The 288,358-nt window shown below is 41.8% G+C and overlaps 1 protein-coding gene across 6 annotated transcripts; it reads left to right on the top strand.

The window, feature by feature from the left end:
• The first annotated feature begins 66,854 nt into the window (after positions 1-66,854).
• Positions 66,855-277,279, top strand: DMXL2 (Dmx like 2). 6 transcript variants are annotated; one of them, XM_089690563.1, is made up of 45 exons: positions 66,855-67,194; positions 104,301-104,426; positions 115,289-115,363; positions 119,974-120,052; positions 120,569-120,722; positions 126,452-126,518; positions 144,901-145,070; positions 150,868-151,045; positions 154,383-154,557; positions 158,529-158,735; positions 160,111-160,373; positions 174,510-175,194; positions 177,740-177,861; positions 179,569-179,658; positions 186,370-186,487; positions 189,410-189,529; positions 194,092-194,319; positions 196,678-198,351; positions 200,376-200,486; positions 201,327-201,496; positions 206,170-206,267; positions 206,717-206,882; positions 206,967-207,231; positions 208,744-209,801; positions 219,083-219,274; positions 222,081-222,157; positions 224,191-224,321; positions 227,311-227,559; positions 227,742-227,873; positions 228,148-228,329; positions 238,543-238,676; positions 246,338-246,423; positions 250,232-250,433; positions 255,535-255,652; positions 257,390-257,452; positions 258,249-258,335; positions 259,686-259,807; positions 259,885-260,023; positions 263,257-263,317; positions 263,406-263,533; positions 266,058-266,135; positions 270,795-270,886; positions 273,971-274,023; positions 275,185-275,402; positions 275,514-277,279. In XM_089690563.1, the coding sequence occupies exons 1-45, from the start codon at positions 67,108-67,110 to the stop codon at positions 275,721-275,723; spliced, it is 9,240 nt and encodes a 3,079-aa protein (XP_089546689.1). In that variant the 5' UTR covers positions 66,855-67,107; the 3' UTR covers positions 275,724-277,279. The 6 variants fall into 6 exon arrangements, with proteins under 6 accessions (XP_089546689.1, XP_089546686.1, XP_089546685.1 ...); XM_089690560.1 differs by lacking the exon at positions 227,742-227,873 and having other exon boundaries at positions 66,856-67,194; positions 119,977-120,052; XM_089690559.1 differs by lacking the exon at positions 227,742-227,873 and having other exon boundaries at positions 66,856-67,194; positions 224,194-224,321.
• The last annotated feature ends 11,079 nt before the right edge of the window (positions 277,280-288,358 follow it).

Below are 288,358 nucleotides of genomic sequence, written 5' to 3'. Positions count from 1 at the left end.
GTCTTTACTCACAATGTCCTTGGATCTGTCTGCTACCTAGCATCCACAGGTAGATCCTCAGTGAGGGAGATAGAAAGATCCCTCTCCAAACCAGGACTTCAGAACAGTGCCCTCCAGCAAATACTTCTTTAGCAGTCTACAGCAGCTCCTGCTAAGACTGAGACTGCAATCTCCTGTTTCAGAAACTCTCTTCTAGGGGCAATAGCCCTCCAGGAGACTGGAGCTCTCCCTGAAGAGGAAAGACACTCGCTCAGAGATTCATAAACATTTATCACCATCCCAGCCACCTCCTGGATGCCTCATTCCAGGGATTGGCTGGGGAATGATAAATATTTATACTAGTCATCTGCACCTCCCTGTCCTATATTCTGGAAGCTTCTTCCAAGGTCAGGTGGCAGAAACCGAAGACCCAGCTTAGGAAAGCCTGAACACAGAAACAATCAATCACTGCCCCACTCACTACAATAAGGCCAAAAAGTAATTTTCCTAGAAGCCTAACTAGAAGGGTTGTACATAGTGAATTATCTAGGTTTTTTCTGACATGTGGACAGTTTTCAACTGGATTATGTTGACATCAAAATATGGACACAAGCAAAAATGACATGTGTTATAGTCTGTAATAGTCTCTAATAGTAATAACACAGATATTATGTTCTTCTGAGTCCTCCTGTAACATGCCTTTTTTTTTAACCAATTGATCATGACTAGAGATGAGCGAATCGAAGTAGGCGAAGTGGAATTCGTTTCGAATATTAGGAAAATTTCGATTCGCATCGAATCCGAAAATAAGCAGACTTAAGATGCGCGAATCGAAATTTTTCCTAAAATGGCGGCGACATGTGCGGCGACGGAGCGGGGATGTCTGGGAAGGCGCGCAGACAAGGCGCGCTGACCCATAATGCATTCATTCATGACATGTGATCGCATTAGCCAATCAGCAGCCAGCCAGCACAGTGTAATGGTCGAGCTATAAATGGAGGCCATTTTAGAATTCTCCATTTGCCTCCAGTCATTCAACAGAGGCAGACCTGGCTGAATGCAGGGAGAGAGTTAGGGACAGAGAAACGTTACTTAGGGACACAGAAACGTTAGTTAGGGCCACAGAATCGTTACTTAGGGCCACAGAAACGTTACTTAGGGCCACAGAATCATTAGTTAGGGCCACAGAAACGTTACTTAGGGACACAGAATTGTTACTCAGGGACAGACAGAATTGTTACTGAGGGATACAGAATTGTTACTGAGGGCCACAGAATCGTTACTTAGGGTCACAGAAACGTTACTTAGGGCCACAGAATTGTTACTTAGGGACAGACACAGAATTGTTACTGAGGGACACAGATTTGTTACTGAGGGCCACAGAATCGTTACTTAGGGCCACAGAAACGTTACTTAGGGCCACAGAATTGTTACTTAGGGACAGACACAGAATTGTTATTGAGGGCCACAGAATTGTTACTGAGGGCCACAGAACCGTTACTTAGGGCCACAGAAACGTTACTTAGGGCCACAGAAACGTTACTTAGGGCTACAGAAACGTTACTTAGGGCCACAGAATCATTACTTAGGGCCACAGAATCGTTACTTAGGGACACAGAAACGTTACTTAGGGCCACAGAAACTTTACTTAGGGCCACAGAATTGTTACTTAGGGACAGACACAGAATTGTTACTGAGGGATACAGAATTGTTACTGAGGGACACAGAACCGTTACTTAGGGCCACAGAAACGTTACTTAGGGCAACAGAAACGTTACTTAGGGCCACAGAATCGTTACTTAGGGCCACAGAAACGTTACTTAGGGCCACAGAAACGTTACTTAGGGACACAGAAACGTTACTTAGGGACACAGAATTGTTACTCAGGGACAGACACAGAATACTTACTCAGGGACAGACACAGAATTGTTACTTAGGGACACAGAATTGTTACTGAGGGACACAGAATTGTTACTGAGGGACACAGAATTGTTACTGAGGGACACAGAACTGTTACTTAGGGCCACAGAAACGTTACTCAGGGACACAGAATTGTTACTCAGGGACAGACACAGAATTGTTACTCAGGGACAGACACAGAATTGTTACTCAGGGAAAGACACAGAATTGTTACTGAGGGACACAGAATTGTTACTGAGGGCCACAGAACTGTTACTTAGGGCCACAGAAACGTTACTCAGGGACACAGAATTGTTACTCAGGGACAGACACAGAATTGTTACTCAGGGACAGACACAGAATTGTTACTGAGGGACACAGAATTGTCACTGAGGGACACAGAATTGTTACTGAGGGCCACAGAACTGTTACTTAGGGCCACAGAAACGTTACTCAGGGACACAGAATTGTTAATCAGAGACAGACACAGAATTCTTACTCAGGGACAGACACAGAATTCTTACTCAGGGACACAGAATTGTTACTGAGGCACACAGAATTGTTACTGAGGGCCACAGAATCGTTACTTAGGGCCACAGAAACGTTACTTAGGGCCACAGAAACGTTACTTAGGGCCACAGAATTGTTACTTAGGGACAGACACAGAATTGTTACTGAGGGCCACAGAATTGTTACTGAGGGCCACAGAACCGTTACTTAGGGCCACAGAAACGTTACTTAGGGCTACAGAAACGTTACTTAGGGCCACAGAATCATTACTTAGGGCCACAGAATCGTTACTTAGGGACACAGAAACATTACTTAGGGCCACAGAAACTTTACTTAGGGCCACAGAATTGTTACTTAGGGACAGACACAGAATTGTTACTGAGGGACACAGAACCGTTACTTAGGGCCACAGAAACGTTACTTAGGGCAACAGAAACGTTACTTAGGGCCACAGAATCGTTACTTAGGGCCACAGAAACGTTACTTAGGGCCACAGAAACGTTACTTAGGGACACAGAATTGTTACTCAGGGACAGACACAGAATACTTACTCAGGGACAGACACAGAATTGTTACTTAGGGACACAGAATTGTTACTGAGGGACACAGAATTGTTACTGAGGGACACAGAATTGTTACTGAGGGACACAGAACTGTTACTTAGGGCCACAGAAACGTTACTCAGGGACACAGAATTGTTACTCAGGGACAGACACAGAATTGTTACTCAGGGACAGACACAGAATTGTTACTCAGGGAAAGACACAGAATTGTTACTGAGGGACACAGAATTGTTACTGAGGGCCACAGAACTGTTACTTAGGGCCACAGAAACGTTACTCAGGGACACAGAATTGTTACTCAGGGACAGACACAGAATTGTTACTCAGGGACAGACACAGAATTGTTACTGAGGGACACAGAATTGTCACTGAGGGACACAGAATTGTTACTGAGGGCCACAGAACTGTTACTTAGGGCCACAGAAACGTTACTCAGGGACACAGAATTGTTAATCAGAGACAGACACAGAATTCTTACTCAGGGACAGACACAGAATTCTTACTCAGGGACACAGAATTGTTACTGAGGCACACAGAATTGTTACTGAGGGCCACAGAATCGTTACTTAGGGCCACAGAAACGTTACTTAGGGCCACAGAAACGTTACTTAGGGCCACAGAATTGTTACTTAGGGACAGACACAGAATTGTTACTGAGGGCCACAGAATTGTTACTGAGGGCCACAGAACCGTTACTTAGGGCCACAGAAACGTTACTTAGGGCTACAGAAACGTTACTTAGGGCCACAGAATCATTACTTAGGGCCACAGAATCGTTACTTAGGGACACAGAAACATTACTTAGGGCCACAGAAACTTTACTTAGGGCCACAGAATTGTTACTTAGGGACAGACACAGAATTGTTACTGAGGGACACAGAACCGTTACTTAGGGCCACAGAAACGTTACTTAGGGCAACAGAAACGTTACTTAGGGCCACAGAATCGTTACTTAGGGCCACAGAAACGTTACTTAGGGCCACAGAAACGTTACTTAGGGACACAGAATTGTTACTCAGGGACAGACACAGAATACTTACTCAGGGACAGACACAGAATTGTTACTTAGGGACACAGAATTGTTACTGAGGGACACAGAATTGTTACTGAGGGACACAGAATTGTTACTGAGGGACACAGAACTGTTACTTAGGGCCACAGAAACGTTACTCAGGGACACAGAATTGTTACTCAGGGACAGACACAGAATTGTTACTCAGGGACAGACACAGAATTGTTACTCAGGGAAAGACACAGAATTGTTACTGAGGGACACAGAATTGTTACTGAGGGCCACAGAACTGTTACTTAGGGCCACAGAAACGTTACTCAGGGACACAGAATTGTTACTCAGGGACAGACACAGAATTGTTACTCAGGGACAGACACAGAATTGTTACTGAGGGACACAGAATTGTCACTGAGGGACACAGAATTGTTACTGAGGGCCACAGAACTGTTACTTAGGGCCACAGAAACGTTACTCAGGGACACAGAATTGTTAATCAGAGACAGACACAGAATTCTTACTCAGGGACAGACACAGAATTGTTACTCAGGGACACAGAATTGTTACTGAGGGACACAGAATTGTTACTGAGGGCCACAGAATCGTTACTTAGGGCCACAGAAACATTACTTAGGGACACAGAATTGTTACTCAGGGACAGACACAGAATTCTTACTCAGGGACAGACACAAAATTGTTACTCAGGGACACAGAATTGTTACTGAGGGACACAGAATTGTTACTGAGGGACACAGAATTGTTACTGAGGGACACAGAATTGTTACTCAGGGACAGACACAGAATTGTTACTGAGGGACACAGAATTGTTACTGAGGGACACAGAACTGTTACTTAGGGCCACAGAAACGTTACTCAGGGACACAGAATTGTTACTCAGGGACAGACACAGAATTGTTACTCAGGGACACAGAATCGTTGAATTAAAGAGTATGTCAGACAACATGTAGAGGAGTGGCAGAGGAGGCAATGTTTTAGGAGCGAGCAGACGTGGCAGCAGAGGAAGGGGTCGAGGCAGCACTATTCGCAGCCAGAGGCCAGTGCTCCCGGTGTCATCCAGTACAGTGAGGAAGAGCTAACAGAGGGCGGTCAGGAACGGGGGGAGACATCCGCCTCTTCAGCAGCCAGGCGAAGAAGTAGTGGCGAGGAGAGTGGCTCGGTAGCCGGTCTAGAGACAGGTCTGTCTCCTGACCCACACGCAGCCGAGGGGGCAAGTAGTGAAGCGGAAACCCTAATTGATGATGATGAGGCTGATTGCACTTGGCAGCCTCGTCGTCATCAGGCTATTGCTTCCGCATCATCAGGAGAAGAGGGTGGCAGCTTGGCAGCGAGCAAAACAGTCGGTGGGTTGTCTCCATCGCCACACTCTGCCATGTGCCACTTTCAGGTCTCCTCACACACTGCTGGTGTGTTCCATTTTTTGTCATAGGGTGCTGGCAGATTACGGGCCTCCCATAGCTGCTGCCAGGCCCCTAATCTGCCATGGGCCCCTGTACCGCCTCCTCATGCTGCTGCCAGGTCCACAGTGTCTCATGCCGTGTGCCACTTTCAGGTCTCCTCACACTGCTGGTGTGTTCCATTTTTTGTCATTGGGTGCTGGCAGATTACGGGCCTCCCATAGCTGCTGCCAGGCCCCTAATCTGCCATGGGCCCCTATACCGCCTCCTCATGCTGCTGCGAAGTCCAGAGTCTCTCATGGGTCCCTGTACGGCCTCCCATTGCTGCTGTCTCCATCGCCACACTCTGCCATGTGCCACTTTCAGGTCTCCTCACACACTGCTGGTGTGTTCAATTTTTTGACATAGGGTGCTGGCAGATTACGGGCCTCCCATAGCTGCTGCCAGGCCCCTAATCTGCCATGGGCCCCTATACCACCTCCTCATGCTGCTGCCAGGTCCAGAGTCTCTCATGGGTCCCTGTACAGCCTCCCATTGCTGCTGTCTTCATCGCCACACTCTGCCATGTGCCACTTTCAGGTCTCCTCACACACTGCTGGTGTGTTCCATTTTTTGTCATAGGGTGCTGGCAGATTACGGGCCTCCCATTGCTGCTGCCAGGCCCCTAATCTGCCATGGGCCCCTGTACCGCCTCCTCATGCTGCTGCCAGGTCCACAGTGTCTCATGGGTCCCTGTACGGCCTCCCATTGCTGCTGTCTCCATCGCCACACTCTGCCATGTGCCACTTTCAGGTCTCCTCACACTGCTGGTGTGTTCCATTTTTTGTCATAGGGTGCTGGCAGATTACGGGCCTCCCATAGCTGCTGCCAGGCCCCTAATCTGCCATGGGCCCCTGTACCGCCTCCTCATGCTGCTGCCAGGTCCACAGTGTCTCATGCCATGTGCCACTTTCAGGTCTCCTCACACTGCTGGTGTGTTCCATTTTTTGTCATAGGGTGCTGGCAGATTACGGGCCTCTCATAGCTGCTGCCAGGCCCCTTATCTGCCATGGCCCCTATACCGCCTCCTCATGCTGCTGCCAGGTCCAGAGTCTCTCATGGGTCCCTGTACGGCCTCCCATTGCTGCTGTCTCCATCGCCACACTCTGCCATGTGCCACTTTCAGGTCTCCTCACACACTGCTGGTGTGTTCCATTTTTTGTCATAGGGTGCTGGCAGATTACGGGCCTCCCATTGCTGCTGCCAGGCCCGTAATCTGCCATGGGCCACTGTACCGCCTCCTCATGCTGCTGCCAGGTCCACAGTGTCTCATGGGTCCCTGTACGGCCTCCCATTGCTGCTGTCTCCATCGCCACACTCTGCCATGTGCCACTTTCAGGTCTCCTCACACTGCTGGTGTGTTCCATTTTTTGTCATAGGGTGCTGGCAGATTACGGGCCTCCCATAGCTGCTGCCAGGCCCCTAATCTGCCATGGGCCCCTATACCGCCTCCTCATGCTGCTGCCAGGTCCAGAGTCTCTCATGGGTCCCTGTACGGCCTCCCATTGCTGCTGTCTCCATCGCCACACTCTGCCATGTGCCACTTTCAGGTCTCCTCACACTGCTGGTGTGTTCCATTTTTTGTCATAGGGTGCTGGCAGATTACGGGCCTCCCATAGCTGCTGCTAGGCCCCTAATCTGCCATGGGCCCCTGTACCGCCTCCTCATGCTGCTGCCAGGTCCACAGTGTCTCATGCCATGTGCCACTTTCAGGTCTCCTCACACTGCTGGTGTGTTCCATTTTTTGTCATAGGGTGCTGGCAGATTACGGGCCTCCCATTGCTGCTGCCAGGCCCCTAATCTGCCATGGGCCCCTGTACCGCCTCCTCATGCTGCTGCCAGGTCCAGAGTCTCTCATGGGTCCCTGTACGGCCTCCCATTGCTGCTGTCTCCATCGCCACACTCTGCCATGTGCCACTTTCAGGTCTCCTCACACACTGCTGGTGTGTTCCATTTTTTGTCATAGGGTGCTGGCAGATTACGGGCCTCCCATTGCTGCTGCCAGGCCCCTAATCTGCCATGGGCCCCTGTACCGTCTCCTCATGCTGCTGCCAGGTCCACAGTGTCTCATGGGTCCCTGAACGGCCTCCCATTGCTGCTGTCTCCATCGCCACACTCTGCCATGTGCCACTTTCAGGTCTCCTCACACTGCTGGTGTGTTCCATTTTTTGTCATAGGGTGCTGGCAGATTACGGGCCTCCCATAGCTGCCGCCAGGCCCCTAATCTGCCATGGGCCCCTGTACCGCCTCCTCATGCTGCTGCCAGGTCCAGAGTCTCTCATGGGTCCCTGTACGGCCTCCCATTGCTGCTGTCTCCATCGCCACACTCTGCCATGTGCCACTTTCAGGTCTCCTCACACACTGCTGGTGTGTTCCATTTTTTGTCATAGGGTGCTGGCAGATTACGGGCCTCCAATAGCTGCTGCCAGGCCCCTAATCTGCCATGGGCCCCTGTACCACCTCCTCATGCTGCTGCCAGGTCCAGAGTCTCTCATGGGTCCCTGTACGGCCTCCCATTGCTGCTGTCTCCATCGCCACACTGTGCCATGTGCCACTTTCAGGTCTCCTCACACACTGCTGGTGTGTTCCATTTTTTGTCATAGGGTGCTGGCAGATTACGGGCCTCCCATAGCTGCTGCCAGGCCCCTAATCTGCCATGGGCCCCTGTACCGCCTCCTCATGCTGCTGCCAGGTCCACAGTGTCTCATGGGTCCCTGTACGGCCTCCCATTGCTGCTGTCTCCATCGCGACACTCTGCCATGTGCCACTTTCAGGTCTCCTCACACACTGCTGGTGTGTTCTATTTTTTGTCATAGGGTGCTGGCAGATTACGGGCCTCCCATAGCTGCTGCCAGGCCCCTAATCTGCCATGGGCCCCTGTACCGCCTCCTCATGCTGCTGCCAGGTCCACAGTGTCTCATGGGTCCCTGTACGGCCTCCCATTGCTGCTGTCTCCATCGCGACACTCTGCCATGTGCCACTTTCAGGTCTCCTCACACACTGCTGGTGTGTTCCATTTTTTGTCATAGGGTGCTGGCAGATTACGGGCCTCCCATAGCTGCTGCCAGGCCCCTAATCTGCCATGGGCCCCTGTACCGCCTCCTCATGCTGCTGCCAGGTCCACAGTGTCTCATGCCATGTGCCACTTTCAGGTCTCCTCACACTGCTGGTGTGTTCCATTTTTTGTCATAGGGTGCTGGCAGATTACGGGCCTCCCATTGCTGCTGCCAGGCCCCTAATCTGCCATGGGCCCCTGTACCGCCTCCTCATGCTGCTGCCAGGTCCACAGTGTCTCATGGGTCCCTGTACGGCCTCCCATTGCTGCTGTCTCCATCGCGACACTCTGCCATGTGCCACTTTCAGGTCTCCTCACACACTGCTGGTGTGTTCCATTTTTTGTCATAGGTTGCTGGCAGATTACGGGCCTCCCATAGCTGCTGCCAGGCCCCTAATCTGCCATGGGCCCCTGTACCGCCTCCTCATGCTGCTGCCAGGTCCAGAGTCTCTCATGGGTCCCTGTACGGCCTCCCATTGCTGCTGTCTCCATCGCCACACTCTGCCATGTGCCACTTTCATGTCTCCTCACACTGCTGGTGTGTTCCATTTTTTGTCATAGGGTGCTGGCAGATTACGGGCCTCCCATTGCTGCTTCCAGGCCCGTAATCTGCCATGGGCCTCTGTACCGCCTCTTCATGCTGCTGCCAGGTCCAGAGTGTGTCATGGGTCCCTGTACGGCCTCCCATTGCTGCTGCCAGGAGGCAGCAGGGTCGCAGCAGTGTCAGTGGAGGCAAACGGCCACGGAGTAGAGCACCAGCTCCACTGCAGCCTACCACCACGGCCAGTAGTGGTGCCGGTGTGCACGGAGGAAGTAGCAGTCAGCCAGTGAGGAGTAGCGGGGGCAAAGTTTCCTACTCGGCGGTGTGGCAATTTTTCGTCAAGCCGCCCGAGGAAGTAAACGTAGCCGTATGTCGACTATGTGGCCAGAAAGTCAAGCGTGGCCAGGGGGCCCATGTTGGGACTACAGCGTTGCGTCAGCATATGCAGCGTCGCCATTCGGTGGCCTGGGAAAACCGTGATAAAGATACGGCGGTTCTGCCTGCCCCAGCCCAGGGTTCCATTTTGTCATAGGGTGCTGGCAGATTACGGGCCTCCCATTGCTGCTGCCAGGCCTTAATCTGCCATGGGTCCCTGTACCGCCTCCTCATGCTGCTGCCAGGTCCACAGTGTCTCATGGGTCCCTGAACCGCCTCCCATTGCTGCTGTCTCCATCGCCACACTCTGCCATGTGCCACTTTCAGGTCTCCTCACACACTGCTGGTGTGTTCCATTTTTTGTCATAGGGTGCTGGCAGATTACGGGCCTCCCATTGCTGCTGCCAGGCCCGTAATCTGCCATGGGCCCCAGTACCGCCTCCTCATGCTGCTGCCAGGTCCACAGTGTCTCATGGGTCCCTGTACGGCCTCCCATTGCTGCTGTCTCCATCGCCACACTCTGCCATGTGCCACTTTCAGGTCTCCTCACACTGCTGGTGTGTTCCATTTTTTGTCATAGGGTGCTGGCAGATTACGGGCCTCCCATTGCTGCTGCCAGGCCCGTAATCTGCCATGGGCCCCAGTACCGCCTCCTCATGCTGCTGCCAGGTCCACAGTCTCTCATGGGTCCCTGTACGGCCTCCCATTGCTGCTGTCTCCATCGCCACACTCTGCCATGTGCCACTTTCAGGTCTCCTCACACTGCTGGTGTGTTCCATTTTTTGTCATAGGGTGCTGGCAGATTACGGGCCTCCCATAGCTGCTGCCAGGCCCCTTATCTGCCATGGGCCCCTGTACCGCCTCCTCATGCTGCTGCCAGGTCCAGAGTCTCTCATGGGTCCCTGTACAGCCTCCCATTGCTGCTGTCTCCATCGCCACACTCTGCCATTTGCCACTTTCAGGTCTCCTCACACACTGCTGGTGTGTTCCATTTTTTGTCATAGGGTGCTGGCAGATTACGGGCCTCCCATTGCTGCTGCCAGGCCCGTAATCTGCCATGGGCCCCCGTACCGACTCCTCATGCTGCTGCCAGGCCCGTAATCTGTCATGGGCCCCTGTTGTCGCTTGTTGGCATATTCCACTCGTTCAGATTCTCCTTCTCCTGCTACTCCTCTTCACGGATTCCGTCAGCAGTCTTTCTTGGAATCCGTTTCCAAGAGACAACAGTTTGCGAGCACGCACCCGACGGTGCAGAAGCTGAACGTCCTCCTGTCCAAGTTGCTGCTGCCAGGCTCGTAATCTGTCATGCGCCCCTGTACCGCCTCCTCATGCTGCTGCCAGGTCCAGAGTGTGTCATGGGTCCCTGTACGGCCTCCCATTGCTGCTGCCAGGCCCGTAATCTGCCATGGGCCCCCGTACCGACTCCTCATGCTGCTGCCAGGCCCGTAATCTGTCATGGGCCCCTGTACCGCCTCCTCATGCTGCTGCCAGGTCCAGAGTGTGTCATGGGTCCCTGTACGGCCTCCCATTGCTGCTGTCTCCATCGCCACACTCTGCCATGTGCCACTTTCAGGTCTCCTCACACTGCTGGTGGTTTCCATTTTTGTCATAGGGTGCTGTATGGCCTCCCATTGCTGCTGCCTCCACCGCCACACTATGGCTCCACACTCTGGTTTTGGCCCCGTGACTGCCCAAATGAGTGAAGTGTGCGGTGATTCTAAGATCGACGGCACTCATCTGCATGTCATACTGACTGTCAGTATTATTTCTCTTCCCCAGCAGACTCCAAGGGCATTTAAATTAAAGGTACAGTGTTCTGCACTAATATAAAGGCTTTCTGAAGCCTAGAAACACCCTTTTATAAGTTAAATTCGCAGCGAATATATTCGACTCGAATCGAAATTTTTCCACGAATTCGCCGAATCAGTCAAATCGAATTTTTGAATACTTCGCTCATCTCTAATCAAGACAGTTGGTTTTCTAATCCCTGTGACAAGGCTGTGCATACTGCCAAGAAAACGCTGCAGTGTTGTCACCTTGTGAAATAGGTAATTTTAAATGAAAACATAGTTTCTGTTTGGGAAAAATGGTTTAACCATAAAAGAAAGTTGACCATTTAAAGCACCCCTGTCAAAATAATAGTTTGTCCCAACCCCAGTAGCTGTCCATTTAACTGGAAAGCTTGACCTGCATGAAAGGGTGAGTAAAAAACAAATAAATCCATGTGGAATTTCCTTAGATTGTAAACTGCGTGAGGGCAGGGACTGATGTGAATGTACAATACATATATGTAAAGTGCTCCATAAAATTAATGGTGCTATATAAGTACCTGAAATAAATTACAAGGAAATCCAATACTGAATCCTATCATTACAGGTAATAATGCCATACAGACACTTGAAATATATTTTTTTACTATACTGGTGTTCATTTTTTTTTTTACCTGATATGTTGACCCTGGAACAGGTAAGAAGCTACAGTGATCTTAACTAGTGCTGATCAAATCAGAAGAATCATCTGTTTGTAAATTATTCATGCATTTATTCAAGATCAGGAAAATGAAAATGTCACAATTTATAGATTTTCATGATTTGTAAATTAATTTGTCATTACTAATTTTAACACCCACATTTCTTTCTTGTCCAGTAAAAAAGCTATTTGCATAATTTGTTAAAATTACATGGCAAAGAGTGTTAATTCAAACTCAAACCTTTCTAGAGTAACATCTTGCGGATCCATCAATACTAGCAGCAGAAGTGTTAAAATATGTATTTTCAAAACTTACCCAGGGCATCAGTCTTCCTCCCTTTTTACATTCTTTCCTTAGTATAAAAAAGTCAATGGGTCAATAAATACTGACAGAGAAAATGACAGCTCAGGAAGATGGCATATAGCAAATATATTACTCAAGGAAAAGATAACTGTCATTGTACTTAACAGCCTCTGCACAACAGTTTCAGCTGAACAGATTTATTTGTATTTTTACTTGTGGTTTTTACATAACACTTAATTAATGGAACAAAACATTGGCACAATAGTTTAACATTAGGAATATGATCACAGATAAGTTGGTATTGGGAAGAGAATCTAATTTATCTTGTTTTTTTATGTGTTTGCTTTACTACACAACTGCTATTTCCAATACAAATGTTTTAGTATGCATTATCTGTGTAGTGCTACCCCAGAGGATCCCCCGAATGTTTTGGGTCCTCCTACCTTTCCCAGAGATGACCATCCTGTAACATGACTTAAATAACACCAACACTCATGGAAGTGTGAAAAGGACCTGAGCATAATAAAGAATACCATTATAGAAAATTACAGACATGAGCAGACTAGAATTAAGACTTTGCAGCAATACCATGTCCTACCTAGACCACTGGCCAGGGGAGAAAAAGTTACAGACCTGGACACCTTTGTTCATTTGCAGGGGAGCACTTTTTTTCACACAGGAGAATTGTGATCCACTGAGTAACAGTTCCTTCTTGGCAAAATTCCTTGGCAGCAATAGCAAGTATAACACTTCAAGGTAACCAGCAGGTCTCTCACCACTTGTAAAGATTGTGTAGTGTCCTTTGGAAAAGTACCAACTTTGGAACAGCATGTATTTCCCTGTATAGCAACATTCAAACAGCGAAAGGAAGGTTTTGTACTCTGTAGCAATAAGGCTCAATTGTAGAACATATGTGCTGACAGGGACCAAACAATTTAATGTGGGAAGTGTAGTACCCGCCAGCAGCCCCTTTAAGCCACTTGGCATGATGTTAGAACCCCACTGCAGACTTTTCATCCCTCCATGGTGATGGAAAGCACAGGCAGAGGGATGGTGAATTATTCAAATATTATTCAAAGGGACCCCAAGCAGACTTGCTGTGAGCCTGCTAGTGTGATTTGCAGTGGGCATTGTTGTATAGGCTGCTGCCAGAGACTGTTTGCAGCAGCTGGGAAAACAATGGGCCATTTAAAAGTTCAAATCTTGTTGTTGTTACTTGGGTCCAAATATAGCATGTGTCTTCTTTGGAAAGCAAACAGCAGGACCTAAATAATCCAGTAGCTTCAGTTGTGTGTTCTTCAGGGATCCTTCTGGAGCTGAATGCAGCTAGGACTGCATCTGGAAATGTCAGCCAGGTTAAAATGGACCCAGTCATACATGCCAGATGGTGTGAAGAATAGAAAGGTGAATCAGAATTAGGTAGACATCCCTGGAGACAGATGAGCCAAGAATCATATTCGCCAACCAGTGACAGCATTAGATCCACAGATCACTGCATGGTTAGAGCAACAGCTCACTGGATGGTTATTATAGATATGTGAATAGTTCCTGCACATCTCACACCTACAATTGAGCTCAAAAGTTTGCATACTATGGCAGAAATCGAGAAATGTTGGCATTTATATTAAAAATATAACTGATCATGCGAAATAAGGATAGTGATCATATGAAGCCATTTATTATCACATAGTTGTTTGACTCCTTTATAAATCATGATGATAACAGGAATCACCCCAAATGGCCCTGATCAAAAGTTTTAACACCTTGGAATGTCTGGCCTTGGTACAGACACACAAGGTGACACACACAGGTTAAAATGGCAATTAAAGGTTAATTTCCCACACCTGTGGCTTGTTAAATTACAATTACTGTCTGTGTATAGTCAATGAGTTTGTTAGCTGTTCCGAGCAGGCTAGATACTGAGCCATGGGGAGCAGGAAGAACTGTCAAAAGACCTTTGTAACAAGGTAGTAGAACTTTATAAAGATGGAAAAGGATGGAAAAAGATATCCAAAGCCTTGAATATGCCAGTCAGTACTGTTCAATCACTTTTTAAGAAGTGGAAACTTTGGGGATACCTACTTGATACCTACATGAGGAGAGAGTGAATCTGGAAGAGCAATCCCATTATGATCAAACAAGATGCAAAATGAATAAAGGCCTGCCAAGAGTTTGCCAGGGCCCATGCTGAAAAAGAAGAAGACTAATGGGACTCTGTGCTCTGGAGTGATGAGACCAAGATAAATGTTTTTGGAACTGATGACTTCAAAATTGTATGGCATTGCAGAGGTGAGGCGTACAAAGAAAAATGCATGGTGCCTACAGTGAAATATGGTGGTGGCAGTGTCTTTCTGTGGGGCTGCATGAGTGCTGCTGGTGTCGGGGAGCTGAATTTCATTGATGGTATCATGAATTCACAGATGTACTGCTCTATATTGAAAAAGAGGATGCTACCATCACTCCAAGCCCTTGGCCATCGTACTCTTTTCCCAACATGACAATGATCCAAAACACACATCTAAGGCCACTGTTGTATTTCTGAAGAACAACAGGGTGAAAGTGATTCAGTGGCCAAGCATGTCTTCTGATCTGAACCCAATCGAACACCTATGGGGAATTCTAAAGAGACAAGCTGAGCATCACTCTCCATCCAGAATCAGGCTCTAAAAGAGGTCGTTCTTGAAGAATGGAAACAGATAGATGTTGCAATATGTCTTCATTCCATGCATAGAAGACTTGGTGCTGTCCTTACAAATTATGGAGGTCATACAAAATACTAGATGTAGTAGTTTATGTTGTGGGGTGTATTCATTTTTGCATCAACTAATTTGAGTAAAACTGAGGATTTTGTAATCTAAGTTATATGATTAACCTTACTTTCATGTAATGAGCTAAACAAATGTTCTATAAAACTCAATTTTGTCATATTTGGAAATTATTCTTGTGTTCATTGCGATATTGATTAAAATCTTACTTTTCAAAAGGGGTGTACTCATTTATGCTGAGCACTGTATGTAACTATACACTTGTACTTTTATTTTACTATACGCTTGTAACATATTCACTTTAAGGCTAATGTACACTATACAAACATTTAGATATTTATTAATTAGGATAAGGTTCAGGCTCATGGCTACCATTGGTTGTAGGCAAATTCTGCAAATCTGAGATTGCCCGAGAGATTTTTTAAAACCATAATTCACCAAATGGCCTTTGAAATATGGCCAGCAGGCTTATAAAGGGTTTTTGGTTAAGCCAGCATCTTCTCTTTAAAAAGGTGGGGGGCACAAAGCACATACGTACAGGGGTACATTTACTATAACTGGTTCACGTGTTTTGGATTCCATGCTGTTGTGTTGCCTATATATCACATGTATATGGTGATGCCATGTAATACAGTGTACCTTTACTTAATACTGTTTTCTAGCAGTCCTGGATGCTGCCTTCTTGATAAGTAAAGAAGAAAACTGATGCACAGTGAATCTGGTGCATCATTACCTGGTAACCAATCAGCTTCTAGGTTTTATTGTCAAAGCTTAACGGAACAAGTAGGAGTTAGAAGCTGATTGGTTACCATGCACAGCTGCACCTGGTTCTGTGCATACCAGTTTTAGTAAACCTCCCCCATAGTGTCAGTCAGTTGGACGCTGTAATGAAGAAAGCATAGGGAAAGCTGCAAAACTGCACATGGAGAGACTAGGGACAGTTAGGAAATTGTACTTTAAATCTGATGGTTAGCTCTTTGGGCAATCAAACCCTGAAGATCTAATGAGAGCTCAGAACAGTTGCTGCCATTCAAAGACACAGCCTTTATGTAGAGATAGTGGTGAGCTGCAGCCAGGAGGGGTGACCTTTTTCAAGAGAAAATACCCTATGTTGGGGGGACTTCTTGCCCACAGGACTGTGAGAGTCAGGACAGCTACATAGGGAAGAGACTGAGAAAACTGAGGTAACTAGCGAGTCCACAACGGGGGGCTGAAGGAATTCCTGTGCTCCTGAGAAGTGTGTGAGAACATGGAGTGCTGAAAGAAACCTATCTCTAGGCCAGGAGTAGCCCTGTAAAGCAAGGTGCTGTGACAAAAAACTGAGCCTGAAGAACTCATGGTCTGGTGGACCTGTACTAAGGGCTAACATTCTCTTTTACTTGTTGTTGCTTTGTGAAGCTGAAACTCCTATGTAGGTAACCTTATAAAGACTTTGCTTTTGTCAATTAAACTGGGCTACCATGTCCTTAAACTGAAGTTCAGACTAAAGTGGACTCACTTAAAAACACTCACCACCACTGAGCTATCCGACCCCCATATCACAGTACCTAAACCAGCTCACAAACCAGCTCACATTATATTATTGACATTCTTCACACCCCGCATCTATATTGATAAAATAAAACTTGACATACAGCAACTAGGCTTACCGAGGGCCTGGGGTCAGTAGGGGCCCCCATGAGATGCCCCTGGTACCTTTTTCATAGGCTTTTTTAAGTTTGGGCAAGGACACAGGGGCCCCATGATCCCCTATTGCCTGGGGGCCCCATGAGTTGTCAGTCCGCCCCTGCTCCTAATTCCATGTTTTCCTACTTGGTGCCCCCCCAGACACTTTTTAGAATATGACAACAAATCTTTCTCAGGACTTCGTGATTGGGTTATAGAAGCTATACCCAGAGCCTTCCCCCTGGCACAGCGTTTCAAGAGACTCTGTCAACAGGAGACTTTCCAGATATATTCCATAGACACACTAACCCCTGGAGGCCTTAGCAAAGTTCAGCACCATACTTTCATCTTTTGTCAGAATGTTCCCTTGCGTTAGCATTATTTTATGTACAATGGCAGATCTGGGAACTGGGATATACATTACTGTATACATGTCATTTCACTATAATTGAGTACAGGGGAGCTGGGATATACATTACTATGATTACTGTATACAAGTCATATCACTATAATGGAGTACAGGGGAGCTGGGATATACATTACTATGATTACTGTATACATGTCATATCACTATAATGGAGTACAGGGGAGCTGGGATATACATTACTGTATACATGTCATATCACTATAATGGAGTACAGGGGAGCTGGGCTATACATTACTGTATACATGTCATATCACTATAATGGAGTACAGGGGAGCTGGGATATACATTACTGTATACATGTCATATCACTATAATGGAGTACAGGGGAGCTGGGATATACATTACTATGATTACTGTATACAAGTCATATCACTATAATGGAGTACAGGGGAGCTGGGATATACATTACTGTATACATGTCATATCACTATAATGGAGTACAGGGGAGCTGGGATATACATTACTGTATACATGTCATATCACTATAATGGAGTACAGGGGAGCTGGGATATACATTACTGTATACATGTCATATCACTATAATGGAGTACAGGGGAGCTGGGATATACATTACTGTATACATGTCATATCACTATAATGGAGTACATGGGGAGCTGGGATATACATTACTATGATTACTGTATACATGTCATATCACTATAATGGAGTACAGGGGAGCTGGGATATACATTACTGTATACATGTCATATCACTATAATGGAGTACAGGGGAGCTGGGATATACATTACTATGATTACTGTATACAAGTCATATCACTATAATGGAGTACAGGGGAGGGGGGATATACATTACTGTATACATGTCATATCACTATAATGGAGTACAGGGGAGCTGGGATATACATTACTATGATTACTGTATACATGTCATATCACTATAATGGAGTACAGGGGAGCTGGGATATACATTACTGTATACATGTCATATCACTATAATGGAGTACAGGGGAGCTGGGATATACATTACTGTGTACATGTCATATCACTATAATGGAGTACAGGGGAGGGGGGATATACATTACTGTATACATGTCATATCACTATAATGGAGTACAGGGGAGCTGGGATATACAGTACTATGATTACTGTATACACGTCATATCACTATAATGGAGTACAGGGGAGCTGGGATATACATTACTATGATTACTGTATACATGTCATATCACTATAATGGAGTACAGGGGAGCTGGGATATACATTACTGTATACATGTCATATCACTATAATGGAGTACAGGGGAGCTGGGATATACATTACTGTGTACATGTCATATCACTATAATGGAGTACAGGGGAGGGGGGATATACATTACTGTATACATGTCATATCACTATAATGGAGTACAGGGGAGCTGGGATATACATTACTATGATTACTGTATACACGTCATATCACTATAATGGAGTACAGGGGAGCTGGGATATACATTACTATGATTACTGTATACAAGTCATATCACTATAATGGAGTACAGGGGAGCTGGGATATACATTACTATGATTACTGTATACATGTCATATCACTATAATGGAGTACAGGGGAGCTGGGATATACATTACTGTATACATGTCATATCACTATAATGGAGTACAGGGGAGCTGGGATATACATTACTGTATACATGTCATATCACTATAATGGAGTACAGGGGAGCTGGGATATACATTACTATGATTACTGTATACAAGTCATATCACTATAATGGAGTACAGGGGAGCTGGGATATACATTACTGTATACATGTCATATCACTATAATGGAGTACAGGGGAGCTGGGATATACATTACTGTATACATGTCATATCACTATAATGGAGTACAGGGGAGGGGGGATATACATTACTGTATACATGTCATATCACTATAATGGAGTACAGGGGAGGGGGGATATACATTACTGTATACATGTCATATCACTATAATGGAGTACAGGGGAGCTGGGATATACATTACTGTGTACATGTCATATCACTATAATGGAGTACAGGGGAGCTGGGATATACATTACTATGATTACTGTATACATGTCGTATCACTATAATGGAGTACAGGGGAGCTGGGATATACATTACTGTATACATTTTTATATATTGGACTATTTATTCTAAAGAAAAATGTAATTTCATAAGCTTTAAGGGGGCGTGGTTGGGGGCAGGCTGGGGGTGGGGTTGGGGGCGGACCTGGGCAAGGTTGGGTTGGGCAACTGGTGGAGAGTAAGTTTTGTGACTGGCTAGTAGATCTGGACTCAAAATTTTAACCCCTGATCTAGGTCATAACACATGTAACTTGTAGAATGGAGAATACTAAGCTGAGAAAAGAGTAACTGTCTGCTTGCTCCCTTTGGTGTGTCATAGACATAAAAATGGAAATGCAAGTGCAACATGCAATTTTGAGTATTTTGCAAACCTAGCAAAGTGAGCATTTTTGCGTGCGTTCATGAAATGCTATAGCATGCAGCTTGAAAGCCTCATTAACTTAGGGCTGTAGTCTGTACTATTAAACTGTTGAAAACAATGTAGTATATTTGCGTGAGATTTAAATATTTATAAGTAAGCTTTTATAAAACTGAGAGCAAATGATTTTGGCAGGAATATATTTTTTTAAATTTAAATTCAAACTTTCATATAAGGTGAAGAAAAATGTAGCAATTAGAATCAAGGACCTAGAGGCATTAAGCAACAGAATATTTTACTTGTGATGGGTTTGAGAATGTAAACAAACTGTCAGCAAACTGATTAAGATAGGAAATGCTACAGCAACCATATGCAAGGTGATAAGATAGCGACAATGAATACAGATTTGCCTCTGTATTGAAATGAATGTTTCTCTGCAATCGTGATCTTTCCTCAACATTTTGATTTTTCCTGAAAATCAGTTCAATATTGCCATCAAGTGCCACATAATACAAATATACCAAAATTTTATAAGTGGATTATATCATGGTGTGTTAAATCCACCATGTCTGGTTAGAAATGTATTTATTTATTTCAAGTACTTGTATAGCGCCATCAATTTACGCAGCGCTTTACATATATATTGTGCATTCACATCAGTCCCTAACCCTCAAGGGGTGTACAATCTAATGTCCCTAACTCACATTCATACACATACTAGGGCCAATTTAGACAGGAGCCAATTAACCTACCAGCATGTCTTTGGAGTGTGGGAGGAAACCGGAGTACCTGGAGGAAACCCACACCACACAGGCACAGGGAGAACATGCAAACTCCAGGCAGGTGGTGCCGTGGTTGGGATTCGAACCAACGATCTTAGTACTGCCAGGCAGAAGTGCTAATCACTTAGCCAATGTACTGAATCTAGATGAATAGTCCCTGCCCCTCTCTAGCTGCCCATGTCTCCATATCCTACCTCCATTTCAGAGCTGCAGCCTCCATAAGACTACCCAGCATTAAACACTTCCAGGAGTGGTTCCAACCTCAAAACCCCTTTTTGACTACAAGCCATAGTGATCTGGGGTTGGTGGATGGAACCCCAAGTGGTGACCAAGATATCTGTCACTTCTGGAAGGGTGAAAAAACCGAAAAGACTGCTGTTATTATAGTATGGAAGATACCAGGGGCTGCAGTGCTAGAACAAAGGGGAGGAAGGAGATACTGGTTTCCAGAAAGATGTTCAGTGCTCACCCCTGGAGGGGCCACTAAAAGATAGACAGGTTCTCCGGAATAATACAGAGGCTGCTGATCACCCAAGCACAATCCCACACACCAACAACTAAGGCTCAGTCTAGAGCAGGGGTAATGAAATAAAATTCATGGAGGTCTGAACAGTAAAACTTTATTTTAGCAGAGGTCCAAAACGCATGTTTGTTCAATGACTCAGGTCCTTCACATCGCAGCCCCTCTCCATTTATATTACAATCCCGTTCTCACATCAGTGTCCTCTGCCCCTTCACAATAGTGTTCTGAACCCTCGTTCACATCACCACCCCCACAGTAGTGTCCTCCTCCACAGACCCCCACACACAGTAGTGTCTTCTGCCCCCTTCGCAACACCCCCCCAGTAGTTCTTTCTGCCCCTTTCACATCACCCCCCATTCCCCCCACACACATACACCACTGTGCTATGCTCCTTTACACCACCCTGCAGTAGTCCTTTCTGCTACCTTTACATCACCTCCACCCCCCCCTACATACAGTAGCATGCTGTGGCCCTTTAAATCACCCCCACCTAGTCCTTTCAGCTCCCCTCCCACCTCTTCACCCCCCCCCCACATACAGTAGTGTGCTCTGCCCCTTTACATCACCCCTCCACTAGTCTTTTCTGCCCCCTTCATATCATTCCCCCCCCCCCCCCGCCACAGTAGTGTGCTCTGCCTCTTCACATCACCCCCCATCCCCCCCAACATACAGTAGTGTGCTCTGCCCCTACATCACCACCCAGTAGTCCTTTCTGCCCCCTTCACCTCCCATCCCTCCCCCCAAACACTGCCCCCCACAAGCATCCCCGCTCCCCCATACTTCAGAGCCAGGCCCTCTTCTCCCCTCACTCCGCTACCTGACAGGTACACACAGCGGAGATCGGGAGGCAGGACAGATCGAGAGCTAGAGGCATAATAGCACTGCATGGAGGGCGGGAGTTAACTTTGTACCTTACTAAGCTGGTGATTGGTTGCTAGGACTGCTCTGTGTCCTAGCAACCAATCAGCTGCTAGTTAATCTGCAAAGTAATCTCAGGCAGCTCCTGCTCCTGGGCTCCATGCAGTGCTACTGTGTCTCTCACTCTTGATCTGTTCTGCCTCCCTATCTCCGCTCAGGTGGTATAATGACAGCAGCAGAAGCTGGGGAACAGAACTAGCTCCTAAACGGGCCTGGATGGGACATTGACTCGGACCGCATCGTCCACCATTTAGTGATGCCTGGTCTAGGGAATATCTTTTTAGGGCTTATTGCTGATGTACTTTAACAGGAGATGGAACTAGGGTCACAGGATACTCCAAAATGATCAGTATTCACAGATGCAAACACTGTTTATGTAATGTTAAGAGTAACTCCACTTTTATTTAGTAAAAACATTCCCCTCTGGGTGATCATTGTACATTGTAGGGATGTTAACAAACTTTGTTGCAGAGTCCTACCTGTTTCTGCTCTGAAAAAAAAGTTGTTTGTTGTGTGCAGAGTGAATTAGGGCAGCACAGTGGCTAAATGGTTAGCACTTCCGCCTGGCAGTACTAGGGTCGTTGGTTTGAATCCCAACCACGGAACCTCCTGCCTGGAGTTTGCATGTTCTCCTTGTGCCTGCGTGGGTTTCCTCCAGGTACTCCGGTTTCCTCCCACACTCCAAAGACATTCTGGTAGGTGAATTGGATCCTGTCTAAATTGTTCCTAGTATGTAAGTTGTGGACCTTATATTGTACGCCCCTTGAGGGTTAGGGATTGATGTGAATGTACAATATATATGTAAAGCGCTGCGTAAATTGACGGCGCTATATAAGTACCTGAAATAAATAAAAAATATGAATGGAAGTGGCTTTCTCATTGTTAATCAGCTGATGAAATTGCAGTGTTCTAATTAGGAAAGCTGCAGGGTCTGCATTCCTTTAGAGGTGACTAACCCTTTGGGAGTAGATCACCAAAAATTATTTTTCATTGCAGAGGATGCCTAAAATCTGACTTAGCACAGACGTCTGGGAAAATCAGTGAGCTAATCACACAAGCAGGAAATGGCATTTCTAGGGGAGGGGTTTTGTACACCAGCAGTGCACAGAACGTCTCCAGGTTGCGATATTACTTTGAATTTTATAGAAAATTACAACGCTGCAGATTAAAAGGAAAGGTAACGTTTAATAATATTAAATTAAGGTATGGCTTGTGTTGCAGTTGTTTATGCTATTTTCTTTTTTCTTAATTTTCTATATTTTTTCTCATGAAATTGGAGTAAGCCTTTTACATATTAATGCTCATTTTGAAACTTCAAAACCATTCTAAGGTCAGATGACCATGTACACTCCAGCTGCCATTTCCTCCCACACAAGTCTGTGTGATATACGAAACCACACACCTCTATTTCAAAGTTTCTGAAAACAACTTTTGAGCTCCAGTACTACAGAGATCACTGCGCCCAGCTCGTCTATCTGAGGAGTTTCGCCTCTTAGTTGGACTTAATTGTTTATAGTGCTGGAAGTTGTTTTTAGCTCCCTGAAAACAGAGCTTTGTGGCTTTAAGATATCACAATGTCAATATAGACTTCTTGCATTCACACAATTAGGTGCACCGTCCAGTCCTATCCATCTGCAGCAGGTGATAGCTTTTCATTTTACAGGCTGCCTGCAACAAGGCTGGACAGCATACCTGTGCCCTCCATTCACAGCTAAAGGCCAGAGCCCTGTGCACCGGATTAAACACCCAGTGTGCATGAAGCCTGAACCATTGGCCATTCAGTCTCAGTAAAATTTCATTGATGAACCAACAAGCAGTTTTTGAACATAAAGTCAAATTCAGAGGCGAATCAGAACCATGTAAGACATCAAATTAGCCACTAGATGGTGCTCTAGTACTTTAAAAGAGAACTATAAGCAAGCTGTACTAGAAGAAATGCATTGGCATTGATTTATTTATTACAGGTACTTATATAGTGCTGTCAATTTACACAGCGCTTTACATATATACAGGGGTGTCCCTAGGCAGGTGCAGGGGGTACGCGCCGTACCGGGTGACACTTACCGCACGGGGTGACACCAGACCCGCTCCACGAAAAGGTAAGTTGTAAAGCAAGCCGACGATCCCTGCAGGATGGATCGGATCTGCGGATTAAGCATAATGGATCAGAGTCCGATCCATTATGTTCCCCAATCCGCAGATCCGATCCATCCTGCAGGGATTGTCGGCTTGCTTTACAACTTACCTTTTTGTGGAGCAGGTCTGGTGTCACCCCGTATAGGTTGCATGCCGACGATCCCCGCAGGATGGATCAGATCTGCAGATTGAGCATAATGGATTGGAGTCCGATACATTATCCTCAATCCACAGATCTGATCCATTCTGTGGGTGACACCAACCCTATGGACGCCCCTGCATATATATGGTGCATTCCAGGGGCGGACTGACAACTCATGGGGCCCCCGGGCAATAGGGGATCATGGGGCCCCTGTGTCCTTGCCCACACTCAAAAAAGCCTATAGAAAAGGTACCAGGGGCATCTCATGGGGCCCCCTACTTACCCCAGACCCTCAGGCAGTGCCCAAGTGCTCAAATGGTCAGTCCACCCCTGGTGCATTCACATCAGTCTTAAACACTCAGGGAGCTTACAATCTAAGGTCCCTAACCCATTCATACATACACATACTAGGGCCAATTTAGACAAAGTCAATTAACCTACCAGCATGTCTTTGGAGTGTGGGAGGAAACCAGAGTACCCAAAGTTCACAGGGAGAACATGCAAACTCCAGCCAGGTGGTGCCATAGTTGGGGTTCAAACCTACAACCCTAGTACTGCCAGGCGGAAGAGTTAACCATTCAGACACTGTGCTGCCCTGTAAGTAGACTGCAAAATCTGGAACAGCTATGCATGGGAGTCAATCAACGTCTAACTTGTTCAATTAAGCTTTGACAAAAAAACTGTTGTATATGCTATATTATTTTTTTTTTTATTTGGTATATTTTTTTCTCATGAAAGTGGAGTTAGCCTTTAACATATTAGTACTCATGTTGAAGCTTCAAAATTATTCTAAGGTCATGTCACCATGTACACTTTAACCTTCGGGATTCATTTCCTTCCACACAAGTCAGTGTGATATATTGAAGCCGCACACCGATGTGTCCAAGAAGCTAAAAGCAACATTATTGTTCCAGTAATACAGAGAACACTGTGCCCAGCTCCTCTTTCTGACCAGTTTCGCCTCTTACTTGGACATAAATGTCTGTAGTGCTGGGAGCTGTTTTTAGCTTCCTGAAAACAGAGGTTTGTGACTTTAATTTATCACAATGTCAACATATTGTGCAAACCACATGCAAACAAAAGGAGCATGGTTGGGCACAGTGTTTTTTCAACTGGATAATGTGGTGCAGTTTCTCATACTGAATAAGAGTTTAACCACTTGCCCTCTGGAAGATTTTTTGCAATGCGGCACTGACAAGTGCGCGGTCATGCAACACTGTACATAAATTAAATTGATGTAATTTATTCCCCAAAAATAAAGCTTTCTTTTGGTGGTATTTTGGCTGTGCTATAAACGAAAAAAGACCAACAATTTTGAAAGAAAAACAATATTTTTGACTATCATATCCAATAAAAAAATGTAAAAAATAAAATGTATTCATAAATTTAAGCCAAAATGTATTCTGCTGCATGTATTTGGTAAAAAAAAAAAAAAACCAATAAGTGTATATTAATTGTTTTACATAAACATTATATCGTTTGCAAATGGCGGTATATGTATTGGAATTTTTGTTTATTTTTTTATACTAGTAATGGCGGCAATCAGCAACTTATAGCGGGGCTGTGACGGGTATTCTGACACTAACTGGCACTGGGTGGGAATCGACTGTCACTGACATCTCCAGTGACACTAATACAGTGATCAGTGGTAATAAAACTGGGCAGGAAGAGGTTAACATCTGGGGCAATCAAGGGGTTCAAGTGACAATCAAGGGGTTAATATGTCTCTAACTATGGTGTGGATGCAAATATACTGCTTTTACTCACGTGTGGTATGTCTTTTGAACATAAAGTTTCCAGGGAGTGAAAACCCAGCTAGATCCTGTGTCTGTATTTACAAATACAGGCACAGTTCTGTTTCTTCATTCATTGCAAGAAATCAGCAGAGTTCCAGCCAAAAATCATTGACTGGGACCTGCTGACAAACATGTCCTGCAGCGAATGACAGCAGGGGTCAGTGGGAGGGGGGGGGGGGGGGGGGGCATGCGCATGCATTCTCCAAACCCATAAAAACACAGTGATGTACAGGTACGTCGCTGGTCCTGTAGCTGCTGCCCGTCCAGAGTACATAGCAAGCAGGCAGTCTTTAAGTGGTTAAAGTGGAACTGCACTGCATCTGAGCACCAATAACCAAACATGCTTTTTAATTCCTTGTTAATATTCAAAGCAAACTCACCAAGGTTGAGGCCTCACTGAGGCTAATTTAATGCAGATAAGGCACTAAGTGGGTTTAATTACCACCTTAATCAGCCACAGACCCTGTGTAAATATTATGTGTTCAGTTTTAAAGGGATGAAGTGGCAACCCTACCCTTCCATCTATGTCTCCATGCTTTATTTTGCTGAGAATTCATTTTGAAAATCACCCCCGATATTTCTGGCAGTGGCCATCTTGAGTAAGGGCAGATGGCTCATTTAGCATTTACTTCCTGGAATCCATCTTCCCTTAGCTCATGCATTGGCTACGCTGAGAACCCTCCATCCCCTCCAGAAGACTCCTGGGATGTATGACATAATTTGCCTAGGTATGGAAACCAGGAAGTAACTGAAGAAAGGTAATAGAAAAAAGTTCAAAGCAAGTAAATATGGTGTACTTTCCTATGTATTTACTAACGCTAGCTGCATAAGGATTAACAATAGTCAATGTTGATTGAGAGAGTAAAGTTCCATTTTAAGTTCTCAAATGTAAACCCATTCGAATTCAGATTTGGCTTTGTCTGCATATACATAGAAATTCAGTGGCTTTCCAGCTTCACACAAAGCAGCTCAGTCTGGAGATCTCCATGTAGTTTCAATACACTAAGTAACACTGTACGTCTAACAGATAAACAGTGAGGGGCAGCAGTTGCATAGCTTATGTTTGAGCAGTGGTAGGCAACCTTTCAGAGAATGAGATCTATCTGGACAATATGGCGGAAATCAAAGATCCCCAGGGGCTGGGCAACACCTATTTTAAAAAGTAAACAAATGATTAAGCTCACCATAAAAAGACGGCATTATGTCCTCTCAGGGGCAGACTGGGCCAGGGGGCAAGGAGGCCACTCTGATGCCCCATAAAAAGGTCGCACCACCATACCTCCCAACCATCCCTTGGCACCAGTAAACTGCATGCAGCTTGTGTGGTGTGTCTGCACACATCTCTGTAGGGCAGCCGGCATCTCTCCCCGCCGGCTGCCTCTGATACATACACAGTGCAAAGCGGAGCACACTGAACTGACCCCACCGCCTCCTCTCCAGCTGTGATGTTTTCCTGTACACATACTGTACAGAAAGAGGAGGCACACCACTCCACCTGAGCCATGCTGATCTGAGGTCTGTAGTAAATACACTATACATGAGATTTGCAGCGCAGAGGGACATGGGGATGGGGAAGGGGGTGAGGGGGACAAGTTTACAAAGATCACTTGGAGTGATTTGGGAGGGGAGGGAGGATATGTGCTAGGGGGCACATTGGGAGGGGAGAGAACTTGTCTTAGAAGGGGGGTTGGTTATGAAATCCACCCACACCCAGCACAAGTCCTCTCCTCTCCCAAAAAGCCCCCTAGCACATATCCTCTTCCCCACCCAAATCAAAGAGATGCTGGCTGCCACAGAGGAGATGATCCCAAGCACCCTACAAGAGATGCAGGGCAATCCCCCCAGGTGCCCCAGCTAGTGCCCCCCTGGTAGGCAATTTAGTGGAGCCAAGTGCCAGAACCTATTCCAGCACTGGGCTCCAGGACATAGGGCTGGTTCACACCATGAACCACAGAAGAACGCGCTGTGCATTCCTGTGCCATTCACATGTGACTCAGGCACAGTGCAATTTCAGCCTATTTGTTTATTCAGCAATGTGCTGAAATGACGCTACACCTCACCAGAAGTAGTGCATGCACAGCAACTGGATCACATGGTATTACTGTACCATGCAATCTGGTTCAGGCAAGTGCACTGCATTTGCGAATAGGCGTTTGGGGTGACATTAAGTTAAAATTGATACCCGCTGCAGATCACAGCTGCAGTGCATTTTGAACGTAGTTCAGGAAACAAGCATGCAATGCAGGTTTCCCTCACCCCGTTCTGGCAAGAACTGTCCCTTAGTCTAGATTTGCCAGATTTTGTTCATATCTCAGGAATGTCCCACCAAAACTGGGACATATTGGTAGGGATTTGGGTGGGGGGATTTGTGATAGAACTGGAGAGAGGACTTGACCCAGGATGGCGGGGGAGGATTAGTACCATCTTCGGTCCCTCCTTCACATCACCCCAAACCCCCCCCCCCACAGTAGTGTCTTGTGCCCCCTCACCCCCATAGTAGTGTCCTCTGTCCCCCTTTACATCCTTCCCCACAGTAGTATCCTCTGCCACCCGCACAGTAGTGTCCTCTGCCCCCTCCCTATACAGTAGTGCCCTCTGTCCCCCCATAGTAGTCTCCTCTGCCCCACATAGCAGTTTCCTCTGAGCCCACAGTAGTGTCCTCTACCCCCCCTCATAGCACTGTCCTCTGTCCTCCACCCCCTTCACATCCCCCCCCCCACTGGAGTGTCCTCTGCCCCCCCATAGTAGTGTCCTCTGCCCCTTCACATCACCCCACCCTCCACTGTAGTGTCCTCTGCCTCTCATAGCAGTGCCTTGTGTCCCTCAAAGCAGTGCCCTCTGCCCCCTCACTGTAGTGTGCTAAGATATGTCCTCAGATATATAACACAAAAATAAAATAAATCATATAGACAAAAACAAACAGGTTCCAGCTGGTCACCATCCGAGGGTTAAGCTTTACAAGTAAAATTGGACATGAATTTGTCAATACAGCAAAAGTATGATATACAGGCTACTAATGAGAACAGATAAATTGTTCATACAAACATGAAGCTCAATGCAGAGATAGGGAGAAGACTCAGCTTATATACTTTTCATACCAGTTTGTCCAAGGAGACAGAGCTTTACTCTCACATGGGTAAGCATCTCTGTCTGTTATTATTACGAGTTTGTGGGTGTGATGTGATTGAGTCATCCTAACAACATCCATCACAGTTGGAGGTAAGGGTGCTTTCCATTATTTAGTTAAGGAAAGCCTAGCTGCCTAAAGCACATGAGTCACCACTTTGTTTATCACCAGGGGTATTTGCTCATTAGTCAGATTAAGTATGGCTAGGTCTGGAGAGGATGAAATAGAGTACCCCACAATATCACTTAATAAGTAGAAACCATCTGTCCATAATCACGCAATATGTGGACATATTGTATGTAGAACTGTTTTCTTTACTGCCAGCTCTCCAACAATTTTGAGATGTTTGTCCCTTAAATTTGGCTATAGATGAGAGAGTCAGGTACCATCGCTAGACTAACTTTTGGGTTAATTCCCAAAGAGCAGTACAGGAGGTGGCTCTGTACATGGAATTAAATGCCAACTTCCATTGGCGCGGAATGTACTGATAGTGTAAATCCCTTTCCCATTTGATGAAAGGAGGAAGATTAATAAAAACATATTACTGTATGTCCTTAAGGATGGAGTAGAATAAAGAAATGTCTTTCCTCCCGCTTGAGCTCGATATCAAATAAGCCCATGCCTGTAGGGGAATAGAAGCATTTAGATGGGGGTTTTGTTTAAGGCAGTGGGTTATTTGAAGGTATTGGTAATAATATGTTGAGGAGAGGTTCAGTTCTGGAATAAGTTGATCAAAGGGCTTTAAAGTTCCACTATCATAAAGTACATCAGGCTCCATAGAACCATCTCTGGACCATTTAGGCAGACAGAGGTCTGGGATGAGAAATTTCAAAATAGCATCTCTCCAAATGGAGGATGTAAGCCTCCACCAAGCTAAGGCAGAAGCTTTGATAGTGGGAGGGTAGTGTGTAGGAATAATGGAATCAGGACGCAGACTGCACAGCCATATCTGCAGGTAAGTTGTTGTATGGTATTACATGTCGTGGTTGCTTCCCTTGCCATACATATCTGGTTAAAATAAGTTGTAGAGATTTGAGGTAGGATTTGGGGATAGTGATTGGTAGAGTTTCAAAGACATACAGGAGTTTTGGAAAAAGTATTTTTAAATGCTGCAAAATGACCTGCCCATGAAAATTCAAACTTGGTTAGGGAGTCAAGATCCTGGGAGAATTTCTGCATAAAGGGGAGGAAGTTGCTACTATACAATTGTTTTGTAGATTTGGTTAGCATTGTTCCTAAATAAGTTATCCCACTGATAAGGATATAAATGTTCCAGGAGGTTCCGCAATGTCCCATCTACTCCTAGATCAAGGATATGACATTTGTTTTATGAGACCTCACCAAATTATGTGAGAACTGACTGTATTTCCACTAATAAGCTTATCTAATGTTGTTGCTCCTACATTGATTCCGGATATGGATGGGTTGGATCGAATGAGCTCAGCCAATGGTTTCATAATAAAATTAAAAATTTGGGGGGATAAAGAGCACCCCTGCCTGGAGAAGGGTCGTGAGAGCATTTTGTCAACATAAACCTATGCAAAGCGGACTAGGTATAGAGTTGTGGTAGTTAATAGGATTCTGTCTTTGAATCCAAATTTGTTTAGGACTGCCCTAAGGTAACCCCAGTTAGCTCTGTCGAAAGCCTTCTCAGCATCCAAAGAGAGGAGCAGAGGAGGTGTTCGAGTTCGCTCCGCAAAATGGATGATGTTTATTAGGCGTCTGGTAGCGTCAGATAACTGCCTTCCCTTTGTAAATCCTACTTGATCTTTATGTACAAGAGAGGGTAAGGTGTCCATTAGTTGGGTTGATATTTTGGAATATAGCTTAATGTCACTCTTAAGAAGGGATATTGGTCTGCATCAGCGTCATTGGACAGTTGACAAAGATGAGGGCTAGAATGTCCTTAAATTGTTTATAACATTCTCCTGTTAGACCATCAGGGCATTTATCACTTCTGTGACAGTAAACAGGGCATTTAACGTAAGCATTTGGGCAGGGGAGAGGGAAGAAAGCTGAATTTGACATAGAAATGTATCAATAGCAGCAGAGGTAAGCGAGGGTAATAGTTTCTGAATGCATCTGCTGTAGCAGGTTAGTTAACTTACTCCTGGTGAAAGGGTATAGAATATAAGGTATTTCGGATTTAATATAATGGCCTTGAATACGGAGCGCCATCGCTTTCTCAGCCTTGTTATTAGTAGCATAGTATTTAGCTTTGAGTCTGTGCTGGTTTTATCATAGGAATCTAATCACAAGGCTCTAAGTTCTTGACATAAGGCCACGAGTTTACACAGGAAAGTTTGGCTGGGGTTGGCTTGGTTTTGATATTCTGCAAGTGTGATCAACTTTATGAACTGATCTATACACTGCGTCTTCCTCTTCTTGGCTTTAGACCCCAATTGTTTAAGTGCCCCCCCTTATGAATGCCTTATTGGCATTCCATAGTGTAGCTGAGTTTGTCGTTGAACCCACATTATATTACTACATCTGTATACAGGGAGGTCCTCCATACTTTGTAGGTATCCACTAAGGGATCAGGTATCACACTGAAGTCTCCGCAAAGAACTAGGTATCCTTTTTGCATGCATCTTTTTCAGCACTTTATTAAGAAAGTGCACTGGACATCTATGGTAGAGATTAATATGAGGTATCTCCAAAGCGAATCAGGAATACTTTCGTAACGTTGCAAAGACCCAGACCTGTGAATTTCAGTCAGAACTCCACTTGTTTTCTTTGGTCCTAAGGTTTTTGTAAATGTGGGGATAGTCTTTGTAAGTACAGCTCGGGGCTCCAGTGTTTTTGACGTGTGTTTCCTGTACACAAAGGATGGAACAGGAGTGTGCCTTAGCTGTCTGCCACAGAGAAGCACTTTTGGCTGAGAGATTTAAGCCGTTAGCATTTAAAATTAAGATTTTGAGTTATATGGGAATTTGTGTGCATGGAGGCTGGTGGAGTACTTATAGGCCTGTAGGCAGTTCTCGAGCAGGTGGGGTAGCTGTATACTTCACAGGCTGAATGGTGTGGATCGTATGGGGCTACTTGATAAAGGAGAACAGTCTAAGAAAAAAAAAAAAGCATAAATAATGAAACAAACAGGCGTAAACATAAGGAAGCAGCTGCAAGGTGCATATTTAAGGTTGGGGTGCAAGTTCCGAGGGCCAATTCAGAGCAGCTATTGACCTGTACCAGGAGTATGTCTCAATTAAGACGGCATATCAATGTGTGCCAGATAAGGTTACCATGCGCAGTGGCATACTAGTTCACTTGTTGTGTGTCAGGCAGGAGTAATTTTCACTGGTTGCTTAAGAGCTCCCTCAGGTGGAGATAGTTCTGGGATTGTACCCAAAGAGCTGAGTAGAGCAATGCCTGCTTCCACTGAGGTGATGGTATGAGAGACTGTTTCTTTTGAGCATGAGTTTGGAAGGTTGTTTCCATTTATACTCTACCTTGTTATTGCGAAGCACATTCGTGATGGTGGTGAGCTGTCTCCTAAGATCCAGAGTGTGCTTGGATAGGTCAGTGTATATTTGAATATTGCCATGGGGTTTGGCAAACTTCCCAAGGGATGGGATTTAGCCAAAATTTGTTCCTTCATGTGATAAAAGTGAATTCTCATGATTAAAACTTGGGGAACAGTGTTTGGGAGGTATGAGGGTTTTGGAACTTGGTGGATTGATCGATCAATTCCAAGGGTGATGTATCTGGCAGTAAGATCAGTGGCAAATTTTTTGAGATCCATTGTTTGCAACTCCTCTAAGTTTGATATCCATTGTTTGCAGCTCAGGCACTCCTCTAAGTTTGATATTTTTATGCCTTGAGCAGTCTTCCAAATGGACACGTTTGGCTTTGAGCTGCTTGGGTTCCTCCATGCCCTCATCTTGTGCCTCGACCAAATCATTAATATTGGTAGTTATGACTCCCAGAGAGCTCTCAATGTGGTGTATCCTGTTGCCAAGGGAGTGCACCTCAGTAGCAAACTGATATATTCAAAAATTCAACGTGAAGGGAATTGTGAAGGAACAATAGCATTTCCTTGAGGAGCTTATTCTTGACAGGCTGATTAGAAGTGAGGAATAAAGCACTAGGGGACAGTATGGGAGCATTGTGTAGTGAGGGTTGGCCTCTCTGGCTTACCTCGGGCTCTGACAGGCTATGATCCAGTTACATGCAAGCTGGACTGCTAAATGTAGGGCTCAGTGGAAGAGTAGTGAAAGGAGATGGAGGATGTTTTGTGTTCCTTGCAGCATGACAGGATCATCAGGTAGATATGTATAGTGGCCGTTGGTATGCTGTGAGGGAGCAGGGGCCGGAGCACTGGTGACATCTCGGCTGCTTAAAAAAAATTTAAAAGAATGACATGGAATAAGCAGTCCGCATAGTCTCTAGGCTGAATGTGGGATCAGGAGCTGGCAGAGGAACAAACGGTCTGTAGACACCCGGCGAGCTGTGGTAGAGTGAAGCAATGACTCTGGAGTGGGTAAGAAGAGAAACACAGCACCTCTGAGTGTAGACTGTAAGATGTATTTAATGGTGAACATAAAAAAACACTCACATGTAGAAGATAATACGTAGGCTCATAAGGGGTTAAACAAGGCACAACGCCAAGGAGTTGTTATCTGGAGCAAAGAACAGGATGGCCGGCTAGACAGCAAGGAGTGCTGGAGAGGTGTCAGGATGGAGCCTGTAGTGCAAGCCTGGCAAGTCTGTGTGAACTCTGGCTGGACAACAGGGTGCGCAAGAGCGATGCAAGCTAAAGCCTGGAGATGAAAGCCTGGCAAGTCCCTGTATACTTCGGAGCAGCAGCAATGGTGTGTGACATCATAGACATGCTACGCGTTTCTGAGCATGTGCGAGATCCGAGGACCGACACGCACCTTTCTCAAGTATATTCCTATGCAATTCTGGCCATGGGTTACATAGTTAGTCTGGCTGAAAAAAGACAAAAGTCTATCCAGTTCAATCATAAAAAATGTTTTAAAAAATTCTAATCCTATACCCACAGTTGATCCAGAGGAAGGCAAAAAAACCCAGCAAAGCATGATCCAATTTGATCCTGCTGGGAAAAAAATTCCTTCCTGATCCCCCTGGATCAACTTTACCTATAAATATTAGTATCCAGTTATATTCTGTGTATCTAAGAAAGAATCCAGGCCCTTTTTGAAGCAATCCACTGAGCTGGCCAGAATCAACTGTTTAGGGAGTCTATTCCACATTTTCACAGCTCTTACTGTGGGAGTTACTGGGAGGACTTCTACATTTGGTGTAATAATCCCTTTTGCTGCACATCTCATATTCTTTGGCCGCTACATTGATGACATCATTGTCATTTGAGATGGACCCACATCCCTTATTGACAACTTTGTAGCCTATTGCAATAATAACCCTTTTGGCCTCTCCTTTACATCAGAGAAACATCCCGATTGTCTTGCCTTCCTGGATCTAGAAATGAGTCATGAAAATGGGAAAATTATAGCCAAAAACTATACAAAACTTACAGCAGGAAACTGTTTTTTACATTTCCATGCCATTGTCCCACATGGATTACCAACATACCCAAGAGTCAATTTTGCCACCTCCGACAGAAATGCACAAAACAATCTGACTATATTGATTTCAGTATCACACGCAAAAACAAATTTAGAGAGAAAAGCTACCCAAAGCCACTAATAGAAGATGCCTACACTGTGTACCTACCTAGCAAAACCCAAACCATTAGACCTAACACTGAGCCAGATCATGCAGTGAGATTCACCACTAGGTACCACAGCAAACATCGCAAGATGAAAAATGTCCTACAGAAACACTGGAAAATCCTATTGGAGGATCCCCATTTGAAAGACATCATTCCTAGCAAATCCACCATCACGTACAGAATAGCCCCCAACTTAAAAAACAAAATAACTCCCAGTAAGTTAAAACCCATTTGACCTGCTCCAGCACAGTCGTTGTTTTCCACACCTATCATCGGCATGTATCAATGCCGTAAATCTCTATGTAAAACCATGTCCATTTATACCCACCACTCCATAGAGAGCAATGGAGTGTCCGATCGGGACCGCTTGAAAAAAGGACAGGAGGACCCGATTGGCCCACTGTGTGAAAGCGGCCTTAGGGTCTGGGGTGGATTTTGGGTGGGACCCCCACACTTTTTTTTACTTTTTTTTTTTTTGTTTTGCACGAGGTTTCTTCATAGAATACATAGCAGACCCTTATCACAGTTTATTTGTTTACAAAAAGAACAAAGTGGACAGGAAATGTACTTTAGTGGCCAGCAATTTAAATGTTATGTTTTTCTTTGTAAATGTCAGTTTTGCTAGATGCACCAGTCCAAAGACAGGTTTAAGGCATCCCCCCAGATATACTATTTAAAGAAATTGTGTATTTTTAACATTGCCCTTTGTGCCTTAAAAGAGATGCTCCCTTCTAAATGGTATTTCTTTAATTTTTGTTTGCATTGGAACATGTCCCCCCAGGGCAGTGCCCAGCTACTCATGCCCTTCAAAGAAGACTCACCCAAGGTCTACTGCTGCGTGAAAAGATAGGAATGGGAAGCCAGTGCCCAGGCTGAAGCGTTCGCTGAAGGATATGCAGTTGCCGGCTACTTTACTACATATCCTAGTTATGCCCTTAGTTTGATTTGGAAAGTGACTGGCCGGAAGACAACAGAAAATATAAGCATAAAAAATTGTATTTATTTATGGTACTTTTATAGCACCGTCAATTTATGCAGCGCTTTACATATATATTGTACATTCACATCAGTCCCTAACCCTCAAGGAGCGTACAATCTAAGGTCCCTAACTCACATTAATATACAAGGGCCAATTTATACAGGATCCAATTAACCTACCAGCATGTCTTTGGAGTGTGGGAGGAAACCGGAGTACCTGGAGGAAACCCATGCAGGCACAGGGAGAACATGCAAACTGGAGGCAGGAGGTGCCATGAGTGGGATTTGAACCAATGACCCTAGTACTGCCAGGCGGAAGTGCTAACCATTTAGCCACTGAGCTGCCCACAAAAATAAAGTGAAATATGCAGCATGGGAGGCCTCTGAAGGGAAAAGTCCAGGAGCCATTATGAGAACTAGAATACACAGGTAGGACCACACACCAATGTTAAATACAATAGCCCATTTTATTTTTACATTTCATTTGGTTGAAAACTACTTTTTGATATATACCGTTAAACTTACTGATTAGTAGCTTAATACTGGGGGAGACACTTTAATGGGTGCATTTATCAAGGATAGAGGATAACCTGCTACATGGTATCCAAACATTCCAAACAAATCAGAGTTCTTGATAAGACTTCTTGTATTCATACCTATAGATGTACCATCCAGTCCTGTCCAACTGCAGCAGCTATCATCCTCTCATAGAGTTTGACAGGCTGTCAGCAGTGAGGCTGGAAGGCGTACCTGTGCCTGCCATTCACAGCTAAAGACCAGAGCCCTATGCCCCGGGGCTAAACACAAAGAGTTGTGTGCATGAAGCCTAAATCAATGCCCATTTGGTCATAATAAAATTTCATTGATGAACCAACAAGCAGTTTTTAAACATAAAGTCAAATTTAGAGACAAATCAGAACCATGTAAGACATCACATTAGCCACTAGATGATGCTCTAGTACTAAAAGAGAACTAAAGGCAAGTTGTACTGGGAGGAATTCATTGTATTCACCTCCATCAAAAAATACTAGATACATGGCTGTCTCTGGCTTCATTGATGCCTATGATCCAGGACAAGTATGTAATGTAGAAAGCCAAAGCAATATTCTCTAAAATCCTGATCTACATGGTTATCCAAGGTCTGTGTCTCAGAAATTCTTAATAGTTAAATAAAACCTCTCAATCAAAGAGAAAAAAATCTGAACAGTCAGTATCAGGAGTCTCAAATGTCCTAAAGTTGATTGATACACTTGGAAAAGTCTCTATCCTTATTTTTGAACATCTGGATATTATATTTTTTCAAAAGACTAAGCGCTAACGTCATGGCGCACTGTCATGTGTGGTTCGGCCAGTTGGCCAGTTGAACATGTGATTTATCTATACATATTATTGTACATTGATACTACTGATACTCTTGGAAGCACCCCCCTCCGTTTTGTTTGTTTTCTTTCAGACACTGTTAAAGCCATTGGACCTCAATGACTTGAAGTGATTGTAAAGTATTTTTTTTATATATAACAAACAGGTCTTATTTATCTAAAACAAAATGAAGGTGTAGCGCTACACCTTCATTTTGTTTTATATGTTGAGAGGTTTTTATTGGTACTTTTGGTGTTTTAGCAGCTGTTTTTAGGAGCGCTCACTGTCCTTTTATTATATAAGGTCTTATTTATCTGCTCTGTGCAATAGTTTTGCACAGAGTGGTCACAAACCTCTTCTCGGGCCCCCCACTGTTTCTGTGCACTGTTCCTCTTCTGTCTCTGCCCCCCTAGCAAGAAGCATGTTGGGGGGACAGACATGCAGGTTTGATCCCGAGCTGGATTGTGTGCATCTATTGACACACAGCGTGGCTCCCATCCCTTTCCCACCAATTGATCCCACTGCTGCCTCCATATCCAGTAAGGAGAGAGAGAGCAATGCCACTGTTCTTGTACACAGCTCTGGATCAAGATCAGGCTCAGGTAAGTATTTAGGAGGGACTGGGGAAGCTGACCATGGGAGGTTTTTTATCCCAATGTACAGAATACATTAAGTATAAAAATGTTACGTTTTTACAGCCACTTTAATTTCAGAAGGGGATGTTGGCAATGCCACTCTCCATACTCTCTCTGTATAGATGTAATTTAATACATTAACAAGTAGATTATTGAGTTTCATGTCAGCTAACTTCTGTTGTTAGAACAAAACATTTTTCTGCATTTTAGCCACAATGCAATCAAATATATCTCTGTAAATTGTTTTCAAACATATGGGGGGATATTCATAAAACACTTGGAAGAAAAAAAGTGTTCCTTTACTCCATTTTTAAATGAGAGATTCTTATTGGTTGCCCTTTGATGGAATGCAGGTAAAACACTTTTGAAAGCTTGGTACCCTCCACAAAAAGTTTAGTGAGTCTGACAAACAGCAAGTGATCCAGCAATGTGACATGAGCGAATAATTAAATACCTGTGTAGCACCCTCCTAAAGTAGAGTAGGCTGCTAGGTAACTTTAGTTGGTTCCACTGTAATCAAAAGAGCAGGGGTTGATTAATTGGGGCTGCATGTCTGGATAAAGGTTTGATATGAATTTTTTGGAAAAGCCCATTCTACTTTTCTTTTTTTGGGATTCCCCTTAAAAATCCATGCCAGACCCTTTTCTCAAATATGGGTCAGATAAGGATTTTTGGGTGACCCCACACAATTGAATCTGACTTATTCAAATTTGTGAGTAAATCTGAGGTTGAAATCCCTCCACCATTTGCTCAGCATTCATGGTGACTAGGTTATCTAATCAGACTGTGGCTGCTTTCTAAAGAAAACAAACCGTTAGACTTCGTACACCTTTTATTTTGAATCTAGAATGTATTTAGCTGATTTAAACTGAAAATTCAGTAAAGAACATTGTACATTCCCTTTAAATGCTATGCATGTGTTTGCGGAGTCTGAAATTCTTTAGACAAGTGTTTACAACAGTGATTTCCAAGCAGTCTGTGTCATGCCATGTGTCCCAACAGCACAGGTATTTTTTGACCTCCTTACCTACACCCACCTGCCTACAGTGTCCCAATAAAATTTACTAAACCCTATTAGGGTGAATACTGATATAAAACTGACAAAATAGTTCACAGTTAAGACATTACAACTCAGCCAGCCCTGCAACTAAAAGAGGGAGAAAGGATATACCAAAGCACTCTACCACTACTGCAGAGGGGCAAGAATGTTTAAATAACATCAGTGCCAGCAACAGGGGCAGACTGACCATTTGGAAACTCGGACACTGCCCGAGGGCCCGGGGTCAGTAGAGGGCCCCATGAGATGCCCCTGGTACCTTTTTCATAGGCTTTTTTGAGTTTGGGCAAGGACACAGGGGCCCCATGATCCCCTATTGCCCAGGGGCCCCATGAGTTGTCAGTCCGCCCCTGGCCAGCAATGATCATCAACTCTTTGCTGATTATCAAGGGCTTGCTGGAGCACTCATCATAGTTTCCTTCGTCCCCATAATAAATTAAAATCAGCACATGGGTCAGCCTAGTAAGGTTTCCGTAAGCTTCTTAAAACTGAACTCCAAAAACACAATTGAAAGCATCTTTTAATTTAATTAATTTTTATTACATACAACTTGTCAGGAATGGACTCGCCAATGGTGGTTGGACTCACCTGCCTTGAGGGCTGCAGTACCAGGGCTGGGCAGCGGGTGCTCTCAGCAGCCAGAAGATCACTCCTGCAATCAAGCCATCACCTGAGGCTGATTGCAGGAGGTGTATTTAAGGAATGGCCAGGCCGGCAGTCAGGGCCTTGGTGTATTGTTCCCATGAGCCCCTGTACCTGCATCCTGTCTGCTTCCTGCCTGATCCTAACTCTGCTTGATCCTGACTCTGCTTGAACTCTGCCTGCACCGACCTCTGCTACTCCTGACCAATCTTCTGCCTACTCCTTGTACCTTGTCTGCCCGTTAGCTACCGACCCGGCCCGCCTGTCTACGTTGTGCTCCATATTTATATATATATATATATATATCAGTTAAGGTTTGGGTTTGTTGCACCTTGTTGTACGTATTTGTGTTAGTTTTGGGTTTGGTTTGTTGCACTGCGTTTAAGTTTTGCCCTTAATAAATTATATTGTTTTACACACTATACCTGAAGTCTGTGTTTCCCTGTGTCGGTCCACACACCTCTGGTCATACCCGAAGCCCTGACACAACTAGAACAAGTGTCTGAATCTGACTTTATCTCAGTTGCCTTGTTTACCTGTACTCAGATTGAAGCTGGCCATGCACTTGGCTGGTGCTTTCCCCCTCTTAACTGAACTCGGTTATTCAAATGGCCAATCAGCTGCAGCCAATGATCAGTGTATTCTGAAAGCAGCAGGTGCCACTGTCAAAATACAATGTCCCCGCAGGGAGGATTCCTCCATTCATCTCGCTTGTCAACCACTGGTTGCGTGACAAAAATATTCATGTATGGCCAGCCTAAAGCAGGGTATACAATGTGAGGTTTTCTTTTTGTTCAACCAGTGGGTTGAACAAAAACAACTCACTGATGCCTGCATCCACAACTCCCTTGCTGCCCTGTTGTATTCTGACACCTCCCCCTGTCAAAATATACTGATCAGTGCTGCAGCCATTGGCTGCAAGCACTGATCGAAAGCTGGTTTTCCAGCAGGGCTGTTCGATAGAAGCCAATGTAACAGCCAGCTTCTGTTGAATAGACAGATGTACACACGTACCAAAATTTAGCTGGTTCCTGTTGAAGTGAAAGCAAAGTAAGTAGAGTTGATGACTTTCTTGTCCAATCAATAGGCTGAGGGTAGCAAATTGACACCACCGTATTCTTAAGTCTTGCCATGAAAGTGGTGCTAACCTTTCTGGCTGTGCTGTCTTGCAGAACTGTATGAATCTCAAAGGTGGCTAATAGGGCTGGAGTTTCCACCTTATAAGTGGCATCTGACATTTCTGGCCTGCTGAAGAAGTGCCAGCAGCCCTCCTGTATAAACAAGCCTACTACATTTTTTATACATAGGATATATAGGAAAGCTGACAGCAGCCCCTTGGGTAATCATAGTCTGCATTGTAAGTTTAGTTTATACAGAAGCTGCTGTCAGTGCTACTGTATAAATACTGTATAAATAATGTTGCAGGCTTGTTTATGCAGGGGCACTGTCAGCACTTCTGAAGGAGTCCAGCTTCTGTTTGAACAATGCCAAAAAGAAACAGTTTGCAGGGTCTTCTTACTCCCTACCTACACCGCATCGCCGTCATTTTCTCTCAATCTCTCCAAGAAACCTCAATTATACGGGAGTACTCCTGTCCTGGCCACCTCCACCAGTACTACACATCACCACATACACTGTGCAAAAAGTATCTGTACCAGTCAGTTCACCCCGCAGCAGGCAGACTTGTCCTAGCCACCACTAAGCTAAACAGGTATCTCCTCTCCCCCCCCCCAGCTCTCTCCTCCCCACCCTGATACATACTGAGGGTCCTAATACACACAGCTAAGGAGCACTAGGATGAATGATGTTCTATACAAACCCAACATAATATGTGAATGGGTTTGAAGGTGACCAAAGCAATTCATATGTATGTGAGCAGGTCAACTATGAAAAATAATGATGTTTTACCAGTGTATTGACTTTAGAGCTCTGTACTATGAATGGAATTGTTTACACTGGACTCTGGCCTAGCTCATATGGGGGAAGATGCAGTGGATAGAAGGTCCCTGGGTACTCATCTGCTTGCAGAGTTTTAATAATCAAAATCTTGCATCTGTGGTCATTCATATTGTCTGGTTTAGGTAAATTAGATTATGACAACCAGATAGAAACATATATTATTTGATGCCAAGGAACAATGCCAGTAAATTGGGTGGTCCAGAATTCTTCCAGCAAGGGGAGGGGATTGCAATAACCCTCCTGTTGGGGAAATTCCAGAGCACCTGGCGTCTAAGTCTCTCTCTCGCTCTCTCTCTCTCTCTGTGTGTATATATATATATATATATATATATATATATATATACACATACACACACAAAATAATACAATATATATTGCTTGTGCCAAGTCGAAACAATGAAATAAAATCTTGTATTCACCTCTCAAGACCAGTGCCGCTCTCTCCTTTTGACTATATGTACTACAGGGTTTGATGCACACCTGAGCCCATTTTCTCACTGATATGTGTGCAGTGGCAACCCCTGGACTAAATAAATACAGTTGTGCTCAACAGTTTGCATACCCTGGCAGAATATGTGAATTTTGGCATTGATATTAACAACATGACTGATCATGCCAAAAAAACTGTCTTTTTTTAGGGATAGTGATCATATGAAACCATTTATTATATTATTTATTACCTTTTTAAATCATAATGATAACAGGAATCGCCCAACTAGCCCTGAACAAATGTTTACATGTTTGGCTTGATACAGACACACATAGGTTAAAATGACAATTAAAGCTTAATTTCCCAAATCTATGGATTGTTAACCACTTCCAGAACAGTGACATACCCATAAGCCACTGGAATTTTGGTTGGTTGTACCACAGTGATGCCTGATGCTGCAGGCATCATCCCAGTACCATTTTTTAGAGTTAGTGGTCAGCTCTGTTGTACAAGAAATCGGAGAGGCTACTAGCCACTAGATTGCTCGTACAAGCAGCATAATTGAGTTGCCAGGAAAAACCTTTACTGTACCAATGCCACAAAAACGGTATGGAGTGTCAAGGTGTTGTCAGGCATATTGTAACTGGGCTTTTTTGTGGCATAGGTGCAGTTCTGGTAACTTGACCATGCAGCTCATTTTCAGGGTCACTCTGGTCCGGTTAAAGCTTTCACTGCCCTGTGTCAGATAGCAGCAGTCTCAGAGGAGAGGAGGGAGAGATGACAACAAATGGCCCATAGTAATCCTATGGGTGACAGCACTGCTCTCAGGCATTACCAGCCATTGCCAAGCACTCTCTCCTTTCCCCTGTAGCCGGCACTGGTGGACACAGGAGAGAGGCTTGAGAATAGGTAAGTATATGCATCTTTCTTCCACAGGGTAGTTAGTATGGGTGTTAAAAGGGGATTCGTTTTATGATTGGTTAGACTGATCCCAGGATTCTAAGAGAAATTTTGGGGTTGATTTAGTTAAGGGAAACAGACTGTTAACTTTGCAAGGGAATATTTCCCAGAGCTTAGTGAATAGGGTAAAGTTCTGCTGACTTCCATCATCCAATCATGTGCAAGCAAAAATGCTGTTTCTTTGCATGTGATTGGGTATTTTTGCAAAGTGAAATGTCACCAAATTCACTAAGCTATGGGAATATTCCCACAGAATGTTCAAATTCTTTTGCAAAGTAAACAGTGTATATGCTTTTAGTAAATCAACCCCTTTGAGGCCATCATTGTTGTCTTTGGGTTCTGCAAAGTCTTTAAAAAAAGCATGTGATTTGCATGATTATACCACAACTTGTCAAGAATAAAATACTCCCATTGAACTCAATCATTTCAAATAAGTATGGTTATTGCTACTGATTCAACTGATTTTGAGCATGTACTGCTGTCCTGATTGATAACTTGATAAAATGTACATGCTGAAAAAAATACCCTTTCCCCATGTGTTCACAGGCACAAAAACTGTTTTGAGTAGTAATAAACAAGGGACCTGCTCCACCTTCTCTCACCTGCCAATGCTGGATGCAGCAGGATATCTTTGGACATCAATGGTATCTGGAAAGTTAAAAATAAGGACCAGTAAAACCAGTTTACCAGGGAATAGAAAACAAAGCTCAACCAGGAAATTTTAGAACAAATACATTGAGAGAATGTGGGGCAAGTTTGTAGAAAAGGTAACATTCACCCTTTTCAAAATTGTGGCCTTACACATAGGGTTCAACATCAAATTCTGGGTAAAATGTGGAAAAAATAATTTGATAAATATACCCCAGTGTGTTTATGGTATACTGTGCACCTTACTGAGACTCCTTTTTAATGGAATCTGATTATAATTTAAAATGGAGCATACACATGGGCAGAATATTGGTTAGTATTGGCGGGTTCAATAGAAAACGGCTGACTTTAGGCTTGCGTATACACCTGCCTGGCCGACAGAAGCCAGCCGAATGGGCATGCGGGAAACCAGCATCCGATCAGCATCCGATCAATGCTTTCAGCCAATGACCAGTGTGTTCTGGTGGGGGGGCGCAGTCCCCTTGTTAGTACACAATAGCTCAGCGGAGAGATCGCTGTATTAACATTGCATAGTTAGTACAGCAAGCTTCTCCTGTAAGGGAAAATGGAACAGCCATTCTATATATTAAACATTTTAGTTTTGATTAAGTGGTTATATATTGAATATATAGTAGAAGTCTTATTGTGTAACAGCTTATTTCTTGTGTTAGAAATTTAGAATGCTATTCACACCTCCAGGTGGGAAGATTGCTATCTAAAGGAACTAGTGGATGTAACATGCTTGTGTTAATGACCATTTACATTTCAAAGAACTCCACCAGAGACCAGAATGTAACTTCAAAGTCAGATAGCTAGATTCCCACCCATTTTAGGACATATACATTGTATTAGCTTTCCAAGGCAGTTTAGAGCATTACTTTGAATCCAACACCATGTTACTGAAACCCATGCCCCCCCTGCCCCTCCCGCCCCTGCCCCTCCCGCCCCTGTCCCCCCCCCGCCCCACCCCTCCCGGGCCCGGTTCCACCCCCCCCCTGACCTGTCCTCACAGGAGGATTTCCCGCCCCTTCCCCCTGCCACCCCCGTCAGCAGCTCTGCGGCGGGGATCAGGAAGCGGAAGAAGGAGCAGGCTAGCCCGGCGGCGGAGGAACCCTCCTCCGCCACCAAGCGACCTGCTGTCCTCCAGAATGCCGCAGGTCCCGACCCCGTGGGGGAGGACCTCGACACACTGGAGGAAGAGGTGGAAGAAGAGATGGCTCTGACCCGGTCGGGGCCAGATCTCTCCACCGACTTCGATGAGGTCCTCAACGAGGTCCTCAACCAGATCGGACTGAGCCAGGACCCTGGCCAGGCCGCAGAGGTCGCCCCCCCTCCCCAGGGGAGGTAGGCACAGCCCCTGCCGACTAACCCCTTCATCTCTTTCCCATGATGGCTGAGATCTCTATCTTTTCCATTAATGTGAGGAGCATCAAGGATGTGTCTAGGAGGCAGACTGTGCTGACCTTTCTTTCCACACAGCAGAGTGATGTGTACATGCTTCAGGAGTGCGCACTTCCCCCTCTGAGGAGGTACACTCATTTGTCCTCCCAGTGGACCCATGGTCCCTCCTACTGGTCTGGGGGTGGCGATTGCAAGTCCGCAGGGGTTGCGGTTCTTATCAGGGGAGGACGTTTCACTGTTGACTCCGTCCATGAGCTCGTCTGTGGCCGCCTTCTGGTCATAGACGGTTCGTGGGCGGGGGAGCCCGTTAGGCTCATCAACGTGTACGCCTCCCCGGAGAAGAACGCACGGCTGGAACTTTTCCAAACCCTGCGGACGCAACTCGCCACAACGAGAACAGTAGTAATCGGCGGTGATTTTAACTGTCCGATAGAGGAGGATGGGCGCAGCTCCAGCATGTACGCAAAACTCGACGCCACCTCGAAGCTGCTCCGGGAGATGATTGCGGAGGCTTCCCTGCGAGACGCAGTGGGATCCGTGGGGCGCGGTTCCGTGAACTACTCATGGAGCCGCCCCGATGGATATGTGCGCTCCAGGATTGACTTTGTGCTCACCTCCAGGGCAGTCAGGCACCGCGGGTTCTCCATGGTTCCCTGCTTTTTCTCTGACCACAGGGCCATTCACTTTCAAGGCGATCTGGGAGAGGGCTTTGCCCCGGGCCCAGGCTCCTGGAAGCTGAATTGCACCCTGCTGGACGATGAGGAACTGCTAGAGGAGCTCAGGGAAACCTACGGTGCCTGGCGAGGGGAGAAGTCTTTCTTTCCCAAGGTAAGCGACTGGTGGGAGTTCGTGAAAGTCAAGCTGCGCAGCTTCTTTCAGGCCAGGGGACGCCAGCAAGTGTGCGCCAGGAGGAGGGAACTCAGGAGGCTGCAGCGCCAGCTGCAGTCCCTGCAGGACCTTCATCTCTGTGGCTGGGACGTGAGGCAAGACCTGGAGGACACCAAGAAGAGCTTGAAAAAGCACTTTGAGGAAGAATCCAGGCACATTGTCTTCCGTGCCAAGGGGGAGCATCTCGAGAAAGGTGAGAAGTGTAACTCTTTCTTTTTCAGGAAACTCCACTCAGGACACACTCCCCTGTCTGAGCTGCGCGACAAGACTGGAACACTCCAGAAGGGGAAGGAGGCCGTGATGGAAGTGGTCAGCGACTACTACTCCGACCTCTACTCCCCCAAAGCAACAGACACGGCAGCGGCCGACAGGTTCTTGTCAGGTATCTCTAATGCTATTGATCCTGCAGGTTTGTCGGCCACCAACGCCCCCTTGACGTTGGAGGAACTGCACTCTGCCGCTAAATCCTTTAGGCGAGGCAGGACCCCGGGCTGCGACGGTCTCCCAGCGGAGCTCTATGTAGCGCTGTGGGATCTCGTGGGCCCGGACCTGCTCGAGCTGTACAAGGAGATGGTGGTGGAGGGCAAGATGCCTCCTTCGTTGAGGGAGGGGATGATCACGATCCTGTACAAGCGTAAGGGGGAGAGATGTGACTTGAAAAATTGGCATCCCATCTCTCTCTTGAACGTGGACTACAAGATCCTCGCCAAAGTTATGGCGAACAGGTTGAAGGCTGTCATCGGACAGATAATCCACCCGGATCAGACTTGTGGCATTCCTGGCCGCAGGATTGCGGACAGCCTAGCGCTTGTCCGGGACACGGTCCAGTACATCAAAGACCACCGTGTGCACGCGGCCCTGGTCAGTCTTGACCAGGAAAAGGCCTTTGACCGTGTCTCCCATGGGTTTATGTGCAGAGCCCTGCGCAGGTTTGGTCTTGGGGAAATGTTCTGTTCGGTTGTGGATATGATGTATAACGGCATTTGTAGTTCCGTGCAGGTGAACGGCTGGAAGACTGACCCCTTCCCGGTCCTCTCCGGGGTCAGACAAGGCTGTCCTCTCTCACCTCTGCTTTTTGTTTGCTGTATAGAGCTCTTCGCCGAATGCATCAGACGGAATCCAGAGATCGGGGGAATCACCGCACCGGGACCAGACAGACGGGAAGTGAAGTGCTCGCTCTACATGGACGACGTGACGGTGTTCTGTGCCAACCAGCGCTCCATCGACCTGCTCGTCCAGACCTGCGAGGACTTCGGCCAAGCTTCGGGGGCAAAGGTCAACTGCAGGAAGTCGGAAGTCATGCTCTTCGGAAAGTGGTTCCTGCCTTCTTCTGCATCCATGCCCTTTGGCATCAAGACAGACTTCATGAAGATTTTGGGGGTTTAGTTTGGTGCCGAGGGCGCAGCCCTGAAGTCTTGGGAGGAGAGACTGGCCAAGATGCGTCAAAAGTTTGGACTCTGGAGCCTCAGAGACCTCTCCATCGAAGGGAAGACACTGGTACTCCGCAGCGAGATTGTCCCTGTGTTGCAGTACCTCGCCCAGGCCTGGCCCCCTCGGGTCAACACCTGTAAGGCCATCACCAGGGCGGTGTTTCACTTCATCTGGGGCTCCAAGATGGACAGAGTGAAGCGGGCAGTCATGTTCAAGGAACCCCTCAAGGGCGGTAAGGGCGTGCCCGACATCGCCACCCAGCTGAGGGTGTTCTTTGCTTGCAACTGCATCCGCAGAACTTTGCCCAGACGGATTATGGACTCTGGCGGGAACGCAATGTCTCGCTTCTTCCTGTTGCCTCTCTGGAGGTCCCTGGGGTGGGACACTTGGGATAGTTCCATCCCCTACAACTGGGACACTCCTTGGTACTACTTGGATACCTTCAAGTTCATCAGGGAGCAAGGGCTGCAGGGAGTCAAGCCGGACTTGTGGAAGCCAAAGACTATCTACAAGCTCATCCGAGCCAGCGACATTTTGGAGTCGGTTCCAGGCCTGCCTTCAGACACCTGCAAGGTGGTCTGGAGGAATGTTTCTTCCAACATTCTTACCAACAGGCACAAAGACCTGGCATGGATGGCAATCCAAGGGGGGTTGCCTCTCAGGACATTTATGCATGCCAGGAACCTGAGCAGATACAGACACTGCCCCTTCTGCATCATCCACGAGGAAACGTCTTACCACGTTTTCTGGGAGTGCTCATTTGCTCAGGCCCTGTTGGGGGCCCTGGAACCTGAACTCAAGGACTTTGTACCACAGACAGCCATCACTCACTTTGGGGTGTTGAATGGACTGTTCTGTGGAACCTTTTCTCTGGAGGACATTGACAGCGCCTGGCGGGTGCTGTGTTGCTTTAAGGACGCTTTATGGTGCGCCAGAAAGCGCCTCATCCACCAGCGGGAGAGGATGTCCATTGAGGACTGCCGCAGACTGATCCTCAGTCTGCTCAGAGACTATTCCTTGATGGACTTTAAGGAGGAAGAGGACGTCTGAAGATTTCCCCCTTCCCCCTACTCCCCCTTGCGTGTCTTTGTCTTTTCAATAAAGCTTCGGGCCTGTGTTTCCCCCTTTCCTCCCCCCCTCCCCCCCCACACACCCGATGCCTATTGTAAATTGTGATTTTCGGTTTTTCGCTTTTTCGCTTTCGTTTATTGCATGACTTAGTACTGTGTATCAGGATGCTATGGTTTTTGGGGTAAGCGGCGTCATGCATGACGTGGCGGTCTGGGGATTCATCCTCGGCACATCACGTCAGGCATCATACCGCTGAGCGAATGTATTTATTTCTGAATGTATTTATTGTATGCTTGGAACTGTATTGCTATGTGGTGCGCTGCGTCGCAGTACAGGGTAAGATGTACCCCGATTACACGAATCATGTTGTTTTTGATGCTTCTGTAATAAAAGTATCTTTTCAATCAAAAAATGAGTTTTGGGTTTCCCCATCACTCCTGAGTTCTTCAGTTTTTTTTTGTTCAGCCCGCTGGGTTGAACGAAAAAAAAAAACTGATGTGTACCCAGGATTACTAATAAAGCTGAGTACATTTATATTAGTGTGGTCAATGCATCTGATTGTTCTTCAGGATAATTTTGCTGAGGCATGAGTCTCATATGATGATGAAGTTTTATATTAACTTTAAAGCAGTATTACACCCAAAAGCAAACATGTATTATATAATAGCTTATCAATTCTTAGATGTGGTGGCTGCACTGTTTTTTTTTTTTGTTTTGTTTTTTTTTAGGTTTTCTTTTGTTTGTTTTTTCCTTGTGTCTGGTCAGTAAGCCTGTTTTTTAAAAGAACAAGCTGCTTTGCAGATGTGGCAGTTAGAGGGTTGAGACAAACTATTTACCACTGACAGTGGTGCTCAAAATGATCAGCTTTTATTTATTTATGTAAAAACTTTGTCCCACAAGGAAAGAAAACTGTTTCTGTAACTGCTTTATTTATTTATCGAGTTTATATAGCGCCAAAGGGTTTGCTCAGCGCTGTACAACTGCTTAAAAAATATTAGCTGGAGTTTGGCCTCAATGTGTTAGTGTATCTAAATCTGCTAGTCCATCTAACATGCCCTTCCCCAGACTGACATTGCTGCTGTCCAAAGGTGCCTCCTGTGCTCCTTCTTCCAGAGTTTAGGCACTCTAACACAGGATGTGTGTTACTGGCCAGATCACCAGGGAAAACAGAGGGAAAACAGAAAACAAAACTGATGCAGCCACCACATCTAATGATTGGTAAACTGCTATGTATTACATTCTATTTTTGGAGTTAAAGAATATGTAAATCCAACATTTCCTATTTCTGATATGTGCCTGCTGTACCATGTATTTTGTATGAAAAAGTATCCTATTCTCTTAGTATGGCTTCCTTTGGTTGAAATATCTGGTGTTCCTGACAGTCCCTCTGCTTTTCTATTAAAAACTACCACACAAGGCATGAGAAAATAATGTGGTCACTTTTCTAGCTGTACTGAGAACTCAGCCTGCTCTAATCCAAAGATCAGACTTGTCCTGACATGCCCCCATGCACAGCCATTTACTGGGTAGACCAGTGTGCTGCTATTTCTCCTCCCCCATCTCTCTTAAGATCCTTATGCAGCTAAGAACAGAGAGTATGTGATCACTTATACAAAAGAGGAAAAAGGTATTTATAATCTTTTTATATCTATACACACGCTTTGCCTTTCATTTCTATTTTAAACTGAATGGGTTGTTTTACAAGGCGAGGGTTAACATATACTTTCAGAATGCTTTAAAGAACTTTTTAAATTCCTAAACTCTACTTCTCAGTGAAAGCACCAGGAGCTTCAATGGAGAGGTTATATTAGAGAAGTTTGTAAGAGAAGACAAAGCGAAGCCAGATGGTTTGAAATCTGAGGACAGCTAACACAATACTGATGTGTGAAAAATTTCTAAATGTGTCCTAGATATAAAATTATATATTTCATTTTTCTTTAGGTTTTCTTATCCTTAGACACTGAAAAAAATCATGTCAAACATTATTAATATTGTATAGGAGTAAAGGAAATCTGCCAAGAACTTTAGTTGCCTTTAAGCTCTTCTTTAGCTGCCATTATTATCTTTCATCTGAAACTGCTAATTGCCTGGCTGTATCCTTACTTGCTGAGATCTCAGAATATGTAAACAATCTGTGAAATGAGAGTTTATTTGCTCCAGGTAAGTGAGGCAAAAAGGTTCTAAATAAAAAGTTGACTACAAAGTGTTAGGACAAAAGTAGGACAGTCTATTTGTTACATAGTTACATAGTTAGTCTGGTTGAAAAAAGACAAAAGTCCATCCAGTTCAACCAAAAAAAAAAGTTATAATCCTATACCCACAGTTGATCCAGAGGAAGGCAAAAAAACCCCCAGCAAAGCATGATCCAATTTGCACCTGCTGGGAAAACAATTCCTTCCTGATCCCCCGAGAGGCAATCGGATATTCCCTGGATCAACTTTACCTATAAATGTTAGTGTCCAGTTATATTCTGTGAATCCAAGAAAGAATCCAGGACTTTTTTGAAGCAATCCACTGATCTGGCCAGAACCAACTCTTGAGGGAGTCTATTCCACATTTTCACAGCTCTCACTGTGAAGAAACCTTTCCGTGTTTGGAGATTACATTTCTTTCCCTCCATATGTAAAGAGTGCCTCCTTGTCCTCTGTGATGACCTCAGGGTGAATAGCTCTACACCGAGTTCACTATATGAACCACTGATGTATTTATACATGTTGATCATATCCCCCCTTAATCTCTTCTTCTCTAGAGAGAATAAATTCAGTTCCTCTAATCTTTCCTCATAGCTGAGCTCCTCCATGCCTCGTATCAGTTTGGTTGCCCTTCTCTGTACTTTCTCCAGTTCCCCAATGTTCTTTTTGTGAATTGGTGCCCAAAACTGAACTGCATATTCCAGATGAGATCTTACTAATGATTTGTACTGGGGTAAAATTATATTTCTCTCTCTGGAGTCTATATCTCTTTTAATACAAGAGAGGATTTTGCTCGCTTTAGAAGCTGCAGCTTGGCATTGCATGCCATTATTAAGCTTGTGATCTACCAGAACCCCCCTATCCTTCTCCACCATTGATTTCCCCAGTTGTACCCCCCCAGTATGTATGATGCATGCATATTCTTAGCCCCCAAGTGCATAACCTTACATTTATCAACATTGAACCTCATTTGCCACATAGTTGCCCAATTAAACAGTGCATTGAGGTCAGCTTGTAAGTTTGTATACAGCCAGCTTTGAGGCATACCAGCAAATAGATATGGGAATGTGAATGGTATAGATTGGATGCATGTATAAATCATGAAAGAATATCCTGGGTAGAAATAAAGTTGAAGTCAGAGTTGCTGTTGGTGTGGTGGTCCAATAATTTCTGCAAATGTTTATGACCTCCCACAAAGCTGGAAATAGGCTGAAGGATGTATCGGTAAGGGCTGATACACACCAAAACATGGCAGTGAACTGAAAAAAAAAGCCCAATGCCTGGCAGACCATCCGCACCCGCTGGGCACTCGCTGCTATTTGACATTTGCTGATCAAATGTAAACAATTTGGCAGAGCTAGCGGTGACATCACTGCTAGCTCTGCCCAATTGTGCTGTGATTGGCCAAAGCAGCTGTGGTCAGGTGCATTCCTTTGGCCAATCATAATGTACTGTCAGAGTGCAGTGCATTGTGGAGCACGGCTGAATGCACCAACGGCCAATGTTCGAGTCGAACTTATGCTCAACTCGAACATCAAGTCCATCACTAGCTGCAATACTAGAGGGGGGGCTCAATAAGAGGTAAGTGTGCCTCAAATAATAGCATATTATGGCAAGAGCCCTGTGGAACCAGGCAGTGCCCTAAAGCAGAACTGAACTCTCTCCACCAAAATTAACAATTTTTAAACCTTATGCTGCTAGCATTAGTAAATAAATAGGAAGGTATAACATATTTACTAGTTTTAAAGTGATTTTTTTTTAACATTTCTTCAGTCTCTTCCTGGTTTCTTGCCTAGGCCAAAATGTCATACATTCCAAGAGTGCTCAAGGGAAAATTTTGTCTTTTGTCTGGAGGAGAAGAGGAGGGGCTTTCTCAGCTAAGCACACCCTCCTGCCTGCACGCATGAGCTAAGGGCAGATGGATTCCAGTTAGTACATGCTACATGAATCATCTGCCCTTACTCAAGATGGCCATGGCTGGAAATGCTAGGGAGGTGTTTTTTAAATTAATCATGGAGTCACGGAAGGGTGAGTTTGTTATGAATATTACAAATAGATTAAATAGTGTATTCATTTTGTGGTGCTCAGATACAGTGTAGATCCGCTTTAAAGGAAAAGTTCACCTTACGTGACATGTTACATGTTACAACCATATTCTTAACATGTTGCTGTAACACCGGCCCCCGCACCCCCCCCCCCCCCCAGATCTCCCGTTGTGACAGCTAGTGGGGGATCTTCTCCCCCTGCTAGCTGTCACAAGTTTAAAAGAAACGCAGCCTATCCAAACGCCTCTTTCATTCTGTGAATGAGAAACTACAAGTCTTGACAATCTTTTCGGCTGTCAGCTTGTAGTTCTCAATGAACTACCATGGCACTGTTGAGCACGTGGTAGTTCATGGATTCTTCCTGTCAGAGTGAAACTGTCTGCCCATATGATGTATGGGCTGACAGATAACACTGACAGTCTACAGCAGTCCTGCATTGCTTTCCAAGCTCCTAAAAAAATAGTAAATGCACATTTATTTACCTGCAAAAAAAGTGCATTAATTCTTTTTTTTTTAAAAGTGAACGTATCCTTTAAGTGCAGTAACCCATACCAACCATTCAGAATGAGCATGGAAGAATTGAGAACTCTTTACTGGCTGAATTGCATATTCTAATATTGACTGATAAAATCTGGAGCAAAGACCAGCAGAGATCTCATCTGCAGCAAAAATCAGATTCTTCAGTTTATTTACTGAATGCAGGCTGGAAAGTAAGCGGTGAAGCAAATATTTGTCAGACTGGGGTTCTGTCATTAGCAAGACTTCACTAGAGGTTTGATAACTGAAATTTTACTTATCTATCACTCCTCTAGATAGCCAGCGGGAGATAATTATTTTTTTAGAGAGAAAGGCAGGTCAGCCAGTCAATTTAGGTCAGGGTTGAGGCCTCTGCAGATCATTTCCCTGAGACCTCCCCCTGCTCTAGAGACTTGAGGATATTCTAGAAGGCAGTGGGTGGAGGTGAGGAAGGGCTGATCTGCATACTTAAGGGATCCCGACCAATCCCCAAGCAAGACCCTTGGCATGGGTTTAGGACAGCTCTTAAGTATTACTTAGTTTACTCAGCAACAGGAGAGTTCAGGTGGAAGATGAAGTGATAGGCTGAGGTGCAGGAGCCTGGGAAGGGGCCTACCTACAGGCTGAAGCTGAAAGGAGGATCTCTCAACCTCAGCAGTCCCCTGAGAGAGGAAGGAGCCAGCCCAGCAGTAGGCCTGAAGGCAGCCACCAACCCAACAAGCTCAGGGGAGCTGAGGAGTGAGTACTCTTAGACGACCTGGACACCAACCCCCCCCACACACACACACACACACACACACACACACACACACACACCTCCCCCAGGCCTTTGGATGAAAAACCTGACTAGCCCCATCTGGGACTGTTTGATCTAAAGAGACAGATTCTGGGTCCCCTTGCCCAAGGATTCACCCAATACAGCTGGATGAGGAGAGCATTCATCTGGGCTCTAGGGGTGTACATCAAGAGGCTGGAGAACTCTCCAGGAGGAAACCCTTTTGCTGTATAGAGACTTGTACATAGTTGCTAAGGGTTTAAATTTATAACCCCTAATAAAACTAAAAAAAAAAAAAAAAAAAGCTCAAGGACTGTTTACTGCCTTCAGAGTGCAAGTCTGTGAAAAATGTGTGTTGCCTGGCTGTGCAGGACTGTAGGGGGACCCAAATATTCAGCAGCTCCTAAGGGGGTAGTGCTACACTTATCACTATCATTTTATTAGACCTTTTTCACACAGGTGTTTGTTCTGCTGCTAATAAATGCATACTTTTTTATTTTGAAATTCCAACACTCTGGGCACAGAGATCACTTGCGTTCAGGGGTGGACTGACCATTGGGAATTCAGGCACTGCCCGAGGGCCCGAGGTCAGTAGGGGGCCCCATGAGATGTCTCTGGTACCTTTCATAGTCTTTTTTGCATGTGGTTTGAGTGTGGGCGAGGACACAGGGGCCCCATGATCCCCTATTGCCCGAGGGCCCCATGAGTTGTCAGTCCGCCCCTGCTTATGTTTGTACATGGTGTTTATCTGCGATTATGTGCATTTAGATGAAGGTTACATGCGGCTGCATTTAGCTGCGGTAGTAAATTCTTGCCTTTTTCTATAGCAACCGTTCACTTATTTTTTTCTTTGTACTGCAATTAACTGCATTTATATACAGATAGCTGCGGTACATCGCTCCTGGATGCTGTCAACTTTATTTTTCCTAAACGCATAAAACCGTATGTTATGTAAATGTTGCTAAACGCAGTGTGTGAATGGAGCCATAGAGATGCATTGTCTGCATTAGGCTGTGGTAAATAAGTTCCTCTAACCCAGTGTTTCTCAACTCCAGTCCTCATGGACCCCCAACAGGTCATGTTTTCAGGATTTCCATTATTTTGCACAGGTGATTTGATCAGTTTCACTGCCTTAGTAATTACCACAGCTGTTTCATCTGAGGGAAATCCCGAAAACATGACCTGTTGGGGGTCCATGAGGACTGGAGTTGAGAAACACTGCTCTAACCGCAGCTAACAGCTGAAATCTAACCGCTCGTGTGAAAGGGGCCTTACTAGAGGAAGTTTCTCCATTGCTATTTGACACATTTCTGAAACTAAACTGCTAGGGAAGAAGCAGTGACAGAGCAACATGTCTCTATATCTGTCTAGATGTTTGAACTGAAATACAAGGGTCAAGGCATAATATGACGGCGATGAATCAGCGGGCATTCTCATAATTGCCAACTGTCACTGATTTCATAGGAAGGTGACAGGTTTAGAAAATTCATCCGAGGATTTCAAACTGACAAACTGTACATAACACTCCATTTTGATTTCCTGTGATTTTTATCTCAACAGACTCAGCTAAAAATATGTTTTGTGAGAATAAGTATCCTTATTCCGGTGTAGTAGCTTTACGATTGTAACCTATAACACCATAAATCCATAAATCCAACAGCGTCCTAACAACCAGTGACTTGTCCCCAAACCCTCTCAGCTGTCAGCTGGGGAATCACCATTACCATAATTGGTTAATGATGTCAGTCACCATCCCCGCCCCTTTGTTTACCTTCACCTGTCAGCCCCAGAATCTCCTGAGAATGAGTCATCAGTTGCTATGGTGTCGGTAAATCCTTTGCAACCATAGCGACAGATGCTTAAAGTAGCAGAAATAAGGATGACCTGAATTTGGCACACCTGTCAGATCTCCTAACAAAATGTTCACAAAGGTTTTCTGAATTATATGCAGGCTTTTAGGCTTCATTCACACATATACAAGTGTTAGTTTACATTTTGGATCTGAATGCAGTTGTATTTTTTTCAGTTGAGCCATCCACACAGGTGCGGAAACATGAGTTGCTTTCAGGTCTGTAACACAGAACCCAAAAATCTGCATCTAAGGTGCTTTACACACCTATGCATACAATCACATGTATACATGTATGTAAGCGTGTAAATGAGGTCTAAACAAAGAGGAAAAATACATTATTATCAAAACAAATTATGTATGCATACGCATCTCTACACCTTACAACGCAGCTATACACAAGCATGTTACTGATCATTAGGCAGAAACTCTTCTCCTAGAAAACACGTGTATAACATCAGTAAAATGTTCACGGTCATGTGAATGAAGCCTTAAAGGAGAACAACCCCCAGTAAAATATTCATAACTGCTGTATTGAATTCTATGCAAATGGAGAAACAGAAAAAGGGCGCACCAAACTGAGCCAGTTGGTCATCCAGGGTTCCTTCTTATTATTTATTATTATTATTATACAGTATTTATAAAGCGCCAATAGTTCGCTCAGCGCTGTACATTACAAAGGGGGACAGAACATGTGACAGAACAATAACAATACAATGCAAAACATGAGGGGATCGAGGGCCCTGCTCTTTCGAGCTTACAATCTAGGAGGGAGGGGATGGTGGTACAGGAGGAGATAGCTGTGGGGGATGGGGTGGTAGGAAGAGTGGAGGAGGTTGGCAAGTTAGCAGGGGGTGGGGTAGGCTTCCCTGAAGAGATGGGTTTTCAGGGTGCGCCTAAAGGAGAGGAGAGTAGGTGATAATCTGATGGGTTGGGGCAGGGAGTTCCAGAGGATGGGTGACACCCTGGAGAAGTCCTGGAGGCGGGCATGAGAGGAGGAGACCAGGGAACTAGAGAGAAGGAGGTCTTGTGAGGAGCGGAGAGTGCGTGCTGGGTGGTACTTGGGTATTAGGTCAGTGATGTAATACGGGGCAGTATGGTGGACAGCTTTGTACGTCAGTATTAGGATTTTAAATTTGATCCGTTGCGCAATCGGAAGCCAGTGGAGGGATTGGCAGAGGGGGGTGGCGGAGACAGAGCGGTTGGAAAGGTGAATGAGTCTGGCAGCCGTATTCAGGATCGACTGAAGCGGAGATAGCCAGCGGCGAGGCAGGCCAGTAAGGAGGGAGTTGCAGTAGTCGAGTCGCGATACGATGAGGGAGTGGATGAGCTGTTTAGTGGTTTCTGGAGTTAGGAACGTGCGGATTTTGGCGATGTTGCGGACTCAGATGTTGTTTGGATCATACACCTTGTTCAGTTTGACATGCCTGTGTTTTTATGTCTATTGTAAGTATGATACTTACTTTGCTTCTTCAATAAATATTTGAAACGATAATGCACTAGGTCGGTGCGCCCTTTTTCTGTTTCTCCATTAGTATCCAGTGTATTTGGACCACCCCGGTCTGTTGAGGGCAGCAAGCAGTGCATATTCCAGAAAATTCCAGAACATTCCTATTGGGTCTACTGAGTCTTTTCCCAGTGCAGGAGAAAAGTGTTTGTTGTGTTGTATTGAATTCTATCTAATGTGTTGTTCTCTTCAATTATGAAAGCATCTGTAATGCAAAACATTTGAATTCTGATGATTATGTATAGGTGTATAGGTTTTTTTTTTTTTTTTTTTATTGCCATAAAAAAAAGACAAAAATCCAACAAGTACAGTACATATACACAGATCATTGTATACCAAAGTACACCAATGTTAATGCATGGTGCAACATGTGGCAAAGGTGCAAGATTGACATCAATGTACAGAATGTGGAGGCAGTATTGCTGTCATTATACAGGCAATCTTAGGCTATGTTCACACTAGCTTTGTCAGCAGGCGTCAGACAGGCGTTTGGGAAGAGTTTTTAATGCTTCTCAAATGCCCATGAAAATTCTGCATATGGCAGCACTCAGTGCTGTTCACACTGAAGCGTTAACATCGAATCAGGAGGAGTTGAAGCCTCCCATTCAAGCCTATGGTGCCGCTCCTCAAACGTCTGGCAGGCATTTGCAGGGCATTTGCGAGGCGGTAGCGAGGTGTTTGCGGGGCATTAATACCATTTAACCTTATTATAGGCATTTGTTGTGCGGTTTAACGCTTGGCAAACGCCTATCAAACACCTTAAAACCGCGCATAGGGCATTTGGGGAGCATTTGAGGAGCGTTAAAAACGATTCCCAAATGCCTACCGCCTGTCAAACGCTATAGTGTGAACCAGCCCTTAAAGTTTAAAGAGGAGTTCCACCCAAAAGTGGAAGCTATGCTCATCTGCCTTTCCCCCCTTCTGCTGCCACATTTGACACCTTTTGGGGGGAAGGGGGGAACGGGTACCTGATTTTGACAGGTGCCCGATACCACTTCCAGCTCAGTTCGCCCACACCAACCCCCCCCCCCCCCCCCACACACACACACACACACACACACACACAGCCCTCTGGGACACTTAATAGGTCCTAGAGGACTGCAGCCCATTCACAAAGCGTAGCGCTCTTTGCGCATGCACAGTAGGAAACTAAATTTGAAACCGCAAGGCTTCACTGCCTGTTTCCCTTAGTCAAGATTTAGATTGAAGAATCGGCTTGGTGTGAGGATATACACTGGATTCCTGGAAAGGTAAGTGCCCTAATATTAAAAGTCAGCAACTACAGTATTTGTAGCTGCTGACTTTTAATTGTTTTTGGTGGGGGGGTCAGAACTCTACTTTATACGTGTAACCCAACTAACCTAAAGTAATAAAGGAAAATAAGTAAAGGAAACCTTTGGAGCATTGTGTTGTGAGTGACTCACAATTTATTAGGCCCTGTTTACACCTGAGCATAGCAGAAATGCGTGAAAATGAGCAAAATTGCTCAACATGTTTGCAGTGCCATTATTTCTTAATGACATCCCAAACAAAGGTAGCAGTTGTGCACTTTTCCATCTGTTTTCTGCACAAAAAAAATGCCCAAAAAACATGCAAAAATGCATAACATGGGCAGCACAGTGGCTAAATGGTTAGCACTTCCACCTGGCAGTACTAGGATTAGAATCACAGCCATGGCACCTCCTGCCTGGAGTTTGCATGTTCTCCCTGTGCCTGCATGGGTTTCCTCCGGGTACTCCGGTTTCCTCCCACACTCCAAAGACATGCTGGTAGGTTAATTGGATCCTGTCTAAATTGTCCCTAGTATGTGTATGTATGAATGTAGTTAGGGACCTTAGCTGTACGCCCTTTGAGGGTTAGGGACTGATGTGAATGTACAATATATATGTAAAGCGCTGTGTAAATTGACGGTGCTATATAAGTATCTGTAATAAATAAATAAATGACGTAAAACACACTTGGCTTATGTCCAGATTTAGGTACATGAGCTTCTTTGGTGCATTTTTGGAGCAGCGTATTTTTGCTGCTCCAAAAATACGCTATAAGGCCTCTTGCATACTGCAGCTAGAAAAAGCTCAGTACAGCATTTTTTTTAACTGTTCTAAAATGCAGCCCATTTCTTACAAAGTACCTGTACACACAGGCACATAAACAAGCAATGTGTTTTCTTGAGTAAAAAATAAATCGGAAAATCTGTGTTCCCGGTCAGTATTTTGCGCCAGTATGTGCATATGGATATTGCATAGGAATGTATTGTGCGTACGAATGCGCATACAAGCAAATACCCACATTAATACGCACAAAACAAACGTCCACAAATGCCGATGCTCAAACATCAGTACCGTGTGCAAGAGGTATTAAAAAATAGAATAAAAATGTTACCCAGTAGCGCCACTTAAGTGTGAATGGGGCCATAAGATCTGTTTCCCATAGTATCAAGATGTCTTCTATACAAGCATACATGTAGCAACCAACCCGGGGGGGGGGGGGGGGGGGGAGGTAGGGGAGGACAGTTTTTAGTTTAGTTACATTTTGGCTGAAACTCTGTTGTAAATAAAACAACTAAAACAAATTTTTTTTGTAGCAAAGGGATGTAGCAGAATACATTTTGGCCTAAATTGATGATGAAATTAGATTTTTTTACTGGATAAGTTTAATAGCAAAAAGTCAAAAATATTGTTTTTTTTCTCAAAATTGTTGGTCTTTTTTTATAGCAGAAAAAATTAAAAACGCGCAGGCGATCAAATATCACTGAAAGAATGCTCAATTCGTGGGGAAAAAAGGACGTAAATTTCATTTTGGTGCAGTGATGAATGATGAGTTGTCAGTTAATTGTCAGTCAAATGCAGCGCTGTAATGCAAAAAATGTCCTGGTCAGGAAGGGTGGGGATCCTCAAAAGGGCAAGTGGTTAATACCACAAATTCAGTAAATATGTGAGGTAAATAGTGCAAATTCAGTAACTCTGTGAGGTAAATACCATGAATTCAGTAAATTTGTGAAGTACTAAAAATGTAGTAAACACAGTCAATTACGTAAATACAGCAAATTCAATAAATATGTGTGGTAAATATCACAAACTCAGTCAATATTTGAGGTAAATGCCACATAAAATTGAGAAAATCATTAAAGTGGATTTACTAAAGAAAACAAGCACAATTGTTACTTGTCTGGTGGTGCGGGCAGTCAATACTTTAGGAAGGTACAAAGTAACAATGAGGTGAACTCTGGACTGGCCAGTAAGTTAAAAGAAAACAATGTATCAGTGTGGGGATGTTGTGCCCTGAGCTCAGGAAAACAAATCATTTGTAACATTTCACCAGAGGGAGATTGTTCTAGGAATGAAGGCGTACTAAGGCACTGGAAGCAGTCGTGTGTTGCGGGTACAGCACCTCCTTCATTTCAATGAGTTTGGTTAGTAGTATAGTAGGGTGAGGGGACACATTGGTGACACTGGTAGGATTGTAGGGTGGGTGGACACATTGGTGACACTAGTAGGATTGTAGGGTGAGGGGACACGTTGGTGACACTGGTAGGATTGTAGGGTGAGGGGACTTGTTGGTGACACTGGTAGGATTGTATGGTGAGGGGACACGTTGGGGACACTGGTAGGATTGTAGGGTGAGGGGACACGATGGTGAAACTGGTAGGAATATAGGGTGTAGGGACACATTGGTGACACCATGGTCAGGTAGTAGAAGAATTGAGTGTGATTAGTAGTATAGTAGGGTGAGGGGACACATTGGTGACACTGGTAGCATTGTAGGGTGAGGGGACACATTGGTGACACCATGGTCAGGTAGTAGAAGAATTGAGTGTGTTTAGTAGTATAGTAGAGTGAGGGAACATGTTGGTGACACTGGTAGGATTATAGCGTGAGGGGACACATTGGTGACATCAGTAGGAGTGTACAAAAAAAGAAGAAAGAAGTTTCCTGATCAATAGCCAACATCCCCAAAATTGCAACATAAATGAAGTAAGAGAGACCCCCTATAAAACTTGGGACTTTAAGGGCATAAATATATTACACAAAAAAATTGAAAAAAGTTCAAACTCTTTATTAGGTCAAATTTTCACATGTAGACATACCATATAACAGATCATCCAAAATCATAGTACAACATCATCAGAGTATCGATTTCATGATAAAGATATCTAGTATGATTATGCTTGATTAGCCATTTAAAAATATTGTGACATCACCATCAACACATATTATTATAGAGATAGTTTCTATATGATCCAACGTGTTTTGGAGTGACTTCACTCCTTCTTCGGTGAAAAAGAAAAGCTCTGCATATGGATGACTTCATCTACAAGATTGAACATATATTTGTTTGGAACATTACTTGTATCCATTAACAATATTTTTACAATTTACAATCTGCAGATATACTCACAATACATGAAAATGAAAAAAGATAGTTGAATTTACAACCCAAGTTAAAAGATATAACGCTTCAAAATGTTGCCGCTTCATATGGCTGGGGGACCAGTTGGACCCGGACGCACCAAAAGCCCCCCCAGAAATGGATCACAAGGGCACACCCAGATCACTGCACTAGAGAGCTTTAAAAATGAGTCAAAAGCAGAAGCACATTTGTATAATACACTGAGCACCATTGTGGTATCATAGGATAGAAACCCACCATTACGTCTGTAAATATCGAGGTCTTTCCACACCTCATCCTCATTACATCCAATAGACTGGGGAATATAATACGGGTCTTCACAAGCTGGTATTTCCAATTAGACCATCTATCTCTTTTAGCAGTTCTAGCACTAAGAGAATCAATGAACATATATATCAGTATATGTGTACGTTTGACAACATATAAGAAAAGACCCTTAATTCCCAAGAAAAAACAACTAACTGGGAGAGAGGAAAGAAAGCTTACCAAAAAATGGATGTAGTGCTCCCCAACGTACACGAGGCAACCCTCCAATGTTTGAGAACCGTCTGCACCAGCTCATAGAGGTGGGGATTATCAAAAAAGTAAGGAATACATCCCAATTATATAGGGACCTTAATTGAGGTCCAAACAATCTTTGAGCAGTGATTGGAAACATCCACAGGGACAAACCAGGGATCCAAAATGGTGCCCAAGCACCGAACCCATGCTGTCCCAGCGTGGACGTCACTGGGAACCACCCCCTGGAATGCTGGTGCATGGCGTTGCCCCGCCTGGAATGCAGAATGACTTCACACATTGACGGACTGCTGACACGCCGAGAACCACACCATGGCCGCCGGGCACAGGAGGCGAGGCAAGGCCAAACCGCTGCGTTCCAAATGGTCGTGCAAAGCTGCAACCACCAGGCCAAAGGGCCAGTGGTGCAGCCCCAGCATGCCGGGGACCAAAACAGAGAGGCCATCTGCCCAGGTTCAAAACCGCCCAGCCCCCCAAGCCAGGAGGCAGCAACAATGAAGCCATCCACATCAATTACACATATATATTGAGACCATACACAATTTACAAAAGAAATCACAACAGAACAAAAATTTATATTATTATTAATAATAATAATAATAATAATAAAAAAAAAGGCGAGAAAATCTTAAACATGGGTACTGAATGAAGGAAATATACAACGCATATGCTGAATATCAATATAGCATCGCACCAAACATAAATTTAAAGAAAAAAAGAGAGAATATTTAATGCAACATCATAGATGGGCAACACCAATAAGCAGGCAGGAGACACATGGTGGAACTTACTTGTCCATGCCACCAGAGGAAACCCTTGTAAAAAGGGCCTAACATTGACTGATTCATTTAAGCCAGAGGAGGAAGTAGCTTGTAGGTGGAAAATCCATCTGAGCTCCAACTGCAATAGCAGTTTGTTCCAATCACCCCCTCCTCGACCTGAATGTACCCGGTCAAGAATGAGGAATTTGACTTTAGGAAATTGTCCATTGTGTACAATAAGAACATGGCGTCCCAATGGTAACTCAGGATCACCTTTCGCATACTTTTAATGTGTCTATATAATCGTCTCCAAAATTCCAGCTTTGTCTTGCCCACATAAAAGCAACCACAGTAGTAGTAAATATATATAAAAAAAGGTAATCGAGCGCTGGGAACATGAATGCAAAGCAGCTAGCATAAGAGGTAACCTTTGGAAGCCAGTGAAAACATGTAAACAAGAGAATGCAGCGCTAATAATAAAGCTAATAAAATCAAGTGGAAAATCAGATACATAAGTTGCACAATAGTATATGCGAGAAAAACTCAGTCCATATTAAATGGTGAGATAAAGTGATAAGGTGCAATTGTCCAAACAATCCATGGTCAGAAATAATCGTGACTCTTGTGTTCTTGTAAACGTACAAATAATGCACCAACCAGATAGCGCATGAAGTGCGCATGGAGCAATTAAGACCCGCTCCTGGTGCTCTGGACTTGTGATATCAGGAGGATGTCATCTACAGGTTTAGCCACAAGATGTCATCAATCCAGGTATATTCGTAAGTCATCCACCAGGACAATCATCAGCGGGGGAGGGGGGAATCACACATCACTCCAAACCAGCAGGAACCTTCAAAAGCGGGCTCCCATGCAATAGATGAGACCCAAAGAAGCTTCTAATAGTGTAGTATTTCTTTAATTGGTAAAAATTCAGCATGTACAGATAACGGATAAAACTTACATCCAGGATAAGATCTGGCCACCAGGGTGTCAGTCAGGATAGCCTTGTAGCATAAGTACACAGGTCAGGGGCACCTCCCTAACGCGTTTCGTGTGAATAACACTTCTGTTATTCACACGAAACGCGTTAGGGAGGTGCCCCTGACCTGTGTACTTATGCTACAAGGCTATCCTGACTGACACCCTGGTGGCCAGATCTTATCCTGGATGTAAGTTTTATCCGTTATCTGTACATGCTGAATTTTTACCAATTAAAGAAATACTACACTATTAGAAGCTTCTTTGGGTCTCATCTATTGCATGGGAGCCCGCTTTTGAAGGTTCCTGCTGGTTTGGAGTGATGTGTGATTCCCCCCTCCCCCGCTGATGATTGTCCTGGTGGATGACTTAGGAATATACCTGGATTGATGACATCTTGTGGCTAAACCTGTAGATGACATCCTCCTGATATCACAAGTCCAGAGCACCAGGAGCGGGTCTTAATTGCTCCATGCGCACTTCATGCGCTATCTGGTTGGTGCATTATTTGTACGTTTACAAGAACACAAGAGTCACGATTATTTCTGACCATGGATTGTTTGGACAATTGCACCTTATCACTTTATCTCACCATTTAATATGGACTGAGTTTTTCTCGCATATACTATTGTGCAACTTATGTATCTGATTTTCCACTTGATTTTATTAGCTTTATTATTAGCGCTGCATACTCTTGTTTACAGTAGTAAATATATCTCTCCCGTAGTTCGACAATTAGCAAAATGTTAGGATTTAAAAAGGACCCCACTTGGTAATCTAGGCTGTACTTCCGTATACATATATTTGCAATAATTACAAGCTCCACAGCAAAAAGTGCCTTTTAATGTACAAGGATCTCTAGAAGAGTCACCATTGTATTCACTTCGTGTAATATAAGATGTGGCCCTCCTGAAGGTAATTTGGGGGATGGGGGATACAAATTTTCCTATTGAAGGATCTATAATTAATAGATGCCAGTACTTTTTAATGGCACCTCTGATTTGGTTGTGCTGGTTAGAGAATTTCATAATGATTCCAGTCTGATCATCTGATAGGATAAGTGACACGTTGGTGACACTGGTAGGATTGTAGGGTCAGGTGACACGTTGGTGTCACTGGTAGGATTGTAGGGTCAGGTGACACGTTGGTGTCACTGGTAGGATTGTAGGGTCAGGTGACACGTTGGTGACACTGGTAGGATTGTAGGGTCAGGTGACACGTTGGTGACACTGGTAGGATTGAAGGGTCAGGTGACACGTTGGTGACACTGGTAGGATTGTAGGGTCAGGTGACACGTTGGTGACACTGGTAGGATTGTAGGGTCAGGTGACACGTTGGTGTCACTGGTAGGATTGTAGGGTCAGGTGACACGTTGGTGACACTGGTAGGATTGTAGGGTCAGGTGACACGTTGGTGACACTGGTAGGATTGAAGGGTCAGGTGACACGTTGGTGACAATGGTAGGACTGTAGGGTGAGGTGACACGTTGGTGACACTGGTAGGATTGTAGGGTGAGGGGACACGTTGGTGACACTGGTAGGATTGTAGGGTCAGGTGACACGTTGGTGACACTGGTAGGATTGTAGGGTGAGGGGACACATTGGTGACACCATGGTCAAGTAGTAAAAGAATTGAGTATGATTAGTAGTATAGCAGGGTGAGGGGATACGTTGGTGACACTGGTAGGATTATAGGGTGTACCAGGGGCGGACTGACCATTTGGAAACTCGGGCACTGCCCGAGGGCCCGGGGTCAGTGAGGGGCCCCATGAGATGCCCCTGGTACCTTTTTCATAGGCTTTTTTGAGCTTGGGCAAGGACACAGGGGCCCCATGATCCCCTATTGCCCGGGGGCCCCATGAGTTGTCAGTCCACCCCTGGGTGAGGGGACATGTTGGTGACACTGCTAGGATTGTAGGGTGAGGGGACACGTTGGGGACATTGGTAGGATTGTAGAGTGAGGGGACACGTTGGGGACAGTGCTAGGATTGTAGGGTGAGGGGACACTGGTAGGATTGTAGGGTGAGGGGACACGTTGGTGACACTGGTAGGATTGTAGGGTGAGGGGACACGTTGGTGACACTGGTAGGATTGTAGGGTGAGGGGACACATTGGGGACACTGGTAGGATTGTAGGGTGAGGGGACACGTTGGGGACACTGGTAGGATTGTAGGGTGAGGGGACACGTTGGTGACACTGGTAGGATTGTAGGGTGAGGGGACACATTGGGGACACTGGTAGGATTGTAGGGTGAGGGGACACGTTGGGGACACTGGTAGGATTGTAGGGTGAGGAGACACGTTGGTGACACTGGTAGGATTGTAGGGTGAGGGGACACGTTGGGGACACTGGTAGGATTGTAAGGTGAGGGGACACGTTGGTGACACTGGTAGGATTGTAGGGTGAGGGGACACGTTGGTGACACTGGTAGGATTGTAGGGTGAGGGGACACGTTGGGGACACTGGTAGGATTGTAGGGTGAGGGGACACCTTGGTGACACTGGTAGGATTGTAGGGTGAGGGGACACGTTCGTGACACTGGTGGGATTGTAAGGTGAGGGGACATGTTGGGGACACTGGTAGGATTGTAGGGTGAGGGGACACGTTGGGGACATTGATAGGATTGTAGGGTGAGGGGACACGTTGGGGACATTGGTAGGATTGTAGGGTGAGGGGACACGTTGGGGACACTGGTAGGATTGTAGGGCGAGGAGACACGTTGGGGACATTCGTAGGATTGTAGGGTGAGGGGACACGTTGGGGACATTAGTAGGATTGTAGGGTGAGGGGACACGTTGGGGACACTGGTAGGATTGTAGGGCGAGGAGACACGTTGGGGACATTCGTAGGATTGTAGGGTGAGGGGACACGTTGGGGACATTAGTAGGATTGTAGGGTGAGGGGACACGGTGACATTGGCAGGACTGTAGGGTGAAGGGACACGTTGGGGACACTGGTAGGATTGTAGGGTGAGGGGACAGGTCAGTCTCAGGCAGCAGGGGATGGAGTGTGGGATGAGGGGGACACTCGGTGACACCACGTCTCAGGCAGCAGGGAATGGAGCGTGGGATGAGGGGGATACTCGGTGACACCACGTCTCAGGCAGCAGAGGGATGGAGTGCGGGATGAGGGGGATACTGGGGGACACTCGGTGACACCACGTCTCAGGTAGTAGAAGGCTGTGTTGTGATGATGATGACGTAGCCGAGTGGGAGGTCTGTGTGTGTGGGGAGCCCTCGGAGGGGGGAGGGGAGGAGAAGAGACAGAAGGTGACAGAGCTGTGGGGGCGGGCTCTCCTCTAAGCACCGTCGCGCGTTCCCGTGACACCCCAGCTGTGAACGCGCACCGCCGCCCGCGCGCCCCCGCTGCCCATCCTCCGGAATCCCCGGGTGTCACCTCTCCCGCACAGCTGCGGGAACACAATACACTGAGCAGCACCCGGGACATGGAGAAGGCCGGCCGCTGGCCGAACACCTGAGAGGAGGCGGTGGTGGGAGGAGGAGAGGCCGTCCCCGGTGAGCTGAGCTCTCCCCGTCCAGCGCTGACCATGAATCTCCACCAGGTCCTCACCGGAGCCGTCAATCCCGGAGATAACTGCTACTCGGTGGGCAGCGTCCAGGACATCCCCTTCACGGTAAGAGACCCGGGGACCCCCCCTTCCATCCATTGACCTCCATAGGGGGGGGTCAGGCCCGGTGGGGGGTTGGGAGGAAGGGGTCTGTGTGAAGTGCTCAGTCATGGGAGGGGGATGATGGTATCTGCAGAGCCCAGGGATGGGGGATGGGCTCAGGTAGAGACAGTCCCAGTACAGGACTGGTGCTGGTCCATGGTGGGTCCCAGTCATTGGAGGAATGGTAGCAGGATGGAGGATTTTCCCATTCTGGATCACTGACTATATTAGCAGACCCTCCGCCATCGTCTGCAGATCCCAGGAATATATGGGGTCACAGCCAGGCACACAGGATCCCAGGAGAATGGAGATCACCCCCCAATGACATTTGTTTTCCCATATTCTGGCCATGACCTCACTTCCTGTCTCGGGGTGACAACCGCAGATGACATCCCCCCCCAATGTATACCTAATTATTGTACCCCGTGTCTACAGGTGATCCATGCCTCCCTGTATATTCAGACCCATCCATGTCTATTGGGATGCAGCAGCCACAGCTCCCGGCGTGACACCCATGCAGAGTTCGGGGACACACAGGAACCCACACGGATGTCACATTGAGAGCAACAGCTGTGTCTGTGCAGCCGCTGCATCCCAATAGACATGAATGGGACTGAGTGTATGGGGAGGCATGGATCGCATGTATGTCCTGTGCAGGAAAACATGGAGTACACACTGATACAAGCCATGTGAACGAGGGTGCGGGGAGGCATGGATCGCATGTATGTCCTGTGTGGGAAAACATGGAGTACACACTGATACAAGCCATGTGAACGAGGGTGCGGGGAGGCATGGATCGCATGTATGTCCTGTGCAGGAAAACATGGAGTACACACTGATACAAGCCATGTGAACGAGGGTGCGGGGAGGCATGGATCGCATGTATGTCCTGTGTGGGAAAACATGGAGTACACACTGATACAAGCCATGTGAACGAGGGTACGGGGAGGCATGGATCGCATGTATGTCCTGTGCGGGAAAACATGGAGTACACACTGATACAAGCCATGTGAATGAGGCCCTGAGCTGTCCTTACATTGATGGGAACTGAATTTACAACTGTACAGCCCCCTGTCAGATTTCCCCCTCAATCAGCAGTGCAGGCTATAGCCAGCAGCACTGATCAGTATATTCTGATTGCAGGGAAGTCTCATCGCCATCAATATATCATAGCTCTGTGGGGAGGATTCCCCCATCTATGTCAAGTCAGTTTTTTTTTTTTTTTCATTCAACCTGCTGGGAGATTCCCCAGCGGAATGCTAGATGTGAGGACTCTTTCAGATGAACGTACCAATCGGGTCCACCTGCCCAATTTGCAGGTGGACCCGATCGGAACCTCCATTCTCTTCTATGGAGCAGCGGGTGTAAACGGCATCAGATCTGCAGAAAAGGGACGGATGGGGAACCAATTCCTCTTCCGTCTGTCGGATCGGGTCGGATGGAAACGAACAGGCAGTCCAACTTCATCCGACCGCCCATTGAGGAGAGCAAGCAGCTCTGTGTCTGCTCTGCAGCAGCGGAGGGGACACAGACTTGTCATCTGCTTGGTCAGCGGAGAGATTCCCCACTTAGCAAGTGGATCCGTCCCGTCTGAAAGGACCCCAAAGAGGGATACAATGTCATGACCCAGAGATGTGAGTTACAAATAGAGGTATTAGTTGCATGACATTTGCAAATGTAAGTAGAAGCCACACTGGCAGGTCCAGGCCCCTGTGTATAGTGCCCTTCTGTCTCTAGTCTGAGAGTCTTTGTTGGAGTGTATATAGCAATGGATAAGGCCCGGTCACATATAGGCAATTTGGAATCACCAAACAATGCCCATTTGGGTGCCGTTCATCCTGAATGGTGCCCGAACACAGCCTGAAATTGCTGCTGATGTCACATGACAAAACAAACACGGGAACTTGCTCCTGGCTTGGGGACAAAATTTGGTCCCTGTGCTTCTTTGGCATGACAGTTTTGCATAGGGCAGCCCATTCAAGTGAACAGGCTGCCCTATGTATGACACATTTCCGTGTGAGAATCCTGCTTTTAAAATCGCTAGCAAGAACCTGTGTTCCCGCTAAGCGATGTGTGAAAGGCGTCGAAATTGAGTTTATCTAATCCCAAGTCCAAAAATGTCATATGTTGCACTATGTTTAGTCCTTTTGTGTTCTTGTTTGTTTGTTTTGTTTTGTTTTCCAAGCTTCTTTTGCTTTTCACCTTCTGTAATCCTGCAAATAAACACTTCCTTTCCCTGGGTGGCTGAATCATTCCTCTGCTGTATCTGTGGAGGGATCCACCACAATCCCCCCTATATTATTATAATACAGGATTTATATAGTGCCAACAGTTTGCTCAGCACTTTACAATATAATGGGAGACAATACAGCAACAATACAGTTCAATACAAGAGGGTTAGGAGGGATCTGCTCCCTAGAGCTTACAATCTAAGAGGGAGGGGCTAGTGGTACAAAAGGTAACAACTGTGGGGGATGGACTGGTAGGAGGAGTAGAAGATTCCATTATTAGCTGAGGGCAGGATAGGCTTCCCTGATATCTCTTCATCTGCTTTACATGGGGGAGGGCAGGGCAGAGCAGTTGGATCTCAATTACACGGGGGGCAGGGCAGTTGGATCTCCATTCATTACATGGGGGGCCTGGGCAGAAGATAGCTAGGAAGGGAGATATTCTTCTGTGCAGCTTACAGCAAGTGGCCATGACACTGCATTCCTGGCAAGATCAACAGGATTTTCTGTATTTGCTGAAAATGTTATTAGCATAAAAAAACTATAGCAGCCACCACATCTAAAGAGTGTTATCTGCAATATATAATAATGTTTAATTGTTCTTTAGGGGCAAGTATGCCTGGAGACAGGTAGGCAACCATACTGAGCAGGGTTGTCACACTAGGATAGAGAAAGCTGGCCACACACTGCTGGGCCAGCCACATGTTACTCAGTGTGGGGGCTCCCCCATTTGTATCTGTGCACCCTCTCCTGCCCGCATGTCAGACTTTGACTTGTGATTGTGTCCATGCAGCTGCTGCGTGTGCATCCACTTCTGGGCTATCCCCTTCCAAGGTGGCTGCACACGTAACTGCCAGCAACTCTGCATGGTGGACGGGAGTAATTGCTTGTCTGAATGAGCCCTACAGTTAAAGTTTAGTCGTCTTTTTTTTTTTGTTTTTTTTTAAGCAGCACCCCACACATTAGTTACCTGTATTATTGTGTGTTCCATCCTGCAGGCTGCTGTTTCATGTAAAGATCTTACCTTCATACTGCCCAGTGTCAATCTTCCAGTGCTGCAGGGGTGTACAGTGTGAAGGCACCGCTCGCCCACAGCATTCTGCCCCTATACTATTAACAGAACTTATACTACTATTGTACCACAATGCAACACAATCTGTGAATGGGCTGGGGAGATTCTGTCATTCATCCACTTCTTTTCCATTCACAGATAACATTATTTATTTCAGGTACCGTCAGTTTACACATCGCTTTACATATATATTGTGCATTCACATCAGTCCCTAACCCTCAAGGGGCGTACAATCTAAGGTCCCTAACCTACATTCATACATACACATACTAGGGCAGGGGTGGGCAAACTTTTTGACTTGAGGGCCGCAATGGGTTCATATATTGGACCCGGGGGCCAGACCAAGAGTAAGATGAATGATGTGTATGTGTCATCCATAGTAAGTATAGTAATATTCCCCCATAGTAAGCATAGTAATTCATCCCCCATATAGTAATTCATCCCCCATATAGTAATTCATCCCCCATATAGTAATTCATCCCCCATATAGTAATTCATCCCCCATAGTAATTCATCCCCCCTATAGTAATTCATCCCCCCTATAGTAATTCATCCCCCCTATAGTAATTCATCCCCCATATAGTAATTCATCCCCCATATAGTAATTCATCCCCCCTATAGTAATTCATCCCCCCTATAGTAATTCATCCCTCCTATTAATTCATCCCCCATATTAAGTCCCCCCTGTGTCAATTCACTTACCTTTGCTCCGCACGTTCCTCTCGCCGTTCCGGTGTAGCATGAAAATCTGTCTCCTATGAGGATGTCCCCCTCGACGTATCTGCGCATGTGCCAGTTTCAGGCATTAGCCGATCGGCGATCTCCGGCACATGCGCAGATACGTCGAGGGGGACAGATCCTCATAGGAGACAGATTTTCATGCTACACCGGTCTTCAGGGCGGACTGTGAGAGGAGCCTAGCTCCCCTAACGTTCTCCGCGGGCCGGATTAAAAGGTCCGCCGGGCCGTATGCGGCCTGCGGGCCGTAGTTTGCCCATTGCTGTACTAGGGCCAATTTAGACAGGATCCAATTAACCTACCAGCATGTCTTTGGAGTGTGGGAGGAAACCAGAGTACCCGGAGGAACCCCACATAGGCACAGGGAGAACATGAAAACTTCAGGCAGGTGGTGCCGTGGTTGGGATTCAAACCAAGGACCCTAGCACTGCCAGGCGGAAGTGCTAACCATTGCATTGAGGGACAGTAATAGTTGGAGTTCTGTCAATGGCAAAAGGGGCAGTCGAGTGGCACAAATCCTTCACACTCGCAGCTGCTGCTAACTCCTGCAGCACTGGTAGATCACCGTTCCTGACAATATCCGGCCATGTGAAGGGAGGATTTTTACATGAAGCAGCAGCTTGCAGGACATGGGATACACATCATTACAGATAATTAATGTTTTTGGGTAGTATACTAAACAAAAAAAAAACTAAAAATAAACTTCAGCCTCAGGGTAAGTTGCACCAAGAGCTGCACAATAACTGTAGGCAATGGTTTTATGGAAAGCATTAGGTACACACATAGCAGATTACGTAGGCAGCCCCTTCAATAGGTATAAACAGCAGTAGAACATTTTCGGTGGTGGGTGGGCTCCCACCAAGGACACTTATTGCTATGGAAATTTGTTGTTCCCATATTTGCCCGGGTATTCCCAGATTTAAGTCCTCAATTCAAACGCAAACTATCTTGCATCACTGGCTTCCATGTAATATAGCTTTACTGTGTGTGCTAGTGGTAAGGAATGTGAATGATTAGATCTTCCTTCGGGGGCAGGGACTAATGTGAATGGTTTGTAGAAAGCAGCAGGAAAATAGTCAATGCTATACAAATTAGTAAGAGACGCACCCTTCTGATGATGCTTGTTCTTTGGTAATTACATTCACCTGCTGGGTTCAGTAATGTCTTGAGTCACTGACCTCCCACATGGAAGAAAAATATGTTTGAAATATATTTAAAAAATATTCTTCCCAAATATATTGACATATATTTGAAATAGTACAATTTTGGCCATATTCAATATATATATATATATATATATATATATATATATATATATATATATATATATATATATATTGCATGTTGAAATGCATTTTTATTACAAAGTATATGAGAACATTTTTTAAAAATGCATTTAAAATATACTGTATGTCTTTAAAAATACAAATCTACATTTTTGGAATGCATTTACAAATCTATGTAAAAATGTATGTTAAATTACTTATTTATGTTAAAAAAACTCTGAAAAATATTTTTGAAAAATATATTCTTACATATATTTATAAATGCGTACCAAAAATGTAGATATGTAGATCTGTATTTTTAAAGATATACAGTATATTTGAAATGTATTTTTAAAAATATTTTTGATATATTTTGTAATAAATTGCATTTCAACATGAGATATATATATATATATATATATATATATATATTATTTATTTTGAAATATATTGAATATGGCCAAAATTGTAGTTTTTCAAATATATGTCAATATATTTGGGGAGAATATTTTTAAAATATACTTCAAATATATTTTCTTCCATATGGGCTAGTGCAAGTCCAAACCCTTATATGCATTGGTACCAGGCCATTGACACAAAGTATTGAAGCAAGAGGGTAAACTTGACAGTCAAGCAACTAGCATCCACAGAATGAAACGTAGTAATGGCAACCCCCATGTTTCTCCCAGGAAAGGTTTCTTTTAGATGTTTCTCTTTGTGTTTTTTTTCAAGTAGAACTCCAGGTAAAGAGTTGAAAATCCTTATGGAATCCCTCTAGTGCAGCCTTTCTTAACCTTCTCAGTACTGAGGAACCCTTGAAATAACTTTCCGGTCTCAGGAAACCCCCTGCTAAAAATGATTATATCTACAACTCATACATTAGTGTGATGGTCAGTGGGAAGAATGTTCCTTACACTTGTGGTCACTGGGAAGAATTACCCCCTTATAGATAGCTACAAAAGATTGGTGGTGTCAGTGGGAACTTGTCTCCTAAGCAGAAATTGCTCAAGGACACCCTAGCAACCTCCTGGAGGAACCCTGATTGAGAGCACGGAGCACCATGTCTGATTCTTGTCATTGCTATGGGTACTGAGCAGAGCAACCCCCTCCTACTCTGGCTGTAAAAGACCAATCACTGCCCCTCTGGCACTGAGCAGACCATCAGGACATGGATGTGGCCACTATGTTGGGAGGCTTTGCACTGAGTCCTATAAAGTGTGCCTGCACTACCTGCATGGTGTCTGGACTCTTCAGGACAGACAGCAAAGTTCAGCATGAATAAGAGCAGATTTGAGTAAAAGAGTATCGCTCTACAGAGATGGTGGCAGTGGCTAAAGTGCTGTGCTGTAGCTACCATATAAGAGGAATGCCCATAAATTGGGCTTCATCCTGGGGTGGAGCTGGAGCTAGCAGAAAATATGTCTTCTTAGTACACAGTGCTCCCATTGATCAGAATGGGTCCAAATGCATCATGCACTGGAATTCCTTAAGGATTCAGAAATTGCAATGATACTTCCCTATTCCATTACATATACTGTACATGAACTAGTTTACCTTCTGAAGGATTTTTAATTTTTTTTGATACACACCCTGCCTCATTGCCCCCGTCAAGTGAAGCCAATAAATCCTGATTCAGTTTCCTGCACAAGCTGTCCACCTCCTTCTTGCTCATTGGAAGATGAATCTGCGTCATTATCTCTGTTCAAGGAGTATGTTGTATGGCAGAAAAAATAGTTCAGTATTTTTCTTTCAGTTACGTATTTTGCACTTTACCTGTAGTTCTACTGTAACATGAGGACCATCTTGATGAAAGTGTTATGTGCCCTAAGGGTACAGTTGGTGTTTTGTCAAATCTCCAGCCTGTAAAATTCTGACAGGCTTGAAATACACTGCGTCTGGAACCCTTGTACTGAATGGTACTTGTGTCAAGGATGTATGCCTGAGACACTGGTCATCTGTACATTGGGCATATGTCCCTGAGTGCATAGGGCTCTAAACACGAGTACCACTCAGTACAGCATCTGGCTGCGGTGGATTTCAGCCTGTCATATATTTTGTCAGGCTGCACACAGCAAGGCTGGAAACAGACCTGTGCCTCTTGGGTGCAGGAATATGCCTGGCTAAAAGCCCAGAATGCATGTAAACAAAAGGGGCAATGGAAGAGGACAGAGCATCAACCGTAGTGTGCATGGAGTCTGGTATTTAAAATGTATTTACAGCAGCTGACCTTAGTGCTTTTCTTGTGTTCTTCATTTGTAAAATCTTGACTTTCTTTTTGGTTGAGCCGGTGTAAAGTTTTCTGCTCCTTGGTTTTCAAGTGGCTTTGTTGCCTTCCAGGGTTCTGTGGAGCCAGCCTTATGTGAGTGCCCCCAAGTGAGAGACCCCATGCTGTGACACTACCTGCGCAGACATGCACAGGCAGCTGGGGTGTAATATACAGGGCACACATGCGCAATGGCCATGGTCACAGCATTATGGGATATATATTCCATAGGAGAGGAAACAGGAGAACTCTTAATGAAGTGATGAAGGCATGCTTCCCGACTGGACGTTCAGGGGAGCCGTGTACAACAGGTTAATGGAAATGTACTGAAGAGAACAATTCTGAGGCTTTTAAGCTGGCCAAAGACTGTGGTGCATTTTCAGCGTGTGGTTTCTTTTTAGCGCGTGTTGCATTTTCATCGCGTGGTGCATTTTCATCGCGTGGTGTATTTTCATCGCGTGGTGCATTTTCATCGCGTGGTGCATTTTCATCGCGTGGTGCATTTTCATCGCGTGGTGCATTTTCATCGCGTGGTGCATTTTCATCTCGTGGTGTATTTTCATCTCGTGGTGTATTTTCATCTCGTGGTGCATTTTCATCTCGTGGTGTATTTTCATCTCGTGGTGTATTTTCATCTCGTGGTGCATTTTCAGCGCGTGGTGCATTTTCAGCACGTGGTTTCTTTTTAGCGCGTGGTGCATTTTCATCGCGTGGTGTATTTTCATCTTGTGGTGTATTTTCATTGCGTGGTGTAAAGTTGTCATACATTTTGGAACGTTATAAGTAAACCTATGATAAAAACCTAGTTAAAGGTTACATTCAGTGAAAACAATCGGTAGACCCAGAGATATACTGCATGGTAGCTGAAGCTGCTTTTCCTGTAAAGCTGATTATTGCCCCTCCCAGTTTGATTTGGGGCAGTTTCATGAAGTAGAGTGTGGCCCATTCATACCTTTTGTGTTTTTGGTGTGTTTTTTTTTTTTCCCCCCTTTTTTTCCTGCACATTACCCATTCCACTCAACACAATAGAAATGCAACAAAGCAAAAAAAACAAAAAACAAAACACACGCCTTGTATGGATTATGTGTGTCAAGGTAAGTTTTAATGCATTAATTAGAATAGAAAATAGACCAGCCGGCAATGCAGGAGTGTGTATCTAGACTAATGGCAAAAGTTTGAATTTTTACTGACCATGCACTTTCCTTATGGATTCTTTTCTTCATATACTCTCCTATACTTTACATTTTTAGTGTTGGTACCTTTACTAATTGATGAACTATGGTAGACATGGTCAATTACAAAGGAACAGATCAGTTAGTTGCTTCCTTAAATAAAGTGTTACTAAACCCACAACAGTAAAATCAGACTGTATACGCAGTAAAGCATGCTTGTTACAATCACTGTGCAACCTAAGGGGTTAATCCTCTGCATTATGTTAAAATGCTGTTTTATCTTGACTTCTGTGATCCTCCCCTTCCAGCAGTGTCCCCCTCTTATCTCCTGATAAGACAAATCTTGTGGAGTCACTCTGCACATGCTCAGTTTAGTGTGTATTGCTAGAGAGGTTTTTTTTTTTTTTCTTGGGAGAGTGCATGTGATCAGCACAGGGCCAATCAGCACTGTCCAGAAAGAGGTCAGGGGTTCTGCATCTTCCTAGAGCAAAATGAAAACTCCTCCTACAAGCTTTAACATGTGCTGTACGGGACACTGATAGAAGTCACAAGACTGCTCTAACTGCTGATGAAAGGTATTTAGCAGGGTGGATAAAAATCGATCATTTATAAAATTATTTAAATCGTATTTTCTTTATTTTTAGCAAATTTATTTTAATGAAATTCTTTTGGAGAAAAAATCTATTTAAGATACATTAATAATTTAGTTTATTCAGCATGAAATGTATGTAGCATGAGGCTGTATATTCTGCAATATTTACATTTTTGGTCATTCAATGAATCTACGCTGAGATAACATGCACTGCATTGATGCATTCACACAATTTCACAGTAACCATGAGAAAAAACATGAAATAAAAGCATTTTAGTCGTTCTCCAGCTATGTGTGATTAGCCTATTAACCTAAAATCGGTTCTGATATCGCTGTTTTACTAACCTGACAGCTTATTATTCTAAAAAGGAGGCCTTCATTTTATTTGCAAATATTAAAGATTCTAACTACCAGCAAGAATGAGTCGGATTCCTTACATTTAAAGAGCACCTGTCATTTTAGATCCATCATGGCAGCGCCTGTTAGTGGGCATCCACTCACCTGCTGCCGCCACGTCCCTCACTGCCGCATCATCAGCCATCCCATTAACGTGAATAGGACTGTAGGTGAGTCAACAGTGGGTCAGAAGAGGAGCCGCTGCAGGACAGAGATGAGAGTTGCTCTTTAAAAATCATGATTTAAATCGAGCCTTTTCACTAGTGATTTAAATTGTGATTTAACCACTTGCCATCCGCTCTATAGCCGAAGGACGGCTACAGCGCAGTTGTCCAGCCCTGGGAGGGCGTCATATGATGGACACAGCTGATTGTGTGATGTGGTAACAGGCCAATCAAAGTGGCCTTTTACCATATGATCAGCTGTGTCCAATGACACAGCAGATCACCGGTAAATGCAGTTGCCGGATATCAGCTGCACTTTGACAGCGTGAGGAAAGTACTGCAGATAACTGGCAAATGTCAGGGCGGATTGGCACCGATCATCAGTGCATTGGTTATCAGTGCCCTGATGACCAGTGCCCATTTGTGCTGCCCACCTGTGCCCATCAGTGCCATCCGAATGAGGAAAGAAAAAATAGAGGGTGCACAGGCCTAGTGCATTACCATAAAAAATGTTTAATAAAAAACAAAGTAGGTGTTGTACTACTACTACAGTGCCATCCACCTGTGCCGATATGTGCCTCCAGTCAGAGCCGCCTATCAGTGCTCATCATTGTTGCATATCAGTGCCGCCTCAACAGTGTCAGCTCATCATTGCTGCCTAACCATGCCCATCAGTGCAGCCTCATCAATGCACATCAGTGCAGCCTCATCAATGCACATCAGTGCAGCCTCATCAATGCACATCAGTGCAGCCTCATCAATGCACATCAGTGAAGGAAAAAAATTACCTGTTTGCAAAGTTTTATAATAGAAACAAAGAAAATGTTTTGCTCTTTTTTTGTTTATAGCGCAAAAAATAAACGCCCAGCGGCGAGTACATACCACCAAAAGGAAGCTCTATTTGTGTGAAAAACATTATAACATTTCATATGGGTACAGTGTTGCATGACAACGCAATTATCATTCAAAGTGCGACAGCGCTGAAAGCTGAAAATTGGCCTGGGCAGGAAGGGGGTATAAGTGCTCGGTAGGCAAGGGGTTAAATCAACTTGATTTAAATCAAATCCACCGTGGTTTTTTAGCAGTTTATATTTACTAATATAAGTGTATTTCCATGTTGTGTGTACTGTGAGAGACCGGATATAGTGAATGCAGGGTCCTGGGAGACCGGATATAGTGAATGCAGGGTCCTGGGAGACCGGATATAGTGAATGCAGGGTCCTGGGAGACCGGATATAGTGAATGCAGGGTCCTGGGAGACCGGATATAGTGAATGCAGGGTCCTGGGAGACCGGATATAGTGAATGCAGGGTCCTGGGAGACCGGATATAGTGAATGCAGGGTCCTGGGAGACCGGATATAGTGAATGCAGGGTCCTGGGAGACCGGATATAGTGAATGCAGGGTCCTGGGAGACCGGATATAGTGAATGCAGGGTCCTGGGAGACCGGATATAGTGAATGCCGGGTCCGGGGAGACCGGATATAGTGAATGCAGGGTCCTGGGAGACCAGATATAGTGAATGCCGGGTCCGGGGTTTAGGAACACTTTAAATGCAGACCCATGTCTAGAAAGTTCACTCATGCTGGGTGCTGCTTTGAGTGGATTGCTCATGTTTGGGAGTTTTATACAGATTACGTACCAGGAAGATTACAGCATTTTCCTGCATTCCAATGTACCTGAAAGGTGTTGAAGGTAGTTGCCACTTGAATAAATATATTCAATTGTTTGCACAGCAATTCATGCTTTACCATGTGAGTGATATTGCTTTTATGTCAGTTCATAGGTTAAGTAAGCGATACTTTTCAGACAGTACCAGATCTTACAAGACTTTTGTAAAGCTCTGCAATGTGTTTTAGAAGTATAATCTGTGCTTTGCTTGCAATCTAAGGTGCCTAATAAGGGTTTGTTCATGGTAAGTTTCTAACTTTTACCAAACGCTCCTATAGCTTTAGTATGTGCATTACACAGATGTTAATGAGCTTTAGTATGTGCATTACACAGATGTTAATGAGCTTTAGTATGTGCATTACACAGATGTTAATGAGCTTTAGTATGGGCATTACACAGATGTTAATGAGCTTTAGTATGGGCATTACACAGATGTTAATGAGCTTTAGTATGTGCATTACACAGATGTTAATGAGCTTTAGTATGTGCATTACACAGATGTTAATGAGCTTTAGTATGGGCATTACACAGATGTTAATGAGCTTTAGTATGGGCATTACACAGATGTTAATGAGCTTTAGTATGGGCGTTAGACTGGCTTTTTACTGGAATTAAAAACGCTCCCCAAGCGCCCTCTGTGCAGTTTTGAAGCGTTTGACAAGCGTTAAAACCACACCACAAACTAAATAAACAGTAATGCTATTAATGTGCCGCAATCGCATGACAAATGCCCTGCAAACGCCTATCCAATGTCCTTGAGGAGCATCACCATAACTTAAATTGGAGGCATTGAAAGGCTTCAAACTCCTCCTAACTCGGCATGAGGCTTCAATTTTGAAGTGACGCGACGCTAACACTTCATGTTTTGATAATGTGAACAGCACTGTGTGCTGCCCATCGTATCATTTGCATAGGCGTTTGAGGAACGTTAAAAATGCCCCTCAAATGCCTGCTTTCAATGCCAATGCGAACTAGGCTTAACTCACATTCATATATACTAGGGCAGATTTAGACAAGATCCAGTCAACCTACCAGCATGCCATTGGAGTTTGGAAGGAAACCGGAGTACCCGGAGAAAACCCATACAGGCACAGGGAGAACATGCAATATCTGCGCAGGTAGCACCATGGTTGGGATTCGAACCAACGACCCTAGTGCTGACAGGCAGAAGTGCTAACCTCTTAGCCTCTGTGCTGCCCAAATGAAGGCCCTTTCATAAATCGTAAAAATAATAAAAAAGCCTGCAAGTGTTCTGTGCAGCACAAAGCAGGGAACCCATAGCGGGGCTTTGAAAACTCCATTCTGTTTAACATAAAATAAATAATATAAAATAAAATCTTGAACTGTCAACACAGTGTCGGGTTTTTCAGGTGATATCCTGAGGTTTTCAGAGAGTACTACACATATAGGCATTTTTACATTTTCTTCCAAACCCCAATCACAGTCCCAAGTGCCAGATCTTAGACTTTTCTTGTCTTTAAAATCTGTCCCAAAGGCCCCATGGACACATGGAGAGCACAGTGGGGATAAAGCAGCTTTTTCTTTACTGTGGATCTAAATTCAAGAAGTGAAAATTTGCTAGGCTTTAGGGAATTTTCTAGAAACGTTATTTGTGCCTGTACCATACCCTATAAAATAACGTTTGTCTGTAATATCTCCTGGAAAATAGTAGTGCACTTCAGAGGCAGCTTTATATGTGTTGTATGTGAGATTCCAAGGCCTTGTGTGCCTCTGACTTCTAGTCTCATGAGATTTGGAAGTGAACTAAGCCGGCCGCCTTCAGGAGACACTAGTTGTTATCAAGTTTTAATACAGGTCCCGTAGTGCATTTTGTTGCAATTATATTAGTATTACATAGTTAGTCTGGTTGGAAAGTCAAAAATCCATCCAGTTCAACCATTAAAAAAAAAAAAAATTAATCCTACACTCACAGTTGATCCAGAGGAAGGCAAAAAAACCAGCAACGCATGATCCAATTTGCTCCTGCAGGGGAAACAATTCCTTCCTGCATTTGGATATTCCCTGGATCAACTTTACCTATAAATGTTAGTGTCCAGTTATATTCTGTGTATCTAAGAAAGAATCCAGGCCTTTTGTAAAGCAATCCACTGAGCTGGCCAGAACCAACCCTTGAGGGAGACTATTCCACATTTTCACAGCTCTATGTAACTATGTAATTTACAGGCAGGTTAATAAGTCAGTCAGTCTAGGGGAATAGATCAGCTGCAGGGAAACCACAGGCAATACAGTCTACTAGTCCTTTGCCCTCTGCCTGAATGCCTCCCCTCCCACCGAGCACCTTATCTGTTTTTTTTTCCATAAGGTTCTAGGTTCAATTTAAAGCAGTATTAAACTCTCAACAAAAAAAAACCTTTTCCCCTGCAAGGCCATGTCATAATGTAATGCATCGCATACTAGCACATTATTATTATTATTATACAGTATTTATATAGCGCCAAAGGGTTTGCTCAGCACTGTACAGTAGCAAGGGGGACAGAACATGAGACAAGACAGTAACAAAACAATACACGAGGGGTTCGAGGGCCCTGCTCTTTCCAGCTTACAATCTAGGAGGGATGTGAAACTTGCCTTAAAACGAAGCCCTCCAGAGGCATGCTGACAGGGCTTCCATCTTCACTTGGTCCTTCTTCCATGTTTGTGGGCTCCGGCGGCTTGAATGGCCGAGCCGCGATGACGTCACTCCTGTGCATGCACTCGGGAGTCACTTTTTACAGCACAGGAATGTCATTCCTTCAGATTGCATGCACCGCTCTACACAGATAAATATCTCCTAAGCTGTACATTGAGGCGTTATTTACAGTACCTACAGGTTTATTATAGGCTTACCTGTAGATACAAAAACAGACTTTACTACTACTTTAAAGAGGAACTCAGGAACTCTATGTGACTAAAATAAATTTCTAGCCAGATAACGGTTGTCTCTGAGACTAAACATGTATAACCACTTGTCCATGGAGTCCGGCATTGTCTTGCTTGCTGCTGAAGATCTCCATGCACCCTTTTAGTGTGCCACCATCTTGAAATTCTTGTTCATGCATGTGCACAAGTATGGCAGTTTTCTGCTGATAATTGGGACCTGACAGACTTCCCACGTGTCTGTGCATGTGTAGGTTCTCAGATACTTCATCCCCAAGTGACACCTGCCTCCTGAGATGTGACACGAAGCATGGAGGTTGTGTCCCACAGCAAATGGTAAAGGTGTTCACACTTCCTAAGTTAATACAAGTATCTCCTATTGTGTAAAAGGGAGGAGGGGGAGCAGAAGTCCATTTTGTGACTGAAGGTCCTATTGAAACAAAGGATAAGGAGCAAACTATTGAAAAAGCTGAATTGGCCCCCCTGTGTTCCAGCCCTTTGTCATAAGGCCAGGACATAAAGGGGGCTTATACAAAGCTCCATAGTGGTACGATCACAGTTTTCTGAACTTCCATATTTACAGTCATATGCAATTCCACTGGTATATGGCCAGATTTATTTTTAGTTAGGTCATCATCCTAAATGTAATGCTACTCTACAGCGTGTGAAGAGCCTTGTCCTCCTTCATATGTATAATGTGTGTTGTGCTTTCTGGAAAAGTTAGAGATAATTTCAGATTTTCAAAAAAAAAAAATAGAATTTATGTTGATAATAACTGAAAACCTGTGGAGCTATTACGTCTTGTATACCTGGCTTAAGTCTTCATTCACAGGCGGTGGTAAAAACAGGCATTTTGGCCACTGTTTTACTGCCCCTGACTGTCCACAAAAGAGAGCATGCAGCTGCTCAGAGTTGAACACATGCAGCCACTGCAATGCTTTGTTTTGAGGCTGTGACAAAAATCATACCCTCTGTTGTGTTTGGTGGACCGTGCCCCATCTGCAAGCCAAATGTTTTACTCATGGTTGTGATATTTACTTGTAGGATCTGAATTTGGCTGTTTAAAAAAATATTAGAAAAAGGCATTCAGAAGGCCACAGTATCACCTCCTGAATGCCAGGCAGCTGTTGCTCTACCACTTTATGAAAAGTGATTTATCACAGATAGCTTTTCAGAGGAGTGGCATGGGCTGTCATCTATGTGAATGATTTCTAAAAGTGTATTAAGCTGTACAGAGGAGTGATTGATTTATTGATTTGTGCAGCCATTGCTTTGCTTTGAAATTAATGCAGAGTGCAGCTTCTGTGGGCACTTCATTCCCAATTCATTTAGTTTTTCTTCTGAACATCAGAATGCCTGCTGAACACATGCCTATATTGTAGCAAGAGTAGTAAGAACTTCTTTTTTTTTTTTTTTTTAACTGCTTTATGTTTAAAGTGTAAGTTTAAGCAAAACCTAAACTAAGGCTTAACCTAGTCCCACCCCCATTCTATCCTATTGTATACCCTGTAAAGAAAAGATCTGTATACTTGCTAGATTGTAAGCTCCAAGGATCAGGGTCCTCCTATCCCTCTTGTATTGAACTGTATTGTTGCTGTATTGTCTCCTGTTATATTGTAAAGGGCTGAGCAAACTGTTGGCGCCATAAATCCTGTATAATAATAATAACTTCCCTATTCAGAAGCCGTTCTGGTCCGGTCACATGATCTCTCCAGCTGCTTCTGCATAGAGGAGAGATCGCTAACAATGGCTGGAAATGCCGGGGAGATGATGTCACCCATAGACTTCCATTGGCGACTGCCCCTCCTGCACACAGAAACCGCCAATGGCAGCTGATGCTGGGACCGGACCGGAGTGACTTCACAATAGGCAAATATAGCAATCTTTTCATAACCGGGTTGGATAGAATGGCCTTAGAATGGGGGAGGCAGTAGGTGTAGCCTTAGAGTTGGTTTAACTTTCACTTTGAATGGTTTATGGATACTTAAAAATCTCATTTTATGAATACTTGTTTATCATTGTTAATTTTGACGTCAAATTTTGATCTAGTTTTAGTCATAGTCTTGACTGAAGTGCCATTTTAGTTTTAGTCGTATTTTATTCACCTTAATTGTTTTAGTTTTAGTCGGGTAAAATCTCCAGTACATTTTGGTGAACTAAAAACTAATGGGTTTAGTTAATTTGTAATGCATTATTTAAACATTTCTCTAGAATTGCCAAACTCCTCATATACTCCTGGATTAATAATCTAATAACATGTTATTAATTGTATTAAGGTTTGAACATGCACAACAGACACAGATTTAGACATTTTGATATATAAAATCTTTGTAAATAGTTCACCTGGGATACACTTGATGCACGCTTGGATGGGCTTTGGCTCTGCATCGTGGCATGCCTTCCTGGGTTTTTAGCCCACGTGTTGCCCCAATAACTGATCTTGCATGTACTGCATCTTAAGCTATATGACTATCTTTCTGGCTCGGCTCGTACAAAATGATGAGATCTAATTTATCCACAATTACTCATTCTACATCCCCTCAACCCCTTACCCATCCCCCCCTTTTTTTTTATTTTGTCCATATCCCCCCCCCCCCCACACTATATCACCCTACATATCTTTCTCTAACTATTCTTCTTTCTGACTTCTCTTTATCTCACACCTTTTATACGCCCTTATTTATTTATCACCAGAAAAATAGAGCATTTACCTTCATACAGGTGTGACCAACTTCACTTAACTCTCACACTCCGGATATGGACACACAAACCATAACATACACCTCATCCTGTGCTATCCCTACCCAACACTCCACACTCCCTTAACATAAGAGCTTGCTAATATATAGGTCAGTATACAATATATATCGACTTATCTCTTATACTCTTTGTATCTGCTGGTTTGTAATATACAATATAATATATAATGTTATATCCCATCTTGATCTGTATTGCAGTTTAAATCCATGGCCCGTCTGCGAAAAGGGAGGCAACATGCTATGTCTATGTTCAGACTGTGATCCATAGTTGTCTATGCTTTGATATGCCTTTTTTCTTCTAATAAAAGTATTTTTGGAAAAAAAAAAAAATCTTTGGGCTATAAAAAAAATAGACTGCCAATTTTGAGAAAAAAATATATTTTTGACTTTTTGCTATTAAACATGTACAGTAAAATTTTAAAAATCAAATTTCGTCAAAAAATTAGGCCAAAATGTATTCTGCTACGTCTTTGCTAAAAAAAAAAATCTCAATATGTGTAAATTAATTGGTTTACATGAAAGTTATAGCGTTTACAAATGGCGGTATATATACTGGGATTTTTTTTTAATTTTTACTAGTAATGACGGCAATCAGCGACATATAGCAGGACTGTGGTGAGTATTGTGACACTGGGGGGAACTGACTTGGTGTCATTGACATCCCCAGTGACACCAATACAGTGATCAGTGCTAATCAAAAGCACTGACACTGTACTAATTGCACTGGGCAGGAAGGGGTTAACATGAGGGGTGATCAAAGGGTTAACTATGTGCTGTTTCACAGTAAGCTCTGTGTGTGCACTTCAATGTAATCACACTGCTTTGGATGGCTGTGCACAGCCATCCAAAGCAGTGTGCATGAGCTAACAGGGAGGAGAACTGTATTGTTTACATACAGTTCTCCCCATCGGAGGTGCTTTGCGCTGGCGAGTAATCACTGGCCAGGACCCGGTGATTGACAGCCATGAATGGCGACGCAGGTAGGGTGTGCGCACCCCACCCCCTACCCATAACTGCAAAATCACGGATATATATGTGATTTTGTGCACCCGTGCCACCCTGTAGCAGTATATCTGCTATAGGGCGGTCGAGAAGTGGTTAAAATATAAAAAATTGTAAACTCTATTAGCTGTAATGCCATTACACATATTTCCTGAATAGATTACTGACAATAATTATTAAAGTGTTACTGAACCCACAACAGTAAAAATCAGACTGTATATGGAGTAAAGCATGCTTGTTATACTCACTGTGGGGTTAATCCTCCCCTTTGTGTAAAAAGGATGTTTGATCCTGTCTTCTCTGATCCTCCCCTTCTTCTACTGTCCCCTACCCAACTGTTGATAGAAAAGAGCCTTGGGGGCAAGCTGCACATGCTCAGTTTAGTGTGTATTGCTAGAGAGTTTTTCTTTTTCTTGGGAGAGTTTGCGATCAGCACTCTCCAGACAGAGGGTCAAGTGTACTGCAGTCTCATAGGACAGTGAGACGAGAATTAAAACTCGTCCTACAAGCTTTAACCAGTGCTCTGCTGGACACTGATAGAAGTCACAAGACTGCTTTAACTGCTGAGAAAAGGTATTTAGCAGTTTATATTTACTAAAATAATTGCATTTCGTGTTGTGTGAGACCAGATATAGTGAATGCAGGGTCCTGGGTTTAGTAACACTTTAGTAAATACAAGAAAAGCCTTTTTCTTTTTTTTCTTTTTTGTTCTTTCAGAAGCTTAGTAGATGTCAATTGTAGTCACCATGTTTAGTGCCTGACTTTTGGCTGTAACTTTATGCAATTGAGAAAGATACAATCCAGTAAAAAAAAACTTGTTACAAAGTGTTTCACGTGCATGAGAAATGTGAATTAACATAGCAGAACCTTGGTGAAAGAACGTTGGCCTCAGATTAGTATTGACACCATAATGCATTTGGACCTGTTGCCTTTACAGAGGTAAATGCTCTGCATCAGTGATTAGTAAGCATCCCCATGCCTTTAAAATAAATGTAGGTTACATTTGTTGACATATGAAAGAATGGTTTTTAAAAAAGAAAAATGAGGCTCCTTTTTGATGTAAAGATTAACCATATTTTAGCCACGGCTGTCATTTTCTAGTCTTGTTTTGCGTCATGTTACACTGCATTGCTTCTGCTATCAGCTGAGACGTTCGTGCAAAGCGTTCTCTGCAGCACAGACCACTGTTTGATGCACTGCAGTACTGCAGATACCAAGCACATATGGTATATAGGTGAATGCAGCACTGCAGATCTTCTCCGGTTTAAAAAGCATGTCAAGATCATCTGAACCTTAATGGGTAAAAGCAATGTATGTTCAGTGAAAATACATGGATATACGTGTAGTCTTGGGTAGAAGTATGTACATTATAGAAGGGCAGATAACAGATTAATCGGCTGAAAGCTGCTCTGTCTTTTCTTGTGCAATTGAAGGTATTTGGCACAAACACGCAGTCTGAAGAGATTTTACTGATTGAAGCTTTATACCTGTTGGATACATTGGATACATACGTTTTAGGAATACACTGTTGTGAAAAGAAGAATTGTAAATGATGAGAACAGTAATTGTGTTCTACATTATTCATAATTATCTCTCACTTTTGTAGCCCTTTATTTTTTATTTTTGAATGTAAGTGTTGGCTGACATCCTCACTCTTACCATTTCCTAACTTTTTAAAGCGGAACTATACTGCATCTGAGCACCACGAACCGCAAACGCTATTTAATTCATTTTTAATATTCAAAGCAAACTCACCCATCCTTCTATGTCTCCCTGCTTTATTTTGAAAACCACCCACTAGCATTTCTGACTGTAGCCATCTTAATTAACAGATCTAGCATTTACTTCCTGGAATCCATCTGCCTTTAGCTCAGTCATGCACAGGGGCGGACTGACAACTCATGGGGCCCCCGGGCAATAGGGGATCATGGGGCCCCTGTGTTCTTGCCCAAACTCAAAAAAGCCTATGAAAAAGGTACCAGGGGCATCTCATGGGGCCCCCTACTGACCCCAGGCCCTCAGGCAGTGCCCGAGTTTCCAAATGGTCAGTCCGCCCCTATTGCTGGCACTGATGTTATTTAAACATTCTTGCCCCTCTGCAGTAGTAGTAGAGTGCTTTGGTATATCCTTTCTCCCTCTTTTAGTTGCAGGGCTGGCTGAGTTGTAATGTTTTAACTGTGAACTATTTTGTCAGTTTTATATCAGTATCCACCCTAATAGGGTTTAGTAAATTTATTGGGACACTGTAGGCAGGTGGGTGTAGGTAAGGAGGTCATAAAATACCTGTGCTGTTGCGACACATGGCATGACACAGCCTGCTTGGAAATCACTGTTGTAAGCACTTGTCTAAAGAATTTCAAACTCCGCAAACACATGCATAAAAAGGTACCAGGGGCAGCTCATGGGGCCCCCTACTGACCCCGGGCCCTCAGGCAGTGCCCGAGTTTCCAAATGGTCAGTCCGCCCCTGGTCATGCAGGAAGGAGAGTGTGCTTTGCTGAGAAAACCCCTCTTCTTCTCCTGATCACTCCTGGGATGTGTGACATCATTTACATAGGCATGGAAACATTTATTTATTTATTTCAGGTACTTATATAGCGCCATCAATTTACGCAGCGCTTTACATATATATTGTTCATTCACATCAGTCCCTAACCCTCAAGGGGTGTACAATCTAAGGTCTCTAACTCACATACACATACTAGGGCCAATTTAGACAGGAGCCAATTAACCTACCAACATGTCTTTGAAGTGTGGGAGGAAACCGGAGGACTCGGAGGAAACCCACGCGAGTACAGGGAGACCATGCAAACTCCATGCAGGAGGCGCCATGGTTGGGAATCGAACCCATGACTCAATTACTGCTAGGCAGAAGTGCTAACCACTAAGCCACTGTGAAACATGGAAATAAATGAAAAAATGTAACAACAAAAGTTTAAAACAGTTAGGCTTGGTTCACCCTATTGCGGTGCATCGCATGTGATTCGCACAGGAACTACACCGCTTTCCTGTGCAAAAAAATGAATGGCTCCAATTGCACTGCACCCGCACCAAAAAGGTGCAGGACCCTTGCTTGGGTCCGCACTAGAATCTGAACGCATGGGTATTCACACAAATGCGATCCAATTCTGTACATCGCACAGCGGACCGATTTCAGGGTGTTAACTTAACATACACACTGGCATTGGTTTGCATGAACGGGGTGCTATTCTGATGTGGCGCGGAATTCGCACAGAAAACGCTGCAAATTCCGCACTGCATCAGTGTGTTAAAGGTAATATGCCTTCCTATCTATTTACTAATGCTAGCAGCATAAGGATTAAAACAGTCAATGTTGGCTGAGAGAGTGAAGTTTCACTTTAATTTGAAGCAAAACTATTTTTTTCCCTTTCATTTCACAAACTGTAAAGGTGTACATACTAGCTAACCTCAGGCATGGGCAAATTTACACAAATCTAGAAATGTTGCCTCAGATTGTAGGGGTGTCATTACAAGTGGCATTTCCATCTGACCTATTTGATACCTAAAACAGCAGTTGTTTATTTGCCAAATAGGATTTGAAATGATTTTATCTAGCAGAGTGCAGGACAAATCCCAATGAGAAGAGCTACCTGTATGCAGGATAGGAATGTCATTCCATCAGCTCACAGCTGCATTTTCTGGATCTTGGCAGGAATTGCACATCTGCAGTTGCATTCTGTGCATGGTTAAATATTTAAGTGTTCTTGCATGGCAGACCACTTACTGTCATCTCACATATATATTCGTATTATTATAGCCAAATTTACCACCCTAACTCCTCCCACAGGTTTTACACTACATAGACAGTAATATACCGAAACGTGCAGATTGTTCCTGATTGGTGTGCTATTACTTTGTGGAACGTTTGGCCGAATGGTTCACGAAATATCGGTGTTTTTGTGGTGAAATTGGTCCCATAGGAATGAATGGTGGAATGTTCAAAACTAGAGTGTGAGCTGAAAAATCAGGACATGATTTCTAAACTGCCATCACTCCCTCATTTTCAAGCCCACCTACACAAATCTTATATCAAAACGTTCAGCTAACCCTGTTGCCACTACAAATGTCCACGGCTAAGCCATAGTCCTGATAGTTTTCACAATATGACCATTTGTTTGCAACTCACGCCGCCCATTGACATTCATTTAAACTCCACTCTAGCCACCTCAAATTTGAAGGGCAATATCTAAACTGTTATAAAAAAAACTGCGACTGTGCCTTCATTTTTAATATTTCTGAGACATACTATGCATCAAAATGTAGGTCTGGGTCTTGTGATTTTCACAATATAAAGCTCTTTGGTGTAGGATTTATAATTTTTAAACTACAACCGTTTGAAGATGGCAACCACCAGTGAAGTGAGCAAGTTGGAGCAATTTGTTTTTAACCGCTCTTCTCTGCTCTTGCTGTAGAGTGAGTTGCCATAGGAACCCAGGTGTGTGAGCAGGCAGCAGAGTGACAAAAGCTAGAGTTCGGGCTGAAAAATCAGGACATGATTTCTAAACTGCCACCACTCCCTCATTTTCAAGCCCTAGACTACTGGTGGAGGCAATAACACTTCACGCAATTTCCCCAGAAATTGTAGCTTTTCTAGTTATTATTATTATTATTCTACAGTATTTATATAGCGCCAATAGTTTGCTCAGCGCTGTACATTATAATGGGAGACAATATATGAGACAGTACAGTAACAATACGATTCAATACACGAGGGGTTCGAGGGCCCTGCTCCTTGGAGCTTACAATCTAGGAGGGAGGGGATAGTGGTACAGGAGGAAACAGCTGTGGGGGATGAAGTGGTAGGAGGAGTAGAGGAGTTCAGTAATTAGCTGAGGGCAGGGTAGTCTTCCCTGAAGAGATAGGCTTTCAGGGTGCGCCTAAAGGTGAGGAGCGTAGGTGATGGATTGGGGTAGGGAGTTCCAGAGGATGGGTGACACCCTGGAGAAGTCCTGGAGGCGGGCATGGGAGGAGGAGACCAGGAGGAGAAATAAGTGAAACTTAATTAGGGGTGGCTGGGAAATGAGCAATGTATATTGGTGGCATGACTCCTTTAACAGATTGTAATTATGTTGGGACTAGAATCACATGGCATTTAACCATATAAAAATATTAGAGCTCTTCTGACACTTGCTGTGGGTTCTTTTACCTATCGTAGCCAAGGTGGTCATTTAGTAGTGGAAGCTTCCATTGCTGGCTCCCAGAAGCAGTGTTCATCCCAGAGCAGATTTAATTTTAAGTATGTTAGCTTGATTTTCTAATCCAGTGGTCTCCAAACTGTGGCCCGAGGGCCAGATGCGACCCTTTGTTTGATTTTATCTGGCCCTTGGAGCACTTTTTCATCCACTGATACCAACAGTGGGGCATAATTCCCCCCCAGTGACACTGATGATCGGGCACAACTCCTCTTAATGACACCAATGATTGGACACAATTTCTCCCAAAGACACCAACAATGGGGCCCACTGACACCAATGATGGGGCATAATTTCCCCCTACTAACACAAATGATGGGACAATATTCCTCCATATGACACCAATTATGGGGCACAATTCCTCCCAATGATGCCAACGATGAGTCACAGTTTCTCCCAGTGACACCAACAATGGGTCCCAATGACAACGCTAATGTGGCACAATTCCTCCCACTGACACCAAAGATGGGGTGTTGTTTTTGCTTCTCGGATATTGAGATCTTTTCTACTCTCAAAGGTCACAGTCTGGACCCCTAAAGTCTGAAGGACAGTAAACTGACCCTTTGTCTAGCAAGTCTGGAGACCCCTGTTCTGATCCTTACTGAGAATGGAATCGATAATAGTTTTCAACCGCAGTGATAAGAACATTCATAGGAACAAGATGGAAGTTTTTCTTAAGCAAATTTCTAAAAGTGGATGTGGTTTTCGTTCAGGAAACTCCATTCATTCCAAAAGTGAATGTTAAAGTGTTACTAAAGGCTTGATTTGTATAAAAGTAAAATAAGCATGTTCTACTTACCTGCTCTGTACAGTGGTACTGCACAAAGCTGCCCCGATCCTCCTTTTCTTGGGTCCCCTGGTGGCGATCTTGGCTCCTCCTCTTCTTAGTGTGTCCCCATAGCAAGCCATTTGCTTTGGAGGCACATGGTGTCTTCTCATTCCTGAGCTGTGTTCTATGGAGCCACATTCCATAAACATACACAGAGCGGGGATCATGCTGCTGCTCGAGTCCTTTGTGAAATGGAAGAGAGGGGAGAAGAGACGCAGCCGTGCACAGTGCTGCAGCTCTTCTCCCCTCTCTTCCCCTTCACATAGGTAATGGGGAGAACAGAGAAATATAAAACGTTTTTTACCTTAATACAAGCAATGCGTTACGTGAAAAAAGGTATTTCGCTTTACTATTACTTTAAAAGAAAATACATTTTTTAAGTGCTTTCGAACGACATTCATCTAGTCATCAGCCTGTATATAAAACCTCACCCTTCCCCAACAGCAGCCATGTATACAAACAGCATTTTAACCTTGAAATGTTACTGAACCCACAACAGTAAAATGAATCTGTTTACACAGTAAAGCATGCTAGTTATACTCACTGTGGAACCTAAGGGGTTAATCCTCCACATTGTGTAAAAAGGTGGTTTGATCCTGTCTTCTCTGATTCCCCCCCCCCTTTTCTTCTGATGTCCCCAATCCATCTGCTGATAGTACAGAGCTCTGGGAGTCACTCTGCACATGCTCAGTTTAGTGTGTATTGCCAGAGTTTTTTTTTTTCTTTTCCTGGTGCATGTGATCGGCAAATAGCCAATCGGCGCTGTCCAGAAGGTCAAGGGTTATGCAGCCTCATAGAACAATCAACGGAGAATGAAAACTCTACCTACAAGCTTTAACCAGTGCTCTGCTGAACACTGATAGAAGTCACAAGACTGCTAAATACCTTTTCTTATCAGCAGTTATAGCAGTTTATATTTACTAAAATAATTGAATCTCCATGTTCTGTGTACTGTAGGAGACCAGATATAAGGCATGCAGGGTCCTGGGTTTATTAACACTTTAACTCAAGGCAGTTGCAGAATGGTTAAAACTGTACCCCTTCCAGCCGATAAAGGATTTAATGCTTTTTTTCTGGGGTATAATCTAATGCAGTGTAACATGCTTACTATAAAGTGACCCTGTGTCAAGATCATGCATACTAAAATATTTACGTATCTTTGTGTCTAAAAGCATTTTGAAAAAATTAATTTTCAAAGTTCACAACACTAGTCTTGTGTTTTTAGCATATTATACTTACCTGCTGTGTGCAGTGGTTTTGCACAGAGCATCCCCGTTTCTGCTCTTCTGGGGTCCCCTGCCGGTTTTCTTTGCCCCTCCCTTCTGTCAAAATGCCTCCACAGCAAGCAGCTTGTTATGGGGGCACCCGAGCAGGCACACTCCCGAGCTGCAGCTCTGCATGTCCATTTACTCACAAAGCAAGGTCCCGGACCCACCCCCCCTTCTGTTTGGCCAGAGCGAATCGCCTCAGCCAATCAGGAGTGAGAGTCCCCAGAGAACCAAGACTCTCGTGGACATCGCTGGATCGAGATGAAGCTCAGCTAAGTGTTCAGGGGGCTGCTGCACACAGAAGGTTTTTTACCTTCATACATAGAATGCATGAAGGTAAAAAGCCTCAAGTTTTTACTACCACTTTAACTGTTTTTCTATGAGCCCAGAATCTTGGCAGGCTGTCAGCCCTTTAATGTGAACACACAGCAAATGTTTCTAAGCTGTTAGTTCTCATTCACACCTTCAGCAGCCCTTGCCACCTCATTGAAAAGTGGTGATCAGTGGCTCGCTTTTCAGAGAATGGTACAGGAACTGCTGCCGGGCATTCAGGGGGGTGATACTCACTGCTTTTCTGTTTTTTCCCCGAATGGGGATTTTGAATGGGAATATCACACTGTAACTGGTAAATCTAGCATTCGGCAGTTGTGACACAACTCTATTCAGTTGAATGGGTTCCATTTGGTATTGCTACTGCCCACCGACTGCAACATGGAGTATACATCTTTGTCTTGGTTGTGCCATGTGTACAACCCCATCTGGCCACCATTGCGCTTTAGGGGGGTCAGTTGAGGGACAGTAAAACCACATCTCTCTCTCTACCCTGGATGCAGACAGATGTGTCCAGGGCGGGACATCCATCTCTAACTGCAGTGATGGCTCCTTGCAGCATGTTTTTTTCTTTGTACTGTCTTGGCTGCAGGTTTTAGCATACACCACCCATCAGCGTGCACTTAAAACTGCAGACCTGTGACAGCTGGCATTATTGTCTCTCCAGTGCTGGAACATTAACCAGTGCTTCTACCAGCAGCCATGTTCCATCCTTCTGATGTAGCCTTTAGTCCTGTACTGTGCACAATGACAGATAAGTAGTGACAAGACTGTTGTCACATCCAGAATTGGCAGGGAAGAAGACTGTGGGCCTGTGGATTAAAGGGGTGTCCAACCTGCGGCCCAACTATCAGTTGATCTTGTAACCCATAGTGATCCACGGGATCAGCTTCAGCAGTTTGCAGCCTGTAAGGGGTTAACTGTGGCAGCTCTGTGCTAAAGTTGGCGATCGGCTTCTTTGGCCTGAAACCGGCACATGCACACTTGCTTCAGGGGATACATATCTTTACATGATACTCATTTTACCGCTACACCGGGGGCAGGTGTCACTGTGCCGGGAATCCGGGATCACTCCATTAACTGGCCAGGACCTTCACAGAGTCCAGAAGCTCTGCTGGCATCCTGCTCCTTCGCCCCCTGTGATGGTGTCACCCGGTGCGGCCCGCACCCCCCTAGGAACGCCACTGGGGTAGAAGAGAAAGGGGGGAGGGTTCCGAGGGAGGCCATCACATAGCCACGAAGAGAGTTTTATCAGTGTCCTCGGGTTAAAAGCAAAGAGTGGTCCAGGTGTAAATTGGCGTTCTGTACAAACCACGGTTCCCACACTTCCAGAGATTGAGCATGCGTGTCATTCAGAATGGAGGTGAGCTTCTCGTGCGCCATAGTCCCCATAAGTTGATGCCTAACCTCTCAGATGGAGGAACGGTTGATGCCAGGTCTTAGCCAGTGTTTGCTGGGACTCCAGGAAAACCAGTGCACCCATCTCTGCTGGTGTTTGGACAAAGCTGCTCTAGGTTTATATAATAAAGCTTCCCACAGGTTACGCGCCAGGGACACATCCAAGACAGTTCTGATCATGGCATACACCTGAGTGCAGAAATGGATTGCTTTAGGGCAACTCCACCAAATGTGGAGTAAGGTACCCCATTCCATGCAACCCAGAAAGCACACTGAGAATCCATTACGGACAAACCAGGAAACACAATCGGGGGTCATATACTAACGGGAGAGCAATTTGAATGCATTCAAGATATTTATGAGCAACTATTTTTTAGGATGAAACACACGAAAGGCCAAAATTAGAACCAAAATATCCGTTGAGCTACTTAAGAATTCATTGAGAATTGCCACTCCATCCATTGGACCAGATATTGATGTGTTGGTTTTTCAAAAACCGTTTTAAATATCACACTAGTTTTATGTTGCCCTCTTATAATAAAAAATGTTAATAGAAAATTTGGTTTTATTACTCAGGTACATTATCTATGTCGGCGATCATTCACTTGTGATCTGCCCTACTTTTTCTGCTCAACAGTTATCCTTATTGTTAGTGTATTTTATTTGTGGCCTGAGACCATTCCTCTTCTTCCAATGTGGCCCAGGAGAGTTAAAAGGTTGGACACCCCTGCCCTAAAACAAAATTTCGGTGTACAGAAATGAAAATTCTGAACTGAAACCGAAAATGCAGGATGCACTTGGACGAAAACCGAAAAGGTTTTTTTTGTATATATTTTTTGTATATATCCAGTAATGTAAAATAACTTTTATTGAAAGTATGTATGTGTACCGTGATAGATTGCCACCTGTGCAATTCCAAAGTCCATTCATGAAATTTTCTTGCTACTAAATATTTCATGGTCACCTGTTAGTGGTATTATAACAAAGTGGAAGCAACTGGGAGCAACAGCAACTCAGCCATGAAGTGGTAGGCCACTTAAAATGACAGAGCGGGGTCAGCACATGCTGAAGAGCACAGTGCGCAGAAGTCACCAACTGTCTGCAGAGGCAATAGCCAAAGACCTCCAAACTTCGTGTGGTCTTAAGATTAGCACAACAACAGTGCGTAGAGAGCTTCATGGAATGGGTTTCCATGTCCGAACAGCTGCATCCAAACTTAACATCACCAAGTGCAATGCAAAGCGGTGGATGCAGTGGTGTAAAGCACGCCACCACTGGACCCTAGAGCAGTGGAGACGTGTTCTCTGGAGTGCTTTTCTGGTTGGCAATCCAATGGACATGTCTAGGTTTCGTGGTAGCCAGGAGAACAGTACTTATATGACTGCATTGTGCCAAGTGTAAAGTTTAGTGGAGGGGGGATTATGGTGTGGGGTTGTTTTTCAGGGGTTGGGCTTGGCCCCTTAGTTCCAGTGAAGGGAACTCTTAAGGTGTCAGCATACCAAGACATTTTGGACAATTTCATGCTCCCAACTTTGTGGGAACAGTTTAGGAATGGCCCCTTCCTTTTCCTGCATGACTGAGCACCAGTGCACAAAGCAAGGTCCATAAAGACATAGATGAGTGAGTTTCGGGTGGAGGAACTTGCCTGACCTGCACAGAGTCCTGACCTCAACCCAATAGAACACCTTTGAGATGAATTAGAGCGGAGAATGCGAGCCAGGCCTTCTCGTCGGACATCAGTGCCTGACCTCACAAATGTGCTTCTGGAAGAATGGTCAAACATTCCCATAGACACCCTCCTAAACCTTGTGGGCAGCCTTCCCAGAAGTGTTGAAGCTGTTATAGCTGCAAAGGGCGGGCCAACTCCATATTGAACCCTACAGACTAAGACTGGGATGCCATTAAAGTTCAGTAAAGGCAGGCATTAAAATACTTTTGGCAATATGGTGTGTATGTGTGTGTGTATATATATATATATATATATATATATATATATATATATATATATATATATATATATATATAAAATTATTATTATTATACAGGATTTATATAGCGCCAACAGTTTGCTCAGCGCTTTACAATATAACGGGGGACAATACAGCAACAATACAGTTCAATACAAGAGGAATAGGAGGGCCCTGCTCCTCGGAGCTTACAATATACTTATACAGTATACGCACACACACAGTGGATAAACTGTACAACTCAACTGAAAAACAAACTGAAATCTTTAGGGAGGGAAATAAACATAAAAAACTAAAATAATGCGGTTGTGCACACCCTCTTATAACTGGGGATGTAACTGTGTTCAGAATTAAGAAATCACATTCAAACTCATGTTAAATAGAAGTCAGTACACACCTGCCATCATTTAAAGTGCCTCTGATTAACCCCAAATAAAGATCAGCTGTTCTACTAGATCTTTCCTGACATTCTCCTAGTTGCATCCTACAGCAAAAGCCATGGTCCACAGAGAGCTTCCAAAGCATCAGAGGGACCTCATTGTTAAAAGGTATTAGTCAGGAGAAGGGTACAAAAGAATTTCCAAGGCATTAGATATACCATGGAACACAGTGAAGACAGTCATCATCAAGTGGAGATAATATGGCACAACAGTGACATTACCAAGAACTGGACGTCCCTCCAAAATTGATGACAAAAATGAAACTGGTCTGGGAGGCTGCCAAAAGGCCTACAGCAACATTAAAGGAGCTGCAGGAATATCTGGCAAGTACTGGCTGTGTGGTACATGTGACAACAATCTCCCGTATTCTTTACATGTCTGGGCTATGGGGTAGAGTGGCAAGACGGAAGCCCGGCTAAAGTTTGCAAAAACACATCTGAAGTCTCCCAAAAGCATGTGGGAAAATGTGACCAAAAGAACACCAGACCCACAGTGAAGCATGGTGGTGGCAGCATCATGCTTTGGGGCTGTTTTTCTTCAGCTGCAACTGGGGCCTTAGTCAAGGTAGAGGGAATTATGAACAGTTCCAAATACCAGTCAATATTGGCACAAAACCTTCAGGCTTCTGCTAGAAAGCTGAACATGAAGAGGAACTTCATCTTTCAACATGACAACTACCCAAAGCATACATCCAAATCAACATAGGAATGGCTTCACCAGAAGAAGATGAAAGTTTTGGATTGGCCCAGCCAGAGCCCAGACCTGAATCCGTTTGCAAATCTGTGGGGTGATCTGAAGAGGACTGTGTACAGGAGATGCCTTTGCAATCATACAGATTTGGAGTGTTTTTGCAAGTAACAGTGGGCAAATATTGCCAAGTCAAGATGTACCATGCTGATAGACATATCCAAAAAGACTGAGTGCTGGAATAAAATCAAAAGGTGCTTCAGCAAAGTATTAGTTTACTTCCCTCCACCTAAAAATGTGTTTGTTCAACTGAGTTGTACCGTTTATAGGTTACATTAAAGGTGGAAAAAGTCCTGAAATGATTTATCTTTGTCTCATTTTTTTACATTACAGAAACCTGACATTTTAACAGGGGTGTGTAGACTTTTTATATCCAGTGTGTGTGTATGTGTATATCTATCTATATAATTATGTTGCCAAAAGTATTCACTTCATGGCTGAGTTGCTGTTGTTCCCAGTTGCTTCCACTTTGTTATAATACCACTAACAGTTGACTGTGGAATATTTAGTAGCAAGGAAATTTCATGGATGGACTTATTGTACAGGTGGCAACCTATCACGGGACCACGCTTGAATTCACTGAGCTCCTGAGAGTGACCCATTCTTTCACAAATGTTTGTAGAAGCAGTCTGCATGCCTAGGTGCTTGATTTTATACAGCGGTGGCCATGAAACACCTGAATCCAATGATTTGGAGGAGTGTCCCAATACTTTTGGCAATGTAGTGTGTGTGTGTGTACATCGGCATTATCGGCACTTTTTTTTTTTCTGGCGGTAAGACGCAGATCATCCTATTTTCAGGCGAAAAAGAAGTGCAAAAAGTTTTAAGTCTGTGTTTAAAAGGTATTTTTGCAAAAAAGTGTGCTCTTTACAAAAAAGTGTGCAATTTACAAGAAGGGTAAGTGGAAGTGAAAAAGCATGTTGAAAGAAGTAACAGGAAAGATTTTTTGCATCGTTTTAAATTTTAACATGGATTAATTATACTTTGTGTTTACACATGTTTACATAGTTTGCTTCGGCTTCACATCAGTCATCATTTTTACAAAGCAACCTGCAAAAATTGCATGTATTTGCTTCCATGTCAGTGTCTGTAAATGCGTTGCACATGAAAGCATAAAGTTGATAAAGAAATGGTGGGAATATGGTGCTGCACAGGTTTACAGTAATGCCGCTGCTTTGTGCCATAATCCTTTCGACAACTGTTCTGTTAGTTACCCTGAATATATGTTTTGGGGCTGACCATAAACAAGGAATACATGGACATTAGAGAGACTCTGCTCTGAATTTTCTATTCTTTATGATGCGCACAATATTTTTCATTTATCACCAATAAAGATCAGACACTATAAATTATTTTAAGACATTTGCTATAAAAGATAAGTGGTTCTGAGAGGATTATGGTGTTATCATGGCTCCCACTATAATATATCACCAGCTGTCGCTGAAGTTTAAGCATTGCTATTCTTTTCTCCATAATTATTAAAATAGATTTTTTTTTAGACAACAAGTTTTATCTGCTGATCATAAGAGATCGGTATAGCATCTGAAGTAGAACAGCTTTTACACCTTTTAATAATTTAACATGTTTTAATGAGTTTTTAGTTGACCTTGAGTAGTTATATTATTTCTTTATTTCAGTACACCTTGTTCACGTTTGTAAATTTTGATTTCAAAATATGTTTGAGAATGTGATCAGATTATTATAAATAGTCTTGCCCACTCTCTCAATCATCATTACCTATTTTAAATCCTTATGCTGCTACCCTTAAAGTAACACTAAGGCTTGTTTTTTTTTCTTGTCTTTTTTTTTTAAATAACAAGTATGTCATACTTACCTGTTCTGTGCAATGATATTGCACCAAGCAGCTCCGATCCTTCTCTTCTCGGGTCCCCTGCTGACATTCCTGGATCTTCCCTCCAGGTAAGTGCCCCCAGAGCAGGCCGCTGGTTCTGGGGCACTCGTGCGTGTATGCTCCCAAGTCGGCCCTGACACACACAGAGCGTAGCTCAGCCACGCCCCTTCTCCCTCCTCACTGGCTGTGATTGAGAGCAACTGGAACCAATAGCTCCCACTGCTGTGTCTCAGCCAATGAAGAGAGAGAGAGATGCAAGAGAGCCAAGGCGCTGTGCACAGCGCTGGATCACGATTGGGCTCAGGTAAGTATTAGGGGTACTGTGGGAGGAGCTGCATACTGAAGGGTTTTTTTTACCTCCATGCATAGAATGTGTGAAGGTAAAAAGCCTTCAGCCTATCCAACCACTTTAATATAATATACCCTCCTATCTATTTACTGTTTTTAAACTTTTTTTTTCATATCTTCAGTTGCTGCCTGGTTTCTAGTCTAGGTCAAAATGATGCCATAGAACCCAGGAGTCTTCATGGGTATTTTTTTTTTTTTTGCCTTTAATCTAGAGGAAGGGGTTTTCTCAGCTAAGCACACTCCTCTGGCTACATGCATAAGGGCAGATGGATTCCAGGATGTAAGTGCTAGAAGAATCCTATACCCTTACTCAAGATGGTTGTAGTTAGAAAAGCTAGGGGGTGTTTTCCAAAGTGACTTGGATAAACAAAGCATGGAGACATGGACATATGGGTGAGTTTGCGTTGAATATCAAAAATAAATTAAATATTGTCTTCAGTTGGTGGTGCTCAGATACAATTTAGTTCCACTTTAAGGCCTCTTGCCCAAAGGGCGTTTTTGCAGTCACTTTTAGGGACGTCAGGTTTTTTTTTTCTTTTCTACAGTGTCCAAATGCCCTTCCATGTTATCCTACATTGCCTTGAAAAACTATTCATACCCCTTGAAATTTTCCACATTTTGTCATGTTACAAGCAAAAGCGTAAATGTATTTTATTGGGATTGTATGTGATAGACCAACACAAAGTGGCACAGAATTGTGAAGTGGAAGGAAAATGATAAATGGTTTTCAAAATTTTTTACAAATATCTAAAAAGTGTGGCGTGCATTTGTATTCAGCCCCCTGGAGTCAATAATTTATAGAACCACCTTTCACTGCAATCACAACTGCAAGTCTTTTTGGGGATGTCTCTCCCAGCTTTGCACATCTAGAAAGTGACATAACTGCCCATTCTTCTTTGCAAAATAGCTCAAGCTCTGTCAGATTTGATGGAGAGCGTCTGTGAACAGCAATTTTCAAATCTTGCCACAAATTCTCAATTGGATTTAGGTGTGGACTTTGACTGGGCCATTCCAACACATGAATATGTTTTGATCTAAACCATTCCATTGTAGCTCTGGCTGTATGTTTAGGGTCATTGTCCTGCTGGAAGGTGAACCTCCTCCAAGCCTTTTGCAGACTCTAACAGGTTTTCTTCTAAGATTGCCCTGTATTTGGCTCCATCCATTGTCCCATCAACTCTGACCAGCTTCTATGTCCCTGTTGAAAAAAAGCATCCCCACAAATGACGCTGCCGCCACCATGTTTCACGGTGGGGATGATGTGTTCAGGGTGATGTGCAGTGTTAGTTTTCCACCACACAGCGTTTTTCTTTTAGGCCGAAAAGTTCAATTTTGGTCTCATCTGACCAGAGCACCGTCTTCCACATGTTTGCTGTGTCCTCCACATGGCTTCTCGCAAACTGCAACGGGACTTCTTATGGCTTTCTTTCAACAATGGCTTTCTTCTTGCCACTCTTCCATAAAAGCCAGATTTGTGGAGTGCACGACTAATAGTTGTCCTGTGGACATTTTCTCCCACCTGAGCTGAGGATCTATGCAGCTACTCCAGAGTTACCATGGACTTCTTGGCTGCTTCTCTGATTAATGCTCTCCTTGCCCGGCCTGTCAGTTTAGGTGGACAGCCATGTCTTGGTAGGTTTGCAGTTGTGCCATACTCTTTCCATTTTCGGATGATGGATTGAACAGTGCTCCGTGAGATGTTCAAAGCTTGGGATAATTTTTTTATAACCTAACTCTGCTCCAGACATCTCCACAACTTTATCCCTGACCTGTCTGGTGTGTTCTTGGCATTCCTGACGCTGTTTGTTCACTAATGTTCTCTAACAAACCTCGGACGGCTTCTCAGAACAGCTGTATTTATACTGAGATTAAATTACACACAGGTGGACTCTATTTAAAATTAGGTGACTTCTGAAGGCAATTCCACTAGATTTTAGTTAGGGGTATCAGAGCAAAGGGGGCTGAATACAAATGCACGCCACACTTTTCAGATATTTATTCATAAAAAATTTTGAAAACCATTTATCATTTTGCTTGCACTTCACAATTATGTGCCACTTTGTGTTGGTCTATCACATAAAATCCCAATAAAGTACATTTACGTTTTTGGTTGTAACATGACAAAATGTGGAAAATTTCAAGGGGTATGAATATGTTTTCAAGGCACTGTATGTGTCCATGCACACATAGACTTTTAGAAGCTTTCAGTGGCAGGGGCTTTTAGAAACTGTAAAAAAAAAAAAACCCCTGCCAGTGCGTCGAGGAGCCGCAGCGTTTTGTCAAGAAAAATGCATGACGCGTGTAAACATGTTTAGCACTTGATATTTAATTTATTTCAATGACCAAAATAAATAATTGTTCTGGATATTTAAATGAATTGATGCCTGTAAAGTGCCTAAGCACTTGTAAAAGCATTAGACACTTTTGCAAGCGTCAGACATATTTTCTGGCACAACACTGCTGCCAAGAAGAAGAGTGTTTTTAAAACATCCTCTGTGCATGAGGCCTAATGCTGGTTTGTTACCATCAATAGAGAGTGGTTGGAAGGTCTGTGGAATGATTATTAAATAAACCCAGGTACCCAATGCTCCTTTAACCACCTCCCGTCCGGCCGTTATATATAAACGGTCGGACGGTGGCAGTGCATGGTTGGGTGGCCGTTTATAAACGCCCTCCCCGCCCCCTGCTTGTGCGCGCTCCCTGGGAGCGCTCAACACCACAATCCGGTGCCCGCTGTGACCTCCGGACACAGTACAACACCGATCGTTGTACAGGACCTCTGTGTGAGGTCCCGATCATGTGATCACTGATTGGCCAATCAGTGATCACATACAGAGTAGTAAGCAAGATGTCACTTCTGACATCATTGCTTACTACGTGTGAAATCTGTGAATGATCACAGAGGTCACATGGTACAAGGCTATACACAACAGCCTTGTACCATGTGACAAGCTGTGACCAATCACAGCTCACACAGTAGTTCTCAATGGCTGCAAGAGTGCAGCCAGAGACAAGGAGAAATGATTGCTTTTGCAGCCTTTATGGGTGTAAAAGCAATCAGTGTAAAAAAAAAAAAAATCTTCATCACCCCCCACAAAGTAGTACAGTGTCACCATGGTAACACTATACTGCTAGGGTGACAGTATGTTAAAAAAAAAACAAAAAAAACCCAAACATAAATAATATAAAAAAAAAATTAATAAAAATGTTTAAAAATTATAATTTTTGGTTATAAGCTAATTTGGGTTTTTTTTTTACTAAAAAGAAAACGAATAAATTTTGGCCAAGATTTGATGAAATATTATTTATTTGCAAAATTTTATAAGAAAAGCAAAAAAATTTTTTCAACATTTTTGGACTTTTTCATTTACATAGCAAAAAAAAATAAAAATCCCAGTGGTGAATAAATACCATCAAAATAAAGCTTTTTCTGTCTCAAAAAAAAATGCTAAAAATTTCATATGGGTACAGTGTTGCATGACCGCGCAATTGTCATTCAAAGTGTGATAGCACTGAAAGGTGAAAATTGGCCTGGACAGGAAAGAGAGTAGTTCCTTTTTAATTGATGTTTCCAGTAATCTTAGATTGTTAGCTCAAAGGAACAGGCCCTCCTAACCCTTTTGTATTGAACTGTATTGTTGCTGTATTGTCTCCCGTTATATTGTAAAGTGTTGGCGCTATATAAATCCTGTATAATAATATAATAATAATCAGGCTGAAGTGCAAGCATTCTGACACCTTAAGCTGGCCATAGATGGGTAGAAAATCGAACGAAAATCCTAGAGAACCGAACTATCATTTGATTTTCCTAATAGACAGTGTGCTCAAATCGACTATCGATATCCAGTTCTTTATGGGGGAAAAAATGGCCACGTTTGAAAATTTTGTTTGAATGAATGATTTTCTAGAAGTGAAATCAGTCGGAAAAAGTTAAAGGCATTTTCAAACCATTTTTCATTATATTTTCTAACCAAGTATGACCAGTGTATTAGAGCCCCCACTTCGGCTGTATGGTTGTACCATGTTGGCAGATTTCTTTTTTCAGATGGTATTGCAGATAAAATCTGTGATTGCAGCTTCTGGTTCCAGTAAAATTTAAGGGTTCTTTCACACCATGGTGCAGAGACATCAGTTTTTCTGCACGTGTTCTGCAAGGGCACAACAAAATCAATTGTTCTCTATGTGCCCTGTTCACACCACAACACTGGTATCGTGCAGATTTTTTCCTGTGCAGGAATCTGCAACGTCTATAAAACCTATTGAAGTGTGCATGAAAACTGATGTAAACTGATGTCTCTGCAAGTGCAATCTGTGTGGCAGTTTTTCTACACACATGGTGTGAATGAGGCCTTAATGTATTGGGAGCAGAAGATAACAATGTCCCATTTCATAACAAAGTGTTTTGCTCTAGTAGTCTGTAATTAGTATGTGTCAGTCTAATGGCTTACGTGTCTTATCTAACCTATCTTATTTATTTTCAGGCGTATGGATCAGGCTGTGATATTGTCATACTAGCAAGTGATTTTGAGTGTGTGCAAATTATTCCTGGTGCTAAACATGGAAATATCCAGGTTAGCTGTGTGGAATGTTCCCAGCAACAAGGCCGGGTAAGACCTTTTGTTATCTCTAGTCTAATTTTGTTTTTGTATGACTTAGGGCTCGTTCACACTTGGCTGTTTTGCCAACGCTTGCCAAACGCCCCTATAGCGTTTGGCAAGCGTTGGTCCGGCGTTTGCGGAGCGGTTTTTAACGCTCGGCAAACGCCGCATGCGCGGTTTAGCGGCGGTTGCTAGGCGTTTGCCGAGCGTTAATAACGCCCCACAAATGCCTATAATGCAGTTTGAGTGGTGTTACCGCTCCGCAAACGCCCCGCAACCGCGTCACAACCGCACTGCAAACGCCGGCCGGGCATTTGCAGAGCGGCACCATAGACGAGAATAGGAGGCTTCAACGCCTCCTGACTTGTCCAGAGGCATCCGTTTTGCCGCGACGCAACGCAAACGCTCCCGTTAGAACAGCACCATGTGCTGTAATGTGCAGAATTGGCAGAGGCGTTTGGGAAGCGGTAAAAACGCTTCCCAAACGCCTCTCTGCCGCCTGCACACAGCGCTAGTGTGAACATAGCCTTACAGTAGGGTATTGAATTAAAATTCAGAGGTGCGACCAGTGAAATTTTCTTCAAGCAAAGATTTGAACCTCATGGTTTTTCAGCTCTCTCCTATATCACAATCCCTTTCATCAGTGTCCTCTTTTGACACACACACTCACTCTTACACACGCTTACACTTCACAGTAATGTTTGCAGGCCCCCTGCACACCACCCCCTTTACAATAGGGTACTGAACTCCCTTCACATTACACACCCTCTTTATTCACAGCAGTCCTCAGACCCCCTTAAAATAATCACACCCCACAGTACTGTCCTCTGATCCTTCACATCACCCCACAGCACTGCCTCCCCTTTACATCATACACACAGAGTTGCTGTGTCCTCTTTAAAACCACACACACACTAGTGTCCTCTGCCCTCCTTCACTCTCCTACCTTAGAGAGATTGGGAGGCAGAACATTTCTGGGCTGAACGTGGGAGGCACAGCATGGAACGGAGTGCGAGAGGTGCTGGGGTTAGCATTCTGTGTTATCCAGCAGGTGATTGGCTGCTAGGACCTCCTTGCATCCAATCACCTGCTGTTCAGTACATTAGGTTGTTTGTTTTGGGGGGTTTTTTTGGCCATGTTGTTACTTCATGAATTGACCTCCTTAAAAAAAAAAAAAAGTTGGCTGCAATCTTGAAGCCCTCTGTAACAATAAGGGGGCACCCAGATACTGCCCCCACTATGTGAATGAGTAAGGGGTACATACACTTACAAAATAAAATTATTGACAAGTCCTTTATTAACCACTTGCCGACCAGCCACTGTATTAAAACGGTGGCAGGGCGGCACGGCTTCCCAAAACGTGCGCCGTGCACATTTTTAAACGTGCTCCGCGCTCCCGAGGTTTTCGCGGGTGCCCCCGCTGACCTGCGGGTGTCACCATTTGATCCCCGAGGGATCAATCATTTGGTTTCAGCCAGTGATGTCCGGCTGAAATTGGATGATCGGTCCCTGTCCTAGCCTGTTTTGTGCTGACAGTTACACAGGACAGGATATGATGTCATTCTTCTCTGCCTGGGTACATTCCGTCTCAGAGAGAGAAGACATGCAAATCGTGAGTAAAACAGCACATACCTACAGTTAGAACACACCTAGGTCACATTTAACCCCCTGATCGCCCCCCCCCCCCCAGTTAACCCCTTCACGGCCCTGTCACCAGTGTCATTGATCACAGTGAACAGATTTTTACTGATCACTGTATTAGTGTCGCTGGCGACTTCCAATAGTGTTAGCGCCCCTCCCAGATAGCGCCAGTTTACCCGCTAGTAAACCAGTAATCTCATTTAACCCCTTGATCCCCCCCCCAGTTAACCCCTTCACTACACTGTCACCAGTGTCATTGATTACAGTGAACAGATTTTTACTGATCACTGTATTAGTGTCACTGGTGACTTCTGATAGTGTTAGCGCCCCTCCCAGATAGCTTCAGAATGCAGCTAGTACACAAGTAATCACATTTGACCCCTTGATTGCCAGGGACACGCTCACTTGCACGCTAAACCTCCATTGCTAGTATAGTGTCTGCTTGGATCAGTATCATTTGATCAGATCAGCGTTCACATTACTATAGTATCCCCAAAAACACAGCGTTAGCGGGATCAGCCCCGACACCTGCCAGCACCTGCATTTTAGCCCCTACTCCCCTCCCCCCCTCTCCCCCAGCAAGTGCAGTGTCAGTAGATAACTGTCACTTGATACATTACACACAAAACCGCAGTGTTCACAGAATCAGGCCTGATCTCTGTTAGCACTTGTCGGTAAATTTTTTGTAGCGGTTCAAGCAGTCCCTGACAGCCAGGCACTCTTTTTTCCGTGAGTCGCACTAGGTACCTATAAATTTAGTGGCGAAAATGTCCAAGCAAAGGTACACTAGTGAAGAGGCCTACAGGATTCTGAGCATGTCATGTGAGAGCGAAGGGGAAGACTCCCTGACAGAATCGGGCTCAGAATACGAACCCGTAGACAGCCGTGGCACCCTGACAGATAGCTCAGACAACGCAGAAGAGGTCCCTGCTAAGATCAGGTGTACCCAACCCCATTCCCAGGTTGCTGAGGTGGTACAAATGCATGATGACTCTCATATGCAGGAGAGTGCCAGTACTAGTGCCGCACTACCTTTTGGTGAACTGGCGAGCACCAGCGGCCTAGTCCATCCTGGTCTTATACATACCAGCACTGCAGTATCACTTGGTGACGTGGCGAGTCCCATAAGTGCAGTACAAGCTGGTGCGGTGGCGAGCACAAGTACTGTCCCGCGGCCACCAAGAATTCACAGACAGGCCTGTAGAGCCCCTAGTAGCCTTCCGGATATGCTTGCAAATCCCAATTGGCAGCCCACAAATTCTGAAGCACACTTACTTCCCCCATTCACTGCCCAACCCGGAATTCAGGTGAAAACAGCAAATTTAAATACTCCCCTTGATTTTTTTAGCTGTTTTTCACAGATGATCTTTATGCATTGATTGTGGATCAAAGCAATTTATATGCACGACAATTTATCGCCGCCAACCCAGATTCAAACCTTGCCAGACCATTCGCATGGAAACCCATTACGGTTTCCAAATTTAAAGTTTTTTTGGGCCTAACCCTCAACATGGACATTAATAAAAAAAATCGGTTGTATTGGTCCACAGACCCGCTTGTTCACATGTCCGTGTTCTCTGCTGCCATGGCCAGGCATAGATTAGAGACGATAATGCGTTTTATGCACTTCAACGACAACACACTCAGTCGTCCTCGGGGTGACCCTGAATTTGACCGGCTGCATTGTCACTTTAACTAAACATTTGCAGATGTGTATACTCCCCATCAAAAAATCTGCATCAATGAGTCCCTCATTCAATTTTCTGGCCGCCTTGTAATCAAACAGTATATCCCCAGCAAGCGTGCCAGATATGGGGTCAAGTGTATAAGACCTGTGAGAGGGCAACAGGCTATACATGTAAGTTTCGGATTTATGAAGAAAAAGATAGTCACGTGGAGCCCCCCCAGATGCCCAGACTACATGGGGAGCAGTGGCAAGATAGTTCTGGACTTGGTGTCATCCTTTTTCCATATGGGGTACCACTTATACGTGGACAATTTTTATTCAAGCGTGCCACTATTTAGACATTTGTTCAATCTGGGAATTTGCGCATGTGGCACTGTGCGACCTAATCGCCAAGGCTTCCCCCAACGGCTTGTAAATACCCGTCTTAGAAAGGGGGAAAAAGCCTGCTTGAGAAACAAAGAATTGCTCGCAGTGAAGTGGAAGGACAAACAAGATGTTTACCTCCTGTCTTCCATTCACGCAGATACGACCATCAAAATTGCCACGGCAGCTGGTGTTGTTGAGAAGCCCCTCTGTGTCCACGATTATAACCTTAACATGGGAGGGGTGGACTTCAACGACCAGATGATGAAGCTGTTCTTAGTTTCCCGAAAAGCCAGACGCTGGTACAAAAAAAGTGTCTGTTTATTTCAGTTTGCTTTATATAACACTTTTGTTCTCTACAAAGCAACTGGACAAAGTGAATCCTACCTAAAATTCCACTTAGAGATCATCAGGTCCCTTTTGTATCCAGAAGGTGCTATGCCCCAAACCCCCATCCCAGATGGAGTTAGCCAGCTGCATAAGAGGCATTTTCCCAATGCCATTCCTGGTACCCCAACCCAAAGAAGACCCCAAAAAAGATGTTGTGTCTGTAGCAGACATGGAATTAGGCGAGACAGCCGCTTTTGTTGTCCCTCCTGTCCTGACCAACCTGGCCTCTGCGTCAAGACCTGCTTCCGCCTCTACCATACACTAGTAGAGTATTAGTATAGGGTACAGCACGGCACAGTTCAGGGCACATTTACACAGGGTCTCGAAAGATGTTAGGTAGTCAGGATACTGCATTTGGAGAGACCCTGCCATCTGTTTTAAAAATGTTTAAAGTTTGAAAAAAAAAAGTTAAAAGAAAAAAAAAAAGAATTAAAAGTACAAATCCCCCACAAAAAATAAAAAAATGTAAAAACCAAAAATAGTTATAGTTTTTTTGTTGTCATTTTTGTGATTGTTCTACTTTTACTGTTTTATTGTTTGTTTTATTGTTAACCATTTCTGTTTGCAGGAATGCTTTCAGCTGCAGCACTGACCTGTTTATTCTGACAGCAACAGGAACTTGCTCTCAGAATATACATAAATCAGTGTGGGCAGCGCTGTTGGATGAGATTTTTCATCAGCAGTTAATAAAAAGAGCATATATGCCAAAGCATGGGGGCCTGGCGTGGCCAGTGGGTGGATGGCCCGTATGCTTCGGCATATATATTTTATATTTGTTGGCACATTTTATGTGTGCCCACCATTAGAAGTGGGTGGATGAAGGGAGGTTTTCTAATGGTGGGCATACCACCACACACTTTTCCTTGCAGAGATATTTCAATTATAAAGTTGTTTTATTGAGTTAATGTTTTATTGTTAATTTAACCATTGTTGATTTCTTTGCAGGAATGTCAAACTGCAGCACTGACTTGTTTATTCTGACAGCAACAGGGTCTTGCTTTCAGAATAGACATAAGTAGGTGTGTGCAGTGCTGTCGGATGAGATTTTTCATCCGCAGTTAAAAAAAAAAAAAAAAAAAAAAAAGCATATATGCCGAAGCATGGGGGCCTGGGGTGGCCAGTGGGTGGATGGCCCCTATGCTTCGGTATATATATTCTATATTTGTTGGCACATTTCATGTCTGCCCACCATTAGAAGTGGGTGGATGCAGAGAGGTATTCTAATGGTGGGTTTAACACACACTTTTTCTGGCAGAGATTTCTTCTCTTTTTTTTCATTCAGCCCACAGGCTGCATAAAGAAAAAAAGAACATAGCATATATACCCAAGGACCAGTGACGTACTGGTACACCACTGGACTTTGAATGGTTATACCAGGGTGATGCCTGCAACTGCAGGCATCATCCTCGTATCGTTTTTTCCAGCCGGCGATGGGCTTTCATGTAAAAGCATTCCTAGTGGCTAATTAGCTGCAGGATTGCTTTTACAAGCAGCGGGAGAAAATGCCCCCCTCCCCCTCCCTGAGATGGCATTAACAGTGATAAAAAAACAAAAAATTAAAGGGACAGTGTAAAAATAATTAACTAAATCAGAAAAATAAAAGTACCCTTGCCCACCCTCGCTCGCGCGCACCTGCGGTCGTGAGCGTTGACCCTGTGCCAGTATGGAAACAGCGATTTCACCATGCATGTGAGGTATTGCCACGAACTACAGATCAAGGGCAGTAATTATAGCTCTAGGCCTCCTCTGTAAAAGCCTTTACAAGCTACCATTTTAGATTTAAAGCGTTGCCTATAGATATTACAAATGTATGCAGTTTGTCGCATGCGCAATTTTAAAGCATGTCATGTTTGGTATCTACTCATATCATACCAAATAATTGGCCAATGTATTGTGTTTTTGTGCATTAAAATAAAAAAAAGTGTATATTTTTCAAAAAAATTGCATTTGAAAAATCGCTGTGTAAGTACTATGTAAGATAAAAAATTGCAGCACCCACCATTTTAATTACTAGGGTGTCTGCTCTAAAAAAAATATATAATGTTTGGGGGTTCACTTTAATTTTCTAGCAAAAATACTGATTTTTTAAATGTGCACAAAAAGTGTCAGAAAAGGCTTGGTCTTCAGGTGGTTAGAAGAGTGAGTGATGTGTGGCATAAACTTCTAATGCTGGGCATAAAATGCCCCCACCCCCCAAAATGACCCCTTTTTGGAAAGTAGACACCCCAAACTATTTGCTGAGAGGCATGTTGAATCAATAGAAGAATTTATTCTTTTACCACAAGTTTTTGGAAAATTTAAAAAAAAAACAAATTACACAAAATTGTCATTTAAATCGTTTCTTGCTCACACATGCCATATGTATATGTGGAATTACTCCCCAAAATACATTCTGCTACTTCTCCGGAGTATGGGGGTACCACATGTGAGAGACATTTTGGCAGTCTAGCCAAGTACAGGACCCAAAAATCCAATAAGCACCTTCAGGCTTTTAAAGGGCTTTATTTCCTCATTACACTTCCTCACTACATATCACAGTTTCGGAGGCCCTGGAATGCCAGAATAGCACTAAACCCCCCCAAATGACCAATTTTTGGAAAGTAGACACCCCAAGGAATTTGATAAGAAGCATGATGCGTATTTTTCAGATCTCGTTTGTTGCCACAAGTTTTTGGAAAATGAAGAAAGAAAACAAAAACATATTTTTTCTTTTTTTATATTTTAAAACCTTGTGAGAAAAAATGAGATCTGCAAAATACTTACCATGCCTCTTTTTAAATTCCTTGGAGTGTCTACTTTCCACAAAGGGGTCATTTGAGGGGGTTTGGTGCTATCCTGGCATGTCAGGGCCTTCAAAACTGTGATAGGTAGTGAGGAAGTGAAATGAAGTTACGCACCTTCAGGCTTTCAAAGTGGTCATTGGATTTCAGGCTCCTGTATGTGGCTAGGCTCCCAAAAAGTCTCACACGTGTGGTAACCTCATACTCGGTAGAAGTAGCAGAATGTATTTTGGGGTGTAATTCCACATATACCCATGGCTTGTGCGAGAAATAAATAATTTAAATGATATTTTGTGTACAAAAAAAAAAAGTTTTTGTCATTTTCCAGAAACTTGTGGAAAAAAAAAAAAATCTTCCATGGACACAATATGCCTCTCAGCAGATAGCTTAGGGTGTCTACTTTCTGAAAAGGGGTCATTTGGGAGTGTTTGTGCTATCCTGGTATTTTAGCACCTCAAAAAATGTGATGGGCAGTCAGAAAGTAAAAGCTGTGCAAATTTCAAATTATCTATACCCTAGTTTGTAGATGCTATAATTTTCACACAAAGCAATCAATATACACTTATTGGGATTTTTTTTTACCAAAAACATGTAGCAGAATACATTTTGGCCTAAATTTATGACGAAATTTGAGATTTTTGGATATTTTTTATGACGGAAGTGAAAAAATATTTTTTTGTTTATAGCGCAAAAAATAAAAAGCGCACAGGTGCTCAAATACCACCGAAAGAAAGCTCTATTTGTGTGAAAGAAAGGACATAAATTTTGTTTGGGTGCAGCTTTGCATGACCGCGCAATTGTCAGTTAAACTGTATCTGTATAGCAAAAAATGGGATAAATTGCAGTATCTATACCGTAGTTTGTAGACACTATAACTTTCGCACAAAGCAATCAATATACACTTATTGGGATTTTTTTTACCAAAAACATGTAGCAGAATACATTTTGGCTTAAATTTATGACTAACTTTGAGTTTACTATATATTTTTTATAGCTGAAAGTAGAAAATATCGTGTTTTTTTCCAAAATTTTCATGTTTTTTTTGTTTATAGCGCAAAAAATAAAAAGCGCACAGGTGATAAAATACCACCAAAAGAAAGCTCTATTTGTGTGAAAAAAAAGGACGTAAATTTCGTTTGGGTATAGCATTGCATGACCGCGCAATTATCAGTTGAATTAGTGCAGCGCCAAACAGCAAAAAAAGGCCTGGTCATTAAGGAGGGTAAATCCTCAGGAATGCAAGTGATTAAACGAGGAAAAAAGTCTCACAATGTGTATCCATCTTCAGTCACATTGTATAGAGAAGTGTAGAAGAGGATGAAAAAGAGAGCGCACAAACCTTGCGCATTACCTCAATAAATAGTGACTAATTTTATTTAATTTAAGAAATATACTCACAAAGGTGACGGTAAAACAGGTATAAGTAAACCATATCCACACAGGGTTACAGGTAAATCCAAAGGGGGGGATAAAAACGAACGCGTTTCAAAGGGTGCTCCCTTCTTCCTCAGAGCTAGGTTGGACAGATAGAAACTTCAGTATGGCAGAGTTCCCATAGCAAGGAGACATTCAGCCACTGAGTGTCAGTATTACAGCAGTTCAGCCTGGATCTTTGGTGACATTGTATAGAGATGCAGATCTATGCCAGTCATGATGTACTGTGGCCCACCGGAAAATAAATCTTCTATCTACCAATAAGATCTGATCCTGACAACTGGTCGTCCGTGAATGATGGCGTGGGGGGGTGACTGCTAAATAAAAACAAAGAGGAAGGGTCTCCCGGGTGACATCATTGACCAGATAGAAACATTACCATATTTGCTCAATGACATCACAGGGATTCCCTGCCAGCAAATAGTGCTGGATGACGTCACTGGTTGCTAAGGATGTGGCAGGTGCAAGCACATTCTGCTTCCTTGAAGCAAGTTGTGATATACAGGTGAAACTCAAAAAATTTGAATATCGTGCAAAAGTTCATTTATTTCAGTAATGCAACTTAAAAGGTGAAACTAATATATGAGATAGACTCATTACATGCAAAGCAAGATAGTTCAAGCCGTGATTTGTCATAATTGTGATGATTATGGCTTACAGCTCATGAAAACTCCAAATCCACAATCTCAGAAAATTAGAATAATACATGCAATCAATAAAACAAGGATTGTACATAGAACAATATCGGACCTCTGAAAAGTATAAGCATGCATATGTACTCAGTACTTGGTTTGGGCCCCTCTTGCAGCAATTACTGCCTCAATGCGGCATGGCATGGAAGCTATCAGCCTGTGGCACTGCTGAGGTGTTATGGAAGACCAGGATGCTTCAATAGCGGCCTTCAGCCTTCAGCTCTTCTGCATTGTTCGGTCTCATGTCTCTCATCTTTCTCTTGGCAATGCCCCGTAGATTCTCTATGGGGTTCAGGTCAGGCGAGTTTGCTGGCCAATCAAGCACAGTAATCCCACGGTCATTGAACCAGGTGTTGGTGCTTTTGGCAGTGTGGGCAGGTGTCAAGTCCTGCTGGAAAATGAAGTCAGCATCCCCATAAAGCTCGTCTGCAGAAGGAAGCATGAAGTGCTCTATAATCTCCTGGTAAACTGCTGCGTTGACCCTGGACTTAATGAAGCACAGTGGACCAACACCAGCAGATGACATGGCTCCCCAAATCAACACAGACTCTGGAAACTTCACACTGGACTTCAAGCATCTTGCAGTGTGTGCCTCTCCATTCTTCCTCCATACTCTGGGTCCTTGGTTTCCATATGAGATGCAAAAGTTGCTCTCATCAGAAAAGAGGACTTTGGACCACTGAGAAAGAGACCAGGTCTGTTTTTCTTTAGCCCAGGTAAGACGCTTCTGACGTTGTTTGTTGTTCATGAGCGGCTTGACAAGAGGAATACAACATTTGAAGCCCATGCCCAGGATCCGTCTGTGTGTGGTGGCTCTTGATGCACTGACTCCAGCCTCAGTCCACTCCTTGTGAAAGTCCCCAACACTTTTGAATGGTCTTTTCCTGACAATCCTCTCCAGGCTGCGGTCATCCCTGCTGCTTGTGCACCTTTTTCTTCCACACTTTTCCCGTCCACATAACTTTCTATTAATGTGCTTTGATACAGCACTTTGGGAACATCCAACTTCTTTTGCAATTACCTTTTGAGGCTTTCCCTCCTTATGGAGGGTGTCAATGATGGTTTTCTGCACAACTGTCAGGTCAGCAGTCTTTCCCATGATTGTGATTCCTACTGAACCAGACTGAGAGACCATTTAAAGGCTCAGGAACCCTTTGCAGGTATTATGGCCTATATAGCTGATTAGAGTGGGACACTTTGAGCCTAGAATATTGCACCTTTTCACAATATTCTAATTTTCTGAGATTGTGGATTTGGGGTTTTCATGAGCTGTAAGCCATAATCATCACAATTATGACAAATCACAGCTTGAACTATCTTGCTTTGCATGTAATGAGTCTATCTCATATATTAGTTTCACCTTTTAAGTTGCATTACTGAAATAAACTTTTGCACGATATTCTAATTTTTCGAGTTTCACCTGTATAGAGCAAGAAAAAAAAACTACTATGTTTGATGTTTGGCTTCTGGCATTTGGATGAACATCCAAAGTTTGGTCCAAACCAGTGTTCAGATCAAATCGGGAGCTCATCCTTTTTAGGCAGTTATCCAAAATACCTACAAGAAGTCATTGTTGCTACAAGAGGCAATCCAGCTTTTGATGCCAAGGGTGTACCTTTCCGCAGTACACAGTTATATCTATTGATATTTTTGTTAAATGGCTGAAAAGCACATTTTTCTTTTGTTCTTATTCAAGAATATCTCCTTTGTCCATAAGCACTGTTTGAATAAAGATCTAATGTTTGTCCTTTTCAAATATATTTAAATAGTCAACAAATTCCATGGTTTGTACTTCATTTTTCATGCAGTGACTATTGCAAGAGAATAGAACATAACTTGTATATTACTAGTGATTGTAAATAATTGTTTTTGCTTTGTTTTTAGATTGCTGCATCATATGGGAACACAGTTTGCATTTTTGAACCTCTTGGCACAGTTAACTCTCATAAACGAAACAGTGTAAGTAATAATATTTAACATAATGACATTTATATAGTTTTTGCAAATGGTGGAGCTTAATTGTAACTCCAGTGTGAAGAACATCCACAACTTGTTTATCTGCGGCACCTTGTGTAATTTATTTTCACATGCAAACAGTACAGCAGTTTTGGAGCTCCAAGGATCCTTCTTCAGTTATAGCAAGTATAATGCAAAGATTTCACATGCATAGCTATAGAAATAATGGAATGAGTGTCAACTGTATCAATTAAAGGTTAGAGTAACAAACATATCTTCAGAATTAAAAACACGTACAGAAACACAGTTAACACCAGCTCTAGTAAGTAAAAAAAAAACAAAAAAACACCTAATATATTATCACTGTACAACCCCAAGTTAAGAGTTGCAAATCAAGATTCACACCTTTGGGCAGAAAACCCTCTGTCACCCCCTCTATGTGATCAAGGAATGTAGTCCATAATCATACATCTCAGTTAAGACACTAAGGCACAAAATGTCTAGCCAAACGGTACTCCAGCTGTGTAGCCTTGATAGAATATTTGTGTTCCGCCAACCTGTCTCATTTTTTGTGTAGTTTCACCCACCTAGTATAACTCACATGGACTTTTTATTTTGTGTATACTAAAAAATGCTTTAACAGGTAATACTATCCCCTAATACTAATCCTCTTGCCAGTATGGGGTGGTGTAAAAAAGGGTCTTTAACCATATTTGAACATTGTGAGCATGAAAGACATAGAAATGATCCAAGAAGGTAAGTGTATAATGATCTGATACTGATACAAAATAAATATGTACCTTTATCACAAACAAGATTTTCCTTCCCTAAAGATTGTAGGGAAATTTTTAAAATTCTATCTCAAAATGCTACAGTGTTTCCTAACTACATTTTATAGCTTTTGTGATAGTTGTTGGTATTGTGAGATGGGATCAATGCCTTTCTTTTTTGTTGAATCCGAGTACATAACACTACTTTGTCCTGACAGCTACCCCATGTCTCTCAGATTCCAATAGCATTAGAAGATAACCTCTAACTTTTAGCTTCTTCTGCATCTCTAATAGACATCATTACGAACAGATGCCTGCCTTTTTGTCTTACCCTGGTCTTTTGTCTACGAGGTATGGGTTTAAATATTGTAGGTGAGTGAAAGCTTGAATGTAGCAGCGTCAAATGATAAATTGAACCTTAGATCTGGTACCGTGGCATTCAGTAATTTTATGGTAATTGGATAATCTGTAACTTAAATCAGAAGTATCCTTCAAAAATCACCTACCCTTGGCTACAAGCAGAGAAATAATCTTGTGCAAATATGTTGCTAATGGAGCACACAAAAGACCCCTGCCCGCCACAGTGGGCATAGATCACAGGTGCTATAGGAACATTCTCAAATATGTTGCTGTGTATTTGTCAATCAGCCCTTCTTTAAATGGCAACATTTCAATTATTTAGGCACCTCAAAGGTAGTATTAGAAATGCATTTTTATAATGCGGTAGGTGGAAGTGCGAACTCTTGTTCCAAAGCCCCATAACTCTCAATTTTTAAGCTGAAAACCCAATAGGGCCAACTGGAGAAGGTCTCAGATGAAATAATATTCTTTATGTAATTTGTTTGTATAAACAAAATAAATAATTTTCATGATTTCGTGGTCACAGTGTTCCAGTATGATTTATGAGTATACAATGTGGGCAGAACTAAAAACGATGAGACAGGTTGCTGTAAACAAACATTTTTAAATTTTGCTATACCTGAAGAAGGATTCTTGGAGATCTGACACTGTTGTACTTTTTGCATGTGATCTGTGTTCAAACAAACACGTTTGGTTTGTGTGTGTGTATATATATTTATTTATATATAATATGTGTATGTATGTGTGTGTGTGTATATGTATATATATATATATATATATATATATATATATATATATATACTTACATTTCACTTTTTCCACCTTTTTAATATAACTTATAAACTGTACAACTCAGTTGAACAACAAACTGAAATATTTTCGGTGGAGGGAAGTAAAAATAAAAAACTAAAATAAAATGGTTGCATAAGTGTACACACCCTTAACTAATACTTTGTTGAAGCACCTTTTGATTTTTATTCCAGCACTCAGTCTTTTTGGGTCAGCATGGTACATCTTGACTTGGCAATATTTGCCCATTCTTCCTTGCAAAAACACTCCAAATCTATCAGATTGCGAGGGCATCTCCTGTGCACAGCCCTCTTCAGATCACCCCACAGATTTTCAATTGGATTTAGGTCTGGACCATTCCAAAACTTTAATCTTCTGGTGAAGCCATTCCTTTTGTTGATTTGGATGTATACTTTGGGCCGTTGTCATGCTGAAAGATGAAGTTCCTCCTCATGTTCAGCTTTCTAGCAGAAACCTGAAGGTTTTGTGCCAATATTGACTGGTATTTAGGACTGTTCATAATTCCCTCTACCCTGACTAAGGCCCCAGTTCCAGATGAAGAAAAACAGCCCCAAAGCATGATCCTGCCACCACCATGCTTCACTGTGGGTCTGGTGTTCTTTTGGTGATGTGCAGTGTTATTTTTGCGCCAAACATATCTTTTGGAATTACAGCCAAAATGTTCAACCTTGGTTTCATCAGACCAGAACACATTTTCCCACATGCATTTAGGAGACTTCAGATGTGTTTTTGCAAACTTTAGCTGGGCTTGGATGTTTTTCTTTGTAAGAAAAGGCTTCCATCTTGCCACTCTACCCATAGCCCAGACATATGAAGAATACGGGAGATTGTTGTCACATGTACCACACAGCCAGTACTTGCCAGATATTCCTGCAGCTCCTTTAATGTTGCTGTAGGCTTCTCAGCAGCCTCCCAGACCAGATTTCTTTTCGTCTTTTCAGCAATTTTGGAGGGACGTCCAGTTCTTGGTAATGTCACTGTTGTGCCATATTTTGTACACTTAATGATGACTGTCTTCACTGTGTTCCATGGTATATCTAATGCCTTGGAAATTCTTTTGTACCATTCTCCTGACTAATACCTTTGAACAATGAGATCCCTCTGATGCTTTGGAAGCTCTCTGCGGACCATGGCTTTTGCTGTAGGATGAGCCCAAGAAAATGTCAGGAAGGACCTACTAAAACAGCTGAACTTTATTTGGGGTTAATCAGAGGCACTTTAAATGATGGCAGGTGTGTACTGACTCCTATTTAACATGATTTTGAATGTGATTGCTTAATTCTGAACACAGCCACATCCCCAGTTATAAGAGGGTGTGCACACTTATGCAGTCACATTATTTTGCTTTTTTATGTTTACTCCCCCTTCCTGAAAGATTTCAGTTTGTTTTTTCAATTGACAGTTTACAGGTCACATTAAAGGTGTAAAAGTTCTGAAATTATTTATCTGTGTCTCATTTTTTTTACATCACAGAAACCTGACGTTTATAGGGGTGTGTAGACTGTGTGTGTGTGTGTATAAATGTATGTGTGTATATATCTATATATATTTATTTAATATAGTCTGTGAAATAAAGGATCAATTACCTGGTGCAGAACTGAGAGGTCTAAAGGATATGCATCCAAGAGCATGCCCAATTATTTTATTTTTTTACTTTTTTGTTTTACAGGCATTTATACAGCACGGACAGTTTACACAGCTCTTTACTGTATGTTCACCTTAGTTCCTGCCGTAAAACAGCTTACAAAAGGTCCCAGTCTCACATGCATGCATACATGCAAATACCTATTAAGACCAACTTTAGACAGGAGCCAGTTAATTTTTGTCATTTTGGATAGGGTAAGGGAGGGTTTTTTTTTTTTTTGCTATCTGTGTCCCATAGGGGAGATTTTTTTTTCTTTTCCTGGCCCATAGCTAAAACAGGAAGTGAGAACAAATCCCTTCAGAGTGAGGGACTCCTGATGTCACCTAGGTCACCAGTACTAGTCTTCTACTGAAAGAGTTCCCCTCTATTACTGTTTCAGGAATAACCCAAAATGTGGAATTTTCTTTTACTTTTGGTGATGAGGGTAAAAAAGAGAAATAGAGAGGATGAATCTCCTTAACAGGGCACAGATAGCAATAAAAACCTGGCAGGAATTTTAACCCCTCTCATCTCTAGCCAGAAATAATAAAAACAAAATTTCCTTTAGTTACACTTCGTTCACCCACCTTAGAACCTCCAAAGAGCACCCAGTATGGGAATGCCCAAGGCATAGAGAGCGACCACACTAACCCTGCATGGAGGTTTTCTCCACCCGCACACCAAGAAGGCCGCATGTTCCCCCTTAGCTGGGTGACCACAGCCTCAACATTAGTCCATTTTGTGCTTTTTTCCTTTTATTATGGAAGCACTGTATTCTTGTTTTTGAATTAATCTACTACACTAAAAGGGCTCTCCCACCTCCCTCTCTTTTCTTTTTTGGTGGAAAATCTGAGCTTTACCAGAACCCCTGCCCAGCTCCTCAGGATCCTGCTGTCCGTGATCTACCACCACACCTCAGACCTTTATATAGGAATAAAAAGATGTTTACTTTTGTGTCCAAAGTCACATGACAAGTTGCAGAAATGTGAATGGAGCCTTAATTTAATGATGTGTTCAGAGTTTTCAAAATATGTTTTTTCTTTTTCCAGCAGCTTAAATATCAGTGGCTTAGGACAGGCCAGTTTTTCCTTAGCTCGGTGACTTACAACTTGGCATGGGATCCTCAAGGTAGGCAAGTTACCTCTGAATGTCTTGACTTGCCTTGTCTTGGATGCTTATGACTGAACAAGGAGGTTGTGTGTAGTGAAAACAAGCTTTCCTGTTGATAGGCCTGCACTGCCCAGCTCATGTGACAGCTCTGCTTTTCTATTATTGATATATCCGTTCCCTGTTCTAAGCACAGCCTTCTGCTATGAAGTTAATGTTAGCTTTCATTCTGCTCTATTACTGTTATTATGCAGTACTGTTTCTTCTTGATTGTTGTTGTAGAAAGTGACACTAATGGAGCATACAGTGGGTTAAATTTCATGCTTTAATGTTTTCTATTTTTGTTGTAGTAATAGTAAAAATATGGTGCAACTGGTAGTTGATAGAACTATAAAATGTTTAATTCTGTTCGTGGGCACATCAAATAAGTTTAAATAAAATGTTATATTTTGTATTGCGATCTTATGATTTTGAAATGAAGAAATAAAATGTCAGGAATGTTTCCACTTTGTTCAACTAATCATGAATACTCTGCAGGTAACAGACTGTTGACAGCCACAGAGTACTTGAAGTTATGGGCTCCCCCATCTAGTGACATTCTAGAAGAGGAAGAGGATGACATTGACAGGAACATCATGGAGGATAAAGTTCAACCTGCCTTGAATGACTGGAACTGTATCTGGCAATGCAAGTACGTTGAGATGTGGTGCTGAGCATTCTGTTCTGCTTTTTATGATGTTTAACCACTTGCCCTCCAGCCTGTAGCAGATGTATTGCTACAGGGCAGCACAGCTGCACAAAATCACGTGTGTGTGTGTATTTGTATATATATGTATGTGTGTGATTTGCATTTCCGGGTTCGGGGGCACATATCACCCTACCCGCGCTGCTATTTGCTGCTCGGAATCTCAATCACTGGGTCCCGGCTGGCGATTACCGGCCGGAACTCAGTGATCGTCGGCAGGGCTGAGAGATCTGTGTGTAAACATCACAAATCTCTCTCTTGTCAACATGGACATGCTGCTTTGTATCTCTCTGCACAGCAGAAAGATACAAAGCAGCATGTCTCCCAAGTAAAACGGCACACAGCACACAATGTAAAACACACACACAGCACACTGTTCACTCTTTGATCGCCTCAGATGTTAATCCCTTCCTGCCCAGTGTCATTAGTACAGTTTCAGTGCTTTTTATTAGCATTGATCACTGTATTAGCATCACTGGGGATGTCAGTGGCAGTCCCCACGCAGTGTCAAAATGCCTCCTGCAGTCCCGCTATAAGTCGCTGATCGCTGCCATTACTAGTTTAAAAAAAAAAATTCCAGTATATATCATCTGTAGACGTTATAACTTTCACGTAAACCAATTAATATACACGTATTGGGATTTATTTTAGCAAAGACATGTAGCAGAATACACTTTGGCCTAAATTTATGAAGAAATTTGATTTTTAATTTTTTTTATTGGATATGCTTTATAGCCCAAAAAAAAATTGTCAAAAATATTTTTTTTTTTTTTTTCAAAATTGTCAGTCTTTTTTTGTTTATAGCGCAAAAAATAAAAAATGCAGAGAGTTTCAAATACCACAGAAACAAAAGCTCTATTTATGTTGCATGACCGCGCAATTGTCAGTTAAAGTAACGCAGCTCCATATCGCAAAAAATGGCCTGGTCAGGAAGGGGGAAGTAAATCTTCTGAAGGGCAAGTGGTTAAATGACAGAATGTCCTCTGTGACGTGACATTACATTGTATGTATTTTTCTTATATGTTTGCTAAAGTATTAAATCAACATGGATCTTAGACTGTAAAGTCTTAACTGTGTATAAATCTCTGGTGCAACCAGTTGTAGATGGCACATAATTAACTGAATGTAGTCCACTAGTGTTCAATTAGAGTCAAATAATCTCAAAGTTAAAGGGCAAGTTCACCTTTCGTAACCTGTTACACCCATATTCAGCGTGTAACATGTTACGATCTGAATGGCCCTCGCACCCCCCGATGTACGTTTTTACAGCTAGCGGGGGATCGTCTCCTCCCTGCTAGTTGTCACATTTTTTAAAAAACACGGCCATTCTGGCGGGTCCCCAATTCACAGTATTCTGTGAATGGGAAAACTATATGTTCCGACAGCCCTTGCAGCTGTCAGCTTGTAGCGCCGTGGTAGTTCATTAAGCCTTCCTGTCTATAAGCATCTGCTTGCAAGCCAGCAAATATACTTGACAGGTCGGGGGAAGACCTGCATGGCACCAGCGATTTGCTGATTGTAGAGCCTCTAAAGCATTGCACCAGCAAACAAAAATAATAATGGCACGTTTTTTACCTGCAAAAAAAGTGCATTTATTATTTTTTGTTAAAAGGTGAACTTATCCTTTAACACACCTATATTTTTTCAAGTCCCCAACGTTTGTTATAGAACAAATAGAAACTGCAGCATGAAGAATAAGGAGCATTCAAAATAAATTTGGGATTAAAACGATATTAAACTGAAAGCCAAAAATGTAATATATTGCAGCTTACCAATCATTAGATGTAGTGGCTACATTAGTTTTCCTTTCTTTAGGCTTTTTTCCCTGTTTTCTCCTGGTGATCTAGTCAGTAACACACCTCCTGTATTAGTGCCCCCACTGTGGATGAAGGAGCACAGGAGGCACCCTTGGACATCAGCCTTGTTAATCTGGAGGAGGGATGTGTTAGATGTACTAGCAGATTTAGATACACTAACGAATTGAAACCAAACTCCAGCTAATACTGTATACGTAGTTACAATGTTTTTCCTTTTTGAGATATAGGTTATTAATAAATAAATGAAAGGTGTTCATTGTAAATGCCCGTGTGTTAAATGGTTTGTTCCATTCCACTAACTGCTATATCTGCAAGAGAACTTGTTATTTGTATTAAGGTAGAAAAACATTTAGAACCACTTTAATTTATGTGCAGTGATATGTCAGATGGTTAAAGTGGAACTTCACCCAAAAGGGGAAGTTCCGCTTGTTTGTATCCTCCCCCCTCCACTACCACATTTTGGCATTTTTATGGGGAGAAGCATGTTCCTGGTTTTGACAGGTACCTGCTCCCACTTCTGGTCAGATGCGCCGCGGTGATCTGAGCTGGGAAAGTTCACCCCTCACCCCCCTTTTCTTCCGCAGTTTTGTGGGACACTTCACAGGTCCCAGAAGACTGCATGACCATTCACAAAGTGCAGCAGGAAACAGGCTGTGCAGCCGCAAGGCTTCACTTCCGGTTTCCCTTACTGAAGATGCTGGCACCTGCACCCAAAGCTGATTGAAGAATCGGCTCAGGTGAAGACATCGCTGTATCCTTGGACAGGTAAGTGTCCTTACAGTAAAAGTCAGCAGCTACAGTATTTGCAGCTGATGACTTTTAATTTTATTAGGGGGCCTAGAGCTCTGCTTTAAAGTGGTTGTAAACACAGATGATACACAGAGATGAAACCAATCCTCCTACATAAGTTATACCTGTTTATCTTCAGTCCTCTTTTCTCTACATCTACATAAAGTGCTGAATTTATAAAGCTTGTCTGAGAGTTCAGAAAAAAGGGGATGGAGAGCTAAAATTACACTCTACAGAGCTCAGTGAGGAGAGGTCTGAGAGCTGTTTGGAGGGAAGGGACACACCACCCCTTGACACAAACCACAGAAACAGAGCTGAGTGTGTTAATTTGCTGGAGCTCCTACCCCTGTCACCATTTTTCTCTTGGTGTCAGGAAAACTTTTCAGAAATGATTTGCGCTGATAGCAGAGGAACGAAGCCGCATGCAGAAATTACATTTATTGGCTTAACCACTTCCCGACCGGCTGTTGTATATAAATGGCCGGGGCGGTGGCACTGCAGGGTCGGGTGGCCATTTAGAAATGGCCTCCCCACACCCTGCTTGTGCGCGCTTCCTGGGAGCGCGCAGCACCGCGATCTGGTGCCCGCTGTGTCCTCCGGACACCGTGAAACACTGATTGTCAGACGGGACCTCTGTACGAGGTCCCGATCATGTGATCACTGATTGGCCAATCAGTGGTCACATGAAGAGTAGTAAGCAAGATGTCACTTCTGACATCATTGCTTACTATGTGTGAAATCTGTGAATGATCACAGAGGTCACATGGTACAGGGCCATTCACAACAGCCTTGTACCATGTGACAAACTTTGACAATCACAGCTCACTCAATAGTTCTCAATGGCTGCAAGAATGCAGACAGAGAGAAAGAGAAATGATTGCTTTTACATCCTATATGGGTGTAAAAGCAATCAGTGTAAAAAAAAAAAAATCTTCATTACCCCCCAAAAGTACTGCTAGGGTGACAGTATATAAAAAAAAAATAAAATAAATAATATAAAAATGTAAACAAAAATGTTTAAAAATTATAATTTTTGGTTATAAACTAATTTGTTTTTGTTTTTTTTTACTAAAAAGATAACGGAATACATTTTGGCCAAGGTTTTTGATGAAATATTATTTATTTGCTAAATTTTATAAGAAAAACACTTTTTTTCAAACTTTTTGGACTTTTTCATTTTACATAGCAAAAAAAAAAATCCCAGCGGTGAATAAATACCACCAAAATAAAGTTTTATCTGTCTAAAAAAAAATGGTAAAAAATTCATATGGGTACAGTGTTGCATGACCGCGCAATTGTCATTCAAAGTGTGATAGCGTGAAAGCTGAAAATTGCCCTGGTCAGGAAGGGGGTAAAAGTGTCCGGACTGGAAGTGGCTAATTAAGTGCACACTGTAGAGGGATATGCTTTGTTCATGGTTGATGTCTGACATTTACAACCACTTTAAGGTCACATTTATTAGCAGTTTATGGTTGTCTTTCATAAAAGCTATTGTAATATTTTCAGTTTCTTTGTTGATATCGATAATTTTGGGGGCAGTAGGAAGGCAGCATCTGTATTTAAAGAACTTTAGGCAAGTCACTAAATGCAATAAAACGAAAAAATATTTTTTTTCTGTTCAGCCAGACTTGTGATTCACATCTGTCATACTGTTTAGTCAGGTAGCAATACTCTTTCCTAATTTAGGTTTGTATCTACTGTGTTGCTTGTTAGTAGTATGGTGAATCATTGTCCAGTGAACAGATGATAAAAGAATCTGCAGCATCATATGGGAAATTACCATATGACACACTTTGGAGAAGAAAAGGCGTGTGATTAATCAAACGGACTGAACAAAATCACAAAAGTAATTCTTGTATTTTGTGTATTTATCTTCTTGCTTGGAGTTACGGAAGCAAATACAAAATTGGAGACCAAGAAATATCGTCTTAGTGCCTTAAAGGGGAGCTTTACTGTCACCCCAAACAAATATTGCAGCTGCTGACTTTTAACAAAAGGACACTTAACCTGTCCAGGGATCCAGCACGGTCCTCACCCCAGGTCGGTTCTTTGTCAGTCATTGTGTCCCCAGCACTGGCATGTTTACAAAAGGAAGTCGGTTGAGATGCTTGTGACTTCACAGCTGGCTTCCCACTGTGCATGCGCAAGCTGTGTTGTGCTTTGTGAATGGTCCCAACACCTTCTGGGACTTGTGCCAGGTCCCAGAAAACTGCAGGCAAAGAAGGGGGGGAAGGGAACCAAGCTTCCTCTCAGATAGCCTTGGCAATCTGAGTGGAAGTGGGAACGCTTATCTGTCACAACATAGGCTGCTTTCACACTGGTCCGTTTTTTTCTTCCGCTTTTGCGTTAAAAAAAAGTGAAAGAAAAATGCATGACCATGTATCCCTATGGAACTTTTTACACTGATCCATTGCGGGTCAGGCGCCTTTTTAAAAATCCTGCTTGCTGCATTTTTGGTGCAGGTTTGGTGCGGTAAAAAAGGCGCACCGAAAACACACCTCCCCATTGAAATCAATGGAAAACACAGCAAAAGTGCTTCATAAATGCACGCTCTCTGCGTTTTTGGTGTGGATTTTGAGTCATTTGTCATGTTAAGAATGCATCATAAATGAAAAAAAAGGCATCTGCGTTTTTGCCACAGATCAATGTGAAAGCATCCTAAAAATATAAGTTTCCAAAAGTGGTAGAGAACAGGGGGAGTAGGCAGAAAAGCAGAGCTTCCCCTTTTGGGTGAAGTTCTGCTTTAATATGTTTTCTTAAAAATGGACAGTGCAAACACTGTATTAATTTGATTTAATAAACGTGTTATATTGTGCATAAGCGGTACAAAACCTAAGTGTTTGACCTAATAACTGTACTTTATTATTCCCTAAAAGTAATTTCCCAGCTCACTTGTTTGCATATACGCTTTATTAAGGTATTCTTTACAAACATCAGTCATCTAAATTGTAACCAGAGGATTCATGACCTTCAGCACCAGATCAATTCTTTTTATTTATTAATCTCATTTACATACTTTGTGAAACAACACATCATGAGTATGAATATTTAATGTTTCTTTGCAAACAGGACTGCCGTGCCTGTGCTTTTGATGAAGTGGTCCCCAGATGGTGAATACTTTGCAACTGCAGGGAAGGTAAGTTATCACACCAATTAAAAAAAAAAACCCTTAGGGCAACAATTAAAAACTATCAGAGAACTGCTAATTCTGTTCATCAAACATTGTTAATCATTGCAAAGTCAAAGTTGAGGTTTTCAAAAATGTGGTTTGTCAGGAATTTCACAGGGCTTTTCAGCATGACTGTAGCTTTAAGTCACAAGAGTATCATGATGCTCATCCTCATGTGAACATGTGGGATTAGAGAATGTGGTGATTCTAAATGAGGACACACTGGCCTGCATTTTCACAGATTCAGAACCATTTTAGAATAAGACTTGTATGGCATCTAAAGCATTTGGCTTGCATGGTAGTCAGGTACAAAAGATGATTGCCCAAAAAAAAACACCTACCATTCAGAAAATAGCCCATGTCACCTGAATCAATGTAAATATGGTTTAATAGTACAGTACATGACTTGTATTCATAGACCATGTGTTTCTGTGCAGGTTACCTTCAGGTGATTGGCCATAGTTTGCACCCATTTAACACTGCCTACACTGAGATTTTTTTATTTTTCTGCTAGTGTATGTAGGTGGATTTGTTCTCTTTTGAAGATGCATTTAATTTTTTTTAAACCCTTCATTTTTTTGTGACACATCCATTACAATTTGACTGCATATTGCTTTGGGCTATCTAGCAGTTTCTGAATCAATACTCTTTGGGGTGACCGTACGCTGATGCCACTAATGTTTGCTTCAGGCACTGGGTCCTACCTTAGGTTCTTACCTTGGCACAAAGTGCAACGTGTAGTTAGCTGCAGGGTGTTATACAGGTCCAGGACATTGTCCATGTGTATGGTTCCCAGACCACTTTCAGGGTGTCAGTCCCAATAATAATCAGTGCACAGTAAATGCTTTTCCTGTAGCAGCTGGAAAAATAACACCCCAAGTGAATGTCAATTTTATGTGATATACCAGTGCTTAAAAACCACTTATGAATTTATTTCCCTTATACATTACACTCTGTCATGAAGAGGTTAAATAAAAGTGAGAACAAAAACTGTACATGAAAAGAAGATTGTAAATAGGGTACTTACCTCTCCTGCTGACCTCATCAGAAGGTTAATATTTACAATCTTCTTTCCAGGTACTACGTTTGTTATCACTTTTATTTAAGTGTCAGGGTTGCTTTTAACATTGCAGAACTTTATACATTTAAACTAATATATTATGCAGCTGGAGGCCAAAAATAATTTTCAGTGTTTCCCCCCTTGTATTTTTATAAACATTTTTCTATAGACTTTCCTGTACTTTTATTTTTTTAAAAGACATTGATGTATTTTTTTGGTACTGCATTTCAGAAGATTAAAGGTGCTATGTTTGGTTGCTTTCCTCTATCCTCTAAAGTCATGTTTCAGCAGCCATGATTATCCAGGCATATGATTCTGTGACAGATGGCATCGTTAAGAGACTTCCAGCTAGAAGGCGATTTGCTGCCTCCGCTTCAGATGGCATTTTGTTTCCATTTTCATCGTGGGTGTGACTCATTTATACTTAAGTGCTCCTGTTACATTGTGACCCAGGGAAACAACCTTTTGTTAGTTTGTCTTCACAAAGGATACATAAAGGATTTTTACACAACATAAACCCTTTAAGGCATCTAAAAACTTGGGTCCATTCTTATAAATACATGAGAAATCTGGGTTTTACGTGTGTTTTCAGTATGAATTTTTGGCTGTGCTTTCCTGATTGTGTTTGTATTACTGTTTGTGTTATATAGGCAGTGTTGTCCACCCCCATCAGGAACACAGGAGCTCACTACATTTTTACAAGTACAGCAGGTGTTTTCCTGTGCTTGCAAAGGTTTAAGTCTGATGTTACTATGCGAATATACCACAAGTAATCCTGCTGCTTGCGATTGTCCAAATCTCCAACAGCAGGATCTCTTAATAGACTTCCAGTCTGTCCTTATTGAATCGCTCCTTCTGTAGTTGAGGCAACGAGATCTCTCATTACTATCGATCAAGTGTTTGGGCCAGGGTCAGAGACACATCTCGCAGTATCTGGCTGAAGAGGGAGTGACTCTATAGGCAGCCCAGTTTAGTGATCCTGATGCTGGTAATTTGCGTCTAGTGACAGAATTACCCAGCTGACACTAGCCTTAAAGAGCCAAAATGTGGGGAAATGTGCATATAGTATAGGGATGTATTACATATTTTTTTTATTATGTTGCCCACAAGTACACTTTAAATGTTTGTAAAATAGTGTTCTTATACAAGTTGGGAAACAAAATTTATAAATGAACAGTAAAATATTTCATTTGGGCAATATTTTTAATTACTTTGCATGTCAAAATGATTTCCACATTGTGTTTTTAGGATTTATTTATTAGATTCACTACATTGTGCAGTTCAATAAATACTGAGTGGCTTATACTGCTGCTGTGAAGAACCGTCCCTTTTGTGGGAACATTTTTGCCCTTTCTGTTCTGGTTTTATCCCCTTGTTAAGTGGTCTTCCCCTTCTACTCTTTTTAAAGCTGTATATGTTTAGCAGCTGTTATGTAGACAGACATTCTACATTGTTTGTTTAGGATAATGTGAACTTGTAGTCTTTCACTTCTCTAGATTTCATACTGTGCTGTTGTGTTGTGATGTAGAGTTTTGTTGTGGGTGGGGAAAACCAGGTGCCAGACTGTCGGGTGGGGGTGAAGGGGGCAGGGATTACTGCCAGGATGTGCTGTATAAACTGAGCTGTGTTCAATAAAGCATTCATTCATTCACCCTACACGAAGTTTCGACTCGTGGTTTGGGATATCAGGGAAGGATTATCTTTGAGCATTATTACCCACCTTGGCAGAGCTCTGTAAGACTTGCCGGAAAAGGGGACCATTAGCTGAGACGCATTGCTCCGCACAAGGAAGCCCAGGCAGAACGGTTCCACCACAGCTGCCCTTCCAGCAGATTGAATATATAGAGCAACCATTCTCAACCAGGATTCAGTGGCACCCTAGGGTTCCTACAGAAGTTGCTAGTGGTTCCTTGAGCTGTGGCTGGTTGATGTTCCATTTGATGATGTCTGCATAGTTCCTTGGATTTAGGGTGGGGAAGGCATGACAACAATAATCTTTTTGGCTGCATAGTTCAAGGGCATTGTGGTGTGGAAAAAGTGGTAACAAAAAGTGTGGCATTCTGGCCACCACTGTAAGGACAGCATTCTTGCCAATGACCAACATTGTAAGGGACCTATTTTCCACTGAACCCAGAGGCATTGGATTGAGCAAGTCTTCCCTAGACCTGAAATTTATTTCAACGGTACCTTGGGGGGTGAGGGGGGGGGGGGGGGTGGAGGTTAAGGAATGCTGATGTGGGAATTTACTTGAGTCTAGCACAAAGGCAGATTGACATACTATTTATAATACATTTAAGTTTAGTGATAACATACCTGAATTATATAAGGCCCTTTTTATTTGCTTATACTAATACATTAAAGCGATTGTATAGCCTTTATATTTTTTTTTTAGTTAAACATGTAAAATAGATAAGTTTGATGTAAATGCTTTTGCTATAATGTGCTGATGTTTTAAAAACCTTGTTTCTATGTATAATTTGTAATTATATATGTACAGTGTGACAGCCATTGTTCATAATTGCACATGTAGGCTTCTCTTCCTGTCAAATAGTTTTGTGGGTCATGCAGTTACCGTACAACCATGTACACCTGATTTCTTACAACAATTGTTAAGAGAGACGGCGTAATGCCTAGTAGACATGATGAGAATCTGATCGAAAAAAAAAAATGCATTTGGAGCGGATCACAATAGTTCAAGCGAAAAGTATCCCAAGGGAAAAGCATGAAACTTGTAAGATAACAGAATGGATAATTTTCGTGTACTTAATTACTTGCCAACCGCATATAGCCGAATGACGGCTACACTGCGGCCGGCCAGTTCTGGGAGGGCGTCATATGACATCCTCCCAGAACGCGCTCTCCTGTGTGCCCCCCGGCGATCTCCGTGATCGCTGTGTCCTACGGACACAGCTGGGCACGTGATGTGGTAAAAAGGCCAATCACAGTGGCCTGTTACCACGTGATCAGCCGTGTCCAATGACACGCTGATCAGCCGGAAATGCAATTGCCGGTTCTCGGCTGCACTTTCCTCACGCTGTCAGAGTGCGAGGAAAGTACTGCCGAGAACCGGCAGTTGTCAGAGCAGGGATCGACACTGATGAGCAGTGCCACCCACCTGTGCTCACCAGTGCCACCCACCTGTGCTCACCAGTGCCCATCAATTCAGTGCTGCCAGTCAGTGCCCAGCGGTTGTGCCAGTCGGTGCCCAGCGGTTGTGCCAGTCAGTGCCTAGCAGTTGCGCCAGTCAATCCCTAGTAGTGCCGCCAGTCAGTGCCCAGCAGTGATGCCAGTCAGTGCTACCTATCAGTGCTGTCTCTCAGTACCCATCATCAGTGCCGCCTATCCGTGCCACCTCAGTGCTGCCAATCAGTGCCCTTCAGTGCTGCCTATCAGTGCCCACCAGTGCTGCCTATCAGTGCTGCCTCATCAATGCACATCAGTGAAGGAGAAAAATTACCTGTTTGAAAAATTTTATAATAGAAACAAAGAAAAAAAAATTTTCACAATTTTTTGCACTTTTTTTGTTTATAGCGCAAAAAGTAAAGCGCCCAGCAGCAATTAAATACCACCAAAAGAAAGCTCTGTTTGTGAGAAAAAAATGATAAAAATTTCATATGGGTACAATCTTGCATGACCGCGCAATTGTCAATCAAAATGCTACAGCGCTGAAAGCTGAAAATTGGCCTGGTAAAGAAGGGGGTATAAGTGCCCGGTAGGCAAGTGGTTAATATAGTATTTTGTACGAAAACAAAATTGAGTGACCAAAACTGCGCATGCTCGGAAATGAAAGAATACATTATAATTCATTACATCACTTCTAAAGTTGTATCTGTCTTACAAGAATTTTTTGAACTCTAGTAACTCCAGTATGGAAATGAAAATTATCAACCTACAGATGATTAAATTCAAAGACACCCTGAAAATTCAAGTGAAAAAATTATGCAGCAGGCTAGTCCATTTTGCTGAAATTTCATTGCAGCAGCTCAAAATGGTACTCAGCAGTTTGCATGTCCCCCACTTGCTTGTATGCATGTCTGACAACATCGGGGCATGCTCCTAATGAGATGACGGATGGTGTCCTGGAGTATTTCCTCCCAGATCTGGACCAGGGCATCACTGAGCTCCTGGACAGTCTGAGGTGCAACCTGGCATCGTCAGATGGACCGAAACATGATATCCCAGAGGTGTTCTATTGGATTTAGGTCAGGCAAGCGTGGGGACCATTCAGTGGTATAAATTTTTCCATCCTCCAGGAACTGCATGCATACTCTCACCACATGAAGCAGTGCATTGTTGTGCACCAAGAGGAACCCAGGACCCAGTTCACCAGTGTAGGGTCTGACAATGAGTCCAAGGATTTCATCCCCATACCAAATGGCAGTCAGGGTGCCATTGTCTAGCCTGTAGAGGTCTGTGCGTCCCTCCATGGATTTGCCTCCCCAGACCATCACTGACCCACTACCAAAACGATCATGCTGAATGATGTTACAGGCAGCATAACATTCTCCATGGCTTCTCCAGACCCTTTTTACGTCTGTTACATGTGCTGAAGATGAAACTCATCTGTGAAAAGCACAGGGCGCAAGTGGCAGACCTGCCAATTCTGGTGTTCGATGGCAAATACCATTTGAGCTCCATGGTGCCAGGCAGTGAGCAGAGGGCCCACTAGAGGACATCGGGCACTCAGGCCACCCTCATAATGTCTGTTTCTGATTGTTTGGTCAAAGACATTTACACCAGTGGCCTGCTGGAGGTCATTTTGTAGGGCTCTGGCAATGCTCATCCTGTTCCTCCTTGCACAAAGGAGCAGATACCGGTCCTGCTGATGGGTTAAGGACCTTCTACGGCCCTGTCCAGCTCCCCTAGAGTAGCTGCCTTTCTCCTGGAATCTCTTCCATGCTCTTGAGACTGTGCTGGGAGACACAGAAAACCTTCTGGCCATGCTACATATTGATATGCTATCCTGGAGGAGTTGGACTGCCTGTACAACCTCTGTAGGGTCCAGGTATTGCCTCATGCTACCAGTTGTGACACTGACCCTAGCCAAATGCAAAACTAGTAAGAAAAAAAAGTCAGAAAAGATGAAAAGGGGAAATAAAATGTCAGTGGCCTCCAGCTGTAAAACCATTCCTGTTTTTTGGGTCGTCTCATTGTTGCCCATGTAGTGCACCTGTTGTTAATTTCATTAACACCAAAGGAGCTGAAACTGATCTACTTAACAGGCCAGATCCGTATCCCAGTTTAATTGACTTGATGCTATATTCTGATTAAAAAGTGTTCCTTTGATTTTTTTTGAGCAGTGTGTGCAGCTAGCACAAAGTGGCAAACCCTCCTGTTCCACTGAAACATAAATATGTATACAAAGGTGCAGCGCTGATATCAATCTATGTGAAAAATGCTAATAAATATGTGAACTAATATCTAATATTGTGCAAAAAAAATTTACATGATTTATCAATAAAGTCCAAAGAAAGGTGCAATGTCCAACAATATTGTGTGAATTAATGTTGATCAACGGTGTAAGGTGACATCTGTGAAGGGTACATCTGTGACAATCCTCCACCAGTATGCACTCACCAGAAGCAATTAATAAACAGGCTCTGTACAGAAATCCCTCCAAGAGATGTAACCTTTCCACTGCAGGAAGTAGGTATATGGCCAAATGAGATCCACTGCGGCTGGTCTCTATATGGGCATTCCTTATAATGGATCTCTCAACTCCCATACACCGATCAGCGATCAATCCAGATGTGGCAAATCCTGAAAAGAGCTCAAATACCAGAGCCCAGAGACAACGATATATAGTGTAGTATTTACAGTTAGGTCCATATATATTTGGACACAGGCACAATTTTCGATTTTTTTCAGGTATTTACCAAAACATATTCAAGCTATATTTATATAATGGATATGGGCTAAAAGTACACACACTCAGATTTAATTTGAGGGTATGTACATACAAATTGAAGGAAGAGTTTGGGAATTACAGCTCTTAAGAGTAGCCACCCCCCCTTTTTCAAGGGACCAAAAGTAATTGGACAATTAAATATAATCATAAATAAAATGTTAATTTTTAATATTTTGTTGAGAATCCTTTACTGGCAATGACTGCCTGAAGTCTGGAACCCATGGACATTACCAAAGATTGGGTTTCCTCCTTTCTGATGCTTTGCCAGGCTCTAATTGCAGCTGTGTTCAGTTGTTCTTTGTTTATGGGTCTTTCTGCCTTTAGTTTTGCCTTCAGCAAGAGAAATGCACACTCAATTGAGTTGAGATTAGGTGATTGTCTCGGCCATTGCAGAATATTCCACTTCTTTTCCTTCAAAAGCTCCTGGGTTGCTTTTTCAGTGTGTTTTGGATCATTGTCCCTTCCTCCAATTTGTATGTACATGCCCTCAAATTAAACCTGAGAGTGTGAACTTTTAGTCCATATCCATTACATAACTATAGTTTGAATATGTTTTGGTAAATACCTGAAAAAAACTAAAATTGTGTCCAAGTATATATGGACCTAACTGTATATTCAATAAAAATACAAGGCATTCACGTGGAGCTTAAAAACAATCAACAATCACTCACAAAGATGGCCGCCGGACCATCACATGGACTCGGCGGTGTGACGTCAGCACGTATGCTCCTCCTGATGCATTTTGTGCACACGCACGTTCTCAAAGGGACCTACCTCCTACTGATGCCATCACAGTGCACAAATAAAATAGCCCTCAGGCGCGCGGTTGGAGGAGCGCATCCTTGTTTCGGATCAAAAAAAAGTAACCATTATAAATAAAATTGTGGTAAAAAATATTAATATTACTGTATTGGGATTATCAAACATCAATTAGATGACCAATGACCGATGTTTCCTAAGACAATACAGATGATAAATGAATTAAATGTATAATGGTGACCAATATTTTACAGGACACTACAAATGTCAATGGGATGATCAAAAAACAGTTGCAAAACCTTGCAAACATATAGAAATACAAAACATACATGTACATAAAAAAAATATTCAAAAAAAATCTGAAAAAAAAGTGTTATTAAAATACTAAAAAATATAAAATGACAAATAATGGACAAGCTTTTCAGTTGAAAACTGCCTATATACCATCCAGAAACATGCATCATAATGAGTGATGTGACATAAATAGACCCATATGAAAAAACTCCCAATGCCATACAAATGCCAGTATGAAGAACAGTTAAAAAAGCCCTCCCAGGCTAGATGGAAAAAGCCATGTATATCAACTGTTATCAATAAAGCAGTAGATATCTATGTCAGTGTTATGCCCTAAGGGAAATTAAGTACGCATTTCATAAATCCATTTTGTCTCAAGCATAGACACTGCCCTACGTTTATTATTACCTTTCCAATGGGGGCGAATTAGATCTATCCCCACAAACTTTAGACAGGAAGGATCTTTATGATGATGATCTCTAAAATGTTTTGAAAGGGAATGCTCCTTTATTCCCTTTTTACTATTATAAAGGTGGTCTCTTAGGCGGCCCCTCAACCTTCTAGTGGCCCTACCTATATACTGTTTTTTACAAGAACATTCTAAAAGATATACATATTTTCTATTACATGTAATGAAAGAGTCAATCTTATCTTTACCAGTAGAGTGGGAAGTAAAAGAATATAATGTTTTTTTCAAAATGTCTTCTGCATATCATGCATTTATTACAGGGAACAAAAACCTTTTAACCCAGAGAAAAATGTGATCTCTTTAAGTGGATCCACTATATTGGGGACTACCATATATCTTAAAGAGGGTGCCCATCAAAAGATGACTTCTGGCCTATCCGGTAAAAAACCTGCCAAAACAGGGTCATCCTTAAAGCGGAGTTCCACTCGACCTATCAAAAAATAAAAGTCAGCAGCTACAAAAACTGTAGCTGCTGACATTTAGAAAACAGCCACTTACTTGTCCCTCAGTCCCGTGGTGTGTCCCCCGCAGTTCGTTTCACCGGCCGTCCTGTATTCCAGGAGGCCGGCATCTTCACTGTGGGCACTGTGATAGCTTGCGGCTTCACAGCCAGGTACCCACTGCGCATGCGCGAGTAGCACTGTGCTTCGTGAATGGTCCTGTAGTCTTTTGGGACCTGTCACGTGTCCCAAAAGACTACAAGGAGGGAGGAAGGACACCTTCTGTTTCCGATCGCCTAGGCGATTGGACCGGAAGTGAGAGAGGGTACCTGTCAAATTCGGGTACCTGCTCCTCCCCCACTCCCCAAAGGTGCCAATCCTTAATGGGGAGTGGGGGAGCAGTCCTTAAAGTGGAACTTCCCCATTTGGGTGGAGCTCCGCTTTAAGGACTCTCCAGTTCCCTATTTCTCTGTACTGAATGGAGAAATTAGTGATGAAGGGGAAGATCTTTTTAGGCCTATTCTCCTTCATACCCATTAATAGAGATGATCTGTCAGTGTTGGCTGCCTTCTGAATTGCTGCCTCCAACATCGGTCGATTGTATCCTCTCTCTAAAAATCTACCTCTGAGGATCTCCGCCTGAGAGTAGAAATCAACTAAGTTATCACAATTCCTCCGTATTCTTAAAAACTGGCCTTTTGGAATATTTTGAAGCCAGAGAGCGTGATGACAGATGTAGCTATTCCTATCTGTGGATTTGAAAAAAGACTTGTTGACGATCTTGGTACCATCATTAACAAGAGTAAGGTCCAGAAAGTTAATTCCTCTGCGATCATACTGATGCGTCAATTTTATATTGAGGTCATTATTATTTAGAGTAAAGAAGAAACTGTGTAACGCTTCCTCACTGCCTCGACAGAGAAGAAAGACATCATCGGTGTATCGCCAATAGAAACACAATTCCGGCCATTCTCTAGAATAGATTATATCTTCTTCCTTTCTGGCCATAAACAAATTTGCCAAGCTTGGAGCAAATTTGGCTCCCATGACAACTCCTCTGGTCTGGAGGTAAAACAACTTATCGAACCAAAAATAATTATGGTTCATAGTGAAGTCTAAGAGTTTCTAATATGAACCTGGAATGTCCTCAGACTCACTCAGATAATACTCAATGGCTTCCATCCCATCAGCGTGCCCTATATTGCTATATAAGGAAGCTACATCTGCTGTAACTAGGAATGTAGATGGTTCAACTATGATATTTTTATATTTCAATATTTTTATTGAGAAACAAGCATATAAATGCATAAAACGAGATGGCAATCAAAAAGTCCACCTACATGGTGGAACGAGATATAGAATCAGAATCATAACACTGATAGGCACGCAAAAAGATTATCGAAAGGTGGCATTACAAATACAACAGAGAGTGCCATAACCATCAAGATGTACAGGTTTCATAAATCAATAAACAGAAATTGAACCGAAGGAATGAACCAAAAGTGACAGAAATAATTCAGTGAATAAAGTAGAAAAAGAGAGAAAAGAAGAAGGAAATTACTGCTAAGGGAAAGGAAGAAAATAAGGGGGGGGGTCAGCTGCAAGACTATCACGATACAGTAATGTAATTAATCCAAGGCTCCCAAGTCCTCTCAAATCTGGACATATCGTCATTGACAATACTCGTCAGTTTATCATTAACCATTATCCAGTTACGGTTTTTGTTTCACCCTATCTAGTGGGATCAAGGATTGTTTCCAACTTCTAGCTATGGTAATGCGAGCCGCCAGTAATAGGTATAAAATTAGTTTAGTCGATTTTTTGGGGACGTCAGAGGGTAGTATATTGAATTGAACAAAGCCACTTCCGGCGATCTACGGATACTAACTCCTGTTACTGAGTAAATAAACTTGAATATGCGGATCCAGAACCTACTCACAACTGGACATTTCCACCAAACGTGGAACATGGTACCCTCTTGACCACAGCGTCAGAAACAGCTAGATGACACGGAAGGATACATTATGGTTAGGCGAGCAGGAACCAAATACCATCGAAGTAGCGTTTTATAGTTTGATTCAACAAGATCAGTGTTAATCGAGATCTTCGATAGAGTATGAGCCGCATTCCGCCATGTATCTAAATCTAATGAACTATTTAAATCTCTCTCCCATTGGGTCATGTAGGATAATTTAGTGAGGGGATCAACCAACGAAGCATAAATAATGGATAAACGACCTTGCATCATCCCACTTGCCCCACAGGAGACCTCGAGGGAACTATGATATTTTTAACATCATTTAAGACCTGTTTGGTATTCCTCAAGAATAAAGGAGTAATGAGTACTAACGGCTGAAGAAAAAAAGTCAATATATTCCCCCACTCTTGAACACAGAGAACCGATCCCACTGACTGTCAGTCTTCCGGGGGGGTGTTGTTGGTCTTTATGAATTTTTGGAAGACGATACAGAATCGGTAAACAGGGTTCCGAAGGACACAACAATTATCTCTCTTTTCTGTTGATGATATCTTTCTTATAACCCGTTTTAATAATATTCTTAAGTTCTCGCTTATATCCAATCACTGGGTCTTTGGGCAGCGGGGGTGGTAGTTACCACTGTCATCCAGAATCTTATACACTTCTATCATATAATCAACTTTTATCCACCGGGCGAATGACCAAATCCTTTTTGATGTTGGTGCTGTTTGATTCCAGCACCAATAGTCCGCTGGGTTCTAGGATTCTTAATGTGTAGGGATTCAAGGTCTTTTATAACCATGTCCCTAATAATGTTTATATGAGGATGGGTATTCGTGGGAGGGTTGTACAATGATGCATTCTTTAAATTTGTTCATTTATTGTCACTGATAGTGCATTTACTCTCTGTAGGGGGATTAGTCAGAAAATATATTTTTAAAAACATCTGCCTGGTGAACTTATGAATGTCTACATATGTTTGAAACTTATTAAGTTTGACTTTAGGTGCAGATTTCAGGCCCTTATTTAACAGGGATAACTCATTAGGGCAGCGGTTCTCAACCTGTGGGTCGCGACCCCTTTGGGGGTCGAACGACCATTTCTCAGGGGTCGCCTAAGACCATCGGAAAACACATATTTCCGATGGTCTTAGGAACCGAGACGCCGCTCCTGTCTCCGGCGATGTGTGGGCGGGATGATATGCTGCCCCTGTCACCGCCTCCTCGCCGCTGAATGGCCACCGGAACTGTAGCTCATACAGGCGGCCAATCACCGGCGAGAAGGTGGAGCTTGGAGAGGAGGAGCCGAGCGGCAGCGCGCGGAGATCGAAGAAGATCGAGGGAGCTGCAGGAACGAGTGAAGAGAGAGGCCAGAGAAGGAAGACAGCTGACAGGTAAGTGCAAATTTTGCTGCTGCAGCCAGGTATGCAGGCTGTAGATGGGAGAGGGAGAGAGCGAGCCCAGGCTGGAGCAGGAGTCAGCAAGGTAAGTATCATTGGTGTCAGTGGGAGGGATAGTGCCCCTTCATTTGTGTCACTAATACCAACGATGGGGCACTATTCCTCCCCCCACTGACACCAACGATGGGGCACTATTCCTCCCCCCACTGACACCAACAATGGGGCACTATTCCTCCCCCCACTGACACCAACAATGGGGCACTATTCCTCCCCCCACTGACACCAACGATGGGGCACTATTCCTCCCCCCACTGACACCAACGATGGGGCACTATTCCTCCCCCCACTGACACCAACGATGGGGCACTATTCCTCCCCCCACTGACACCAACGATGGGGCACTATTCCTCCCCCCACTGACACCCACAATGGGGCACTATTCCTCCCACTGACACCAATGATGGGGCACTATTCCTCCCACTGACGCCAATGATGGGGCACTATTCCTCCCACTGACACCAATGATGGGGCACTATTCCTCCCACTGACACTAATGATGGGGCACTATTCATCCCACTGACACCAATGATGGAGCACTATTCCTCCCACTGACACCAATGATGGAGCACTATTCCTCCCACTGACACCAATGATGGGGCACTATTCCTCCCACTGACACCAATGATGGGGCACTATTCCTCCCACTGATACTAATGATGGGGCACTATTCCTCCCACTGACACCAATGATGGGGCACTATTCCTCCCACTGACACCAATGATGGGGCACTATTCCTCCCACTGACACCAATGATGGGGCACTATTCCTCCCACTGATACCAATGATGGGGCACTATTCCTCCCACTGACACCAATGATGGGGCACTATTCCTCCCACTGACACCAATGATGGGGCACTATTCCTCCCACTGACACCAATGATGGGGCACTATTCCTCCCACTGACACCAATGATGGGGCACTATTCCTCCCACTGACACCAATGATGGGGCACTATTCCTCCCACTGACACCAATGATGGGGCACTATTCCTCCCACTGACACCAATGATGGGGCACTATTCCTCCCACTGACACCAATGATGGGGCACTATTCCTCCCACTGATACCAATGATGGGGCACTATTCCTCCCACTGATACCAATGATGGGGCACTATTCCTCCCACTGACACCAATGATGGGGCACTATTCCTCCCACTGACACCAATGATGGGGCACTATTCCTCCCACTGACACCAATGATGGGGCACTATTCCTCCCACTGATACCAATGATGGGGCACCATTTCTCCCACTGATACCAATGATGGGGCACTATTCCTCCCACTGACGCCACTGATTGGGCACTATTCCTCCCACTGACACCAATGATGGGACACTATTCCTCCCACTGATACCAATGATGGGACACTATTCCTCCCACTGACACCAATGATGGAACACTATTCCTCCCACTGACACCAATGATGGGACACTATTCCTCCCACTGACGCCAATGATTGGGCACTATTCCTCCCACTGACGCCAATGATTGGGCACTATTCCTCCCACTGACGCCAATGATTGGGCACTATTCCTCCCACTGACACCAATGATGGGGCACTATTCCTCCCACTGACACCAGTGATGGGACACTATTCCTCCCACTGACACCAATGATGGGACATTATTCCTCCCACTGATACCAACGATGGGACACTATTCATCCCACTGACACCAATGACGTGGCGCTAGTCCTCCCACTGCAAAATTACAGTTATGAAGTAGCAACGAAAATAATTTTATGGTTGGGGGTCACCACAACATGAGGAACTGTATTAAGGGGTCGCGGCATTAGAAAGGTTGAGAACCACTGCATTAGGGGATAAAGCAGTCCTACTAAGATTAAAAATACCATTCTTGTCTAAGTCTGTCTTTTCTTGGGATCTGTGAACCCTCTTTCCCCCTTGTTTTCCTCTATACGGATACTTCTTTTCCTTGATATCGTTTCCTATATATCTTTGTCTCTGGGCTCTGGTATTTGAGCTCTTTTCAGGATTTGCCACTTCTGGATTGATTGCTGATCAGTGTATGAGAGTTAAGAGATCCATCTTAACCCCTTCACACCTAAGGGTAAAACAAATGTAAATGCCTAAGCACAATTTTGCAACGTTGACATGTGTTAGTAAAACCGTACATATCATCACAACTACTTTGTACATCCAGGTGAATTATACCGTGTTTTTTTCAGGACAAATTGGGCTTTCATTTGGTGGTAAATGATAATGGATATCTGCTGATTTTTTTTTTATTATCAAAGGAAAACTGGCCCAAAATAGGGAAAAAAATATATTTTTTTTTTATTTAGATGTGTTTCTTGTTACTACCATAAACTACCACCAAAGAGCAACCCAAAATAAATTCTCCAGCTCTTGACGATCGCAGTGATACAATATATGTGTATGTTATTTGTTGTTTGTACCCGTAGTACAGGCCAGAAACAATAGTGCGCATTTTGTTTTTCTTTTTTTCTTACCTTAAACACACTGACACCATTTTTTTTAAATCCTGACCTTTGACCTTGACCCAAACAATAACCCTGGCACTGAACTAGATCAAACCTTGATCTAGGTATTTTCTATTTTTTTTTTATTTTTTTTTACAAACATTTTTTTTTCTCTCTATTCCAGGAGTTAGAGAGATACAATGTGTCTCTCTCTCCTCCATTCATAGAGAGAGAGAGAAAAACAAGGGGGCCAGGCTGCACAGTGACTGATCAGTGTAATAGCCAATCAGAGGCTATCACAGCGATCATGTGACCCGGAATCGGGAGTCCCGGGTCCCGATCGTTAGAACAAGACCCGGAGCTCTCAGTGACACCACGGTCTTCTCTGCACAAAGACAGGTACGCAAATATGCGGCCCCACGGAAAAAAGCCCAGTTCCATGTGGCCTCATATTTGTGTGACGGCGGCAAGGGGTTAAGGAATGCCCATATAGAGCCGAGCCGCAGTGGATCTCATTTGGCCATATACCTACTTCCTGCAGTGGAAAGGTTACATCTCTTGGAGGGATTTCTGTACAGAGCCTGTTTATTTCTTGATTCTGGTGAGTGCATACTGGTGGAGGATTGTCACAGATGTACCCTTCACAGATGTCACCTTACACCGTTGATCACCATTAATTCACACAATATTGTTAGACATTGCACCTTTATTTTCTTTGGACTTTATTGATAATTCATGTCAATTTGTTTTGCACAATATTATATATTAGTTCATATATATATATATATATATCCATATATATTTATTTGCATTTTTCACATAGATTATCAGTGCTGCACCTTTGTATGTAGGTATGTATGTGTATATAAAAAAAAAAAGTTATAATCCTATGCCCACAGTTGATCCAGAGGAAGGCAAAAAAAACCCAGTAAAGCATGATCCAATTTGCTCCTGCTGGGAAAACAAATTCCTTCCTGATCCCCCCAGAGGAAATCGGATATTCCCTGGATCACCTTTACCTAAAAATGTTAGTATCCAGTTATATTCTGTGTATCTAAGAAAGAATCCAAGCCTTTTTTTAAAGCAATCCACTGAGCTGGCCAGAACCAACTCTTGGGGGAGTCTATTCCACATTTTCACAGCCCTCACTGTGAAGAAACCTTTCAGTGTTTGGAGATTAAATATCTTTTCCTCCAGATGTAAAGAGTGCCCCCTTGTCCTCTGTGATGACCTCAGGGTGAATAGCTCTACACCCAGTTCACTATATGAACCACTGATGTATTTATACATGTTCATCATATCCCCCCTTAATCTCCTCTTCTCTAGAGAGAATAAATTCAGTTCCTCTAATCTTTCCTCATAGCTGAGCTCCTCCATGCCTCATATCAGTTTGGTCACCCATCTCTGTACTTTCTCCAGTTCCCCAATGTTCTTTTTGTGAATTGGTGCCCAAAACTGAACTGCATATTCCAGATGAGGTCTTACTAATGATTTGTACTGGGGGAAATGATCTCTCTCTCTCTGGAGTCTATACCTCTTTTAATACAAGAGAGGATTTTGCTTGCTTTAGAAACCACAGCTTGGCATTGCATGCCATTATTAAGCTTGTGGTCTACCAGAACTCCCAGATCCTTCTCCACCATTGATTCCCCCAGTTGTACCCCCCTAGTATGTATGATGCATGCATATTCTTAGCCCCCAAGTGCAGAACCTTACATTTATCAACATTAAACCTCATTTGCCACATAGTTGCCCAATTAAACAGTGCATTGAGGTTGGCTTGTAAATTGGAGACATCCTGTAAGGACGTTATTCCACTGCACAGCTTGGTGTCATCTGCAAAGACTGAGATGGTATTTTTAATCCCAGACCCTATATCATTTATAAATATATTAAAAAGTAAGGGTCCCAACACTGAACCTTGGGGTACACCACTGACAACCCCAGACCATTCAGAGTATGAATCATTAACCACTACTCTCTGAGTACGGTCTTTTAGCCAGTTTTCTATCAATTTACATATAGATTTTTCCAAGCCTGTAGACTTTACCTTACACATTAGCTGTGTGTGGGGAACTGTGTCAAACTCTTTTGCAAAATCCAAGTATACCACGTCCACCGCCACTCCTCTGTCTAAGGTTTTGCTCATCTCCCCATAAAAAGAAATCAGATTTGTTTGACAACTTCTGTCTTTAATGAATCCATGCTGTCTGTTGCTTAAAATATTTTTTTTCAGCAAGAACTCATCTATGTGGTCTTTTATTAAACTCTCCATTATCTTCCCAACTATAGAAGTTAAACTAACAGGTCTGTAATTACTTGGTAAAGATTTTGACCCCTTTTTAAATATTGGCACCACATTGGCCTTACGCCAATCCAGTGGTACTATGTCAGTCATTAAAGAGTCCCTAAAACTGAGAAACAATGGCTTTGAAATGACAGAGCTCAATTCTTTAAGGTCCCGTGGGTGTATGCCATCCAGTCCAGGTGCTTTATTCACCTTTATTCTGTCTAAATATTTTTGGATCATATTAATTGTGAGCCAGTGTGGATCATCTGGAGCTGTGTCAATACTATTAATTTTTAGGGGTTGGTCTTGCTATCTTTTGCAATCTGTCATTCGTTCTCTATTTCTGCGGCCTTTATTTCCTTTTTGTATATTCTGTTATATTCTTTGTAATATTTAAGCGATGACAGCGTTCCTTCATTTTTATATTTAATAAAAGTTCTTCTTATCTATAACTTTTTTAACTTTGATTTTTAGGTTTAATTTTTAGCCTTTTAAACACACACACACACACACTAAAAATTTTAATTTTAAAAAACATTTAACACAGGGTGCTTTTATACTTTAGCGTGTGCACAACATGTTAGAAATTACTTTTTGAACTGAAAACATGTTCTAACTTAAAATTCACAATACGTTTTTTAAGAGACAGTTCACACCACAAAAACGCACTCCGGATGCATTGCGGATACATTCCGGATATGTTTTTGCTTACAGTTCACACCACACTCTGCTCTGGTTCAGTTTTGATGCAGTTTGCTATGTTCCAGTACAGTTTTGTGCAGAAAAAAATTCAGCATGTTCTACTTTTTTTTTCTGCACCGGAAATTGACTGGAACTGACTGCACTGGTGTGAACTAGAGCCATTGGAATACATGGAAAATACTGCATGCATTTTTGATGCAGAAACAAAACTCACTAGAGATCTAATGTGAACTAGCCCTAAGGGCATATTCACATCTATGCATTTGATGTTGTTAAAGAGGTTTTTTTTTTTTTTTGTTTAAGTAGTTTCCAGCCTAATGCACCTTCTATAAGAATGAATGTAAAGCATGTGAAACACAATTGCAGCACATCAAATGTGCACTGCATCATGCCAAGGTGTGCAGCCTAATGCTATATTCCAGGAGTTAATGGTGTCATTGCTTACTGATCACTTTTTTTTGTTATTTCAAAGTTCAGATCACTGGTCAGAATATTATATGTACAGATTTCCTTTTCATCTGAAAGACACCAATCATTGTCTTCACAGGATGATTGTCTCCTAAAAGTCTGGTATCCTCTTTCTGGGTGGAAATCATCATTCTTGCTTCGTGACAGTCAAGAGAAAAAAGTGGATGTCAATTTTTCCTTTGTGTACCTTGCCCATCCTCGGGCAGTGATTGGATTTTCATGGAGAAACACAAGCAGATTTATGCCAAGGTAAAAATCCAGATAATTGATTTATCCATTTTTAAAGTATGATTGTAGGAAATGATGCAATAATAATTTATTTGTTTCTGCTGATGTTTTATTAAGTTTTGTTGATTATGCCCTTTTTGTTCAGCAGGATATGCCCTTAAAGCAAACAGAGTGATTAGAGTAAGTGTTCTGTATATATGGGGAAAGAAATCCTTTCTTGTTTTTTACCTGTGATTAATTGCAGTAATTTGCTTTTGCTACTGCACTTGGGAACTAATTTTTGTAATATTTGAGTCTAGGTGAAATGATATAATGGCTAACTGCTGAAAATCAGCTAAGCTTTTAAATTTTTTTTTATTATCCTGTTGTAATTTATGTTGCTGTCTTCATGTCGCTACCATACTAAAACCATAATCCAAGCGAAAACATAGTAGATGAGATTTTGTGGGATTGTGTGGTATCACTCTGTAACCTCTAACTATTGGAATGCAGCAGCTACAAGAATTCCATCAGGAGTTGTAACTGGTAAAGAGAAATTCAAATCAAACAGCTGAATGCATACTATTTATTATTGGGATTGATCCTCTTTTAAAACAGACAGTTTGATTAACAGATGCATGTTACCTTTTACATGCTAAATGATTTGGAATTCTCACCACTCTTGTGATTTGCATTTAGCTGTAATATTACACATCAAGGCAGGTGACACCACTATACTGTATGTTGGTTGAGCTTTTCAGCTTCCTGTGCCCCCCTCCTCCTCCATCTGCTCATAGGAGAATGACTTTACTAATCTGTATGTTCATTTGTTATTCAATGAGCAGACATGTTACACGAAGCTGTGGAACTGAATTAGGAAAAAGCAATTCAACTCTCTGGCTGTACAGTATGCATCACAAAACTAGCATTAACAGAATTGCAGCTGATGTGTTTTGGGAAGCATTCTGGAATGTAGTGTTTGAATTTTTAATTGGTTCATATGGAGCAGCCCACACTTAAAGTAACCCTAAACTCATTCATCCCCTCACACACCCCTGTATTGCTGCATTTTCTCCAAAATACATACTCACCTGCACGGTGTTTACGCGCACAGTCAATCGTCCTGTACTCCGCTGTTCGGGTGATTTAGACTTGCTTCCTTGATTCCATCTTGGTTCTCATCAGATGGTTGCCTCTTCCAGGCCTCTCCTCCAGCTGCTCTGTGCGCCTGATCCTGTGGCCTTCTGGGAGCTGTGATATAAGTATCAAAGGAAGCTGCAGGACCAGGGACACTTTTTCTGCTTGCAGAGGGATTGGGGGTTTAAATGGAACAAACTCCCCTTTTGTCTCCTATATGTTATATTGTTTTTGTTCCACAATACAAATCAGTGTGAATTCTGCTCAATTGGATTGCAAACTGATCTTAATGCAAGCCATTTCTCTGCATTTGACATTTTGGGGTTTATTTACTAAAGCTGGAGAGTCCAAAATCAGACTCACTTCTGCATAGAAACCAATCAGCTTCCAGGTTTCATTGCCAAAGCTTCATTGAACAAGCTGAGGTTAGAAGCTGATTGGTTTCTATGCAGAAGGGAGTCTGATTTTGGACTCTCCAGCTTTAGTAAATAAACCCTTTTGTGTCTGAAGTCCATGTACACTAGCCCTTGGACCTATTGTCATTGGGCTACTGACTCAGAATTCAAAACACCTGGCATTAGGGCCCATTCACACTGTTGTGTTGGCAGTGCACAAAAAAGCATAGTACATGCATTGGTGAGATGTAGTGCCCTTCACTATGAATTGCACTTCAACACACCTTGCTGATTGACAGACTTTGGAACCCAGCTCAACATGGAGCAATGCTCTAACGTGCATTGTGGTGAGCTGTGCTTGCCTTTTTATTTTTTTTGCCCACAGTTTCAGAAAATTCAAAAAATGGCCTTCTCTAACAGAATGTGCCTTGATATATGATGCAGTGGACCAGGCTGGTGCTTATAGGAAAAACATTGCATTTCAGTAAGTCAGTCTGAGCCCAGTTTGAAGTAAGTTTTAGGTTTTGTCTATCTTGGCTTTCTATAAAAAAAAAAAATAGTGCTAAATATCCAAATCTTGCTGGCTGTTTTTGGGGATGGGGGCATTCATTTTGATATGCAAATGATGATGCTGGTGTTAGAACAGATCAGGGCTTTTTTTTTTTTTTTTTTGTTAATATTTTCTTTAATAGTTCTTTAAAACTGAACTATGATCTTTCAATACACGTTAAGTATTTTTAATGCTTATGCTGCTAGCATTGGTAAATGGATAGGAAGATATTTGATTCTAGCTTGTTTTACACTTTTTGTTTTTTTTTTCTTCAGTTTCTTCCTGGTTTCTGGCCTAGATCAGAATAATGTTAAACATCCTGCAAGTCTTCACAGGCATTTTTGTTTTCTTTTCATCTGCAGAAAGGGCTTTCTCAGTTAACCATGCCCTTCTGCCTACATGCCTGAGCTAAGGGAGGATAGATTCTGAGTAGTAAATGCTGTAATAATTTTTTGCCTTTGATCAAGGCTAGAAAATGCTAGGGTGATGTTTTTCAGAGTTATTTCTCAATTAAATAGAGCTTTCAGTTTGAGGTGTTTAGATACAGCTAGGTTCTGCTTTAAAGCCGGTCTGTTACTATTGTAAATACAGTTTTCTGGTGTTTTCTGGTTTCTTCAGAGGTGCCATGGCAAAATGCCCCAAAATTGTCAACAAGGCAATGAGTAGGTCAAGCCTACCTTTTTTTGTTACACAAAGATACAGGTTTTTATTGTGCAATATTACAACCTTGGTCACCGTACAGTCCAGCTGCCAACATCCTAACAACAAATGACATCATCTATTGATAAGGCGCATGTACACTGTCCTTGTTTGCCCCTCCCTTGCCACTCTCTGTCACCAATAAAGTCATGATAGGTGCATTAGGGAAAAGGGAAACACCAGAATACTAGTGTGAAAAGGTATGCTTGCTTTGTTGAAAAAAATGCATTAAGGTAAAAACCACCCACTGCTCCCCCTAAACTTATCCCCCCCTCTCCAAATCCCTAAACATTTACCTGCTTCCTCTCACGATCCAGCGCTTTCCTTGCTTCAGCTCTTTTCCCTTCATTTCCTGGTCCCACAGAAGACACCGCGAGCCATAGGCTCCTGCAGCTGCCAAGTCAGATATCGTGAGGAGGGAGTCGGGGGCACGAGCAAGCATGGCTGTTTGTCTATGGGCACGGTTGCTTCAATAGCACAGGGCTTCTTATGGGGGTACCCGGGACACATGGAGAAGTAATTCATGAGACAACAGGGTTATACTGCCATCTACAGAAGATTTAACACTGGCAAACAAAAAAATGTATTTTGAGAGAAGTAAACCCTTTTTTTTTTTTTTTTTTTTTTTTTATAGAACTTTTCCTTTTTATCAAGAATCTGTCTGCGCTGCAGAGCTCTAAGAGCTCACTTTGCAGCTGGGACCTGCAGGCAACATCTAGACTCAGATGTATGGTCTCTTCACCTGGAGGTGTTTCAAGACCTCTGTGACATGTGAGGAACAATGAACGTGGATCTCCTGGCTTCTAGTTTCACCAGAAGAAACTGAACACATTTTGTCTCCAGGTCCTGATATCTCTTAGGGATTGGTTCAACCTGCTCTCCCTTTCCTGCTTTTGATGTGCCTTCCTTTTCTGCTCTGCAGAATTGAGACAAAGGGCATTGCAATAATTTTCATTGCTCCAACCTGACCCAGACGGACACTGTACTCAGACCTCATCAGGCTCCTGGAAGACCCTTTGTGGACTCTCCCAGATGTCCATGGACCATGGGTTTTATCCTGACCTTTCTTTAATTTTTCTCACCTAGCCTTGAGTACTGTTTAACCACTTCCCATCCGGCCCATGTATATAAACGGCCGGATGGGAGCAGTGCAGGGGTGGGTGGCCGTTTATAAACAGCCTCCCCGCCCCCTGCTTGTGCACGCTCCCTGGGAGCACGCAGCACCGCGATCCGGTGCCCGCTGTATCCTCCGGACACAGTGGAGCACCGATCGTTGTACGGGACCTCTGTGTGAGGTCCCGATCATGTGATCACTGATTGGCCAATCAGTGATCACATGAAGAGTAGTAAGCAAGATGTCACTTCTGACATCATTGCTTACTACGTGTGAAATCTGTGAATGATCACAGAGATCACATGGTACAGGGCTATTCACAACCATGTGACAAGCTGTGACCAATCACAGCTCACACAGTATTTCTCAATGGCTGCAAGAATGCAGCCATACAGAAGGAGAAATGATTGCTTTTACAGCCTTTATGGGTGTAAAAGCAATCAGTGTAAATAAAAAAAAAAAAAAAAATCTTCATAACCCTCCACAAGTAGTACAGTGTCACTATGAAGACACTGTACTGCAAGGGCGACAGTATGTTAAACAAAAAAAATAATAATATCTAAAAATGTAAAAAAAGTTTGAAAATTATAAATTTTGTTTATAAACTAATTTGGTTTTTTTTTTTTGCTAAAAAGATAACTGAATAAGTTTTGGCCAAGATTTATGAAGAAAGATTTTATTTGCAAAATTTTATAAGAAAAACACTTTTTTTTCAAAATGTTTGGACTTTAATTTATATAGCAAAAAAAATAAAAATCCCAGTGGTGAATAATTACCACCAAAATAAAGTTTTATCTATCTAAAAAAAAATGCTAAAAAAAATCATATGGGTACAGTGTTGCATGACCGCGCAATTGTCATTCAAAGTGTGATACCGCTGAAAGCTGAAAATTGGCCTGGACAGGAAGGGGGTGAAAGTGTCCGGACTTGAAGTGGTTAAGGACAATTCTCAGCTCTTTCAGAAATCGCTTACCTCTGGTTTTGTGTTGCGGCATCTGTATAGGGTACTACTCACATTGCTCTACCTGTGCATTCACCTGTGACTCTGGAAATCTTTGCCTGGTTATGTTGACTGAATCTATCAGGGATACTCCCTAGTCCACTCTAATGCGCAAGGTTTTTTTTCTTGTTGCCATTGCCTCAGCGAGGTGAGTTTCTCATTTGTCTTTTGTAGAGAAATCCTTCTTGTCCTCCACAAGGAAAAGATTGTCTCGAGGTCTGGAGCCTCCTTTCTCCCTAAGGTGGTGTATTCCTTCCACCATAATCTGCCTCCACCAATCCTGAGGGCACCTGTGGGAGTCAGCCTGCCTCTCCCTCCACCATTTCTAGGTGGTTCAGGCAGCTTATCATTCAAATCTGATTGCTCAAAGCTGAAGTTTTATTTTGTTTTCTCTGCAGGTTTAGTTCTGTTACTTACCTGTAATGCAGCATGACCCATGATGTGCAGGCTGCTGGATTTTGTAGGAATCTTCATTGCAGGGCTTTCAGTATTGTGGGAGTTAACAGCTTCAAGCCAACAGGGACACGCCCCTCCTGCCCTCTCCTCTATTGGGAAAAGTTCTTTTGCTTATTACACAACCTGCAACATGATCTGTGAATGGAGGAGAGTGTGATAAGTCACAGGATTCTCTCCCCCATTCACAGATCAAGAATTACTTCTGCCTGTGTCCCTTCATAAATTGCAGGAAAATTATTTTTTGGTAAGTCGAAATACTGTTTTATAAAACACAATTTGAAATGCAAATTATAAAAAAAATCAAAATAATATACAATCTGCTTTTGTTTTGTAGATGCAGGTTTCCTTAGGAACTTTACATATTTAATTCTGTTCCCTTCATTCACCTGTTCTTGCTTTGCTTTTTAGCACTATCACTAGATCTTTCAGATCTGTAACCGCTAGATTAAATGTATTACTTTATTGTTTTTGTTTTTTTTTTCTTCCAGGGGCTCGGTGTGCAATGTTTTACTTACATCCTGTCAGGATGGCATTTGTCGCCTTTGGGCAGAAACCCTTTTGCCAGAGGATAGCCTTCTTGGTGGACAAATAATTGAGCATGGCAGTTCCAGTAGTAGCTTGTCATTTACTGGAAAGCAAAAAGACAAAATTGAGCATGCTCTTGAGGTAATATACTTTAAGTTTACATCTGGCTAATATTAAAACTGAAATTATACCTAAAAATAAAAAAATCATGTTTTCCTGTGTCACCTATTGAACATGTACTACATACACTTTGACAACGTTAATAAGTAAATCTGAAGGATTCTTTCCTCTTGAAGAATTTAGATGAAATAATGGGGGATGGCTGTTGACTGTGACATCTTCATTTTTTCTGAACAACAGACAGTAAAAGTGAACTGTAAAAAGATAAAAATAATCTGTTGTTTGGGGCATAACACATATGCCATGCTGTATGGGATAAAACATAAATGTGTGCCATATTTGTAAATGCATAGACTGGGTAGTCTAGAATAAAGCTGGCCATAGATGGTTCGAATCTCAGCCGGTTCAGCAGGGACTGAGATTAGAACCATGTATGGGCAGGTTGAATGTACCCAAGTTGATTGATCAACTTGGGTACAACCAATCAGTCGAATTTTACATGCAATTATTGCTAGCAGCCATTATAGCTGCTAGCAGTAATCAATGTGTCTGACATGGAAAGCTTCCCCCACCAGGAGAACACAATGGCTCAGCGGGAGAGATTCCCCCATCAACACTGACTGTGTTGCAGGAAAGAAAATCGCTCCGTCTATGGCTGGCTTAAGTCATTTCAGGGCCAGTCACAGTTTTTGCTTGACGGTGATAATTCTGTGCGGTAACCTCTTTTGTAATGAATTAGGGTATCTTTTTATGCATTACAAAGGGGCCCATTTACCCAGAGGTGTTCATTTTTGCCCAAGACCATCGCTTGTTATTGTGAGGCTGCTTGTGAGCAATCCTTGTGCATGATATGGATATTTCTAGAACATTACTACAGATCTTTGCATAAATATTTATCTTCTACATTTCCATAACATATAGTGTTGCAAGCTAGAATTAAAACTGTTCATTTACTCTTTGGCTTACAGAATATTCATAACACTTTGAAAGTGCATACTATTTTAAATTGTGACCCAAATGTCAATATATGGTAGATCCATCTTTAGGTGTAGTTACAGCTACAAGACTTCTGGATACATTTTGCTAGCTCTGTTAGACTGGATGGGGATAATTGATAATTTTTTTTTTATTTAAATCTTTACACAGATTCTTGGTTAGAATAACCCATTTCCACCTGGGATCTGTTTATTAACCTTCCCCAGAAAGAAGCTCAACAATTGGAATATGTTATTAAACTTCCCCTTTGGCCTCATGGACATTTAGCCACGTCCTGTGGTGTCCTGTGTCCTGTGGGCTGCATGCGGCCCCAGGGAGTTTAGCATTTTGCCTGAGCCCCTCTGAAGGGACGCTGGGAAAGCCAAACAAATGCACGCTTGGAGAGGTGCTGGGATGCTGTGAAAAAATAGTTGATGGGTGAAGGGTGTGTGTTTTAATGAGGTCAGTGCAGGATGTGTGTGCGATGTGAGGTCAGCTGGGTAAATTCCTTCCTGTGTCTTACTGGCTTCTCTGTCCTAAATCTACATACCTGCAAGATGAAGCTTTCTAACAAATACAGTAAGGCCATGTTCTCAAAATCAAAGAGTTTTTTTTTGTTCTGCAACCAAGGTACTGTAAAGTGGAGTTCCAGTCAAAACTGGAAAAATAAGTCAGCAGCTACAAAAACTGTAGCTGCTGAACAGCCACTCATCTGTCCCACGATCCAGCAGTGTACTCACCACAGCCAGTTTCACCGACTGTCCTCACTCCCCAGCGCTGGCATCCTAAGTGTGGGCACCTGGCTGTAACAGCTTGTAACTTCACAGTAGGGTGCCCACTGCACATGAGTGAGTAGCGCTGCGGCTTGTGAATGGTCCTTTAGTCTTCTGGGACCTGTCACATGTCCCATAAGACTATGGGGAGGGAGAGGACAACTTCCAATTTTGATTGCCTAGGTCAGGGGTGTCAAACTGGCGGCCCTCCAGCTGTTGCGAAACTACAAGTCCCATCATGCCTCTACCTTTAGGAGTCTTGCTTGTAACTGTCAATCTTGCATTGCCTCATGGGACTTGTAGTTTGGCAACAGCTGGAGGTCCGCCAGTTTGACACCCGTGGCCTAGGTGGTCGCAGTGGAAGTGGGAGCGGGTACCTGTCAAAATCACCTTTTTGGCTGAAGCTCCACTTTAATGGTGTATTGGTACATAGGGAGCTGGAATTTAGAAAAAAAAAAGGTGCACTTAGCCTTTAACCTTTTTTAGATGCTCTGTTTTGAGCTCTCAAACAAGGAAAAATCCTACATTCACAGTTCTCTTTATTTATGTGGGAGCTGGGCAGCTGTGTTTGCCATAATTAACCTCTTCTGTACCATTCAGGCAGAACGTCATTATCAATTGTAACACTGCATATCCTAACAGAGAGTTTCACGGTTTAGAGGGTGGGCTTCTTGCATTTATATTGAGGACAGACTTGGGACACGCTCACTCTGACATTGTTCAAAAAAACTTGCAGTCAGCCATAACGCCTGCTTCTAAGAGACATTTAAAGGAAAATTCATTTTCTGTATGAATGGGAACACATAACAAAGTGGGTTTTTGACTGCGAAAGGGGAAATACACTTTAGGAGTCTTTGGGAATACTTCACAGCACAAGCAGCTAAGAGAGGTCAGTGAGGGCTTGCATTATAGCTATTGTACTGCTTGTTAAGAATGTTAATACTTTAATGTCTATAGTCTTGGCACAGGTGCACTTTCACACTTATAGTGGGTAACTTTTTTCCAACGACCCACCATCATTTTCTCCTTTGTAGTGGTGACCTACGGGTATATGAGAGATATCGGAGTTCGTTGAACCTAAGCTTTGAGCAGTTGTGTGTGTGAAGATAGTCTTATCTCTCCTCACAGAATGTACACGGCATCATTTTATTCCTTATTCCATGTTAGCTGTATAGATTTCCAAGCACAAGAACCACGTTATCATTGGTGACAGCTTTTATGATCTTTACATTCATTAAGTGTGTATCCTTAGGCCCATTCACCCCTATGTAGGTACAGCTATGCATCTGCATTTTGCTCGTTGAGGTGCATCGCATTTAGGGCAGCCCATTCAATTGGGCTGCCAGACACGTGACAATCACACAAACAAAAGTGACCTCCTTTCTTTTAAATTGCATCACACTACAACTTAACATGCATTTTTATGCTATTTAGGGCACATGCGATGGTTGGTGCATTTGGGGTTCCTTAAAAATGAACATAGTGCATTTTCATGAGCTGTGGGAACGCATGTGATATTGCACATGTTCCTGCATTACAAAAGTGTGAATGGGGCATCTGTGGTGAACATCTGTATGGCCTATAAAACTATTTTTTTCTTTTTTATACAGACAATTCATCACCTGAAACATTTGAGAAGAGGCAGAAGACGGTCTTCTGTTCTAGCGGCTCACACAGAATTGGTACCAAGTCAGCCAAGCCAGCAGGAAGCCCACAGGCACATTTCACATCACGCCAATTCCCTTTGTCACTTTCACATCGCAGCCAGTATAAATCCCAACACAGGTAAATTAGAGGCAAATCTTTTCACATGAATGTGTCTTTATTATCCATTGGACAGTGAGATCCCACTTCCAGCACACACATACATTGGTATTTCCCATGTATCCCTCCTCCAGCACACATTCTTTTCTCCTCAAGAGAATACTCTGTGTTCACCACTCAAATAGCATATTCAAATTGCCCATGCCCTTGCCATATACATTGAGGCAAGTCACACAGACTGGAGGTCAGTAGCAGCAGTAAGGCTGCATTCACACTTGAGTGTTTTGTAGCTTGAAGCTCCAAAAAAGCTCAAACTTAAAAAAACAATTGTTCTATATGGTGCCTGTTCACACCTGATCTCCATAGAGAACAATTGAACAGACACCATAGAGAACAATTGATTTAAGTGTGAGTGGTTTTTGAATCTTGGAGCTTCAAGCTAAAAAAAATGATCAAGTGTGAATGCAGCCTAAGACATGGCCTCTGCAGTAGACTGAAATCTCAGTCTGAGCCAGCTTTACACCAGCAACATATGTGCATTAACCCTTCAGTGACCATTCTGCAGTTTGTGCCTTAACCTCTTATTGATCAGCCTCCTCCTTCAGTCCACCAGCTTATAAGCATTAAGCCCTCAGTGACCAGTCTGTAGTGTATGTGATCTGCTTCAAGATCATGTGCGTCAACACTTCAGTGATGAATATTTAGTGCATGTGCCTTGAATCCTCAGTGGCCGGTCCCCAGCATATTGGCAATTAACCTCTTAGCACCCAGTCCCAGCTCAGATGTGTCAACCCCTCAGAGTCCATTTATTTGAACATGTGATAACCACTCAGTCCTTCTCAGTGCCTAGTACCGAGCTCATGTAAGTTAACCCCTCAGCACTTATACCCAATTGTATGTGTTTTAACCTCTCGTCACCTGTCTGCTTATATTGATTGCTTCTGTGCATTAATCTCTCATATATCCATAGCCAGCTATTCTGCATATACCCCTCAGGAGGCTTTTCCAGCACATGTAAATTAACCACTCCAGCACCCAGTCTCCAGTACATGTACGATAATCCATAGTTACATAGTTGGGTTGAAAAAAAGACACAAGTCCACATTGGTCAACCAATAGAAAAAATACAAACAAAACCTCCAATTCTATACCTACAGTTGATCCAGAGGGGAAATAAACATTCCTCCTGGATCCCCCAGAAGGCAATCGGATATTCCCAGGATCAACTATGCCTGGTGCTATTACCTATAAATGTTCATATCAAGTCATATTGTAATTGAATGTTATTATAAATCACCTTTCCTTTTCAATCTGCATCACTGTAATTTTCTTTAAAATGTGCTACAATATGGCAAGAGGTGTTCTGTATACAGTTGGTGTTCAGAATGGCCCCAGAAACATCATTTCCTGCTTGTGTGATTGGCTCACTGATTTTCCCAGAAGTCTGCACTAAGATACAGGTCAGATTTCAGGCATCCCTTGCAACAAAAATGTCATTTATGTATGTAGATGATGCAGAGGGGAATGTTTTTTTTTTCTCAACAAAAATGGAGTTACTTTCAAGCTTTAACTGGCACTGGTAGGCTCTGCAGCATGCAGCACAGAACACCCAAAAATGTTTGTTTTTTAACTCTTAAATGTGCTTGCTCTCAGTTATAATTATTAGTATTATTATTAGTATTATTATCTAATTATTATAATAATTAGATAAAAAAAGAAAATCATACAACATGTACAGTCAGAAGAACATTATACAGTGTTACACAAAGCATCATAAAAAGTACAAAAAGGTAGTCAATACCCACATGACAAACACAGCACATTTGTCAGAATCAACATACATATAAACACAAGAGCCTAATACGATGGGGGGGAGGGGCTGTCTCTTATAGTTGACCCTGTTATACTTCTGGGGATGGTTTAAATCTAGAGACTACCCACCTACCCACAGTAATCAGTGATTTAGCTTTTACACTGCCTTCCACGCCAAGCCAGATAACATTCTTGGGAAAGTAAATCAAAGGGAGCAAAGCCAGTGTGGGATAAAAAGGTTAGTAAGCTGGCAATAGATAGTTTGAATCTCAGCTGGTTCAGCAGGGATGGGCCGAGATAAATTACTATCTATGAGCAGGCTGATTGTACCCAAGTTTATTTATTACAGGTACTTATATAGCGCCATCGATTTACACAGCGCTTTACATATATATTGTACATTCACATCAGTCCCTAACCCTCAAGGGGTGTACAATCTACAGTCCCTAACTCACATTCATACATGCTAGGGCCAATTTACACAAGATCCAATTAACCTACCAGCATGCCTTTGGAGTGTGGAAGGAAACCGGAGTAAACCCATGCAGGCACAGGGAGAACATTGATCCATTGATCGACTTGGGTACAACCAGCATGGCGGACTTTTACATGCGATTGCCAGTGGCTAGAACTACTAGCAATAATCACTGTGTTCATCCAGCAGGGACGTCCTGTGTACCCCCCCTGCCCCCTCCCCCACAGGAGTGCTAAGTAGCTCTGCAGGATGGGTTCCCCCATCAATGCTGACTGAGGATAAGTGATAGGAGAATTTTACATCGGGACCATAAATACACTGACTGGGCAACTGGAAAGTTCAGGGGTTTAAGTAAGGAGAGGCAGATTGATTTAGAGTAGACCATGGAATCCTCAGGAGGAAATAAAGCCAAACTGAGGAAATTTCGAAACAGAGCCAGGACATATTATTAGGGGGAACATGCCACTGAACTAATTGGGTGTGTCTACCTGCAGCGCAGGTATCCCCAACTCCCCTACTGGCTGTGATCTGTATAGGAGGGACCAGATGCATCTTGGTTTTTTGCCTGTTCAGATTTGTTTGACTTCGCATTGAAAACCCGTCAACAACAGATTTGGGAACACAGATGAATAGGGCCCTGAAAAAGGAAAGTAATTTAGATAGGATAGATGTCTTGATGGCCGTAATCCCTCCCAGGAACGAGATATGATAGGAGGACCACAGTTTTGGAAGATTTCCGAGTTTCTGAAAAATGCGTGGTCAGTTAGCAGCATAAATGGAACTAAAGGAAGGGTAAGGTAAATTCCAAAGTACCTGAGAGATTTGTTGCTCCATTGATGTTGAAAATGGGAGTGAAGGGATGAAATTAGTTGGCTATCTCCTGTGTCAGTGTTGGCGGTTTTACATAGTTCACCTTGAAAGTTTTCTGCTATTTTCTCATACATGGATTCCAAGTTTTAAAGTGTTACTAAACTCAGAATCCTGCACTCTCTCTGTCTGGTCTCCCACAGTACACGGAACATGGAAATGCAATTGTTGTATGCAGATATGAACTGCTAAATACTTCTTTTCTCATCATCAGTATAAAGCAGTCTTGTGACTTATTAGTGTCTGGCCGAGCACTGGGTAATCTTATAGGAGGAGTTTTCATTCTCCTCTGACTGTTCTATGAGGCTTCATGACCCCTGACCTTCTGTCTGGACAGTGCTGACTGGCCCTGTGCCGATCACATGCACCCTCCCCCCCAAAAAAACCTCTCTAGTATTACACACCAAACTGAGCATGTGCAGAGAGTCTCCTAGGGCTCTGTACTATTAGCAGATGGATTTGGAACTATGGAAGAAGGGGAGTATTAGAGAAGACAGGATCAATCGGTCCTTTTACATAATGCAGAGGATTAACCCTTTAGATTCCAGAGTGAGTATCACAGGCTTGCTTTACTGCTTATACAGACTGATTTTACTGTTGTGGCTTTATTAACTATTTAAGATTCTGTTAATAGGAGTGAGGAGTACCCACCAGGGGTGGGTGCAGGATGTATTGAAGTTAGTTTGGAGCAAAATAGCCCTGGGAACAGAGTGATGTCTCTGAGAGCACTTGTCCAGCATCGCACCACATAAATGATGTATTCAGCTGACCTGTTTAAAACTGGAATATTTGTTTTACACATGACAAACTAATCTATTTTTTAAATCAATTTTTCCAGATATTCCGTCTGTTTTGGCCGGTGTAGCGTTTAACCTGGATGAAGGTTTTGGAAGTTTTGTAGTTCACTGGCTGAATAACAAGGAATTGCATTTTACATCATCCATTGAAATATTTATACAGCATTTGAAAACTATTATGGAGCAGCAGTCAGACAATGGAGATGATGAGGAAGATGAAGATGGTTTGCAAATGAAGCTGGACAATGGTTTGTTTATAATTGTTCTTCTCCTGTAGCATCGAAACCACAAAAACTGTTTTGGATAAAGACACAGAAATATAGTTTTCAGAATCCTCTATCCGAAGGTTTATGTATTGTTGCTTATTTTTTTCTATCAATAAACACACACACACACAGCGGGTAAAATAAGTATTGAACACATCACCATTTTTCTAGGTAAAAATGTTTTTAAAGGTTCTGTTGACACAACATTTTCACATGTCGGTAACAACCTATGCAATCCATACATACAAAGAAACCAAAAAAAAAAAGTTCCGAAATTAAGTTGTTCGGAATAAAATGGAATTACACAAGGAAAAAGTATTGAACACATGAAGAAAGGTGGAAAAAAAGGCATGGAAAGCTAAGACACCAGCTGAAATCTATCTGTAATTAGAAAGCAATTCCATTCCACTTGTCAGTGCAAATGAATATATAAGGTATAACACAAGTAACATATCATGATGGGTAAAGGCAAAGCGCTCTCTCAAGACCTTTGCAACCTAAAGGTATCTTTTCTAAAGAAATATATGTACTGAGAAAAATGGTGACATGTTCAATAATTATTTTACCCACTATGTGTGTGTGTGTGTGAGATATATATATATATATATATATATATATATATATATATATATATATATATATAAAATAATTTCTTTCTTTTAATTTTCCATTTTTTAAATGGTTCAATATCATAATGTCAAGACATATCCACAACTTACATCTCAGTTCCGCTTGTATTATGCTCCTTAACCATTTCAACTGAAATAGAAAAAAAAAAAACATGCTAAATAACATACACAGAGTATATTACAAATACCAAAAATTGTAATTCCAACAAAAATGATTATATCCAACCAGAATGATTGTACACTCTAATATAATGTTTTTTGAAGATTATATTAGATTATATTATATTATTTTATTATAATTTTTTGAAGATCCGTTTCCTCTAGCTGTCCAGTACAAAAAATCAAATATTTGGTTTAAATTAGCTAAACCAAAAATAAAGCTCAGCTTTAATGATCAGTAATATGTTTCTCTTCTTTTCTCCTGCACAATTATATAGTAAAAAGGGTTAGCGCGTATGTATGCCATAGTTTGTGAAAATGGGTACTGGTGAGCTGCTTACTTATATAGCAAATCCTCTCTTATTGCAATGAACACATGTGAAAGATTAGTTGATTATGTTTTTATGATTTTATCAGCTGCTCATTTTAGAGCATTATCCTGCATTTTAATTACACTATTGAGTTCTCATTTACGCAGGGGTCATAAATTTAAATAAAAAAAGATTCTGTTTTTCTCTGCATGTGCTGTTGGTCTGTAAGTCATAACTTGATTTTATGCTTCGTTCTAGGTGAGCCGGAGGGTGGAGGATCTTTGACTGGTTCTCCTGAACATGAAGAAGCAGAAAAAGATTTGAGTACTAAAGCTTCATCACCTGGTGCTACCCTGCCTCTACCAACAGTGTTATTAGACCGGAAAATTGAATCCCTTCTCACCGAATGGAACAAGAGTGCAGATATGCTTTTCACTATTCACCCTGTAGATGGTACTTTTCTGTTGTGGCATGTGAACTACTTGGATGAGTACAATCCAGGAATCTTTAGACAAGTTCAGGTATTCATTTCAGCAGTATTAACGTTTTCCAAAGTGTTTTGGTTTAACGTAATGATTTTTTTTTACTTTTTAAAGTAAAGAAATGTTTAAGGGAAAAATAGCAAATGAAAAAAATAATAGTGTACACAAATGCTACCGAAGTCATATTGTAATTGAATATTATTAAAAATTACCTTTCCTTTTCAATCTGCAACGCTCTAATGCAGTGCAGTATGGCTACCTGGAAGGTTCTGTACACAGGTTATTTCCTGCTTGTGTGATTGTCCTGCTGATTTTCCCAGAAGTTTGCACTTAGATGCAAGTCAGATTTTGGACATCCCCTGCAACAAAAATGTAATTTTTGGTTTGATACTCCCAAAGGTAAATCACATCTAAAGGGATTGCCAATACACTGATTAAAATTTTTACAAATCCCTCAGCTTAGTAAGAAATTGGACTCTTTTTTTAATTTAGCTGTGATAGTCTTGGCAAGATATCAGGGTTCTTTCTGCTTTGTGTCTGATAGTGACAACAAGCTGATAAGTTAAGTTTACAACATTCTGTTGTGTGGGTGAGTTCCACAGTCTTGGCACAACAAGTGGGTGATTTACAGCCCATGCGCTGCTGACAATAGCTTGCAATTGACTGCTTTTCTCCTGAATTTGACAGTGAAACGAAATAAAATTCCAACAGGTATAGACCAGTAATAAACGTTGGTTCACTTTAATAGTAACAAAGGCGGTAGGCCAGTAAATTGAGATAGTACAAGTAGCCAATCTGGATAAATTGCAGGACTGCTCTTAAATCTGGTCTTTATTCTACAAATGATTCCACGAACAGGTCTAGCTGCTAAACATACTGTCTGGTGGAAGATCATGGCACTAATATTGGCACTTGCATTGGGAGAATGTGCACTCTTGTCTCATGCATTTCCGCCCCTGAATGCCATTGCTCTTCGGAGGAAAAAGCAGCTTAAGCATTTGGGTGTTCATTACGTTGACCAGAATATTAGTTTATTCTGGCCATTGGAATGAAAAAAGCACTAAACAAACCTAACTTTTAGGCACGTTTTAGCTTTTTTTTCCCACCCAAACGCTCATCTCCTGAATGTTCAAATAATAGTTTTTTTTTCTGCTTTTAAAATTGCTTTAAATTTTTTAATTAAAGTTAACTATCTAAAGTAATTTCTGATAGACATATTAGTTATTCATTTTAGAAAGTTATAAGCCTTGTGTTCAAGAAATGCTTTACTGGCAGGCAGAATTTAAAGCACTGAAAGCTACAACATCTGGCAAAAAGTATGGAATCACCACTCTTGGAAAATGTTCATTCAATTTAATTGTGCAGAAAAAAACTAATCACAGACATGCCTCCAAACTGTTTTCATTTAACATTCCAACCTTCTGGTTTTAAGAGGAAAAAAAAAATAAAGAAAACTGTAGTCAGTTGCAACTGTTTTTGCAGATCAAGCAGAGGAAAAAAATATGGAATCACTCAATTCTGAGGAAAATATTATGGAATCCTGAAATAAAACCACTTCAGTACACCACTAGTACTTTGTTGCAACACCTCTGGCTTTTATAACAGCTTGAATTCTCTAAGGCATGGATTTATCTATGGACAAACAGTATTCTTCATCAATCCAGCTCGAATTTTTTCTTATTGCAGTAGCCAGATCAGCTTTGCAGGTTGGAGCCTTGTCAAGGGCCATTTTCTTTCGTTTCCATCATAGATTTTCAGTTGGATTGAAGTCTGGACTCTTTGCAGGCCATGCCATTCACATTATATGTCTTTCTTTAAGGAAAGTTTTCATGGCTTTTGCCCTATGACAAGATGCATTATCTTGAAAAAAATTGTCATCATCACCAAACATCCTTTCAACTGATGGAATAAGAAAAGTGTCAAAAACTCAATATAAACTTGTGCATTTATTGAAGATTTTATGATCGTTATCTCCCCTGTATCTTTACCTGACATGCAACCCCATATCATTAATGATTGTGGAAATCTGCATATGTTCTTCAGGCAGTTGTCTTTTTATACATTTCATTGGAATGGCACCAAACAAAAGTTCCAGCATCATCACCCTCTCAATGCAGATTTGTGATTCATCACTGAATATCACTTTTATCCAGTCATCCGCAGTCCATGACTGCTTATCTTTAGCCCACTGTAACCTTGTTTTTTTCTGTTTAGGTGTTAATGATGGTTTTCTTTGGCTTTTCTGTATGTAAATCCCATGTATGTAAATGACAATCCACTGTTCAGAGCCATTCACCTATATAATGTAACCCCCCCCCCCGCCTGCCTGTCACCTACCGCTCTCTGTCCCGCCAGCTAATCTGCTGTCCTAGCCGCTAAAATGCCCCCACTGCCTCGCCCCTTCCTCTGTCGCTAACCCCCCCCCCCCAAACACCAGCCACTGTGCTCAACATTGCCAATAAAGTTCAAATAAAGCCCCTCTGTAACCCCCCTCCCCCCCATCAACCCGAGCCCCCCCCCCACTGATCTTTTGGCGGTCTCATCCATGCAGCTCTGCCTCCTCCTCTCCTGCCAGCTGCTGTGTGTCGGGTCAGTCCAGGCAGTGAAGTATCAGAACGGAAAGTGGGGGGGCTGGTAAACATGTGTTTACCAGTCCTCTTTCTTTCCTGAATGAACAGAGCAATCAGTACAGAACGCTGCTGTTCATTCAACACTGAATTACAGGTGAAACTCGAAAAATTAGAATATCTTGCAAAAGTTCATTTATTTCAGTAATGTAACTTAAGAGGTGAAACTAATATATGAGATAGACTCATTACATGCAAAGCAAGATAGTTCAAGCCATGATTTGTTATAATTGTGATGATAATGGCTTACAGCTCTTGAAAACCCCAAATCCACAATCTCAGAAAAGTAGAATATTGTGAAAAGGTGCAATATTCTAGGCTCAAAGTGTCCCACTCTAATCAGCTAATTAAGCCATAACACCTGCAAAGGGTTCCTGAGCCTTTAAATGGTCTCTCAGTCTGGTTCAGTAGGAATCACAATCATGGGAAAGACTGCTGACCTGACAGTTGTGCAGAAAACCATCATTGACACCCTCCATAAGGAGGGAAAGCCTCAAAAGGTAATTGCAAAAGAAGTTGGATGTTCCCAAAGTGCTGTATCAAAGCACATTAATAGAAAGTTATGTGGAAGGAAAAAGTGTGGAAGAAAAAGGTGCACAAGCAGCAGGGATGACCGCAGCCTGGAGAGGATTGTCAGGAAAAGGCCATTCAAAAGTGTTGGGGACTTTCACAAGGAGTGGACTGAGGCTGGAGTGAGTGCATCAGGAGCCACCACACACAGACGGATCCTGGACATGGGCTTCAAATGTCGTATTCCTCTTGTCAAGCCGCTCCTGAACAACAAACAACGTCAGAAGCGTCTTACCTGGGCTAAAGAAAAAGAGACCTAGTCTGTTGCTCAGTGGTCCAAAGTCCTCTTTTCTGATGAGGGCAACTTTTGCATCTCATCTGGAAACCAAGGACCCAGAGTATGGAGGAAGAATGGAGAGGCACACACTGCAAGATGCTTGAAGTCCAGTGTGAAGTTTCCACAGTCTGTGTTGATTTGGGGAGCCATGTCATCTGCTGGTGTTGGTCCACTGTGCTTCATTAAGTCCAGGGTCAACGCAGCCGTCTACCAGGAGATTTTGGAGCACTTCATGCTTCCTTCCACAGACGAGCTTTATGGGGATGCTGACTTCATTTTCCGGCAGGGCTTGGCACCTGCCCACACTGCCAAAAGCACCAAAACTTGGTTCAATGACCGTAGGATTACTGTGCTTGATTGGCCAGCAAACTCGCCTGACATGAACCCCATAGAGAATCTATAGGACATTGCCAAGAGAAAGATGAGAGACATGAGATCGAACAATGCAGAAGAGCTGAAGGCCGCTATTGAAGCATCCTGGTCTTCCATAACACCTCAGCAATGCCACAGGCTAATAGCTTCCATGCCACGCCGCATTGAGGCAGTAATTGCTGCAAAAGGGGCCCAAACCAAGTACTGAGTACATATGCATGCTTATACTTTTCAGAGGTCCGATATTGTTCTATGTACAATCCTTGTTTTATTGATTGCATGTAATATTCTAATTTTCTGAGATTGTGGATTTGGGGTTTTCATGAGCTGTAAGCCATAATCATCACAATTATGACAAATCACGGCTTGAACTATCTTGCTTTGCATGTAATGAGTCTATCTCATATATTAGTTTCACCTTTTAAGTTGCATTACTGAAATAAATGAACTTTTGCATGATATTCAAATTTTTTGAGTTTCACCTGTATAGTCAACAGTGTTTACTATATTTCAGATTGTGAATGAGTGGGAGTTTCTATGCAGACTCCCATCTCATTCACTTACAGTGCAGCTCAAGCTGCAGAGAAAGGGACTGTCTTCAGTCCCTTTCCCTGTCCCAAAAAAGGGACACTTATAAAAAATTAAATCTCTAAAAAAAAATATATAAAAAATAAAATTTTGCCTATTAAAAAATTAATAATAAAAAACAAAAACCCCATATTAACGCCCATTTCATATGGGCGGACTGATTGGGTCTGCCTGTCAGTTTTTTAGGCGGATCCAATCGGTCCCTCCATTATCCTTTATGGAGCGGTGGATGTAAACTGACTTATGTCCGCTTACACCCGCCTATGTCGAAACCGATCTGCTAAAAACAGATGGGGATGGCAGTCAGGTGTAAGCGGACATTCGGTCTGTTTACATCCCACCGCCCATAGAGGACAGCGGACTGTGTCTGTTCTGCATAAGCGGACCAAACACAGACCAGCCATCCGCCTGCTCAGCAGGAATCGGCAGATAGATTCTCCACATCTAAGTCTCCCTTGCTTCCGATGCCCGATCCACATTAAGTTCACGCTCCAGTGGCTACTCACAGGCGATGAGGAAGCAATGCTCTGCTTTCTCACTGCCTGTTTTAACCCTATTTATGTCAACAAATGTGCCGCAACCACAAGTATTGCACGCGATTGTAGGGCATTTGCGGCACTTCCCCCATTGACTTGAATGTGTAATGTTCAGTGGGTGCAAAGCAGAGCAACTGTGCCGTAGACGCATTGCTGCTGCAGCATTTAAACACCTCTGCTGCGTATTGCCCCGTAATGGGGAGGGCGGTTAGCGAGTTTCAGAAACACAGCTCAGTAGCACATTTTTGCGCCCCCCCCCAAACGCAAACCTAAACAAGGCCTAGGTCCTCATTCACGTGGGGCATACTATAACAAGGCTGTGTTTAGCTGCACAGTGATGCGCAAGTGTTCTAGGCATCCCCATTCATGTCAATTAGGACACAGTGGCCTGAACTCGCACTATCTGCATTTGGGGCCATGAAACTACACCTGCATGGATGTCAGATTTGTCCTTACAACCGCTGCATGCTAATTGACATAAATGAGACTGCCTGCACAGGGATGCACTGAGTACCTGTGTAGGTAAACACAGCCCTTCATACAGCCTTCCATCGGCATACATTTAAGTACACCCTATGTGAATGAGGCCTTAGTAGGAATTTAGTAAGTTACGTTGTGTTTATGTATTCTAATAAGGATTTTAGTTTTTTGAGTTAAAATAGCGTTTTGATAAACATTTGCGTTGCACAATTACTGTGCGGCTTAAAAAAATCAGTAGTCTGATCTTCTTTTTATTCTACTCTTTCAGATTTATATAGAAATATGCTTTATTTACAGTTTTGTGTATATTCCATTTTCACCAGTTTGCTAAAAGGCGCAATTTAACATTTACAAATATTTGTTAACTCAGTACAGGTTAAACTTTTATATTTAGTAGGAATGTAGCAGGAATTTTGTAAAATTTGCTTTGTTTGCATATGCTAGTAATGATGTTAGTGTATTTTTAGTGAAATCATTGTTTTGATAAACATTTGCGCAAATATCATGGGGTCCTAAAAATCAGTGGCCCCTTCTTTTTATTCTACTGGTCATGTGCTTTGAGAAAATATATGGTTTAGGGGGTCTTCTACAAACTCTGAAATCTGTAAGTGAAAAATGAAAACCTCCAGATTTTTAGAGAAATTTCGTTATTTAGAGTTTTTTGTGTACGTTTGATTTTTACCATTTCGCAATTTAAAATTTCCAAATATTTGTTATTTATTAACTCAGTACAGGTTAAGCTTTTATATTCTGTAGGAATTTAGTAAACTTTGCTGTGTTTTTATCTGCTAGTAATGATTCTAGTATATTTTTAGCGAAACTATTGTTTTAATAATCATTTGCGCAAATATCATGGGACCCTAAAAATCAGTAGCACCTTTTTTTATTCCACTGATTATGTGCTTTCAGAAAATATATGGTTTTAGGGGGCGTTTTGCAAACTAAAAGCTGTAAGGGAAAAATAAAATAAGCAATGGAAAAATTGCAAAAATGGTCCGGCCAGTTGAGTTTAAATGTGGAGAGCAGGGCCTGGCAGCAAAAAAGGTTAAACCATCCCTTGATATATTTGACATGTGGACGTTACTGAACCTTCTGTTAATGCATTTTTTTCATCCTATGCTCTAAATCAGGGTTGTCAAACTGGCGGCCTAAAAGTCCCATCATTCCTCTGCTTTTGGGAGTCATGCTTGTAACTGTCAGTCTTGCAATGCCTCATGGGACTTGTACTTTGGCAACAGCTGGAGGGCCACCAGTTTGACACCCATGCTCCAAATGAATTGCTCAGATCTGCGACATTAGCGCCTGTTCACACCAGCAGTTTTCAGTGAACAAGCAGTCACTGGTGTGCTGTGCTTTCCTTGTGTTTTTGTGTGGATTTTTTGTTAGGATTTTATAAAAATGTCAAATGATGTTTCATTCAGTTCACTGCAGCACTGTTTCAGTGCAGTAGTTTTTTGTTGCAATCTGCTGCACACACCACCATAATACAGTGCTGTGTGCGGACACCATAGAAAACAAGGCAAAATACTTTATCATTGTGTTGGGACTGTGCTGGGCAAGGCAGCCCAGCGCATTCACATTTATAAGCTGTAATGAGACATGGATGCTTCTTCTACCACGCTATTCTTAATTGTCTACATTTTATCTTATGACTACTTGGAAACCACATTAGGTCCAAGTGGTAGTAAGGTATACTATACTATACTATCTAAAATGAGCACCTACCTAATTTAACCAGTTGGTATCCAATCAGGTAGGCATTTGCACTTCATAGCTGTGGGTAGATCTAAAAAAGATCTACCAGATCATTAAGTGTTCTTGCATGGCAAGACCACTTACTGGAAATAATGGTGATAAATAGTAAGCGCTCATAAATAATGCAAGCAGCTGAACATATAGGAAAACACATAAAAAGTCCCAAAATACATAAACAGAAGAAATGCAGCGCTCTTAAAAATGATATTAGAAATAATAATAGACACAGTCCAGTAAAACAACAGTGTTCCTTGTTTCCCAGTGTAAATGGTAGAATTTTGCACTAACCAGAACGCGCATGGGTAATGCGCATATGTGTATATATCCTGAAGATCCTTTCTCCACTGAAGGCTGGTCAGGTATATGGCTTGGAAGAATGAAGATCCTGCGCCCTCATGTGGTGGGAAATGATCCAGCAGGTCAGAGCAATGACGATCCAGATGAGCCTCCACAAGGAACTGGCACAGGAATCCCAAGGGCTGCAAGGATGGAAAAGCTCCTCACAGGAGACACAGGGGAGCACTCATAGTGTAGTAATTTAAAACTTTATTTGAAAGCAGCATAGGTGCAGAATACAGGAGAATAGCCAAGTATGGGCAAACACACTGACCCTATTGGATGTCAAAATGGCCGCCGGGCCACCTCTGAGGAAGTGCGTGCGCACGAAACGCGTCAGGTGGGACCCTAGGACGCCGTTGACATCAAGCCGCCGGTGCCACGAGGAGGCCCGGCGGCCATTTTGACATCCAATAGGGTCAGTGTGTTTGCCCATACTTGGCTATTCTCCTGTATTCTGCACCTATGCTGCTTTCAAATAAAGTTTTAAATTACTACACTATGAGTGCTCCCCTGTGTCTCCTGTGAGGAGCTTTTCCATCCTTGCAGCCCTTGGGATTCCTGTGCCAGTTCCTTGTGGAGGCTCATCTGGATCGTCATTGCTCTGACCTGCTGGATCATTTCCCACCACATGAGGGCGCAGGATCTTCATTCTTCCAAGCCATATACCTGACCAGCCTTCAGTGGAGAAAGGATCTTCAGGATATATACACATATGCGCATTACCCATGCGCGTTCTGGTTAGTGCAAAATTCTACCATTTACACTGGGAAACAAGGAACACTGTTGTTTTACTGGACTGTGTCTATTATTATTTCTAATATCATTTTTAAGAGCGCTGCATTTCTTCTGTTTAAGACCACTTACTGTTATCTCACATATATATTTGTATTATTATAGCCAAATTTACCACCCTAACTCCTCCCACAGTTTTTACACTACATAGACAGTAATATACCGAAACGTGTTGATTGTTCCCGATTGGTGTGCTAATACTTTGTGGAACGTTTCGCCGAATGGTTCACAAAATATCAGCGTTTTTGTGGTGAAATTGGTCCCATAGGAATGAATGGCGGAATGTTCAAAACTAGAGTGTGAGCTGAAAAATCAGGACATGATTTCTAAACTGCCACCACTCCCTCATTTTCAAGCCCACCTACACAAATCTTATATCAAAACGTTCAGCTATCCCTGCTGCCACTAAAAATGTCCACGGCTAAGCCATAGTCCTTTATAGTTTTCACAATATGACCATTTGTTTGCAACTCACACCACCCAGTGACCTTTTCACAGTTACTTCAGCCACTCCAACCACACAACAGTTACTCAAGCCACTCCACCCAGTTACTCCGCCCACTCCAGTTGTAGACTACTGGTGGAGGCAAGAACACGTCACACAATCTCCCCAGAAATTGTAGCTTTTCTAGTTCATATTGTGATGCGTGTGGTGAGCTTAACACCACTGTTAACTATCTCCCTGCTGCAAAAAATGTGCTGAAAGCTTTGTCTGTTTGGACTGCATTTGCCCTGTGGTGTTTACAGAGGCATATATTGGCATCTGATGTAAGTACTTAGCCGTGTCCTGCCTGCTTTCTTTTCTATGTGCGGCCATCAGCGATCCTGCTTCCCTCACTTCTGCTTTTAAGGCTGTTCTAATGCTTGTGTTTTCGTACTGCAGAGTAATGGGGTCGGGGGTGTTTTATGCACAGGGAGAATGAAACAGATTTGCTTGAGGGCCTCCTGGCATTTACATGCTGCTGTGCACAGCTTGGAAGAATAACAAACCAACATGGACTTGCTATTTAAACATACGTTTTGTAACTCTTTTGGTGCCAGCCATTTAGAAACAAGTTTCTAGTACTTGAATCTACTATGTATGCTTGTCCATATTAAAGTTCAGATGTTGGCTAGTGTGGTATCACTGGGAAAAACTCTGTATCGGTTTGTAAGCGATATGGTTAAGTAGCACTTACCAAGTGTTTATGTACCTTGTGAGCTGCTTAACAATACCTTTTTATAAACAGCTGCCAGCACTCTTAACACACTCCCATTTACTATGTGCAAAGTCCAACACCAATTCCATAATCAGTGCAGCGCTGTCCAAAACATAAGGATACCTCAATTGTCAGAAATGGATGCAGTGGTTGGGGGAACTGCTGCATCCATTTCTTGGTGGCTCAGCTAGACTATTATTCAAACCATTGGTCTTCAGATTTGTTTTTCACCATTTCCTGTCAAAGTGCACTCTACTAGTTCTGTGAATGCTTTTGGGGATTTTGGGCTTTGTGGCATTAGGCCAAGACTTGGCTGGCATATGGGCTTCTATTCACACATTCACTAGGTTTCAGACATCTCCTGATGTGACCTTTGGGCCACAATGAGCTTCAGGCAGTACTTTAAAGCAAGCCCAGTTCAGTCGTTTTTTTTGTGAAACTGTTAATGTTTTGTTGTCCCACCCCTCTTTTGGAATGCTTTTGGACGTCAGAATGCAGATTCTTGTGTCCCTCAATGGACAAGACAGAAAATAGGATTTTTGAGCTCACTGTGCTTAAGGAGATTGTAGCCATATTAGTGCATTTGCGACAGAAACAATTGAGTACTGTCCGTGATACTTTTTTTATTTGCACTAACATACAATTTTGAGGACAAGCTTTCGGGCAATGTCTCCTTCTTCAGGAACAAGCGGTACTGAGTGTGATCAGAACTGCTTGGACCTGAAGAAGGGGACATTCCCCAAAAGTTTGTCCTCAAAATTGCATGTTAGTGCAAATAAAAAAGTACCACGGACAGTACTCAATTGTTTCTGTGCTCACTGTAAAATACTAATTTTTTTTTTTTTTTAGATTCCAATGAGAGATATAGGTCCCACCCCTCTGTGTCCATGATCATGCTCCCTTAGTATTGCTTTGTCACAAAACTGAGGCATGATGCCAGCAGTAGGTGTTAGGCCTGCTTCATACTATTTATATACATTCGTTGCACAAAATCACATGACATTGGAAATCACATTCTCTATGATACCCGTTCACATCAATGCAGCATGGTGCAGTTTTGAAAAGATTCTTTGCTACTTTGGTACAATGTAGCTGCAATTTTTTGCTCCTAGACGTCAATGGAAATGAACCAAAAATGCAAGTACATGATGATGCATTTTTGCAGGTTAATAAGGACCCAGCACCTGCTGGCATTGTAACATCCAGTGTCTGCTGTCAGCAGCAGGGATGAGTGATTGATAAGTAGCCGGCACCCTAATCGCTAAAGACTTATCCTTGCTGTCAGCCGGTGAAAAAAAAAGTGTTGGGGTCCCCTCACAATCTATACCAAGTCTTGTTGCTGCACGCTTGTCCCTCCCAATTTCCTGGCTATATTCTCAGATAAGGGTCTGGCATGGATTTATGGGGGATCCCACTCTATTTCTTTCTGTGTTTTTTGTGTTTTTTTTGGGGTCCTCCATAAAATCAACACTGGATCCGAAGGGCCTGGTATGGATTGTGGATTGAGGGACCTCCTCGCTTTTTTTCCCCCCACTGACCGGTTCTTTTGTTTACTGTTTGCTGTCAGCCAGGAAGAGTCATTGGTTGTTAGGATGCCAGCAGCTGCTTAACAATCAATGACTCATCCTTGCTGGCTCCTTAACAACCAGCATCCAACCTCCTTCCCCTACGAAAAATGCAGTAGTATCAAAAACGTGTCAAAAATGCATCAAAATGCAACCAAGTTGCATTACATAATTGCACAGAAAATTGCTGCACCAGTGTGAACCTAGCCTTATGGGGATTTTTTATTTTGCCAGTGTCCAATCCTCCTGTTTGCAGCAGTATAACCAGACCATATAAGACTTCCTGGATTTTTTGGTTAGTACCAAGATCTTATTTTAGTCACATATGGTAATGATCAAGTCTTTGATGGTTGCTGTTTGTTTTGTATTTTTTTTTTGTGGGGAGGGGGTTGTTTTTGTTTTTTTAATGCAAAGTTTGAACACAATACTGGTATCACGGGGTCAGGGCTGTATGAGAGTGCTTACTGCTCTGACCAGCAAGCTCGAGATCAGATCCGGCTGCTGGACACAGAGTCAAGCAAAGACCAGACAGTCTTTTCTTGCCTCTATGATCTAGGAGGACTGGAGCGATGTTGTAATGTCACTTCCAGTCTGGGCCAGATGTAAACAATTTTTTTTAAAGATCATTTTTTTTTTTTTTAATCTTATACTTTTAAAGGTAGAGGACCCATTAGGGGTCTTATGAATATGTTAACAGTGTTCGCATCACACGTTCGGTATCGCCACTAACGTTAGAGCGAGAGCAATAATTCTAGCACTAGATCTCCCCTGTAACTCTAAACAGGTAGCCTGTAAAAAAACTTTTAAGCGTCGCCTATGGAGATTTTTAAGTGTAGCACTTTGTCGATACTCCTTGAGAATGTGCAACTTTAAAGCATGACATGTTAGGTATCTATTTACGTCTTTTGTAACATCATCTTTCATATTTTGCAAAAGAGTTGGGTTATGTATCGTGTTTTGTTTTTTTAATTTCATTCATTAACCTCCCTAGCGGTCTGATTATGTCCATATTTCTGTGCTCAAAGCGGTACATTTTTTTGCATGGAAATATGTATTTTTTTTATTGTAGGCCTGTAATTTTTAGGAATAACTCACTGAAATCTGTCCGAACAAGAGTCTAGTAAACATCCCGGGTATGTTACAATTTGAAACACGAAATCATAAATTATAATTTAGTATAAAAAATAATAATATAATAATAAATTTAATTCAATAATATAATGAAACCAAAAACACTGAAATTTGAAATATAGCGCCAAGTTCACACATCACTGAGCAAAGTCGCAAAATCATTTTCAGTGTCTGATGATGAATTTCCCTACGAATCATTATCACTCAATTCTGCAAGTGGTTCTGATTTACTATCGCTGTTCTCTAGCTGGTCTAAAAATGATTTTGACCTAAAGGGACGCTTTTTGGACGCCATGGATGTTTCTCAGTTTCCAGGCAGAAAGAACAGTAAAAATGCAGGCAGGGCACAGGACAAAGCACTAGGGACAAAATGTATGTGAAATGGTTTGATACAGTAATGTTTTACTATGTGATTTTAGTGAATTGAGTGAATGTCACTTTTTGTCATTTCCCGCCGTTCCGTCCCCCGTACGTCCCGACGTCGCAGGGAACGGAACCGAGGAAAACAGATGCCGGCATCCGCCGGAGGACAATACAGGGGACACTGCAGGAGGGACATCGCGGGAGCGCAGGACAAGGTAAGAGAAGAACAGATCCTGGAGCAGCGCCGCATGGTAAGCCTGAGTGTAGCTCGGGGTTACCGCTTGTGGTATTGAAACTTTACCCCGAGCTACACTCAGGAGTACCGCCAGGGAGGTTAAAGTGTATTTTTTCCCAAAAAGTTGCGTTTGAAAAACCGTTGCACAAATACCATGTGACACAAAAAATTACAACAATCGCCATTTTACTCTCTATGGTCTCTGTTAAAAAGAAAATTATATAATTACAAGGTTCTGTGTAATTTTCTAGTAAAAAATCCTAATTTTTACTTGCAAAACAAAAAGTGCCAGAAAGGCTTGGTCTTCAAGTGGGTATAGTGTGACCACATGGTCCTGTCTCCCAGCTGCTCTCCTGTGTTGTCCTTCTGTCACATGTGATTTCAGTGGAGGTTTTACGTGTAGCTGTGCTGACGCTCATTGTACAGGCATGTTTTTCCATTATCAAGAAATCTATTCTGAAAAGAGCCATGCAGCTGTCACTGTTTTCCAGTTACAGTTTCTCAATTATTACACTGACCAGCACAGATTCCTGCTGTCACTGTTATTTATGCCATAATAGAAAAGTTTAATTTCTCACCTATTTCCTTAATAATGATATTTTGTTTTGATTTTGTCGCAGACACTTTTACATTGTTTTGCAATTAAAAGCTACCTGACTTTGTAGCACTTTTTGCAGTTAGCATAGAAATTGTCGGGGCTTTCATGAATTTGGTATAGGATTTGATAATACGGTCATGCCACCAGAAAAAAGTTGCAACTGCTTTGAGTTGCTCTGTATATCTTTAACAGTTATTTTGTGGCTTGTAGTCCTTGTCACAGTTGGAGTGCCCTAGGCTAATTACATTAAACGTCACTTGAAGCACAAAAAACTGTACTCATGCTTTCTATAGTTTCCTGAAGTCCTAATGCTATTAATATTGTATAAGGGAGTCAGATTAGGACCTATGCATATAGTCCTAACGTTATAAATATGTGGTGGTCACATCTCTGCGCTGCTTTTCAGTGCGATTTGGAAAATATGACCTGTTAGATTTTGGCTCTACAGCACTGTGAGGTATATGGAATAGTGTGATAGTGCTTTATAACTAAAAATCGCAAATAGGATGCAGAAATTGATGCAAAGGTGTGAATGGGCCCTTACAGCTGAGAATGTTGATACAAGTCCTTCAAGATTAGCATTGCTTCTCATTAGGCAATTCAAATCATCACAACAAATCAATGTATGGGAACATTGTTCAGTTATTTCTATAAGACCGTCTTTACCATATTATTTTTTAGACCTATGTCAAGAAAATAAGCTTTTCTTTTAATATGTGTTTTAATGCATTGATTTTTTTTCCCCCAGGTTTCCTTTTCTTCACGGATTCCTGTCGCTTTTCCATCAGGGGATGCAAGCTCTCTTAGCAAAAATATAATGATGTATGCTTGTACTACCTCTGCTAAGGAAGCTGCTTCCGCTCTACTGCAACAGAAAATGACAGCAAGTGACCTAAGTTTAAATACATCCAAAACGCTTCCAAATATCAGTTTGATGGCTTCAACTGTTATGATGGTCTCCAAGCATATTGATGGCTCGTTGAATCAGTGGGCAGTAACCTTCGCTGATAAATCAGCTTTTTCTTCAGTCCTCACTGTGTCACACAAGTTTCGATATTGTGGCCACAGATTCCATCTCAATGACTTGGCTTGTCATTCTGTGCTGCCATTGCTTTTAACCTCCTCTCATCACAATGTGTTGGTGACACCAGACTCTGAGTTCAATCCCTGGGATGTGGATAGAAGTAGTAAAGTAATAGATCCCGCTAAGAATTTAAAAGGTTTCCCTAGGCAGCATTTTAGAAATGCAGCAACTCAGACATTCCATGACCCAAATGCAATTTATAGCGAGCTAATATTATGGCGTGTTGATCCAATTGGACCCTTATCATACAGTGGAGGAGTCTCTGAACTAGCACGTATAAACTCTCTTCGCACTGCTGCCTTCTGCAATGTAGCCTGGCTTCCAACACTTATTCCAAGTTATTGTCTTGGTAAGTACCTACAATTTGCAATTTGTTTTTAAATGTAGTTATTTTAAGTAGCCCTTTAATATTCCCTGAATTTGTGCTGCTAGTCAGCCTGATGGGAATGTTTCTACCAGACTGTATTAGTTTACTGAGGGCAGCCATATTACCTCATTGTGTATATGTAGACTCTGATTCCTGCATTTTATTATTGCACAGAGTTGTACATTGCTAATCTTCTATCACTGCAAGTCTACCAGATTCCTGATTGAAGACTACAAGTTCAGAATGCTCCTGGTAGCTTGAGATGAGCGTAATGCAAGATAAGAACTAGGAGGGTCCTCTAAAGTGCAACTACACTGCATCTGAGCACCACAAACCAAAAACACAGTTTAATTCATTTTTAATATTCAAAGCAAACACCCCCATCCATCCCGGTCTCTATGCTTTAATATGCTAAGAAATCACTTTGAGAAGCACTGCCCTAGCATTTCTGGTTATGACCATCTTAAATAAGGGGAGATGATTCATATAGCATTTACGTCCTGAAATCCATTTGCCCTTATCTCAGGCATGCAGGCAAGAGGGTGTGCTTTGCTGAGAAAACCCCTCCATTCCTCTTGAAGACTTCTGGAATGTATGACATTATTTGTCTAGGCCTGGAAACAGGAAAGTAACTAAAGAAATGTAAAATAAATATAGAAAAAAAGTTTAAAACAAGTAAATATGATATACCTTCCTATCTATATACCAATGCTAGCAGTATAAGGATTAAAAATAGTCAATGTTGAGCGAGAGAGAGTGAAGTTCCACTTTAGAATAACACAAAGTGTGGGGAGAACACAGGATCAGATCAATAGGCATTTTTTGTAGTTATCGGATGGATACAACACAATGCTTACCATGGTGGCACCAGAGAGCCTGCTGATCACAGCATGAAAAAATATTTACTTTGGCGATGGCAGACAGAGCAATGATTTCTGCCCTGACATGATGTGCTGGTAAGCGTGCCATAATGTGCAAGTATGCTTTGTGCACTCGTACCTTGTGGCAAATGCTTACCTTACTTAGCAGAAGTTAGTTCAGTTCTAAATATAATTATTTTGGAATGTTTAACTGAATGCCCACAGTTTACTTTTGAGTGCAGTTACATTTATTTTTGTAAGCGCTGTGCCTGTAGCTGGTTTATTTCCAGTCATATGCACACACGGCCACAATCTGCTGAGATCTTGGCTGTGTGTCTTCCCTGTCGCCACTCGGCCTCCTGTCCGAATGTTCTGTTTAAGTCTCACACAGACCTTAATTTTGTCTCAAAGCAAGAAAAGCAGTATTCAGATCAAATTCCCACATCACCATTTTCCATTCTGTCTTTTTAATTGGATAGCATCCATAACAAAAGCATCTAGTCAGTTTTTTTAATAATTCAATTATTGATTTTGCTATTACTACCTCAAGAGATAAGGCACAAGAACAACTTATTGGCCTGTACTGGGAAAGCATCTTTCCTTCATATGCAACTGTCCACTTGTCCTTTTTATTTTTAAATTGTAATACATTTTTATGAATTTGCTTTTGTTTGTACCTTGCAAAGTTTTTTTCCCTAAATGTGTATGAATAGGGAGAACTTTTCCCTTTAAGTTTTAGATAGAGTAGGGATAGGTTATAACCTTTGTTAGTTTTTTTTTATTTTTTTATGATTATGTAATGTTTGGGCGATTTCCCTTTACATCCTGTCTATGCGATGCCACAGGAAGTGGGAGGAAATTCTTAAAAATGAGACTCCCCATCTCCAGTTCTCACTGGAGCAGATGCCCTCATTGGAAGATTCCCCTTTTGATCTGGTGACAACATATATTTACATTTCTCATAAAGCTGGCCATACATAGATTGACATTTGGCCAGTTCAGCAGGTACCAGCCAAATTTCAGTCCATGTATGGGCACCGTGGTTGTACAGAAGTTGATCTCCTGATCGACTTGTAAACAACCGCCTTGTCGAATTTTCCACACTCGATCAGCTCTGCAGGCTACAGACTGCAATGCTGATCAGAGTATTCTGACAGTTGAGTGTGGATGAGTGAATTAAGTTTTTTTATTTTTTCATTCAGCCCACTGGTTGGATGAAAAATATGACTCCTCTATGGGTTGCCTCACTTTTTGTCTCAGTGACAACAAACACCAGGACAAATAGAGAGGGTACATCCATCCAGTGGGGATGCATACAGCAATAAAAACCTGATGGGTGATCCCACCTACACAAACAAAAAAAAACTATAAACTTTCAAAATGTAGCATTGCTTTAAAAAAATTAACATAGAAATAATACCCTATCAACATTATTGGTCTTGTTAGTACTATATTAATATAAGAATTAATATCCAACGCTTGAACAGTCTGTTTACAGCCTAACCTTTAAAATAGCAGAGAGTTGTTTGCCTGTTGGACTGTTGAAGGTAGAGGAATATCATCATTTTTGGATTTGGTTTTATAACTAATGCCCAAGTATATTTACTCCAATAGTCAATTTCTATTGGTCAGATGTTTGCATTGTTTCTTGTGTTTTTGTCTTTTAGGCACATACTGTAACTCTGCCAGTGCCTGCTTTGTTGCCTCTGATGGGACCAATCTGAGATTATATCAAGCGGTGGTCGATGCCAGAAAGCTGCTGGATGAGCTTTCAGATCCTGAGTCATCTGTAAGTCTTATTTAACAGTTTATTATCCTGTTTTTTTTTTTCTCAGTCATTGAGGGACTCCAGAATTCAGAAACATTTAAGTTTTACTACTTGCCAACAGGAGGAATTGGACACTGGCAAACAAAAACAGTTACCAGCCTGGTATTACCCCTCCTTCTTGCCGCATGCGTCAGATTTTTTTTAGTGTCCTGAGAGAATGTATACCTGTTCCGCTGAGAAGAGTATAACCTTTCTTTTTGCTAGCATTTTTTTTTTTATTCAGTGGTGCTTTTTTTGTAACCAGAATGTCTTTACAAGCTGCTGATCTGGTCTTTATATACAGCTATCTAGATCAGGATCAGCTTCTCAGCACTAGCTTTGAAGGCCCTGTGTACAAATAAAACTTCAGCGCAACAAATAACTCCTCAAATTCCTGTGTATACTAGTGCTGCTGACACTTACATGTGTTTCCACACACAAAAGATATGTCATAAAATAGTGCCGACTCCTGAGGAAGTCACTTGATTTATTTTATATATTGGCCCGATTTCAACACGGGTCAGTTTTTTGTTTTTATGGACCACTTTTTTCACTAGGCCTATTAAATGAAGTCTTATTTACTTTTGAATTTAACCTACTGCATTTTCTATACTGCCCACAGTAAGACTAGGGGGTGATTTAGTGCTTCCCGGTTGTCGTTTGTTCCTGGTGACTTACATCTTACATATTTCCCATCATCCTTTACAGAGACTTAAAGAATCCTAATAAAGTGTTCATTCCTCACAAATGGCTATCAATCTTGTACCCATTTGATGAGATCTTTGTTAAAAAAAATTAGGTTGCCTCTGCTGTGGATCTGGCAGTTTTTTTCTTAAAGAAGAACCTCGGGTTTCTTGTCACTTTAAATATTTTGTTTGGGCCAGCTGGGTTTAAACACATTTTTAGCTGGAGATCTCCTACAGGATATTTGCTTGTAGCAGAATGGTTTTATTTATTGGGGCTTTGCCATTCTGAGTTCTGAGTGTGTCATGTATGGTTTACTAATTTTTGAGTATATATATTTTTAGGTCTTTTTTTTTGAAACTGTTGGGTTAAGCCAATGCACATCATTTTGTCTTTCTTAGCTGTGCATTATCAGAACTGTTTGATTTGTGCATGCATAAGGTTTGTTAGATCTTGTGTTAATGGACAATTGCAGAATGCTTTCAGGTGCAGATTAGCTTGTATTTAACATCCATTTGATATGCTTCCAGGATCATTTGAAATGACATCACAAGTTCTTCTGACCGGTTTATGACCTTCTAAGTGGCATCAGGACGTTTTAAGCTGCTTTTGCATTACCTTTGACCCAGTATATTGTAGAAGCAGTTCAGGGGCAAAATGTTGCCATGTACACAAGCAAATGTTGTACACACACTGATGCAGCCCTATAGCAATTGTATTTTCAAACACTCAAGCAATAGCCAGGCAAAGAAGGATCAAATAATAAGGTCTCTTTAGCACCATGCACATTCTGATTATTGACCAGATAATATGCAAGTGTATGGGCACCTGAAATTCTTGACTGTTTATGGAAAGTTCGTGAGAGGTTTTTTTTTGTTTTTTTTTGGGAGGGGGAGTTGCTAATCTCTAGTACCAATTTATATTTGAAATAGATGTTTATCTTGACATTTGTATTGTACTTCTTTGTTGTACAGATCTGACTCTAATACTTATTACATTTTACAGAAAATCATTGGTGAAGTCTTTAATATAGTCAGTCAACAGTCTACTGCTCGCCCTGGCTGTATCATCGAGCTTGATGCTATAACAAGCAAGGTATGGCAAACTGTACTAGCTTAGCCATTGAAATAGAAATGTTTTCTCATTGTCCCTCATAGAGGCTTTTAAATATTATTTTTGTACCAGGATGCGTATTTTAATTATAATAGCTTTATGTAATATTAGCTCGTTCCTGTAGATTTCCCCCCTCTCCTATGTTTTGCAACTTACTTTTATTAGATTTATAAGCCTTAATATAACCCAAAGAATGCGCTTAGAGAAACAAACACCAATATATAGCAGCTGGACACTAGACCTTGATACCAGGCACCTTATACAAAGTGTTCAAATAAAGTGCAGCGCTCAAAACATTTCATACAGAAATCATGATGATAATAATATGTGAAAAATAGTAAATAATCACAAAGTGTTCATAAATGAGATAATCGTATAGTGAAATCAGAACAGATCAGTCCCCAAATGCTGTGATGAGATTTCCAAAGACTTCCAAAGATATCCAATGTGACACCATCCACTCACATGCAAGGCTTACCAGATGGTATGTGACCCCTTGCTGCTAAGAGTGATCAATCTGCACTCTATAAAATATTCCTGATGACATCAAGGAAAATGGAAGATTAAACTTCTCCTTTGGACACCCAAGGAAATGACAGATAATCCTCCCAAATCGATCTCACTGTATATAATGGCTCCAACTGCTCCAAGACGAGTTAAATAAGACCAGAGCTCATAGCATTATACATGTAATAAAAAATTTCTCCATGTAGTGTAAAACTATCAATGATCCAAAACTTATTCAAATAGAAATTGCACTCACACGGTAGAAGGCACAAATCAGCATGTACAAACACTAAAACAGGTCTTTCCAGCATTCAAAATGACCACCGGCTGGTCGCACATGCGTGATAGCGTGTGTACATGGCTCCACCCTACGCGTTTTGTCATATGGTATAAGGCAGAGGATTTGGATAGACTTATACAGGAGGTGGGATGTCATAACCAGGAAAATCTTATCATGGACAAAGAATTGGTCCAGGATAGTCCTGATTGTTTTGGCTTTGCCTTTTTTACTACTTTCTCAAACCTGCATTATGTTGTTAAAAACATTTTTCAAAAACATTGGCCAGTCTTGATGAATGTTCGAATTCTGGGCCCAATGTTGCCTGAACACCCCACTGTTATATTCAGGGGAGCGGGTAATCTTAGAAGTCAATTGACACAGAATGTGCCAGATCCACCTACTAGGCAGGTATTTTTTGCCAATATGGATGGTTACCATCTATGTAGGAAGTGTAAGGCATGCCAGGTAAATTCTTTTAGAGGGAGGAAAATGACCAATTTTGTGTCTGTGCAACCTGGTAAAAAAGATGAAATACGGTTGTTTATTTCATGCTCAACTAAAAATGTGTGTCAGGTACCTACTGACGGTAACTCTAGAGCTCCACAGACCGGATTTCCCCAGGGCGCGGAGTGTAAGCCTTAATCTGCTTGTTCAATAGAGCCCCTGATGGTGGGGATGGACTTGGAGCAGACTGAGACCCGGTCACGGCCCCTGGGTACACCCAGCTGCAGTAGAAGGAACCGCCAGTGGTACGTAGCAGGATGAGAGCCTGATGTGAAGAGGCAGAGCAGGCCCAGACAGCAACAGCTGGATCGGTGCTGGATGGATGGACAGAACACACCATGAAGCAGTAGCGAAGTCAGACAGGCCGGGTCGGTAACAGTGGAAGCGGAACAGTACAGAGCAGCAGGCAGAGAATGGTCAGGTCACAGACCAGGTTCAGCAGCAGGAGGTAAGATAATCAGGAACAGGGAGAAGAATAGTCGGACGAGCCAGGGGTCAGGGCAGGAGACGGTCAACAGCAATCAGGGTCAGGCTGGGTCGGCAACAGGATACTCTCACAGGAACACAGGATAACAGGGACAAGCAGGAATAAGACCATACGGCAACTTGAGCATGCAAGAGGCGGTTTAAATAGTGCGCCCTGTGCTGTCATTGGTGCCAGGCGTGTGCCCGAGTGCGCATGCGTGGCTGCGATTGTTGCCGCGGGCGCCTATGTCCTAGCGCCCGTATGTTCGTTTGTGACCCGTGCGCCACGGAGAAACCCGAGATCCCTGACATTGTGGTTTATATGTTGATGTGTCCATGCGGTTTAGAATATATTGGACACATTACACGGGCCCTCCATGTTCGCTTAGCTGAACACATTGCTAACATAAGGAAGGGCTATAAAGAACATAGTGTATCCAAGCATTATGCTTCATAGCACAATAATAACCCTGAGGGTACCGCTTTTATTGCAGTGGAGGAATATATCCCTAACTGGAGAGGAAGTAATGCCAAAAGAACGATTTGTAAAGCCGAAACTAGTTTGGGTTTGAATATTGAGTGGGAAATGAATTGTTTTATTAACACCAGTAACATTTTTACTTACTGCTATCATGATCTCTTTTTGGGACATTGCATTTTATGCATATTGCATTGCATTTATTTAATTTTGTACTCAATGTCTTTAGTCAAGAGGACTGCTATTAATATAAATTTTTAGTATTAATTATTTACCACTTTTAATCTTTTAATTTAAAATTTTTGGTAAATTTTTTTTTATTTTTTTATTTGTTTAATAATTTTTAGCCACTAGATGGCGCTGTGGCACACTTATGAATCAGTAGTCCTATATTGTAAATTGACTGGTTTAATATCTTCTAGCCACTAGATATTTAAATTCATGTATTCTGGCTTTATAAAGTCTTTTCACCAGAAGATGGCGCCGTAGGATATCAGTGCCTTAAGACTGGCTATTTAAATATGGTGGTTCATTAGGCTGCAGGTGTCTGAACACCTCCCCCTGCGGCTTAGAACCGGTGGTGTCATTCCTCTGTGGGTGCTTTTCCTATTTAAGAGCATGGAGTGGCAAGTGTGCGTGCCCCTGATGACGTCACCTATGATGAAATGCATAGGGTGGAGCCACGAACATATGCTACCATGCATGCGTGACCGGCGGCCATTTTGGATGCTGGAAAGACCTGTTTTGTGCAGATTGATCACTCTTAGCAGCAAGGGGTCACATACCATCTGGTAAGCCTTGCATGTGAGTGGATGGTATCACATTTGGCTATCTTTGGAAGTCTTCTGATCTCATCACGACATTTGGGGACTGATCTGTTCTGATATTACTATACGATTATTTAATTTATGAACACTTTGTGATTATTTACTATTTTTCACATATTATCATGATTTCTGTATGAAATGTTTTGAGCGCTGCACTTTATTTGAATACTTTATTAGATTTATGGTTGTATTTTCTTTTTCCGTTGAATTTTTCTGTTGCTCCTCTCTTGTACTTCCCCACCTGTCAGAGTTGCTCTGTAGTATTCATTGCTAAGGTCAGGTTCACATCTGTGTAAGTGGTGCTGCTGCGGATCCGCACAAAAATCCGTGCAGCCGCACCTCCCGCACAGAGAAATGCGGATCCGTGGGCGATTGCCCGCACTGGAAAACGCAACCGTACTGGGAACCGAGGTTCCCCTGCGGGCTGCGTTTTCAGAAGAAGTGCAGGGACTTCTTCCCTGCGTGGCACGGGAGTCCATTCAAATGAATGGGCTCTCGTGCCAGTGCAAAACGTGGCCCGCACAGCCGCATATATGTGAACCAGGGCTAATTGAATGATCAGATTGCTTAATTATCTCTGAGCACCATGGACAGGAGGAGACTTTTTTTACTCCAATATCTGTTGCATATAAATGTGTCCTGAACTATGTTTTTATGGCTATGTTCAATTTTCAGTCGAACGTTCGAACCTAATGAGTGTTTGATAGCGAACTTCGATCTCAATGCAAGTCTGTGGACCTTGAAATTGTAAATTCAAAAGTGCCCATTTTGAAGGCTTCTGTGCAAGTTGTTGGCCTTAAAAGGGGTATGGGGACTCGGGTACTGTCCTGAGGGACATGAAAAAAAATATTCAAAAAGTACCGTTTTTTTAAAGGAGCAATCATTTTTCATTGCTTAAAGTAAAAAAAAAAGAAAAATTCCTTTATATCATGCCTGGAGGTCCCCTTAAACCAGAGGTGTCAAGCTGGCGGCCCTCTGCCTTTGGGAGTCATGCTTGTAACTGTCAATCTTGGGACTGGGACTTGTAGCTTGGCAACAGCTGGAGGGCCACATATCTGTACAATGTATAGAACCAGTGACGAAATAAAAAAATGAAATTGTTATTAAAAAAAAAAAAAAAACCAGTGTGAATTCCCCCAAATTCAATACCAGACCCTTTAGGTCTGGTAGGAAGGCTAGGAGAGACCCCACAGTAATTTATTTTTATTTTTTTTTTAAGTGCATGGGGTTCCCCCTAAAAGCCATACCAGGCCCTTAAGACCTGGTAGGACGTTTAAGGGGAACCCCCACCCTCCAAAAAAATTCCTACCAGACCCTTGATCCAAGCATAGGCCTGGCAGGGCAGGAAAGGGGGGGAACGATTGAGCACCCCCCACCTGCAGCTTACCAGGCCACTTTCCCCTCAGCATTGGGACGGTGTCACCATGCCGATGGGGACAAGGGCCTTGTCTCCACAGTCCTGGTCCCATGGTTGTGGAGACAGGGGGGTTCATTAGCATCAAGGTATCCCTTTAAATATGATGCTGCACTACAACCCCCCCGCTAGCTCCACCAAGTTGTGTTGTGATTGCAAAAGCATTGCATCTGACTGATGGCCAGGTGCGTTGCTTTGGCCAATCATGGCTTTTATAATGCACTGTGAGAGCGTAATGCATTGTTGAGCGCCTCGGGTGAATAGCCTGCCAAACGCCCTTACCTTTCGTGTGTTCAGCAAAGTTATGTTCGACTCGAACATCAAACTTATCCCTAGCTATGATTAAGACTTATTGTTGAAAAGCATAAACCAGTTTTACCTTTACACTCTACTAGATGTAGTAAAATATTTCTTGGGAAGGACAAGTTGCCAACTCTCTACTCCCTACTTTCACTTTGCTTCAGTTTTGGGAAGACACTTTGAGCAGGAGCACTGTCAGTCTGCCTCCATAGGGACTCCATCTGGGCATAGTATCTTTCTCTTTGTGGCTTTTAATTTTTAGATTGATTGATTGCCTCAAAATGCACAGTTTATGTCCTTGTTTTGCAAAAGAGTTTTCCTAATGACAGACTGTCACAATTAATGGAATAAGAACTGTTTATGTAACTCTAGCAACCAATTGGTGTACTATATACCTCTTAACTAATTTAGGACCGTAGGTACAAGATATGTTCTAAAATCTTTACCTAAGTGCCCAGTCACACCAGCGTGACTTGCAAATTGAAATCACATCTAATGAATGGGAATGTCAGTGTCTTAACGTGAGATTTGCTGCATCGCGATTTCTAAAGCAGTTCTTACATTACTTTTGTTCTGCAGTTTTGTTACAATTTCACATACATAGAATATAATGGAAATCGCACTGAAAATTGCAAAAAATCACTGAAAATCGTCACAAATAGCAATATAGTCTTCAGAAATCGCACCTGAAATCGCGCTGAAATTGCACACAGATCAGGCGATTTTTAAATCGCTGCAGTGTTACCAGTGACAAAGGATGTTGGGCATATCTCTTACACCAAGGGCTTCCTCTGGGTGTATTTGCCGTGAACCATGGTTCCCCTCTGTATTGACAGAGGCCCTTGTGTGATGAAGAGTGTAGCAATCATTATACTCCACCTTCACCACCATAAATACAGTGGAGCAGAATGACTACAGTATGTTGTATTTTGTTGCAACGTTAACAGATCAAGGGCTTGTTCTTTTATCGGCACTTCTTTCATCTCCATCAAACTGAAACTTTTAAGAAGTGATGGTTATTGTTAAATGTTTTTCCTATTTAAAGATTACATTGGTTTAGCTTGGACCAGTGTAAGTATACCATACTTACCTGAGCAACTGCTGTGAAGGCTGCAAATCACTGTAGTGGTTGGTGCTACTACAGTAATAGCTGTAACCTCCATGACTCTGTGCCTAGTTGCTTCCCTTCTGCCTATTAATCACCAGGGGGTCGCTAGCTAGGCACTGCCGCCATTCAGAGAATGCCTTGGTTTTTTTCCCAGTGAATACACGGTGTTCTCTGATTGGGGAAGCTGAGAATCTGGGTGGTGACATCATAATCTCCACCTTGTCTAATTAAAGAATGCCTTGTATTCATTGTTCTATAAATGGTGGCCCTGTCAAGCGTACACCCTCCTGTGGTTACCATGCAGAAGGGAAGCCGCTCAGCACAGCACCTGCAAGATCGCTGCTATCACCATAGTAGTGTTGACTACTACAGTGATTTGCAGCTTCCACAGTTCACTTATGAGATATTGCCTACTTACGTTGATCCTTAGGGTGAAGTTTTAACCCGTTTTTTTTTTAAACTCAGTTGTTTCTGATTAACTTGTTGCTTCTTTTCTTTCTGTAACAAACTTGTTATTTATCATTATCATTTAGTTAGTTATTTTACTGGGGTTACATTGTTTGTAAGGGTGCTGATGGACTAAGGGGGAAATGGCTTCCCTCCTCTTGAGAGTTATTGGATTATCTTTCAGCCCAGGTAGCTGGTATTGTCACGTGGTCAGAACTGACTATAAACGTCTTGTAGCATAGCCCTGCACTAATTCATCTTCACTTTTAACACCTATGGGTACCTCTTTAATGTGATGTCCATAGATGGATTTATTGGTACACTTCCAGTGTGCATGACTGACGCTTCTCTTTGTATTCTTAGTGTGGATCAAGAACACAGTTGCTTCATGTTTTTCAAGAAGACTTCATTTTAGGATATAAGCCACATAAAAAAGATTTGAAAGCAAAGGAAGCTGAGGTTTTCTTCCAGCCATCTCAAGGTACGAAAGGAGCATAACATTATCAGCTAAATATAGTTTAGGAGGTTTTCATACATTTTCATGGAAAAATAAAAATAAAGCACTTCTATCAGCTGAGTTTAGGGGTTTTCTGAAAAAAAAATAAAAACATAAACATACACACAAGCCATTTAAAGACCAAATCCATCCAGTTTCTTTTTTCTGGACAGCACCGAGAAAAAACTTTCAGGTTTTTGTGACTGCTACTTCGGTGTAGAAGAAATGGGGAGAAAAAAGCACTGTATAGCAGGTTAGATTTGGGTTTTTTTATTTGCTGCTGTTTATGCTCATCTTAACGATATTCTCACCACTGTTTGGTGATTAACTGGGAAAGTAAGGAGAAAGTGCCACATTGCAAACATGAACATAAAAACCTGACAAATGTTCCAGCTGTGCTTTGCTAAGAAAAATTGTCTGGATTTGGGCTTTAACTGCTTATCACTTTAGCTGCAGATTTATCACTTAAATTGTTTTTTCTGCATTCAGGTAAAAAAAGCCCCCCCCCCCCCTGTTTGCAGCACCGCACCTCTTTCTGGTCTCACAGGCAACTCTGAGAGCAGCGGGAGCCCTAGGTCCCTGCTGCTGTTAGTCAAATCCTGTGAGGAGGGAGCGGGGTGTGTGACCTAGCCATGCTGTGTGTTTCTATGGAGGCACACAGCCTGGCTCGGGAGTACATCTGCATGTGCAATAAAAGTTTAGATTTACTTTAAAGGAACGCTTTTAACATTTAACACATAGTGACACATTTCACAGGCTCATTGAGCTAAACTCCACTACGACCCATTCTGCAGTGATACACAGTATAATACTTCACAATGCAACGTAATCCCATCAAATAATGTGACAGTCCTTAATTCAAAACATTATAATGGTCCTTCAGTATCCATTAAAGCGATATTTCTTCCACCACCGTGATGTGATTTATCTCCTCCTTCCTCTTTTCTCAAGCTCTGTGGCCCATGCAAACACCCTTTGATAATATGCACTCACATTGTGCAATGGACCTTAATATAGATCAAGGTCATAACACATTGTTGCCCCACCTTGGGCATATGTGGCATGAGCTATTCCTCTTGCTCCTTCCTCCTCAGTATTCCTCACCACAGATACATCACATGCAAAAATAGAATTGGACCAAAATAGTGCTCTCGGAATAGTAACAATTTATTAAAAGATCCTAAAATCAACACTTACATTTAAAAAGCACCCACAGTGCTGTGTATCTCAGCATGAATAAACATGGGTCATAGTGATTAGTACAGCCAGTGTTCTCATACCCACAGCGTGGCTCCAAATCCTGTACGCGTTACTCTCCTGTACCAGAGCTTACTCCAATTCCACAGTCCACACTTCCACTCCCTCACAATTCACAGTGAGGTATGCAGTTGCAAGGCACATATTTAGTCATTTCTTCAGACTTGGTTAATCATTTTCTTGCAGGAAATTGCTGAAAAAGCAGTATAAAATATTACCTCTTTTGATTCTTGAAAATTAATGGTAGCTAAAGGTTTTCAATATTCACAATATTCAGTTAAATTGGCTAAGGCCTCATGTGCACAGGGCATTTTTGCAGCCACTTTTAGGGGCATCAGGTAGTTTTTTTGTTTGTTTGTTTTTTTACTGCTTCCAAATGGCCTCCTATGCTATCCTATGTGTCCATGCACACATAGACGTTTAGAAGCTTTTAGTAGCAGTAGCGTTTACCAGCAGGAAAAAAACCTAGGGTCAGTACGTCCAGGAGCATCAGCGTTTTGGCAGAAAACGTGACACATGTAAACACTTGGCGCGTTTAGCGCTTGAGTTTTAATTCTTTTCAGGGCCAGAATAAATTATTATTATGGCCAATGAAACTAAATAATGCCCAAGCACTTGACACTTGTAAACGCACCTAAACGCTTGTAAAAGCACGTCAGGCTGCTTTGACACACGTCAGGCCAGTTTTTCTGCTAAACGCTGCCAAGAGGTGGAGTGGTTTAAACCATTCTGTGTCCATGGGTCCTAACAGCTGCGTGCAAGTTGTTTTTACTTTTCTACACTTATTTCAATTACTTGAAAGTGCATGTGTGATATTGTGTATATTACTATGTTCAGACTGTCCCAGTTGATGTACATGATTCCTTTTGCTTTTGTCCCTGTGGACATAGGACGGTTACACACAGAATCTCTTCCTGCTAGCTAGATGATGCTGTGTATATCTGTATTTACAGTTGTTTAGGAGTCTGCCCGACTATAATAAACAGGGTAGTAGTACACCTACATTTGGCTTTTTTAATTACTGTAGAGACAGAACTATATAACAAAGTATACATGCAATGATGTAAAACAGAATTATCACTTTATTAAGTGTGGGGCTTTAAATAGCTTGTGCATAACTTGTATTTTTTTCTAGCAATATACCTCTTGTATTTAACTGCTTTTGCTGCCCAGAACAAAGTACAACATGTTATATTTGGCTCCTGTCTGCAAACAGGTCACTTTATCACACATACTAGGTTACAGACACCCACCTCAGTGCTGCACCAGGTAGTAAAGGTGGTTGATATGGATTTAAAACCATCTTTATCAAGGTAAGCCAACACCGCAAAGTGTTTCTTCTCTACTCCCTACCTCCAAACAATAATGTTTGCCTACCCACTTGACTGTCATTTTATTAGTTGACCACCTTGAGATATTTAGTGCATTTAGTTTGTGAGATTAAGTAAGGCTACAGTATTTGAGTACTACAAATTTAGAAAGCTGACTAGCAAAATTTTAATATTCGTGATTCAAAATATAATTTGTTTTCATGTATATAGAATAAGCTACTTCCGTCTATGAAGGATCTCCTTTGTTTGAGTTATGTTAAGCTGGGTTCAGAAATGAGCATAACAAAATTCATTTATAATGTTTATTGATTCCAAACAGGTTACCGCCCACCGCCCTTTTCAGAAAAGTTCTTCCTTGTTGTAATAGAAAAAGATGCAGACAACCGTTCAGTACTAAACATGTGGCATCTTCATTTAAAGTCTGTTCAAGCATGTGTTGGTAAGTACCAGCCTAATGCTCAAGGTGGGTATTTTACCAATATTTTCCTAGTTGTTGCTGTGTTCTTTCAACACCATAAACCAGTGGCAGAACTGCTAGAGTAGCAACAGTCGCACTTGCGACTGGACCCTGGAGTTCCACCACTCCACTGCCTGCTGCATTCTCTCCAAAGCCTCCTATACCAATATGAGAGGGGAGCAGCTAGTTTCACTAACAGGCAGGTACACAGTATCCAAATATCGGTCCTTCCCACCCATCCTGTCTGCCCACTCAGTTCCCAGCTGTAGGGTAGGGAGATGCCATGTTGGGAGACAGAAACTGAAAGAGGAAGTCAGCTGACCTGGGCTGGGCTGGTAGAGTGAAGGGGGTTGAGCTCTCTCCTCCGTGTGAGGAGACCCTATGTCACGATAGGAGTTACTGGACACACATGAAGGAAGGAAGCTAGAGATAGACTGAGCAAGGAGGTCCACTGATCCCATTTCCCACCACCATTACTGCCACTGATCCCATTTCCCACCACCATTGCTGCCACTGATCCCATTTCCCACAGCCATTGCTGCCACTGATCCCATCCCCCACCACCACCACTGCCACTGATCCCATCCACCTCTGCTACAGATCACACACCCCACCACCACTGCCACTGATCCCATCCACCTCTGCCACAGATCACACCCACCACTGCCACTGATCACATCCCCACCATCACTGCCGCTGCCACAGATCACACCCTCCACCACCACTACCGCTGCAACTGATCCCATCGTCCCCAGCACCGCCGCTGTCACTGTTCCCATCCCTCTCCCACCACCACCGCTGCCACAGATCACACCCATACTACCGCTGCTACTGATTCCATCCTCCCCACCACCTCCGCTGCTACAGATCACACCTCCACACAGGAAAAACATTTTAAAAGATGCTGGCTTATAAATATCTAAAAAAGACTGTTAAATATGCAGTTTTAGTCAGACATGTTGCTAGTTATTAAGGCAGCTAGCAATGGGTAATATGATGAAAACTATAACCATAGGAAAGAAGGGTTCTTTTGTATGATCAATGCATTAGTAGTAACACAAAAGTAGATGTTTGTTACATATCTCTTTTACCACCTCAGTACTGGACACTTTAACCCCCTTCCTGTCCAGGACAGTTTTCAGCTTTCAGCTCTCTCAAACTTTGAAAGACAATTAGTCATGCAGCACTGTACCCAAATAAAACTTTTATATATTTTTTCACATGAATAGAGCTTCCTTTTGGTGGTACTGTTTTTTTTTTTTTTTATGTTTTGCACTATAAACGATAAATGGGTTGATCTTCGTTTCTGTTATAAAATTTTGCAAACAAGTAATTTTTCTTCAGAAATTTTGACCAAAATTTATGCTGCTACATTTCTTAAAATAACTGATCAGTGCATATTATTTGTTCTCTGTGAAAGTTATATAATCTACAAGTTATGGTACCTATCATTTACAATGTATCACACCTGATGTAGTGACTGCCTATCTCATTTCTTGAGGCCCTAACATGCCAGGACAGTACAAATACCCCCCAAATGACCCCTTTTTGGGAAGTAGATATTCCAAAGTATTTAGTAAGAGGCATGGTGAGTTTTTTTTGAAGTTGTAATTTTTTCCCACAGTTCTTTGGAAAATTAAGACATTCAATAATTTTTTTTTCTTCACAAAAATGTTATATTAGCAGGTTATTTCTCACACACATCATAGGCATACTTGCAACTACACCCCAGAACACAATCTGCTACTGCTGAGTATGGTGATACTTTCATAGCCTAGCCACATAGAGGAGCCCAACATCCAAGGAGCACCTTCATGTATTATCCTCTTCCAGGTAACTGGAAATGATGACAGCACTTGTCACTTCCGGTTTCATACACCAAACAGGTCATCGGAGACTTTCTGGTCCTCCGTGGCTTCTGTGATAAGTCATCGGAACCACTGGCTTCAATTCCGGGATCTCTGTTTGGCTAGAGATCCCGGAGAGGCAGTGGCAGGACATCAGCAGATGTTGCAATGGGACACTGACAGATGTTGCAATGGGACACTGGTACACTGTGGCAGATGTTGATGCGGCACGGGCACACTGTGACAGTTGTTGATGGGGCACGGGCACACTGTGACAGCTGTTGATGGGGCACAGGCACACTGTGACAGGTGTTGATGGGGCACGGGCACACTGTGACAGGTGTTGATGGGGCACGGGCACACTGTGACAGGTGTTGATGGGGCACGGGCACACTGTGACAGGTGTTGATGGGGCACGGGCACACTGTGACAGGTGTTGATGGAGCACGGGCACACTGTGACAGGTGTTGATGGGGCACGGGCACACTGTGACAGGTGTTGGTGGGGCACGGGCACACTGTGACAGATGATGGGGCACGGGCACACTGTGACAGATGTTGATGGGGCACGGGCACACCGTGACAGATGTTGATGGGGCATGGGCACACTGAGACAGATGTTGATGGGGCACGGGCACACTGAGACAGATGTTTTTGTCCACTAGTACATATGCTGATGTGCACTGTGAACAGGGATAGATGGCGTGGGATGGCAGCAGTCTGTGTGATCTGTGTATAACTCAGTGTTTCTCAACTCCAGTCCTCATGGACCCCCAACAGGTCATGTTTTCAGGATTTCCATTATTTTGCACAGGTGATTTGATCAGTTTCACTGCCTTAGTAATTACCACAGCTGTTTCATCTGAGGGAAATCCTGAAAACATGACCTGTTGGGGGTCCATGAGGACTGGAGTTGAGAAACACTGGTATAACTGAACAGTAAAATCATCAGCTACATGCAGATTGCTGACAGACTTCAGCGATCCCCCCTCACCCCCCTCACTGAGCTGAGTGCTGACACATGTGATTGGACACGGCCATCACATGATAAGGAGGGCCAATCAGAGAGCACATATCCCGATCTGTGCTGTGCTGTGTCCAAGGGACACAGCCATCATGTATGGCGCCGCTGCTCAGCCCTGGTTCTAACAGGGCGTATGGTTATGTCCAGTCAGAGTGGTGGTTGTCCCACCCAGCCATTTATGTACAATGACTGGGAGGAAGGTGGTCAAGTACGCCTTTTAGAAATAGCAGTGCCTTTCCAGGTAACGCTGTGCTCATGCTCCATTATCCTCTGTGGCCAGGCCCAGCACATGTACAGACTTTTAAAAGACTGCAGGGAACACTGGAGGAAATAAAACACTGCAGTAGTGTTATGTACACCTGAAAATAAAATTTCAACTTCTGATTGGTCTACAGCAGTGGTAGGCAAGCCGCGGCTCGCGAGCCACATGCGGCTCTTTACACGCTTTAATGCGGCTCTTGTGTGCCGGGCGCCCGCTCCCCTCCCTCCTCTCGAGCGGCAGGGACTCTGCAGCGTGATCAAAAAAAAAACAGCCAGGGCAGCGCGCTCAAATGCAATGATTGGCCAGTCTCGCTGCCACTCACATCCTGATAGCCAGTGATTGGCTGTCAGGATGTGTGTAGGCGGGGCAGCGTGACGAACGTGAGAGGAGCTAGGCTCCTCTCACAGTCCGCCCTGAAGACCGGAACGGCGCGGCAACACGGCGAGAGGAACGCGCGGAGCAAAGGTAAGTGAATTGACACAGAGGGGACTTGGCTTACTACTTGCTACTTACTTACTACTACTATATGGGGGATGAATTACTATATGGGGGATGAATTACTATGGGGGATGAATTACTATGGGGGATGAATTACTATAGGGGGGATGAATTACTATATGGGGGATGAATTACTATATGGGGGATGAATTACTATATGGGGGATGAATTACTATATGGGGGATGAATTACTATGGGGGATGAATTACTATATGGGGGATGTATTACTATATGGGGGATGAATTACTATATGGGGGATGAATTACTATATGGGGGATGAATTACTATATGGGGGATGAATTACTATGGGGGATGAATTACTATATGGGGGATTCATTACTATATGGGGGATGAATTACTATGGGGGATGAATTACTATATGGGGGATGAATTACTATATGGGGGATGAATTACTATATGGGGGATGAATTACTATGGGGGATGAATTACTATATGGGGGATGTATTACTATATGGGGGATGTATTACTATATGGGGGATGAATTACTATAAGGGGGATGAATTACTATGGGGGATGAATTACTATGGGGGATGAATTACTATGGGGGATGAATTACTATATGGGGAATGAATTACTATATGGGGAATGAATTACAATATGGGGGATGAATTACTATGGGGGATGAATTACTATAAAAACTTATTGAAACTAAAAACAGTGTACCATCCTATGTATTTTCAGTTTTAAAATGTGGCTCTCAAAATAAATTTCAATCGTGGTTTTGGCGAGATTTGGCTCAGTTGAAAAAAAAGGTTGCCCACCACTGGTCTACAGCATATAGATATCTGCTGCACAGAGATTCCAGAATTGTCCGCTAAAGGTCTTTTTGCATTTCTTAATAATTCTTCAATTTATAGTTTTTTTAGTAAACACTTTTATAATTTAATCTACAGCAAAGCCTGTTGAAACAACCCAAACTGAAAATCTGCTTACCATTCCTGGGCAAACCAATGCAGAGTCATCTCCAGAGACATCTCCTGGCACCAGTCCCATGACACGCTCCGCATCAATTGCTAATCTGCAGACTGCCAGCAAACTGATTCTGAGTTCCAAGCTTGTTTATAGCCAGCCACTGGATATACCAAGTGGTGTAGAAGTAATAAGGGCAACACCCTCGGCAGGTGAGGCTGCATTCATTTTTATTTATTTTTTTCGTTTAATGTGTGTATTTTTGTGTGAAACAGAGAGTCTTGGCTTCAGAAACAAAATATTTGCAATAACTGAGTTCAGATGTTTTAGTAATTTTTTATGGAGCATATTATGTAGTTTTACATGCACATGTAGGTCATTAAAGGTTAAAATGTATCTAAAAGCAAGAGCAGAAATTTAATTTCTTAATCGTACACTACAGGACACAGGACGGAGTTCATAAGCACAGGTTTATGCTGCCTCCTTTAGGAGATTGGACGCTGGCAAAGCTTTTGTCAACACTGAGCGAAGCAAAACTAATAATTTTGTCAAGGCTTTTTTTTTTTTTTTTTAAAACAAGCAAGTTTCTTCACTTGCCGCAAAGAAAGACTTGCAGCTTCTTGTGTTAGGTTAGGTGACAACTCCTTCGAGCTAAAGGTTCAATTTGTGTGTAAGCCGCAGAGTGCACTATAGGTCCTGGGCCATGGTTCACCTTTTGGTGGTCCCCTGTTCCTGAAGACATTCCCACTGAGAGGGTGAAGCCTAGGTGAAAATCCTAAATTGGCCTGGATTACCTTCTATGCAATGGAGTTCACAAAAGCCGCATTCAATAGAGCTCTCTGGCTTTTAATGGAGAGCACTGGGGTGTTTTTCTCTTTGACATGTATTCTCAGCAGCAGTGGGTCACATGCATCCCTGGTTTAAATTTTGCCCCATTTTCAGTTGTACAGGCCAAGCAAACTACTGAATCTGTATAGTCTCTTTTTCCAAGGTCATTCTGCACTATTTTTTCAGGACTCATGAAACCACCTCTGCACTTCTCTCAACTCTGCAGACACCCAGCCATTTGCAGGATGTATTTGGGCTGTTGGCTGCCATTAGTGACTTGTCTATTTGGCTACTAACCCTTCCTGCGCCACAAATGTTTTGAGTACCCCTAGAGGAAATACTTCCTGCTTGTATGGTAATAGCACATCATAAGCTCCAACGCAGCATTACTGTGGGCCTGGCAGGCTGACCATCCACCCAGAGTACCAAAAGGGCTTGCAATGTATCCTTAAAGAAATCTGATGCCATAAGCTCAGATCACTGTCCATGGCAGCACTCCTCTGAATCTTCCTTAACATCTTCTGATAGCTGTACACTATCCCAAAAAACTAGAGTTTCACAGAGTGTGTGGAGTTACAGGAGTGTGCACTAGTGGTGGCCCTAACAACGTTTTTGTCAGCATCCAATCATTTGTAGGTAGGCTGCATAATAACCTATGGTCTATAACTATTGCCCTGTATCCTGTATTGTAGCAAGGTAAGACATTTACAGCTAAGGCTTTGTGAATTCTGTGGCACAGCAGTGCCTCCTCACAGGGCATAGTAAATGTGTCACAGAATTCAAGGACATAAATGGGTGAGGATCTTCTCAAAGCAAGTTTATATTCCCACCCCTCCTTTCTTATAATCTACTGCTACTATTGCTTGCTTACAAAACTAAGGCTTGGTGGGAGTGCTTTGCCAGTGTCCAACCATCTGAAGAAGGCAGCAAAACCCCACTTTCCAGAATACTATCCTGTGTCCTATAATTCCAGGGGGTTAGAATTCATTAGAGGTGACACAAAAATCCTATTATATTGCAGCTTACCAATGGCAGATCTGGTGGCTGCATTAGATTTTGGCTTCTACAATTTGACCCCATTAAAATTGTGAGGTCTATTGGCAAAGTGCTGGTATCTTGTTGATGGTGTTACCATGTGCCATGCACTCCCGACTAAACAAGCAAACATATGGGTCTGGTGCTGGATGGATTTATAATGAAGGTTTTTTTATTTCTGTCTGTGCCCCCAATAGGATGTTTACCATGAGCACAGAGCGTAAAATGCCAAATTTTGAGTTGTCCTCAGAAGAGTAATAGAGGGGAAATCTTCCAATGGGGTCACTAGTTCTGGTGACAACCAATGATTCCCTAACTGTAGGTATATCCTTCCACTTTGTGTTTTGGCTGTGTGACATGAAGTGAAGGGAAACTTACCCAATGGGACATAGAATGGCAAAAAAAAAAAACTGACAAGGGTTTTAACCCTCCATTATTCTATCCAAAATGAAAAACATGTTGCCTTTAGTTCAACTTAAAGTTTGAGGTAAAGGGGCAGGGTAGGCAAAGATTTTGTACACTTGTTTTCAGCATTAGTTCCCCCTCACCAAAACAACCTGATGCTGAGTTCACTGCCTCCTAAAAGTAATGTCCAAAATACCCTCATCTTTGCGCTGCTGGTTGCCCTTTAAATGATCTAATGTAATATGATAATTTCTCACAATATAACTTGAGAACTCACTGTAAGCTCTTTTTTGTTTTCACAGGTCATCTCAGCTCTTCTTCAATTTACCCAGTGTGCCTTGCACCATACTTAGTGGTTACTACATGTTCAGATAACAAAGTGCGATTCTGGAAATGCCATGTGCAGACATTTCAAGAATGTGTAGGTAGCGAGGAACAGCAGAGCTATTGCTGGAAGGAATGGTCATTGATGAACGAAGGGCGAGAAGAAAGCAGCAGTACCATACCTGTGGCAGGAAAGCCCGTTGCAGTGAGCTGCTCTTACACAGGAAGACTTGCTGTGGCTTACAAGCAACCTATTCAACATAATGGCTATGTCTCCAAAGAGTTTTCTATGCATGTGTGTCTCTTTGAATGTGAATCCACAGGAGGATCAGAATGGGTATTAGAACAAACCATTCATCTTGATGATTTATTAAGAGTTGGCAGCATGCTTGACTCTCATGTGAGCGTTGATAGCAATCTATTTGTCTACTTCAAGTCAGATGTATTTTTAAACAAAGACAAACATCTGGTTCCCAACATCAAGCATTTAGTGCATTTGGATTGGGTTTCAAAGGAGGATGGCTCTCATGTACTAACAGTTGGAGTTGGCTCTAATATTTTTATGTATGGGCGACTTTCAGGTATTGTTACTGATCAGACCAACAGCAAGGATGGTATCGCTGTTATTACTTTACCACTAGGTGGTAGTATAAAACAAGGCATCAAATCCAAATGGGTGCTGCTCAGATCAATTGACTTGGTGTCATCGGTTGATGGGACACCTTCATTGCCTGTATCTTTGTCCTGGGTTAGAGATGGGATTTTAGTTGTTGGAATGGACTGTGAAATGCATGTGTATGCCCAGTGGAAACACAACTTGAAATCTAGCAACGGTGAAATTTTGGTCTCTGAAGACAATGCAACACAGTCTGATTCAGTCCACATCTCTAAGAAGACCAGCGTAATTGACGGGGCAGCAATTGTAGATGATGTCTTTGGTAGTCCTACTGTGATTCAAGATGGTGGTCTTTTTGAGGCTGCTCATGTGCTTTCTCCAACTCTTCCACAGTATCATCCAACACAGCTGCTGGAGCTCATGGACTTAGGAAAAGTTAGAAGAGCAAAAGCCATCCTTTCACATTTAGTCAAATGCATTGCTGGGGAGGTGGCAATTGTTAAAGATTTAGATGCTGGAGATGAGGGAGCTCCAAAACGCCACCTGTCACGGACAATTAGTGTTAGTGGCAGCACAGCTAAGGACATGATTATCACTGGAAAAGATGGAACACGAGATTACACAGAGATTGACTCCATACCTCCGCTACCTCTATATGCTCTGGTTGCTGCAGATAAGGATGCACCGTATTCTGCTCCTGAAGAAACCACAAAAATGTCCCAGACCTCAAAGCTTAGTTTTGATAGTAAAGTAGATGACCAGTATTCTGACCTGTTCCAGGTACAGAATGTAACAACAGATGACTTCATTGGTTTTGAAACTGAGAAAAGAGAAAGTAAATCAAAAGTGATCAACCTGTCTCAATATGGCCCTACTTACTTTGGCCGTGAGCATGCCAGCGTACTCTCAAGCCATCTCATGCACTCTAGTTTGCCTGGCCTAACACGGTTAGAGCAGATGTTTTTGGTGGCTCTTGCTGATACAGTGGCCACAACCAGCACAGAACTTGGTGAAAGCAGAGATAACAACTATTCAGGTAATAACTTCATTTCACAAAATAACCACCATAAATATTGATTAATGAATGGTCTTGTAGGGGGCTATACATTTTCTAAGACAGTATGTATGGTATGTTTTAAAATTTTAAACAAATGTATTTTATTACACAAATTGCAAGACATAAAGTGTAACTAAACCCACAACAGTAAAATCTGTCTGTATATGCAGTACAGCATGCTTGTTATAATCACTGTGGAATCTAAGGGGTTAATCCTCTGCATTGTGTTAAAACACTGTTTGATCCTGACTTCTCTGATCATCCCCTTCTTCCAGTGTCCCCCTCTTTTCTCCTGATAAGACATATATTGTGTGGAGTCACTCTGCACATGCTCAGTTTGATGTGTATTGCTAGGGAGGTTTTTATTTTTCTTGGGCGAGTGCATGTGATCAGCACAGGGCCAATCAGCACTGTCCAGACAGAGGTCAGGGGTTCTGCATCCTCCTACAGCAGAATGAAAACCCCTCCTACAAGCTTTAACATGTGCTCTGCTGGGCACTGATAGAAGTCACAAGACTGCTCTAACTGCTGATTAGAAAAGGTATTTAGCAGTTTTTCTATTTAATAAAATAATTGTGCCTCCATCTTCTGTGTACTGTGTTAGACCAGATATAGCGAATGCAGGGTTCTGGGTTTACTAACCCTTTAATTCAACTAAGTTAAAGACTGACACCGTAGCTCCTTTGTGACTAAAGGGGTTCTGGTCAGATGTGATTTGCCTTTTTGTTCATTTTTTTTTATCACACACTCCAAAGATCTTGGGTACAATTTACAGTCCATCTTTCTGATTCTCCTCTTCTTCATTGTTATGATGGAAGCAGATATTTATGATGCAAAATAAATTTGTCATAGGAGAAATATGGGGCTACCATTACTGACCAACTTCTGAAAATGCTTGGTCCCTAGTTGGGTATGCTGACCCAATTGCTTAATTACTTTGTGAATCATTGAACAAATATGCAGATCAGGAAAGAGCGAAGTGAGAGGGCAAATATTGATACCAAGGAGTCAGCAGGACAGTCAAGGAACCATTTCCATAACAAGAGATGAGCAATGAAAACCTTTGCATGTCTCTCATTGCAACCCTTCTTTGAGCAGCACACCTTTGTCAGGTATCATTGTATAATTAGCAGGGAGTGGATGTTTCGGTTCCCAGCCCCTTTGCAATACCCATTGCTGTTAGTAAAGAGCTGGCCACAACATGTTACAGTACAAATGACTGTGCATACTTCTGCACTGATCTTGTAAGTGCTCCCATGGCTCACGTAATTATAAAAGACCGTTGTCCACTAGCATACATCTGTACTGGTAGACCTGTCAGAGAATTATGCTGGCTTAATTCTAAACAATGTGGATTTCCAAGCTGTCCAGTACTTTTAACTTACAGACCCAGGATAAGCATACAGAGACCAGTGTCAAAATTCCTTGTCTTTATGCTTGTTCTGTGTCAGGGGCAGAGCCAAAGCATCATCAGCAAGATAGGCATGCAAGAAACATTTTCAGAAATAGAGGTCAGAAATGACACCCTACATATTTCTCTGATCACCATCATCGTTTTACCTCATAAGGGCAAGGATCCACTTCTAGTGCACCTTAAAATGAATCTGAGCACCACCACTGTGGGCTCCATCTTGACTTGGACTGTCAAGGAATAGATTAGACATTACCCCTCCTTGGTGTGAAGTCCCATCCCAATTATTGAAAAATGTGGAAATTTTTCCCAGCTGAGACATAAACAACAATAAAACTGACCAATGTTTTTCCAAGTTTATCAAAACTAGGAAAAAAAGTTTTTTCCTTATATTAGAGATATAGTAACAACATATCTTATAATATGGTAGCTTTGTCACATTTAAGTTGCTTGCAAAGTGAATTTAGCCAGGATTAGTTTTTCTTACACTGCTGCAAAGACCATTGGTGAACTGTATCAACTAGCAGCAGCCATGTTCTTCAAGTTGCAGTTATTTTTTTTTATATAACTTTGTCTAAATCTTTGTTTGCAGGGGGTGACAATCTTGATGAGTGTGGCTTAAGATACTTGTTGGCCATGCGACTGCACACATGTCTTCTAACATCACTGCCTCCACTGTATCGTATTCAACTGCTTCATCAAGGTGCTTATTTTTACTGTGCATTTAACTGGGGTTCTATACAAAGCATATTTTAATAATAGAATAAGGTCGATTAACTGAGCAAACTCATAGACAGGCATAACACCTCTCCCCCCCCCCCCCCCCATCCTAAACAATAGTCAGTAAGTAATTCTTTTGGTCATTGTTCTGATCATAAGAACACCAGAACTTTCTTTGCCTTTTATGTAGTTTTTGATAACATAAAGCACAAGGGCATTCCAATGGCAAGATTGTCCCAATTTAAGGAATGTGGTAAAGGTTGCATATTCAGCCATGTATATTATACAACCAGTAGATCATTTATGTTACCTGCTTATTGTTATTGTTGTAATGGTGACCATACATGCTTTGATAAATGATCTATCTCTTCCAATAGCAATAATTAATAGTCGACAACACAGTTGATCATTATGCCACTCACAGGGAAGTATCATTCGATTTATAGTTATGATCGCAAGTTATTGATCATGTTTCTGTTTCTACAATGCAACTTACCAACCCAATCTAACTACAATAACATTTATGACTAAATCATCTTGGTGCTGCTGGTTGCTGCAAAAAGATCGATGATTTTCCACCCTGGCCGATATGATTGAATCTGATCTAGACCGAATCTAAATCTATCCGAAAAGGTAAGGTATGGCTATTCGATAGGTTTCTGATTTGATCAGATCGCATATTGAATGGATAATAAAAACTGAAGCGTGTATGGCCATCATAAGAGTACACTTGTTTGGAATGTTAAGGTGTGTATTGCCAACATAAGAGCTAAGACTCCAGTAGAGTTTCAACATTTTTACAACAATTTTATTAATGTTTTAGGGTTATCAACATGTCACTTTGCATGGGCTTTTCACTCAGAGGCCGAAGAAGAATTAATCAATATGATTCCAGCCATTCAAAAAGGCGACCCACAGTGGTCTGAGCTTAGAGCAATGGGAATTGGTTGGTGGGTGAGGAATATAAACACACTCCGCAGATGCATAGAAAAGGTAGGCGTTTTCTTATCACTTAAGTCACACCTTGTTTTGCAGTATATTATTTTGTAAAATAGTGCCCTAAAGCTTACGTATGCCACAGTTTAGTGCAATGATTTTCAAACTGTATTCCAAAGACTATGCATGTGGCCACAGAAAGGCATTGGATGGTTTGCAGCTAACTGCTGTAAATTACTGTCACAGATTTTAGTGGACAGAGGTCCGATGTAGCATTGTTGCTGCAACTTTCTCCAGTTGCCTTATTGGTCAATGGTGAAGGGTCAGGAGAAGACATCTTGCTGTATCACTTCTTTTCATTCTTATAAACAGAGCCCGTGGATGGCTCTAGTAGACAGTGTGTACACAGCAAGTGGTTTCCAGGTATCATTTCTTGGTGCCTTCATCTGGATTGGGTAAATGGTTTATAGAGCTAACGGGGGAGGGTTTTGTTAATAGTGGGTGTTTGGGAACTATCAATTAGAGTGCAGAGAATGGATAGGGATCAGTAATGGGAATGAGAAAATTGAAAAAGATCAAAAAGCAGCTGAGAAGGTACAAAACTTGGTTACAAAATCCCTAAACAAGTACCTTTTCATACACAAGTTTTGCATGGAATCGCAAGACCAGTTATTGCCTCTCTGATATAGGGGGAATATTTAGCATTAGTAGACATTGAAGATGTCTTTCTTTATTTTCCCATTTACCCACTTCATCAGTGGTTTATGCGCTTTGCAGTAGGTGACAAATAATTCAGATTTGGCGCACTGCCATTTGCTATGTACTCTGTACTCTGTACAAAAGTGCTTAAACCACTTCTCTTCCTCTTATCAATTTAGGGAATCCAGGTTACTAGGTACCAAGACCTCTTCTGAAGAATTCATAGTCCCTCAAAACTGCCTGAAAACATCCAATTCATATTCTTCAGGATTTTGATTTAGAAATCAGCTTCCAAAAGTGTTCCCCTCGGCCTTACCTGTGTCTGGAATGTCTAGGCCTCATCCTATACAAGGCTAAGGCAAAAAGTTTTCCTTCCATCAAACAAGCTTCTCCCTCCTCAAGTTTGCTTGCTTGGACCTTAAGATCGAAAAGGCTTTCCTCTGTGAGATTTTTCATGAGAGTCCTATGCTTCATGGTTGCCTCATTCAAAGCAATTCCCTTTGCTCAGTTCCACTCAAGGCCCCTCCAACACAACATTCTGTTGCCTGGAACAAACACACTCCATCTCTTGGCTTCCCTCCAACCAAACAAGAAATCCTCTAGCTTGGTAGATTACCAGTCCATCATTGGAAATGGGGAAAGTAATTTTCTCCACCTTCATGGAAGGTGCTAACAATAGATGCCAGCTCACAGGCTGGGGAGGAGAGTTTCAATCTATCACAATTCCAAAAACCTGGTCACCCAAAGAAACATAGTTGTCCATCAGCATCTTATGGCTCAGACTAAAAAAATTTGCTGTGCTCTACAAGACCCCCTTCCCCTTTCTCAAGGGACACCCAGTAAGGGTGCAATCAAACAGTGTTACAGCAGTGACCTATATGATTCATCAGAGGGGAACCAGGAGTCAGGCAGCCTTGAAGACAGTAAGTGTAATCTCTTGGATGGAAAAGTACTGCTCAGAAATCTCTGCTGTTCACATCCCAGGAGTTGACTAAGGAAAGGTGGATTTCCTCAGTAGTCATTTCCTAGACCAAGCGGAGTGGTTTCCCCATCCTGACATCCTCAACCTCCTATGTCAGAAATGGGGGGACTACAGAAGTGTACATCCTTGCCTCCATATTCAATAAGTTACCCCTTTTTGTTGCCAGGACCAAGGATCCTCTAGCTCTGGGATCCAATGCTTTGATAAGCCCATAGACTCAGTTCAGGCTAATCCAGTGTGGATTCTTCCTCGCCTGCTATGCAAGATAGAGGGAGGGAAGAATTTGGCAATACTTAATTGCACCAAACTAGGCCAGAAGAAGCTGATACATACGTGTACTCAGATTCCAAGGACACAACAAATGGCCTCTAAAAAGAGAAGCCAGACCTGATGTCCCAAGGCCCCTTGTACAGTTCTGTTTCTCAATCACTGACAGAACAGGGTTCTGTCTGACTCTATCACTGCCATATTACTCAATGCCAGAAAAATCATTTTGAGAAAAATCTACTACTGCACCTGGAGATTCTTTTTTGTCTTGTATAAACACAGGCATTTCAACTCCAGAGAATACTTAGTACCTTGGATGGCACATCATATTCCAAAAGCCTTTGGCTTATCTCTCATTTGTAAAAAACCTTTATTCAGTTTGTCTCACAGATCAGACCCCCAATACAGCACCCCTGTGCTTCCCTAGGATAACAGTCTGGACCACTCTGACGTGCAGAAATGGGTGATCTATCCTACAGAGTGGCTTTGGTGGTCATATAAGATTAAAAGAATGGATTGTGATCAGGTGCACAAAACTGGTGCTCTTCCATCCCTATTGCAACAGTACAATGCACAATATTATTTTGCCCATGATATTGTGTAGTGTACTGGCCTTGGTGGCCATCACATCTGTCAGACATGTTTCAGAGTTGGCTGCCCTGTCTTGTAAGGAGCCCTTCACAAGGATAGAGTAGTCTTACAATTGAAACTCTCCTTTCTCCCAAAGATGGTATGAGCCCTCCAACTTGAAGATATTGTCTTACCTTGCTTGTGCCCTGCCCCCAAGCACTCCAAGGAAATTTTAACATTTTAAAACATTGTGCAGGCCCCTATAAAGCAAAAACTTCATATTAGTGAAATAATACAATCCATGTGAAAAATAATTGAAGTTGATAAATAAACACTCCACAGGGGTGCACAGGCAAGATCTTTTCAGTGTGTACTCTTTCAGCACAGGCTTTAATTTGTGGCACTGTTAAGTGCATCTGTTTGAGATTAATTGTAAACTGCATAATTCATAGCAGTGTTTGTATTTTTTTACACATTGAATGTTTACAGTGACTAATTTTGAGTGTTTTAATTCACTTGCCTTTTTGGTAATTTGCAGTTCATATAAACACTGTGGGTGTGTGCTCTGTAGTGTGTTTACTTAAGATATATTTACTGAAGAATTACAGTTTAGGGAGGTGGTTTAGAGATTTTGTTTAGAATTTAAGCAGTGCAACACCCTTTATTATTTAAAGTGATTGTAAAGGCTTATTTTTTTTTTTTAAATAACAAACATGTCTGTACATATCTGCTGTGTGCAGTAGTTTTGCACAGAGCAGTCCACATTCTCATCTTCTTGGGTCCTCCACTGGCGCTCCTGGCCCCTCCCTCCTGTTCGGCGCCCCCACAGCAAGCAGCATGCTATGGGGGCACCCACTGCTCCGTGTGTCCATTCACACATGGAGTCGTGGCTCTGCCCCACCCCATCTCTCTTCTCATTGGCTCACTGGCTGTGATTGACAGCCAACGAGGAGAGAGAGTCCTGGGGTAGCCGAGACTCCAGTGCACATCACTGGATCCAGAGGGGGCCTAGGTGAGTTTTAGGGGAGGCTGCAGCACAGAGAAGGTTTTTTACCTTCATGCATATAATGCATGAAGGTTAAAACCTTGAGCCTTTAGAACCACTTTAATAATGTTGAAAATTCCTTGATTGTCATTCTTAGTGATTCTTTGCACTTTTAACTTAGCTTAATTAAAATCAACCAAATCATACATCATATATTATGTTTACTTCAAGAGATTCCAACAAGAAATTTAGGTTTTTAAAAACAAAAAATGCTGACTTGTAGCATTTCATTGGTTTTAATTTAGGATGTTGAGGAGCGGGAAAGGTAAGAGTGAAATGGCAGTAGTGGTAGAAGGAGCAAATGGCCATTACTGGGGGGATTCCAAACCATACTTATTGTTTTCTACTTGTAGCTGAAGGCCACCTTGTAAGGCTCCATGTACACAGACTTAACAATCTTTGCTTCTATAGGAGTTTTGTGTTTTGCCTGTAGAAGCAGCTCAGTGTTATCCTATGTATCCATACACATTAGGACGATTAGAGTCATATTTTAAGCTCAACGTTTCAAGGCAGGAAAAAAAAACCCTTATGGTTTTGCATTTTTGATTGGATCTTTCTGGCAGAAAAAAAGATGCTCTTCTAAACTGTGTACAAAAACACTCTTTATCAGCATTTTTTCTGCTAAGTGAACTGGCGTTTTTTTTAAGCCCAGTGTGCATAGGGCCTATAAATAATTAAATATTTACAGTATGTACTTTTAAAGACAGGATTACATGTTAGTCTTTATGGGAAAATCCTTATTTCAGTTTTTGTTGTAGGAGAATGTAGTTTGCAAGAATAAACTTTGTTTTGAAAAAAGTGAAAGTTTTCGATGTGACATGTTTTTAGTTTTCATAAAGTTTTATTAGGCATTGAAAGTGCATACAGAGTGTAAGGAAAAGCAAAATGCCTTAATATCATTGTAGTACAGTTGTACAAAGAGAAACGGGTGTTTATGACCACAGTACAATCCGGTAAGCAGTTGACAAGGTATACAGTACATAAAGCCATCAAACAATTGGAGCGTTACAGAGAGGATTCAAAATTAGAAAAGAAACAAATGTTTACCTTGATCTTCAAGTAGACAACGTTGCAGTAAAACAGTTATAAGGTACATCTAGCAGACACAATACTCTTCTATTTGCTATTGTAGGATCTCTAATTTGCCATTGTGATGTGTTTTTACAGGTTGCAAAAGCAGCTTTCCAAAGAAACAGTGACCCACTAGATGCTGCAATTTTCTATCTTGCAATGAAAAAGAAAGCAGTTCTCTGGGGCTTATTCAGGTAAATGTAGAAAATGTTATGTACACAAACCTTTAAATGTACAGAATATAGTCCTGAAGCAGCCAATCAAGCAGAATAATCCCTCTTCTGTATGTTAGAAGTTGGTGGGTAGCTTTAGTACAGCTCATTGAGGATCATGACCATTAGGAGACCTGCCTCCCCTGCTGTGCTTAAGCATGAGTATGGAAAGCTGGTTATCAGCAAAATATCTGTCACTGCAGCTAGTTAGAGGAGATTATAAAGAGGCATGCAGTGGTGCTGATCATTCACAATTTCAAGGTTTCAAAGCCCTAGTGTGTAATTAAAGCAAATGTAGTTGCAGCTTCACTTGATCTGGCTTCTTCCCTGCTTGTATAGTTTGAAAACAGTGTGGTATAAAATTACATTTTCAGAACACTCTGAATGTAATTTATTTTACAATAATTTGAGACTGAGATTGGTATTTTTAGGTCACAGCATGATGAAAAGATGACTCAGTTCTTCAGTCATAATTTTAAGGAGGACCGCTGGAGGAAAGCAGCACTAAAGAATGCATTCTCGTTACTTGGCAAGCAGCGATTTGAACAATCTGCAGCTTTCTTTTTACTAGCTGGCTCTCTAAAGGATGCTATTGAGGTATAAAAAAATCACATTTTTCATTCTGTTGCATAAAAAGTTGCAATAATGTGATTGTTAGATCTAAGGATTTTCTTCTTTCAGGTTTGCTTGGAAAAAATGGAAGACAGTCAGCTAGCAATGGTTATTGCCAGATTGTATGAATCAGACTTCGATACCTCTTCTACATATGAGTCTCTTCTATATGAGAGAGTGCTGGGATGTCAGAAAGATGGATCAGGCTTCTGCTGTACAAAACTTCATCCTGATCCGTTCCTCAGGAGCATTGCTTACTGGATAATGAAGGACTATACTAAGGCGCTGGACACGTTGTTAGAGCAAACGCCTAAAGAGGATGATGAAAACCCCGGTGGGTATATTTGCATTGAATTAGTGTTTTGCCTTTTGTACTGAATTTTCTATGTCACTAAATATTATTCCTTGTTTTGCATTGAGATTTTTTTCCTCTAGCTGCAGGGTCTATGTCATCACTTCATACGGCCTATAGATTTTCGGTAGGGTCACCCCGCTCAGATCCTCGTTGAGCAACTGTTTGCAAAATCATAAATATCTTCTCTGAGGCTGATAGAGAACTCAAAGTTAATAAGCCTTTTTAAAACAAAGCAGTGCCAGCCCTGAAGACAAATTAAAAGTAGTGGATTTCTGTGGCCAAAGCTTTTGTAACAGTGGCTGGCATTGGACCTTTAATTTGACCTGTGCTGAACCAAAAGGTTGGCAACTGACAGTGATGCTGCTTAATAGCAGGGAATGATGCATACGCATACTTTCAACCTCACTGTAAACCTCTTAATTGTGTCAGTACACATTGAGCTATGGGATATGCATAGAGTAAGCACACCCCTCCCCTATCTCAACACACGGTGCTAGGTGTCTGAGTGATCATTTGCTGGATCCCAATGCTGTTGTGGTATGAAGGTGGTGTCAGTACTGACTTTTAGAAAGTCTATATTTGCAGTGTATGTATGGGACAGTACATTGGTGCAGTGTAGAGGTTTACAGGAACAGTACAGGGGTGCTCACTCAATTACACACACTGTATTATGCAGCATCACTAATTCAGTTCAATTTGACCTCAGTTTATATCAGTTTGCACTTCAGTTCAATTGATATCAGTTATATTCAGTCTACATCCAATCCATTTCAATAGATCTGGATGTTTGCTGCTCCGTTTAAAAAAAAGGATGAACCTGAACTGACGTATGTAGGCGGATGAAAATGGATGATTATCCATTTTCATCTGCCCACCCATAGACCTACATTATGGTTCAGTCTGGATCCGTCTAAAAAAAAAAACTGACGAATGGATCTAGACTGAACGTCCGTGTGAAAGGGGCTATAGAGGGGATGGCATCAATTTACATTTGTTCTATTAATGTCAGTTTTTATGCACAGAACACTTTTACTTTTTTCACCTCTTCAACAACTAAGAAAAAAATGAGCAAAAACAGATGTAGACTGATGAAAACTGAACTGAGCTGGACTGAAGACAGATGTGCAAACTGATGTAAACCGAATCTGTTTTTTCTTTCAAAAAAAGTGACTAAACGGATGATGCCCATGTAGAAGAGGCCTTATATAGCAAATCTTCACCTTTGAGCTCAGGTCCACTTAAATGAAAAAAATTAAACAAGAAAAATGTTAATGGAGATTAAATTAAAAAGAAAAAAAAACATTGTAAAACATTGTAGACTGTTTCCTTCAGTCTCCCTTCTATAAGCCTAGTGAATTTACCCTGTTAGCGACATTGGGTGAAAAGCCTTCTCAAACATGCTGTGATTGCGGCAGTGTAGTAGCTGCCCTGTGTGAATAGTCACAATTAATTTAATTTGTTTTTTTTTTTTGTTTTTTTAAATTTATATAGTCCTCATCAAATCGTGCAACCCCGTGGTCTTCAGTTTTTACAACTACCTTCGAACTCATCCTCTGCTAATCCGTCGGCATTTTAATACTCCGGAAGCTACTTTTGTAACAGCCAGCTTGAAAACTGATAAAAACTATGTAGATGAAATAAACCTTATTGAAAGGAAATTGTTTTTTACCACTGCTAATGCTCATTTCAAAGTGGGGTGCCCTGTGCTTGCTTTAGAAGTTCTCTCCAAGATTCCAAAACTAAGCAAATCAGCAGCTATCAATGAAGATCTGTTGAGCTTCAGTTCTGTTGGACAGGATAGTATACATTCCATAGGCAAAGTGAACAATTTGGAAGAATTAGGTGAACCAGGTTGGTTCACTTCAGCTTCAGTGGCAGCAAAAGACTCTTCAGCTGATTTTGACTGGGGTGTGCCAGTAGTGAAAATTGAGGATGAACCTCTTCAGCTGGATTGGGGAGAAGACAAAGGGAGTGATGAAGACGATGCTGGATTAGTTTTAAAGAATTTAAACTTGGACCACATGAGTCAAAGCCTTAAAGATGTCAGTTCAGAAACCCCAACAGTGGACAATTCAGCCCCAACTGGGAGTGAACCAGATGTAATTGCTGAACAGCTAAAATTCCGAGCATGCCTAAAAATTCTTATGACTGAGCTAAGAACGCTGGCTACAGGGCATGAAGTTGATGGTGGAAAGTTGAGGTTTCAGCTGTATAACTGGTTGGAGAAGGAAATTGCTGCTATGCACAAAATATTTAACCATGAAGAAGACAGCAAGGATTTCACAATTGAAACCCCACCTCCTACAGATATATCGGATACCCCAGAAATCTCCGAAAAAAGTGATATTGGATCATATGAACGTCACCAAATAGAACGTCGCCGATTACAAGCTAAAAGGGAACATGCTGAAAAGCGAAAATGGTGGCTGCAAAAGAACCAAGCTCTTCTAAGAGTGTTTCTAAGCTACTGCAGTTTACATGGTGCACAAGGTGGCGGCTTAGCCTCTGTAAGAATGGAGTTAAAATTTCTTTTGCAAGAATCTCAACAGGTAAGTTCTCATGTTTTAGTTTACCATGTAGAGTCATTAATTTCGTATAACCGAGCCCATTTCATTTAAACTTGTGCTTCTGTTTTCTACTGTGGTGTGTTCCCCTGCACCTTATTATTGCAGATTAATACAGCAGGTTATCCTGATGAGATCAGCTCCTGTGGAAGAAATGACTAGTCTCAATGTGCACTATTATCCTCTAGTGGAGAGGTCGTTGTTTGATTATGGTTCACTCACCATTAAGTGCCCATTCACACCTGTGCAATTTCAGGTGCGATTTGTGATTTGAAATCACATCTAATGAATGTCAGTGTCTTAACATACGCATTTGCTACAGTGCAATTTCTAAAGTAGTTCTTGCATTACTTTTTGTGTAGTTTTGTTGCGAATTCCCATACATAGGCTATAATGGAAATCGCAATGCAAATTACAAGGAATCATTGAAAATCTTCACAAGTAGCAATAAAGTCTTCAGAAATTGCACACAAATCGCACATTTTTAAATCACAACGGTGTGACCGGTGACTAAAGGGCCAAATTCTGAACTCTGGCGGACATCAGGAAGGTGATGAAATAGGATGTTCTCTATATCTTTTACACTCTTGATAGAATGTGTATGTGACAGGAGTCACTTTGGGTGGGTGGCCCATGGAACACAGCCCCCTTTGTAGGGATGGGGAGACCCCTGTCTCAGCTCCCCATAACCCTATTATATGTAAGTCACCCTGTGCTTGTTAGGAGTAAATGGTGAAATGTTCTAATATTGGTGTGGGGGTTGTTCATTGTTTACTGCCATGTGGTCCCATTGTTCTATTGTGTGTCTTGCTTGGCAGCAAACTATTATGGGATGTATGTGTTTGTGTCTTGGCTTGGTGGGTGGTGTTTCCAGCAGCCCTCCTGATGGGACTGTCTGCTGATGTGTCTCTGGTTGCTAGATTTGGTTTGCCCCGCCCTGTGTCCACATGCAGGGAGTTGGGTTGTTCCCTTGTTTATATCTTGCTCCTGTTAAAATAAAGCAGTCTATTTTCCTGGTTTCCTTCAAGTCTGGTGGTCTCTAATCTTGTTTGGTCAGTGTTGGGGTCCGTGGTTTGTGTTTGGACAGGGAAGCGGGAGTCTAACAGAAATACCCAAGTGCAGTCGGGGTCTGGTTCCATTACAGTGTACTAGTTAATGTCTAGCCCAGGTAACAGATAATCAAAATTGGCTAGCACATTGCATAATGAATTACTGCATATAAAGGAAAATCACCTCACTTTGACACTAGGAAGGACAATTCCAGACAACACAACAGATTTTCCCCATTTCCTGTTTAGTCACCAAGGCAGGAGATTAGCAAAATTTCACCAATTGGGAAAACTTTTTTTTTGCATTGATAAAGATTGATGTCTGTGCTCCAAACATTTCTGTCTGAACACCTGCACAGGTGTTGGGTAAAATGCCCTCAACAGAGATACATACAGCAGTTTTAAAAAAAAAAGTCATAAAGTACTAAAACTGAAAAAAAATATAATAAAAACCCCTTCCGCACTACGATGAAAGAAACTAGAAAAAAATACAACTGTGGACAATGTGTATATGATAATGTGTATATACACTTTACCTAAGCAGCTGCTATACTTAATGTCCAAATATAAATGTATGAAAAAATCTAATAAAAATAGCTTTTCATAAAATACAGCACTAGTGTTCTATAACTGCCCAACAGATCTATACAGTGTGTCCCGAATAACCACACATTGGTCTTAGTTGTTTACTGCCATGTGGCGCAACATGTCTGCCCAAAGACACACACAGGATTGTCCTGCTGGCACGGGTGACTCAATCCATACACCCCTAATCGTTCTAGGGTTATTTGGTATCCCCAGATGTAATTGATGCTTGTAATCATGGACCCCTGATGTTATAGTGTCTTCTGTACAGAGTCTATTGTACCTCTTTTGGATGGGACAAAGACCACCCCAAGCCCACTAGAGACGTTCAGCTGTTTGTCCCTAGCTATTGCATCATTCTGTCCATAGAGTTTCTAAGCATGCTTTGGCACTATCCCCAGCAGAGTCTGTCTCTGACCATTTGTTACTGTGAGCAAAACCTGGCCTGCATCGCCTGTTGTCATTCTTGATCCAGATTCCCAGCAGTTGGGAGAGAGACTGTTTTTGGGTGACTGCAGTTTCCTTCAGTGGACTCAAAGAGATATAAGGGGTTGCTTCAAACCTTATTGATGCAGTGTGCATCACCCTATATTTGGTTTATCAACCTGCTCTTGTAGTCACTGGGTCTTTTAGGACTCTTGTGGCTGCAAAGAACTTTCCACTAAAACTGCTGTCTGTTGAATTTCTATATGCATGCAGGAGGCACCATAGAAGGTCCAGGACCCCACCTGAGACACTGCAAGAGCATTTTCCCTTTGAAAAGTGATTCATTAATAGGTGGTCTATGCCAGTGTGATCCATATTAACAAAGATACCACTAGAGGGGACAAAGGTAAAGTGTCTCTGTCCATAAAAACATATGTTTTATTAAGTGCAGTGTAAAGTTATGATGATCGCCATCTTTTATTTTGTTAGGTGCATGTATGCACCCTACCAGAGATGGATAGTGGATAGAGGTCTTTTCACATGGAAATATCAACAAGTGTGCTTAGACCTACTTATTAATTTAAGAGGTCAAAGTTAAATAGTTTTAGGTTGCAAGAGGGCTTAGTGTTCACTGCAGTTGTCAATAAGACCGCTCACTCTGCAACCCTGCTGTAGAAGATAGCACATGTTCAGAGGTCTTCATGGGTTCCAATTTTTTGGAATTAGGCCCTTCTACTGTGGCTGCTTCGCATCCTCTGTAAACTTATTCAAAATATCTTCTCTGCTCCTGTACTCCATCAAGGTCCACAGCTGTGGAAGCTTTGCTGGATCATGGCAAGTGGGAAGACTTGTATTCCCATGTCATGTATCAGGTAGACCGGACCCACAAGGGATTTTCCCTATCATGTTTCAGTGCCAGGTGCCTTTGTGGAGAGGTCTACTTGTTCTACTTTCTCATGTTGCTGCACCAGTATAGGGTGGTTGTCTTCCACTCCTTTCTATTTTAGTGGAGGAAACTTCTTGGACCTTTTCCCCTTTGTCTGTTAGTCTTTCTGACTTAAGGTGGGGTTGTTTTCAACTTCTTTGGTCCTTTACCATCATGCTCAGGTATAATGCTGGATATTTCTATAGTCTTATCTCATATAACCTTGAGTAGCTGTCCCAGATATTCCTTACCCTTGGAGCTTTTCTTCACTGAACCTTATGGTCGTTTAGGGCTTTGGGACTTTTGTCATACTTTATCCAGTTTATCGTACCTTGTGAACCTGTTGTCCAACTTTTCCTCAGGGATATGTTTTTGGACTAGGAAACTTTCCAGTGTTCCCTTTTGTTAATCATTCTTGCTTTTGCTCTGTTCCCCTGTTTCTGTAGTTTAATTACTCCACCTGTTGGTGGTTGTTTGACTCACTGCTTCTGCTGCTGTGCACTTAGCCCTTGTTCACAGGGTTAGCAGTCAGAATGAGTTTGCCAATGAGTTTGTAGAATGTTCCTGACATCATGCCACTGCGACCAGTGAAAATGGGAACAGCTGTACATTGGAAAGTGCAGCATTCATATTATCAAGCGGATTTATCGCAGTGCTTTGACCAGAGGTGACAGTAAGGGGTTTATTTACTTAAGCTGGTTCACTCAGAATCTGGTGCACCTGTGCATGGTAGCCAATCAGCTTCTAGCTTTAGTTTGTTCAATTAACCTTTAGCAATAAAACCTGGAAGCTGATTGGTTTCTTCCCAGAAATGCACTAGATTCTTAGTGAACCGGCTTTAGTAAATAAACCCCTAAGTGACTATTCCAACTGAACCCTTATATTCGGCTATGGCCTCATTCTTTAACCACCATTATCCTTGTTCAATTTATACTGCACTGGACTTCCTTCGCTCTATACATGTTTTTTTTTCTTTTTATCAGTGTCCATATCTTCTGTAAGTAGCAGCATATAACCAGGATTTTAAAATTTCTTTGTACCTAATGGGTTTTAGGAAAACAATTTTTTTTTCTAGCTTTGAATAGAGTAAAGAGGGGATGGAGCCTATCAGGTTTTTAATGCTGTCTGTGTCTCTGCTAAGGAGATTCACTCTCTAGTTGTTCTGGTGACCATTGTTTACATGGTTTGCTTACATTTTCATTACTTAAAATTAGTCTAAAGCCAAAGTTTTGGTTTATATAAAATTAAAAAAAAAAAAAGGTTATACGTACCTGCTCTGTGCAACGATGTTGCACAGAGATAGTTCCGTCTCTCTTCTTTGGCAGTCCCCCACCAGCGCTATCCTTTCCAGGTGCCACCAAAGCACTGACAACAGCAGGGGCTCGTGCTGGTTTCAGTGAAGTCTGTAAATCCAGGAAGAGAGGAGTGCAGGGCTGCCAGCGGGGACTGCGCTGGATCATGGAAGAGGTAAATGTTTAGGGGCTCCTGGTAGAAGAACTAGTGGGATGTTATTTACATTAATGCAGGGAATTAGGGATACCACAGCAATCACAAGGTACTCAGCTGTTTGGTATGCTGTTTCTGTGTATTGAGCTGTAAAGTGACAGGTCAGTACATAGTGGACTACGGGCAGAACATTGTAAAATACGTTTATATATGGTGGTGGGTAAATAACATCCATCAATCCTCCGTTCATAAATATACTTTGATAAAATTAAGGTTAAAGAGTATGTATTCCTGATATGCGCCTGCTGTTCCATGTACAAAAATCCTAAAAAGTGCATATTAATTGGTTTGCGTGAAAGTTCGTATCTACAAATGGGGGTATATATGCTGGAATTTTAGCTCAGTGTGATGCTGTTTCTCCTCCCCCCACTTTTATGCAGCTGAGAACACTTTATCAATAACATTTTCCCCTTTTTTTATATTTTCTGAATGGGTTTTACAAGGTGATGGTTTACATTAACTTTAAGATAATATAAAATAGAGATTTAGTTCAGTTTAGTGTTCATTTGCGTTGCTTCTCAGAATTATAGTGAACACAGCGAAGTCCAGAACTGTTTTGGTGGATTGCCGGTAGCACATGGTGCTATCTTGTATATAATATTGGTTGCCATAGTTCCCTCACTTCTCTGTATATTTTTAATTCTTTTGCTATCCTATTTACAAAATAACCTGTGGTGTCCTAGAACATTTGATTATGCTGGTTATGTATGACTACATTTAATCTGCAGATGACCCAGTTTACAACATTGTTACTCTGGTCTGGTCTTTAAATTTCCTTTTCAATTTTCTAAAAAAAAAAAAAAGGGCTGATTCTACAGCAAAGCACTTGTTAGTCTTTCATCCATTTCAAATCCCAAATGTGTCCCTTAAATGAGGACAGTTTAAAAAGCTGTTTCTTTTCTTTGCTGCTTTCTGTATCCTTACTGCTTATATATATTTTTTTTTAGAAATGAGAAGCTGGTCTGTGCTACTCAAACTAATGGGTTTTGCATGAGATACAGTGAGTTTGGCATAACAAATAGAGCAATGCTGCAAATTATGCAGTCTTGAATCTGAATACCTTTTGGTTACTTGTTGTGCAGAGCTGTACGTTTTGTTTGTTTTTTATTTTGGTTAAGGTACTGTTATAGGAGCAGAGTAATCATGAATGTTGGATTTTCAGCTCTTCACTAACTATACATATTTACCATAATTTTATTTCAGTAGTTGCCTTCATCTCCCTTGGCCGCAAAACATTTTGAGGTGCTTTGACTAGGGCAGGGGTCTGCAACTTTTAAGACATAAAGAGCCACTTGGACCCGTTTCCGAAGGGAAAAAAAAGACTGGGAGCCGCAAAACCATTGCAACATTTAAAACAAATTGTCGCTCTTTTTTGGTTTATAGCGTAAAAAATAAAAACCGCAGAGGTGATCAAATACCACCAAAAAAAGCTCTATTTGTTTGAAAAAAAGGACGTCAATTTTGTTTGGGTACAACGTCGCACGATCACGCAATTGTTAGTTAAAGTGACGCAGCGACAAATCGCAAAAAGCGCTCTGGTCATGAAGGGGGTTTAAGGGCCCAGTAAGCAAAGGGTTAATCAGGGCCACAGTGTATCGTCATAATCACAATCATAGCCTTCGGTAAATATGAGGGCCCAATGTAATCCAAATTATAAATACATTATTATATTATTGTCACTTTTCTATTAATATTTTTTTAACCCCCCCTCAGAACTACTTTTCATAGAAAACGTTAAATTAACTTACCTTTTTTTGTTCTTCACTCCCGCGCAGTGCTGTGTTCTTCTTCACGCTCGTGCAACGCTAGCTCACGCTGGTTTCGGCTCTGTCACTCCTCCCCCTCGCACACAGGAGGCCTGACGTCACCAGGCACTGTACTCGTGGCGAGGCGGAGCTGAACCACGTTGAGTAGCTACGCCGTAATAATTCATCCCCCATATAGTAATTCATCCCCCATATAGTAATTCATCCCCCATATAGTAATTCATCCCCCATATAGTAATTCATCCCCCATAGTAATTCATCCCCCATAGTAATTCATTCCCCATGTAGTAATTCATCCCCCCTGTAGTAATTCATCCCCCCTGTAGTAATTCATCCCCCCTGTAGTAATTCATCCCCCACGTAGTAATTCATCCCCCCTATAGTAATTCATCCCCCCTATAGTAATTCATCCCCCACGTAGTAATTCATCCCCCCTATAGTAATTCATCCCCCACGTAGTAATTCATCCCCCACATAGTAATTCATTCCCCATATTGTCTCAATTCACTTACCTTTGCTCCGCGCGTTCCTCTCGCTGTGTTCCCGCGCTGTGTTCCGGTCTTCAGGGCGGACTGTGAGAGGGGAGGAGTTCGTCACGCTGCCCCGCCTACATCCTGACTGCCCCGCCTACATCCTGACAGCCAATGTTCCACGCTCCGCGGGCCGGATTAAAAGAGTCCTGACTTTTGAGGCGGCCGCCCGAGAGGAGGGAGGGGAGCGGGCGCCTGGCACACAGAAGAGCCGCATGTGGCTTGCGATCCGCGGCTTGCCGACCACTGAAACCCTATTGCCTGTCACCTGGTGGGCAGTGTGCTCCGGAGCCGCAGCAAAGATGAAAAAGAGCCGCGGGTTGCCGACACCCGGACTAGGGCCTAGAGAAATACTGAAAATTGTAGAAGTAGATGGATTTGTTTTTATTTCTTTGTTCAAAAAGCAGGTTGAACAAAAACAAACTGACTCGATTCCCCCATCCACACATTCAAGGTCGATGGGGGAATCCTCTCACTAAGCTGTGGTATTCTGACAATGATCGGTGTTGCCGGCTATAGCCTGCAGCACTGATCAAGGAGCAAGAATCTGGCAGGGAGGTTGTACAGAAGTCAATCGGGAGGTTGACTTTTGTACAACCCTCCTGCCCATACGTGGATCAAAATTCGACCAGTCCCTGTTGAACGTTCCTAACCTCAGAAACCACTAAGCAACTCATTCACTCCCTTATTATATCACGCCTTGACTATTGTAACTCCCTCCTCACTGGCCTACCTCACCGTAGGCTATCCCCACTTTAGTCTATCATGAATGCTGCGGCCAGACTCATCCACCTTACTAACCGTTCTGTATCTGCCACCCCTCTCTGCCAATCCCTCCACTGGCTCCCAGTTGCTCAGCGGATAAAATTCAAAACACTAACACTGACGTATAAAGCCGTTCATAACACTGCTCCAAACTACATCACCGATCTTGTCTCCAAATATCACCCAAACCGTACTCTCCGCTCCTCACAAGACCTCCTACTCTCTAGCTCCCTTGTCTCCTCCTCCCATGCTCATCTTCAGGACTTCTCCAGGGCTCCCCCCATCCTCTGGAACTCCCTACCCCAATCCATCAGACTATCACCTACTCTGCTCACCTTTAGGCGCACTCTGAAAACCTATCTCTTCAAGGAAGCCTACCCCGCCCTCACCTAATACTGAACTCCTCTACTCTTCCAACCACTCCATCCCCCACAGCTATTTCCTCCTGTACCACTATCCCCTCCCTCCTAGATTGTAAGCTCCAAGGAGCAGGGCCCTCGAACCCCTCTTGTATGGAATCATATTGTTACTGTACTGTCTCCCACCATAATGTAAAGCGCTGAGCAAACTGCCGGCGCTATATAAATCCTGTATAATAATAATAATAACTAGCGAAAGTTTAATCCATATTTGGCCAGCTTTAGCTTCAGCTTCATGGCTTTGTCCTGAGAATGTGTTTTTTTGTTTTGTTTTATCAATTTGGAAACAGAATGTATTTATACAAATGTAGCATATACAGTAAAGGTGAATTTAACACGTTATTGCAGGTGTACCCCATTAAAAGGGTTTGTAAAAACCACGTCAAACGTAGTTGTGCAATTTGATGGTTATATGGAAAGACTGCTCATTTAGGCAAGGAGTTGGGGTCATACATGCCTCAGGATGAGCAGCAGGAAGATTTTAAGGATTTGCAGTGCAGCACTGGACATGCCACACAGTGAAGATCTTCATGGGAGGGAATGGAAACCTGCACTTTATTCTTTGCAGCAGAACTCCAGCTAAACAGGAACAAACACAAAGATGTAAAGCTGGAGAAATGGTACTCTTCAGTGTCTATTCAGAATCAGTGCCTTCAGCTAGGGTTCAGCATCTCACAGAACTTACTGTTTTAGGTGGACATGCTGGAAGAGATGGAAATGTACTGAAAGAATATGAAGTCTTCCATTACTGACCGACTGTCCTCCCAGGAAATGAGTTATCCAACTGTCAGGCTGTTCAAATGGCTTTTATAAATTCTAAGACACAGACCTGGAACAGTCATGCAGATTAACAATTCCCACATCAATGACTTCCCTGATCTGGGTCCCAAAATCAAAGTATCGATGCCAGAGACAGACAGGCAACTAGAACACTGATCTTCTCAGTGAATGCCTGTGCAGGGGGGGGGGGGTGCCTTGACAAGTCTGATGAATAGAGGAGAGCAGGCTGAGTTTCCAGCAGAGGTAGAGAACTGACCTCACTGTGTTCTCCTGCTTAGTGTGGTCAGTTTTTAATATGAAAGCAGAGGGGCTGGAAGAATCACCAGGAATTTCACGCAAATGAAGCAATGCAAAGAGAACCAGATACTTTTTTATATAAATACATCGTACAGCAAGCACAGATCATGAATATGAAATGTTGGGTTTACATAATCTTTAAGCAGTTAGGACTTGTTTAAAGGCTAAAACATGACTATTACAAACCAGAATCACTTTTCTCTTTTCTTTACGTACAGGAAACAACTGTAAAGCAGCTCCAGTCGCCTCTCCCACTACCTACAACCCTCCCATTACTATCTGCGAGCATTGCTGTGACAAAGACTGTGATTGCTAACCCCGTCCTCTACCTGAATAATCATATTCATGATATTCTCTATACCATTGTTCAGATGAAGAATGCTCCACATCCTGACAACCAGGATCCAAAGGTAAGTGGGCTCCCTTTATGTAGTCTGCACAATGTTAATCAGAATCAAGGGGGCATTGCTTTATGTCTGTGGGTCCCTATCCTGCTAACACCATTGCTATAGATTGTATCATTATTGAAATATTGACTGACATCAATGTACTTTAAGGTTTGCAGGAATCATTGTATCCACAAATTGATACTTAGGGGTTGCTTTATTAAAAGGCAAAGATACTGTGCACTGCAAGTGCAGTTGCTCCAGAACTTAGTAAATGAGGTAAAGCTTCACTTTGCAAAGAATACCCAATCACATGCAAGGAAAATAAACACAAAATAGCATTTTTGCTTGCACATGATTGGACAATAGAAATCAGCAGAGCTTCCCTTCATTTCAGAGCTTCCCTTCAGATCTAGAGCAACTGTACTTGAAGTTCACTTGCAGTGCACAGACTGTCTGCCTTTAGTAAATCAACCCTTTAGAGTAATACTGTCCAGATACTCAGTGATGGTGTAATTTCTGTCATAACTTAGTGGTATTAAACCCAGGACCCTGCATTCACTATATCCAGTTTTCCACAGTACACAAAACATAGAAATGCAGTTATTTTAGTAAATATAAACTGCTAAATACCTTTTCTCATCAGCAGTATATAGCAGTCTTGTGACTTCTATCAGTGTCCAACCAAGCACTGGTTAATCTTGTAGGAGGAGTTTTCATTCTCCTCTAACTGTCCTGTCAGGTTGTATAACCCGTGACCCTCTGTCTGGACAGTGTTGATTGGCTCTGTGCAGATCACAAGCATCCTCCCCCCAAAAAAACTCTAACAGTACATACCAAACAGAGCATGTGCAGACTTGCCACTGCTTCTCTAACTATGGCAGATGGATTGGGGACAGCAAAGGAAGGGGAGGATTGGAGAAGACAGGATCCCACAGCCTTTTTACACAGTGCAGAGGATTAACCCCTTAGGTTCCACAGTGTGTATAACAAGCATGCTTTATTGGCTTTATTGCATATACAGACTGATTTTACAGTTGTGGGTTTAGTAACACTTTAAATGGTGTGGAGAAAGTGTCTGTTGCAATTTTTTTAAGCTGATGACCTGTAAAATGGGTTGCATGTAGCAGCAGTTTTCCCACTAGACACTCAAGTGTTACTAGGTGTATTTTTGTAGCTGTTGTAAGCTTTATTTCACATCTGGAAAATATTATTTTTTTTTCTCCAAACTTTCAGTGAACCTGAACATTTGGGAAAATTTTCAGGTATCAAAGGTTTCTCTAGCAATAATTCAGCATGTACTGTACCTCAAGCTGCCTGACGTTAACATGCTTGGTCTCAGCAGAATCAAACATGAGTATGTTGTATGATGGGCGTCATGATGTCAGTAATCCTCAGGAGTATTTGATGCATGTCATTAGTTGTGGATTTGTTTACCAAGAAAATCTGCACTTGAGGAAGTAGGGGGGCTGCCATGCTGACTTCCTCCTAAAAAATTATCATTCATCTATGCCAGTACATACCCTGTACATACTGTAGAGTAAAAGTTTTGCACTGACACAGCTTGAAGTAAAATAATGCAGGCTTTACTCTTTATCCATCAAGACGTAAAATAATCCATTATGTGAAAATATAGATACGTTTCGGCCCCAACCTTTAGGCCTTAGTCATAATAAAAATGATCCCATAAAGCAGCTCGGTATATACAGTAGGTTCTCACCGTTGTGGAAAAAGGTGGAGACTGCTAATAGAGAAATTAGCCACTCTCTAAGCGGCTTCTTTACAATAGCAGCAAAACAGTAAGATCGTCAAAAGGGAAAAGAAAACAAAAAAGAGATAATAAAATAATATTCTCCAACAACTGCTCTCAATCAAAATATTGTAACCAAATAATACAAACAGAATATTATAAAAATGCAACAAAATAGCCACAAACAATGAAAGAGGAAGAAGAGGGGGATAAGTGGATCACACATCAGCAAAAGGCAAGCCATAGAAATGAACACAAGTGTAACTCTAAATCCCATATTCGGTTCAACCCCTGTGGGATTCTGGTTCAGAATCTGAAAATCCACCAGGCTTCCCTGGCAAGCAGTTTGCAATGGCAACCTCCTCCCCTGACAGAATGGGTAACCTGCTCAATTCCAAACTACTTAAAACCTGTCATGTCACCAAGATGTTGTTCTTTAAGGTGACTTGAGGCATTTGAACTGACTCTGGCATTGGGGTTCACCAATTCTGTTTTTTAAAGAGCGGGTGGTACAGCCCACATATTGCAAAGAACCACAAATTACGTATTGCAGTTAATGTAACGCTTCATGTTAAATTGTTCCCCGTGACCATAGACCTAAAGGTATTCTTTCGTACAATCAAATGACAATATCTAAATGTAGTCTGGCTACAGGGAAAAAAGTGGACAAATTCTCTTTACTAGAGGAAAAAAGACTCAGAGAAAGCAAAGTGGGAGCCCGACGGCTAACGAATCTACATCCAGTGCCGGTCTTTTACGTTCTACATTAGTTTATAGCTGCCTATGGCTTCCTTACTTTTTAAATTGCTGACCTGGTCCAAACATGCAGAACTCGGGCTCTGCGTACTTGTTCCTGGTTTGGTACTAAAGCCATTGGACTGCCATGGCAACCAGTCAACTACCATTTTCAGTAGGAAATGATTCACAATAGCAGCCATTATGCTTTCTTAATTTCAGGAAGACTTTAATAATAATCCATGATTTCAATTATCCTTTTGTTGTAGGCTGTACTTGTCTTGCAAACTGGTGTTTTATGCAGAACTGAGTCTCTTTAGAGTTGAAAACGTATTTTTCTTCCAGGTCTCCACACTTCACTTACTGGCTGCTTCACTTTCTGCATCTATATATCAAGCTCTCTGTGACAGTCACAGCTACAGGTAAAAGTCAATTTTTCTGCCTGCTGTAATCTATATATTGAATCACCTCAAGATAGGTAGGTTTATTTTTTCTGTTAAGGGATGCAGTTTTTTTTTTCTGGGAATCCTTGTAATGGGTATTTGTATACTAAATGCTTCTAAAAGTAACACACCACCATTAGGCCCCCATTCACATCTTGCAACATCTTGCGGGTGTCACTTTTTTCCTGCGGTTTTTGCATGTTTTTTTACTGCGTTTTTGGAGCAATGCCACTTAGTTGAATGGGCTGCCCTCCATGGCAAAGTAGCATTTGGGATGCCATTGAGAAATAATGTCACTCAAACATGCGTCTTGCTTTTTGCCACAATTTTAGCAGGATCCAGAGTTGCAGGTAACAGTCACACAATTTTGCCTGTGATTTTGAGTTGCTCAGTTATGAAATGAGCCTTATAATTACCTTTGTAGCCATTTCTTGGTCAGTATACCTTTATTTTTTCATTATGTTACATGGACTGGTTCACATTTGAATTTCACAGGAATACAATCCATGTTTTGCACAATTCTTATGCGACTTGATACGATTTTCAGCCCGTTCATTTGACTGGGCTGAAATCACTCTGGATTGTACCAAAAGTAGTGTATGTACTACTTTCCAAAACTTATTGCACCAGATCGTATGGTACTGCGGTGCCATGCGATCTGGTGCAGGCAAATCCACTGCATTTGCGATCTGTGTTTGGGGTGTCGTTAGGACTATATAACACCTGCAACAGATGGCACACACAGTGCATTTTGAACTTGGTGTGGGAAACGCCTTCAGAACACAGGATTTCCTCATCACGTTCCAGTGTGAATGATCCCTGTATCCATATAAATGGTTAGAGTTTGGGAAAAATGTTTTCTTTCACACAGAACAATTTTAAAACATTATTACAGTATAACTACAAAAAGATACCGTACGTTTTTTTTGATTGCAACAACTTCAAATGTGTGAACTCTGTTTGGGCCAGCTTGATCCACATGAACTATTTAAAGCCATAATATTTCTGGAGTTAGGCTTTAAGCAACAAACTGTTTCCTGTTTACTAATCAGTTCAGCAGCTTTCAGCGTTGTATAAACTATATGTAGCTTTAGCTACATGCAATGTACAGTGCTGTATTCCAACAGTGGTACAGGGACTTCATTTTGGTCCAGGAACAAAGTCCAGTTAGGATGAGCACTGCTCAACCATTTATAGGAAGCCTTGTATTTTTTATAAATTAATACAAGGCTTCCTCTGATTGGCTGATGCAGTTAGATTATGTCAAGATCTCCACCTCATTCATTTGGAGGAAGTTTTGTATTCGTTCATAAAAATTCAAGTTTCCTTTGAATTGCTGAGCAGCTCCCAGCTGCTTTGTTCTGGAAATGGGATAGGAAGTCCCCCTACTGCTGCTGAAACAGTGCAGTAGACTGCATGTAGCTGATACTACATATGTTCAGAAAATAATGGCCCGATCCAGCCCATATATTCTGCAAATAGACTTCCCCAGTGATTCAACAAAGAGACACCCCAATCCAGCAAAGGGACATACCCATATATTCAGCAAAGTGACGGGCCCAATTCAGCAAAGTGACGGGCCCAAGTCAGCAAAGGACAATACAGTGAAGGGGGGCTGGCCACTTCTATACTGTATGGGGGTCAAAGGTCACTACTGAAGGGGGGGTAGAGGACAATACTGTGAGGGGGATGATGTGAAGGGGATCAGAGGACACTAGGGGGAGGGGGAGCACATGGCACTGCTGTTTTTTTGGGGGGCTAGATAGTTATTTTTTTTACAGGGCCCCCTCCTTTCCTGTGGCAATCTTTGATTACCTCAATGTTGTCCAGGTAGATCTCAATCTCTAAAAGGTTGCCTACCCCTGCAATAGATGATCCTTATTCTTCCCTGTTTCTTGCAGTCCAAGTATAGTTTTCTGTACTGCTAGTTATGTTATATTTATGCTATGATGTCATGAATTTGGAATGCTGTTTTCTGGTTATTTGGTTGATCATATTCAATTATTGTGCAGCAGTCAAGCAGAAGCAAATCAGTTTACGGGAATGGTTTATCAAGGACTTCTTTTAAGTGAACGAAGACGGCTTAGGACCGAGAGCATTGAAGAACATGCTACTCCAAATTCACCTCCTGCCTCCTGGCCAGGTGAGTTCAATGCCATTAACATCCTATATACTGTATTTATTTATTGTACAAACCTATGTTTTATTATGGTATTGAACTATGCTTATTTAACCGCTTCCTGCCCAGCCTTTAGTACAGTGATAACGAGGTTGGAGCTCTCTCGTTCTGGGTGGACATCATATGACATTCTCCCCAGAATGCGCTTCGCCCGCCCAACAGGCCGCACTGTGATGTGATCTGTCACCCACTGCCGGTTCCGTGTGATAGCTGTAACCAATCCTAGAATATCACATGACAATTGTACGCAATGGATGGCTTCCACTCATGCTATTTATTGTGTATTATTGTGTTGATCTCTGAGATTGGTCACAGTGATCACATAGTATAGACAGAGCTAATTACGGCCCGTCTGAGCCATGTGATTAGCTGTGGCCAATCACAGCTAATTACAATAGTGCACACTGAAAGAATTGATGTCATGCATAAAAATGGCTGCTTATAACAGTGATTTTTCACTGTTATATGCTATCAAAGAAAAAAAAATCCCGATCACCTCCCCAGAGTAGTACATTTTCTCTATAGTAACACTGCTACATGTCACAGTGACTGCCCTTGTCACAGTATGTAAAAAGTTTTAAAAATGATTAAAAACACTTTTTTTTTTTTTTTAATTTAAATTAGATACTGTCACCAGTCAGTGTCCCTGATCACCGCCACACCAGTTATATGAGGACTCTGTACTGCACTGGTGACAGTATATGTTAAAAAAAAAAAAAAAAAAAAAGTGAAAAAAATATTTTTTCTTTATTTTTTCATTTTTCAAAAAATTGTGACAAAAAACTCACCATGCCTCTTATTAACCAATTCAATACCGGGCAATTTTACACCTTCCTGCCCAGGCTAGTTTTCAGGTTTCAGCGCTCTCACACTTTGAATGACAATTGCCCAGTCATACAACATTGTACCCAAACTAAAATGTTATTTTCTTCACACAACTAGAGCTTTCTTTTGGTGGTATTTAATCACCGCTGGGGTTTTTATTTTTCCTAAATTAACAAAAAAAGACCAAAAATTTTGAAAAAAACACGTTTTTCTTTGTTTCTGTTATAAAAATTTGCAAATAAATAATTGTTCTTCATAAAATATTTAGGCCAAAATGTATTCTGGTACATGTCTTTGAAAATAACCCAAATTAGGATGTATTATTTAGTTTATAGGAAAGTTATAGAGTTCACGAACTATGGTATAGGTCTGAATATTGATCAATCCTGAAGTACTGACAGCCAATCTAATTTCCTGAGGTCCAAGAATGTCATAAAAGTACAGATATCCCCCAAATGACCCCTTTTTGCAAAGTAGACAGTCCGACGTACTTCATAAGAGGCATGGCGAGTTTTTTGAAGTTGGATTTTTTTTGTTATAATTTTTCGGAAAATGAAAAAATTAGTTTCACTATTTTTTTTTTTTTACATACTGTCACCAGTGCAGTACAGCGTCATCTAATAACTGGCATGGCAGTGATCAGGGACACTGACTGGTGACAGTATGAAAAAAAAATATATATACTATTATTTTTTATTACATTTTTTTTCTTTTTTTTAAGATTTTTGTTTTCATATTTCACTATGACCAAAGTAGTACAATGTTACCATAGTAACTTTGTACTACTTTGGGGAAGTTTTTTTTTTTTTTACACAATTTGCTTATAGCAAAGAATTACTTTGCTATAAGCAAGCATTTACCTGAATGACATTGATTCATTCCGGGGTTTTTTTTTTTTCTTGTGCATGTGATTAGCTGTGACCATTCACAGCTAGACACTAGTATACAATGGATGGCATGAATGAAGCCATCCATTGTATACAACTGTCATGTGACCTGCTGTGATTGGTCACAGCAGGTCACATGGTACAGGCAACGGGGGCTGATACTCAGATCTGTCATTGGCCGTGTCCGAGGTACACGGCCGGTGACAGATCGCGCCGCTGCGCAGCTCTGCAGGAGCGCAATCTACGCATGTGCGGGAGGACGCCCGGAACGCTGAAGACATTTGCTGGCCGCCATTCGGTCATAGGGCGGGCGGCAAATGGTTAAATACCTTGGACTGTCTACTTTCCGAAAAGTGTTCATTTGGGGGGATTATTTGTACTGTCCTTGTATTTTTGGGCCTCAAGAAATGAGTTGAGCCGTCAGTACATCAGGATTGATCGATCAATTTTTACCTATATATACCATAGTTTGTGGACTCTTTAACTTTCATACTGACTAAATAATATACACTTATTTGGGCTATTTTTACCAAAGAAATGTAGCAGAATACAATTTGGACTAAGTGTTATAAAGGAGGATTATTTATTTTTCAACACTTTTGGTCTTTTTTCGTTTTTTAGCAAAAGATGAAAACCCAGTGGTGATTAAATACCACCTAAAGAAAGCTATGTTTGTGTGAAAAAAACTGCTCAATAAAAAACTGTCCATACGTTTATCGAACCAGACAAATTTCGATCAGTTTGTGGCCATTCCTGGGATATGTTGCAGCTGTTGGTTAGTGTGTTCTGACTGCTGCTACTGTTAGAATGCAATATCCTGGGGGGGATTCCTCCATCCTCCTCTTTTAGTATGGTCAGCTTAACTTCTACCTGATTCAGGGATGATTCACACTAGAACGCACTGGTTCCAGTTTTGACAGCACATTTATTTCAAAGTGCTGCAGGCGCCATGGTACCAAACCCTATGATACTCCGGTACTTTGTGGGTCTACAAGATGCTTTTTGGGGTGTTTAACAAATATTGGCATCAATGTATCTTGCGAGGGTAGTGTTTTCGCGTGTTGTTTGGGAAATGCGCATGAAATGTACCCATTCTAGTGTGAACTGGCCCTAAATGAAATTTACTTGTTTTTGATTTATTAATTATGCCAAGAAAAGTGTTGGTATTGCCAATTTAATTGTACCATGTAATTTTGTCTCTTCCTTTCTCATTTTTATGGATTTTTTTTTTTTACCCCCAGGTGTTAGTTCCCTTATAAATCTATTAAACACAGCTCAGGATGAAGACCAGCCCAAACTCAATGTCTTGTTGTGTGAAGCTGTTGTTGCAGTCTATGTGAGCTTGATGATACATGCCCTCGCTACTGACTCTAGCACAGAACTGTTTCGGTTAGCTGCTCATCCTCTTAATGGCCGAATGTGGGCAGCTGTTTTTGGAGGTGGAGTCAAGCTTGTTGTAAAACCGAGAAAACCACCAGAAAGCATTCCAGGTACTCTGCTTTCCACTTATTTAAGTGCTGGGTCTGTTTATGCTGGCTGCCTTAGCGATTAACTTGTAGTTTTCTTCTCCTTGCCTACAAAATCCAAAATATATATAGAATTAGTTAAGAAAAATTGGCACAGCCAGTCATTTACGCTTTGCTCATATATATATTTAATGTATCTCATCCAGGTAGTGAGCAACAAAAAACTCAGTGTGCTCTCCCTTTTTCAAATGAAGAACAACCCGCAGCAGAAACTGCTATGCCAAACATTAAAGGCAATACTTCTGTTACTGATATGGGACAAGAGTCTCAAGTGTGTGGTGAGAAACCAGTGTGATGTTTGCTGTGCTCAGAGTCCAAATTGTATTCCTTCCTTCAATCACTTACTGATCTGTGAAAGAGCACTTTGAAAATTATGCATGATAGAAAATCTATCAAATTACTAAGATATCACACTAGCACTGTGTTTTCCACATCTAGGCTTTCATTTCTATATTTTTCTTTAGATGGATGTTTAATTGTGCATGCCGAACTATTAGGAATGTATAGCCGCTTCATCATAAGTCCAGTGAGTTTTCTGATTTCTTCTGACAGCAATCCCTGCCTTATCAGAGGAAATAGATAAGCATCGTCGTCGGTTTAACATGAGGATGCTGGTGCCTGGTAGACCAGTTAAGGATGTGGCTGTCCCACCTCCAGTTCCCGCTGAGAGACCAACATACAAGGAGAAGTTTATTCCTCCAGAACTAAGCATGTGGGACTATTTTGTGGCTAAAGTAGGTGATGACCTTTGATGTATGGACAGTATAGTGAGTGTGATATGTCAAAATGAAGCTGGTGTTTGGTTGGGTGGGTGCATCTGAATTACAGTATTAAAGATGCTCTCTGTAGAATCACTGTACGTGAGTATTCTACACAGGACAAAAATAAGCATGCCATTTCATTTTTAAATGTAAAGAACAATTGAGTACTGTCCGTGATACTTTTTTTATTTGCACTAACAGTACTGCTTGTACCTTGAAGAAGGGACATACCCCGAAAGCTTGTCCTCAAAATTGTATTTTAGTGCAAATAAAAAAAAGTATCACGGACAGTACTCAATTGTTTCTGTCGCAAATGCACTAATACGGCTACAATCACCTCAAGCTAAATGTAAAGAGAAACTGAATAAAAATAATGAAACCACCATTACTAACTTGCTTTTAACGTTGCTATTTTTAAAGCAATAACCTGTGCGGCCTTAGTGAGACTCTCGTTCACGCTATAGCCAGCCATAGTTGGTTCAGCAGGGACCGGCCGAGATTCGAACTATCTATGGGCAGGCTAATTGTACCCAGTTCACAACTGGGGTACATCTAGCATGTCGGATTTTTACATCGTCTTTGATCGTTGCAGATCAACGCACCCCTAGTCAGACCATAGATGGTGAGTATATCTTTACTGCAAGCACGGGTTTCAGGAAAGAAAAATGCTAGAGTCTCCCACCAACACGGTCAGTGTTGATGGGGGAATCCCTCCTATGGAGCTATTGCGTTCTCTCGGGGGTGGCTCCCCCCTTGCCCAAGAAAACACAATAGCTCTGTAGTTGATGGGGGAATTGAGCAATTTCCTTTCCTGAAACCCGTGCTTGCAGGAAAGAAAAATGCATCATCTATGGCAGCAATGGGCAAACTACGGCCCGCTCCCGCTAGGCTCCTCTCACAGTCCGCCCTGAAGACAGGTGTAGCATGAAAATCTGTCTCCTATGAGGATCTGTCCCCCTCGACGTATCTGCGCATGTGCCAGAGATCGCCGATCGGCTGCTAATGCTGGAAACTGGCACATGCGCAGATACGTCGAGGGGGACAGATCCTCATAGGAGACAGATTTTCATGCTACACCGGAATGGCGTGAGAACACAGCGAGAGGAACGCGCGGAGCAAAGGTAAGTGAATTGACACAGGGGGGACTTACTATAGGGGGGATGAATTAATATGGGTAATGAATTACTATAGGGGGGATGAATTACTATATGGGGGATGAATTACTATATGGGGGATGAATTACTATATGGGGGATGAATTACTATAGGGGGGATGAATTACTATATGGGGGATGAATTACTATGGGGGATGAATTACTATATGGGGGATGAATTACTATATGGGGGATGAATTACTATGGGGGATGAATTACTATATGGGGAATGAATTACTATGGGGGATGAATTACTATATGGGGGATGAATTACTATGGGGGATGAATTACTATGGGGGATGAGTTACTATATGGGGGGTGAATTACTATGGGGGATGAATTACTATATGGGGGATGAATTACTATATGGGGGATGAATTACTATATGGGGGATTAATTACTATGCTTACTATGGGGGAATATTACTATACTTACTATTAGAGATGAGCGAATCGAACCTGGCGAAGTGGAATTCGTTTCGAATATCAGGAAAAATTCGATTCGCATCGAATCCGAATTTTAGCAAACTTCGGGTGCACGAATCGAATTTTTCCCGATCAGCCGGCAAAAGTGTCACTGCAGAGAGCTCCGCTATTTCTGACAGTTCTGACAGTTCATTTACAGCGGTTGAAACATTGTATCTATTTGTTTCCATTTAGGATACAGATGTTTTTATTCGGAAATAAATAGATACAATGTTTCAACCGCTGTAAATGTGAAGGAACTGTCAGAGAACTGTCAGAAATAGCGGAGCTCTCTGCAGATACACTTTTTGCTGTACTGGAATTCTTCTTCTTTTCATTCTTCTTCTTCTTTTCATTCTTCTTCTTCTTCTTTTCATTCTTCTTCTTCTTCTTTTCATTCTTCTTCTTCTTTTCATTCTTCTTCTTCTTTTCATTCTTCTTTTCATTCTTCTTCTTCTTCTTTTCATTCTTCTTCTTTTCATTCTTCTTCTTCTTTTCATTCTTCTTTTCATTCTTCTTCTTCTTCTTTTCATTCTTCTTCTTCTTTTCATTCTTCTTCTTTTCATTCTTCTTTTCATTCTTCTTCTTTTCATTCTTTTCATTCTTCTTCTTTTCATTCTTCTTCTTCTTTTCATTCTTCTTTTCATTCTTCTTCTTTTCATTCTTCTTCTTCTTCTTTTCATTCTTCTTCTTCTTTTCATTCTTCTTCTTCTTTTCATTCTTCTTTTCATTCTTCTTCTTTTCATTCTTTTCATTCTTCTTCTTCTTTTCATTCTTCTTCTTCTTTTCATTCTTCTTTTCATTCTTCTTCTTTTCATTCTTCTTCTTCTTCTTTTCATTCTTCTTCTTCTTCTTTTCATTCTTCTTCTTCTTCTTTTCATTCTTCTTCTTCTTTTCATTCTTCTTTTCATTCTTCTTCTTCTTCTTTTCATTCTTCTTCTTCTTCTTTCATTCTTCTCATTCTTTTCATTCTTCTTCTTCTTCTTCTTTTCATTATTCTTTTCATTCTTCTTCTTCTTCTTCTTTTCATTCTTCTTTTCATTCTTCTTCTTCTTCTTTTCATTCTTCTTCTTCTTCTTTTCATTCCTCTTCTTCTTTTCATTCTTCTTTTCATTCTTCTTCTTTTCATTCTTCTTCTTCTTTTCATTCTTCTTCTTCTTCTTCTTCTTTTCATTCTTCTTTTCATTCTTCTTCTTCTTTTCATTCCTCTTCTTCTTTTCATTCTTCTTTTTCTTTTCATTCTTCTTTTCATTCTTCTTCTTCTTCTTCTTTTCATTCTTCTTCTTCTTCTTCTTCTTCTTTTCATTCTTCTTCTTCTTCTTTTCATTCTTCTTCTTCTTCTTTTCATTCTTCTTCTTCTTTTCATTCTTCTTTTCATTCTTCTTCTTCTTTTCATTCTTCTTCTTCTTTTCATTCTTCTTCTTCTTTTCATTCTTCTTCTTCTTTTCATTCTTCTTTTCATTCTTCTTCTTTTCATTCTTTTCATTCTTCTTCTTCTTTTCATTCTTTTCATTCTTCTTCTTCTTTTCATTCTTCTTCTTCTTTTCATTCTTCTTCTTCTTCTTTTCATTCTTCTTCTTCTTTTCATTCTTCTTCTTCTTCTTTTCATTCTTCTCATTCTTCTTTTCATTCTTCTTTTCATTCTTCTTCTTCTTCTTCTTCTTCTTTTCATTCTTCTTCTTCTTCTTTTCATTCTTCTTCTTCTTTTCATTCTTCTTTTCATTCTTCTTCTTTTCATTCTTCTTCTTTTCATTCTTCTTCTTCTCATTCATCTTCTTCTTCTTTTCATTCTTCTTCTTCTTTTCATTCTTCTTCTTCTTTTCATTCTTCTTCTTCTTCTTCTTTTCATTCTTCTTTTCATTCTTCTTTTCATTCTTCTTTTCATTCTTCTTCTTCTTCTTTTCATTCTTCTTCTTCTTTTCATCTTTTCATTCTTCTTTTCATTCTTCTTCTTCTTCTTCTTTTCATTCTTCTTCTTCTTTTCATTCTTCTTCTTCTTCTTCTTTTCATTCTTCTTCTTCTTCTTTTCATTCTTCTTCTTCTTTTCATTCTTCTTTTCATTCTTCTTCTTTTCATTCTTCTTTTCATTCTTCTTCTTCTTCTTCTTTTCATTCTTCTTCTTCTTTTCATTCTTCTTCTTCTTCTTTTCATTCTTCTTTTCATTCTTCTCATTCTTCTTTTCATTCTTCTTTTCATTCTTCTCATTCTTCTTTTCATTCTTCTTTTCATTCTTCTCATTCTTCTTTTCATTCTTCTCATTCTTCTTTTCATTCTTCTCATTCTTCTTTTCATTCTTCTCATTCTTCTTTTCATTCTTCTTCTTCTTCTTCTTTTCATCTTTTCATTCTTCTTCTTCTTCTTTTCATTCATCTCATTCTTCTTTTCATTCTTCTTTTCATTCTTCTTCTTCTTTTCATTCTTCTTCTTTTCATTCTTCTTATTCTTTTCATTCTTCTCATTCTTCTTTTCATTCTTCTTTTCATTCTTCTTCTTTTCATTCTTCTTTTCATTCTTCTTCTTTTCATTCTTCTTTTCATTCTTCTCATTCTTATTTTCATTCTTCTTTTCATTCTTCTTCTTCTTTTCATTCTTCTTCTTCTTCTTTTCATTCTTCTTCTTCTTCTTCTTTTCATTCTTCTTCTTTTCATTCTTCTTTTCATTCTTCTTCTTCTTCTCCTCATTCTTCTTCTTCTTTTCATTCTTCTTCTTCTTCTTCTTTTCATTCTTCTTCTTCTTCTTCTTCTTCTTCTTCTTTTCATTCTTCTTCTTCTTCTTTTCATTCTTCTTCTTCTTCTTTTCATTCTTCTTCTTCTTCTTCTTCTTCTTTTCATTCTTCTTCTTCTTCTTCTTCTTCTTCTTTTCATTCTTCTTCTTCTTCTTCTTCTTCTTCTTTTCATTCTTCTTCTTCTTCTTCTTCTTCTTTTCATTCTTCTTCTTCTTCTTTTCATTCTTCTTTTCATTCTTCTTCTTCTTCTTTTCATTCTTCTTTTCATTCTTCTTTTCATTCTTCTTTTCATTCTTCTTTTCATTCTTCTTCTTCTTCTTTTCATTCTTCTTCTTTTCATTCTTCTTCTTTTCATTCTTCTTCTTCTTCTTTTCATTCTTCTTTTCATTCTTCTTTTCATTCTTCTCATTCTTCTTTTCATTCTTCTTTTCATTCTTCTTCTCATTCTTCTTTTCATTCTTCTTTTCATTCTTCTTCTCATTCTTCTTTTCATTCTTCTTCTTTTCATTCTTCTTCTTCTTTTCATTCTTCTTCTTTTCATTCTTCTTTTCATTCTTCTTCTTCTTTTCATTCTTCTTCTTCTTCTTTTCATTCTTCTTCTTCTTTTCATTCTTCTTCTTCTTCTTCTTTTCATTCTTCTTTTCATTCTTCCCATTCTTCTTTTCATTCTTCTCATTCTTCTTTTCATTCTTCTTTTCATTCTTCTCATTCTTCTTTTCATTCTTCTTCTCATTCTTCTTCTTCTTCTTTTCATTCTTCTTCTTCTTCTTTTCATTCTTCTTTTCATTCTTCTTCTTCTTTTCATTCTTCTTTTCATTCTTCTTCTTCTTCTTTTCATTCTTCTTCTTCTTCTTCGTCGTGCCCCGTGACTGCCCAAATGAGTGAAGTGTGCGGTGATTCTAAGATCGACGGCACTCATCTGCATGTCATACTGACTGACAGTATTATTTCTCTTCCCCAGCAGACTCCAAGGGCATTTAAATTAAAGGTACAGTGTTCTGCACTAATATAAAGGCTCTCTGAAGCCTAGAAACCCTTTTAATAAGTTAAATTCGCGGCGAATAAATTCGCATCGAATCGAATTTCTCCCGCAAATTCGGCGAATCAGCCGAATCGAATTTTTGAATAATTCGCTCATCTCTACTTACTATGGATGACACATACACATCATTCATCTACTCTTGGTCCGGCCCCCGGGTCCAATATATGAACCCATTGCGACCCTCAAGTCAAAAAGTTTGCCCACCCCTGATCTATGGTCTACTTATTTCCGTGAGGCTTCATCTGTAAAGATCAAAGTTGATTCATTTTTGACACTTCAAGTTAAAAAAGAGAAAAAAAATGTAAAAGGAAACTGTGCTATGCATCATAACAAATGCATCACACTACACAATATTCACCAACAGTCTGGAGCTTCCAATATTTTAACCCAACATTTCATATTCCTGATATGTGCCTGTTGTACCCAGTACATGTGTCGAAAATATCCTATTCTCATTCTCCCTCTCCCCCCCCTCTCTCCCCCCTCTCCCCCCCTCTCCCCCCTCTCCCCCCCTCTCCCCCCCTCTCCCCCCCTCTCCCCCCTCTCTCCCCTCTCTCCCCTCTCTCCCCCTCCCTCTCCCCCTCTCCCTCTCTCTCTCCCTCCCTCTCTCCCTCCCTCTCTCCCTCCCTCTCTCTCTCCCTCCCTCTCCCTCTCTTTTTTTAATGTGAAATACCTGGTGATCTTACCAATCCCCCTGCTTACCTATTTCAAACTGACCACGCTAGGCATGAGAGCACATTTCTCCCAGCGTGGTAAGTTTTGTGGCTGTGTTGGAAAAACAGCCTGCCTGTACTCCAATGGCCAAGGCTTGTGCTGACACCCCTTCCCCTGCACAGCCCATCACTGGGAAGATCAGTGAGCTGCTGTTTCTCTGCCTCTTGCTGTTATGCGTCCACCCTCACCTCTTCAAGTTCCTTACGCAGCTGAAAACAGAGGTTTACAAGGTAAGCCTCGGTTCACACTCGAAGCAGGAAACCTATCATTCGTGTGTTTCCTGCACAGTGTTCAAAACGCACTGCCCTTGTGATCTCCAGCAGGTGTCACTGCAATGTTAATGACACCCCAAATGTAGGTCGCAATCCATTTTCCTAAACCGGATTGCATTATTCAAAACTACCATGCGATCTGATTGAAGTGCATTTCCAAAACTAGTACTTTTGGTGCAGTGTGATTTGAGCCTATTCAAAATGAATAAGCTTACATGCCACTACATTGACTTGCATTTGATTTGCACAGGAATGCGCTGCACATTCTTGTGCGATTTATAGTGTGAACCTAGGCTAAAGGCTCACGTATGCTTTTAAAACAAGCGTGTAGCTGCACATGTCTATTCTTACAGGTTCCGTAAAACCAGTGAAGTAGCTAATGATAATGTATTTTCTTATAGCCGGGTACATTCACAATAATCAGCATGAAAGCTTGTTATATGATGCTTAAATCATGTTGTCTGCATAGCGTGTTCCTATCACCAGCCAGCATTTAGTTCAAAAACATTTGAATTCAATTTTGTGTTTTCCTTGAAATTTTTTTTTTAACTAAAGCAGTTATTTATATTTAAGTACATTTGGTTCTGGAAGATATCACAGACTGCAGTACTTACATGCTACAAGTAAAGCTGTTTTCTGCTCTTATTTTTATTTGTGTGAGTTATTTTAAATTACACACTCACCGGCCACTTTATTAGGTACACTTTGCTACTGCCAAGAAAACATCCCCCACACCTTTTCACCACCACCACCACCAGCCTGAACTGTTGATACAAGGCAGGATGGATCCATGCTTTCATGTTGTTTACGTCAGATTCTGACCCTACCATCTGAATGTCACAGCTGAAATTGAATGGCCATTCTCCTCTAATATCAACAAGGCATTTTCATCCACGCAACTGCTGCTCACTGGATATTTTCTCTATTATGGACCATTCTCTGTAAACCCTAGAGATGGTTGTGCTTGAAAATCCCAGTAGATAAGCAGTTTTTGAAATACTCAGACCAGCCCGTCTGGCACCAACAACCATGCCGCATTCAAAGTCACTTAAATCCTCTTTCTTCCCCATTCTGATGCTCGGTTCAGACTTCAGCACGTCACCTTCAATACGTCAACATGCCTAAATGCATTGAGTTGCTTCCATTTGATCGGCTAATTAGCAATTTGTGTTATCATGCAATTAAACAGGCGTACCTAATGAAGTTATAGTGGTTAGCACTTCTGCCTTGTAGTAATTGGGTCATGGGTTCAATTCCCAACCATATATATACATACACACTTTGGATTTAAAGTGAATTTATACTTTTACCATGCTGATACCATAGGATTATGTGCTTCCCATGTGACCGCACTGGCCTGAGTATGTAAGCCACATACTCCTTCATACCTCATACTTGGTTTATTCTTGGGTTCCCACCACTGAATAAAACAGCATGGGAACAAAGGTAAGATAGGTATGCACTGTTGTGAATAGGGTAATTCGAACAAACATGTTGCTTTGCCTTGAATAGGCAATGCATAGGTTTGCTTTAGGATACATTTGATACAGATCCAAGTTGATAAGTAATCCAAAGCTTTATTCACTGATGTTTTGGTGGGTCAGGGCTGAACTATATTACACTGTGAGCACCCCGAAATTTACTTTTTTTTGCTGAATATCCCTTCCAGTGTGTGCCCAGGACTTTATTAATATAATGTGTGCATAGATCAGCTATTTACTTTAGATCAGTAAATGGGAGGGGTGGGGTACAGGGACAAAAGTTATCTGCGCTTGTCTCTGAAAGTATATTTTCCCTTTTATTCATGGCTTCCGTTTATTAGTAAACAATGTGTTGGCTAAAGAGACAGCACAGCAGATACTGCTTTAACACAATTAGTTGGATTGAAACCCAGACTACACTTGTGTGTACATTTTTAGCCTGAGCTATTGAATTCTTTAAACTGGTTTCTTTCATCGAAAAAGAAAACCGAGAGCCTAAAAAAATATAACAAAATGGCTCACAGCTCCACCTGCTAGCTGAAAAACAGAGCAATAAAAATGAATCTCAAATTTTTCTGACTATAAATTTTTTCTAAGGTTTACCTTTTAAAAAATGTAGTCTTTTATTTGTAGTCTTGACCCTAACAATGAAGACAGAAATTGCATACAAAACCACTAGACATTCTCTTTAACTTCTTTAATCAATCATGCTATTTAAATTTAAAGTTCTACTCCATTAATGATGGCAGAAAGTAACTGCCCACAGACTTAACTGGCACTTTAATTATAAATGTGGGTATTTTCACCATTTATTTTACATTTAATACCTTGCGCAGACAAATGTCCTCTATACAAGTACTGTAAGTACTTGCCTCTTATTTCCCATATTCTAGGATTATAGATGTTCTAATAATGTCTGAACCTTGTAATAAAATAATGTACAGCAGTAATCTAAAGTAATGTGTTTCTGATAGAAGATATTCAAAATGTCTGTAAGTCATTGGTGTTAAGGAAGTGTTCTTGAACTCCAACATTTTCTTAACATGTCTCTTGGCATTTGTAGTGTCTTGGTAATAGAAGTAACAGTTCATTGTCTTGGTGAGCCTACTGACGGAGTTACATTGAGCATCACTGTCTCACCCATTCAGCAGACAAAATATCTGAAGGTTGTGGATCTACCATGATCCCTTTGCCTCAGTTTTTTTCCATCAGACACAATATTTGCCTCTGATAGTGGCCACATGTGTTTGATAGTGATCCGTGATATTCCATATTCAGTTCCATCTAAGTACTTTTATTAAGATAAAGGGTTCATGTAGCTATAAATTACATTGCAGTGATTAATTGTGTTTTAATGTCTTATAGGCTTTGCTCATAAAAGTAGATACACTATGTCATGTTATATAAGAAAAAAGCCTTAAATTGCAAACTTGGCATTATGGTTGTCTCTGACAAAAACAATTCAGTTATAATCGTACAACATAAACTTTTTTTACGTTTGTCCTCTTATTCCTTTGTGGACTTGATAGGAAATAGTGGACTTCTGCTCCCATGGACTCCAGGGAAAAAAAAACAGGCCATTGCTTGCTTACAATCTGATTCTATTGTGTAATGAACCCTCTCCCATTAAGGTACATGTTACCTTGACTAAAGGGACCTGTGTGTCCCTGAAACAGCATTACATACGGTTACCACGTAACTGGTTTGAATCATTCAGTCTTGGTTACTGTAAATCACTGGAATTATCCAGTCTTGGCCCTTTCAGTGTCACCACGGGCTATATACCCTCCTCCCATTTGTAAGTATTGGAGTTGCTATCATGGTGTCACAGTGTTGATAGTGAGAGCAGTGAAGAGAGGGGATTGTTGTTATAATTTAACAACATTGCCTAAGGCCTCACGTACACTGCTGCTCCTAAATGTGAGTTTAGGAGCTTTTGGCCTTTTTTGCCAAAGCCCCTGAACTCCGCTCATTAAAAGCCTATGTGTCCATGTACAGATACGCTTTTACCAGAGTTTAGGAGCTGCAGAGTTTAGTGGCAGTTAAATGTTCCTCTACTGAACACAGAATCGCGTTCAGGAGAGAAATGTTTTGGCAAAAAAAAGCCAAAAGCGTCTGAACGCTAGCAGTGTTTGGGTGTTTATTCATGTCAATGGAAAATACTCTGGTGTTTATTCATGTCAATGGAAAATACTCTGGCGTTTATTCATGTCAATGGAAAATACTCTGGTGTTTATTCATGTCAATGGAACATACTCTGGTGTTTATTCATGTCAATGGAAAATACTCTGGTGTTTATTCATGTCAATGGAAAATACTCTGCTTTTTATTGCAGCCATTCCTTCCTCTGTCTGACAGTGGAGTTATTTACGATTCAGATGAAAGTATACCAAGTGATGACGATGAGGATGATGATGCATTTCTCTCTGATACACAACTACAAGAACACACAAATTCCAGTTCTTACAGGTGAAAGAGATATAATGAATTCATTTTGTTGTACACATGCAATTGTACTGTAGATTATTGCACAGTGGTAAGCTGTTTACAGCTCTTATTGTACCACTTTTTTGCCTAAAGTAGCAGGAGAGGACAGGAAAGTCAAAGTCTGAACTGCAAGGCTGAATGTTTAAAATAGGTTATTAGCAGTAGCTAGTAGAGGGAAGATGGATTTAATGAAGTAATATTGTTTTGGGCAGAAAGTACGATTTTAAAGTGTAAAGTAGGCATGCAGATAAGAAGTTCTCCAAAAGCGCTCAACAGTTCAAGAACATTTTTGAATTTGGTGTAATTATGGTTTTGGATGATGACATTTATCTAAAGCAGATACAATGTGCTACTGCCTTACTGGGGCAAAAGAACTTGAATATTGGATCAAGCAGGGGATTTAAGGGATACTGAATATTAATGAATTTTAGATCATATTGGGTAAGGGTTGTTCTATTTAGAAGACTGTAGGTTTTTGGTCCCTCAACTGCCAGTAGTCTGCAGCCCTGCCTAGTTGCTTATTCATGCCGGTGATGATAAAATATTCCTTACACTTGCTTCTGCTAGGTAAATGGTTTGGATTATTTATTTTATTCTTTTTTTTTTTTCCCTACTGTTCTGTTTCCATTTTCTCTTTGTATGCTTGTACCTTTGTCTTATGTATCTTGCAAAGGTGGCAAATGGGACACTAATAATAGTTAAGAGTGGGAAAGAGAACACAAATGGTGGGGCATTAATAATGGCAGCAGTCTTTAGTTGTCTCATGTAACATGCCTTATGTATCTGTCTGTTGCATCATGTTTTCAACCACTGTATCTGCAATCTATGATCATCTCCTTTAACATGCCCACAGTTACTGCCCGTCTCTAATGTGTCCATTTTGACAGTTTTTGCAGCATTTTAGACACTAGCTATTATATGAGAGATTTTGATTTTGTCAGTTGCCTCATATCAGACCCCCTGTGTAATGTAAGTTGACCACTTGCTTGTAGGTTGTTTGATTAGGAAGTAGAAAGGGGAATTGGTGGTGTAGTTGCAGAGAGAGCATGGATAAATAATAAATAAGATCCAAAGTATCACAGTTGTCTTATGTGGGAAGATTGTGAATTTCCAGGGACCAAAAGCTGACCCATGATGAAAATGAAAACTTGTATTTTTATAAAAATAGCTGAAGGTAGCTGTAGCTAATAACTTAACCCCTTCCCGCCACTGCCTCCCAGTCCTGTAAGTTTCAAAATGCCGGGATATGGATGTGACCACTGTGATTGCTAATCACAGTGGTCACATGATTAGAAAGCTCCCGATCACGAGTATGCATCGGGAGCTTTCCAGTACCCGCTAGTAACTGTGCTTGGAGAAGCACAGCAAGATGTTTACATAGCACCAAATATATGCGACCTCTTGGCGTTAAAGCCCAGCCACCGAGAGGCCACATATATATATTTGGCCGGCTGGAAGAGGTTAAAGGAAACCTGTGCTAAAAGAAATATTGAGGCAATAACTGACAACCTCTTTATTAAAAAGCTGATTGTATAGCTGTCTCTGGCGTCATTGCTTTATAAATCACCAGCCATATGGAAAGTATGCAGCCACTGAAACCAGAACACCTGATCATTTTGCTTGTTCTGGGTCAAAAACTTTTAATAAAGCTTTAATATAAGGATTACATTGGCATGACAAACAGATTATCAACATTTTCAAAATGAGAATTTAGTGGTGATAGTCAACATATTTCGTTGCAGGTTTCCAGCTCCACTTACGGTAATACTAAGCTTCCATTGCATAGACCTACCTGTTTTCAACCAGGGTGCCCTTTAGGTTCTTAAGAAGTGCAATGGCAAATTTGTAAAAATGGTCACAAATTGACCCAAAATTGTCAACAAGCTGGCAAGTGGATCAAGCCTGTCTTTTTTGTTACACAAAGCCACAGGTTTTTATTGTACAGCATCACAACCTTGGGCACCAAGCAGGCCAGTTACCAGCATCTTAACAATCAATGACTTCATTGGTTGGTAAGGAGGACATTGAACACCTGTAAAACATCCTAGTTTGCCCCTTCCCAACCCTTCTCTGTCAACACTAGGGTCATGTTGGCAAAGGGGGAGAAACTTAGGGAGAAGAGAATGATAGCATACTAGTCAATACCAGTTTGCAAAGGTGGAGGAATAAATCACCTCTGATGTTGGCTGTCCAATGTGTGTGGGATGCTGCTATGATATGTAAAACTATTAGTTTAATTTTTTATATTTTATAATGAGATGCCTCAAGAAGAATTTTAAAGGGTGCCTTTAATGATAAAATGTTAAGAAACACTGGCATAGAATGATGATATTGCTTTGGGAGCCACTGATGGGCCACAAAATAGGTTGTGTGAAGAGAACACGGCTCATTCTTTTATTACAGTGCGACGGTAATGTTTTAGGATGTCTAAAACACATTTCTTTAACAGGTTAAGTTCTTCTGCAGTGCATGTAGGAACATCATAGGACAGAATATGGGGTGAGGCAGAGAAGTAGTGTATAAACTACTACTACTGTATACATCTCCTAGATTGTAAGCTCGAAAGAGAAGAGCCCTTGAATCCCTCGTGTTTTGTTGCTGTATTGTCTCGTTCTGTCCCCCACTATAATGTACAGCGCTGAGCAAACCTTTTTAGCGCTATATAAATACTGTATAATAATAATAAACTGGTAAGATGAGCCAAAAGGTCAGACAGTAATTGACTACAAAAAAAGAAACTGTAGAAAAAAATGGGTCTAAGGACGTCAAAGGTAGGGGAGAACGCTAAATATATGGATCAAAATTTTGATCGATGTATGGTGACCATAGCAGTACAGAAGTCAATCTACTGATTGATTTCTGTACAACCACCTGCTCAGTTTTTCCTCATTGAACAGTGCCACCAGCTATAGCCAGCAGCACTGATCATTGTATTGTGTATGGCTGGGAAGTTTCCCCGCAGTTAAAATACAATAGCACAGTGAGGAGGATTCCCCTATCCACATTGAATGTGTATATGGGAGAATGGGCTAATTTTTTTCATTCAACGATCTGGCTGAACAAAAAAAAGACTAGCACATGGGCTGCCTAAGGATTTTACCGGTGACATTATTGATTGTGGTGGCTTGATATCTAGTCACCAGCTTCCCTTTTCCTGTTTAATTTCCAGGCTTTAGCTGACTTTCAAGCTTAGGACTATATAGCAGGAGAGGCAGTGTTAGCCAATTTTCAGTGACGGCAAATAAATTAAGAAGGCGGTTATGTTTCATTGTATTCCAGAGAGCACGTTAAAGTGCTTTTAGATGGTTGAAAGAAGTTTAGAAATTATGGGAGTGGAAAGGAGAACCATACTTAAGAAAAACATTGTCTAGATAAATGGTGTTGAAAAGGAGCTGAATGGTTGTGAGATATAAAAAAACTTTGCTTTCATAAATGGCTTAACAACAGTAAGGGAGACAGCCTTATTGGCAGTTCTATATGAGAGGAAAGTGGTAGTATACAAAGGAAATTACAGCAGATTGGGTTGCTGTTCACTAGTGGTAAACACAGGGAAGAGTTTTATTGTACTGTGAGAAATATTTAGGCTGTGCTACTTCTAGAAATGCTACTTGCCTAATTGGCTGATTGGAAGTTTTGATTTCACTGGCTCTATAAATTCTTAAAGCAACTAGCCTTACCCCTGGTTCACATATATGCGGCCATGCGGGCCGAGTTTTGCACGGGCACAAGAGCCCATTCATTTGCCCCGTGACATGCACAGAAGTCCCTGCACTTCTTCTGAAAACACATTCTGCACGGGAACCTCATTTCCCAGTATGGTTGCGTTTTCCAGTGCGGGCGGCATGCCATTAGAAGTAATGGCACCCACCCGCGGGTCCGCATTCCTCTGGGCGGGTGGTGTGGCTGCACGGATTTTCGTGCGGATCCGCAACGGCACCACCTGTACAGATGTGAACCTAGCCTAACCAGGCATATAACTTATCCAACAGAGTAGTAGTGCCATTCTACATATTTCTCACTCTACGTATTTCCTTGAAAGCTAATACAGTGTGCAGTTTAATATATATATTTTTTTATTATTTTCAGAAGAAACATACTTTTCTTTTTATCACATTGTAATGAACATTTGATATCTACTACTTGCAGCCAGCAAGGTAATAAGCTGTAGGGCAGAGAAACTGCTTTTTTGGAGACCCTTAAAGGTGCCTGTAGTCACTAGAGCAGTGGTTCTCAACCTTCCTAATGCCGCGACCCCTTAATACAGTTCCTCATGTTGTGGTGACCCCCAACCATAAAATTATTTTCGTTGCTACTTCATAACTGTAATTTTGCAGTGGGAGGAGTAGTGCCACATCATTGGTGTCAGTGGGAGGAGTAGTGCCCCATCACTGATGTCAGTGGGATGAATAGTGCCCCATTGTTGGTATCAGTGGGAGGAATAGTGCCCCATTGTTGGTATCAGTGGGAGGAATAGTGCCCCATCATTGGTGTCAGTGGAAGGAATAGTGCCCCATCATTGGTGTCAGTGGGAGGAATAGTGCCCCATCATTAGTGTCAGTGGGAGGAATAGTGCCCCATCATTGGTGTCAGTGGGAGGAATAGTGCCCCATCATTGGTGTCAGTGGGAGGAATAGTGCCCCATCATTGATGTCAGTGTGGTGGAGGGGGGAATAGTGCCCCATTATTGGGGTCAGGGGGGGAATAGTTCCCCATCATTGGTGTCAGTGGGGGGGGGGGGGGATAGTGCCCCATCGTTGGTGTCAGTGGGGGGAGGAATAGTGCCCCATCGTTGGTGTCAGTGGGGGGAGGAATAGTACCCCATCGTTGGTGTCAGTAGGGGGAAGAATAGTGTCCCATCATTGATGTCAGTGTGGTGGAGGGAGGAATAGTGCCCCATCGTTGGGTGTCAGTAGGGGGAAGAATAGTGTCCCATCATTGATGTCAGTGTGGTGGAGGGGGGAATAGTGCCCCATCATTGGGGTCAAGGGGGGAATAGTGCCCCATCGTTGGTGTCAGTGGGGGGAGGAATAGTGCCCCATCGTTGGTGTCAGTGGGGGGAGGAATAGTGCCCCATCGTTGGTGTCAGTGGGGGGAGGAATAGTGCCCCATCGTTGGTGTCAGTGGGGGGAGGAATAGTTCCCCATCGTTGGTGTCAGTGGGGGGAGGAATAGTTCCCCATCGTTGGTGTCAGTGGGGGGAGGAATAGTTCCCCATCGTTGGTGTCAGTGGGGGGAGGAATAGTGCCCCATCGTTGGTGTATGTGTGGGAGAAATAGTGCCTCATCGTTGGTGTATGTGTGGGAGAAATAGTGCCCCATCATTGGTATTAGTGACACAAATGATGGGGCACTATTCCTCCCACTGACACCAATGATACTTACCTTGCTGACCCCTGCTCCAGCCTGGGCTCGCTCTCTCCCTCTCGCATCTACAGCCAGCATACCTGGCTGCAGCAGCAAAATTTGCACTTACCTGTCAGCTGTCTTCCTTCTCTGGCCGCTCTCCTCTTCACTCGCTCCGGCAGCTTCCTCGATCTTCTTTGATCTACGCGCGCTGCCGCTCGGCTCCTCCTCTCCAAGCTCCACCTCCTCGCCGGTGATTGGCCGCCTGTGTGCCTCTCCTGAGCTACAGTTCCGGTGGCCAGTCAGCGGCGAGGAGGCGGAGCTGTTGAGTGATCCCGGAGGTGTGGCCAGGTGACAGGGGCAGCATGTTATCCCGCCCACAAATCGCCTGAGACAGAGGAGCGGTGTCTCGGTCCCTAAGACCATCGGAAATATGTGTTTTCCGATGGTCTTAGGCGATCCCTGTGAAATGGTCGTTCGACCCCCAAAGGGGTCGCGACCCACAGGTTGAGAACCGATGCACTAGAGGATGGTTGGATGTTTGAACTTGATTCAACAAAGGTCTAAGTACCCTAAAGGCAAACAATTTTCTGAGGCTTATGTGAGGGTGAATGGGTGGTGTACTGCCACAAGGTAGGGTTTTCGAACCTGATTGCTTCTTTCCCCAAAAGGCTGCCAGTGTTTGCACTTAGACAGGATATCCCACAGTCAAAGCATTATGTGTAATCTGTCCACTTAATAGATCATCATCTATTGTCTATAGGTTCTTCAACAGCTGTTGTGTTGAAACAAACCTGGCAAGAGAGATCAAATTAGACATACTGCTGGGTGACTCAGATAAGGTTGCATTCTCTATCTCTTTCCTAGCAGGGTGGTAACTGTCAGGCTTACTCAATTATACACAGGCTGCCAACAAACTTGCCGGAAGTATTTAGCTTTCTTATTAGTTTTATAATCCCAAATCAAAAGGCTAAAGCTTGTCTATTGTAAGCCGCTTTAGAAAAAGAAACATTTAGGCAACTAAGCTTTTTTTAAACAACTGTAATAAGCTATAAATAAAATCATTTAGAACAGACAGAAAGACATGTGGGACACTCTGGATAATTATTAGACCATTGCATGTCCTGCTATTTAACTGAATGGATAGATAACTTTTAAACATGAGCTGTTGAAGGGAACTTAGGAAGACATCTGTTATCCATCATAGATGAGGTTACAATACAGTGCTGTAGGCTGCTATTGTGCAACCTCCAAAAACAATTCCAGTTCTAAATCAGTGTAATATAGAGACAATCTTTGGAACTAGATGTGTTAGGTAACAGTCAATCTACAAAGGAATTAATGAAAGTTTAAAAGATAGGAATTGTAAGTTCTGATACACGGATTTTTTACTGTTATATAAAAACACTGCATAGTGTGAAGAGACAACAGTCTTGGGGCTCATGTACACAAACGATATTTACCTTTGTCAGGTAACAGCCATCCTGACAGGTTCTCTTTTTTTTTTTTTTTTTTTTAAATCAATTTTACCACAAAATGGTTGGCATAAAATAGCGAATGTATTATTATATTGGCAATTGACATTCCCTTTTTTTTTTTTTTTTTTTTTATGTTTTATTAATTTTTTATTATTTTATTCACATAGAATTGACATTCCAATTTTTCATTAATTTTTTATTAATATTTGTTATAATCACATATAATTTTTTAATTCATATTTATAAATTAATTTATGTTAATTGTATATTTAAGCACCATAGAAGTAAGTAATGATTGGATTATAGGTGGTATATTAAGAAATTCACACAACCAAAAAAGGTTAATCACAAAAGGTTGATAATATTGGAGCGCGGTACAGTATAAGAATTCATAGTTTAATTTCATACACCTAGAGAGGGTGTAATTAGTGCCTGGCGATCCAATATTTAATAAATATTCACTTAAGCACACAATTAACACTAATAATAGAGTAAGTTAACTCCTGGTGGCTCACAAATAACTATTCTATTAATATTATTATAAATGCTGCTCTATAGCACAAGCAGATAATGGTTTTTCAGATCAATTGTTAACAGAGATGAATACTTTTCTTGCCTCAAGCTGCTGTTTCTATTCGCACGCATGCGTTTCAGCAGCACTCCGAAGGACAACAGCTGCATTTGGCAAGAAAACTGTGATAATCCTAAAGTACCTCCTTAATGAAATGGGTAGGTTTGTGTATTACTTGTAGCCTGACACCTTTAAAGCATTTTGTTCATGCATTGCATATGACCGTATTTTGTTGTTGCTGTTTTTTTTCCAGCTGGACCCTTATACGACTAGCAATGGTAAAGCTTGCGGTTCATAATCTTAAGAATTTCTTTCCAATTACTGGACTGGAATTAACAGGTTGGTCCTTCTTTTTCACATTTATTTTCCCATTTCCATTATTTATATGAATAGTTGGTATACCTTTCCCAGTACTTGGAGGGCATGTTATAACATAAGGAAGAGTTGAGCCAGCAATGACCTTCAGTCCTTGAGATTTTGGTCCATGTTGACATGATTACATCATGCAATATTCACACATTTGTCAGGTGCACTTTCACGCTGCACGTCACCCATTCTACCACATCCCAAAGGTGTTCTGTTGGATTCAGATCCGGTGACAGCCTACCATCTTTAGGCCTCAAAAGAAATCAACATACATCAGACAAGGCTACATTTTTAGAGGCTTCAACTGTCCAGTTTTGCAAGCCGGTGCCAATTGTAGCTTTAGTTTTCGCTGTGTTCTTGACTGGCAGAAGAAGTCTTCTAATGTTATAGCCCATCCACGCCAAGGTTCAATGTTTATTCTCAAATGCTTTTTTATGCTCACCACAGTTTTAAATAGTATTTTTCTCAGTTGCCATAGCCTTTCTGTCAACTCCAGTCAGTCTGGCTGTTTTCTCTGAACTCTGTTTAGCAAGGTGTGTTTTTTTTTCCACAAAACTGATGTTTTTTTGCACTAATATGAGTAAAATTTAGGGACTATTTTGTGTGAAAATCCCAGGAAATCAGCAGTTACAAAAATATTCAACGCCGCTTATCTGGCCCCAATCATAATGCCATGGTCAAAATCACCCAGATCATTTTTTTCATTCTGCATAATGTTATGCATTGTGCTCCTGTGATTAGCACATATTTTACTGATCAGATAATTGCATGAGTATGCAGGTGTTCCTGATAAATTGCTTGGTGTGTGTATGTATATGTGTGTGTATATATGTGTGTGTGTGTGTATATGTATGTATGTATGTGTATATATATATATATATATATATATATATATATATATATATATATATTTGCTTTAGATTTAACTATGTTAATCATGCAGAACAGGACAGAATACTTCAAGACTTGTAGTCCTAGACCATGGAGTTATGTGCCACTACTGCCATGTGATTGGACACTGCAGAGGCTTTGATCCCATTGCACTCTCATATAACCATTGAAACCCCAGTTTTTTTTAATAGTGTCTTTTAGTGATGGACCTCTAATCCAATTGAGTTTTTAGGATTACTCTTCTCTCTGTGGCTATGTGCAGAATTTTGTGATTAAAGGTTTTGTCGGCTGAACCTGCTTGCAAAAGGCATCTTATACTCATGGCTTTTGATGGTGAACAATACTTTAAACTTTGAAATGGTGGTCAATTTCAAGAAGTCTGCCTACCAGTGTTCCCATCTCCTAGAGTATATTGGACAGGCAAAAATGTTTCCTCCTCAGGAAAAGATTGCTCCTATGAGGTCCATTTGCCAGAATCTCAGGTCAACCAGGCTTCCCACAATTTTCTTATAAATAATTGTTATGGGACTCATGGTAGCCTTCCTCAAGATGGTCCTCTTGGCTCATTTCCACTTAGGACCCTTGCAAATCAACATTCTACTTATGTGGAACAAGCAGCTCCTTTGGATCACCCACTACTGCTATGCAGCCAGGCAAAAGTCTCCCTGGCATGGTAAACTTCCAAATCAGCCCTAGAGTCTGGGAAATTATTCCTTTCCTCTCTGGAAGGTAGTAATTATAAACCCAAGGCTACAATTACAAACATTAGGCTGGGACGGGGGGTGTAGAATTCCCTGAATGTCCAGGCAAACTGACCCTCACAGGAGCTGATGCTCCCCAGCAACATTCTGTGGCCTACATAAACCACCAAGAGGGTGCCAGAAGTTGCGCAAGCCTGATTTTCTCCTGGGCAGAGAACCACATTACATCTCTCATTATCTACATAACATACTGGAAAATCAGCAAGTGGATTTCCTGACTCCTGGACTGAGGCAAGTGAGTTCTCCATCCAAAGATCTTTCTGATTCGTTGTCAGAAATGGGGAACACCAAAATGTGAACAGATTCAACAAAAAACCAGATAGGTTTGTGGCCAGGTACAGGCCCCTGGCTCTCACTACTGGCATTTCTTTCTTCTGAGTTCACACTGGTATATGCATTCCCTGCAGCAAGGATTCTTCCTTGACTACTCCACAAGATATAGGAAGAATGGGTTCCAGTGATCTTCATCACCCCTAAATTGGCCCAGGAGAAATTGGTATACAGATATACACAGATTCCTGGCGGACAACCCTTGGCCTCTTTCAAAATCGGTCAGACTTCCTGTAACAAGGCTTTCTGTTCCATCTTGCTTCTTAGTTGCTAGTTTTAATGGCATTGCTGTTAAAACCTAGGGGCATTTCTGGTGGTCATATTCACTTTACTCATGATTAGAAAATCTACCTCCTATTGGATCTGCCATTATACCTAGAAGCATACTTTGGCTGATTCAAAGCCAGAGTTCTCAATCCCCTGTATATTCTAATATTCTCTCCCTCACATCCTAGCCTACTTCCAGTCTGGCCTGGACCAGCATCTTATTTTTAGTACTATAAAATGCGTTTCAGCCTTATCCACTCTATTCCAGAAAACTTTGGCTTCAAACTTTTTTGTGAAGACCTTTGTAGAGAGATTTTCCCGTGTCAATCACCCACTCCAACCTCATTTGTAGCCCTGGGATCTAAATCTGGTACTTTCAGTTCTTCAGTTACTTCTCTTTGAACCGATTGGGTGATCTCACCAGTAAGGGATCTCATGAGTAAGGTGGTCTTCTTGGTGGCCATTATCTCTATCAGGCACATCTTTGAGTTGGAGGCTTTTTCTTGTAGGGAAATTTTCATATCTTAGAAATAAAGTGGTCCTGAAACCCAGACCCTCCTTCTTACCCAATGTAGACTCTTCCTTTCATTTCAATGAGAATATTATACTTCTTTCCTTATGTGCTGCCCTGTAGCACACCAAGAAAATTTCCGTCCACTGCTTGGATGTAGTTAGAGCAGTTAGGTCCTACCTAGCTGCAACATCTTTAAGAAATATTGAGCCTTCTTTGTCCTCCCTGAAAGTCCCAAGAAAGGACAGCCTGCTTCCTCTTCCACCTTTGCTAGCTAGCTAGCTCAGGCAGCTCATTTCCAGAGTTCATGCTCTTAAGGAAAGGATTCCTACCTTTGCTACTGGGGCCCATTCCATCTAATGTGCCGGTCTTCTTTCTGTCGGCTTTTCTGCATTAAATATCCTTTTCAAAAGTTTGCAAGGCTGCTACCTGGTCCTAAATTCATGCTTTCTCATTTTTTTACCGGATGGATCTCTAGGCCTCTGCTGAACGTCGGCCCCAAGGTGCCTCAAGCTTTTTTCTGTATGCTTCAGGTCTGATGATAATTTTTTATTTTTAAGTGGGCTGATTTGCTGCTTTTTGCTATGTTGTTGCCCAACCCTCAGTTTATGTTTTGGGCATGTTCCATAGTGTATGACTAGAAGTCCTGTACTATGCCATTAAGATGATGGGAATTTTGGCTTGCCTGTAAATGCCATATCTTGGAGTATAGTACAGGACACAGGTCCCTCCCCTCTGTCTTCTGTCTTTCCATATTGCTTTCTACAAAACTCAAAGTTCCAGGGAGTGGATTGGTTTATATGCAGGTGCATTTTGGGCATTCCAGCAAAGCTTTTGCCAGTGTCCAATAAGCAACATATAACCCCATGGTCTATGACTACAAGTTCTGTACTGTACTCCCAATATAAGGAATGTACAGGCAAAATTCTCATTTTTCCCCACTATTTGTATCTTACTAATATTCTGAATTCTGAAGATTAAAGATTTCTTGTAAACCATATCAAATCCTTTTATAATTTAGAGCTACCTGTTAAGTCTCCGCTTGGTATTGCTGTTGTCAAAAACCTAGAAAAGTGGGAGCAGATTCTGCATGAAAGAATGGACCAGTTTGGGGGCCCGCCTCCTAATTATATAAACACTTTGCCAAGTGAACTAGCTGTTGGCGCAGGACCTGCTATTCTTCGACATAAAGCAATGTTGGATCCAGAAAATACACCATTCAAGTGAGTAACAGTGATCACCAATGCTAGATGTGAGACATATAAAGGCTGCCTTATATTCGCTGACTGATATACTGTACTATTTTCATAAATCTGCCTTTGAATAATAACGCAAGTATGTAATACATGTAGATGTTGTTTTGCCTGATGGACTGATTTACAAATATTAGTTATGTTTGTTTTTATATGTTCTTAAAAGTAACGAGCTTTTAACTGATGTTTATGTTTTTTTTAATGTTTATGAAATAGGGTACACCAGTGACATCTGTTTTGCAGATCAGTATAGATTTTCTAATGAGAGCGAGCGCACAGCTCAATTTGTTCAATCTTGTTGAATGTCTGTATGGAGTTATGCAGAGCAAGAAGTGTGGAGGGGGAGGGATTATTTGGCTGCATGTGTATAATTTGAGTGTCCGCTATTAAACTTTGAAACAGGCATTCTTATAAGGCAGTTAAGATTAGCCTGGTAAACACATGAAAGGGATGTTAAGATTCCCCTGCTGGCTGAAAATTGTAAATCTGAAATACTTCTATGCAATAATTCATATATTGCAGCTTAAAAATGTTAAAGTGGTTGTAAAGGCATATATTTAAAAAAAAAAAAAAAAATGTTTTACATACTTGCTCTGTGCAATGACCTCCTCCTCTAGAGTCCCCCATCAGTGCTCCCAGCTCCTCCTCTTCTCTGTGCACCCCCATAGGAAGCTTCTTGCTATGGTGGCACACCTGTACAACCCTGTGAGAGGGGAGAGCGAGAACCAGTGGTGCTGCAGGTGGGCACAGCACTGGATCGATACGGGACTTGGGTAAGTATTTAAGTAGAGGGGTGGAAGGTATTTTACCTTACTGCAGGTAATACATTAAGGTAAAAAAAACCTTCTGGCTTTAGAACAACTGTAAAAATCATATTTAAAAATATGATATGTAAAAATGTATTTCTTTCTCAATTGAGGGACACAGCTACAAGTTTTAAACTTTCTATTAATACTGCAACCTACTGGAGAAATGGACACTGGTAAAAAAAAAAAAAAAGTTAGTACACAATAACCTCTCCCACAATAGCATGCTTCGGTTTTTTGCCTGTGTCCTCAGGATAGTGGATGTATTTTTTGAAGGCCTTATGTTTTTGTTCAATTCAAAGGTGTTTCTACTCTCAACAGCTGCTGGTAGTTTCATGCAAGATATGTTAAACCCTGGAATTCTTGTCATTCAGGCATGGAGCGCAGGTTCTTCCAGGTCATTAGTATTTGGTGTGTGACCACCATACATTTCTAGAAGTTTTCTCCAGTCATGAACTGCTGCTGGTAGACTTAGATCATATATACAGTTGTGTCCAAAATTATTCAACCCCCACTGAAATTGAGTGTTTTGGCCAGTTTGACATTGCTTTTGATCATTCAGTCATCTTGCTTACATTTACATTAAAGAGGCACTTGTAGGTCAGACAAATATAACATAACAGTTATAATGAAATAACCACAAATGTCTTTTCTGTGCTCACAGCATTATCAGTTTTATTCAACCCCCAAGTGACATTCAATCTTAGTACTTAGTACAGCATCCTTTTACAGTTATAACAGCTTTTAAACGTGAAGCATAGCTTGACACAAGTGTCTTGCAGCGATCTACGGGTATCTTCGCCCATTCTTCATGGGCAAAGGCCTCCAGTTCAGTCACATTCTTAGGCTTGCGCACTGCAACTGCTTTCTTTAAGTCCCACCAGAGGTTCTCAATCGGATTTAAGTCTGGTGACTGCGATGGCCACTCCAAAATGTTCCAGCCTTTCCTCTGCAACCATGCTCTAGTGGACTTGGAGGTATGCTTGGGATCATTGTCCTGTTGAAAGGTCCAACGTCTCCCAAGCCTCAGGTGTGTGACGGACTGCATCACGTTTCCATCCAATATCTCCTGGTACTGAAGAGAATTCATGGTACCTTGCACACGCTGAAGCTTCCCTGTACCTGCAGAAGCAAAACAGCCCCAAAGCATGATTGACCCTCCACCATGCTTCACAGTAGGCAAGGTGTTCTTTTCATCATAGGCCTTGTTCTTCCTCCTCCAAACATAGCGTTGATCCATGGGCCCAAACAGTTCTAATTTTGTTTCATCAGTCCACAGAACACTATCCCACAACTTTTGTGGTTTGTCCACATGGCTTTTGGCATACTGCAGTCGACTCTTCTTATTCTTTGGAGACAGCAAGGGGGTACGCCTGGGAGTTCTGGCACGGAGGCCTTCATTACGCAGTGTGCGTCTTATTGTCTGGGCTGAAACTTCTGTACCCACATCTGACAAATCTTTTCTCAGTTCCTCAGCAGTCACACGGGGACTTCTCTCCACTCTACGCTTCAGGTAGCGCACAGCAGTCGAAGTCAGCATCTTCTTTCTGCCACGACCAGGTAGCGTTTCAACAGTGCCCTTTGCCTTGAATTTGCGAATGATGCTTCCTAAGGTGTCTCTTGGTATGTTTAACATCTTTGCAATCTTCTTATAGCCATTGCCCTTCCTGTGAAGAGAAATCACCTCTTCTCTTGTCTTCCTGGACCATTCTCTTGCCTTCACCATGTTTGTAACCACACCAGTAAATGTCTAGAAGGAGCTGAGTATCACAGTCATTTTAAAGCTGCCTAATTGGTGCTTATTATGCTTGATTGCTGCTCGGTGACATCCACAGGTGTTTTCAATACCTGATGGAAAGCACCTGTATGAACCTCTGTTCTTCAGAGTGGTAGTCTTTAAGGGGTTGAATAATTGTGGCAATGAAGAAACCACATAAGAACCATTTACTACTGTATTACATAAACAATTGATGTCATTTTAGTTGCATTTGGGTAGTTACAACGTCCTTGTAGGATTTGATTCTGAATACAATTCCAAATGTACACTATAGTCCCTAAACCCCTTTACAGCATTGGGGGTTGAATAATTTTGGACACAACTGTAGAAAGTCCTGGATATCTTTTATTTACTTTTCCCAATTAGGGCATTTTTTCTCATTTATTATTATTATTATGCAGGCTTTATATAGCACCAACAGTTTGCTTAGCGCTTTACAATATAATCTATACTGGTGTTCTTTTTACCACAGTTTGGCTTCCAGTTCACACAGGACATTGCTATTTAGGTTACACTAGTATGTTTGGGGATTCCATATTGAGTTGTTAGCCAGGGCTGAAGCAATTATCCTGTTCTTGCCTATGTGCCTAGCTGGATTGAGGTAGGTTGAAGCCCATTTTGGGTTTGGTGTAAAAATTATTTTTGGAATTGCTTTTTCCTTTGTACATTTCAGGTAGGCCACATGGGAAGCCCTCCTCTTTATTTTCTGCTATGTCTTTATCATGGAAATGTTAATATTTTATTCCCAACCTCCTGTACTACTAGTGGTGGAGTTACCGCACACGTCCTGTTGCAGTCTAGGTACTATCAAAAGCTTAGCCTTGGACAGGCTGCTCAAGGGCAAATGGTTCTGTGCTAGCCCAGACCTTAAATACTCAGACCATGGTACTCACGGAGTTCCGGAACCTTGTCTCTGAACACACAGGCCCCTAAACACCATTACCAGTCAATACAGCATTCATCCATCATCCATCATCTCTCCAGCTGCAGCCTGACATAGACTTTGACAGGTGACCTGCAGCAGGACTGGACGCTGCACCTATCCCACTCAGGAGCAGTGCACCTGACCCCCTAAAGGTCCTTTTACATGGGGGCCATCAATTCAGTACCATTTTGTGCTAAGAAAAAACTGATGAATACGGATTTTGTTTACATCAGTTTGTATGTCCATCTTCAGTTTACCTCAGTTTGTGCATGTCTTTGTTCAAGTTTACTTCAGTTTACATCCGTTTTTTCTCCTTCAGACTTTTTTCCTTTTTTTTCTAGAAAACTAAACTGGCTTGAATGTAAGCAGCAGTTAATTACATCCATCTGCTCATAGACATGCGTTTTGGTTCAGTCTGGGTCCATCTGAAAAACTGACAGACGAATCCAGACTGAAAACCCATGTAAAAAGGCCTGCTGAACAGGTTTTTTGTTTTGTGTCTTTTTTTTGTTTTTGCCAGTGTCCATCTCCTGTAGGCAGCAGTATAACCTAATTGTTATCTATTGTCCCTCAATAGACTCCAAAAAGAGGATTTTACAGTGATTACAAAAAAACCTATAGTTTTTTTTTTCAGTCTAGAACAGGGGTCTCTTAACCCTTTTACCTTGGAGGAACCCTTGCTAAAAAAAAAAAACCCTGATACAATGTTCAGATGCATAGCTCACCATAAAACATTGGTTTGATTGACGAGCTGTTGATATAACTACATTTTTTTTTATAAATAGGATTAAATATACAAAATATTAAAACTTGCCTATTTAATGTAAAACATGTGCTTGCGTTTTTTCTGCACAGATGCTGAGTTTTGAGTCAAACTTGAAATAATAGGTTTACAGTATGTCAGCAATGCAGAGCACAAGGGTTCGGCTGGTCACATTAAATTGGAGGATGGCTGGGCACATTACAATAGCAGAGCAGTTTCCTTCACATGCAGAGCAGCGCAGGGAAGCTGTTGTGTGTCCAGTTCTGGCACACTATTCCCTTCCGGTCCTCCTCATTCATCCCATGTGATATTACATAGAAGCACTTGGGATGGTCAGGAGGGAAGGAGGGGCCGGCAGGGATCCGTGCATGACAAAGTATGCTTCCCTGCGCCGCTCTACATACAGGAGGAGCATTTCATGATAGCAGTGTTGGCTAGGTGGGGATGTGATCTATCCATCACCTGCCAGAGACTGACGGGTAGATCTTGGCAGAACCCTGTTTAAGATGTCTAGAGCATAATAAAGACAAGATAGATTTACTGAACCTGGAGCACTCAGAATCTGGTGAAGCTGTGCATGGCAGCCAATCAGCTTCTAACTAAAGCTTGTTCAATTAAGCTTTGGCAATAAAACCTGGAAGATGATTGGTTTCTATGCAGAGTTGCACCAAATTTTGTACTTTCCAGTTTTAGTAAATAACCCCTAATATTAAAAAAACACTCTGCATCACCTTTTAAAATACGACTGTTCATATTAATCAAATGTTGATGCTAATACACTTTTGAATTCTGTGATACAGATCCAAAGATTATTCTGCACTTCCTGTGAAACGTCTTTGGCATTACCTGGTCAAACAAGAAATTCTGCAGGAATCATTTATAAAATATATCTTTACAAAGAAGAGAAAGCAGAGTGAGGTAAACACTGGAAAACAAACTTGTCTTTATGCTTTTCATCATTATTTCTGTGTGTTTTGGTTTTGCTTTTACCGCCTGTTTGAAGTACTAGCAATTTCTAGAGCAATATATTATATTGTGTGTATTTATCTTTAAAAAAAAAAAAACTTAAGTGGCTAAACTGCTCTGAGTAAAGGGGTTGTTAGTGCCCCCAGTCTTTAACAAATAGCGCGTATCTTCCTAGTAACATCAATGCCCGGTTCACACTGATGCGATGTGGGATTCGCAGTTTATTCTGCGCATTTCCCGCACTGTATCAGAATCGTACTCCATTCATGTGAACCGCTGCGGGTGTCAATGTTAACTTATCTACGTCCCCAAAATGGTTTGCAAAACGCAGTGCGATTGGCTGAATCTGAACGCATTTAGTGGTAACACATATGCGATTCGACTCCAGTGCAGAAAAAAGGGGTCCTGCACCTTTCCTGAGGGTGTTTTGCGAATTGAGCCATGAATCAAAATTAAACAAAATAAATGGCTCAAACCGCACTACAAAAGAATTGCACGTGATTTGTACAGGAATGCGGTATGATTTCTGTCCAAATTATATGCGGGTTCCTGCACCACATCAGTGAGAACTGGCCCTTAGAACTCAACATCAGACAAAAAGAGAAATCAATTAACTACCAGTGTTTTTTGGGAAACATTGCCAACTCTACAAAATTCTGAAAATCAACTAAATCTGAGATCTGTGTAATCCAGAGGATTTTATTGCAGGGTCCTCACATGTGTTGCTGGGCACAACTAAGCTTTGTATCCCATGATTCTGTGCAGATACCCCTGTAGAAGAGTTAACATTGAAATAGAGGCATTCTTAAACCAAGTACACATGGGCTGAAAATTGGCCAGTTCAGCAAAGAATTGGACGAATTTCAGTCTATGTGTAATGCTTTCTGTTCAACAGTAGCCAGTCTCATGAGTGGCTTCTGTCGAACAATTATGCTGGAAAACCAGTATTCAATCAGCACTTCCAGCCAATGGCTGCGAGTGCTGATCAGTGTAGTTTGGAAGGGGGTAGTCCCCCTGTCAGAATACATAGGCACAGCAGGGAAGATCCCCGAATCACACATCTTTGTGTTGATGCAGAGATATGTCCGTTTTGTTTTTTTCTAATTCAAGCTGCTGGTTAAACAAAAAAATTGCACGTGTCTACCCGGCTGTAATCTGGTCTCTGTTTTTACTTGTGATAGCAGCTGGGAATCGGAGCAATGGAGTGCTAGTGGGGTCACCTCCAGCTATGTCTGAGTGAAAACCAAAACTCTGGATAGATGCCTCTTTTCATTGCAGTGCTTTCACAAATGGGAAACCCCTTTAATTATTTTCTGAGAGCAGTTGTTTCCCAGCAGTGTAAGAAATGTAGAGCGTTTTCTTAAGTTCCAATATTTATTTTAAAAATGGTAAGTATGCTTAAGAACATGCAGCAATGAAAGGATCCGTGTAAGTATGACTTCTCTGCCGTATTGTTTTGCTTTACCAGTTTACATTTGTTTATGTATTTAATTTTTTGTGATATGCTCATTGTCTGTAGGTTAAAGATGTGCATTTAATGTGCATGACAAAGCATCAGAACCGTACTTGTCATGCTAATAAGATGATTTTCAAATAGTTATCTGGAATGTCTCATTCTTTTTGTTTTTTTCTTGTATGTGTTTCTTTGTGCATGTGTTTTCGTGTTTGTGACTGTGTGATGTCATGTAGTCTGTAGAAGACAATGCGGAGCGTGTCAGAGTAGACTCCGTAACAGATCTTCAGAAAAACCAGGTAGTATGTCTTACAAAGGCTCCTACAACCTCTAGCACTCACTAACATGTTCACTGGTACCAGCATTTTATGTCTTCCATTTTGGCTGTGGTGTCTTCTGGGTGACAGGTACTTCATTGCCTTTATTCACGTTGCTGATGGTATGCATTAAATGTTCAAAATGTTTCATATAATGGGTAACCTTAAATGATGCGGACTCCATTATTTGATGATCCAGATGCAGAAGAATCTCTCACCTTGAGCAACTTACAGATGTATGTCTGATTCTGAAAGCTTGCATATGTACATGACAGACAGAAACCCACAACACTACCACTGTACTCTGCCTGTCAAAGTCACAGCCATGGAGAGAACAGCTCTGCTAACATTCCCATCATTGGCAGTGGTGGCCAAAGGAGTTTTCCTCCAATCTGCCCCTAGGTGGACCAGGTTTAATCAGTGTACTTGATCCACAAGTATCCAACGTGTGCACCTTAAGTCATACAAAAGCAAAGGAAGATGCTTGCCCTCAGCAATAACCAAAAATGCCAACTTTTCAGATTGGTCTTTTCTGGCTTCTATGTTAGTTCTCTGCTTTTAACTCTCTTATAGAATGTTTTTTTTCCAATATTTTGTGTACTTTGGTTTGGGAAATTCCTCTTTATGTCTAACCATTGTGAGTCCATAAAAATGCTATATCCGTAAAGTGCTGGAACAAGTGAACACTGCATGTGTTAAAACTTGTTGTATGTGTGCTTTAAGAAAACTAAAACTCCTGTACTTTCTGTTTTGATGTAGACAATCTTCTTTCTTGTAGGTTGAAGCTGATCTAGGTTACCCAGGTGGAAAAGCAAAGATCATTCACAAGGAGTCTGACATTATAATGGCTTTTGCTGTTAACAAGGTAAAATGCACAGAAATGTAAATGCAGAACTCTGCCTTACAAGTAACTTAGAACTAAAATAGGAAAGCCAATTTAAGTAAGCTTTGTTTTATGCTTATAAAAGTGTCTTATAGCACAAATAGTTAACCCCTTTAACACTGCGTGCTGCTTTGGCATTTGAATGGACTGTCAGCACACCTGCACCAATTTCTTTTTTTTTTTTTTTTTTAACACAACATGCAAATGGTTGACATTTGTGCTATGCGCTATCTAGGTGCAGAGAGGTGCTATTCACCCCCCTAGATTGTAAGCTCCAAGGAGCAGGGCCCTCCTAACCCTCTTGTATTGAACTGTATTGTTGCTGTATTGTCTCCCGTTATATTGTAAAGCGCTGAGCAAACTGTTGGCGCCATATAAATCCTGTATAATAATAATATTCAAATTGAATGGCACTGCAATACACTGTAATCAGCTCTATGAATGGTTTCCAACTGCATGCCGGTACTGAGACACTGATTCAAAAATATTGAATTCAGACACAGTTTGGCAATCGGCATATTTCAGAATAAAACTTGCAACATTATCCTCCATACTTGAATTACCACCACCAACCCTTGAGTGATTGCAGGTGTTGTAATAACCTGTACCTGCAATAATTGCAAGCATTTGCTACGTTGCACAAGTGTTTATTTGCAGAAGGAGGAATTGTGCACTGTAAATCCAGTTTTGTGCGCTGGACTTAGTGAAGGTGATTTTATGTGCTGAGTGTTGGTTATGCTGTGTAAATCTATCACATAGTATGTGCCTAAGCTTTCCATAATTTATTGACTAGATAATAATCCAGATAGGTAAGTAATTTAAAATATAGTGTTATAATGAATGATGGTATTACACATTGCTGCCACATAAAGCTGCAATTTTCCATTCCCTAAATAAAGCTTATTTAACCAAAAATTATGGTTCGGTAATTACGGACATCTTTTTTTTTTAATGTTTAAATAACCGAATAATTTTATAATATATGATATTGCATACGCTTTTCCATATGTCTAGTACACACCAGAAAACTGTGTTTCTCTGTGTTCCAAAGCTGAGATTTTAGGCAGCAAGTTTTCATAATATCGCTCTGTAACACACAGAAACACATATAAATATACACAAATGCGCTGCAACGAACCTCACACCTACAACAATTAGGTCATAGGAAACATGCCTTTGAAAAAAAAATAATATGCAGAAAAATGTGCATAAGTGTGTGGAAGCGCAATTCTACCTCAAATGACTGCATGCACAGTTTTATACGTATACGTTTTTTTTCAGTGCCCTGACATACACTTTTAAAAAAAACTCTATTGTATGTGTTTCATCTAGGCGAACTGTAATGAGATTGTCCTTGCCTCTACACATGATGTACAAGAACTTGATGTGTCAATTCTCCTGGCTGCACAACCTTATGTCTGGATTGGAGAAGAATATGACAGAGAATCTAAAAGGTTTTTAACTTCCATCTCTGATTTAGTGTGTTTTTTAATGTATAAAGTCAATACTAACAAGTTCTCCTCTTTCCTAGTTCTGATGACCTTGATTTTAAAGGATCAACCACTGCCATTCATCAGACGGGTGTAGCTAGTTTTAACCTTGAAAAAATGCAAGCTTCTTCATCCATGCCTTGGCTTGGAAGCGGACAGACAAGCACTGGAGCTGGCATTGTAGGCACATTTTATATTGTTTATTAATATGTGTGTGTGTGTGTGTGTGCGTGTGCGTGTTTTTTCAGGGCATTATTTCCCATTAGTCCTTCCTTAACTCACAGTTTACTAAAAGTGAGTATGTATCATGCTTCGTTGTAGGTGGAATAGTTTTATCTTTTTAAACCTATAGTTGCCAATCTGGCTTCAAAATCTCATCTGCAAATTACCATCTATTATCCTTTTTATTAATAACTAAGCATACAATAGTCTCCAGTGCATTATGAACCTGATACGTGAGGGCTTGTTTTCCTCCACTTGCATTTTACAGTTCAGTTTTTTTCAGTTGTGTCTGATCCTATCAATGCATTGATATGTAGTCTGCATTTCAGGTGTTTACACCTGCAGCTTGCAATTCAAGTCCATTGAAGTGGTATCTGTTAAAAATGCAACACACATTTAACCCAGTGTGTTCTGGTGGGAACAAGCCTCAAAATATGTGAAACCTGAAATGTTAAAAAAACAAACAAACTGTATAAAGCCAGGCTAATTGCTAGAGGCAGCTAGAAATATTACCTTTAGGTAATAAGGGACTTCCCATTAGGCCCTTTTTGTGATCACAAGTACATGTTCTAAATGAAAAAGCAGTCCCTTCAGATGTTAAATATATTAGCCATGTTAAATATATTGTACACTAGTAATTTATTTTCTCTTAGATGGAGAACTATTTGGCACCAACTGTCTTTTGTGATGTTTCATTAATCCCTTCTCGCCAGTCTCCCAGCCCTTTAACAGGATCTAAATGCCAGGAGGCACACATTCCGATCATGTGGCCACTGTAATTGGCAGTCACAGCAGCCACATGATTGCAAAGCTCTCAGTTGCAAGTATGCATCAGGAGCTTTCCAGTACACACTTGTTACTGTGCTTGGAGCGCACTCTCAGCACAGTAAAGTGTTTACCTAGGGACCCATAAATGCAGCTGCTCAGCGTTAAAGCCCATCCACTGAGAGGCAGCATATATACATCACAACGGCGGTAATAGGTTAATTACTTTCAGGACTTTGTGCATTAATTTGCATTCTCTTGCTATATTATCCCCCTGACTTATTTTACCTCTTTCCAAGACATTCTCTTTAAAAACAATATAGTTTGCATATATTTTCCTTTCTCGTCTATTGGGGGATACTGGAAGTCAAATACAGTCAGGTTATATTTCTGTCTACAGGTGATTTGGACAGTGGCCAAAAAAAATTGTAATCCAGCCCCCATATAACCACTCCTTCATGCAGTATGTTTCAGTTTTTTGTTAGTGTTCTAGTAAGTTGGATGCCTTTCACTGCACCACTACTTGAACTTGTCTCTGTATAGCCACTATTCAGATCTTAGTTTTCTCAGCTTAGCTTTGGAGGCTATACCTGGACCTCTCTGGACTGTACATGCAGACTAGCCTGGAATGTCACCTTCGGACTGGTTTCTGCATTGTGGTGTTTTCCAGATCTGAAGGGCCAAGCACTGATGTAATTCACTGAAGATATGTTCATGCCTGCTCCGCTTTCTTTTTCCTGATATTTAGCCTGAAGGAAGCACTATTCTGACCCTGCTTTTGAAGCACCACCTGTTTGTCCGGTCTTTGTTCCATGACCCACCTACAGTGACCTAGTCACCTCCAGCTCCCTAAAACCCACATCGGCAACAGCTTGCCTTTGTCTCGCATTGGGACTATTTGAGTTACCACTGCACAGATTAAACATATCTTAGCTCAGACACAGAGAGAACAGTCCTGCTGCCACGGGTGACCTCAATCCATACTTCCCTAGCCATTCTGGGAGTGTTTACTCTGTATACCATGAAGGAACTACCACTTGTAATCTGTAACCCTGAACCGTTATTTGGTAATACGTTTTTCATCGTTGGAGTTTCAGTTACTCTGTGGGTGAGGCTGTCTTTTCCACTCAAGACCTTTTGGAAGTTTGTCAGTTACTGAAACTCCAAGTGTACTCCTGCACCATCCCCTGTAGAGTCTATCTGTAACCCTCATGAGTCTTTAAATCAAGCTGGTCTTGTGGTCCCTGTCACAATCTCTGATTCAATGTTTCAGCAGTTTATCTCTGAAAAGACTGTTTTTGAAGCACCACTCCTCCTGTGACCTCAGATTTACAGGGGGCTGTTTCAGACCTTACTGATGCAGTGCATATTACATCTGGAGGATCAGCCTGCTGTTCCAGTCCTTGGCTCTTTTAGAGCTTCTACATCTGCAAAGACCTTTCCACTATACCCACTATATAAGACTTTCCTCTATATGAACTGTAAGGATCCTGAAGAATCCTGGGCCTCACCTGAGAGTGTGTTGGAATTTGTAAATTGGTGGTTTGATCCCAACCTTAATATGAGGTTATGAGAAAAACAAATATGCATACTCACTTCTATGCTGCATCCTCGATGCAATGCTGCAGCTGTCCCACATCAGCTTTAAGACTGAGCACTGAGCAATCACATGACCACTGGAGAGGAGGGCAGTGACTGTTAGTCACTGATGTCTGCTCATTCAGCGTTTACTGGAGGGCCATGCTGGGGAGAGGGCAGGCGCAGTTAACTTCCGCTTTCACCCCATGTGCTGAGAGGTAGAGCCGGCTGTTAGGTGGATCTTCACAATATTTTTAGGGTCCTTCCAGAGCCTAGAGCTGCTCTGATGAGGATCAGCTGATAGCAGAAAATAGCCTGCTATCATCTGACTCTAGGTCACTGGAGAAAAAAAAGTAAGTGTACTCCTGTGACCCACAAGAGAAGTATAGCCAAAAAAGCTTTGGACATACTTCCCTTTTAACAGGGATAACACTGGACTTGCTAATGGCCTGCTAACCTTTTAATATCCCACTGACAGACAGCTGGAGTCCCTCTAGCTTGTCTTGCCCTTGTCCTGTGTTGGCGCTGATTTTGATCTTTCGAACAGTGTCAGAATAGGTGGATTCCCTCCGCCGCCAGGGTCAGTCCCCATTTCATAGATTGGATAGACCAAATGTCTGACTCTTTCTGCTATAGTTGTGATGTTTTGCTACAAGCATCTAAACTTGTCTCACATGGGACTGATGTCCAAATCTCGTGTAGGTAACAATATAACCTGGTTGTATCTGAATTCCCATGTCTCTCAATGCACTCAGTGAAATAGATTTATGGCATGTACGAAAATCTTTTGTTTTCCTGAACTTTCAAACTATGTTCACTACTGTTTTTTTCTTTGTTATTCCTAAAAGTTGATTAAAAGGAATCTGAATAATGTCAAAAGAATGGCCTCACACCCTGTCCACCAATATTGTGAGTATAAGATTCAAATGTAAATATTGCTAAAAAATATGAAACTTAGAACCAGAACACTGACATTGTTTCATCAACTTTACACTAGATCTTACTGGAGCTCAGGATGGCAGTGTCCGTATGTTTGAATGGAATCGACCACAACAACTTTTATGTTTCCGCCAAGCTGGCAATGCTCGGGTTACCAGGTTATACTTTAACTCTCAAGGCAACAAGGTTTGTTATTTTATCATGTGGTATAATATTTGGGTTACCACACTTCTTTGTGGGACGTTATCATGTGACTAGCTGCTATTCCCCTTTGGTAGGCACCAAAAAGGGTGAATTATGAATTCTAGCATGATGGAAACCTAACAGCCATTGAATAGTGTAACAGTGTGATGCTAGAATCTGATTGCCACCTTCAGTACTTCATTTTCTGCTCTAGTTTCCACAAATCAAGTCAACTTTGCCCCATGTGAATATGACTACCTTCTTTAACCTTCAGAATTACCTGATATTAAGTGGGCTATTCCGAAACAGTTGCATAACTATTCATCCAGCTAAACTAGATGTACATTTGTTTTATGTGAAGTGACCAGCCTTTGTGAGAATGGGTCAGAATTGACTGTTAAGGTATTTTCAATCCTGGTCAAACAGTCTTAGGCACTGAGCAGTAATCCAAGCACACAGGTAAATTTCCGCCCTGTACATACAATCACCAGTGACACATGCAAAGTCTGATAAATATCAGTTCAGTTTTTCAGATCCAGTAAAATAACATTAGAAGGCATATCTATAGCATGGTTCATATTTAAAGCCTAGGTTTAGGTAACTTTATTTTAAGTAAGTAACTCAGCACAAGGTCTCCTCCCATACCCTGAAGCTGTAGCCTTCTATTGCTGTGAAGATTAATAGAGCCGAGGGACCTGTCACAGACACTCATCAAGAGTGCCAGCTATGTCTGCCCTTTATGTCCCCTCCTCCATCCATAGAAGCTGTACTATAACTTCCATGAATGAAAAGCTATGAGTGGAGCTATGACCAGATGAATGAAAGGTCCACCTCCTTCATTCATAGGACACTTTTCATCCAGGAAGCAATAGTACAGTTTATATGAATAGAGGATGGGAGTGAAAGGGCAGGCATACTCAGCACTCTTGATAAGTTCCTGTGACAGGTCCTTCCACTCTATTAACCACTGAAGAACCAGAAGCTCAGAGGTATGGGAGGCAGGCAGAGGTCAGAGAACTTCAACTATGACCAATAGCACCAGCACAAGGGACACTTTGAATTAAATGTAAATACCATTCCATGTGATTACACCTAAACTTAAGCTTTAAAGTGTAAGTTAGGATTTTCAGAAAAAATGAAAAGATAAACTAACACCATACCCCCACCCCCCCCCCCCCCCACCCCCCACCCCACTCACTGCTGTACTTGCCTCCACGGTCGAAGAGCTGTTGACAACACAGCCAAGGTAGTGGTCCAGGGATTTTAAATTCCTGCTTTTCTTTCTGTAGATCTTCTGGGACAGATCAGAATGGTCCTGATTGGTCAAAGTAGTCCTGTGCCAGCACTGACAAATCAGAATCGCGGCAGCACTGAAAAAGAATGCATAGAAGAGCTGGGATTTCAAATACCCGGACCTCTATACTGGCTGTGTGGGTACTGACAGCTCATCACCCATGAAGCTACTTACAGCGGGGACTGGGGATTGGTGAGGAGGGTATACTGTAGGGAGATGTGTTCACCTTTTACATTTTTTCAGAAAGGTGAACTATTAATTTAATATATACTTTAAGTACTTGCTGTCCATGTTGAGTATCCTAAACACACTTGTACAAGTTGTCTCATCTCACAGTCTGCATGATCTAGCTAATAGCCCAGCATTTTCAAATACTGGAGTTATTTCTATCAGTGTTCAATGATATAATTGTGGAACCAGGGCTTCCTTTTAAAGCATGACTCTAGGGCAGTTAACAATAGTCAATTTGTATCCAGCTCAGAGTCAATCACCGGTCAGGTCAGTGAATCTGTCTTGCACAATATCCTTGAGCTGGGTGTGGTGTAATCTCAGGCAGCAGTAAAGCAAATCATGTGGAAGCCAATGGTGAATGTTGTCACTTGGGGAGAGGGAAGAAACCAGGGCCGAGTGGAGACTTGATAGAAGTGGAGTGCTGGGCTAGACATCTTTTGGGCATGAAAGAGGCTGGTGTTTGGAATACAATGAGAAGCAAGTTGATTGGTGTTAATAGGTAAAACTAACGTAAGCAGGCTATAGATGGATCGAAAATTGGCTGGCTCAACTAGAACTGGACAAAATTCGATCCATCTATGCCCGATCCCACTTGAAAGACGTTGATATAATGAATGATATTGTTGGAAAATTATTCTAGCAGCGCATGCAGCCAAACAGCTGCAGTGCTGACCAGTGTGTTCTGACAGTGGAACAGTCCCAGCTGTAAGAATACAACAGCACAGCAGGAAGGATACCTCTTTCCACTTCGTTTGTGTGGATGGGGGAATCTGTTGTTTTTTTTCTTGATCAGTCCATTGGCTGAAGAAAACATAAAACAATCCATCTATGGCCAATCCTAAAGCCAACATCTTACACTGCTTTATGTGTGAAATGGGAAAATGTCATAATGTTTGCTAAGGCTCATTAGTTCGTTTGGTTTTATTAGAGTTGTTTGTTTGTTAAATGTATGTTCTTATAAGATTTAACAAGCATTTTTTGATGTTCCATTATACTTTGCAGTGCGGTGTTGCAGATGGAGAAGGATTTTTAAGCATTTGGCAAGTAAACCAAACAGTCTCTAATCCAAAACCTTATTTGGTAAGTTGTTACATAATAAAGTTGAATACCGATGCTTGTCCATCCATTTCATTGCACTCGCTAACAAATGCACCTAAACTTTTTTTAAATATATTTGTTTTAAAAAAAGAATGAATTTAAAAACTAGCTTTACAGTATTATCTTTTGCATATTCAGTATTCTTGCAAGTTTAAATAGCAATTGAGCAACTGCCCCCACCTCAAGCTTATGTATTTGATCACTTGTCTGGTATTCGCCTAGTCTGTGAAGGTCCGTCCATAGAAGACAATGTTGATTTATCATTGCACTTGTATGAGAAAAAATATTCTGTCTTTTAGGCAGCTGATAACTATTGCTTTGCCCCTCTATGGCTCTGTAGTCTTGTGCATAGCACATCAATGTCAAAGTTTCATTCTTTTGAACCAACGATTTGCAGTGAATAACAGATGGCAAGCATGTCTTTACTTGAGTAGGGACCTTCAGAACTATAATTTTTCAGCTAGAGCCAAAGTTGTTTATGTGCACGCACTGGTATTTTTTAATAAAATACTCTGCTGTGAGCACAATAAGGAAGACTTCTGCTCTGAAGGTAATTTTTGTATGTTTACAGCTGCAGGTGGAATGATAACCGGATTAAACCTTTACAGCATAATTGCTTCAGATATGTATTCACATTGAAGATGTTGAACCTAATTATAATCCAGATTTCCAGCAAACCTTAAAATTGCTCAGTTTCTGTTCTTTGTGTCCCTTCATGGTTGCAGTGAAATTAACTTACATTTTTCTTTAAAAAAAAAACCCAGAGCAATCAGCCATGCCAGCAAATGCACTAATGTGTATTTAAAGCTCTTTGATTGCTGAGTTTCACATCATGTCCATCAGACTGCTTTAAGTAATATTTGTATGTTTTGGATAAATAAAAATATAATTGAATTTTCAAGTGTTTATAGTGTGAACAGGTTTTTGTTACATTGGTAGCAGTAGAAAATAATTAGTCTGAAGTGCTTGGTTTTAGAAAACTAGTGAAGATAAGCTAGGTTGTTGCTTTACTTAACCACTCCAGCCCCGGAAGGTTTTCCCCCCTTACTGATCAAGCCATTTTTTTGATATTCGGCACTGCGTTATTTTAACTGGTAGTTGCACAGTCATGCAATGCTGTACCCAAACAAAATGTATGTCCTTTTTTCATGCATATAGACCTTTCTTTTGGTGATATTTGATCACCACTGGGTTTTTTTTATTTTTTTGTGATATAAACGAAAAAAAGACCAGAGATATAAAAACTATCCAATAAACTCAAATTTAGTCATACATTTAGGCCAAAATGTATTCTTTTACATGTCTTTGGTAGAAAAAAAAAATCCCAATACGTGTATAATAATTGGTTTGTGTGAAAGTTATATATCATCTACAAACTATGGTATATATATTGAAATTTACATTTCTTGAGGTAAAATAAAGTTAAAATGCCAGGGCAGTACAACAAAACTCCAAATTACCCCTTTTTATAAAGTAGATACCCCAAGGAACTTGCTGAGAGGCATGTTGAGTCCATGGAAGATTTTATTTTTTGCCACAAATTGTTGGAAAATGACAAAAAAAAGTTGTCAAATGATATATTGCTCACATCCGCCATGGATATATGTAGAATTACACCCCAAAACACATTCTACTACTTCTCTTGAGTATAGGGATACCATATATGAGAGTCTTTTTGGCAGCCTAGCGACATGCAGGCCCCAAAAATCCAATGATCACCTCCAGGCTTTCAAAGGGCATAATTCCTCATGTCACTTCCTTACAACCTATCTGGAAGCCTTAAAATGCCAGTAGAGTTCAAACACCCCCCTAATTAGATGCTAGAATTGCTTGTACATGAAAGCCGACTGCCAGCTGAAAATAAAGATACCAAGATGATGCCTACAGCTGAAGGCATCATCCTGATATACCCACTCAATTTTGCTGGTCCTTGTTGGGCATATATATAATGTTTGGTTTTTTTTTTCTTTTTTTTTTTTGGGGGGGGTGGGGGTTCATGAGTGTTATCACTGAAATCTCATATCTATGCCTGGTCATGGCAGCAGAGAACATGGGCATATGATGAATCGGGTCTGTGGACCAATATGACTGCAGTTCATTCTATTTTGTAATGTCTATGTTGAGGGTTAGGTCCACAAAAGTTTTTTACATTCGGAAACCGTGATAGGTTTCCATGCGAATTGTCTGGCAAGAGCTGAATTTGGGTGGGCAACGATGTTCTGTTGTATATATAAATTGCTTTGGCCCACAATCAATTGATACAAATACAGTGAAAAACAGTAGAGGGGCTAAACACTAGTGCTGGCAGCGAATGGGGTTGATCGTACTAACACTGCACTTTTTGAGGACACTGTACTAAGAAGGCACTAGTATAGTTCTGTTCATGATCAATATATTGGTCCTTACAAACATTATACTAGTAATGACGGTGATCAGCGACCTATAGCATGAATGCGATAGTGTGCGGGCAATCTAACGCTAACTGACCCTGATGTTATCTGATGTTGCTAGTGGCAGTAATACAGTGATCATTAAAAAATTGTATATACTGACACACTAACAATGGCACTAGCTGTGTGATAGGGTTGATCAAAGGGTTAAATGGGCTAATCTAACGTGTGTGTGTGTAATATGTAGTGCTTCTACTCATGCTGTAGTGCTACCAAGAACTATTGAAAGTACTCTACTGAGGTAGAGTGCTTTAATCTTTTCAAGAAGCTATGTACAGCACCCTGCTAGCCCCTCCCTCCAATGATGATCTGTCTGCATTGAAAAGCACAGAGACCCAGTGACTAATGGAATATACAGCAGACTAGTTGTTTTTCTTTTATTTTCATTAGCATGGTGATAAGGGGGGGGGGATGATTAACAATCTATAAGCAAATTAAACTTGTTCTGTAATTGGTTCTAAAAATATCCATAGGATGATTGCATATTTTTACTGACAAGCTTTCACACACTTTATCTGTGCATTCACTTGTCAAAACAAGTATGCTGAAGTTAATGAGATTCTACAGAGAGCTACACTCATAAAATGACCTATAGGAGTATAATAAAATCCCCTGGAAACTAGACTTCTTGTTTACATAGTTACATAGTAATTAAACTTCTAAAAAAAGAAAATACTCATACTAGGTCATCTTTTCCTTTTTCTCACTTCCTATATTGATCCATGGGAAGGCAAACAATCTTTGTAAGTGATAAATTCCAATAAAGAAAAACTTTCCCAAAAACAAGAGAGAACACATTAGACAGTCTGTAGAATATATTAACTACCAAGTAACAGGAAGAGCATGGTATTTCACCCATGTGTCACTACAGATCTAAATGGCATTATCCACACTAATGCAACAATATCAGTCTTTGGAAAAAAAAATACATCAAGAAGAATAAAGATGTTTTGGGGAAATGCACACTGTGGGCACTCTATACTGTATATATCCCAGAATGTATTTTATGACCGCATATTTATAATATGACCTTTTACACTACCTTTACTATATATCATCAGCGCATAATTGTACATAACTGCCATAGACCATGCTCACCAGGTATTATCATAACACACATACATAAAGTGTAATTATAACATGCCTTTTTTCTTAAGGAATAACTCCACTCCACATCAATTAAATCTAGAACAAACATAAAGGTACTTCAGTACACAGTTTTACCCTATGCCGAACGTTGATTTCAGTCATGCCTTTTTTTCAGAGCACTAAGTTGATAGGCATACATGCTATAACCACATGATTAGTTCAAGTGTTTTAAAAAAAGAAGCTGTCAACCATTTACTGTAAATCAGCAGGAAGTACAGTTTTTGGGTGCATGTTATGGGGGAACAGTGCGCATGTTGTGCTCATCTTTTTACTACAAGGAAGTGGTGTTTTTATAAAAAAAAAAAAAAATCAGGAATTCAGTTGACTGTAGATAAAAAGTAAATTTGTACCTGCGTTGCGCATTATTGTGGTGTAGCCCCATACACTTAAGTGGGGTTCACCTTTGCAGCAACAGATGTAAAACCCTGGCTGCATGCCCTTTTTTAGGTGGTTGGTCAAGGGAGCTGTAAAACTGCAACCCCCTGGCCACCCGTTTTTAACAAGCCCTAAAGGTGAATCTCTCCAGTGAGCAACAGAAAGCAGTAAAGACTTTATAGATATTTTTAAACCTGCTCCACTCAGTCTGAAAGTTTTAGCTAGAGTTACTCTTTAAAGCCAGATTTTAAATCATGTACCTTCTGGTGTCTACACACACTTTTTATTCAAACTGTGATATACAAAATCAGTGGTATTTTATTGCTGAAAACCAGATTCACAGCTGTTATAATGTTACTGTGTTCTGCCCCTTTCTGCTGTCCCAGTCTATTTACAGGGCCACCATTCACATTCTGCAGCCAACAGGAGGAAAAGAAGACCCCAACCATTACAACTGTCATCTCTTGTCCCACTGCCAAATTGTTATGGTTTAGAAGCCCATTGGTTTAATCTACAAAATGGCTTGTGTAGTAACATTTGTGCTAACATTTATATTTAAAAGAATGGATATTTATTGCTAATTGTGTTCATTATAATAGGTCATTAATTATTTCTGATATAGTATTGAAGCATTTCATCTTACTTTTTTTTTTTCTTTTTTCTTAAGAGTTGGCAGTGTCATAGTAAAACGACGAGTGACTTTGCCTTTATTACCTCATCTAGCTTGGTTGCAACTTCAGGGCAATCAAATGATAACAGGTATGTTTTTTTTTATATTCAAGTTGATTGATATTGTATGTTTTAATTACAGTGACATCAATGATAAAAGGAGAGCAGCATCCATCTTCTTTTAAAAATCCTTGAGAGTTTGTTTTGCTGATAATAAATATTTTGCATTTGAGCACCATAACTCATGACCTTAAAATGGATGAGTGACTGTTTTAACTCCCTGCTAGTGCCAGATTTTTATGTAAGTCACTGAAATGGAGGTGTTCACATGCTGATTTGGTTTAAATAATGCAAGAGTTCTGGAATTGGAAAACAGGCATTATACAAGTCTGAGGAATTTCACTGTGAACTATTTAAAGCCTGTCTCCAGCTTTGCTATCACCTTAAATTGTTCCTTTGGGCCAAGTTGGCCCAAACAAGCTATTTTCTGTACTAATTGATGTGGCCGCTGTCATCGCTGTATCAGTTGTATATAGTGTTGTGTTCTGGCAACAGTAAAGGACTTATCCATCTGCTGCTGGAACAAAATTGGGCTGAGTGCTGCCCAACTATTCTCAGGAAGCCTTGTATTTTTATCAGTGAATACAAGGCATTCTTTGAATGACTGAGATGGAAAAACAGGCAGATGATGTTACAATCTCCACCTCAGTCATTCGGGCTAAGCCTTGTATTAATTGACAAAATACAGGACTTCCTGTGAATGGTTAAGCAGCACTCAGCCTAACTTGATTTTTTTCCGGCAGCAGATGGGAAGTCTCCACACCGTTGTGGGAACACAGCGCTGCATACTGTATGTAGCTGATGTTACATACAGTTCATACTACACTGTCAGCAGCTACAGCGACTAGTAAAGGAGATAGTTCATTTGGGCCATCTTGAACAAAATAAACTATTTAAAGTGATAGTAAAGTTGGAGTTGTGCCCATACAGTACAAGGCAAAGGAATTGATTCTTAGACAATGGGTTATTATATGCCGCTACCTTCAGGTGATTGGACATTGACAAAAGTTTTGCTGAAACTGCCCCCAGCATATCCATATAACCCTGATTACTCCATGAAGCTCTTGTTTTTTGCTACTTTCCCTTGGTGATGGACCCCTTCTGCTATTGGAGAAGACTTTTTTCTATTTTCCACCAGTTTTACTTAGTTCTGCTAACACTTCCTTGAAGATTGGTTACCCTTGATGTACATCTTGGGAACTGTACCTGAAGCCCATAATGGCAGGCCAGCCTGTAATGTTTGCTTCGGGTATTGGATCCTGCATTAGCACTCACATTGGTACCTGGTGTAATGAATGAGTTATATTCAAGGTGCTATACAGGTTCCGGGCTGTGGTTCATTCCTTTATACACCCAGTCCCTAAAGAACCCTTCGAGAGTATGTCCACAGTGATGGGCAAAACTTGGACCCTGAACAGGACCAACTGCATTAACAATGTAGTTTCTTGCTTAAATTCTGTCCTGGCTCTCCCTACTTTCCTCTCGGGAGCCCCCCCCCCACCATTTTTTCTTACGCTACATTGGGACCAGGTATTTTGGAAGCCATTTCTTTTTGCTTTCTTAGTGTTCTTATCTCCGTCTTTGCAAATTTCATTCTCCCTTCCGATGTCATGCCTTAAAGGCATGTCACAAAATTTACGCTTCACTATAATCTATGACTACCTTCCCTTGGGAACTGACCTTTTATTGGTTTCCTCATAGTGCAACCCCCCTATGGGATTCCTCCCTCTTTTTTAACCTGGCCGGGTAGTTATTTTGCCTTTTTTTTCAAGGGCTTTTGCCCTCAGGGAATGATTCCTCCTTACCAGAAATGTCGAGGTACCTGTAAATTCCAAATCTTTAAATAAAGTACAAAACAAAGGTCCCTTCCATCTGTTTTCTGTGATCTCTTTATTGCTGGCTACAAAAACTGGAGCCTCTTATGGGTGGGGTTATATGGATACACTGGTGGTCCCAGGAAAGCTTTTGCCAGTGTCTAATCACCTGAAGGTAGAGGCATATAACACATAAGAATTGATTCCTGTGTCCTGTACTGTACTCTTTACAGGTGCATTCATATTCCTTCATTTGCATTCACATCCAAAGGAAACAAAGTAGCAAATGATTCATTAATCTGGTTTTGTTTTGCACTGTAATTTATATATGACCTCTTATTACTGTCCAGTTCTGTAAAGGTCTGGTTTTTTTGTGTTGATTCTAGAACAAGTACTTTGAATAATCTATAAAATCCTAGCAAGCTAGCTGACCAATATGGGAGCATAAACAAAGTTCTTGTTCAAGAATCAACTGGATTTGTATATATTTGTGCATAATATCCATGGGTGTCAAATCAGTGTAAAAAAGTAGATATAACTAAGTTCTTGTGCATCTTTATTATTTTGCAGCATCATAGTGGTGGTGAGACCCCCTTCCAAATTTTACATGTTGTGGATTTAAAAGTTTTTGCGGTACATTAATAATATTCAGGGGATATGATTTCTATTTAGATGTATTAGTATTTATCAATGTAGCGCAGCACTTTATTTTTATGTTTACATCTTTAAAAATATTTTCTTTTTCTGTGGATACATTTTAAAGCATCTGTACTGAAAAACGTAGGCTAGGTTCACACGTATGCGATTGGTGTGGCCCACATTTGTCATACCTGCTGGAAAAAGGTCCCTGCACTTTTTTAAAATCGCAGCTGCACAGAAAGCGCATGGTGCTTTTGCACCATGAGGTTTCAAACATCCAAAACTGCATTGCTTTTTCAGATGTATCTGCTAAATAGCAGCAGGTGAGTGAATGAATGCGTAGAAATCACACACATTCCCGAACCCATATATATGTGAACCTAGCCTGAAGCTGAAACTCTATTTTGGATTACATTGTCCATTTGTTATTGTTTCGCCTTTAAAATGATGATGTCCTGAAAGTGACTGGGTAAGCCCCCATGCTCACGCTTGTAATCTGCTAAATGAAGAAAGAGAGAAAATAATTGAGCTGTCAGGTGTAACTACCAGCTTATGAAGTCCGTGTACACTCCACACAGGAGATGGTATGTTTTTCTGTTGCTAATAGTTTCACTTGTCACAATCCTTGTTAATTGTGTGTTACTTTTTCTTCTTGCTTTAGAAATGTTTGCCTCTGGGACACATTAATATCACCCAGTAACAGTCTTGTCCATGGTAAGTAAGCTATATTCCTGTAGAAATATGTAAAAACACTTGTGTTGGAAATTTTTGGAAAACAGCAGCAACTTTTGTCTTCAGTAGTGCTGTGAGTAGGCAAAGCTTCAACATCTCCACAAATCTGTTTAATCGCATGTCACAAAGCATTGCATGTAAGAAGTTACCATTTTTCTTTAAAGCGGAGCTCCACCCAAAAGCGGAAGTTCCGCTTTAAGGACTGCTCCCCCGCTCCCCATTAAGGATTGGTACTTTTGGGGGGCAGGTACCTGAATTTGACAGGTACCCGCTCCCACTTTCGGTCAGATCGCCTAGGTGATCGGAAACAGAAGGTGTCCTCCCTCCCTCCCTGTAGTCTTTTGGGACACGTGACAGGTCTCAGAAGACTACAGGACCATTCATGAAGCGCAGCGTTACTCGCGCATGCGCAGTGGGCGCCCAGCTGTGAAACCGCAAGCTATCACAACCGGGTGCCCACACTGTAGATGCCAGTTTCCTGGAATACAGGACGGCCGGTGAAATGGGCTGCAGGGGACACACTGCGGGACCGAGGGACAGGTAAGTGGCTGTTTTTTAAAAGTCAGCAGCTACAGTTTTTGTCGCTGCTGACTTTTAGTTTTTGACAGCGTCAGTGGAACTCCACTTTAAACCCGTGGTGCTGGCGCTTCCCGGCCCTTTAAGGGTTTCAGGAGGCGGGGCGGGATTTAGGGTCATGTGACCGCAATGACACGCCGTCACGGCGGTCACATGATCGGGAAAGGTCCCAATCAAAGAGGAGATCGGGACCTTTCCATGAGTACTCGATGTGTGCTGGGAGCGCAGGGCGCGCGCTCTCAGCACATATGTTCTTTTTTAATAGAACGCAACTGTGAGGCCGCTCGGCGTCTAGGCCTAGTGAATCTGTCTCCTCTTTTGCAAGCTGCTGATCCCTTTGAAGTGAATATAGAGGGAGATGGGAGGAACATGTCAGATTGCTAGAAATTTGCTTATTCAAAGGGCGGTAAAAGGAATTGAAATGTAATGATGAATGAATATGCTCTAACTCAGTTCCACCAATTCCCAGTTGCACAGGCTGACTGGTATTGCCTTTCAATAGGTTTAGAATTTAAACTTATTAAGTTATTTGTGAAATTTTAATCTGTTTTTTCCTCTGCACTGTAGCATTTAATTGCCATGATAATGGGGCCACGGTACTTCAGTATGCAACAAAACAGCAACTCCTTATTACTGGTGGCAGAAAAGGATTCATCTGTATCTTTGACATTCGACAAAGACAAATGCTTCACACTTTCCAGGCTCATGATTCAGCAGTTAAAGCTTTGGCACTGGACAGCTCTGAAGAATGCTTTGTCACTGGCTCAGCAGAGGGTAACATGAAGGTACAGCATATTAAAACTTTATTTGGAGAAATAAGCTTTTTTTTTTTTTTTTAAATCTGTCTTTGCCAGAGTTTCAGCAGTCTATTAACATATTTTTATTTTCTACTTTAGGTGTGGAAGTTGACGGGCCATGGTCTGATTCACTCCTTTAAAAATGAGCATGCCAAGCAATCCTTATTCCGTAATATTGGTGCAGGTGTGATGCAGATAGAAGTAGGCGAAAACAAGCGTATCTTCTCCTGTGGAGCAGATGGTACTCTGAAAATGAGGGTGTTGCCTACTGCTTTGAAGACCCAGACTGGCATATTCGATATTCTTTAAGCTGTTATATTACAGACCAGTCTCCCACTGCTGCAACACACGTAGGAAGAGTTAGCAAGGAGCTAGAACTTTAGAATTACACTGTAAAGGCTGCTTACTATGGAGCCAGGTTTAATGCTGCTGTAACAGATAGATAATCATGTCTATCTTCTTAGTAGGATGGTGCAAATGAAGAAATTGCTGACAAGCCTAAACTGCCTTGGCAGATACTACTGAAAGTGCTGGTATTGCTTAGATGTATTGTTTAAATGCTACAATTTGTTTTTGTTTTCAGAAATTCATTCAATGATGAAACATAATGGATAGCAAACTGCTGGCTATAAAACTGCCAGAAACAAAGGGAATCTATGGATTCAAAAAGGGATCCAGTGGCTTTGAGAAGTTTACAAACACCTCTTATTTAATTTTAAATGCCTGCATGTAATGTGCAATGATATGCCACTCTTCAGCACTGGAGCACCAAATGCACATACACAAAAAAATGGATTAACGTCAGAATCTACTGATATTTCATAATACACAGTGCTCCTATATTCACTAACGGACAAAATTAGAGTGGCTTGTTTTCTTTTTTTTGTTTTTTTAAATTTACATTTTTAACTGTTTACATTTAGTCCAAACATTTGCTTCCAATTTTGAAACTTGTACCTTAAGAAAGCATGTCTATATTTTCCTGGGATTCTGTAATAAATGAAGGTAATGTATGTACGTATTCTCAGATTCGATGCAAAATACATGGAAGTGGTTTTAGGAATTTATTTTGAAGATTTCAAGGTGTGAGGAATAGTTATTCATTTCCTTGGCGGGTATCTTTGTGTTGTCAATTTTTAAATTGCTTTTATTTATATTTTTGTTTTGTTGTTTCAACATTGTAATTTGCACATCATTTTAACTGCAGTGTTTATTTTACACTTGACTTTTGCACATTACCACTTTGACCACCTGACAATATGGCTTTAGGTCTTGTTTTTATTTAATAAAACCTGTGTTGGTTGTAGTGAATGTGAACATGGTTTCTGCATTCATGCTTTGTTGATTTTTTTTTTTTTCAATACACTATGGGGTTTGATCAAATGTTATTCTGCTGGACACCTGAGTAGGATGCACCCAAATATCATGGCCACTGCTCGGACAGGTTCCACAGCACCACGTTTTAAAATGAATGTTTGGCTTCCTGTGGCCAGATAGTGAATAGTCAAACTAAATTATTACACAGCATATGTATAACTATGCAGCGTTAAATATTGTTGGCTTGTAAAATACTAGGCAGTGTTGTCTTATTTTGATGTAATTCACTGTTGTACACATACATAATGTTAATAAGCTACCCAAGACTGTCTGTGTATTTAACTGTCATCCTTTGACTTGTCTAATTATTTTTAATGCAAAAGTTTGTGCGTGTTGTACTGTAAATTATAATGGCATTTCATGCACCTTTCTCTGACAGCATTGCCTTCTTTGAGGACAATTTAAACGTATAAAGTGTGTATAGGAAAGAGAGACTCGTTGTTAGTTTTACCTTTGTAACTTAATAAACCCCTTTTATTTCATGGAAATACTTTTTCTGCATTTTATGCTCTGACATCACATAAATGTATGAGAGATGTAGAGAATCTTCACAAAGTGAAAGCAAACATTCTGTTCTGGAAATCTCATAGAAAATAACTTTCCATAGCATTCCTGCTTTTTTCATGCACAAAACATTTGTAGGGAAGTGACAGGAACACCAGTAAGTCCATTTTAAAGTAACTTTATTCCACCAAGCTCAATAAACAATACTTAAAGGCTACGTCCACCTTTTGCTAAATAAATATATGCACTCACATTTGCAGAAAAGATGTGCATTCATTAATTTTTTGCAAATGAGCCTGCAAAGCATTGCAAACATGATTAGTACATTGTAGGTGCATTGCACAGGCTGCAGTCTTCCTCCAGCTCTTTGTTTGTACTAAATTCTGGATTTTCAGTTAGAGAGCTGGAGGAAGTATCAGTGGACCATGAGGGCGGTGCTCACCACCTTTTATGTAACATTGAAAACTACATGTATGTCTGCTGCAATGGCAGCCAGGGCTTGTAATTTGTTCATTCACAGATCTCTTTGAGTGAGATGCCTGTGCATGCGGAACTCCACATAGGCATGTAAAATTCAAAAGTGAGAGCTGCTGCTTGGGGAGAAGAACCCCCACTTGCTGTCAGAGGTTGGGGGAGTTCAGCTTGTAAATATCTTACATGTTACATCTGAAATATGGGTGTGCTATGATCTAAAAGGTGGAGTTAGCTTTGAATAAAAAAAGATTTCCAACCAAATTCCATTTAAATGTGGAGGAATAAGCCAATTCTCTGGAAGTCTGCATGGGTAAATTTCTGATCTGCGACAATACGCAGCAGCAGTATATGTTTTCAGAATAAAGCTGAATATTTTAGAATTAAAACATAGTCTTTGATATTTAGACAGGTGACTGCCTAGATGTTGTCTTCAGCTGCAGAAAGAAGAAAGCATTTTCCCCTCCAGCAATCAGATTGCAACATTTTAAGGAAATAGCAAGTCAAAAGGTAACAGACACTGAGATATACATGATTGCAACTTTTCTCAGTCAGTATCTCAGTTCAGAAGATAAATAAGATAATATCTGAGCAAAGATTGTACTGCCCTACTAGAGAGAAAAGCAGATGAAGGAATCTGGCAAGGAGAGTATTGTGATATCTGTGATAGGCAATAAATATCTGTTAAGTGTTACACTTACAGTTTACTTAGCATGCATTCACTTAAAAGCAGACACTCACTCTTTTACATCCTAACACCTTCCTTCTGACACCACTGAAGACACCACTGAAGATTTTTTTTTTTTTTAATGTAAATACCTCATTTTTATTTTTTACACCTGCACTTCCTGATTCCTCACCTGCTCACAACACATATCCCAGAAGGAAGTTTGCGAGATATCGCACATGCAAAGACAGACCAGTGTGTCTGTATATGCACTGGATCTGGTTTCAGGATGGTGGCACGGAAGCAGATGAGAGAAAGAGGGACTTAACTTGCAAAAAATACAACACTAGACTCAAGGAACTAGTGAGTGTGTATGTATGTGTGTGTGTATATTATTATTATTATACATGATTTATATGGCGCCAACAGTTTGCTCAGCACTTTACAATATAATGGGAGACTATACAGCAACAATACAGTTCAATACAAGAGGGATTTGAGGGCCCTGCTCCTTGGAGCTTACAATCTCGGAGGGAGGGGCTAGTGGTACAAAAGGTAGTAACTGTGGGGGGATGGACTGGTTGGAAGAGTAGAAGATTCCAGGGCAGAATAGACTTCCCTGAAGAGATAGGTTTTCAGAGATCGCCTAAAAGTGAGCAGAGTAGGCGATAGTCTGATAAATTGGGGTAGAGAGTTCCAGAGGACAGGAGAAGCTCTGGAGAAGTCCTGGAGACGAGCATGGGAGGAGGAGACAAAGGAGCTAGAGAGTAGGGGCTGTTATTTATATTTATATATATATATATACATATACACAGTTGTGTTCAAAATAATAGCAGTGTGTTGAAAAAAGTGAATAAAGCTCAAAATCCTTCTAATAGCTTTTATTTCCATACACACAATTGCATTGGGAACACTACACATTCTATTCCAAATCAAAACATGAAGAAAAATATATCAAATTTGTGTTGTTCCTCTAAAAAATTGAAGTAAAGTGAATATTAGACTGTTCAAAAAAAATAGCAGTGTTTGTATTCTTCTTTACAAACTCAAACATTCACTATATAAACTGAAAAATGTTTGAAGATTTTGCTTTCCTTTGCATCACTTAATGAATATTTAGTTGTAGTCACACTGTTTCTGAGAACTGCTGTACATCTGTGTTGCATAGAGTCAACCAACTTCTGGCACCTGTGAACAGGTATTCCAGCCCAGGATGATTGGACTACATTCCACAGTTCTTCTCTATTTCTTGGTTTTGCCTCAGAAACTGCATTTTTAATGTCACCCCACAAGTTTTCTATTGGATTAAGATCCGGGGATTGGGCTGACCACTCCATAACGTCACTCTTGTTGGTCTGGAACCAAGATGTTGCACATTTACTGGTGTGTTTGGGGTCATTGTCTTGTTGGAACACCCATTTCAAGGGCATTTCCTCTTCAGCATAAGGCAGCATGACCTCTTCAAGTATTCTGATGTATTCAAACTGATCCATGATCCCTGGTATGCGATAAATAGGCCCAACACCGTAGTATGAGAAACATCCCCATATCATGATGCTTGCGCAACCATGCTTCACTCTCTTCACAGTGTACTGTGGCTTGAATTCAGTGTTTGGGGGTCGTCTGACAAACTGTCTCCGGCCACTAGACCCAAAAAGAACAATCTTACTTTCATCAGTCCACAAAATGTTGCGCCATTTCTCTTTAGGCCAGTCAATGTGCTCTTTGGCAAATTGTAACCTCTGCAGCACATGTCTTTTTTTCAACAGTGGGACTTTGCGGGGGATTCTTGCAGATAGCTTGGCTTCACATAGGCGTCTTCTAATTGTAACAGTACTCACAGGGAACTTTAGACCTTCTTTGATCTTCCTGGAGCTGATTGTTGGCTGAGTCCTTGACATTTTGGCTATTCTTCTATCCATTCAAATGGTAGTTTTTCGCTTTCTTCCACGTCTTTCAGGTTTTGGTTGCCGTTTTAAAGCATTTGCAATCATTTTAGCTGAGCAGCCTATCATTTTCTACACTTCTTTATATGTTTTCCCCTCTCCAATCAACTTTTTAATCAAGGTACGCTGTTCTTCTGAACAGTGTTTGGAAAGACCCATTTTCCTCAGAATTTCAGAGAGAAATGCACTATATCCAGCATGTACAACATTTGCTGCCTTCCTTCCTTAAATAAGGGCAATAATTGCCACCTGTTTTTCAAAGAATGAATGATGTCACTAATAGAACTCCACACTGCTATTATTTTGAACATGCCCCTTTCAATTAGTGATTCAGTTACACAGAATCAGCAGCATGCATGTCATGACTGTTGGGTCTGTTGGATTTCTATTACTCTACTACACCTGCTAGTAAATTATTTGCCATGTAGAAATATCATTTCTACCAAAAACAGTGATTGATCAGGTTAGTGATGTCTGACTGCTATTATTTTGAACACCGCTGTATGTGTATATATATATATATATATATATATATATATATATATATATATATATATATTGGGACACCCCTCCAAATCATTGGATTCAGATGTTTCAATCACCTCCATGACCGCAGTGTAGGCATATAAATGCTATAGTTGTCTGTGTAATAGAAGACAACACACAGGTGCATAAAATAAAGCATCTAGGCATGCAGACTGCTTCTACAAATATTTGTGAAAGAATGGGTTGCTCTCAGGAGCTCATGAATTCAAGCGTGCTACCGAGATACTGTGAAATTTCCTTGCTGTTAAATATTCTACGGTCAGCTGTTAGTGGTATTATAACAAAAGTAACTGGGAACAATAGCAATGCAAAATGACAGATCGGGTTCAGCACATGCTGAAGCACACAGTGCGCAGAAGACGCCAACTATCTGCAGAGTCAATAGCCAAAGACATCCAGACTTCATGTGGCCTTCAGATTAGCACAACAACAGTGCGTAGAGAGGTTCATGGAATGGGTTTCCATGGCCGAGCAACTGCATCCCAGCCTTACATCACCAAGTGCAATGCAAAGCATCGGATGCAGTGGTGTAAAGCACACACCACCACTGGACTCTAGAGCTGTGCAGACATGTTCTCTATAGTGACGAATCACACTTCTCTGTCTGGCAATCCGATGGACATGTCTGGGTTTGGCAGCGGTCAGGAGAATGGTACTTGCCTGACTGCGTTGTGCCAAGTGTAGTTTGGTGGAGGGGGCATTAATTATGGTGTGGGGTTGTTTTTTAGGGGTTGGGTTTGGCCCCTTAGTTCCAGTGAAGGAACTCTTAAGGTGTCAGCATACCAAAATGTTTTGGACAATTTCATGCTACCAACATGAACACATGGATGAGCGAGTTTGGGGTGGAGGAACTTGACTGGCTTGCACAGAGCCCTGACCTCAACCCAACAGAACACCTTTGGGATGAATTAGAGTGGAGACTGCAAGCCAAGCCTTCTCATCCAACATCAATGCCTGACCTCACAAATGTGCTTCTGGAAAAATGGTTAAAGATTCTCAGAGACACACTCCTAAACCTTGTGGTCAGCCTTCCCAGAAGAGTTGAAACTGTTATAGCTGCAAAGGGTGGGCCAACTCAATATAGACCCCCTTTTGTCTTCAGTACTGCCTCAATTCTTTATGGCATAGATTCAATGAGGTGTTGGAAACATTTCTCAGAGATTTTAGTCCATATTTACATGATAGCATCATGCAGTTGCTGCAGATATGTCAGCTGCACATCGATGATGCAAATCTCCCGTTCCACTACATCCCAAAGGTGTTCTATTGGTTTGAGATCTGGTGACTGTGGAGGCCTTTGGAGTGCAGTGAACTCATTGTCATGTTCAAGAAACCAGTTTGAGATGAATTGACCTTTGTGACATGGTGCATTATTCTGCTGGAAGTAGTCATCAGAAGATGGGTACATTGTAGTCATAAAGGGATGGACATGGTCAGCAACAGTACTCAGGTAGGCTGTGGCATTTAAACGATGCTTAATAGGTACTAAGGGGTCCAAAGTGTGCCAAGAAAACATCCCTTACACCACCAGCCTGAACCGTTGGTACAAAGCAGGATGGATCCATACTTTCATGTTGTTAACCTCTTGCCGTCCGCCTGCTGTTTATAAACGGCAGGGCGGTGGCAGTCCAGGGTCGGGTTGCCGTCCATAAACGGCACCCGCCTTTTCTAGCTGTGCGCGCTCCCTGGGAGCGCGCACCACCGCGATCCGGTGCCCGCTGTGTCCTCCGGACACAGTGAAACACCGATCGTCGGACGGGACCTCTGTACGAGGTCCCGATCATGTGATCACTGATTGGCGAATCAGTGATCACATGCAAAGTAGTAAGCAAGATGTCACTTGTGACATCATTGCTTACTATGTCTGAAATCTGTGAATGATCACAGAGGTCACATGGTACAAGGCTATTCACAACAGCCTTGTACCATGTGACAAGCTGTGACCACTCACAGCTCACTCAGTAATTCTCAATGACTGCAAGAATGCAGACAGAGAGAAAGAGAAATGATTGCTTTCACCCTACAGTTGTGTCCAAAATTATTCAACCCCCACTGAAATTGAGTGTTTTGGCCAGTTTGACATTGCTTTTGATCATTCAGTCATCTTGCTTACATTTACATTAAAGAGGCACTTGTAGGTCAGACAAATATAACATAACAGTTATAATGAAATAACCACAAATGTCTTTTCTGTGCTCACAGCATTATCAGTTTTATTCAACCCCCAAGTGACATTCAATCTTAGTACTTAGTACAGCATCCTTTTACAGTTATAACAGCTTTTAAACGTGAAGCATAGCTTGACACAAGTGTCTTGCAGCGATCTACGGGTATCTTCGCCCATTCTTCATGGGCAAAGGCCTCCAGTTCAGTCACATTCTTAGGCTTGCGCACTGCAACTGCTTTCTTTAAGTCCCACCAGAGGTTCTCAATCGGATTTAAGTCTGGTGACTGCGATGGCCACTCCAAAATGTTCCAGCCTTTCCTCTGCAACCATGCTCTAGTGGACTTGGAGGTATGCTTGGGATCATTGTCCTGTTGAAAGGTCCAACGTCTCCCAAGCCTCAGGTGTGTGACGGACTGCATCACGTTTCCATCCAATATCTCCTGGTACTGAAGAGAATTCATGGTACCTTGCACACGCTGAAGCTTCCCTGTACCTGCAGAAGCAAAACAGCCCCAAAGCATGATTGACCCTCCACCATGCTTCACAGTAGGCAAGGTGTTCTTTTCATCATAGGCCTTGTTCTTCCTCCTCCAAACATAGCGTTGATCCATGGGCCCAAACAGTTCTAATTTTGTTTCATCAGTCCACAGAACACTATCCCACAACTTTTGTGGTTTGTCCACATGGCTTTTGGCATACTGCAGTCGACTCTTCTTATTCTTTGGAGACAGCAAGGGGGTACGCCTGGGAGTTCTGGCACGGAGGCCTTCATTACGCAGTGTGCGTCTTATTGTCTGGGCTGAAACTTCTGTACCCACATCTGACAAATCTTTTCTCAGTTCCTCAGCAGTCACACGGGGACTTCTCTCCACTCTACGCTTCAGGTAGCGCACAGCAGTCGAAGTCAGCATCTTCTTTCTGCCACGACCAGGTAGCGTTTCAACAGTGCCCTTTGCCTTGAATTTGCGAATGATGCTTCCTAAGGTGTCTCTTGGTATGTTTAACATCTTTGCAATCTTCTTATAGCCATTGCCCTTCCTGTGAAGAGAAATCACCTCTTCTCTTGTCTTCCTGGACCATTCTCTTGCCTTCACCATGTTTGTAACCACACCAGTAAATGTCTAGAAGGAGCTGAGTATCACAGTCATTTTAAAGCTGCCTAATTGGTGCTTATTATGCTTGATTGCTGCTCGGTGACATCCACAGGTGTTTTCAATACCTGATGGAAAGCACCTGTATGAACCTCTGTTCTTCAGAGTGGTAGTCTTTAAGGGGTTGAATAATTGTGGCAATGAAGAAACCACATAAGAACCATTTACTACTGTATTACATAAACAATTGATGTCATTTTAGTTGCATTTGGGTAGTTACAACGTCCTTGTAGGATTTGATTCTGAATACAATTCCAAATGTACACTATAGTCCCTAAACCCCTTTACAGCATTGGGGGTTGAATAATTTTGGACACAACTGTATATGGGTGTAAAAGCAATCAGTGTAAAAAAAAAAAAAAAAATCTTCATCACCCTTCACAAGTAGTACAGTGTCACCATGGTGACAGTGTACTGCTAGGGTGACAGTATGTAAAAAAAAAAAAAAAAAAAATTAAAAAATAATATAAAAAAAATAAAATGTAAAAAAAAATGTTTAAAAATTATAATTTTTGGTTATAAACTAATTTGGATTTTTTTTTTTTACTAAAAAAATAACGGAATAAATTTTGGCTAAGATTTATGATGAAATATTATTTATTTGCAAAATTTTATTAAAAGAAACACTTTTTTTCAAAATTTTTGAACTTTTTCATTTACATAGTAAAAAAAATAAAAATCCCAGCGGTGAATAAATACCACCAAAATAAAGCTTTATCTGTCTCAAAAAAATGGTAAAAAATTCATATGGGTACAGTATTGCATGACCGCGCAATCGTCATTCAAAGTGTGATAGCGCTGAAAGCTAAAAATTGCCCTGGTCAGGAAGGGCGTAAAAGTGTCCGGACAGGAAGTGGTTAAGCCAAATTCTGACCCTACCATCTGAATGTCGCAGCTGAAGTAGAGACTCATCAGACCAGGCAACATTTATCTAATCTTCTATTGTCCAATTTTGGTGGGCCTGTGAGAATTGTAGCCTCTGTTTCCTGTTCTTAGATGTCAGGAGTGGCACCCAATGTGGTCTTGAAGCCCATCTGCTTCAAGGTTCGACGTATTGTGCATTCAGAGATGATGGTATTCTCCATACCTTGGTTGTATTGAGTGGTTATTTGAATTACTGTTGCCTTTCTATTATCTCGAACCAGTCTGCCCATTTTTCTAACATCAACAAGGCATTTTCGTCCACACAACTGCTGCTCACTGGATATTTTATTTTTTTTGGACCATTCTCTGTAAATCCTAGAGATAGTTGTGCATGAAAATCCCAGTATATCAGCACTTTTTGAAATTCTCAGACCAGCCCATCTGACACCAACAATCATGCAATATCCAAAGTCAGTTAAATCCCCTTTGTTTCCCATTCTGATGCATGGTTTGATTTTCAGAAAGTCATCTTCACCATGTCCAGATGCCTAAATGCATGCTGCCATGTGATTGGCTGCTTAGCAATTTGTGTTACCAAGCAACTGAACAGGTGTACCTAATAAAGTGGCAAGTGAGTGTGTGTGTATATATTGAAAACAGATTGCAAAAAAGATAGCAGAACAAACCCCAAAATGTTTTTTAAATATATTAATAGTAAAAAGGTCAGGACTGATCATGTAGGGCCTTTACAAAATAATCTAGAGTGGGTGACTGGGGACAAAGAGAAGGCAAATTTATTAAATACATTCTTCAGCTCTGTATGTGACGATCACGGCGTCAGACCCTAGCCCTTCTCATCAGCTCGTGACCGAAGGACTAGCCAATCTAAAACCACGCTGTCATGTGCGTAACAATGCCACGCTCAGCTGCACCCTGTACAAAGATTTTCCAGCTAATGGACCACAAGCTATGTACCTGCAGCCTGAGAGCGATTGTTACTGGGTCAGGTTAATTATGCAATTAACCATTCACACTGCCACCACTGCCTTTTGGTAGAGAAAAGGAGGAAATTCGCCAATATTAGCAATAACACTATGATGTTTGAATAATCGTCTGTATACCACTGTTACCGCAGGCAGAGATATATAGAGGTTTAAACCACACAGTAGCGCTCTTCAGAGACAGGGATTCTTAGTTTGCATTAAAGAGCTTTAGAAACAGTTCAACACTTTTGAGAGAATAAGATTTATTACTAAAAAGGTCAAAAAGGTGCAATAACAATATTTACAGAAAAAGATGTAGCCTATTTATATATATATATAGAGAGAGAGAGAGAGAGAGAGAGAGCAATAACACAGCAAAGAGATAACAGAAAGAAGTTTCAGAGAGGTAGAGTACTTGCCAAAAGTCCTGGGTTAAGCAGATCAAGTTTCAGAGCAAAGGGTACCGTCTCCCAAGTTGGTTCCTGATGTTAAAAGGGGAGAATTCTTCAACTTACTGCTCCAAGCATAACAGCCTTTTTCTAGGAACTCAGCAGGGTGTCTCTTTACAGCAGAGAACCAATCGCCTCATTTGGGGAGAGGTGTTGTAGGTGGGGGACTCAGACTAGAACCAAAATCCCTCTCCAGTTATACCATGGGCAATAACCTTTCCTAGGTACATGTAACATTCTATCCACGGGTATATTAATATGCAGAATCATCTGCTGAACGTCTAGATATCAAACATCGCATAGTTCACTATTTCAGCTAGAACTATATGGTTTTCTGCTCTCCTGTAGACTTCAACTAGGGGGTGTAAGATATCAGACTACTCGCATTAAACTGAGCTATCCAAATATATGCTTGTTTTTTTATGTAATTATTTCCCATCTCGAGATATAAAATTATATGGAAAAGTGGGTTTTAAATGTGTTGTCTGTTTTACTGCTAGCTGGAATGTCTTTGAAGCCCAGTGAAGGACTGGTTTATGGTTTTACGATTCTCTCAGATTGAGAAGCTAACAGACACCCGGGCACCAGCTAATTTGGGATTTATAACCATGAAGCTGTCCCACTGGGCCTGATTGCCTGTGCACTTTTGAACCTAGCACACAGGGACCATGTGTCACTCAACAGAGAGGGAGGGGGGTATTGCAGGGGGAGAGATACAAGATGGAGGATCCTTAGCAAGATGGATGACCGCATCCATCTCTGTGTGCACAATTGCTACACTGTATACAAAGGAACATGGGGGAGCTCTTGTCCATAATGGGTATGGTATTGACACAGCCCCAGATGATCCACACTGGCTCACAATTGATATGATCCAGAAATATTAAAACAGACTCTTTAATGACTGGCATAGTACCACTGGATTGGCGTAAGGCCAATGTTTAGCCTATTTTTAAAAAGGGATCAAAATGTTTACTAATTAATTAGTAATTATAGACCTGTTAGTTTAACTTCTATAGTTGGGAAGATACTGGAGAGTTTAAGAAAAGACCACATAGATGAGTTCTTGCTGGAAAAAAATATTTTAAGCAACAGACAGCATTGATTCATGAAAGACAGAAGTTGTCAAACAAATTTGATTTCTTTTTAGGAGGAGGTGAGCAAAACCTTTGACAGAGGGGTGGGGGTGGGCATGGTATACTTGGATTTTGCAAAAGTGTTTGACACAGTTCTCCACACACGGCTAATGTGTAAGGTAAAGTCTACAGGCTTGGAAACATCTGTATGTAAATGGATAGAAAACTGGATAAAAGATCGTATTCAGAGAGTAGTGGTTAAGGATTCATACTCTGCATGGTCTAGGGTTGTCAGTGGTGTACCCCAAGGTTCAGTGTTGGGACCCTTACTTTTTATTTATTTATAAACCAATCAGCTTCCAGATTTTATTGCTAAAGCCTAATTGACCAAGCTGAGGTTAGAAGCTGATTGGCTATCTTGCACAGCTGCACCAAATTCTGAGTGCACAGTTTTAGTAAATTTACCCCATTGCCTCCCACCCAAATTCAGATCTTGCCAGGCAATTCGCATGGAAACTTATCATGTTTTACTGAATTTAAAACTTTTTTGGGTCTAACCCTCATAGGCATTACAAAAAAGACTGAATTGCGGTCATATTGATCAATGGACCCGATTCATCATATGCCCATGTTCTCTGCTGTTACATACTGTATATGCTCAATAGGGAACAGCAACGTACTGGTGTGTTGCTGGACTTTTGAGTGGTCATACCAGTATCAAACCTGCAGCTACAGGCATCATC

Source organism: Staurois parvus, unplaced genomic scaffold (assembly GCF_062004578.1).
Source record: "Staurois parvus isolate SC_StPar_1 unplaced genomic scaffold, SC_StPar_1.0 ptg000533l, whole genome shotgun sequence".
NCBI classification, from domain to species: Eukaryota; Metazoa; Chordata; class Amphibia; order Anura; family Ranidae; genus Staurois; species Staurois parvus.
The sequence above is the reverse complement of the archived record's forward strand: the minus strand, read 5'-3'. Positions and strand labels throughout refer to the sequence as shown.

Excerpts from the sequence above, each read along its gene's own strand:
- DMXL2 (XM_089690563.1), top strand. The coding sequence starts at position 67,108 with ATGAATCTCCACCAGGTCCTCACCGGAGCCGTCAATCCCGGAGATAAC. Across the intron at positions 175,195-177,739 it reads TATTCCAAGTTATTGTCTTG|GCACATACTGTAACTCTGCC; the intron begins GTAAGTACCTAC and ends TTTGTCTTTTAG. Across the intron at positions 219,275-222,080 it reads CTGACAACCAGGATCCAAAG|GTCTCCACACTTCACTTACT; the intron begins GTAAGTGGGCTC and ends TTTTTCTTCCAG.